Here is a 288,358-nt window from a genome sequence, read left to right as displayed (position 1 = left end):
ATTTGTTTGGGGAATAGCATAATTATAGTTTATGAAAGCAAATGTATTTTTCCCTTTTATTAATTAGTATGGTATCTGCAAAGTGAATTTGGTAATTCCTGATGTTTGTCAAAGAGAGTAATTCTTACCATAAAGTTGTGTTTACCTTTAAAAGAGCTTTTAGTTTTAAATGATGTTCTGTTTGTATGCTTTCCTCATACAGGAGTGTGAGAGAATTTAGGTTGCATAAAATAATTAGTAAACTAGTAGTGTTTATATCAGATGAGATTGTTGAATATTAGGATCATGGTTGGAGAATTATAAACATTATAGATAGCAGCCATCCAGAATAAAGCAACACGAGGTTCTTTTATTTTTAGAAGTTCAAAGTGACATTGTGAAGAAATTCATTTATTTTTATTGACTGTTTTCTTTTTTTCCATTTTTGCTACAGGGCAGGACTTAGCATAAGTTTTGGCATAACCCTTCAGGCCCTTGATGAAGTCTGGCAGGTTTTCACTTGCTTAGTGTTCATGAAGTATCATTTAAAAGTGTATAGAGAAGTTGTAAATTATTCTCTGAGAAATATCAATGTATTTAGTTTGTATTATAAATCAACAATGTTTTGTTTGATTTTAAATGACATAGGATGAAAGTGACGTTTTATTTGGACATAATTGTGATTGTATTGCGGTGTGTACTCATCCTGTACTGTTTCTGTTTGCTTCCTAGACTCCCTGTGACTCGAGTGTTTGCTTGCCATGGGTATCCACTGGTTGCCTTGTCTACCCCATGAACAAACCATCAGATTTCCAGTATCTCCCTGCGGAAGAACCATGGATAAGCACCCCGACTGCAAATGAACTGTTGGAGAACTGTATTATAACAAAGTGTCAAGGTGCAGCGCTCCCAAATGGACAAAGACTGTTCCTAAAGTGTTCAGAAGCCACCTAGAGACAGTTGTGCTGTTGCTATGTCATGCTTTACTGTGGAAAAGGAACTGTTGGACATATTGGGGGGTGCTAGCAATGCAGGTGGAGAAATAAACAATGCAGCGTTGTTTGGGGGTAGATGGGGGGCAGGTTGGGTCTCTGTGCCGGTAGACCGGTAGTTTTGGGAAGGCTGGAAGATAGATGGAGGGTATTGGAGGGGTTGTACCTATATGCAGTGACAATTAGCCTATAAAAGTATATCACGACATAGGAATATTTTTCTCTTTAGTATTCTTATAGAGTTCTGTTACCATAATATAAGGCTTTACTAATTTTCTATGCCTGTCTATTTTTATGTTATTCTGTTAGAATAAAAGGATGGTATGTTAGGGGTAATATGAACCTGATGGCAGCCATCTTGTTCCTCGCAGCCATCTTGTTCCTAGCAGCCATTTTGTAATGATTAAACTTTATTATAATGGGTTATTATGTAGGGCGAACTATGTGCATGTTATGATAGTTTCCTTAGCTGTTCGGCCTTGTCAATGTACTCTGGCTGTACGCCAAGAATAAGATAATGTCAATAAGGTGGTTCAGAAACCTTGTTGTCTCCGCAGATGTTAGCCTATTATGACTATGTAATTCTTGTTATGAGAAACTCATTTTCCAGCTTCACATTGTACTTTGCTCTGTATAACTGTGTAAGATGACGCGGTCTTAACGTGTCATCCCCTTAACCCTGTATGCTGTTATAAGAAATGCTTGCACTGTGCAATAAACAGAATTGGCTTTAGATCATTGTGACAGTTTTGTCAATGTTTAGAAAGAGTTTGTTTTTTGAGATCCACGTTTCTACCTCTGTGAACTGGTCTTGGAGCACTGCTTCAAGCTGCGGCAGATTGGAATTGTTTGCATAGATTACTGTGTCATCTGCATACATGTGTACAGTTGAGGATTTGCAGACATTAGGCAGATCATTTATAAATAATGTGAATAGTAGGGGATCGAGAATGGAACCTTGGGGTACACCACACGTGACTGGGAAAGGGAGGTAGTCGCTGTCAAAAACTGAGACATATTGTGATCAATCCGATACATATGATCGAAACCAGGTTAATGGATGATCAGCATAGATTACCGTGTCATCTGCGTACATGTGTACAGTTGAGGATTTGCAGACATTAGGCAGATCATTTATAAAAAATGTGAATAGTAGGGGGTCGAGAATAGAACCTTGGGGTACACCAAACGTGACTGGGAGAGGGAGGGAGTTGCTGTCAGAAATGGAGACATATTGTGATCAATCCGATACATATGATCGAAACCAGGTTAACGGATGATCAGCAATACCAGAGTTTTTTAGTTTGAGCAATAGTATGTTGTGGTCTACTGTGTCAAAGGCCTTTTCAGAATCAAGGAAAATTGCTCCAGTTAGGTCTCCTTGTTCCATGCCAGTTTGGATGTCGTTGCAAACTTTTAGGAGGGCAGTTGTAGTGGAGTGATTCGGGCGAAAACCTAATTGATCAGGGGTCAGATAGTTAGATTGTTGGTAATACTCACATAATTGCGTATAGACGCACTTTTCTAAGATTTTTAACAATACTGGGAGCAAAAGATATAGGGCGATAATTAGAAACCAAGGTTAACTCCCCAGTTTTATGGATAGGCACTACTCTTGCAGTTTTCCAAAGTTTGGCTATGTATCCAGACACCAAGGATTCGTTAATTAGGGTTGTGACCGGTTTAGCAATTGCTGGCGCACTGAGCTTCAACAGCATTGCTGGGATTTGATTAGGTCCAGACTCGCTTTTCATTTTTAGATTATTAAGGTGTTTCTTAATTACATTGATGGGTACAGGTCTAAAATTGAACTTCTCTATAATGGGTCTTTGCTGATTTAGTGGGGCCTGATCCACATTTGTAGTTTCAGGATGCGTGTCATTTATTAGTTTGTCAATCAGGGTGGTGGAGCATCTGACAAAATAACTATTAAAGGCATTTGCTACTTCTAAGGGGAGTTGCTGGGTATGATTGTCTACATTGATAGTGGGGGGTTGGGAGTGGATTCTAGGGTCTGCAAAGATTTAAACAGCGAGCGACAACTATTATTTTTTGGATTCAGCCAATCAATATTAAATCTAGTGATGTTGCGAATTTTTCGCCGGCGAATAGTTCCCGGCGAACATAGCATGTTCGTGTTCGCCTCGGCGGGCGAACATATGCGATGTTCGTTCCGCCCCCTATTCGTCATCATTGAGTAAACTTTGACGCTGTACCTCACAGTCAGAATACACATTACAGCCAATCAGCAGCAGACCCTCCCTCCCATACCCTCCCACCTCCTGGACAGCATCCATTTTAGATTCATTTGGAAGCTGCATTCTTAGTGAGAGGAGGACAGTGTAGCTGCTGCTGATTTAATAGGGAAATTGATAGCTAGGCTAGTGTATTCATTGTCCACTACAGTCCTGAAGGACTCATCTGATCTCTGCTGTAAGGATAGCACCCCAAAAAGCCCTTTTTAGGGCTAGAACATCAGTCTGCTTTTTTTTCCCCTGTGTAATCTAATTGCAGTTGCCTGCCTGCCAGCGTGTGTGTCAGGCTCAAGGTGTATACTGTGCCCACTTGCCCAGTGCCACCACTCATATCTGGTGTAACAGTAGTGTACATTTAAAAAAAAAAAACTTTTTTGACTGTGAAATAATAGCAGACAGCTGCCAGTACCCAAGATGGCCACCAATAAGGCAGATGGGGAGGGTTAGAGAGCTGTTTTGGGGGGGATCAGGGAGGTTGGGGGTTAAGGGGGGATGCTACACCACAGCATATGTAAATATGCTAAAAAAAATATTTTTTTTAAAAAAACCTTTTATTTTAGTACTGGCAGACTTTCTGCCAGTACTTAAGATGGCGGGGACAATTGTTGGGTGGGGGAGGGAAGGGAGCTGTTTGGGAGGGATCAGGGGGTCTGATGTGTCAGGTGGGAGGCTGATCTCTACACTAAAGCTAAAATTAACCCTGCAAGCTCCCTACAAACTACCTAATTAACCCCTTCACTGCTAGCCATAATACACGTGTGATGTGCAGCAGCATTTAGTGGCCTTCTAATTACCAGAAAGCAACGCCAAAGTCATATATGTCTGCTATTTCTGAACAAAGGGGATCCCAGAGAAGCATTTACAACCATTTGTGCCATAATTGCACAAGCTGTTTGTAAATAATTTCAGTGAGAAACCTAAAATTGCGAAAAATTAAATTTTTTTTTAAATTTGATCGCATTTGGCGGTGAAATGGTGGCATGAAATATACCAAAATGGGCCTAGATCAATACTTTGGGTTGTCTACTACACTACACTTAAGCTAAAATTAACTCTACAAGCTCCCTACATGCTCCCTAATTAACCCCTTCACTGCTGGGCATAAAACACGTGTGGTGCGCAGTGGCATATAAGTCTGCTATTTCTGAACAAAGGGGATCCCAGAGAAGCATTTACAACCATTTATGCCATAATTGCATAAGTTGTTTGTAAATAATTTCTGTGAGAAACCTAAAGTTTGTGAAAAAGTGAACAATTTTTTTTTATTTGATCGCATTTGGCGGTGAAATGGTGGCATGAAATATACCAAAATGGGCCTAGATCAATACTTTGGGTTGTCTACTACACTACACTTAAACTAAAATTAACTCTACAAGCTGCCTACATGCTCCCTAATTAACCCCTTCACTGCTGGGCATAAAACACGTGTGGTGCGCAGTGGCATTTAGCAGCCTTCTAATTACCAAAAAGCAACGCCAAAGCCATATAAGTCTGCTATAATGGCATGTCTGGCACACAGTGTTGGGGCAAGGGTGCATCTGACCACTGATACCTGGTCTGCAAAGCATGGTCAGGGCAGGTATATCACCTACACTGCGCACTGTGAAGCGGGCGTAACCCTTACACGTAACCCTTACACTACCTGATCGATACAACATCATACCTGATGTTTTAAAGCACGTTATTCCAAACAATTTAGGAATGTTAGGTGATTTATGCCCTTTATGGATTAAAACCAGACTCTGCATCAACTATGTAATTTTCCATGGGAGTTTTGCCATGGATCCCCCTCCGGCATGCCACAGTCCAGGTGTTAGTGCCCTTGAAACAACTTTTCCATCACTATTGTGGCCAGAAAGAGTCCCTGTGGGTTTTAAAATTCGCCTGCCTATTGAAGTCTATGGCGGTTCGCCCGGTTCGCCGGGTTCGCAAACTTTTGAGGAAGTTCGAGTTCTCCGTTCGCAAACCCAAATTTTTAGGTTCGCGACATCACTAATTAAAACCAAAATTTCACTTTTTGGGTTTTGAGCTATGGTTTCACTAAGGAGAGGGTGAGGTGGGGGTAGGAGGGATATCAGCAGATAAGTTACAGCAACAGAGCAGGCCATCGTGTATGATAATGTGTTTTCCAGTTTGAGGTGTGTGTTTATGGCGGTAATGATAGGAACTAAATTAGAGTGAGAAAAGAGTTATCATGAATAACAGTATGGTCATATTTGGATTCATGTTAGTGGTATGAGGTGTGTAGATGAAAAAAAAAAAGTATATACTATTGATGTGTGATATGTAGCTGTTTGTAGGAAGAGAGGGTATGTATTCTATAGGGTTAAGTAAAAGGAAGGATGTGTTGATCAGTGTTTGCAGCTGTCATTTAAGGAAAATTAAAATCTTTGATTCAGATAGAGTATGCAATTTTAAGCAACTTTCTAATTTACTCCTGTTATCAAATTTTATCAAATTCATTCTCTTGGTATCTTTATGGCCCGTTTTTGGTGAACAACCTGGGTTGTTCTTGCTGATTGGTGGATGAATTCACCCACCAATAAACAAGTGCTGTCCAATGTTCTGAACAAAAAATAGCCTAGATGCCTTCTTTTTCAAATAAAGATAGCAAGAGAACAAAGAAAAATTGATAATAGGAGTAAATTAGAAAGTTGCTTAAAATTGCATGCTCTATCTGAAGAAAAAAATGTGGGTTCAGTGTCCCTTTAAGTATATATCTTCTTCTCAATTATATATTTTTTTCTTTTAAATAGTTTTTATTAGATTTTCACATACAATAAAAAAAAAAGAAAAGAACATTTACAGAAATCTTTACACAGATCATGAGTCGAAGGAAAAGAATAAAGAAAAATGTCTTACAGGATTGTTTGCACTCATAATAAATAGCCTAAAATACAGGTTGTCATAGGTGATGTCCACATAAATAAGTTCCTCCTACCTGTGTTTGTATCATATGTCTATTACTAATAATTTATATTCATGAGCACAAGTCTCAAGTGTGACTGAAATAAAGGACACTATGTATGAACTAATTAGTTTGTCTGAGTTGCTTGTTGTGTGGGAGTCCGGTCTACTAATTGTCATACCCTCTTGGGGTTTCTGGAAGTGGCCTCGGAGTACATAATCCATGGTTCCCAGAGTGATAAAAGTGTTCTTTCTGGGTCAATAGGTCTGCTGAAATTCTAGACATTTGGTAAATATGTTCAATTTTGCGTACAACTATGGCAAAATATGGCAACTATGGGAAAATATGGGATTTCTCTCTTCCAGTATCGGACAATACATAATCTGCTGTACAAAGGGTCATAACAAGCTTGCAGTTATTTGAAGTTAAGCCTGGGATTGGGTCATGTAATAAAGCTTGTGTGGGAGTCAGGTTTATCTGTTTATTGAACATGGTGCTTAGCAATTCCGAGGTTCGAGACCATACTTATGTTACAACCCTACACTGCCACCACATATGAATATATGCGCCACTCTCCAAACAACCTCTGAAACACAGCTCACTAGTGGCGCCTATGCGTGTAAACAATTGAGTCGGGGGCAGGTACCACCTATAGGCATTTTATTTTTATTTTTTTATTATTATTATTATTTTATTTATCAGATGACAGGGTACAAAAAAGCAAGAAGGGAAGGGCAGGACAAGGCAATACAAAAAATTGTGATTATACATGCAAAAATTACACACATTTCATAATATTTCAATATTTGTATTATCGAAAAACTAACAATTGTACTCTCTGTCAGGCTTTTCTATTTTAAGACCCCTACAAACAAAGACAAAAAAAAGGAGGGGAAGGGGATTAAAAGAAATAATAAAAATTATAGTATTAATTCCCCTCCTCTCTATCCTTGTCATCCCATCTAAGGATCCTACCATATTCCAACTAAGACTAAGATATAATGATATCTTGTTCTTCCTTAGGAAGTGATTTAATAAAAATTGACCATTTTGCGAAAAAAGACTACATTTGTGGTTCTAGATTAGTATCTGTGTCTCTCTGTTCAATAATACACTGCTTTTTAATGAAGCTCATTATTTCTGAAAATGTAGTTGTTGTCTTATCTTTCCATTTGTGGAAAATGAGACTTCTTATACACAGAATAAAATAATTAATTAGTTTATTATTGGGCAGGTCTATAAACTATAGGGAAAGAGAAGATAACTTTAAAACCAAGTTAATTCTACCTTAAGCCACAATTTTTTTTATTTTAGGGCAATTCCATAACATGTGCATTAAATCAGCACCTAATAATTGACATTTAGGACACTTATTAAAATCTAGATTGTACCACTTGTGTCCCCTGTACGGAGTATAGTAAGACATGTGCAAAAGTTTAAGATGTGATTCTCTCCAGGAAGCCGATAATGTGGATTCACACACCCTATTGATAGAATGTTTTATATCATGAATGTGAAGATTTACCACTTATTAAAAATATAAGCCAAATTTTCATCTCTACATTCAGGTAAAATTCTATAACAGGGAGAGATAGAAAAAAGAAAATTTTGAGCTAATTTAACCCATGAGTCTAACTTTGTCCATGTCCAGTTCCACCCATGCAGGGTAACAATATTAAAAATATGTCTTATCTGAAGATAAGCAAAGAAGTCCTTATTGTCTAAAAGATACTCTTCTTTCAAATCTGAAAGAGTTTTGAGTGTTTTTAGATTAAAATCTACAAAGTGTGTTAGCTTAACAAGCCCCAAGCGGACCCATTTGTGAAACACTTCCGTGTAGATTCCAGGGGTAAATTCAGGGGTTCCCATAGTGATCTGGTGATTAGAGATTGCATAGGTAAGACCCATTTTAGTACATATCTTCTGCGAGGCTAAGAGTAAATTGTATATCGACCTTAAAATTTTAACTGATTTAGGAATGATTTTAAGATTACAATGAAGAATGGCTATAGGAGAGTATGGATATAAAACATTCTCTTCAAGTTCTAATTGTGAAAAATAGTTTGACTTCCCAAAAGAACCTATAACAAATCTTGCCAGAGAGTCGGGGAGTACCAGACCACCATGTTCCTTTCCAAAAAAATCTTTTGAGAGCAATTCTAGGTCTTTTCCCTTGACATATGAAATATAAAAGGGAGGAGTAAAAGTTATGGAAATCTTTTTTTTAAAAGATTATAGGGACATTCCTATTGGCTGTTCCAATCAGCCAATAGAATGTGAGCTCAATCCTATTGGCTGATTGCATCAACCAATAGGATTTTTCCAACCTTAATAAGGTGATCTTCAAGGGGTTAGTGTTAGGTTTTTTTAAGGGGGTATTGGGTGGTTTTAGAGTAGGGTTGGTTGTGTGGGTGGTGGGTTTTAATGTTGGGGGTGCGATTTGTAATTTTTTTTACAGGTAAAAGAGCTGATTACTTTGGGGCAATGCCCCGCAAAAGGCCCTTTTAAGGGCTATTTGTAATTTAGTGTAGGGTAGGGCTTTTTTTGATTTTGGGGGGGCTTTTTATTTTGTTAGGGGGATTAGATTAGGTGTAATTAGTTTAAAAATGTTGTAATAATTTTATTATTTTCTGTAATTTAGTGGGGGGGGGGTTGTACTTTAGATAATTTTATTTAATTGTTGTTAAATTAGATAATTTATTTAATTATAGTGTAGTGTTAGGTGTAATTGTAATTTAGGTTAGGTTTTATTTTACAGGTACTTTTGTATTTATTTTATCTAGGTAGTTATTGAATAGTTAATAACTATTTAATAAATATTCTACCTAGATAAAATAAATACAAACTTGCCTGTAAAATAAAAATAAACCCTAAGCTAGCTACAATGTAACTATTAGTTATATTGTAGCTATCTTAGGGTTTATTTTATAGGTAAGTATTTCGTTTTAAATAGGAATAATTTAGTTAATGATAGGAATATTTATTTATATTTATTTAAATTATATTTAAGTTAGGGGGTGTTAGGGTTAGGGTTAGACTTAGGTTTAGGGGTTAATAAATTTAATATAGTGGCAGCGATGTTGAGGGCGGCAGATTAGGGGTTAATAAATGTAGGTAGGTGGCGGCGATGTAGTGGGGGCAGATTAGGGGTTAATAAGTATAATGTAGGTGCCGGCGGTGTAGGGGTGGCAGATTAGGGGTGTTTAGACTCGGGGTACATGTTAGGGTGTTAGGTGTAAACGTTACCATAGGAATTAATGGGATATCAGGCAGCAGCGAACATGAGCTTTCGCTGCTTTCAGACTCCCATTGATTCCTATGGCATCCGCCACCTCCAGGGCGGCGGATTGAAAACCAGGTACGCTGGGCCAGAATAGTGGCGAGCGTACCTGCTAGTTATTTGATAACTAGCAAAAGTATTCAGATAGTGCCGAACTTGCATTCGCAACATCTGTAGTGACGTAAGCATCGATCTGTGTCGGACTGAGACCAGCGGATCGTATGTTACGTTACAGATTTCTACTTTTGCCGGTTTGTAGGGTTTGATAACTAAGGGGAATCAGGCTTGCCACAAATACGCTGCGGAATTGCAGCGTATTTGTGGTTGACGTCTTGATAAATAGATGCCATAGAATCTATACTGTCCAAGATTTCTTTGTCAGTAATCAGAGCATTAATTAAGGGTAATAAGTGTTCTGGACAACTCGGGACCAAGATATTATCCCAGAATTTTGCTTTATAATCTAAATTAGGTTCATTATATGAGTATAAGTCAGAATAATAAGAAGATAAGAAGAAAAAGATGCTAATTTTTTTTTTAATCTTTGTGAATATTACCATTTAATTGAATCACTTCAATACCTTGAGAACTAGAAGAGTTTTTAATTATTCTAGCCAACAGTTTACCTGTCATATTTCCATATCTATAGTATTTAGCCTGAGCTTTTAATTCAGCAATTGTTGTAGAGTGAAGGAGTGAAGTATCTCGTTCTTTCTTAGCATTAAGGTATTTAACCCAGTTTTCTTTGGAGGAGTTTAAGAGATAAGCGTTGTATGTATTAACTAAATAATTTATAGTTTCCTTTTCTCTCTTCCTAAGTCTTTTCTTCATGTTAATCATAAAGGAAGTAATATCACCAGTCAACACTGTTTTAGCAGTCTTAAACAAGTAAGATGGAAAATGAAAACAACGAAAAAAAGAATTAAAAGAAAAAAGAGAAATTTCCAATATAATAGGTGCATGATCCGAAAGACAAAAGGAGGAGATCGATGAGTTAACTCCCATATTTGTTAGACTATTACTGGTAAGGAACATGTGGATCCTAGAGAGAGAACCATATTTTTTTGACCTACATGTTTAATTTTTAATATCAGGATTCTGTTCTCTCCAAACATTTCTGATCCCGAGATTACAAAATAGTTTTCTAAATTGTTTGTTCTCTATTTTATCTCTATAAGTCTTGGCACAATTCTTACACTGTCTAACCCTATCTAAGGGGTACTGTGGAATCATATTGAAATCACCACCCAAAATAAGATGACCTTCTACTATCTTTAATATCCTAGTTTGGAGAAAATCCCAAAATAATGGGTTAAAATCATTAGGTGCATAAATGTTGCATAAGGTAAATAGACCATTTGTATTTTTTATTTTTAATATAATAATTCTCCCATCAGGATCAATGAAAGAATCAATAATCTCATATTTAAGAGATTTTCCAAGCAGAATAGCTACCCCTCTTTTCCTACCAGATGAGGGGGAGACTATCGCCTCCCCTACCCATTGGGTAGGGTAAGTTTCAAACCTTTTTCTAATGAGAGATGAGTTTCCTGGAGGAAGGCTATATCAGTATGTAATTTCTTTAAGTGAGAAAGAATGGCCTTCCTTTTAATGGGAGAAGTGATACCTCCTATATTCCAAGACAATAATACAAGTTTCTTAACTTGGTCCATATCTTAGGTTATTAAATCCAAAGAAAGAGAGAGGAGGGAAAAAAAGCGGTAGGAGAGAAACATACATAATCAAGTTGAACCCCAAGGGAACAAGTCTGAGAACAGCTAAGAGAGTTCTTTTTTAAACTTAATTTTTTTTCAACATCTGCTGCATAATCAAAAAAATGTTCGGCTAGATTACGAGTTTTTGTCGGTAATGGTGTGCTGTGCTAACAAGCCTTTTTTTCTCACCGCTCACTTAAGACAACGCTGGTATTATGAGTTCTCTGAAACCCGGCGTTAGCCGCAGAAAAGTGAGTGTTGAACATAATTTAGCTCCACATCTCACCTCAATACCAGCGCTTCTTACGGTAGTGGTAAGCTGGCTAAACGTGCTCGTGCACGATTTCCCCATTGGAAACAATGGGGCTGAGCCAGCTGAAAAAAAACCTAACACCTGCAAAAAAGCAGCGTTCAGCTCCTAACGCAGCCCCATTGTTTCCTATGGGGAAATACTTTTTATGTCTACACCTAACACCCTAACATGAACCCGAGTCTAAACACCCCTAATCTTACACTTATTAACCCCTAATCTGCCGACCCCGACATCGTCACCACCTGCATAATCTTATTAGCCCCTAATCTGCCGCTCCGGACACCGCTGCCACCTACATTATACTTATGAACCCATAATCTGCTGACCCCAACATCGCTGAACCCTACATTATATTTATTAACCCCTACTCTGTCGCCCCCAATGTTGCCGCAACCTACCTACATTTATTAACCCCTAATCTGCCGCCCCCAATGTCGCCGCCACTATAATAAAGTTATTAACCCCTAAACCTAAGTCTAACCCTAACCCAAACACCCCCCCTAATTTAAATATAATTTTAAATAATCTAAATAAAATTCCTACAATTAAATTAATTATATTTAAAACTAAATACTTACTTATAAAATAAACCCTAAGCTAGCTACAATATAACTAATAGTTACAGTGTAGCTAGCTTAGGGTTTAATTTTATTTTACAGGCAACTTTGTATTTATTTTAACTAGGTACAATAGTTATTAAATAGTTATTAACTATTTAATAACTAGACACACACAAACCAAGCCGCTGCAGACGCGGTAATCCCGGCGTGGACAGTGAACTGGGGCGGACTGATCTAAGCAGGCAGGCAACAAGAGACAGGGGTGCTTGCTGTTTTATGCGTCCGGTGTGCTGAAAAATAGTCCAAAATAGTAGAATACAGCAGCACAAAGCATGAAGAGTCTTCAGGGCAAAAAAAGTAAAAATAAAAATACCTTTATTGTAACATGGTTAAAATTGTACAACACCAAACTCCCTGACTAGTTTCGTGCTCAGTTGAGCACTTAATCATAGGGTGAGTTTGGTAGGTGTTAACACCCCCTATTTAAAGGGACAGACACACCTATTAGTGAAAAAATAAAACATAATACAAATATATATAAAAAATACAAATGTATATGTATACATCACAAGAATTATTCAAAATTAGATGCACTATGTTAATGAAGAAGAAAAGATGAGAAATCAAACATTAAATTGCTTATGCATCCAATTTAGTTATAATGACATCATTAAAGGGACACTATACCCAAACATTTTCTTTCATGATTCAGGTAGAGAATACAATTTTAAACAACATTCCAATTTAATTCTATTACCTAATTTGCTTCATTCTTTAGATATACATCAATGAAGAAATAGCAATGCACACAGTGAACCAATCACAGGAGGCATCTATGTGCAGCAACCAATCAGCAGCTACTAAGCATATCTAGATATGCTTTTCAGCAAAGAATATCAAGAGAATGAAGCAAATTAGATAATAGAAGTAAATTAGAAAGTTGTTTATAATTGTATGCTCTTTCTAAATCATGAAAGAAAAAAATTGGTTTTCATGTCCCTTTAAGCATATAAATAACTTAATGATTTTAAAATGTCAGTAACTAAAATCCATCTACTAGGCAAACTGAGGCCTAGATTTAGAGTTCGGCGGTAGCCGTCAAAACCAGCGTTAGAGGCTCCTAACGCTGGTTTTGGGCGCCCGCTGGTATTTGGAGTCAGTGATTAAAGGGTCTAACGCTCACTTTTCAGCCGCGACTTTTCCATACCGCAGATCCCCCTACGCCATTTGCGTAGCCTATCTTTTCAATGGGATCTTTCTAACGCTGGTATTTAGAGTCGTTTCTGCAGTGAGCGTTAGAGCTCTAACGACAAGATTCCAGCCGCCTGAAAATAGCAGGAGTTAAGAGCTTTCTGGCTAACGCCGGTTTATAAAGCTCTTAACTACTGTACCCTAAAGTACACTAACACCCATAAACTACCTATGTACCCCTAAACCGAGGTCCCCCCACATCGCCGCCACTCGATTAAAATTTTTAACCCCTAATCTGCCGACCGCCACCTACGTTATATTTATGTACCCCTAATCTGCTGCCCCTAACCCCGCCGACCCCTGTATTATATTTATTAACCCCTAACCTGCCCCCCACAACGTCGCCGCCAGCTACTTACAATAATTAACCCCTAATCCACCGACCGCAAATCGCCGCCACCTACGTTATCCCTATGTACCCCTAATCTGCTACCCCTAACACCGCCGACCCCTATATTATATTTATTAACCCCTAATCTGCCCCCCTCAACGTCGCCGACACCTGCCTACACTTATTAACCCCTAATCTGCCGAGCGGACCTGAGCGCTACTATAATAAAGTTATTAACCCCTAACCCGCCTCACTAACCCTATCATAAATAGTATTAACCCCTAATCTGCCCTCCCTAACATCGCCGACACCTACCTTCAATTATTAACCCCTAAACTTCCGATCGGAGCTCACCGCTATTCTAATAAATGGATTAACCCCTAAAGCTAAGTCTAACCCTAACACTAACACCCCCCTAAGTTAAATATAATTTTTATCTAACGAAATAAATTAACTCTTATTAAATAACTTATTCCTATTTAAAGCTAAATACTTACCTGTAAAATAAATCCTAATATAGCTACAATATAAATTATAATTATATTATAGCTATTTTAGGATTAATATTTATTTTACAGGCAACTTTGTAATTATTTTAACCAGGTACAATAGCTATTAAATAGTTAAGAACTATTTAATAGTTACCTAGTTAAAATAATAACAAATTTACCTGTAAAATAAATCCTACCCTAAGATATAATTAAACCTAACACTACCCTATCAATAAAATAATTAAATAAACTACCTACAATTACCTACAATTAACCTAACACTACACTATCAATAAATTAATTAAACACAATTGCTACAAATAAATACAATTAAATAAACTAGCTAAAGTACAAAAAATAAAAAAGATCTAAGTTACAGAAAATAAAAAAATATTTACAAACATAATAAAAATATTACAACAATTTTAAACTAATTACACCTACTCTAAGCCCCCTAATAAAATAACAAAGCCCCCCAAAATAAAAAATTCCCTACCCTATTCTAAATTAAAAAAGTTACAAGCTCTTTTACCTTACCAGCCCTGAACAGGCCCCTTTGCGGGGCATGCCCCAAGAATTTCAGCTCTTTTGCCTGTAAAAAAAAAACATACAATACCCCCCCCCAACATTACAACCCACCACCCACATACCCCTAATCTAACCCAAACCCCCCTTAAATAAACCTAACACTAATCCCCTGAAGATCTTCCTACCTTGTCTTCACCATCCAGGTATCACCGATCCGTCCTGGCTCCAAGATCTTCATCCAACCCAAGCGGGGGTTGGCGATCCATAATCCGGTGCTCCAAAGTCTTCCTCCTATCCGGCAAGAAGAGGACATCCGGACCGGCAAACATCTTCTCCAAGCGGCATCTTCGATCTTCTTCCATCCGGTGCGGAGCGGGTCCATCTTGAAGCAGGCGACGCGGATCCATCCTCTTCTTCCGATGTCTCCCGACTAATGACTGTTCCTTTAAGGGACGTCATCCAAGATGGCGTCCCTCGAATTCCGATTGGCTGATAGGATTCTATCAGCCAATCGTAATTAAGGTAGGAATTTTCTGATTGGCTGATGGAATCAGCCAATCAGAATCAAGTTGAATCCGATTGGCTGATCCAATCAGCCAATCAGATTGAGCTCGCATTCTATTGGCTGTTCCGATCAGCCAATAGAATGCGAGCTCAATCTGATTGGCTGATTGGATCGGCCAATCGGATTGAACTAGATTCTGATTGGCTGATTCCATCAGCCAATCAGAAAATTCCTACCTTAATTCCGATTGGCTGATAGAATCCTATCAGCCAATCGGAATTCGAGGGACGCCATCTTGGATGACGTCCCTTAAAGGAACAGTCATTAGTCGGGAGACATCGGAAGAAGAGGATGGATCCGCGTCGCCTGCTTCAAGATGGACCCGCTCCGCACCGGATGGAAGAAGATCGAAGATGCCGCTTGGAGAAGATGTTTGCCGGTCCGGATGTCCTCTTCTTGCCGGATAGGAGGAAGACTTTGGAGCACCGGATTATGGATCGCCAACCCCCGCTTGGGTTGGATGAAGATCTTGGAGCCAGGACGGATCGGTGATACCTGGATGGTGAAGACAAGGTAGGAAGATCTTCAGGGGATTAGTGTTAGGTTTATTTAAGGGGGGTTTGGGTTAGATTAGGGGTATGTGGGTGGTGGGTTGTAATGTTGGGGGGGGTATTGTATGTTTTTTTTTACAGGCAAAAGAGCTGAAATTCTTGGGGCATGCCCCGCAAAGGGCCCTGTTCAGGGCTGGTAAGGTAAAAGAGCTTGTAACTTTTTTAATTTAGAATAGGGTAGGGAATTTTTTATTTTGGGGGGCTTTGTTATTTTATTAGGGGGCTTAGAGTAGGTGTAATTAGTTTAAAATTGTTGTAATATTTTTATTATGTTTGTAAATATTTTTTTATTTTCTGTAACTTAGATCTTTTTTATTTTTTGTACTTTAGCTAGTTTATTTAATTGTATTTATTTGTAGCAATTGTGTTTAATTAATTTATTGATAGTGTAGTGTTAGGTTAATTGTAGGTAATTGTAGGTAGTTTATTTAATTATTTTATTGATAGGGTAGTGTTAGGTTTAATTATATCTTAGGGTAGGATTTATTTTACAGGTAAATTTGTTATTATTTTAACTAGGTAACTATTAAATAGTTCTTAACTATTTAATAGCTATTGTACCTGGTTAAAATAATTACAAAGTTGCCTGTAAAATAAATATTAATCCTAAAATAGCTATAATATAATTATAATTTATATTGTAGCTATATTAGGATTTATTTTACAGGTAAGTATTTAGCTTTAAATAGGAATAAGTTATTTAATAAGAGTTAATTTATTTCGTTAGATAAAAATTATATTTAACTTAGGGGGGTGTTAGTGTTAGGGTTAGACTTAGCTTTAGGGGTTAATCCATTTATTAGAATAGCGGTGAGCTCCGATCGGAAGTTTAGGGGTTAATAATTGAAGGTAGGTGTCGGCGATGTTAGGGAGGGCAGATTAGGGGTTAATACTATTTATGATAGGGTTAGTGAGGCGGATTAGGGGTTAATAACTTTATTATTGTAGCGCTCAGGTCCGCTCGGCAGATTAGGGGTTAATAAGTGTAGGTAGGTGTCGGCGACGTTGTGGGGGGCAGATTAGGGGTTAATAAATATAACATAGGGGTCGGCGATGTTAGGGCAGCAGATTAGGGGTACATAGGGATAACGTAGGTTGCGGCGGTTTACGGAGCGGCAGATTAGGGGTTAAAAAAAATATGCAGGGGTCAGCGATAGTGGGGGCGGCAGATTAGGGGTTAATAAGTGTAAGGTTAGGGGTGTTTAGACTCGGGGTACATGTTAGGGTGTTAGGTGCAGACGTAGGAAGTGTTTCCCCATAGGAATCAATGGGGCTGCGTTAGGAGCTGAACGCTGCTTTTTTGCAGGTGTTAGGTTTTTTTTCAGCTCAAACAGCCCCATTGTTTCCTATGGGAGAATCGTGCACGAGCACGTTTTTGAGGCCGGCCGCGTCCGTAAGCAACTCTGGTATCGAGAGTTGCATTTGCGGTAAAAATGCTCTACGCTCCATTTTTGGAGCCTAACGCAGCATTTGTTTTAACTCTCGATACCAGAGTTAAATTTATGGTGCGGCCAGAAAAAAGCCCGCGGAGCGTTAACAGCCCTTTTACCGCCAAACTCCAAATCTAGGCCTGAATATGCCCAATACAAATAAACATTTCTAAATTAAGCATATGTTTAAGCAGATGTTAAACAACCTCAAAAGTTGATATGGATATTTTAACCTAACATAAGTACAAAGTTACAATATCACTGAACTTCATAATAAATATAATTGTTTAAATGATACTGTAAATTATTTTCATGATGATAAAATAATAATAATAATTAATTTGTACTTAGTATATTTAGGGCATAGTATTCCAAAAAGCTAAGATATTTTATTATGTACAAATCTGTATATATGGTAATGACCAAAAAAGAATAGAACAGAAGTCACTCCACAAAGTAACTCATGTCCCATTCACGGTTCAAACCTAGGGGAGTGATGGTCCTAAGTTTATAAATCTAATATAACTCTTGTTTCAACAATAGTTTTTTTTTTTTTTTTTTTTTTTTTTTTTGAAAATATTTTTATTGAGGACAAAGTATTAAACATACAGTTCAAAGCATTCCAAAAAAACAAATAGTTGTTACAGTAGTTAAATGCAGCAAAATAGAGATTGTACATTCAGTCCTCTTTTTCTTTTTATGCTCCTATATAATTTTTAAAACATATCTAAAACTCAGTAGTAATATCAACAGGATATTTGTAAAAATAAAGATAATAACTAACTGATGTCTTCAACATTAATCAATCTCATTAAGAACAAATGCAAAAGCCATATTAATCTTGTACGGTTGGCATATAACAATGTTAGTCTAGGTGGCTTGTGAGTATACCTGTGTCTAACACTTGTGTCCTTCAAAGTCAAAGTTATATAAAGACTTACTAAAAGCTCAGGTGGTGTTGTGTTTTGGCAGACGATTTCTCATCTTGGTAAGGTTTCTGCACTATCTGATTTGATCCCTATATTGTGTCCATTCCAGCAACATGAGTTCATGGATATCTATGGTCCCCCTCTGCATGTGGTGATACCTCTCTAGTTGTATCAGAGTATCTACTTGTTTTTTCCACTCTGTTATATTTGGAGCAGCCCTTGTTTTCCATTTTTGCGGTATGAGTAGTTTTGCGCTGTTGAGCATGACCAACAGTAAGGCTCTTAGAGCCTTGTTCTCAATTCTAGGGAGGGAGAGATAAAGGAGTATTTTGTGGTCATTTGGGATTGTCTTCCCTACTGCTCTGGAGGTGTGTGTGAGAATCTCCACCCAATAGGCGTCCAGACCAGGGCAATTCCACCAAATGTGTGTCGGTGTACCCTCCTCCCCACAGCCTCTCCAGCACTTCCCATTCGCCATTTTGTATATGTGTTGTAGCCTGCTAGGTGTAAGATACCATCTTGAGAGAAACTTATAACTAGACTCCTGTATCCTGGCTGAAATTGAGGCCTTTTTTGTGTCTTCAAATGCCCTCCACCACTCTTGGGGTGAAATGTCAATGTTTAGCTCCTCCTCCCACAACTTGGTGTATGAGGGAAGTGTGTGTTTGTCTGGAGTGAGGAGTGCCTTGTAGAGAAGGGATATGGCATGTCTAGTGGGGGTGTCCCGTGAGCACAATGTTTCAAACGTTGTCATTTGTCTGGTGAATTGTTCCCTGTGTTGGTGTGTGCTAAGAAAATGAGACATTTGAGCATGTGAAAACCAGTTCATACTTCTGTCCTCAAGTGTTTCCCATATTTCTGTCAGTGGTTTCAGCTTTTTGCCCGAGAGGAAGGTCAGGAGTGACCTCCCTCTTATTGGCGTCCGTCTCTCCCTGCATGGATGCTTGAGATTCCATGGTAATTCCGGGTTGCTGCATATAGGAGTCAGGGGGGAATGGATAGAAGATATGTTCGTTGAGGTGTTAAGTAGTTTATCCCACGTGCTGTAAAATTCAGACAATAGTGGATATTCTGTCACTGCTCTGTGTCTATTGCTCGCACTCAACCAAGCTGACATGCCTGCATTATCAGTTTCCATAATGTCACAGTCCAATTGCACCCAACATTTCTGTGTGTCATTTTGGCACCACTCAAGGAGCCGTTGCAAGTTGATAGCCTGCTTGTACACAGTCAGGTTGGGTACTCCAAGTCCCCCTCTATCTCTTGGGTAGTACATTGTGTGCTTTGCTATTATGGGTCTGATCTCTCCCCAGATGTATCTTTCAATATGCGCCTGAAGTTTGTCTAGGAAGCCTAGGGGGAGTGGTACAGGGGCGGTCTGCAGTACATACAGGATTCTGGGCAGGATGTTCATTTTTATGACATTAATCCGGCCTAGCCAGGATATTTTTTTATTTTTCCAGCTAGAGAGATCTGCCACAATGGCACTCTCAAGAGATTTATAATTACTTTGAAATATTATCTGTGGGTCTGGGGATATGTAGATTCCCAGATACTTCATTTTTACCTGTTGTCTTCTAAGGGGGCATTTACATAGCAGCTTATTTAGTACTTCTGGGTCGTAAGTGATGTTGAGTATTTCAGATTTGTTAAGGTTCAAGTGGAAGTTACATATCCTCCCATACTCCTCAAATATGTTTAAGGCTCCAGTCAATGCAGTGTCTATGTTGGTGAGGATGAGCATAATGTCATCAGCGTATAGGGCTACCTTATGGTCTGTGTCACCCACTGTAAGACCTGTGACTTGTGTGCTCTCCCGCAGTTTTTGGGCAAGCACTTCTACTGTGAGGCCAAATAAGACTGGGGATAAGGGGCAACCCTGACGGGTTCCATTGCGGATAATGAATTTATCTGACATGAGATTATTTACCTTGACCTGAGCCGTGGGTGCTTCATATAGCGCAAAAATTTGGTGTATAAAGGCATCACTGAACCCCATGTGTCTAAGTGTTGCTCTGAGGAACTGCCAGTGGACCCTGTCAAAGGCTTTTTCAGCATCTGTGGACACAAGGGCCACTGGCAGCTCCTGTTGCTGGGCATGTGTGGTCAATTGCAAGATTTTTAGAGTGTTGTCCTTAGCCTCTCTTCCCGGCACGAATCCCACCTGGTCAGGGTGCACTAATTTGGGTAGAAATTTGTTAATTCTCGTGGCCAGAATCTTTGCATAGATCTTTATGTCCGAATTGAGAAGTGAAATAGGGTGGAAATTTTCGGGTCTGTCTGGTGTTTTGCCTGGCTTAGGGAGTACCGTGATGTGTGCCGTGAGCATCTGGCCTGAAAAACCTCCCTCTGTTAGTAATGAGTTAAAAAGTGAGGTGAGTGGGGAAAGAACATGATGTAAGTATGTTTTATAGTATTTTATCCCCAGGCCGTCTGGGCCTGGGCTTTTTCCATTTGGCATGCTTTTAATCGCTTGTTTTACCTCCTCCGTAGTAATTGGTAAGTCTAATGATTCAGATTCCTCTAATTCGAGGATGGAGAGATGTATTCCGGACAAAAACTTTTCTATGTCTGACTGTGTGCTCAGGTTTTCAATGTTATATAGTTTCTCATAATATCTCCTCAATGTCTCTGCAATGTTCTTGCTATCTTTGTGAATGTGCCCATTGTCGTCCCTGATGTGATATATGTGTGACCCTAGCTGTCTACACCTGAGAGCTCTTGCCAGAGAGGTTCCCACCTTATCATTTATGTCAAAATATTTTTGTTTTAGAAATATAGATTGCTGTTGATACTTTTGGAGGAGATGATTGTGTAGGTCATTTCTCGCCTGGGTAAGTGACTCATGTATTTTACTTGAGGACGGCTCTCTTTTATGCTCTTTTTCCCAATACCTAATTTGGGCCAAGGTGGAGTTCAGAAATTGCCTGTTTGACCTTTTTTCCCTAGCTTTGTATTTTATGAATTCCCCCCGGATAACGCACTTGTGTGCCTCCCATGATATAGTGTTGGAGGTGTCTGCTGCAATGTTCTCTCTGAAGTAGTGTCCTAGTGCAGTGTCTATTTCCATCCTGATTAATGGGTGATCAAGTACCTGTTCATCTAGTTTCCATGTGTACTGGAGATCCGGTTTGTCAGGCCAGTCAAGGGTGCATTGCACCGGTGCATGGTCTGACCATGTTAGTGAGAGTACTTTAGAGTCAATAATCCTTGCCAATCCAATTTGGTCGGTCATGAGGTAATCAATCCTAGTGTATACCTGGTGTGGGTGCGAATAAAAGGTGTAGTCCCTTGTGTCTGGGTTCGCTGTCCTCCAAATGTCATGTAGTCTTAGCAGTCTGAGCTGTGTGTTAGCTGCCTTAATAACTCTGGCTGGGGTGCTGGATCTACCGCTGGAAGTGTCTCTAGTAGGATCCAGGGGTAGATTTAGGTCGCCCCCCCAGGAACAGTGTGCCCCTGGAGAGTTCTAACAGTTTGTATCCTAACTGTTTGAGCAGTAGGTGTTGCTCCTGGTTCGGGAGTTACACGCAAACCAGGGTGACTGGCTGACCGTACAGGAGTCCTATCACTAGGATGTATCTCCCCCCGTGTCTTTTTCTACGTGGGAAGGCTGAAATGTGACTGAATTTCTGATAAATATACCCACTCCACCTTTCTTTGAGTCCCCTGAGGCTAAAAAGGATGTTCTATATCTGTTGTTAATTAGCTTAGGTTCTCGGCCTTTTTTAAAGTGTGTTTCTTGGATGAAAATAATGTCTCCTGAGTCTCTGTGTAGTTGACTAAAAGCTATTGATCTTTTCGTGGGGCTATTTAAGCCTTTGGCGTTGATGGTGATCAATGTAAGAGGTCTGGTCTGCATTGTTATGTCTCTGCCGCCCAAGGTGATATAAGAAAGTATCAGGGCTTTCCCAAGGCTACAAGGAGTGACCAAGAGGGTGTGTAGACTTTTTATGTGATTGGTGATTTCAATTTATAGGGTCTGGGAATAGGTGATCTGTCGTATTACAGATAAACAGTTGAACCTATTCAGAATTTTCCACCTATTAATACAATATATTTGTAACAGTGAAGTATAACAAGTGTTCTCCTAAACAGTGAGGTAAGCATCCCAACCATCAAGCCCAATACAAAAACAGTAAGAAATATATACATTATACGACCTGTGTCTTTGTCAGATTATTGAAAGTCCCATCTGCCAGGAGAAAATAGTTATTTAAGTATTGTCCCTTGAGTTTCTTCTGAGATCCGCAGCCCCCCCCTTGTGGGTTTATGTCATCTTCTGGGGGGCTAGCTGATGTGGAGGCTTCCTCATCCGAAGTTGCTGTGGCGGTTGCTTGGGGTGTTGTTCTTAAGCCAGGTGGTGCAATGAATATCCGTAGAGCCTTGCAGAATCGCTGTAGATCTTCTGGTGTCTTATAGACTACTGTGGTGTCCCCTCTTGATGCTATGATGCTCACCGGGAATCCCCAGCGGTATATAATATTTTGATCTCGAAGCACAGAGGTTATGAAATGGAGTTCCCTCCTTTTTTGCAAAGTCGCTGGGCTGAGATCTGCAAAAATTTGTATTTTAAAGCCCGCATGAGTCATGTTTTGTTTTTGTCTGGAGCATTTTAAGATTTCTTCTCTATCCTTATGATGCTGCAGCTTAAGCACTATGTCTCTGGGTGGGGCTTTGGGGGGTGGTTTGGCCCTTAGTTCCCTTAGTTCCCTGTGGGCTCTCTCGATTGGTACCTCTGGTGCGTTACTGTCCCCCTTTACTGTTCTAAAAAGGTCCTGCAAACATCCCTCTAGTGCCACTGGTAGTATGGTTTCAGGAATTCCCCGGATGTGGAGGTTATTCCTTCTCCCCCTGTTATCCAGGTCCTCCACTTTTTCCAATAAATGATGAATTGTTTCCTCCTGGTCATATACCAGGCGGGAGAGGTGCTGGACATCATTATAAGTTGTGTTGTGGCTCTCTTCTAGTGTTGACACTCTTTTAGTCACTTTTAGTATGTCTTTTTTCATGTCTCCATACCATCCTTTTACCTCTGTCATCATTTCTTTTATATCTTCTTTAGTGCAAAGTAATTTTAAGTCCCCTTTGTGTTTGAGAGGTCCCTCCTGCATTGGGGCTATCATTTAAATCCAATGTAGGGGTTACTGGTGTTGCTTCTGCGTGCTTCAGGTATTGTTGCATTGTTTTTATATTTGTATGGCCCTCTGGCTTGCTAGGCCTGCGTCCTGGCATGATATGTTAGGCTTTGTAGTTTTGCTTCGTTTTATTTTTTATTTATTTGCTTATTTTCTTTTCTTTCCACTGCAGTGTGGCTTATCTATAGTTCAGCAGTCCGTTTTGGGTAGCGTGCTCTAATTTTATAATGTTAATGTGTCCTGCGTGTCTCTTATCCCCTTTTCTTACCTGCTGGAGATGTGTGGTTTGATCCGATGCTAAGTGCGGCTTGCCTTTCCGTGCCGTGGCGCCTGCATCGAGTTATAGGCCTAGCTGAGGTCTGTTTAGGTTGCGCCCTCCAGTATGTGCGTGGGCGGTATTCCTTCTTCCCAATATCAAGTATGTGTGTCGAGTTGTGTATTGTCCCCCAGCAGCGGGTCCTTGAGCTGTGTTAATCGGCCGTAATGGTAAGGGCTGATGCGTTGGGCCTAGGAGCTTGTTCAATGTGTGGCCATCTCTCAAAGCGGCCAAGCTCCGCCCCCGTTTCAACAATAGTTTACACCTATCACCTCCCCTAGGTGGGAACATGATGCGATCAATCACTTGTACCTTCATATTAAAGACATTAGTCATATGTGTTTGATTAAAATGTCTTGCTACTGCAGACTCCTTCACATATTCCTTAGTGTCTCTAATATGCTCCCTAATCCTAGACCGTAGTTCTCTGGTTGTTTGACCTGTGTATTGTAGGTTACAATAATTGCACTCAAGAAGAAATACTGCAAAAGATGTTCTGCAGTTAGCATAAAATTTATGCATAAATTCTTCTCCCGTTTGTGTGCTTTTAAAACCATTGCCTACACTTATAAAACCACAGGTGATACATGGACCATAGCCACACTTATAGGTCCCTTTCCTTTTGATCCAATCACTCCAATCTGTACGTTCTGAGCAAACCAAGCTAGGAGACAATTTTGAAGGTAGTGTTGGTGGTCTTTTTGACACAAATTTACACTTGCCAGTATATGACCTCAAGGTCTCATCTTCATTCAATAGATGAAGATTTTTCCTCAGAATAGAACAAACTTGATTATACTGGCTTGAGTATTCGGTCGAAAAAAACCACAGTATCTTGAGTTACAGTACTCTGTTTACCAGACCCCTGGACCAACTCCAGTTGTGATTTAGACCTCACCTCATTATAACAATGATAAAGTTGAGATTCATCATATCCCCTCAATTTTAAATGCTCAATCAATGCTCTAGCCTGATCATCAAATAAAGCATCAGAGTTGGTATTCCTACGCAATCTCATTAGTTGACCTCTTGGAATTGAGCGCACTAAGTGGGGAGGGTGACACAATTTCGCATGCAGGATTGTGTTGCCTGCTGTGCTTTTTCTAAATGTATCACTAATGACCATTCCCAAATCCACGTCTCCCTCTAAATTCAAATCAAGAAAGTTCGCTACGGTTCCATATGTATCACCTACAAAACTGAGATTAAATCCATTATGACCTAGGTAGGTGAGAAAACTTTTATGATCAAATGGTTCCTTAACCACAAAGATCAGATCATCTATAAAGCGCATATAAAAGATGACCTGACTCTTAAATGGGTTATCAGAAGAATACAAATATCTCCCAACATCCCACATACAGATTTGTGAACGAGGGAGCAAATTTAGCCCCCATGGCCGTTCCGCAAATCTGTATGTGGAATTCTTTGTTAAACATAAAAAAGTTGTGCTTGAGCAAGAAATCAATAATCTCGCACAAGACCAACTTAGTCTCTTCAGTAAACCTGGTGTGACCATCAAAGAAATACCTGATGGCTTGCACGCCCATATGATGTAGGATGCTGGAATACAGCGCAGTGGCGTCCACCACTACCCATTTGTAATCCTTTTCCCATTTGAATAATTTCAACGACTGCAATAAATGTGTGGAATCTCTAAGATAGCTTTTAGATTCCTCACCAGGGGCTGCAAAATCGAATCTATCCATTCTGAAATGGGTTCAAAGAGAGACCCAATCCCCGAGATGATGGGACGTCCCGGAGGTTGGGTCATACTCTTGTGAGTTTTTGGGAGATAGTGGAAAATAGGAATCTGTGGATTCTCTGGAACCAACATCTCTACCTGTTTTCTGGTGAGGAGTCCAATAGCAACAGTTTGTTCCAACAATCTCATCAATTTTGTCCTAAATAAAAATGTAGGATTAGAGCTGATCTTCCTATACGTATTTGAGTCACACAGCTGTCTATTACTCTCTAGAATGTAGTCGCTCTTGTTAAGAATGACCACATTCCCACCCTTATCCGAGTTACAGATAACAATTTGATCATTACTTTCAAGAGAGATTAATGCAGCTCTTTCTTTTTGTGTCAAATTATATTCCCTCTTTTTTTTCTGTTTCACACCATCTTCCAATGCCAATATCTCTTTCTCAACTTTTTTCTGAAATAAATTCAATGCAGATCCCCTAAACTGGGTAGGATAAAACCGGGAGGAATGCTTAATTGGGGCTGGAATATCTCTATCCTGTAAACCATGTTCACCCTCCATTTCACTAAGATTTTGCAGCAAAATATTGTCTTCAAAATTCAACAACTGGTTAATATATTCCCCTGTTGCAACATACTCATTAGTGTTATTAGCCTCTGCAAGATCTATATCAGAGCTACGGTTTTGTGCCGAAAAATACCTTTTCAAGGTCAACTTTCTGACAAATCTATTGACATCCAATATTGTTTTGAATGCCGAAAAGGTGTTTGTAGGTGCAAAACCCAATCCTCTAGATAATAAAGCTGTTTGTTCAGAAGTTAAAGTAATATCAGACAAGTTAAGAACAGTTAGTCCCTCTTGTTTGACTTGACCCTCCTTCCTGATTTTCTTGCTTCTCCTCCCAGCTCGTCTGATTTTTTTCCTAAAGGGATTTCCGAATTCTCTTTGACTTTATATTGAACATCCCTTTCGCCTTCTTCGGGACCACTCTGGCCCCCTCAATCAGAAACCTGTAAAGGAATGGAAGAACAGGAGGAAAAAGAAGAAGAGGAAAGTAGAGAAGAAGAGGATGAAGAGGAATAGGAAATAGAAAGAGGAGCAGATGCTCTACTGTCATCCGACAAGTTTGAAGCTTGCTCAGAGTTCTCTGTAGAAGAAAACACCACTCTTCGTTCACCCTTTTTCTTCAATATGGACTTGGGGACCACATTGGAGGCTCCATCTTGATCATCGTTAGCTATATTCTGTTTTTGAGGAGTTTTTTTCTTCTTGTTTTTTCCAAAACCTCTTTTAAAATGTTGTCCTCTGGGTTTGTGTTGGAATTGTGACCAGTTGTATACTTTATTGTTGGCATAATCTTCCAGGTCACAACTAAATTTTGTGCCTTTTCTCTTAGCCAATTCTTCATCTAATTTCTTTATTTTATTTTTCAAAGTGGTTTTATATTCTTTATACTTATCATCAGATTTCAATACTTTAAGATCACTCTTCACAATTAATATTTCCTCCTTTAATTTACCCCTTTTGAAAATCTTACTTCTGTTAACAATGTCCATCAGTGTTAATGAACATGTTGTTAATGCCTCATTCCATTCATCCATCAAATCAGGATTTTCAAGATCAAAAGATGGATACTTCTTAATCCATAGACCACTGGGAATTTTCTTGGCATCAATATAATGTTCAAATGACACCACATTGAATAATTCTTGTGATGTATACATATACATTTGTATTTTTTATATATATTTGTATTATGTTTTATTTTTTCACTAATAGGTGTGTCTGTCCCTTTAAATAGGGGGAGTTAACACCTACCAAACTCACCCTATGATTAAGTGCTCAACTGAGCATGAAACTAGTCAGGGAGTTTGGTGTTGTACTATTTTAACCATGTTACAATAAAGGTATTTTTATTTTTACGTTTTTTGCCCTGAAGACTCTTCATGCTTTGTGCTGCTGTATTCTACTATTTTGAACTATTTAATAACTACCTAGCTAAAATAAAGACAAATTTACCTATAAAATAAACCCTAACCTAAGTTACGATTACACCTAACACTACACTATAATTAAATTAATTCCCTAAATTAACTACAATTAATTACAATTAAATTAAATAAACTAAAGTATGAAAAACAACAAACACTAAATTTCAGAAAATAAAAAAATAATTACAATTTTTTTAAACTAATTACACCTATTCTAATCCCCCTAATAAAATAAAAAAGCCCCCCAAAATAATAAATTTCCCTACCCTATATTAAATTACAAATAGCCCTTAAAAGGGCCTTTTGCGGGGCATTGCCCCAAAGTAATCAGCTCTTTTACCTGTAAAAAAAGATACAATACCCCCCAACACTAAAACCCACCACCCACACACCCAACCCTACTCTAAAACCCACTCAATCCCCCCTTAATAAAACTAACACTAAACCCTTGAACATCACCCTACCTTGAGATGTCTTCACCCAACTGGGCAGAAGTGGTCCTCCAGACAGCCAGAAGTCTTCATCCGATCCGGGCAGAAGAGGACCTCCAGACAGGCAAAAGTCTTCATCCAGGCGGCATCTTCTATCTTCATCCATCCGGAGCGGGTCCATCTTTAATCCAGCCGACACGGAGCATCCTCTTCAAACGAAGTCCAACTGAAGAATGAAGGTTCCTTTAATTGACATCATCCAAGATGGCGCCCCTTCAATTCCGATTGGATGATAGAATTCTATCAGCCAATCGGAATTAAGGTAGGAAAAATCCTATTGGCTGATGTAATCAACCAATAGAATTGAAGTTCAATCCTATTGACTGATCCAATCAGCCAATAGGATTGAGCTCGCATTCTATAGGCTGTTCCAATCAGGCAATAGAATGCAAACTCAATTCTATTGGCTGATTGCATCAGCCAATAGGATTTTTCCTACCTTAATTCCGATTGGCTCATAGAATTCTAATTGAAGGGACGCAATCTTGGATGACATCACTTAAAGGAACCTTCTTTCTTCAGTTGGACTTCGTTTGAAGAGGATGCTCCACGTCGGCTGGATTGAAGATGGACCCGCTCCGCTCCGGATGGATGAAGATAGAAGATGCCACCTGGATGAAGACTTCTGCCCATCTGGAGGTCCTCTTCTGCCTGGATTGGATGAGCTTGCATTTTATAGGCTGTTCCAATCAGGAAATAGAATGCAAACTCAATTCTATTGGCTGATTGCATCAGCCAATAGGATTTTTCCTACCTTAATTCCGATTGGCTCATAGAATTCTAATTGAAGGGATGCAATCTTGGATGACGTCACTTAAAGGAACCTTCTTTCTTCAGTTGGACTTCGTTTGAAGAGGATGCTCCGCGTCGGCTGGATTGAAGATGGACCCGCTCCGCTCCGGATGGATGAAGATAGAAGATGCCGCCTGGATGAAGACTTCTGCCCATCTGGAGGTCCTCTTCTGCCTGGATTGGATGAGCTTGCATTCTATAGGCTGTTCCAATCAGGAAATAGAATGCAAACTCAATTCTTTTTTTTTTTTTAAATTCTTTTTTATTATTGGGGGTGAAGCTACAGAAAGAAAAACAATACAATACGGTTCATCTCAGAAAAATACAAATAATACATCTATTTCATATACAGACAAAGAAGAAATAAAAATGAAATGACACCATTCTGTGTTACCTGTCCTTTACTTATTTTTCCAGTTATTGCTAATCAAATTTACTGGAATATCTTAGCTTCTCCCACCAATGCCTTTTATCTAATTTCTTACATTCGCTTTAGGAACACTCAATCCCAATCTTTTCCATCTAAAATATTTTAATCTGTTCCTGAACCAGTGTCTTGAGTTTTCCTACTTAGTCTTTATATTGAACTAATCTATATCCTGTGTAGATGCTACGTATAATCTGTCTTATCATATAATAGAGTAGACTCTAAATTGTCTCACGAAAACTCAAAGAAAATTAGTATTGCTGCCCCAGAGGGGGGGGGGGGGGGATAGAGGGGGAAGAGGGAGAAAAAAAAAACAAAAACAAAAAAAAAAACACATAACAGTCCTGTCTTATTATCTGTGTAACCAGTTTGGAGGTACTGAGCCGTCTAAAGTTAATTCTAAAAAGGGTATCGAGTTTTGAAAGGGAGAAAGAATGTAATGTTGTATTGTTATAGGTTCTCCGTGGATATAGGCTTTCCACTTCTTAAAAAATATATTAATCTGTTTATCTACCTCTTTATCCAGTCCGATTATCTCTAGGAAAATCTGGCTTCTCATATGATTTGCAAATTCCGCTATAGAAGGGGGAGTCTTTTGCTTCCATATTTTACATATTTGATTTCTAGCTATCAAAATTGCAGTGTTTATGAATAATCTGTCTCCCTTGTTTTGGGATGGGTATAGAAAAAATATATGTTTTGCTCCCAATTCTATCGTAGCTCCTATTTTTTTATTTATCCAGTATTGGATCTTATTCCAAAATTGTACAATCTTGGGACATCCCCAAAGATAGTGCAGTAGGTCCGCATTAACCTTATGGCATTTAGGACAGGCTACCTGAAGTTGAGACCATTTAGCAATTCTGGCTGGGGTTAGATAAAAGTTATTGACAACCTTGTACTGGGATTCTCTCAAATTAATTCTATATGTTGCCTCTGCTGTTCTTTTTAGACTATCTATTATATCATTATCTTGGATGTGTGGAAAGTAAATTGCATATCTCTGTTTGATCTGATTAATATGCAGTTCGCCTTCCTGGGTCATGATATACTGATACCAAATTGATATTGATCTAATGCCTGCTTTGTATAACGTAATACCTGCCTCAATATTTGTTTGCGCCCAGTTCTCACCGAGCCTTTTTTCATAGTCATTTATAAGATGGCGAGCCTGTAGATATGCATAAAAATGTTGAGATGGCAGATTATATTCGCTCGCCAAATTTGCAAAGGATCTGATTATCCCAGTTTGAGGTTCTTTCAGTTGAGATACATAAATCAGGCCTATGTTCTTCCACATATGAAATATTTTGTTACTGTAGCCTGGTGAAAATGCTGGGCTGCCACAAATCGGAAGCAATCTGGAGATCTGGTATTCTGTCCCAAGTAATTTCCAAAATTTCTGCCACGCAAGCACTATGTTTGCGATTGTATTTAATTCGCTTACATTGCTTGGTAATTGTTTATATGGATAATGGAGCACAGCCTGCAGATTGAATGGTTTAATTAATTCCGTTTCCAGTTCGTAATATGTAACATAATCTGCTCTGCTGAGCCAGTCCACCCCGAATTTGACCAGAGAAACTATATTGTAATATTTAATGTTAGGACACGAGAAACCCCCAAACTGCTTCTCCTGGGTGAGCTTGCTAAATGCAATACGTGAAGTCTTTTTCCCCCAAATGAATAAAGCACATGCCTTATTGAAACTATTAATATCTTTCTTATGCAATAATAATGGTAAATTCTGTAGCAAAAATAAAAATTTGGGGAATATAATGGTTTTTATCACATTTATACGGGCCAAGATAGATAGATAATATAGATTCCACTTTGCTAGATCATGATGTAACTTCTGAAAAATTTCTTTATAATTGAGCTGATACCAGTGTGCCGGATTCTTGCTGATCTTTATCCCTAAGTACTTAATACTTTTTACTTCTTTAAACATATCTGCATAGCTATTTCTTTTTTTTATAATCCACAAAATTTCTGATTTGCTGATGTTAATTTTGTACCCAGAAAATGAGCTAAATATATCTAATATCTGCATAAAACGTGGTATATTCTGTTTCGTATCTTGTAAAAATATTAGTAAATCATCTGCGTATAATGATATAGATACCTGCTGTTTCCCTAGCAGGACCGGAGGAAGGGTCCTTCTTAGATATATAGCTAATGGTTACAATGCAATATCGAAAAGTAATGGTGATAAGGGGCACCCCTGTCGTGTTCCTTTGCCCAAAATAATATTCTGAGATAACTCACCATTAATAAGAAGTTGGGATCTAGGTTTATTGTATACTAACCCGATCAGGTCCACCAGGGCGCCGGAAAAGCCAAACTTTCTTAATGAATTTATAAGATGATCCCATATAATTGAGTCAAAAGCTTTTTCCGCATCCACGGTAAGTAATGCTATATCTTCAGGGTAAAGTTTATTTCCGGCGTCCTGGTCGACCCGATGGAGGTAGTCGATGGTAGTGAGGACTCTGCGCATATTCCGAACTGAGTTTCTCCCTGGAATAAAACCTGCCTGGTCAGGGTGTATAATTTCCGTAATAGATTTTTTAATTCTATCCGCTATCAGAGACATTAAAATTTTGTAGTCCTGATTTAGGAGCGAAATTGGGCGGTACGACGCTACATTAGTTAGGTCCTTATCTTTTTTATGAATTAAAGTCACTACTGAGTCAGAAAAATAGATTGACTTCATATCTTTCTGCAGATAATATTTGTTGAATAGTTTAGTTAAGGTGGCAGATATCTCCGTTGCCATAATTTTGTAAAACTCTGCCGATAAACCATCTGGCCCTGGGGCCTTACCGGATTTCGCCTTTTTTATAGTATCTAATATCTCTGCTTCAGTGATAGGAGCATTAATGGTCTGTAACGCTTCCTGAGAGATTTGAGGGATGTCTAACCCCAGCCAGAACAGCTCTTTTTGCGTCTCGTTCACTTCCTCCCTAGCATATAAATTACTATAGTAATTAAAGAATGTGCTGCTAATTTCCTCTTTATTCGTAGAAAGTTTCCCTCCTGTTCTAATAGCAAGAATTTGGTTTGATTTCTTCCTGAATTTGATCAGTCTAGCCAGGTGTTTGGCCGATATACCCTGACAGCCCTGAAATGTGGCCCTGTTTCTTAGCTCTTCCTGCGCTCCGATCTTCTTTAAAAAACATTCCCTTTCTACTCTTGCTATTTTGTATTTATCCCAGTTCTCCTTATTGGGTATTCTGAGATATTTTGCATAGTTGTTTCTAAGTTGGTTTGAAAGCTGTGTTTCTCTCGCCCTATTTTTCCTGCTTCTTTTAATCATGTATGCTTTCACCTCCCCACGAATAACCGCTTTACCTGCCTCCCAAAATATCTCAGTTTTATTATCGTACTCTTTATTTTGAATGGAGTATTCTCTCCATTTTTGCTTTAGCCAATTTACAAAATGTGCATTTTTGTTCATATAATGCGGAAAGCGAAAAGTATTTACTGCTTTCTTAGGGGGAACACGCAACATAATCCTTAGGCCAACAATCGCATGGTCAGATAAGATTATTTCCGAAATCTGAGAATCAACTTGATTTCTCATAACCTGCTCATCTAATAGGAACATGTCAATTCGAGAAAAATTTTTGTGGGCACCCGATTCGCATGTGAATTCACGAGCATCTGGATGCTGAATGCGCCATGCGTCATGTAATTTTAGTATACGTGTGAAGCTCTGCAATTGCTTAGCTTCCCTAAGATTGGCCGCTCTCCTCCGGATTTTATATCTATCTAGGTCCGGGCACATTGTACTATTGAAGTCCCCTGCTACGATCAAATTCTGCCCGATGTGGGGGGTTAGGACCTGCTTCATCTTTTCCCAAAACTTTGTATCCCAGTTATTTGGGGCATATAAATTGCATAACGTCCAGGTCTTATCATCTATATTTAATTGTAACACTATGTACCTCCCTTCTGAGTCTAGTTCTTGCTTAATAAGTGAGTACGATAGATCTCTTCCCATCATGATCGCGACCCCTCTCTTACGTTTCTCACATGGTGTTGCGACAATCTCAGCTATCCAGTTTGTTTTTAACTTTCCTATCTCTGCTTTTTTCAGGTGCAATTCTTGTAAGAATATAATGTCTGGCTTATGCTTCTTGGCTTCTTTGAGAATATTTTTTCGCTTAATGGGTGATGTTATTCCGCCCACATTCCATGAAATTAACTTTAATGAACTATTCATTTTTCCTAAATTTAATCATTACTTCGAAAAAAAAAAAAAAAAAAAGAAAGAAAAAAGAAAAGTCCCTCTCCCCCATATCCCCCCTTCCCTTCCTGTCCTTTTGGTGATACCTCCATTGCATTCTCTCTTTCCTAAAATAGCTAATGAATTCTAGGAGTTACATTATACTTCAATGTTATTTTCTCTACAAAACTCTTTTGCATCCTCAATTGTGTTCAGTGCTATGACCCCATCCATGCCCAATACTGTAATTTTCGCTGGGTATTTCATGGTTGCTTTCAACCCTGCCCTGATTAGACCTGAGCAGAATGGTGCCATAGCACGCCTCTTTGTTGACGTTTCCAAGGAAAAGTCTTGAAATAAGAGAATCTGCTTAGTGTTTATAGTGAGTGTTTGGGCTTGTCTATACTTTTGCATAATTTTTACTTTGTCTTGGAAATTTAGGTATTTTATCATGACCATTCTTGGTCGTGCACTGCCGTCTTTTGTTTGCCTTACTATACCAACCCTGTGTGCTCTTTCCACCTGAAAGCTCCCATCTACTACTTGTAGGCCTAATAGTTTGGGTAGTGTTTGAGCACTGAATAATAAGAGGTCCTCAAATTCTCCTGACTCTGGGAGCCCTATTACACGTACATTACTCCGCCTGGACCTATCCTCGAGGTCCTCAATTTTAGCTTTTAATATCTTGATCTCATCTGAATGTGTATCTATAACTGCTTCTTGTGTAAAATGTCTATCTTCTACGTTTGAGATTCTGGATTCTATTTCAGTAAGTCTGTTTGAAAATTGTTTTATTTCATTTGATAATTCTGAAATTTCACTCTTCACCATTTCGAATTGGGGCAGAATCAGTTCCGCCAGCTGATTCGTTGTTAGTTGTTTCTCTACATTAAGATCAGGGCTCCTTATAGTTACTTCTTGCATGTTTTCTTGTGAGGACTTTGGTTTTCTATCCCTCCTTGGAGGCATAGCTGGAGATTTATTTTTAGAATTTGTAATAAATTTCTCCATTGGGTCGGCTAATTAAAGCTATTCTTTATTCAGTCCTCAACTTAGCACCTAAGTGTGTGTGTTTGACTGCTCTTGTGACCTTATTTAATCTGGCTCAGTTTATGAAGGCTTAATGGTTCAGCTACCCCCTTTCTGCACGACACAGTAGTATAAAGACTACTCAAAACAGATAGCTTCTGTGTCTTTAACCCTGGCTGATGGTACTTGACTGTCTGGGGCTATTACTTAATTATTCTGTTTAGCCTGATATGCGGAGGCCCAACTTAAACCTTCTGGCCTTCTTCTACCTCTTTATCCGAAGAGATAGTTTAATACTTTATAATTTACAGTTTTTGCACAGAGCTGCAGAGTCTATTAGCCTCTTATCTAGTCCTAGACAGTTTTTTCCACTTGTTACTGGATGTACCAATTTAGTGAAATGTATCCCTATTCACACCTATGAGCAAGATATAAAACAACACGTTTCAGGTACCTTTTACCAGCATTACACAAATATATACAGATTTTAGCATATCAGGCAGCCCTTAGCAATTCACTGCTGTGTGTAAAAACTCAACACTTCGGCACCCTAGTATAGAAACAACACACGATGTGAAAGCTTAGCTTATCAGGTGGATTCTATCAGCTTAGCAGTTGTTAACACAATATATGAAGACCCAAAATAATGCTTAATGTGCAGACCTGGCAAGTCATACAAAACATGAACCCTCTTTCAAAGACAATTTTTCGATACAGCACAGGCTTAACAGATTAGATTACTTATACAGTCTTTTAGTACTTAACATTCTTTGTGGGCTTTATGCGGACTTATGGGTTTTAATTTGCTACAGCTCTGAGATACCCTGTAATGATTTAATATTCCAGGTAGATTATGTAGCAATGCCAACCTCTGTAATAACTCAGTCAGTCTGCTATACACTTTGTAGCTTGCCTTGCCTTGGGGTGTCGCAGCTTGACTGTGTTTGCAAGCTTATGTTATTTTTGTTCTGACCCTTGATTATATCTCACAAATAAATTTTCTGCAGCGTGATGCCTACTGCATTGTCCCCTTTACTTGACAAAATTTTTGCTATGGCAAAAGATCTTCCTTTCAGGCGGCATATAAGGTTAATCCCTTTATCCAAGTTCATTTGGGCTATATGACAAAAGCAAGAAAAAAAGTCTGGTCGTTGGTTCTGTCTACTAAAGGACAAGGGAAATAAAAGAAACAAAATCCTAGCCTTTGCACCTCTCCAGACACTGTTATACCAGTAATCCCCTGCTCCTGCTTGGCTCAAGCTACATTGATCTGTACCGCTCAGTTTTTAGCAAGAAAATTAAGCTGCTGCAGTTTTTACTTACCCCCCCTTCGTCTTCACGGCTCAGCTGTTGAGAGACTGTTGAGAGACTCCTGTAATTTCCTCTCTATCAGCGGCTTCTGATGCCTTTTGCCTCTCTCAGCCCTTCCGCAACGCCGTTAGATCCATCTGGTTCCTCTGCCTCCAGGCGCACTGTTGTGACGTCAGAGCTACTTGCCGGCTTGTCGAGGGGGGGCAATACGGTCTCCTGATGGCTGCACCGGGGTTCACCGACCACTTCTCTCCTTTCAAGTAGGTACAAATTCCCTTCGACCTTTGCTGCTTTAGGCTTGTGGAGCCTGCTACTCCTTCTGAACTGGGGCTGACACGGCTGAGATACCTCTCCTCCTAGGCAGCGTCCTTATCCGTTCAGCTGTATGTAGGTAGCTTTGTCTTTCTCCACAGTAAGTAGTTGCGGACTCCCGGTATTCAGACAGGCCGTCGTTCTAGAGCACCTTCTCCCAGCTTCGAGGCTTGCAAATAGAGGCTTATGATTCCAGGCAATGGCTGTTCCAATCAGCCCTTAGGGATCAAGTGAGTTTCCAGTCACCATCTTACTTCCTTGAGCAAGGCATAGAAAGTTAATCCCTCGCAAAAAGGCTTTGTGACTTGGGAGCTGAGAGCTGTTTCTGCTTCACACAGGTGAGCTTGAGCGTGCACCACCTCCTTCACGCTCCTCCCATAGGAAACTCCATCTATTTCAGGATTTTTCATTAGAGACAGTAACTAAGAGGAAGAGCACGTCTCAGATCTGTCATGCAAACTCAATTCTATTGGCTGATTGCATCAGCCAATGGGATTTTTCCTACCTTAATTCCGATTGACTGATAGAATTCTAATTGAAGGGACACCATCTTGGATGACGTCACTTAAAGGAACCTTCATTCTTCAGTTGGACTTCGTTTGAAGAGGATGCTTCGCGTTGGCTGGATTGAAGATGGACCCGCTCCGCTCTGGATGGATGAAGATAGAAGATGCCACCTGGATGAAGACTACTGGCCTTCTGGAGGACCACTTCTGCCCGGTTGGGTGAAGACGTCTCAAGGTAGGGTGATCTTCAAGGGGTTAGTGTTAGATTTTATTAAGGGGGATTGGGTGGGTTTTAGAGTAGGGTTGGGTGTGTGGGTGGTGGGTTTTAATATTAGGGGGGTATTGTATTTTTTTTTACAGGTAAAAGAGCTGATTACTTTGGGGCAATGCCCCGCAAAAGGCCCTTTTAAGGGCTATTTGTAATTTAGTATAGGGTAGGGAATTTTATTATTTTGGGGGGCTTTTTTATTTTATTAGGGGGATTAGATTAGGTGTAATTAGTTTAAAAAACTTGTAATTATTTTATTATTTTCTGTAATTTAGTGTTTGTTGTTTTTCGTACTTTAGTTTATTTTATTTAATTGTAATTAATTGTAGTTAATTTAGGGAATTAATTTAATTATAGTGTAGTGTTAGGTGTAATTGTAACTTAGGTTAGGGTTTATTTTACAGGTAAATTTGTATTTATTTTAGCTAGGTATTTATTAAATCGTTAATAACTATTTAATAACTATTGTACCTAGGTAAAATAAATAAAAAGTTGCCTGTAAAATAAAAATAAACCCTAAGATGGCTTAGGGTTTATTTAACAGGTAAGTATTTAGTTTTAAACAGGAATAATTTAATTAATTGTAGTAATTTTATGTATATTTATTTAAATTATATTTAAGTTAGGGGAGTGTTAGGGTTAGACTTAGGTTTAGGGGTTAATACATTTAATATAGTAGCGGCGACATTGTGGGCGGCAGATTAGGGGTTAATAAATGTAGGTAGGTGTCAGCGATGTTAGGGATGGCAGATTAGGGGTTAATAAAATTTAACTAGTGTTTGCGAGGCGGGAGTGCGGCAGTTTAGGGGTTAATATATTTATTACAGTGGCAGCGATGTCCGGTCGGCAGATTAGGGGTTACAAATTTTATTATGGTGTTTGCAATGGGGGGGGCTCGGTTTAGGGGTTAATAGGTAGTTTATGGGTGTTAGTGTACTTTTTAGCACTTTAGTTAAGAGTTTTATGTTACAGCGTTAGCCCATAAAACTCTTAACTACTGACTTTTAAATGCGGTATCAGTCTTGACAGGATAGGGTTTACCGCTCACTTTTTCCAAGACTCGTAATACCGGCGTTAGGAAAATCCCATTGAAAATATAGGATATGCAATTGGCGTAAGTGGATTTGCGGTATGCTCGAGTAGCGGAAAAAAAGGGAGCGGTACACCTGTACCTGCCAGACTTGTAATACCAGTGGGTGTTAAAAAGCAGTGTTGGGACCCCTCAACGCTGCTTTTTAAGGCTAACGCAAGACTCATAATCTAGGCGATAGTGTATTACCATCTGAAACCTTCAACTTAGCAGGATAAATTACTGTGGCTCTAATACCTTTTTTTAACATTTTACTACAAATAGGAGAGAGCTCTTTTCTTTTGTTGAGAGTTTCATAAGAAAAATACTGAAATATTTTAATCTGTGCATTTTCTATTTGAACAATTTTTTTTTAAGAGAATATTTTCTCCTGAGAATTTTTTAAAATTTGGCAACAACTGGTCTGGGTATATTACTCCCATTACTATTAGAAAATACTTTGCCCACTCTGGCCTAGATTTGGAGTTTGGCGGTAGCCGTGAAAACCAGCGTTAGAGGCTCCTAACGCTGGTTTTAGGCTACCTCCGGTATTTGGAGTCACTCAAAAAAGGGTCTAACGCTCACTTTTCAGCCGCGACTTTTCCATACCGCAGATCCCCTTACGTCAACTGCGTATCCTATTTTTTCAATGGGATTTTTCTAACTCCGGTATTTAGAGTTGTGTCTGAAGTGAGCGTTAGAATTCTAACGACAAAACTCCAGCCGCAGAAAAAAGTCAGTAGTTAAGAGCTTTCTGGGCTAACACCGGTTCATAAAGCTCTTAACTATTGTACTCTAAAGTACACTAACACCCATAAACTACCTATGTACCCCTAAACCGAGGCCCCTCCACATTGCCGCCACTCGATTTATTTTTTTTTAACCCCTAATCTGCCGACCGCCACCTACGTTATCCTTATGTACCCCTAATCTGCTGCCCCTAACACCGCCAACCCCTATATTATATTTATTAACCCCTAACCTGCCCCCCACAACGTCGCAGCCAGCTACCTACAATAATTAACCCCTAATCTGCCAACCGCAAAGAGCCGCCACCTACATTATAGCTATGTACCCCTAATCTGCTGCCCCTAACACCGCCGACCCCTATATTATATTTATTAACCCCTAATCTGCCCCCCACAACGTCGCCTCCACCTGCCTACACTTATTAACCCCTAATCTGCCGAGCGGACTGCACTGCTATCATAATAAAGTTATTAACCCCTAATCCGCCTCACTAACCCTATAATAAATAGTATTAACCCCTAATCTGCCCTCCCTAACATCGCCGACACCTAACTTCAAACATTAACCCCTAATCTGCCGACTGGAGCTCACCGCTATTCTAATAAATGTATTAACCCCTAAAGCTAAGTCTAACCCTAACACTAACACCCCCCTAACTTAAATATAATTTAAATCTAACGAAATAAATTAACTCTTATTAAATAAATTATTCCTATTTAAAGCTAAATACTTACCTGTAAAATAAATCCTAATATAGCTACAATATAAATTATAATTATATTATAGCTATTTTAGGATTAATATTTATTTTACAGGTAACTTTGTATTTATTTTAACCAGGTACCACAGAAAGGCTGCGTTAGGCTCCAAAAAAGGAGCGTAGAGCATATTTAACGCAACTGCAACTCTCGATACCAGAGTAATTTAAATCTAACGAAATTAATTAACTCTTATTAAATAAATTATTCCTATTTAAAGCTAAATACTTACCTGTAAAATAAATCCTAATATAGCTACAATATAAATTATAATTATATTATAGCTATTTTAGGATTAATATTTATTTTACAGGCAACTTTGTAATTATTTTAACCAGGTACAATAGCTATTAAATAGTTAAGAACTATTTAATAGTTACCTAGTTAAAATAATAACAAATTTACCTGTAAAATAAATCCTAAACTAAGTTATAATTAAACCTAACACTACCCTATCAATAAATTAATTAAATAAACTACCTACAATTACCTACAATTAACCTAACACTACACTATCAATAAATAAATTAAATACAATTGCTACAAATAACTACAATTACATAAACTAACTAAAGTACAAAAAATAAAAAAGAACTAAGTTACAAAAAATAAAAAAATATTTACAAACATAAGAAAATTATTACAACAATTTTAAACTAATTACACCTACTCTAAGCCCCCTAATAAAATAACAAAGTCCCCCAAAATAAAAAATGCCCTACCCTATTCTAAATTAAAAAAGTTAAAAGCTCTTTTACCTTACCAGCCCTGAACAGGGCCCTTTGCGGGGCATGCCCCAAGAATTTCAGCTCTTTTGCCTGTAAAAAAAACACATACAATACCCCCCCCCCAACATTACAACCCACCACCCACATACCCCTAAACTAACCCAAACCCCCCTTAAATAAACCTAACACTAAGCCCCTGAAGATCTTCCTACCTTGTCTTCACCATCCAGGTTCACCGATCCGTCCTGAAGAGCTCCTTCGATGTCCTGATCCAAGCCCAAGTGGGGGGCTGAAGAGGTCCATGATCCGGTCAAAGTCTTCATCCAAGCGGGGCAGAAGAGGATCTTCCATCCGATTGAAGTCTTCATCCATGCGGCATCTTCTATGGTCTTCCATCCGGAGCGAAGCGGCAGGATCCTGAAGACCTCCAGCGCGGAACATCCATCTGGCCCGACGACTGAACGACGAATGACGGTTCCTTTAAGGGACGTCATCCAAGATGGCGTCCCTCGAATTCCGATTGGCTGATAGGATTCTATCAGCCAATCGGAATTAAGGTAGGAATATTCTGATTGGCTGATGGAATCAGCCAATCAGAATCAAGTTCAATCCGATTGGCTGATCCGATCAGCCAATCAGATTGAGCTCGCATTCTATTGGCTGATCGGAACAGCCAATAGAATGCGAGCTCAATCTGATTGGCTGATTGGATCAGCCAATCGGATTGAACTTGATTCTGATTGGCTGATTCCATCAGCCAATCAGAATATTTCTACCTTAATTCCGATTGGCTGATAGAATCCTATCAGCCAATCGGAATTCGAGGGACGCCATCTTGGATGACGTCCCTTAAAGGAACCGTCATTCGTCGTTCAGTCGTCGGGCCGGATGGATGTTCCGCGCTGGAGGTCTTCAGGATCCTGCCGATTCGCTCCGGATGGAAGACCATAGAAGATGCCGCATGGATGAAGACTTCAATCGGATGGAAGATCCTCTTCTGCCCCGCTTGGATGAAGACTTTGACCGGATCATGGACCTCTTCAGCCCCCCGCTTGGGCTTGGATCAGGACATCGGAGGAGCTCTTCAGGACGGATCGGTGAACCTGGATGGTGAAGACAAGGTAGGAAGATCTTCAGGGGCTTAGTGTTAGGTTTATTTAAGGGGGGTTTGGGTTAGATTAGGGGTATGTGGGTGGTGGGTTGTAATGTTGGGGGGGGGGGGTATTGTATGTGTTTTTTTTACAGGCAAAAGAGCTGAAATTCTTGGGGCATGCCCCGCAAAGGGCCCTGTTCAGGGCTGGTAAGGTAAAAGAGCTTTTAACTTTTTTAATTTAGAATAGGGTAGGGCATTTTTTATTTTGGGGGACTTTGCTATTTTATTAGGGGGCTTAGAGTAGGTGTAATTCGTTTAAAATTGTTGTAATAATTTTCTTATGTTTGTAAATATTTTTTTATTTTTTGTAACATAGTTCTTTTTTATTTTTTGTACTTTAGTTAGTTTATGTAATTGTAGTTATTTGTAGCAATTGTATTTAATTTATTTATTGATAGTGTAGTGTTAGGTTAATTGTAGGTAATTGTAGGTAGTTTATTTAATTAATTTATTGATAGGGTAGTGTTAGGTTTAATTATAACTTAGTTTAGGATTTATTTTACAGGTAAATTTGTTATTATTTTAACTAGGTAACTATTAAATAGTTCTTAACTATTTAATAGCTATTGTACCTGGTTAAAATAATTACAAAGTTGCCTGTAAAATAAATATTAATCCTAAAATAGCTATAATATAATTATAATTTATATTGTAGCTATATTAGGATTTATTTTACAGGTAAGTATTTAGCTTTAAATAGGAATAATTTATTTAATAAGAGTTAATTAATTAGATTTAAATTATATTTAAGTTAGGGGGGTGTTAGTGTTAGGGTTAGACTTAGCTTTAGGGGTTAATCCATTTATTATAGTAGCGATGAGCTCCGGTCGTCAGATTAGGGGTTAATAATTGAAGGTAGGTGTCGGCGATGTTAGGGAGGGCAGATTAGGGGTTAATACTATTTATGATAGGGTTAGTGAGGCGGATTAGGGGTTAATAACTTTATTATAGTAGCGCTCAGGTCCGCTCGGCAGATTAGGGGTTAATAAGTGTAGGCAGGTGTCGGCGACGTTGAGGGGGGCAGATTAGGGGTTAATAAATATAATCTAGGGGTCAGCGGTGTTAGGGGCAGCAGATTAGGGGTACATAGGTATAACGTAGGTTGCGGCGGTTTACGGAGCGGCAGATTAGGGGTTAAAAAAAATATGCAGGTGTCAGCGATAGCGGGGACAGCAGATTAGGGGTTAATAAGTGTAAGGATAGGGGTGTTTAGACTCGGGGTACATGTTAGAGTGTTAGGTACAGACGTAGGAAGTGTTTCCCCATAGGAAACAATGGGGCTGCGTTAGGAGCTGAACGCTGCTTTTTTGCAGGTGTTAGGTTTTTTTCAGCTCAAACAGCCCCATTGTTTCCTATGGGGGAATCGTGCACGAGCACGTTTTTGAGGCTGGCCGCGTCCGTAAGCAACTCTGGTATCGAGAGTTGCATTTGCGGTAAAAATGCTCTACGCTCCTTTTTTGGAGCCTAACGCAGCATTTGTTTGAACTCTCGATACCAGAGTTAAATTTATGGTGCGGCCAGAAAAAAGCCAGCGGAGCGTTAACAGCCCATCTACCGCCAAACTCCAAATCTAGGCCTAAGTCTTTTCTTCATGTTAATCATAAAGGAAGTAATATCACCAGTCAACACTGTTTTAGCAGTCTGCCAAAACAGCTCAGGATTATCTACTGTATATGTGCTTGGTTGAAAAACAAAAATCCTCCCACTTTTTGACAAGGTAGTTTCTAAATTTAAGATCATTAAACAAGTAAGATGGAAAAGGAAGTAATATCACCAGTCAACACTGTTTTAGCAGTCTTAAACAAGTAAGATGGAAAATGAAAACAACGAAAAAAAGAATTAAAAGAAAAAAGAGAAATTTCCAATATAATAGGTGCATGATCCGAAAGACAAAAGGAGGAGATCGATGAGTTAACTCCCATATTTGTTAGACTATTACTGGTAAGGAAAATGTGGATCCTAGAGAGAGAACCATATTTTTTTGACCTACATGTTTAATTTTTAATATCAGGATTCTGTTCTCTCCAAACATCTCTGATCCCGAGATTACAAAAGATGTGTCTAAATTGTTTGTTCTCTAATTTATCTCTATAAGTCTTGACACAATTCTTACCCTGTCTAACCCTTTCTAAGGGGTACTGTGGAATCATATTGAAATCACCACCCAAAATAAGATGACTTTCTACTATCTTTAATATCCTAGTTTGGAGAAAATCCCAAAATAATGGGTTAAAATCATTAGGTGCATAAATGTTGCATAAGGTAACTAGACCATTTGTATTTTTAATTTTTAATATAGTAATTCTCCCATCAGGATCAATGAAAGAATCAATAATCTCATATTTAAGAGATTTTCCAAGCAGAATAGCTACCCCTCTTTTCCTACCAGATGAGGGGGAGACTATCGCCTCCCCTACCCATTGGGTAGGGTAAGTTTCAAACCTTTTTCTAATGAGAGATGAGTTTCCTGGAGGAAGGCTATATCAGTATGTAATTTCTTTAAGTGAGAAAGAATGGCCTTCCTTTTAATGGGAGAAGTGATACCCCCTATATTCCAAGACAATAATACAAGTTTCTTAACTTGGTCCATATCTTAGGATATTAAATCCAAAGAAAGAGAGAGGAGGGAAAAAAAAGGGGTAGGAGAGAAACATGCATAATCAAGTTGAACCCCAAGGGAACAAGTCTGAGAACAGCTAAGAGAGTTCTTTTTTAGACTTTTTTTTTTTTTCAACATCTGCTGCATAATCAAAAAAATGTTTAGCTAGATTACGAGTTTTTGTCGGTAATGGTGTGCTGTGCTAATTACACTTAATCGAAATCCCCCTAATAAAATAAAAAAGCCCCCCAAAATAATAAAATTCCCTACCCTATACTAAATTACAAATAGCCCTTAAAAGGGCCTTTTGCGGGGCATTGCCCCAAAGTAATCAGCTCTTTTACCTGTAAAAAAAATACAATACCCCCCAACATTAAAACCCACCACCCACACACCCAACCCTACTCTAAAACCCACTCAATCCCCCCTTAATAAAACCTAACACTAAACCCTTGAACATCACCCTACCTTGAGATGTCTTCACCCAACCGGGCAGAAGTGGTCCTCCAGACAGCCAGATGTCTTCATCTGATCCGGGCAGAAGAGGACCTCCAAAGGTGCAAAAGTCTTCATCCAGGCGGCATCTTCTATCTTCATCCATCCGGAGCGGAGCGGGTCCATCTTTAATCCAGCCGATCATCCTCTTCAAACGAAGTCCAACTGAAGAATGAATGTTCCTTTCCATCCAAGATGGCGCCCCTTCAATTCCGATTGGATGATAGAATTCTATCAGCCAATCGGAATTAAGGTAGGAAAAATCCTATTGGCTGATGTAATCAGCCAATAGAATTGAAGTTCAATCCTATTGACTGATCCAATCAGCCAATAGGATTGAGCTCGCATTCTATAGGCTGTTCTAATCAGGCAATAGAATGCAAACTCAATTCTATTGGCTGATTGCATCAGCCAATAGGATTTTTCCTACATTAATTCCGATTGGCTGATAGAATTCTAATTGAAGGGACGCCATCTTGGATGACGTCACTTAAAGGAACCTTCATTCTTCAGTTGGACTTCGTTTGAAGAGGATGTTCCGCATCGGCTGGATTGAAGATGGACCCGCTCCGCTCCTGATGGATGAAGATAGAAGATGCCGCCTGGATGAAGACTTCTGCCCATCTGGAGGTCCTCTTCTGCCTGGATCGGATGAGCTCGCATTCTATAGGCTGTTCCAAACAGGCAATAGAATGCAAACTCAATTCTATTGGCTGATTGCATCAGCCAATAGGATTTTTCCTACCTTAATTCCGATTGACTGATAGAATTCTAATTGAAGGGATGCCATCTTGGATGACGTCACTTAAAGGAACCTTCATTCTTCAGTTGGACTTCGTTTGAAGAGGATGCTCCGCGGATTTAAAATGGACCCGCTCTGCTCCGGATAAATGAAGATAGAAGATGCCGCCTGGATGAAGACTTCAGGCCGTCTGGAGGACCACTTCTGCCCAGTGTGATGACGTCTCAAGGTAGGGTGATCTTCAAGGGGTTAGTGTTAGGTTTTATTAAGGAGGGATTGGGTGGGTTTTAGAGTAGGGTTGGGTGTGTGGGTGGTGGGTTTTAATGTTGGGGGGTATTGTATTTTTTTTACAGGTAAAAGAGCTGATTACTTTGTGGCAATGCCCCGCAAAAGGCCCTTTTAAGGGCTATTTGTAATTTAGTATAGGGTAGGGAATTTTATTATTTTGGGGGGCTTTTTTATTTTATTAGGGGGATTTACTTAGCAGGATAAATTACTGTGGCTCTAATACCTTTTTTTAACATTATACTACAATTAGGAGAGAGCTCTTTTCTTTTGTTGAGAGTTTCATAGGAAAAATACTGAAATATTTTAATCTGTGCATTTTCTATTTCAACAATTTGTTTTTTATGAAAATATTTTCTCCTGAAATTTTTAAAATTTGGCAACAACTGGTCTGGGTCTATTACTCCCATTACTATTAGAAAATACTTTGCCCACTCTGTGAGCTCTTTCCACAATAATCAGGATAGAAGATGAAGGAATTTCCAAGAGTGTTACAGAGACAAATTTAATTAAGTCTTCATATTCCTTTAATTCAGGAATCCCAATTAATCTAATATTATTCCTTCTATTACGGTTTTCAAGGTCTTCTAACTTTGTTTGAAGCTTCACGGTCATACTCTGATTCTCTGCCAATAGAGTTTTCTGTAAAACATTAGTGTCTTCAAGATCCAACACTCGTTCTAATTCAGATACTCGGGTAGAATATTCTCTGACCTCCTGTCTCAAAGAAGATATTTCTGATTTAAGTTCTATTTTTAAAGATTCAAAATAAGGTGATAAAGATTCAATAATATCTCTTACTAAAAGTTTTCTAGCTACGGGATCATTTGATACAGTTAAAGTGTTATCAGAGTGTAGTTGTCACGCCACACCACTCTAGCCGTTGCTAGGGGCACAGCGTCTCCTTCCCTGCTCGTTGCCAGGGGCAGTGTCGGCTCAGATGCGTGTGGCGCTGACGTCATCTCTGCACGTTTCTGATGCCGGTCAGACCGCAGTGGCGCAAGTCCTGCACCTATTTATACTTGCCACAAATGATCTGTCACTGCCCAAGTATAGGTGTTACTTTGTGTACTCCTGGGTGTGACAGATCGTTCTCTCTAAGTGCCTAAATACCGTTACTGAACCTGCCTGCCTGACTACTTTCCTGCCTTAACCCTTAAACTGCTGGATTGATTACTGTTGCTGAACCTGCCTGTCTGAAAACTATACCTGCCTTAACCCTTACACTGCTGGATTGATTACTGTTGCTAAACATGCCTGTCTGACTACTCTACCTGCCTTAACCCTTAACTGCTGGATTGATTACTTTTGCTGAACCTGCCTATCTGATACTCTACCTGCCTTAACTCTACCTACTCTACCTGCCTCAAATTGAGATTACAGTCTAAGAATCTTACTTGGGGATAGTCCAAACTTATGCCATTGCTGGTCAGATATCCATTCCTATCTAGAAAAAAAGCAGGCACTTTGTGGCGATTCACAGCGCCCCTCCTCAGGTGTACCCAGCCTTTAGATGTGCACTACTCTCTCCTCTGGTTACCAAGGGGTTGTGCCTCGCTGAACACCCAGTCCATAGGACCAATCGCTTCCTGTGTCCTTGCTCCACTTCGCTCAAGCTGCGGTAAAGGATATCCTTCCTTGTGCCGATGCAAGGCTGTGTTTTACTAATCTCCCCAGGCTGGTGTAAGGAGAAGTACCGACACTGAACCAAGAGCTGTCCTATTTTCGGCATTCGCTCCTTACGACAATAAACTTCAATCAGTTATATCACAAATGACTCTGTAGCGATGCTGAGATGATTATAAAAGCAGTTACTTTATTTGATTCAATTAAAATAAAAATTTAAAACATACATCGATGTGCAAACTGCACCAGAGCATTGGTGGATCAGCTGACATGTTTCGGCTTAATACGTTACTTCACAAGTGTTACTTAAAAAGCCTTAAAACAAATTTCATTGGTTCATTCTGGCACTTCTAAATTTAAAAAATTACGCCTATTATCTTACAACTTCACAGAGTGTTTCAAGAAAAGCCATAAAATTTGCATTTAAACATATTTGAACATACATTAAAAACATACATTTACATATATTCCTACCTACCGCTATTACATCTTTTTAAACCACTTTTTTGCTCCAAGCCCACATTTTTTAGTAACACCATTTGTTTGTTTACTTAAAGGGATACTGAACCCACATTGTTTCTTTCATGATTCAGATAGAGCATGCAATTTTAAGCAACTTTCTAATTTACTCCTATTATCAAATTTTCTTTGTTCTCTTGCTATCTTTATTTGAAAAAGAAGGCATCTAAGCTGAGGAGCCAGCCAATTTTTAAATAATGTCGTAGAAGCAAAAGAATTTATTGCCTCTAAATAATGGATTTTAGTTTGAATAACTTCATTATGGAGTTTTTTGTCAATATAAAATATCACTGGCATTTGAAAAAATTGAGTCTCTCTGCCGCTTGTTCAGTTTTGATTTTTTTTTTCTTTTTTTCCCTCTCTCCCTTCTCCCCTCCTTTCCCAGATATATAGCGTATGATGATCTGTCTTTTGATCTAGAATTATGCTACCCCTGACAGAGAACCTTAATATTCTTTCTTGGAATATTGGATTTGGGGGCATTACGTCTCCAATAAAGCATAAATACACTTAGCGAAATTTCATCCGGATATTGTTCTACTTCAAGAAACCTATCTCAAAGAAGTAGAGATTCATAAATTAAAATCAAAATAGGTAGGAGAGGTCCTTGCTACTCCATGTTTAGGCAATAAATGTGTTGTTGCTATTCTGTTACATAAAAGACTAGATTACAATATCCTTAATGTTGATATAGACCACGAATCATCATTGTACAAATATTAATTCAAAATATTAAATTCATAATTTGTAACATATATGGCCCTAATAGATTCTCCCCTTTATTTTGGGAGAAAATTAAATTGAAATAGTTTCCTTTTATCAGAGAAAATCTCATCTTAACTCGTTTTAATATGTCTTTATTTCCAGAACTGGATAGATTTTCTAATAAAAAATTCAAAGAGAACAATAAGGCTGCAAAATGTTTTAATAAATCCTGATAATCGGGTATATACATGTGAATCTAACGGCTAGATTTAGAGTTCTGCTGCCAAAGGGGTGCGTTATCTACGCATGCTTTTTTCCCCCCGCACCTTTTAAATACCGCTGGTATTTAGAGTTCACAGAATGGCTGCGTTAGGCTCCAAAAAGGGAGCATAGAGGCATATTTACCGCCACTGCAACTCTCAATACCAGCGGTGCTTACGGACGCGGCCAGCGTCCTAATCCGCCTCACTCCCGCCTCAAAAACCCTATAATAAATAGTATTAACCCCTAATCTGCCCTCCCTAACATCGCCGACACCTAACTTCAAGTATTAACCCCTAATCTGCCGACAGGACCTCGCCGCTACTCTAATAAATGTATTAACCCCTAAGTCTAACCCTAACCCTAACACCCCCCTAAGTTAAATATAATTTTTATCTAACAAAATAAATTAACTCTTATTAAATAAATTATTCCTATTTAAAGCTAAATACTTACCTGTAAAATAAACCCTAATAAATAATAATTATATTGTAGCTATTTTAGGATTTATATTTATTTTACAGGCAACTTTGTATTTATTTTAACCAGGTACAATAGCTATTAAATAGTTAATAACTATTTAATAGCTACCTAGTTAAATTAATTACAAAATTACCTGTAAAATAAATCCTAACCTAAGTTACAATTAAACCTAACACTACACTAGCAATAAATTAATTACATACAAATACCTACAAATAAATACAATTAAATAAACTAACTAAAGTACAAAAAATAAAAAAAGAACTAAGTTACAAAAAATAAAAAAATAATTTACAAACATTATAAAAATATTACAACAATATTGTAATATACTCTAAGCCCCCTAATAAAATAACAAAGCCCCCCAAAATAAAAAAATGCCCTACCCTATTCTAAAATACAAATAGAAAAGCTCGTTTACCTTACCAGCCCTTAAAAGGGCCCTTTGCGGGGCATGCCCCAAAGAAATCTGCTCTTTTGCCTGTAAAAAAAACATACAATACCCCCCCCAACATTACAACCCACCACCCACATACCCCTAATCTAACCCAAACCCCCCTTAAATAAACCTAACACTAACCTAACAAGCGGGGGCTGAAGAGATCCATCATCCGGCTGAAGTCTTCTATCAAGCGGCATCTTCAATCTTCTTTCTTCCGGATCCATCTTCATCCCGCCGACGCGGAACATCCATCCTGGCCGACAACTTCCCGACGAATGACGTTCCTTTAAGGGACGTCATCCAAGATGGCGTCCCTCGAATTCTGATTGGCTGATAGGATTCTATCAGCCAATCAGAATTAAGGTAGGAAAATTCTGATTGGCTGATGGAATCAGCCAACCAGATTCAAGTTCAATCCGATTGGCTGATCCAATTAGCCAATCGGATTGAACTTGAATCTGAATGGCTGATTCCATCAGCCAATCAGAATTTTCCTACCTTAATTACGATTGGCTGATAGAATCCTATCAGCCAATCTGAATTCGAGGGACACCATCTTGGATGACGTCCCTTAAAGGAACCGTCATTTGTCGGCCAGGATGGAAGTTCTGCGTCGGTGGGATGAAGATGGATCCGGAAGAAAGAAGATTGAAGATGCCGCTTGATAGAAGACTTCAGCCCGGATGATGGATCTCTTCAGCCCACGCTTGGATCAAGACTTCAGCCGGATGATGGATCTCTTCAGGAGGACAAAAGGCTTATTGAGAAACGGGCATGGAAGGCACGGAGGAGGGCGGGAGCATGAACATAAGAGGAGGGAACACAAGAATACTCCTCCGGACCGCAGCCCCTCCAGTGAAACAAATACTGTACACAGCCCCTGGACATAGGAGAGTCAATAATGCTGCTGACCTCATACGCCTCATGGTTGTCAACAAAGATAGGACGGGGACGAGGCAATACAGTGGTAAACCATAACAAACCAATGGTTTCAAGAGGGAGACATGAAAAACATTGGAGATGCATATAGCAGGAGGAAGGTCAAGAGCGTAGGCCACAGGATTAACCCATTGGAGTATTCCAAAAGGACCAACATAACGGGGAGCCAACTTATTGGAAGGCACACAAAGGTTCAAGTTGCGGGAGGACAGCCAAACTCTCTCACCAACCTGGTAGGAAGGTGCTGGCAGACGCCTACGATCAGCCTGGAACATTTGGCGCTACATAGAACGATGAAGGCAATCCTGTATCTGCACCAACGTGGAACGGAGTTGCCGTAGATGCTCCTCCAAAGCTGGAATACCCTGAGACATGAATGAATCGGGCAACAAGGATGGTTGAAACCCATAATTTGCCATGAACGGGGATAACTTGGAGGAAGCAATAGCACTATTACGAGCAAACTCTGCCCAAGGTAACAGTTCAGACCAATTATTGTAGTGATCAGAGACATAGCAACGGAGGAACTGTTCCAGAGCTTGATTAGACCGTTCCGCAGCCCCATTGGATTGAGGGTGATATGCCGAGGAGAAGGAAAGCTGGATCCCCATTTGAGCACAAAAGGAACGCCAACATCTGGAGACAAACTGGCTACCCCAGTCCGACACTATCTCCTTGGGTAACCCATGTAAACGGAAGACCTCCCGGTCAAAAATTGAAGCAAGCTCCTGAGCGGTAGGCAGCTTCATCAAGGGAATGCAATGTGACATTTTAGAAAAACGGTCAACCACCATAAGGATAACAGTATTGCCATTGGAAACAGGGAGCTCGACAATGAAGTCCATGAAAAGATGTGTCCAAGGACGCTCACCCTTAGCAATAGGTTGAAGAAGGTCCACAGGAAGACGTCGAGGAGTCTTATTCTGTGCACAAAGTGAGCAGGAGGCAACATACGCAGCAACATCAGAATGAAGACCTGGCCACCAGAATTGTTGAGTGACAGACCAAATCATTTGGTTCTTGCCTGGGTGACCTGCGGCTTTAGGATAGTGGTAAGTGTGCAAAAGTTTAGTTTGAAGATTCTCAGGAACAAAACACTTACCACTAGGTTTCTCAGGAGGTGAATTGGTTTTTGCAGTCAGGATCTCCTCCCCCAAGGGAGAAGTCAAATTAGTACGTATGGTAGCCAAAATATGGTCAGGAGGTATAACAGGAGTAGGTACAGACTCCTCCTTGGACAGAGGCGAAAATTGTCAAGAGAGGGCATCAGCCCTAATATTCTTACTACCAGGCAGGTAGGAGACCACATAATTTAACCGAAACAAAAATAATGCCCATCTGGCTTCAGATAGATAAGTTAAATTCTTGTGGTCAGTAAGAATGAGCACTGGCACACTAGTACCCTCAAGAATATACCTCCATTCCTTGAGTGCCAAAATTATGGCCAGTAATTCCCTGTCGCCAATTTCATAATTGCACTCCGCTGGAGACAATTTCTTAGAGAAAAAACCACATGGATGCATGGAACCATCAGGCGTAGGACATTGAGACAAGAGGGCACCTACTCCAGTCTCAGATGCATCAACCTCAAGAACGAAAGGCAGGACAGGGTTAGGATGAGCCAGAACTGGAGCGACAGCAAAGGCAATCTTAAAACTATCAAAGGCCTTAATGGCAGTAGGTGACCAATGGAGTGGATCATTCTCCTTACGGGTCATGTCTGTGATAGGTTTGACCAAGGAAGAAAAGTTTTTAATAAACTTTCTATAGTAATTGGCGAACCCCAAAAAACGTTGAATAGACCGAAGACCAACTGGGCGAGGCCATTGCAGAACTGCAGATAACTTGTCAGGATCCATGGAGAACCCTGCAACGGAGATAACATAACCTAGGAAGGTTACTTGAGTCTGATGGAACTCACATTTCTCGAGTTTACAAAACATGCCGTTCTCACGTAGTCTCTGAAGAACCTGTGTAACATCAGAACGATGAGCCTCAAGTGTAGGTGAGTGTATGAGGATGTCGTCTAAGTATACCACAACACACTGTTGCAACATATCTCGTAGGACATCATTAATAAATTCCTGAAAAACAACAGGAGCATTACATAGGCCAAAGGGTATTACAAGATACTCATAATGCCCTCTCCTGGTGTTAAATGCTGTTTTCCATTCGTGACCCTCCGTAATCCTAACGAGATTGTACGCGCCTCTCAAATCAAGTTTAGTAAAGACCCTAGCTCCCTTGAGGTGGTCAAAGAGTTCCGTAATGAGTGGAATAGGGTAAGCATTCTTAATGGTAAGACGATTAAGACCCCTATAATCGATGCATGGTCTTAACTCTCCACCCTTTTTCTTCACAAAGAAGAAGCCAGCCCCTGCAGGAGAGCAGGATTTGCAGATGATCCCCCGTGACAGAGCATTGGCAACACAATCTTCCATAGCACAATTCCCTGCAACAGACAGAGGGTACACCCGGCCCCGAGGAGGAATGGCCCTGGGTTGCAGGTCTATGGCACAATTGTAAGACCAGTGAGGAGGCAACGTACCGGCACGCACCGTGTCAAAAACGTCTAGGAACTCTCGGTACTCCTCTGGCAATTGAGATACCGAAGAAGTGCACAAGACTTTAACTGGTTTCTAAAGACAAGTGGAAATACATTGCAGGGACCACGACAAAATTTAGGACCTGCGCCAGTCGAGACTGGGATTGTGCTTTTGGAGCCAGGGACAACCCAGAACAACCAGAAAATGTGGAGAGTTTATCACCTGGAACTGGAGGGTTTCAAAATGGAGAGCCCCAACAGCCATGGACAATGGAGCAGTTTTGTGAGTAACGAGTGCGGGCTGAAGGGGCCTGCCATCAATGTCCTCAATAGCAAGCGGAATGGACCGAGGCATAACAGGAATGGAGTGCTTTGATACAAAAGCACTGTCAATGAAATAGCCTGCAGCACCGGAGTCAACAAGAGCCTGAGTGACTATGGAGGAGTCCACCCAGGAATGGACAACCGTGACCAAAGGTTTCTCCTTAAGCGGTTCCGGGGACGAGGATAAAGCAACCAAGGTCTGCCCCTGACAGGACCTTAGGTGTGAGCGTTTCCTGGCTGTGTAGGACAAGACTTCAAAAGGTGGCCCTGTAATCCACAATAGAGGCAGAGCCCCTCCCTCCTCCTAAAGGCCCTCTCTGCCACAGAGAGACGCGTGAATCCCAACTGCATTGGCACAGCAGTACCTGGTGACTCGGGAACAGGGGGCATGGGAGGAGAGGGAGGCATGGGTGGGAATGAACACGTAGGAGACAACGGAACAGGAGGCTTCCGCAAGTGCTCCTTGAAAGCTGGCCTCTCTCTGAGTCTGATGTCAATTAGGATAAAAAAAGACACCAATGCCTCGAGACCCTCTGGTAAATCTATGGCAGCAACTTAATCTTTAATCGCATCAGAGAGCCCATGAAAGAAGGCGGCAACAAGGGCTTCATTGTTCCAACCTACCTCTGCGGCAAGCATACGGAACTCAATAGCATACTGAGCAACAGATCTTGTACCTTGCTGAATGGACATGAGTCGTTAAGCAGCAGAGGAGGAGCGAGCCGGAACATCAAATACCCTTCGAAAGGAGGCCACAAATTCAGGGTAATTTGAAATCACAGGTTTATTTGTCTCCCACAAGGGATTAGCCCAGGCAAGAGCTGTGTCAGAGAGTAACAAGATGAGAAATCCCACCTTAGCTCTGTCAGAGGGAAACGCCTGAGGTAACATCTCGAAGTAAATGCCCACCTGGTTCAAAAACCCTCTGCACTGAATAGGATTGCCTCCATATTGCTGAGGTAGAGGTGCAAAACCGGACATACTCCTGGTAGGCATAGGTGCAGCAGCCGAAACAGGAGAATAAGGAACAAGCCAGGGATCAGGAACCAGGAAGGACGTCAGGCAGCCAGGTAATACACAGCAACTCTCACAAACAGGTCTGAGACAACGCAAAGGCAAAGCATACTGAACAGAGGCCCTTTAAATAATAAGTGATGACATCACAATTCTGAGACTGCATCCTGTCTCACATGGATGATGCACACCAGTCTGGCCATAAAAGGAAGTGCAGGAAATGAGCAGCATCCCCCACAATGCACCATAGTTAGGAAGAGAGGTGAGTAAAATGGCTCCCAGCAGCACATGGCAAACAAAACAGGGAAAAAACCCTGACATTGGATCATCCAATAGGATTGAACTTCAATCCTATTGGCTGATTCCATCAGTCAATAGGATTTTTTCTACCTTAATTCCAGTTGGCTGATAGAATTCTATCTTGTATGACGTCACTTAAATGAACCGTCATTTAGTAAGAAGACTTCGTTAGAAGAGGATGCTCTGCGCCGGATGTCTTAAAGATGGGCCTGCACGCCAGATGGATGAAGATAGAAGATGCCGACTGGATGAAGACTTCTGCCCGTCTGGAGGACAGCTTCGCCCGGCTTGGATGAAGACTTCTCCCGGCTTCGTTGAGGACTTCGGCCCAGTTGGATGAAGACTTCTCCCGGTAAGTTGATCTTCAAGGGGTTAGTGTTATTTTTTTTTTAAGGGGGTATTGGGTGGGTTTTAGAGTAGGGTTGGTTTTGTGGGTGGTGGGTTTTAATGTTGGGGGGGATTTGTATTTTTTTTTAGAGGTAAAAGAGCTGATTACTTTGGGGCAATGCCCCGCAAAAGGCACTTTTAAGGGCTATTTGTAATTTAGTGTTGGGTAGGGCTTTTTTTATTTTGGGGGGATTTTTTATTTTGTTAGGGGGATTAGATTAGGTGTAATTAGTTTAAAAATCTTGTAATTTGTTTATTATGTTTTGTAATTTAGTGGGGTTTTTTTTGTACTTTTATTTAATTGTATTTAATTTAGAGAATTAATTTAATTATAGTGTAGTGTTAGGTGTTAGTGTAACTTAGGTTAGGTTTTATTTTACAGGTAAATTTGCCTTTATTTTAGCTAGGTAATTTATTAAATAGTTAATAACTATTTAATAACTATTCTACCTAGTTAAAATAAATACAAACTTGCCTGTAAAATAAAAATAAACCCTAAGATAGATAAAATGTAACTATTAGTTATATTGTAGCTACCTGAGGCCTAGATTTGGAATTTGGCGGTAGCCGTGAAAACCAGCGTTAGAGGCTCCTAACGCTGGTTTTAGGCTACCACCGGTATTTGGAGTCATTCAAAAAAGGGTCTAACGCTCACTTTTCAGCCACGACTTTTCCATACCGCAGATCCCCTTACGTCAATTGCGTATCCTATCTTTTCAATGGGATCTTTCTAACTCCGGTATTTAGAGTAATGGCTGAAGTGAGCGTTAGAATTCTAACGACAAAACTCCAGCCGCAGAAAAAAGTCAGTAGTTAAGAGCTTTCTGAGCTCTTAACTACTGTGCCCTAAAGTACACTAACACCCCTAAACTGAGGCCCCCCCACATCGCCGACACTCGATTAAATTTTTTTAACCCCAAATCTGCCGACCGCCACCTACGTTATACTTATGTACCCCTAATCTGCTGCCCCTAACACCGCCGACCACTGTATTATATTTATTAACCCCTAACCTGCCCCCCACAACGTCGCCGCCAGCTACCTACAATAATTAACCCCTAATCTGCCGACCGCAAAGAGCCGCCACCTAGATTATAGCTATGTACCCCTAATCTGCTGCCCCTAACACCGCCGACCCCTATATTATATTTATTAATCCCTAATCTGCCCCCCTCAACGTCCCCTCCACCTGCCTACACTTATTAACCCCTAATCTGCCGAGCGGACCGCACCGCTACTATAATAAAGTTATTAACCCCTAATCCGCCTCACTAACCCTATAATAAATAGTATTAACCCCTAATCTGCCCTCCCCAACATCGCCGACACCTAACTTCAATTATTAACCCCTAATCTGCTGACTGGAGCTCACCGCTATTCTAATAAATGTATTAACCCCTAAAGCTAAATCTAACCCTAACACTAACACCCCCCTAAATTAAATATAATTTTAATCTAACGAAATTAATTAACTCTTATTAAATAAATTATTCCTATTTAAAGCTAAATACTTACCTGTAAAATAAATCCTAATATAGCTACAATATAAATTATAATGATATTATAGCTATTTTAGGATTAATATTTATTTTACACGTAACTTTGTATTTTTTTAAACCAGGTACAATAGCTATTAAATAGTTAAGAACTATTTAATAGCTAAAATAGTTAAAATAATTACAAATTTACCTGTAAAATAAATCCTAACCTAAGTTACAATTAAACCTAACACTACACTATCAATAAATAAATTAAATAAAATACATATAATTATCTACAATTAAACCTAACACTACACTATCAATAAATAAATTAAATACAATTCCTACAAATAAATACAATGAAATAAACTAACTAAAGTACAAAAAATAAAAAAGAACTAAGTTACAAAAAATAAAAAAATATTTACAAACATTAGAAATATATTTCAACAATTTTAAACTAATTACACCTACTCTAAGCCCCCTAATAAAATAAAAAGCCCCCCAAAATAAAAAAAAATGCCCTACCCTATTCTAAATTACTAAAGTTCAAAGCTCTTTTACCTTACCAGCCCTGAACAGGGCCCTTGCGGGGCATGTTCCGATCAGCCAATAGAATGCGAGCTCAATCTGATTGCCTGATTGGATCAGCCAATCGGATTGAACTTGATTCTGATTGGCTGACTCCATCCACTCCGATGTTAGGGAGGGCAGATTAGGGGTTAATACTATTTATTATAGGGTTAGTGAGGCAGATTAGGGGTTAATAACTTTATAATAATAGCGGTGCGGTCCGCTCGGCAGATTAGGGGTTAATAAGTGTAGGCAGGTGGAGGCGACCAGAGTTATTTTAAAGGTGCGGCCAGAAAAAAGCCAGCGTTAGATACGCGGGTTGTTACCGACAAAACTCTAAATCTAGCCGTTAGGGTTTATTTTATAGGTATTTAGTTTTAAATAGGAATAATTTACGACTAGATTTAGAGTTTTGTCGGTAAAGACCCGCGTATCTAACGCTGGCTTTTTTCTGGCCGCACCTTTAAAATAACTCTGGTATTGAGAGTCCACAGAATGGCTGCGTTAGGCTCCAAAAAAGGAGCGTAGAGCATATTTAATGCAACTTCAACTCTCGATACCAGAGTTGCTTACGGACGCGGCCAGCCTCAAAAACGTGCTTGTGCACGATTCCCCCATAGGAAACAATGGGGCTGTTTGAGCTGAAAAAAAACCTAACACCTGCAAAAAAGCTGCGTTCAGCTCCTAACGCAGCCCCATTGTTTACTTTGGGGAAACACTTCCTACGTCTGCACCTAACACTCTAACATGTACCCCGAGTCTAAACACCCCTAACCTTACACTTATTAACCCCTATTCTGCCGCCCCCGCTATCACTGACCCCTGCATATTATTTTTAACCCCTAATCTGCCGCTCCGTAAACCGCCGCTACTTACATTATCCCTATGTACCCCTAATCTGCTGCCCCTAACACCGCCGACCCCTATATTATATTTATTAACCCCTAATCTGCCCCCCACAACGTCGCCTCCACCTGCCTACACTTATTAACCCCTAATCTTCCGACCGGACCGCACCGCTATTATTATAAAGTTATTAACCCCTAATCCGCCTCACTAACCCTATAATAAATAGTATTAACCCCTAATCTGCCCTCCCTAACATCGCCGACACCTAACTTCAATTATTAACCCCTAATCTGCCGAATGGAGCTCACCGCTATTCTAATAAATGTATTAACCCCTAAAGCTAAGTCTAACCCTAACACTAACACCCCCCTAAGTTAAATATAATTTTAATCTAACGAAATTAATTAACTCTTATTAAATAAATTATTCCTATTTAAAGCTAAATACTTACCTGTAAAATAAATCCTAATATAGCTACAATATAAATTATAATGATATTATAGCTATTTTAGGATTAATATTTATTTTACAGGTAACTTTGTATTTATTTAAACCAGGTACAATAGCTATTAAATAGTTAAGAACTATTTAATAGCTAAAATAGTTAAAATAATTACAAATTTACCTGTAAAATAAATCCTAACCTAAGTTACAATTAAACCTAACACTACACTATCAATAAATAAATTAAATAAAATACCTATAATTATCTACAATTAAACCTAACACTACACTATCAATAAATAAATTAAATACAATTCCAACAAATAAATACAATGAAATAAACTAACTAAAGTACAAAAAATAAAAAAGAACTAAGTTACAAAAAATAAAAAAATATTTACAAACATTAGAAATATATTACAACAATTTTAAACTAATTACACCTACTCTAAGCCCCCTAATAAAATAACAAAGCCCCCCAAAATAAAAAAAATGCCCTACCCTATTCTAAATTACTAAAGTTCAAAGCTCTTTTACCTTACCAGCCCTGAACAGTAATGCGAGCTCAATCTGATTGCCTGATTGGATCAGCCAATCGGATTGAACTTGATTCTGATTGGCTGACTCCATCAGCCAATCAGAATATTCCTACCTTAATTCCGATTGGCTGATAGAATCCTATCAGCCAATCGGAATTCGAGGGACGCCATCTTGGATGACGTCATTTAAAGGAACCGTCATTCGTCGTTCAGTCGTCGGCCAGGATGGATGTCTGCGTCGGAGGTCTTCAGGATGCTGCCGCTCCGCTCCGGATGGGTGACGATAGAAGATTCCGCTTGGATGAAGACTTCAATCGGATGGAAGACCTCTTCTGCCCCGCTTGGATGAAGACTTCTACCGGATGGAGGACCTCTTCTTGCTCCGCTTGGATGAAGAATTTGGCTCGGCTGGGTGAAGACGACTCAAGGTAGGGAGATCTTCAGGGGCTTAGTGTTAGGTTTATTTAAGGGGGGTGTGGGTTAGATTAGGGGTATGTGGGTGGTGGGTTGTAATGTTGGGGGGGGTATTGTATGTTTTTTTTTACAGGCAAAAGAGCTGAAACTTTATATTGTAGCTATATTAGGATTTATTTTACAGGTAAGTATTTAGCTTTAAATAGAAATAATTTATTTAATAAGAGTTAATTAATTTCGTTAGATTAAAATTATATTTAATTTAGGGGGGTGTTAGTGTTAAAGTTAGACTTAGCTTTAGGGGTTAATACATTTATTAGAATAGCGGTGTGCTCCAGTCGGCAGATTAGGGGTTAATAATTGAAGTTAGGTGTCGGCGATGTTAGGGAGGGCAGATTAGGGGTTAATACTATTTATTATAGGGTTAGTGAGGCAGATTAGGGGTTAATAACTTTATAATAATAGCGGTGCGGTCCGCTCGGCAGATTAGGGGTTAATAAGTGTAGGCAGGTGGAGGTGACCAGAGTTATTTTAAAGGTGCGGCCAGAAAAAAGCCAGCGTTAGATACGCGGGTTGTTACCGACAAAACTCTAAATCTAGCCGTTAGGGTTTATTTTATAGGTATTTAGTTTTAAATAGGAATAATTTACGACTAGATTTAGAGTTTTGTCGGTAAAGACCCGCGTATCTAACGCTGGCTTTTTTCTGGCCGCACCTTTAAAATAACTCTGGTATTGAGAGTCCACAGAATGGCTGCGTTAGGCTCCAAAAAAGGAGCGTAGAGCATATTTAACGCAACTTCAACTCTCGATACCAGAGTTGCTTACGGACGCGGCCAGCCTCAAAAACGTGCTCGTGCACGATTCCCCCATAGGAAACAATGGGGCTGTTTGAGCTGAAAAAAAACCTAACACCTTTGGGGAAACACTTCCTACGTCTGCACCTAACACTCTAACATGTACCCCGAGTCTAAACACCCCTAACCTTACACTTATTAACCCCTATTCTGCCGTCCCCGCTATCACTGACCCCTGCATATTATTTTTAACCCCTAATCTGCCGCTCCGTAAACCGCCGCTACTTACATTATCCCTATGTACCCCTAATCTGCTGCCCCTAACACCACCGACCCCTATATTATATTTATTAACCCCTAATCTGCCCCCCACAACGTCGCCTCCACCTGCCTACACTTATTAACCCCTAATCTTCCGACCGGACCGCACCGCTATTATTATAAAGTTATTAACCCCTAATCCGCCTCACTAACCCTATAATAAATAGTATTAACCCCTAATCTGCCCTCCCTAACATCGCCGACACCTAACTTCAATTATTAACCCCTAATCTGCCGACTGGAGCTCACCGCTATTCTAATAAATGCATTAACCCCTAAAGCTAAGTCTAACCCTAACACTAACACCCCCCTAAATTAAATATAATTTTAATCTAACGAAATTAATTAACTCTTATTAAATAAATTATTCCTATTTAAAGCTAAATACTTACCTGTAAAATAAATCCTAATATAGCTACAATATAAATTATAATGATATTATAGCTATTTTAGGATTAATATTTATTTTACAGGTAACTTTGTATTTATTTAATCCAGGTACAATAGCTATTAAATAGTTAAGAACTATTTAATAGCTAAAATAGTTAAAATAATTACAAATTTACCTGTAAAATAAATCCTAACCTAAGTTACAATTAAACCTAACACTACACTATCAATAAATAAATTAAATAAAATACCTATAATTATCTACAATTAAACCTAACACTACACTATCAATAAATAAATTAAATACAATTCCAACAAATAAATACAATGAAATAAACTAACTAAAGTACAAAAAATAAAAAAGAACTAAGTTACAAAAAATAAAAAAATATTTACAAACATTAGAAATATATTACAACAATTTTAAACTAATTACACCTACTCTAAGCCCCCTATTAAAATAACAAAGCCCCCCAAAATAAAAAAATGCCCTACCCTATTCTAAATTACTAAAGTTCAAAGCTCTTTTACCTTACCAGCCCTGAACAGGGCCCTTTGCGGGGCATGCCCCAAGAAGTTCAGCTCTTTTGCCTGTAAAAAAAAACATACAATACCCCCCCCCCAACATTACAACCCACCACCCACATACCCCTAATCTAACCCAAAACCCCCCTTAAATAAACCTAACACTAAGCCCCTGAAGATCTCCCTACCTTGAGTCGTCTTCACCCAGCCAAGCCAAATTCTTCATCCAAGTGGAGCAAGAAGAGGTCCTCCATCCGGTAGAAGTCTTCATCCAAGCGGGGCAGAAGAGGTCTTCCATCCGATTGAAGTCTTTATCCAAGCGGAATCTTCTATCGTCATCCATCCAGAGCGGAGCGGCAGCATCCTGAAGACCTCCGACGCGGAACATCCATCCTGGCCGACGACTGAACGATGAATGACGGTTCCTTTAAATGACGTCATCCAAGATGGCGTCCTTCGAATTCCAATTGGCTTATAGGATTCTATCAGCCAATCGGAATTAAGGTAGGAATATTCTGATTGGCTGATGGAATCAGCCAATCAGAATCAAGTTCAATCCCATTGGCTGATCCAATCAGCCAATCAGATTGAGCTCGCATTCTATTGGCTGTTCCGATCAGGGAGATCTTCAGGGGCTTAGTGTTAGCTAGTTATTTAAGGGGGGTTTGGGTTAGATTAGGGGTATGTGGGTGGTGGGTTGTAATGTTGGGGGGGTTATTATATGTTATTTTACAGGCAAAAGAGCTGAACTTCTTGGGGCATGCCCCGAAAAGGGCCCTGTTCAGGGCTGGTAAGGTAAAAGAGCTTTGAACTTTAGTAATTTAGAATAGGGTAGGGCATTTTTTTATTTTGGGGGGCTTTGTTATTTTATTAGGGGGCTTAGAGTAGGTGTAATTAGTTTAAAATTGTTGTAATATATTTCTAATGTTTGTAAATATTTTTTTATTTTTTGTAACTTAGATCTTTTTTATTTTTTGTACTTTAGTTAGTTTATTTCATTGTATTTATTTGTAGGAATTGTATTTAATTTATTTTTTGATAGTGTAGTGTTAGGTTTAATTGTTGATAATTATAGGTATTTTATTTAATTTAGTTATTGATAGTGTAGTGTTAGGTTTAATTGTAACTTAGGTTAGGATTTATTTTACAGGTAAATTTGTAATTATTTTAACTATTTTAGCTATTAAATAGTTCTTAACTATTTAATAGCTATTGTACCTGGTTAAAATAAATACAAAGTTACGTGTAAAATAAATATTAATCCTAAAATAGCTATAATATCATTATAATTTATATTGTAGCTATATTAGGATTTATTTTACAGGTAAGTATTTAGCTTTAAATAGGAATAATTTATTTAATAAGAGTTAATTAATTTCGTTAGATTAAAATTATATTTAATTTAGGGGGGTGTTAGTGTTAGGGTTAGACTTAGCTTTAGGGGTTAATACATTTATTAGAATAGCGGTGAGCTCCAGTCGGCAGATTAGGGGTTAATAATTGAAGTTAGGTGTCGGCGATGTTAGGGAGGGCAGATTAGGGGTTAATACTATTTATTATAGGGTTAGTGAGGCGGATTAGGGGTTAATAACTTTATTATAGTAGCGGTGCGGTCCGCTCGGCAGATTAGGGGTTAATAAGTGTAGGCAGGTGGAGGCAACGTTGAGGGGGGCAGATTAGGGGTTAATAAATATAATATAAGGGTCGGCGGTGTTAGGGGCAGCAGATTAGGGGTACATAGCTATAATGTAGGTGGCGGCTTTTTGCGGTCAGCAGATTAGGGGTTAATTATTGTAGGTAGCTGGCTGCGACGTTGTGGGGGGCAGGTTAGGGGTTAATAAATATAATATAGGGATCAGCGGTGTTAGGGGCAGCAGATTAGGGGTACATAGCTATAATGTAGGTGGCGGCTCTTTGCGGTCGGCAGATTAGGGGTTAATTATTGTAGGTAGCTGGCTGCGACGTTGTGGGGGGCAGGTTAGGGGTTAATAAATATAATATAGGGGTCAGCGGTGTTAGGGGCAGCAGATTAGGGGTACATAAGTATAACGTAGGTGGCGGTCGGCAGATTAGGGGTTAAAAAAATTTAATCGAGTGTCAGCGATATGGGGGGGGCCTCGGTTTAGGGGTACATAGGTAGTTTATGGGTGTTAGTGTACTTTAGAGCACAGTAGTTAAGAGCTTTATGAACCGGCGTTAGCCCAGAAAACTCTTAACTACTGACTTTTTTCTGCGGCTGGAGTTTTGTCGTTAGATTTCTAACGCTCACTTCAGACACGACTCTAAATACCAGAGTTAGAAAGATCCCATTGAAAAGATAGGATACGCAATTGACGTAAGGGGATCTGCGGTATGGAAAAGTCGCGGCCAAACTCCAAATCTAGGCCTTAGTTAATTATAGTAATTTTATTTAGATTTATTTAAATTATATTTAAGTTAGTGGGGGTTAGGGTTAGACTTAGGTTTAGGGTTTAATACATTTAGAATAGTGGCGGCGATGTTGGGGGCGGCAGATTAGGGGCTACTAAGTGTAGGTAGGTGGCGGCGACATTGGGGGCGGCAGAGTAGGGGTTAATAAATATAATGTAGGTGTCGGCAATGTTGGGGGCAGCAGATTAGGGGTTCATAAGTATAATGTAGGTGGTCCGGAGCGGCAGATTAGGGGTTAATAATATAATGTAGGTGTCGGCGATGTTGGGGGCGGCAGATTAGTGGTTAATAAGTGTAAGATTAGGGGTGTTTAGACTCGGGGTTCATGTTAGGGTGTTAGGTGTAAACATAAATTTGATTTCCCCATTAGATTCAATGGGGCTGCGTTAGGAGCTAAACGCTGCTTTTTTGTAGGTGTTAGACTTTTTTTCAGCCAGCTCTCCCCGTTGATTCCTATGGGGAAATCGTGCACGAGCACGTTACACCAGCTCACCGCTGACTTAAGCAGCGCTGGTATTGGAGTGAGATGTGGAGCAAAATTTTGCTCTATGCTCACTTCTTGTCTTTTAACGCCGGATTTGTAAAAACTCATAATACCAGCTCTGTAGGAAAGTGAGCGGTGAGAGAAAACTGCTCGTTAGCACCGCATAGCCTCTAACGCAAAACTCGTAATCTAGCCATTAGTGGGGTTTTTTTTTGTACTTTAGGTCTTCGCAATAATGTTTAATTGTAAATTCATTTATTTGAAGATAGCGATGTAATTTTAATTTTAAGTTAAGGGATTGTTAGGTTTAGGGGTTTAAAGCTTAATTTTTTGTGATGTGGGGGGCTGACGGTTTAGGGGTTAATAGGTTTAGTTAGTGGTGGTGATGTGGGAGGCCAGAGGTTTAGGTTGCGGTGGGGTCGGGGAGCGGCAGGATAGGGGTTTATAACTTTATTTATGTTGCGGTGGGGTCGGGGAGTGGCGGGATAGGGGTTAATAACTTTATTTAGGTTGCAGCGATGTCGTGGAGCGGCGGGATAGGGGTTAAACATTTTAGTATAGTGGCAGCATTTAGTGACATGTTATAAATAAAGTTGGGAAAAACACGAATAGCAGCGTCAGCGATGACTGTTAGTTAACAACAGTCCGATGCTCATCGCCCCGTACTTGGTGCGTGTGTTTTTACGGCTTTTTTTTATAAATATGGAGATCATATTGAGATCCACAGCCGCGATGTTTGGCGATGTTAGGCGAGCGTATTGATGCCGGCGATTGCAACATAGTTGACAGCTTGATACATATCTCTTGAGAAAAAACTGGAGAAGCAAAAGTTCTTCACTTAAAGAATACACATATAGCACTTAGAGGTTTGCAAGTTATTATATATTGTCTTGTATGTGATCTTTCAGTTTGATCACTATTGGTGATTGTCAAATCTCAGAATAGAGAAAAAAGTGGAAATGGAAATAGATTCTAAAAATTAACTTTTAATGAGTTCAATAAGTTTAAAATTAAGGGAAACAATTACTTTAAAAACACACACACTCATCTGCTTCAGCTATTGGCACTTGTGTCTGAAGTGTGCTTTTAACAGTAATGGTGCTGGGATACCGTTATCAGGGGAGTCCAATAAACAAATATTCAAGTAAACAAAGTTGAGTGATAATATTTGAATACTGCTATATGTAATATTGTAGTTCAGGGTAATAGGGACTGTCTCTTGTGTGAAAGAAGGGTTAGGTAAAGTGGTTCCCTAATGGAAAGGATACCTTGACATTATCAATATAATCTAATAGATGATACCTTTTTTGTATTTTAAAACGGTTGTATGGATTGTACGCAATATATAGCAAATAGTGAAAGATTTATTTTTGTAAAATATAGATATTGGTCTAAACACAAATGTTACTATGTAATTATCCACATTGCAGAAACTTTATCTTTGAATAAGTGTTGAGACTTGGATGGATTGTGCCAAAACAGTCACACATCTCCGTCAGCCAGTACCTCAACCTTGTCCATATGAAACTTCAGTGCGCAAGATTGGGTGACCAAAACAGTCAATCTTGTAAAAGGAATGAGGAATGAACTTCAAGTCATATGTGGATTGCGGAGATGGGACATACACTTGTTCCGTGTCCAAAGGGCCCATCTCAGTCATATGCGGCCTATCATATAGTTATGTGCAATTTAGGGCTGCAAGCACACACGTGGCATGAGGCTCTTCCATAGGTTGTTGATTCAGCTACATTTGAGAGAGTGATGCTGCTGGAGCATAGAGTCAAAGGACGGCATCAGAATGCTCACTAAATCAGATAGAATAGCAGCCATTTTGGTTTTTAGAGGGTAACGCAGTTATGCTGGTAGATATGTCTGTTCCTTTTTAGGGGAGAAGGGCCAGAATACACTATGTAGATCAGCAATAGTAAAAGTATGCTGCATAAAATAGAAGTGAGATTCTAGATTTATAAGCCAGAAGGGGTGGCAACACAAGGCTTTTCCAGGGTAAACTCAATAAAGTTCCTAGACAGTCAATACGCCTTTCAGGGTAGAAGTGATAGTGTTTCTTCTGTCTGCTACAGTTCCCGGTCACAGGAAATCTCAAGGGAAATGCAGATGGCTGGAGATATACGCTTACCAAGTGAAGGTAGCCATTTGAAAATTCTATAGTCTACTCACATAAGTTTCATTGAGGCTCTCCAGGCTACAAGAATATCTTTTGATAGCAGATGTGAATAAATTATGTGCCCCAACTCTTTATTTGAGGCATGAAGAATACAATTTAAAGAGAGAGGATCGCAGATTGTTTCATCTATGCCTTGATTTGTATATTTAGAAGCTTAGAATAACCATTCTAAGGGAAATCTCAGAAGAGTTGTATAATTATACAGTTTTAAATTGGGTAAGGCCAATCCTCCCCTATTGTAGGGGAGAAATAGCTTCCCCAGCTTGCCAGAAAAGTATCTCAAAGCTTTTAGACATTTGTCATGTCCTGAGTTTTAATTAATAATGGTGACATCCAGAGGGTATCTATCTATCTATCTATCTATCTATCTATCTATCTATCTATCTATCATCTATCGATCCATCTATCTATCTATATGTGTGTGTGTGCATGTGTATATATATTGTATATTTGTCCTTTAAGTCAAGGAAAATATGTATTTATGGAGATACCATATAATTTTTAAAGAAAAATATGTGCCACTACTCACATTCACCAAGATTACAAGGTATGCGCTAAACCGTGTGCATAAATAACGCAAAAAAATTAGCGGTAATCGCAGTCCCCATAGCCTGCCATTACAAGTTATTGAGAAACCTTATTTTGTTGTGCAATATGGTGCGATAAGCTCCATATCGCACAAAACCCAAGGCCTGACTTGACGTGCTCAATAGGATGAGAGCTGCTTAAATTCTATTGGTTGTTCAAATCAGCCAATAGAATTTAAGCAGCTCTCGTCCTATTGGCTGATTTGAATTTTACAGCCAATAGGAATGCAATGGTACCCCAATATAAAATGCTCCGCACTGGATGTCGCCACCGGTCCTGGTCAGCTCCATGCCGCCACAGCTCTGCGCCATCGGGATGAAGATAGAAGATGCCCCCACGATGGAGGAAGATGTTGCCGCCTGGATGAAGACTTCTCGCCGCCTGGATGAAGATGGATGTCCTTTTAAGGGCAATGCCCATACAAATGCACCTTTAGGGGCAATAGGTAGCTTAGGATTTTGGGGGGTTGGTTGGGTGGGCTATGGGGGCGGCGGTTTAGGGATTAATAGGTTTATTATAGTATTTGCTATGCGGGGGATGGTGGTTTAGGGGTTAATAGTGTAGTTTATGGGTGTTAGTGTACTTTGTAACATTTTTGCATTTTTGTTATGAGTTTTGTGAAACATTTTTGTTTTGCAAAATCCATAACTACTGGTCTCAGATAGCAGAATAGATTGCGGCGGTATAAGCTATAACGCTATCGTAATAGCCGAACCGCACAACCTGAAATACAGCGCTATGAAAATCCCTCACTCAAAAGCCATTTTTTGAGTGCGGAATGGAGAGTTGTGTTAAGACAATGAGGCTAAATAAACAAAGGTCTTGCGGACCTGATCCGACAGTGCGGATCCGGTCCGCAAGACCTTGCTGAATGCAGAGAGCAATACGCTCTCAGTATTCAGCATTGCACCAGCAGCTCTCAAGAGCTGCTGGTGCAATGCCGCCCCCTGCATACTCGCGGCCAATGGGCCACCAGCAGGGAGGTGTCAATCAACCCGATCGTACTCGATCGGGTTGAATTGTGGCGATTCCTGTCCGCCTGCTCAGAGCAGGCGGACAGGGTTATGGAGCAGCGTTCTTTAGACTGCTGCTTCATAACTGCTGTTTCTGGCGAGTCTTCAGACTCACCAGAAACACGGTCCTCAAGCTCCATTCGGAGCTTGATAGATTGGCCTCTAAAACGCTAGCGGTAAAGCCATACTGCAGCGACTTGTAATATGGGAGATCTGCATGTTCCGTGCCCAATGTAGTGATGCCGCGAATAGTTCGACGGCGAATAATTCCCGCCGAACATAGCTTGTTCGCATTCGCCGCGGTGGGCGAACATATGCAATGTTTGATCCGCCCCCTATTTGTCATCATTGAGTAATACTTTGACCCTGTACCTCACAGTCAGAAGACACATTCCAGCCAATCAGCAGCAGACCCTCCCTCCCAGACCCTCCTACCTCCTGGACAGCATCCATTTTAGATTCATTTGGAAGCTGCATTCTTAGTGAGAGGAGTGACAGTGTAGCTGCTGCTGATTTAATAGGGAAATCGATAGTTAGGCTAGTGTATTCAGTGTCCACTACAGTTCTGAAGGACTCATCTGATCTCTGCTGTAAGGACAGCACCCCAAAAAGCCCTTTTTAGGGCTAGAACATCAGTCTGCTTTTTTTTTTTCCCCTGTGTAATCTAATTGCAGTTGCCTGCCTGCCAGCGTGTGTGTCAGGCTCACAGTGTATACTGTGCCCACTTGCCCAGTGCCCCCACTCATATCTGGTGTAACAGTAGTGTAGATTTAAAAAAAACAACACCTTTTTGACTGTGTTAAATAATAGCAGTCAGTTTCCTTCACATGTGTGCGTTTCAGTGCCTGCCTGCCAGGGCACAGTGTCACCCCAGTGCAACTCATATCTGGTGTAACAGTAGTGTATATTTAAAAAAAACAACACTTTTTTGACTGTGTTAAATAATAGCAGTCAGTTTCTTTCACACATGTGCGTTTCAGTGCCTGCCTGCCAGGGCACAGTGTTACCCCAGTGCAACTCATATCTGGTGTAACAGTAGTGTAGATTTAAAAAAACGACACTTTTTTGACTGTGTTAAATAAAAGCAGTCAGTTTCCTTCACACGTGTGCGTTTCAGTGCCTGCCTGCCAGGGCACAGTGTCACCCCAGTGCAACTCATATCTGGTGTAACAGTAGTGTAGATTTAAAAAAAACAACACTTTTTTGACTGTGTTAAATAATAGCAGTCAGTTTCCTTCACACGTGTGCGTTTCAGTGCCTGCCTGCCAGGGCACAGTGTCACCCCAGTGCAACTCATATCTGGTGTAACAGTAGTGTAGAGTTAAAAAAAAAAAACTTTTTTGACTGTGTTAAATAATAGCAGTCAGTTTCCTTCACACGTGTGCGTTTCAGTGCTTGCCTGCCAGGGCACAGTGTCACCCCAGTGCAACTCATATCTGGTGTTAGTACCCTTGAAACAACTTTTCCATCACTATTGTGGCCAGAAAGAGTCCCTGTGGGTTTTAAAATTCGCCTGCCTATTGAAGTCTATGGCAGTTCGCCCGGTTTGCCCGTGCGCAAACAGTTGCGGAAGTTCGTGTTCGCCATTCGCGAACACAAAATTTTAGGTTCGCGACATCACTAGCCCAATGGCCAATTTTTCAGCGGTATAGCCGTACGCATTTTATTTTAAATGTGTGTTTCTAAATATAAGTAATTACTTTACTGAGTAATTTGATGATTTTCATGGTGTTCCTAGCATTGAAGATACAGACCCTTAAGATAAACCTGTGGGTTCTTGTGACAAATGAAGCACTATTCCTAAGATGTAGGATGATTCAGTTACATACTCATGTGCACCAGTAGACACCAGGGGCGCGATCCGATAAAGATCGTAGTTTGTGGCGCAAGCGAGGGAACCCCCGCTGCCCGCAGTTTCAGCTCGCAACTCAAGCTATCCCATATACGGCGCCGTCAGAGGCTAAAGTGCCGTAAGTACCTAGTTAAAATAAATACCAAGTTACCTGTAAAATAAATATAAACCCTAAAATAGCTACAATGTAATTATTAATTACATTGTAGCTATCTTAGGGTTTATTTTATAGGTAAGTATTTAGATTTAAATAGGAATATTTTAATTAATAATATTAATATTAATTAGATTTATTTTAATAAGAATTTAGTTAGGGATGTTAGAGTTAGATAGGGTTATTATACTTAATATATATATTATATAATAACGATATTAACTATATTAACCCTAATATAATTAGGGTTAATATAGTTAATATATATAATATAATAACTATATTAACTATATTAACCCTAATATAATTAGGGTTAATATAGTTAACATAGCTGGCGGCGGTGTAGGGGGATTAAATTAGGGGTTAATATTTTTAAAATAGATGGCGGCGGTGTAAGGGGCTCACTTTAGGGGGTAGGTAAGGTAGATGGCGGCGGGGTAGGTGCTCACTTTAGGGGGTAAGCAAGGTAGATGGCGGCAGTGTAAGGGACTCACATTAGGGGGTATGTAATGTAGCTTGCGACGGTGTAGGGGGATCACATTAGGGGGTTATACTTTTAATGTAGGTGGCGGTGGGGTCCGTGTGCGGCGGTTTAGGGGTTAAATACTTTATTAGAGATTGCGGCGGGAGATCGCGGTTGACAGGTAGATAGACATTGCGCATGCGTTAGGTGTTAGGTTTATTTATCAGGTAGTTTAGGGAGTTACGGGGCTCCAACAGACAGCTTAAGGCTTACTACGGCTGCATTTTGTGGCGAGGTGAAAATGGAGTAAGATTTCTCCATTTTCGCCACGTAAGTCCTTACGCTGTATATTGGATACCAAACTGTGCTGGTTTGGTATACCTGCCGATGGCCCAAAAAACTACGGGCGACGACAGACATATACGAGCATAACTTCTAAGTTACGCCGTATATAGGATACCAAACCAGCACAAATTTCGGCGTCACCGGCTTTTGCAGGCGACACTGCATATTGGATCGGGCCCCAGGATGCCGATCCAGCACTGCAAACGAATCACTGCTGGATGTACACAGATGCGCGTTTATTGAGTGCTGGTACATGTTCACACTAGCAGTGATGTCATCAGGGGGGGTGTCCATGCATTATGCACTGAAGGCAAAATCAAGTACGTGGTATAGGTAAGACTTTATAAACACAGACTTTTCAAAAAAATATTTTAAAACATTAAAAGTGAAGTTTATTGATTGTCCAGCAATAATATATGTAAATGTTTCATTTAATTAGTTTAAACTGTATTTTAGGTATTAGGTACACTGTTCCTTTAATGGCAAATATATACAGTAAATCATATTTGATTTGTCTCACTTACTGACACTTCCTAAATAGATCCCTGACAGAGTAGAATCAAATGACACCAAAGTTAGGACCGTAACTTGGGGATAAGACACCTCTGGAATCCCCTGAATGTATTGCCCCTATCCACTCTCATAGGTAATAATGAAAAATATATTCATTGTATAAACATATGCCATATAAAAACTAGGCTTTGTGTCACATAGTGACTACTACTCATGTATACTAACTTCAGGATAAGGTGCTTATGGAGTTCCCTAAATGAACTGCCCCTATTCACTCTCATAGGTGTTAATGGCAAATATATACATTATATATTCCCTATAAAACTAGGCTTTGTGTCATTTACTGACCACTACTAAAGAATACCCTTGACAGAGCAGAATTCAATAACACCAGTTAGGACCCTAACTTGGGGATAAGACCCCTCTGGAGACCCCTGAATGGACTGCATACGCTGTCGGCATTTATCATTGCACAAGCAGTTCTGGTGAACTGCTTGTGCAATGCAGCCCCCTGCAGATTTGTGGGCAATCGGTATATTGTTCATCTGACCCTCTGAATTGAAGAAGAGTAAAAATTCTGAACTAGTGTCCCAGTTTTCTGCTACCTTTGAAAGTTTGGTCGAACAGCCCAGAAAGATCAGCAGCCTGGTTTCAGTGAGCTGAAGCACTGGGAATCTCCAGTACGCCTCTGTCAGCACATCAGGGTGCTTCTACTAAATGTGAGTACCCTGTACCCTTATACTGGCAAACAAGTTGAAGGAATTATTAATACTCATATGAGGCACCCTCATTGTTTGTCTATATTTCTAGAGTTTTGAAATATGGAGTTGAGGATTGAAGAGGAGCAGTCTGCTTTTGTGTCACACAGATTCATATGACAATTGATTTTGAACTCTATTTACACTTTTTGTGGATTGAATCTGGACTTTTTATATCTTAGTCTAAAATATTTTCACAGTCTGTGTATTTACTGCATTTATATTTTGAATATTTGTGCAATATTTTTGTGTCAGTCATATGCATATAATTTGAGAAACTATTGCCCCCTAGTGATCTTAGGATCGTAGCAAAATACATACATAATATAAACTTCTGTCCAATAAAAACAAGGCAATATGTGTCACTTATTGACTACTACCCATGTAAACCCCAGACTGAGCAGAATTTATGACACAAAAGTTAGTACCGTAATGTGGGGATAGGACCCCTCAGGAGCCCCCTGAATGCACTTTCCTTATTAACTCTCATAAATGATAATGGCAAATACATACATTGTATAAACATCTGCCCTATAAAATCTAGGTTTTGTGTCACTTAGTATACCACAGACAGACAGAATCCAATGACAATAATGTTAGGACCCTAACTTGAAGATAAGACCCCTCAGGAGCTCCCTGAACAAACTGCCCTATTCACTCATATATGTTAATAGTAAATATATACATCATATCTGCCCTATAAAACTAGGCTTTGTGTCACTTATTGACCACTATCTAAATATACCCCGACAGAGCAGAATCCAATGACACCAAACTTACTGCTAGATTACGAGAAAAATGACGTAATGGCTGTTCGCAAATAGCTTTTGCGTTATTTTTATTGCGCACTCTTTATAACGTAGGTATTACAAGTCTGAAAAGAACCTCATTACGCATCACGGTAACACAAGTACTGCATTTATATCCCTAACGTAATCACGGACGTGTAATGGATTCTCCCATAGAGATCAATGATCGCGAGAACTACACACTGCTCTGTCATATTACACATACAAAATCATGGACAATAAAAAGAATCAGATCAAATGAACAAACAACAATCGCTCACACAACATAGCACATATGCATTCAACATTCACAATCCTTTACAACAAATACTACACAACATTTACACTAAACGAGGATTAGGAAAATACGTTGCGATCTGCATCATGGAATAAAACAAAACAACATGAAAAAAGAATTGCACACTGATACACAAAGAAAACACTTGCATTGGCGATTAGGAAACATTATTCAAAATAAACATTTACAACACTTAACAAATACGATACCATCAAAAATCAGCATTTAGATTTTGAGATAATAAATTAGGAGAATGTTATGCAAAACGATCACTATGACATCATTGCATTATACACATTCCAGAAAAACATATGTGCATTTAGAAACTTGATATGAGCATGCACAAATTAAAACAACTCCTCCACGTTGCACACATGCAAATCAAAAATAAAGCACACCTGGACCTTGTTTACTTTGCAAACCAGTACATCATTAACCATTTACATAGGGTATATAAGCACGATAGAAATATGGCTTCTTTGACTGTATTGCTTTTTGGAGATAGGTGCAGGTCTAGGTGTTTGAGGTTTCAGAGAGTTAGCAAGTTAGTTAGTGAGAGACAGACAGGCCCATTTATCAATCTCCATATGGAGCTTGAAGGGCCGTGTTTATGGCGAGTCTTCAGACTCGCCAGAAACACAACTTATGAAGCAGCGGTCTAAAGATTTGGCCGCGAGTCAGCAGGGGGCGGCGTTGCACCAGCACCTCTTGTGAGCTGCTGGTGCAATGTTAAATGCGGAGAGCGTATTGCTCTCAGCATTTAGCAAGCTCTTGCGGATGCAGTGTCGGATCAAGTCCGAAAGACCTTTGATAAATTGGGGCCATAGAGTTAGTTTAGTGAGAGTGAGTTAGTGAGAGAGAGTGAGTTAGAGAGAGAGAGTTTGTCTGGGTGAATGTGCAAGTGCTGTTCTTTTGTACATTACTTACATAAACACATTTACACTCAAACACATTCAATACATACATACACACATACCCCATTCCCTTTAATCCTACACTCCATACCCCATTCCCTTTAATCCCATACCCACACCATAGTTAGATTTGGTTTGATTTACACCAACTTATTGTTTACATACCCTGATTTACTCATTTTTTTTATACGTTTGTCTATTTATTAATACCCCTTACCCGATTTTTTTAATCCCATTCACAGTTTGAGCACTTTTTACTTTTATTTAATTATTTTGACCCCCTTTCATTTGGGCACTTTCATATTTTGAAAGAGTATGGAAGGAGGCCTAGGGGAGAGCCGAGGAAGGAGATCAGCGACAAGCTCTTAGAGCTTATTAGGCAGCAGGTTAGGGAGCAGGTTATGGAGGAGGTTAGGGAGGAGGTTAGGCAGGAGAGAGGGACAGAGAGGGGGAGAGGAAGGGGGAGAGGAACTAGACAAGAAGGGGGAGAGGAAGGGGGGAGAGGAATTGGGAAAGGAAAAGGAAGGTGGAGAGGAAAAAGGAAGGGGGAGAGGTCAGGGTGGGTGCCATTGTTTAAGACGAACAAGTGGCTGGGCTCAGTGGTGTAGGGCAGGGCGCATTATAGTCTGGAGAGCAGAGGATCACATCACAGGGGAAGCACAGACAGAGGGAGGAGAGGTATACCCGGGAGGAGGCCCTTATAGCAGCCTATATGGAGAGATCTAGGAGGCTGCAGGCCCCGAAGGCCACCCCTTCAGATAAGAAAAAGTTGTGGCTGGAGATCAGGGATGCTGTCAACGCAGTGGGGGAGTTTAGAAGGATGTCAAATCAATACAGCATTGCTACCGGTACTGCAGAAGTGAGCTCAAGAAGAAAATGTTGAGGGAGAGGGACTACCATGCAGTGACCGGTGGCAGGCTGGAACAGACATTTGTATACAGCCGCTAGAAGGACATGCTGCGTCCCAATATCTCCGAGGTGGCCCTAGTCGGGATCACTTGATACAGGGAACCTGTGCTTCTCATCTGCTGGTAAGCTCATTTAATAATCTTTTTACAACCACCTCATAACCCATTCACACTCAAAAGAAATTAGGGATATGACTAACGAATTACGCTTTTTTCAACATTATTACAGAAATGCATTCAGAATTACCTTGAGAAAGTTGGATTTGAAGAAAAGCCATTACATTAGTATATAGTCTACAGATTAGGTTTGCATTTAAACAGATTTAAACAGATTTAAGACGAACGCAAAAATATATTCATATTGACCATCTAGATATTCGAAAGACAGGTTTGCAAATACGTAAATCGTATTGATTGCTTTTGGTTATAATTTAATTATGAAGGCATTAATACACTATCAAATATAACCTTTACATCTTTATTTGGAACTGTGCTAATATGTCTATTTCCTTCATTTTCAAATATACAGAGTCTGAGGCCGGGGAGGAGGAAACACAGTACGAACAGGCTCCTCCTTCACCCAGGCATGTGAGTGGTGCAGAAGATGACAGGCCACGTCGGGGAGACTTGGAAGATTTCCCTGCACCATCCCCCCTCTGCAGAAGCCCCCCTTGCAGAAGATATCCCTGCAGCAGCAGCCCCCTTTGCAGCAGCAGCCCCCTGTGCAGCTCGCCATGCAGCAGCAGCAGCCCGCCGTGCAGCAGCTCCTCCTGAGGAGAACATCCCCCCAGAAATCCCAGAGGTGGACCTGTTCAGGGGCTTCCTGGAGTAAATGCAGTCCTCCCGGAGAGCACAACAGGCACACACAGAGTTCATGGCCAACGCAGTGAACTGCCTAATCGAAGGACAAACGAATATGTTAAATGTACAAAATAATATATTGCAGGTCCTCTGGGAGGTGTTAAGCAGACTAGTTACAGGAATGTGAAGACCATCAAGCTCCTGGACTATCAGCTCCTGGACCATCAGTTCCTGGGCCTCCATCTCCAACTCTGCCTGGTGAATCCCCAACCACTCAAAGTACTCCTCCTCCCCTTCCTCCCCAACCATCTCCAATGAGGACACATCGGAGGGGGCATTTTCCCTCCCCAGAGCCTCCGTCTTGTGGGAAGAAGGGAAGGAGGAAGAAGTAATTATGTATATATATATATTTTAAAATGTAATGTGTAAAGGTATGTGATGATGTTGTCTTCTTACACTTGTTGAGCACACTCTGTATTTAATAGGCTTCTATGGGACTGGCTTAATGGAGGCATATTGTTTGCAGAGTGTGTTTTACAAGTGTGTTGAGACAACATCATCACATGCTGTCCTTGTTGATTAGATTGATTGGTTTTTGTGATGTGATGTCCAAACCTGTTCTCCTAATACAAACCAACGAACATTACAATTATACATGATGGCATATCACTGTGTTGATGCAAACAACATAGCATAAAAAAAAACATATGCTAACATATACTAATTCTTATGGCGTATTGGTATATATACATATGATTGTTAAATCAAGCAAATATTGGTAGTTTATAATAAGCCTGTATGCCATATTTCTCTCGATGTGTTGACAACATTGAATACATTAAATAAAGTGTATATTTTTAAAGCTAGATTAAAGTGTTTTACTTATTTGGGAAATATATTTCATTTAAAAGGTGCATGAAAGCAGAAAATTCGATGACATGATTTTGACAGAGCATAACATTTTAAACAACATTTACGTTTACTCATATTCTTGATTCGTTATCTTGTTATCCTTTGCTGAAAGGTTTATCTAGTAAAGCTCAGGAGCAGTAAAGAACATAGCTTCGATCTGCTGATTGGTGACTGCATATACAGTATCTACCGATTGTCATTGCCTCACCCATGTGTTCACTTAAAAACTAGTAGTGTATTGATGCTCCTTCAACACATTATACCAAGAGACTAAAGCACATTTGCGAATAGAAGAGAATTGGAAACCGGGTTAAAATTTTATGTTCAACATAACAAATGAAAGATACATTTAGGGTTTCATGTCCCTTTAAGAGTTACATTTCAAATTCATGCTCACAGTACTATATTTGGAGAACAACAATGTGGAATTGATACATGACACAATATTGAACATTTCAGGACATAACATCTATAAAAAGTATACATCTCATATATATATCATAATATAGGTGAATGCATATTGAGACATGACTTCAAATACAAATGCGCATGTTTAGAAATTTTAAATGTAGACAATTAAACACAACACATTCATTATTTCTTAATGTGCAAATATTGTTGATATAGTAAACAAGATGGAGCATATTCATCGATGAACATTCATGGATTAGCACTTGCCTCAAAATATATTCGGGATCAACAACACGTTGCCTTCATTCGTTTCTTTCACGAGACAGCCATCAATAGATATTTCTTTACTCTTTATCATCTATGTTTCAAGAATGTACATGATTGACACAATCCACAAACCGAGAAAAGTCTGGTTTTAAACTTGTGTTCTCATTCGCAAACATGGTGCATCCAATATCGCGGAACAACGTAATCCTATCAAATGACGGATTTAACACCTTTGCATTTGACGTCTTACGCCACATGGCACATTCCAATATTGCGGAACAACGTAATCCAATCAAATGACGGATTTAACACCTTTGCATTGATGTCTTAGGCAACATGGCGCATTCAATATAGCGGAACAACGTAATCCAATCAAATGGCGGATTTAACACCTTTGCATGTGACATCTTACGCAACATGGCACATCCAATATCGTGGAACAACGTAATCCAGTCAGATGACGGATTTAACATCTTTGCATGTCAATAGCAAATGTCTTTCTATTTCAAAAATTAGCATGTGCTATATTGTTAACTAGCAAGCGTGTTTGTTTTATGTAATGCACAGCTTAACATTATGTAACGCTAGATAACATAATATAATCCTTTGTTGGTAAAAAAATATATATATTTTGTTAGAAAAGGAAGATTAGGAAATATTTAGGAAGCAGCAGGGTTTAACATAGAAATAATGCTACTATATACATCACAAAAATGTGTACTGTTTATACATTATATGTTACCTATAGCAATATATCATTTGATAATTAAATATAATCAAAAATAATAGAAAGAGATTAATCATCTAAAATTTGTGCATTACACACAGTGATTTATTATGTTATACTACTACAATAAGATGTAAAGAAAATTGGAATATATGTGCTGCCAACATAAAGATAATAGTCTGTTTTACATATATTATATGTGTATGCTGATTTCCTAAGAAAAATAGTAACATTTACATTATGAATGCATATCCATAAATTAAGAATTGTGGTCAGCATCACGTAAGGATTATAAAGATTAAAGAACTTTGATTACAAATGACATTAATAAATAAAGAAGAAATATAACATTTTAATGACATTTTTCTTTTTATTATGATAAATATGATTTATGATGGTCATACAACATAAATAAATAGGATAATAGGACAAATAAGTCAGAATTATAACACAGCCTATTTGGAGCCATCTGATATGGTGACATAGAGCATCACAGTCCTTTCAGGGAGTTGACAAGGGTAAACAAAAGCCAGCATACCCCTTTGGAGCCATCTGACAAGGTGACATAGTTCATCGCAGTCCTTTCAGGGAGTTGACAAGGGTAAACAAAGGCCAGCATATCCTCTTTGGAGCCAACTGACAAGGTGACATAGTGCATCACAGTCCTTTCAGGAAGTTGACAAGGGTAAACAAAGCCCAGCATAGCCCCTTTGGAGCCATCTGACAAGTTGACATAGTGCATTACAGTCCTTTCAGGGAGTTGACAAGGGTAAACAAAGGCCAGCATAGCCCCTTTGTAGCCATCTTACAAGGTGACATAGTGCATCACAGTCCTTTTAGGGAGTTGACAAGGGTAAACAAAGGCCAGTATAGCCCCTTTGGAGTCATCTTACAAGGTGACATAGTGCATCACCGTCCTTTCAGGGAGTTGACAAGGGTAAACAAAGGTCAACAGAGCCCCATAGTTGAAATCTGACAAGGTGAATTAGTGCAACAGGCACAACAAGAACAATCACAAATAAACCAAAATTGGCCAATGGGCAACACATTTAACATAACATGTGGATGGAGGAGTTATTTGTGCTCCCTTGGGTCATCTCCAGATTCTCCACTTACTGTGGCATCATCCTCACCATCCTTGGCCTCAGGTTCTGCAGCTGCAGCTTGATGACTTACCTCCAGATGGTTGATGCTCATTAGCATCAGGCAATTAAGCTGCAGCTGCATAAGCATGGTGTCATGCATCCTTCCCAGCAACCGATGGAAACAAAAATAAAGATTAAAAATTATTATTAATTACAGAACATAATAAAATATAGCAAAGAGACATTGCACTAATTAAAATACAAATCAGGATTATAATAAAATATTCTATAGAGAATAAAAATTGTACATTAAATATGTTCTTCATAGATAAACCATTAAGATATTAAGAAAATTCAAAACCCTATCAATCTGAAAAAAAATCTTTCTTTGGTTTATGACACACTGTGAAAAGGGCTATGATAACAAATACAAAATATTGTCATATATACATAATTTCTATCCAACATCTAGGCAATATCATTTAGATACTAAAAATGAGGATGATAATTTAATAAAATGTAAATATGAAACATTTACATTCATAAAATAAAGAAAAGTTTCATAATTCAACTTTCTGAATTAAAATCAATTTATGTATAATTAAATCAGTATAATGTCCCTTTAAGAATGTATGTTCTAATGTTGATTTGTAATGATACTTACATTGGTGGCTGGGAAGGATAGCACGACACCCTGGACAAGGAAGGTGGGGATCAGGGTAAATGTTTTGGTGGGGAGGGATGTGATGGGGTAGGGCATGTTGGTCCTGCTCCAGTGGAGCCTGCACAGGTGGGGAGGGTGGGGCCTGGGCAGTTGGTGCCTGCGCAGATGGGGCAGGAGCAGGATGGGCAAGATGGGGAGAGCGGCAAGGGGGGGCAGGGGGTTGGTTTTGGGAAGGGGCAGGACAGGAAGAGTGGCGAGGTGGGGGAGGGTGATGCCCAGAAGTGGAAGGTGCATCTGAAATATATAATACAATTTTAGAAATACATATATTATATGAAAATATATTATTATATTGATATAAAGTCATATTCACCATCATTTTAATTCTGTATTCATTTTCAAAAAAAATATTTATACAAAGTCACAATAATGACTATGTTTAAAGGTGTTGATTGATTTGAAGCAAGTCTAATTTATAATTATATTTAATTGATCCTTGAAACTCTGATTGCTCACTGGTATTTTTCATGGAAAGTTTGATCAATACATTAAAAATCATATTTTTCAAAGTCAGCATTATGTGCTAATCTTTATGATTTTACAATTTGATATTTCTCTTTTTGATAATATATCAGTACGCATGTATGCACTTGATATTGAAACACCAGAGGTCTTTTAGACACATGCCAGTGGATTGACTTTGGAGGCTCCACCAATTGGATAATATGGGAGTGTGTAATATGATCAAATTTAAATGGTCACTCCACATAGTCTTTGAAACAAGGTAATCACTGATTACCATATAGATTAAGATGATTGCCTTTGTAATCCTAAATATACTTATTTTAAGCTTGATGATCAATCAATTACTTTTCAGAATGTATACATGGTAGATACTAACGTTCATATTAAATATTAAGAAATATTAAGAATAGAATGGTATCTATATGACATTACTTTTACAGAGTATGTTTTGTGAATATATATTTTACATTAGGATTAAATATATGTCATCCCAATATTAATAGACAGAATTAATAGACAGAATTGAACTTTTTAGGTTAGAGGAATATTAATGTTTTTTTGAGTGAAATGGACAGTCTACACATAAATCATTTTCAAATCCCTTTACATATCATGATGTATATATTTTCATTATCACCAGTAAAAGGAGATAAGGGCAGTACATTCAGGCAGATCCTGATGGGTCCTATCCCCAAGTTAGGAACCTAACTTTAGTGTAACTGGATTCTGTTTTTTTCAGAAGTATACTTAGGTAGTGGTCAGTAATTGACACAAAGCTTATTTTATAGTGCAGATATGATGTATATATTTGCTATTAATCTATGAGACTTGATAGGAGCAGTGCAGTCAGGGGGCTCCTGAGGAATCTTACACCCAAGTTAGTGTCCTAAATGTATTGTTTATTGTCATTGAATTCTGCCCTGTCTGGGGTGTACCTGGATAGTAGTCCTTAAGTGATGCAAAAGCCTAGTTTTTATAGGGCAGATGTTTATACAATGTATTTGTATTTGCCATTATCACTTATGAGGGCAGAAAGGGTCAGTGTATTCAGGGGGCCCCTGAGGGGTCTTATCCCCACATTAGGGTTCTAACTTTGGTGTAATTGGATTCTACTCAGTCGGGGGTATAATTGTAAGTGACACAAAACCTAGCTTTTTTTATAGGGCAGATGTTTATACAATGTATATGTATTTTCCATTATAACCTATGTGAGAGAGTGGATAGGTAAGAGTATTTTTGGGACTCCTGAGGGGTATTATCCCCAAGTTAGAGTTTGGTGACATTGGATTCTGATCAGTCAGGGGTATACTTAAGTAGTATACACAAAGCCTAGATTTAAAGGCTCTATATATATATATATATATATATATATATATATATATATATATATATATATATATATATATGCCATTAACACATATTTGAATGGATAGGGTTAGTGTATTTAGGGGGCTCCTGGGGGGTCTTATCACCAAGTTACAGTCTTCACTTTGGTGTCATTGGATTCTGCCTATTCTGGGTTATACTATTGAATTATGCTCATTCAGTGGTATACTTGTGTAGTGACACAAAGCTTACTTTTTATATTTTTTCTTTGTTTTCTTCTAACATGGATATCCCCCTTGGATTTGAATAATGACTAACAAATAACAAAAAAAGTGTCTAACTTCAGGTGTTTTTTTTCTGACTGGTGTAGGAATGTGTGATTTGAAGATTTTCTTATATATTAATGTTCAGTATGCTTTTTATTCCTTTTTGTTTTAGTGTCAATACACCTGATTATTTTAACCCTTTTTTTTTACTGCTGAGAAGTAATTGTGTTATTTATTTACACTTTCTCACTTCACTGCAGCAGACCTGTCTCGTAGCCAAGTAGTTTAAAACTAAAGTGTTTAGAGAGAGGCTTACAATAGCATAATCAGAGTAACTTGATAACTTCTTTACTTGGAAGAATGATTTACAGCCTGTCCTTGCCATTCACACAGCATATTTTCAACAAAGATTAAAAAAAAATAAAAAAATGCTGAAATGTATATAGCTTTTATAGCTTAAAGATATGTTTTTGTATAACAAATTTGAAGATGAGGAAATTGCTACCTGTGGTGGAGTGCATGCGCAGTCGGTGAATTTGTGATCAGAATTGGCTGATCTAACAGACGTGTAGCGTCTGTAATGCGGTGACGAGCTCAGGAATGTGTTGACGTGATGGAGCACATGCGCAGTGATTAAATTTGTAGTCAGACAGCTGAGTCCACGTCACCGGAAGTGACGTGATTGGCTAATCTGATAAACTGGCTGATGTGTCAGAACACCAGCAACTAAAGCAACATGACTTCTGTGTTGGAAGCACAGCCCCGCTTGGCAGGGGAGTTAGACACAGATTACATTAACACTCTGTGTGCTGAATGTTCATAAAACAAATTGGGCTAGATTACAAGTGGAGTGCTAATGATAGCATGGGTGCAATAAGCAGAATTGCTTGACCGTGCTATTACAAGTCCATGGTTGAATTTAAATAAAGTATTATATTCATATACACATTATCTAATAAAAAATCATATAAATATTAAAATAAAAAATGGAGCCTCGTCAGTGAAGTGTAGCCATATTCTTCTAAGCACACTGAGCAAGGAGTCCACATCTGGTTTCCTCTTTTTCCCTTAGGGAGACTAAATACATACAGAGATAAGTGCACTCACAGGAAGGAACAACTAGCTCAATACCATTGTTCTATGGTGATTTACCACCTGGATGCAGCTTCTTTTAGCCCAGTAATGCTTTTCACAGAGTAGAACTTCCCTGTAGTATATCAGTTTGATCCTGTCTATTACGGTCAGTCCAGCGCTGAAATACCGGGCAATTCCTCTATGAACAAGGAATACAGCAACCCCAGATGATCGTTTCGGCCTACATTGGGCCTTGTCAGTGAGGTGTAGCCCTATTCCTCTAAATCGTCATAGAACAAGCTAAAAATGGTATTGAGCTGGTTGTTCATTCCTGTGAGTGTGCTTCTCTCTGTATGTATATATATAATATATATATATATATATATATATATATATATATATATATATATATATATATATATATATATATATATATATATGTGTGTATTTGTATGTGTGTGTATATATATATTTCAAGAAAGGAGACTCAGTGTTTCTTCAAATACACTGTTACTTTATATTGTGGTGGGTTACATCCAACGTTTCAGCCCACACTTGTGCCTTTCTCAAGGTGATTGACCCACTTCCAAACTCCCATTATATACACACCAATTATTAACTAATATTTGCCAGGTGATTTTCACCATACCTGTCTTCACGCTTAACAACACCATATTCTCTGGAGTATATCGCCATCTACTGGACAGCTGAATATCAGCACACTTTGCCAACTCCAGTATTTTAATTTTAAGGTTGTTCAGTTGAAGGCTATACATGGAATGCGGAATTATTAGGCAAGTTGTATTTTTGAGGATTAATTTTATTATTCAACAACAACCATGTTTTCAATGAACCCAAAAAACTCATTAATATCAAAGCTGAATAGTTTTGGAAGTAGTTTTTAGTTTGTTTTTAGTTATAGCTATTTTAGGGGGATATCTGTGTGTGCAGGTGACTATTACTGTGCATAATTATTAGGCAACTTAACAAAAAACAAATATATATCCATTTCAATTATTTATTTTTACCAGTGAAACCAATATAACATCTCAACATTCACAAATATACATTTCTGACATTCAAAAACAAAACAAAAACAAATCAGTGACCAATATAGCCACCTTTCTTTGCAAGGACACTCAAAAGCCTGCCATCCATGGATTCTGTCAGTGTTTTGATCTGTTCACCATCAACATTGCGTGCAGCAGCAACCACAGCCTCCCAGACACTGTTCAGAGAGGTGTACTGTTTTCCCTCCTTGTAAATCTCACATTTGATGATGGACCACAGGTTCTCAATGGGGTTCAGATCAGGTGAACAAGGAGGCCATGTCATTAGATTTTCTTCTTTTATACCCTTTCTTGCCAGCCACGCTGTGGAGTACTTGGACGCGTGTGATGGAGCATTGTCCTGCATGAAAATCATGTTTTTCTTGAAGGATGCAGACTTCTTCCTGTACCACTGCTTGAAGAAGGTGTCTTCCAGAAACTGGCAGTAGGACTGGGAGTTAAGCTTGACTCCATCCTCAACCCGAAAAGGCCCCACAAGCTCATCTTTGATGATACCAGCCCAAACCAGTACTCCACCTCCACCTTGCTGGCGTCTGAGTCGGACTGGAGCTCTCTGCCCTTTACCAATCCAGCCACGGGCCCATCCATCTGGCCCATCAAGACTCACTCTCATTTCATCAGTCCATAAAACCTTAGAAAAATCAGTCTTGAGATATTTCTTGGCCCAGTCTTGACGTTTCAGCTTGTGTGTCTTGTTCAGTGGTGGTCGTCTTTCAGCCTTTCTTACCTTGGCCATGTCTCTGAGTATTGCACACCTTGTGCTTTTGGGCACTCCAGTGATGTTGCAGCTCTGAAATATGGCCAAACTGGTGTCAAGTGGCATCTTGGCAGCTGCACGCTTGACTTTTCTTAGTTCATGGGCAGTTATTTTGTGCCTTGGTTTTTCCACACGCTTCTTGTGACCCTGTTGACTATTTTGAATGAAACGCTTGATTGTTCGATGATCACGCTTCAGAAGCTTTGCAATTTTAAGAGTGCTGCATCCCTCTGCAAGATATCTCACTATTTTTGACTTTTCTGAGCCTGTCAAGTCCTTCTTTTGACCCATTTTGCCAAAGGAAAGGAAGTTGCCTAATAATTATGCACACCTGATATAGGGTGTTGATGTCATTAGACCACATCCCTTCTCATTACAGAGATGCACATCACCTAATATGCTTAATTGATGTATTTGCACATATGGCATCTGCTATTGTTAACATAGTAACATAGTAGATAAGGTTGAAAAAAGACTGAAGTCCATCGAGTTCAACCTATACAAATCTAAAATACTTACAAAAAGCTCCAGTTAAGCTTAAATAACCCCATTAAAATGTGACCCATTTAATACTAGCAATCATATCCATGAATTTTGTTTATATACAGAAAATTATCCAGACTATTTTTAAATGTATCTATGGTATTGGCATTCACTACCTCCTTTGGTAATGAGTTCCACAATTTTATTGCTCTTACAGTGAAAAAACGTTTCCGTTGCAGGAGATTAAATCTCCTTTCCTCCAACCTTAAATTATGACCTCTTGTCAGAACCAATTTTCTTGGAATAAAAAGAGCTTCTGCCATCTCTGTATATGAGCCTTGAATATATTTATATAAAGTAATCATGTCACCTCTCAAGCGCCTTTTTTCTAAAGAGAACAGACCCAGTTTGGCTAGCCTCTCCTCATAGGTTAATTTCTCCAATCCCCTTATTAGCTTTGTGGCCCTTCTCTGAACTTTTTCTAGTTCTGCAATATCTTTTTTAGCAATCGGTCCCCAGAACTGCACTCCAAACTCAAGGTGAGGTCTTACCAGGGCTTTATATAATGACAGAATTATGCTTTCCTCCCTTGAATCAATGCCTCTTTTAGTACATGCTAGTATCTTATTAGCCTTTGAAGCCGCTGCTCTGCATTGTGCACTCATCTTTAGCTTGTTATCTATTACTACTCCCAAATCCCTTTCCTCCTGTGTTTGGCTAAGTCTTGTCCCATTTAAAAAATACATAGCCTGCTTATTTTTACTTCCAAAATGTAGAACCTTACATTTTTCCGTATTAAATCTCATTTTCCATTTACTTGCCCATAGTTCTAATTTTAGCAAATCCCTTTGCAAAGAGAGTTCATCCTGCTCTGACCTAATGACCTTACTTAACTTAGTATCATCTGCAAAAATAGAGATGTCGCTATTTAATCCTTGCTCCAAGTCATTTATAAAAATATTAAAAAGAACAGGGCCCAGTACTGATCCCTGGGGGACGCCACTGATTACCTTTGTCCAATCTGAGTATGATCCATTTACTGCTACTCGTTGCTCCCTATCTTTTATCCAGTTATTTATCCATGAGCTAACATTTTCAGCTATTCCCAGTCCCTTAATTTTGTGCATTAATCTCTCATGTGGCACTGTATCAAATGCCTTTGCAAAATCTAAGTATATCACATCAACTGATTCCCCTTTATCTATATTTTTACTTACTTCCTCGTAGAATCTAATTAGATTAGTTTGACATGATCTATTTTTCCTAAAGCCATGCTGATTAGAACTCATAATCTTGTTTACACGAATATGCTCATCAATATAATCCCTTATAATCCCTTCAAATATCTTCCCCACTATTGATGTCAGACTAACTGGTCTATAGCTTCCTGGATCATTCCTGCTTCCCTTTTTGAAGAGTGGCACCACATCAGCTTTACGCCAATCCTGGGGTACCATGCCTGAGGATAATGAGTCTTGAAAAATTAAGAGTAAAGGTTTGTCTATAACAGTGCTAAGTTCACTTAACACCCTTGGGTGTATTCCATCTGGGCCTGGAGTTTTATTTACCTTAATATTTTTTAGTTTTTTCCTGATATCCTCTAAACAAAACCCAGTTAGTGGTATGGACTGGCATGTTCTATTCTGTTCCAAAGTATCATTCAATGGTTCCTCTCTTGTGTATACTGAAGAAAAAAACTGGTTTAGTACCTCAGCCTTTTCCCTGTCATTATTTATCATGCTACCCTCCACACATTTTAATGTACCTATATTATCCTTCTTCGATTTTTTGCTATTTATGTACTTAAAGAACCTTTTAGGGTTAGACTTAGAATCCTTGGCAATTAATTTTTCATTTTCAATTTTGGCTAATTTGATTGCTTTTTTGCATGCTTTGTTACATTCCTTATAAATATTGTATGCTGAGTCTGTACTATTTTCTTTTAATAATTTAAATGCCCTACGTTTTCTCCTAATTTCTTTTAACACATTTTTATTTAGCCATAACGGCTTTTTTTCTTTATTTATTTTTTTATAACCATATGGTATGTATTGATATGTATATTTATTTAACAAATTTTTAAATATTATCCATTTATCCTCTGTATTTTTATTAGAAAATACATTGTCCCAATTTATATTATTTAATGATTTCCTTAAATCGTTGAATTTTGCTTTCTTGAAATTAAAAGTCTTAGTTAAGCCTTTAAAACACTGCATATGAAAAGAGATTTCAAATGTGACCATGTTATGATCACTGTTACCCAAATGTTCTTTAACTTCTATGTTTGATATTATATCTGTATTGTTTGATAGCACTAAATACAATATAGCTTTACTCCTAGTTGGCTCCTCTATTAATTGTGACAAGAAGTTATCCCTGAGAACATTTAAAAATCTATCCCCCTTAGCTGAATTACTAGTTTCATTGGCCCAGTTTATATCAGGGTAGTTAAAATCTCCCATAATTACAGCACTGTTATTAGCAGCCTTACCTATTTGGATAAGTAGTTGAGTTTCCTCCGGGTCACTAATGTTGGGAGGCTTGTAGCATGTTCCTACTAATATTTTTTTAGGATTTTTCCCCCCACTCTTTATTTCAACCCACAGGGTCTCTACATTGTCACTTGTATCATAAATATCTTCCATTATTGTAGGTTTAAGGTCAGGTTTAATATACATGCAGATTCCTCCACCCCTTTTATTATTCCTGTCCCTCCTAAATAATGTATACCCCTCTAAGTTAACTGCCCAGTCATGTGAATCATCCCACCAAGTTTCAGTTATACTGATAACATCATAGTCCTCTTCTGCAACTAAGAGCGTCAGCTCCCCCATTTTACCTGTCATGCTTCTTGCATTTGTTGTCATACATTTAATTTTCATGTGCTTTCTGCTGCTACTTGGTGTACTTTCCTCTATACTTTCTAATGTGAAATTTCTTAAGTCATCCCTTCCTTGAGATATTAATGGAGTGACATATTCAATTGGTAGTAGGCTTTCGAGCCTATACAGCTTGGAGTAAGACAACATGCATAAAGAGGATGATGTGGTCAAAATACTCATTTGCCTAATAATTCTGCACTCCCTGTATATGGCTATAATCAACTCTGCAATTCAGAATATCAAATTTGCACATATGTACATTAATATCATATTCACCAGAAATAATAAATGTGCTTAAGACAGCAAATACTCCTATAGAAAACAGGTCAAGGACAGATAGGTGTTTAGGACCCTGGGGGCCACTGTGTTCAATTCCACTATCCATTGGGCCTCCCTCTGTAGCAGCAATTTCTTCCTGTTTCCTCCCCTTTTCAATTTTGGTACCTGATCTATAGGGCAGCATCTCAGACTTGACACAGGATGTCTCTTTTCCAAAAAATGCTTTGCCACTGGTTGGTCAGTTTTGCCTGAGTCTATAGCCTGCCTTACGCTGGATCTATGTACAGCCATATGTTCTTTTAATGCACATTTCATTTCTCCAACATACATTTCCCCACATCAACATTTGATATTGTATACTATGTACTTAGACTCACAATTTAATGCCTGTTTTATTTTGTATCTCTTGTCTGTATGGCTATGGGTGAAGGTGTCTCCTAATATTAGGTTGTCACAGGTAACACACCCATGTGGCGAAGCATTTTTTGGAAATGAGACATCCTGTGTCAAGTCTGAGATGCTGGCCAATAGATCAGGTACCAAAATTGAAAAGGGGAGCTGTCTTAAGCAAATTTATTATTTCTGGTGAATATGATATAAATGTATATAAGTGTAAATTTGATATTATGAATTGCAGAGGTGATTATAGCCATATGAGGCCTTCAACTGAACAACCTTAAAAACACTGGAGTTGGCAAAGTGTGCTGATATTCAGCCATCCAGTAGATGGTGATATACTCCAGAGAGTATGGTGTTGTTAAGTGTGAAGACAGGTGTGGTGAAAATCACCTGGCAATTATTAGTTAATCATAACGTAACAGTGTATTTGAAGAAACACTGAGTCTTTTTTCTTGAAATATGAAATGTTCTTGAAATATGAATACATTCTGACAAAATATAAAATGTGAGAAAGTACAATATGCATATACAGTTTTTCTTAAGATAAAGCAGAGGGGGGATATAAGTATGGGATATACCCATACCATTGTGGGAAAACAAAAACACTATAAGTTAAAGAGGCAATTTTAGCATGAAAGCAAATTAAATTACTAGTTTATCCCATATTGAAAAATCACTTGAACTCCTTAATTTTCCATTAGAACAAACAAACAAAAAGACAAAAACAGAAAAAAACAAAAAACAAACATAGAATAACCAATCCTAAGCCATGTTAAATAGCCCTTTAATGTATAAGAGAAAATGTGACAAAGAAAATTCAATTAGTCTGATTTAAGGTTTTATCTTGTGTATGAATAGTGTATAAATCAAAGATTATACTGAGAGTGAGACTTAACATGTATAACAGTCTTCAATAATTAGTGCATATTATACAAATCTATGTTTATAAAAGTGTTAAGATAGTCTATTAGCAATGTATGTGATAGAGGAATGAGGTACTGGGTAATTTTCCTGAAACAACTTATGTATAGAATATAATAACATCTATGTTATCAGTGTGAGTCAACAGGATACTACCATTTAATACCAACAGTGAACAGGGCCGCAGGCATATAACTACAGCTATTAAATGCAGTATTCGATTTTTCAGGTACTCCAAGACAAACCTAGAAGCAAACAAGCATCAGGGCTAAAGATGTACAACAAAATTATTGCTTCAAAATTAATATAGCTAAGGACCACTGTGGCAAGTAGATTTATTTTTCTCCTCCCCAGTCCTTTCTTTTTTTTCTTTTGGCAGAAACTTAAATTTAAGCAGGTAGGGCTACTTTAAAAAGGTAATATGAATGATCAGCCAGATCAAACCCACATATTAAGATATCATATGTTTTTAAGTGTGAGTAGATAAAAACGGTTTGATTCATAGGGAGCCCAGTAAGAGTTAACAAGATACTATGGGGCATATTTATTAAGCTCCGTATGGAGCTTGAAGGACTTGTGTGCGATCGAAAAATTCAATTTGCTTCGTTTCGATTCGGGCTATAAAAAAATTTGGTTTCAAACATTCATAATAATTCGGTATGTGTCGGTAATTCGGTTTTGGAATTTATTCGTGTCGTTCTGAATTTTGAAATTTGGATGCATTCTAAACCATTACCGAATTATTATTAATGTCGGACCGAATCTTTATTACGGACCGAATCGTTATTTCTAGCTAATGTTCCAGCGATTGCTAAAACAAAATTATGTTAAACCGCCACTGCCACCCACGCTGCCATTAAATAAAGCTATTAACCCCTAAATCGCCATCCCCCCACATCACTAACACTACCTAAACCTATTAACCCCATAAACCGCACACACCCCCATCACCAAGACAAACTAAACCTATTAACCCCTAAACTGCCGTTCCGAAACATCGCCAACACAAACTAAACCTATTAACCCCTAAACCGTACCCCCCACATCGCCGACACAAACTAAACCTATTAACCCCTAAACCGCACCCCCCCCCCACATCGCTGACACAAACTAAACCTATTATCCCCTAAACCACACCCCCCACATCGCCGACACAAACTAAACCTATTAACCCCTAAACCGCATCCCCCCCACATCGCCAACACTAACTAAAGCTATTAACCCCTAAACCGTCGTTCACAAACATTGCCAATACTAAGAAAAAGTATTAATTCCAAAAACGGCCGTCCCCTCAGATCGCAACAACCTAAATTAAACTATATTAACCCCTAAACCTAACACCCCATAAACCTAACCCTAAACCAAACACCCCCTTACATTAACATAATTAAAATATAACTAAATTAAAGTTACAATTATTAACTAATAATAACTATTTAAATCTAAATACAAAGTAACTTACCTGTGCAATAAAACCTAAGCTAGCTAAAGTATAACTATTAGTTATATTGTAGCTAGCTTAGGTTTTATTTTTATTTCACAGGTAAGATTGTATTTAATTTAACTAGGTAGACTAGTTTGTAAATAGTTATTAACTATTTACTAACTACCTAGTTAAAATAAATACAAACTTACCTGTGAAATAAAAAATAAAACCTAAAGCTGCCTTACACTAAAACCTAACATTACAAAAAATAAAAAACACTAAAATTACAAACAAAAAAACTAGCATTACAAAAAAATAACAAACGAAATTATCCAAAACAATAAAAATTATTTCTATTCTAATACCCTTTAAAAAAAAAAAAAAACACTGCAAAATAAAAAAAAACCTAATCTATAATAAACTACCAAGGGCCCTTAAAAGGGCCTTTTGTAGGGCATTGCCCTAAAGATATTAGCTCTTTTGCTACAAAACAAAACAAACACCCCTAACAGTATAAAAACCCCCGGGGACTTCCGGTGGGTGGAGCTGAGGGTCGGCAGTGCAGAGAAGGAGCTCCGTATATCGAGCTCAGAGAAAGCCTTTACTCTGCTGCCGGACACCTTTGCCCACACCTTAGCCTTGTTGGGGGAACATCTGGACACCATCCTCAACCGGCCAAGTGGTGTGAAGGGCCGAAAACTGCCCTTGCCCCCTGAAGCACTGAAAGTGCGCAACGGAACACCAGCCGTGGGCGCTATATTGGATCGCGGCCCTCCCGCATTAAGACACGCAGCAGCTAGTGAAGAGCTGAGAAAGTCCTGTCTCTTACCACTAAAGCAAGTGGAAAGGAGGGTGAGTGTAACGGAGCTTTATTGAATCGCAAAGTATAACAGTTAAGGGCTCACACTCCCTATCATACCCATCAAGGACCTGTCACACAGAAGGGGTTAAATTTGAAAATTTTAAAAGAGAATAAGTGACAACCAATGAAGGGGATATCCATGTATAAATAAGTGGACAACAGTTGTGGGAAATACACAGACAGAAACTCATTGTGCAGCTATTAACCTGCTGACCTAGCAGGAAGCCTCTGCTCTGCAGTTACTTGAGGCACTGCTCTCTGTGGAATAAGCATAACTGGCCAATGTAAGAGAAAGGCATACAGGGGACGTTTGTAACACCTACCTAAATCTATTGTGATACAACTTCAACGGGTGCACCATTACTATACAGGCTTTCTGCAACTTTTTGGGACTCTATCTCTCATATCTACTGACACCCTAACACAGTGACAAATCGCATAGGGTTTTGGAAGTTGCACCATAACAGTGTGCCCTTTTGCCTTTGGGAAAGACCCAGATTAGGAGGTGCCGCCAAGACACAAGCAAGGCCTGCATGACTCAACCACGTGACTTAGCTGCTTATTTACCAACCAGCCATCTCACACATCACATAAGCTGTCCCCTGACTGCAGTTCAGCAGCGCCACTTAGTGGCGTAAAACCATAACGCTAAAATATCCATCTGAACTTTGTTATTATATTCTTTCTATCTCCTGCCCTTCATATGAAGGTTGATAAATACTTCAAACCCCTTTCTAGTACCTTGGAGAGCAAGATGACTTCAAAGACCAAACAAGCGGACAGGAGGCAACGCCACGTCACAGAGGCGCAGATTGACAACCCTCCCTCACCAAGCTCCTCTCACTTACCAGTTAGTGATTCCACAAACCTCATGCAAGAATTAAAATCTTTTTTCCTGCCTAAGATGGAATCTCTCCAGGCAGGCATGGACACTTTAACCAGTGAGGTGCGCCATTTTTCAACAAGGATGAATCAGACGGAGCAGAGGATTTCAGACTTGGAAGACCGCCAAGATACCACTTCTACCTCCCTCCGACAACTATTAAGTCAAAACCAAGCACTCCAAGATAAAGTCGACAATCTGGAGAATCGTAGTAGACTAAATAACCTCCGCATCATCGGAATCCCAGAGAACATCAAGAACAGAGACTTATTGGAGTTCACAGCACTAACGTTTCCCAGACTTCTGGGCATAGACCCAGATCGCCTCCCACTGGACGTGGAAAGAGCACACCGCATCGGCCCAGACAATGGCCTCTCCACTACCAAAGCCACAAGACCCCGACAGGTCATATTTAAGTGTCTAAACTACCAGGAAAAACTGACTTTGCTACGGGCCTACAGGTCACACAAAGCTGATATCATCTATGAGGGGAAAAACTTCTGCTATTTCAAGACTTTTCAGCGGATGTATCCAAAATGCGCAAAGAATTCGCCCCTTATTGCTCCCAACTATATGAAGAAGGTAGACAAGTTGAGCTTCTCTATCCCGCCAAACTCAGGCTGCAGACCCCCAGGGGTACCAAGTTCTTCCGCTCCCCTTAAGAATTGAAAGCCTATCTAGAAGAAGAAAAGCAGCAACAACCTGATCCATAGAGCATGTCATATTTCACATTCACATGCATATAAGTTTCTTTTTAGGATGGAGGGTTCTGGACATGGGTGTCTTAGGACACAAGAGGCACTAGCGGCCGAAGACCTTCACATCACTATAGTGGCTACTCTTTGGAGCGCCACTCTTCAAGACACTGTTCTACCTCAGGAGGGGGTCCCACTGAGAACTCACCCTCTCAATCCTGGGACTACTACTACACTAGGAAATAAGTTTGTAGAAACTGTTGGTTATTATGTGTTTTATTGTTTTTGTTTTTGTTTTTTTATTCCCAAATTTTGTAAAATTTACAGTACTGTATATATGCTCTACCTAATTAATATCAAGGTTTCCTTTCTGGCCTTAGGCTACTGTGCAATGTCTGACCCCTATGAAGTGCCACACCAGAAGCACCCATTACCTATATGTCTCGTTAATATCATGTGTACTAATCATTTTCTTCTATTAGCAGAGGGCATGGTTGTTATGCTCGGCGGACGGGTTGACTGGAGACTAACACTTAGAACTTGGATGAATAACCCAGATCGACTACTGTTCAGCAATGCCTGTGAGTCCTTCCCCCCATCACACTACATATCACGTCACATGCAAACCCACACCCTGCCTTTCCACCCCCTCTCTCTTGACATATTGCACACACACATGACTGGGGGCACTAACCTACCTTCCCACCAACAAATATATCTGCTGTCTCCATCTCCCCACCAACTACCCCTATGACCACGAAACTTAATGTGATATCCTGGAATGTAGGGGGCATAACATCTCCAACTAAAAGAAGTAGAATCCTCCAGTACCTTAATTCCATTCATGCAGATATTGCGCTGCTGCAGGAAACACACCTCACTGCAGAGGAACATGAAAAATTAAAGATTAGATGGGTGGGACAAATTATGTACTCTCCGTCAGAGGGGAGAAAACGTGGGGTGGCAATTCTAATACGGAAAAATCTACCACTGACCTTTTCCAACACAAAAATTGATAGACAGGGACGCTACATCTTTACCTCGCTCCATATCCACACCCGCACATTCCAACTATGTAATGTATAGGTCCAAACCACTCTGATCAGGCCTTCTGGTCATCCCTCCAGTCACTCATTGCCCTACACTCGGATTCACCAGTAATAGTGGGTGGGGACTTCAACATGGCGCAAGCCCTCCCATTAGATAGATTTTTTGATCCATCACATCCCAGTACAAAGAAGGGTATCCACTCCAAACATAAAAAAGAAACGCAAATTGTAACTAATTTTAGAGATGGATTGGGGTTACATGACCTACGGAGATCCCAACATCCTGATCAAAGGGATTATACGTGTGTCTCTAAGACGCATCATACTTTCTCACGAATCGACTATTTTCTCACATCCCCCTTAATCACCCCTAATATATTGAACACATCTATCCTTCCAATTACGATCTCAGACCATGCTCCTATACGACTAACACTTCAACCTCTTAGAACAGAATCCCAAGAGCAAAAATGGAGGTTTCCCTCACATTTATACTCCAACGCAGATTTTAGACAACACCTAAAGGCATACTGGTTAGAATACACTCTAGATAATGAGCAGCATAGAATTAAGCCTGACCTGTTCTGGCATGCCTCTAAGGCGGTCATCAGGGGCAAAATCACAGCATATACAGCTCATCATTTTAAATCCCAAAAGAAGGTCACCACACAACTCCTATCAGATCTAACTACTGCCTACAACGCTTACCTAGCAAGCCCTACAGAGACCAATCGCCAGAGATACTATACGGTTAAAAAAGACAGAGACACGCACTTACAGATTCTAGATCATACATTTAACTTGCACAGGCAAGGTAGGTTCTATCTCCATGGTAACAAATCTGGCAAACTCCTAGCAAACTTAGTAAGACTCCACACGCCCAAATCCATTATAACCGCAATTAAGTCGGGGGACCATCTCAAAACAGACACTAAAGATATAATGCAAGTATTCACAGCTTATTATAAATCTCTGTACACCAGGCAAAACATCAGAGAGGTGGATAAAAGAATGATTTGGCAAAAGGTTACAGTACCTCAGCTGTCGGATACTCAGAGAGACAGCTTGAATTCTCCCATACATACACGAGAGGTGTTACGAGCTATTGGAAATTCCAAAATAGGGAAAGCGGCAGGCCCAGATTCTCTACCAATTGAATATTATAAGATTCTTAGCACAGATATAGCCCCGACCTTGGCCACCACATATTCTGCCTACCTACTAGGGAAATCCACGCCAGATGCGAGATTTACAGATGCTAACATTTGCATACTCCCAAAACCACACAGAGACCTTACGCAACCCTCCTCGTACAGACCGATCTCGTTGCTCAACAGCGACTACAAGCTGTTTACTAAAATCCTGGCAGACAGATTAGCAGATATACTACCGAACATAATACAGGGAGTGCAGAATTATTAGGCAAGTTGTATTTTTGTGGATTAATTTTATTATTGAACAACAACCATGTTCTTTAATGAACCCAAAAAACTCATTAATATCAAAGCTGAATATTTTTGGAAGTAGTTTTTAGTTTGTTTTTAGTTTTAGCTATTTTAGGGGGATATCTGTGTGTGCAGGTGACTATTACTGTGCATAATTATTAGGCAACTTAACAAAAAACAAATATATACCCATTTCAATTATTTATTTTTACCAGTGAAACCAATGTAACATCTCAACATTCACAAATATACATTTCTGACATTCAAAAACAAAGCAAAAACAAATCAGTGACCAATATAGCCACCTTTCTTTGCAAGGACACTCAAAAGCCTGCCATCCATAGATTCTGTCAGTGTTTTGATCTGTTCACCATCAACATTGCGTGCAGCAGCAACCACAGCCTCCCAGACACTGTTCAGAGAGGTGTACTGTTTTCCCTCCTTGTAAATCTCACATTTGATGATGGACCACAGGTTCTCAATGGGGTTCAGATCAGGTGAACAAGGAGGCCATGTCATTAGATTTTCTTCTTTTATACCCTTTCTTGCCAGCCACGCTGTGGAGTACTTGGACGCGTGTGATGGAGCATTGTCCTGCATGAAAATCATGTTTTTCTTGAAGGATGCAGACTTCTTCCTGTACCACTGTGTCATGTTCTGTCTCAGGATATCATGTGAGAGCCTCATTGTCTGGAACAGTTGCTTTAAAGGAAGATTAGTAGAAGCCATACTGATTGAAAATGAAAACAAATTTATTTAAACAACAGAATACTTTGTTTAAGCAAATACTTGCAGGATATTTAAATATGCTACTCAGGTATGTTAAGACCACATACAGCAGGAGTGAAAATAAACAAACAAAGTAAGCAGAGATGCAGATTCAAAAAGGAAAGTCTTTCTCCTACTAATTGCTGAGTGCAGGATTTGCACAAGGCAGGATACAAACTTGCAAACTGGTAACAGGTTTAAAGGTAAAGTCTCTCTCCTTGTAATTGCTGAGTGCAGGAATTGCACAATGCAGGAAACAACTTGCAAACTGGTAACAGGTTTAAAGGTAAAGTCTCTCTCCTTGTAATTGCTGAGTGCAGGAATTGCACAATGCAGGAAACAACTTGCAAACTGGTAACAGGTTTAAAGGTAAAGTCTCTCCTTGTAATTGCTGAGTGCAGGAATTGCACAATGCAGGAAACAACTTGCAAACTGGTAACAGGTTTTAAAGGTAAAGTCTCTCCTTGTAATTGCTGAGTGCAGGAATTGCACAATGCAGGAAACAACTTGCAAAACTGGTAACAGGTTTAAAGGTAAAGTCTCTCTCCTTGTAATTGCTGAAGGCAGGAAACAAACTTGCAAACTGGTAACAGGTTTAAAGGTAAAGGCTTTGCCCTGGTAATACCTTGTAAACAGGTGCAAAGGAAATCTTTCTCCTGGCAATGGCCAAGTGCAGGAATTGCATAAAGCAGGAAACAAACTTGTAGATTGGTAACAGGTTTAAAGGTAAAGGCTTTCTCCTGGTAATACCTTGTAAACAGGTGCAAAGGTGAAGTCTTTCTCCTGGCAATAGCTGAGTGCAGGAATTTGCATAAAGCAGGAAACAAACTTGAAGATTGGTAACAGGTTTAAAGGTAAAGGCTTTCTCCTGGTAATACCTTGTAAACAGGTGCAAAGGAAATCTTTCTCCAAAGAAGTACAGGAAACAGGTTCTGACTTGACAAAACAGATCCAATGTGAAGACAAAAATGCAGACTAAAAGCCATCCTTAAATAGGGAGGTTTTGCACAGGGTTGGTTCTGATTAATTCCAGAATTGAGAACACCTGTGTGTTGCACAGGTGTAATAACAAGTAAGGCAAATAGTTATTTATCAGATCTTTTAAGATCCATGCTATTGCTAGAACTGGCTGTGGCTCAACATGTAAGCAAACAGAAATAGCAACCACAGAGTCACAGGTTCAAATCCCCACACAGCCCTTCTTAGCAGAATGCCTCCCAGACCTTTTCTTTTTCTTTTTCGTCTGGAGGCTTGGTTCATGACAGATGCCCCCTCCAAAGAGCGCACTCTGGGCGCTCAAAGCCTGTTCAAACATCTGAAGGTGGGATTTACGAACAAGTGTTCCATTTGAAGCCCTAATACAATCAGATGGAATGGATTCTTTGCTTGGAACAGCTGCCTGAGATTGGGGGCCCTTAGAAGATATCCCTGTAGGCATAACAAGAGCTGAAAAACCAAGACAGTTTTGATTTAGAGGTTCCTGATTATACCCAGCAGCTTGCAATGGACTGGCTGATGGGCAGGGTACCTCCGGGTAGGAAAAGACCTCTCCTTCAGAGTCAAGGAATTTGTTATCTGGGTCATATCTGCCTGATGGGTAGAGTACCTCCGGGTAAGGTATGACCTCTCCTTCAGAGTCCAGGAATTCATTTTCTGTGTCATTTATATCCAATTCAACCATCTCATTCAATTCTTTCTCAGTCAATGAGTAGCTGGGTGAAGGTGGTGCAGGGAGGTGTGGAACTTTAGATTTGTCAGGGTCTGATTCAGCTGGAAGATTTGTCACTTTTATGTCTGATGAGTGACTTTTGTTAGATGGATCTCCAACCAAGGCAGAAAACAAGGTAATGTGCAGGATTTCCAGGAGGTGTTTTTTGCAGAGTTCCCCAATGTGGTAGATGCAGAAACAGAGGCAGTGGCATGGGTAGTGGATGTTGTTGAAGTTGTACTGCCAACAACCATCTGTTTCAAATCAGGTACCATTTCTTGAAGCGTGTTAGAAACGGTTGCTTGTAGAATAGATGTATTCTCAGTAGCTGGATCCTCTCCAGGGGTATCTATAAGTTTGCTAGTGGAAGAATAATTTGTTCCCTTAACATCAGAGTCCATTTAAACTTGGCTGTATCTCGACTTGATCCTCTAGGGGGTCTTACTGGACACCCTGTGATGCGGTGACCAGTTCCCCCACAATAGAAACAGAGGTTAAGCTGTCTTCGTCGAGTCTTTTCCTCTTCTGTTAAGGGTTCTTTAAAACCTTTCCTTGTTTGGGAGGTAACTTCAGACAAGGTTTTGGTTGGGAGAGATAACATTTCCACCAGCTCCATGAAGTTAATCAGTATGTCCTTAATAAACTTTAACACTGATTCCAATACAGCAATAATCCCAGAGGGCTCTTTTTTAGGGTCTTCACATTCTGTCATGTTCTGTCTCAGGATATCATGTGAGAGCCTCATTGTCTGGAACAGTTGCTTTAAAGGAAGATTAGTAGAAGCCATACTGATTGAAAATGAAAACAAATTTATTTAAACAACAGAATACTTTGTTTAAGCAAATACTTGCAGGATATTTAAATATGCTACTCAGGTATGTTAAGACCACATACAGCAGGAGTGAAAATAAACAAACAAAGTAAGCAGAGATGCAGATTCAAAAAGGAAAGTCTTTCTCCTACTAATTGCTGAGTGCAGGATTTGCACAAGGCAGGATACAAACTTGCAAACTGGTAACAGGTTTAAAGGTAAAGTCTCTCTCCTTGTAATTGCTGAGTGCAGGAATTGCACAATGCAGGAAACAACTTGCAAACTGGTAACAGGTTTAAAGGTAAAGTCTCTCTCCTTGTAATTGCTGAGTGCAGGAATTGCACAATGCAGGAAACAACTTGCAAACTGGTAACAGGTTTAAAGGTAAAGTCTCTCCTTGTAATTGCTGAGTGCAGGAATTGCACAATGCAGGAAACAACTTGCAAACTGGTAACAGGTTTAAAGGTAAAGTCTCTCCTTGTAATTGCTGAGTGCAGGAATTGCACAATGCAGGAAACAACTTGCAAACTGGTAACAGGTTTAAAGGTAAAGTCTCTCTCCTTGTAATTGCTGAAGGCAGGAAACAAACTTGCAAACTGGTAACAGGTTTAAAGGTAAAGGCTTTGCCCTGGTAATACCTTGTAAACAGGTGCAAAGGAAATCTTTCTCCTGGCAATGGCCAAGTGCAGGAATTGCATAAAGCAGGAAACAAACTTGTAGATTGGTAACAGGTTTAAAGGTAAAGGCTTTCTCCTGGTAATACCTTGTAAACAGGTGCAAAGGTGAAGTCTTTCTCCTGGCAATAGCTGAGTGCAGGAATTTGCATAAAGCAGGAAACAAACTTGAAGATTGGTAACAGGTTTAAAGGTAAAGGCTTTCTCCTGGTAATACCTTGTAAACAGGTGCAAAGGAAATCTTTCTCCAAAGAAGTACAGGAAACAGGTTCTGACTTGACAAAACAGATCCAATGTGAAGACAAAAATGCAGACTAAAAGCCATCCTTAAATAGGGAGGTTTTGCACAGGGTTGGTTCTGATTAATTCCAGAATTGAGAACACCTGTGTGTTGCACAGGTGTAATAACAAGTAAGGCAAATAGTTATTTATCAGATCTTTTAAGATCCATGCTATTGCTAGAACTGGCTGTGGCTCAACATGTAAGCAAACAGAAATAGCAACCACAGAGTCACAGGTTCAAATCCCCACACAGCCCTTCTTAGCAGAATGCCTCCCAGACCTTTTCTTTTTCTTTTTCGTCTGGAGGCTTGGTTCATGACACACTGCTTGAAGAAGGTGTCTTCCAGAAACTGGCAGTAGGACTGGGAGTTGAGCTTGACTCCATCCTCAACCCGAAAAGGCCCCACAAGCTCATCTTTGATGATACCAGCCCAAACCAGTACTCCACCTCCACCTTGCTGGCGTCTGAGTCGGACTGGAGCTCTCTGCCCTTTACCAATCCAGCCATGGGCCCATACATCTGGCCCATCAAGACTCACTCTCATTTCATCAGTCCATAAAACCTTAGAAAAATCAGTCTTGAGATATTTCTTGGCCCAGTCTTGACGTTTCAGCTTGTGTGTCTTGTTCAGTGGTGGTCGTCTTTCAGCCTTTCTTACCTTGGCCATGTCTCTGAGTATTGCACACCTTGTGCTTTTGGGCACTCCAGTGATGTTGCAGCTCTGAAATATGGCCAAACTGGTGGCAAGTGGCATCTTGGCAGCTGCACGCTTGACTTTTCTCAGTTCATGGGCAGTTATTTTGAGCCTTGGTTTTTCCACATGCTTCTTGCGACCCTGTTGACTATTTTGAATGAAACGCTTGATTGTTCGATGATCACGCTTCAGAAGCTTTGCAATTTTAAGAGTGCTGCATCCTCTGCAAGATATCTCACTATTTTTGACTTTTCTGAGCTGTCAAGTCCTTCTTTTGACCCATTTTGCCAAAGGAAAGGAAGTTGCCTAATAATTATGCACACCTGATATAGGGTGTTGATGTCATTAGACCACACCCCTTCTCATTACAGAGATGCACATCACCTAATATGCTTAATTGGTAGTAGGCTTTCGAGCCTATACAGCTTAGAGTAAGACAACATGCATAAAGAGGATGATGTGGTCAAAATACTCATTTGCCTAATAATTCTGCACTCCCTGTACATCCTGACCAGACCGGTTTTATCAAACACCGCACTTCAGTGATTAATATTAGAAAGACACTAGCTGTTATATCCCATTATAATAACCCACACTACACAGATACACAGAAACCCAGTATTGATGCGTGCCTTCTCGCCATTGATGCCGAGAAGGCATTTGATAGAATAGAGTGGGATCACCTGTACACCTCTTTGGAAAAGTTTGGCATATCTGGAAATTTCCTTACTGCACTCCAAACACTATACATGTCACCCTCGGCTTCTATAATCATTAATGGCCAGCTATCCTCACCATTCCTTCTGGAGAGAGGAACCAGACAGGGTTGTCCCCTGTCTCCGCTGCTTTTCAATTTAGCAATTGAACCATTGGCATGTTATATTCGTCAATGCAGCGAAGGCTTAAGAATCCTTAGGCAGATATTGCACTTATCCCTTTATGCCGACGACCTTTTGTTATATGTCCCCAACCCACACACTAATGTACCCAAATTGCTACACATGCTAAATGAATTTGGAGAATTCACAGGCTACAAAATCAACACGAATAAATCTGAATTAACATGGCTGCTTAACACTCAAAAAAATCCACCATGGAGCACAGACTTGAAAGTGACTACAGGAACTTTCACCTATTTAGGGATCCACTTACATATAAACACTAAAGAATTATACCATCTAAATATAGGCAATACAATAACCCTCATTCATAATCAAATGAAGGGGTGGAGAAACCTACCCCTGTCCATTACGGGTAAGATCCATCTCTTAAAAATGATCATCCTACCAAAGTTGCTTTATCCCCTCCAGATGCTCCCTCTTATAATGACAAAGCGAGATCTCAATGACCTGACAACTTCGTTTGGCAGGTTTGTCTGGAATCAAAGGAAACCACAGATAAGTAGGCTTCAGCTGGCAATGCCAATCTGCTCAGGTGGGCTTAGCCTCCCCAATCTTAGATGGTACAATTGGGCATCCCTGATCAAAGTTATAGTGGGATGGTTGACCCAATCAGACTATTTTTGTCCCCCCGTAGAATGTGACTTACTAGCAGCAATACACCCAGCTTTCTTGCCACATACACAGCTCTCATCCCTCCCCCCGCATATAAAACATAACATACTATTTAGGGATCCGCTGAGGGCCTGGGCTAAACTTTGCAAAACATGGGGAATGGAATTCAAATTCAGCAAATACCTGCCTCTACAGGGCAACCCCAATTTCATACCAGGATACACTACGGCAGTTTTTAAAATGTGGGAACGCCAGGGGCTGAAGATGGTAGCGCAGTTGCTCAATCCTACCACACATCAGGTACTCAATTTCTCTGACCTACAAGCCCAATACACTCTCCCCAACACGCACAGATTCGCCTATTTTCAAAGGAGACACTATGTACGGAATCTCCTCTCTGCAGGACTAACTTCGCCAGAGATAACCAAGATTGCCACACTTTGCAATCTGGCCATTCAGGGAACACACTCCATTACACCTATCTATAAGCAAATAGTGGCACACAGTGCAGGAAATAGTAACTAAATGGCAAGGACAAAGAATCCCTGAGGTCACGCAAGAACACGTCACCCACAGCATACAAGCAGTCAGAGCAGCCACCTTGTCTTCAAACCTGCGTGAAACGCAAGCGAAATTTCTACACCAGGCATATATAACACCTAAAATTAGAGCAAAATGGGTTCCAGATGCACCTAATACATGTCCTTAATGTATGGCTCCCACACCGGACTTAATACACCTGGTCTGGGATTGTCCTAAATTGCAAAGGTACTGGGGCAAAGTTAAATTCTGGTTGTCAACAATGCTTAAAACTAACATACCTTTGGCCGCAGTAAACATACTCTTCTTTTCAGACACTGACTTGCCCTCTAGACGCCAAAAGTTCTTTAACCTAGTTGTTTTAATGGCCAGGAAATGAATGTTACAGTATTGGGCTAGAAACAGGGAACCCCCTTTCAAAAAACTGACTCACGCAGTGTACCAACAGCTTTTGATAGAACAGGTAGATGCACAAGGGGACCATGATGCCAGAATAAAAATATTTATAAACAAGTGGGAACCATACCTACTACATTTACTGAGAGACCTAAGGGAAAGACTCTTACGCCCCTTTCAAAACACTGTATTCATGCTTAACAAAAACCTGCATGGAAGGTGGTGCTCGCTTAGCTCCGAAGCAGATACATGACAGAACATGACTGACGTAACAAATGGCCAACTGCTTGAATGACTGGGCCTGGGGCCCTTGACTAAACCCATCCGCCGATGCATATAAGTACTCATATATACAATAGTATCAACAGTGTTTACCTTTACTATTGATAGCATCACATCCAACTACTCCCTAGATTATGGAGAGCATACCCTAGTATTCTGCATAGGGGATCTGAACAGGTACAATAATAAATGATCATATGAAGAGTCTTACACCAGTGTTAATAAGTAACTTCATTGTTGTACAAACAGCGCCTCCCTGATCATCTCTCCCTCTCCCCTAATACGCTCAGCTATGCCCTAAGATATGTAAACCAATTGATACCAATGATCAATACTTTTTTGTTTATGTTTTTGTTTTGCTTTATTTGTTGTTTTGTTTATTTAAATGTTGCATTAACACACAGAGCTTGGACACTCCCCATGGTTCAAGAATAGACTTTCTGGACTCTAAGCAGTTTCCGATATGGTGACGAGACTGCATTTTGTTGCCTACAACATGCCTTACGATGTTAAATATTGTGTACAACTGTGTGGTGTTATCCAAGTTTCTCTGTGGAAAGAATTTCAAAAATAAAGTTTAAAAAAAAAACAGTATACAAACCCCCACCCCCCAAACCTACAAAATAAAAATAAAGTAAAACCTAATCTATCCATTGCCCTGAAAAGGACATTTGTATGGGCATTGCCCTTAAAAAGGGCATTTAGCTCTTTTACTGCCAAAATCCTAATTTAAAAATAAAACCCACCCAAAAAACCTTAAGAAAACCTAACACTAACCTCAAGACAATCCACTTACAGTTTTTGAAGTCCCACTTGAACGATTTTCATTCCGGCAGAGAAGTCCTCATCCAGGCGGCAAGAAGTCTTCATCCAGGCGGCCTCTTCAATCTTCATCCTGGTGGCGAAGTCCTCATCCAAGATTTGATTTGAACAGCCAATATGATTTAAGCAGCTCTCATTCTATTGGATGATTCATCATCCAATAGAATGAGAGTTGCTTTAAATTCTAGTGGGCTGATTTGAACAGCCAATATGATTTTAGCAGCTCTAATTCCTATTGGCTGATTCAAATTTTTCAGCCAATAGGAATGCAAGGGACGCCATCTTGAATCGCGCACCTTGCATTGAAGATTCAGTGTACAGCGGCGACCATATGAAGAGGATGCTCCGCGACGGATGTCTTCAGGATGGACCTGCTCCACGCTGCTGGGATCAAGATAAAATATGCCGCCTGGATGAAGATTGAAGAGGCCACCTGGATGAAGACTTCTCGCCGCCTGGATGAAGATCATTCAAGCGGGACTTCAAAAACTGTAAGTGGATCATTGGGGGTGTCAGTATATAGCCGGGTTATAACACAATATAGTTAATAATTATTCTTTACAATAAACCCACAATCAAATATGCATATACTAAGACAATAAAATTAATATCAATTCCTGAATTCTTTTTTTATTAGTTGATATCTATAAACACATTGAAATATATTTGTAGGAACCAAAGTATGAGTCAATACTATACACGTTTAAAACTATTAAAATATGCTATTCAAAGTTCATAAAAAATTGCCTTATTCACAATAGCCTCCCAAAGCAGAGTTGCATTTAAAATATCACAATGAGACTAAGATATAGGCTACTAACATTCAACAGTACAATCAGCTATATAGCTACAATTGATTCTAATATAATTCTAACTGGGACACTAAAAGTACATATATTCTTAATGTAAACAGTTACTTTAAATGTCCATTTATTTAAACTGAAATAATTTCTTAGTTACTTATAATTAAAACCAATTCTAAGATATATATATATATCTATATTGCAAAACAACTTAAATTTATGATTAGTTAAAAATACACAGGCTATGAATATAAGCTAAAATACAAACTGCTCTCTTTAATCTATTACTTATAGCAACAATGAATGTTTGTTTTAAATGTTTACCTATGTTTAAAATATTAAAAATTAGAACAACCATACATCACCAAAAATGACCAAATCGATAATTCAGCTTCAAAACGTGTTTGTCCAACCTCATATAAAGATAAGTGTAATTGCAATTGATAAGAAAAAGTATGGCCCACTTTGCTTATAGTTTGACTGTGTCCCACGCAACAGTTTTCAGTCAGTTTAGCAAAATCATCAGCAGCCTCAGTCCCTTCTCATCTTGGATGTCCAGCTTATATTGTTTAATAATAGGTGAGAAAAATGGAGGCCCTTTTAAAAACCTTGTCCCTTCTTATTGGTTCATTTCGGAAATGTATGTTGCCAGGGAGATGCATCTTTGTTAGCAACCAATTGTCTTTTGGCTGTAATTCTTGCATCGCAACACTGTATTTTGGCCATCGGGAGGCAGCATGACAAACAAACAGCAATACATTAATCATTTCTAACATTCAAAAGCATTTCTTTAAAATGTGTAATTTAAAATGTTATACTTTTTTTATTTTACTAAATTACATGTTCAAATGTACTGTATTATGTCACATTATTTTATTCTGATTATTTTAATATGAAACATCAGTATTATTTCTAATATCATATTACATCAAAGTAATTTATACTGCTAACTATTCAATAATTAATAGCATTCAAAATCCTGATATATATATTCATACAAATACAGCATGTTTCACATTCAGTGTACTTCTTCTTGAATATATAAATTGATGCCCATGTCCAATTGTTGTCTGCAACCAAAGAAATAATTGTTAGAATGCTCATTTTAAATCCCAAAACATTCTATGCTTCCAATATATATATATATATATATATATATATATATATATATATATATATATATATATATTATATATATATATATATATATATAATACATACAGGGGAGTGCAGAATTATTAGGCAAATGAGTATTTTGACCACATCATCCTCTTTATGCATGTTGTCTTACTCCAAGCTGTATAGGCTTGAAAGCCTACTACCAATTAAGCATATTAGGTGATGTGCATCTCCTATAATGAGAAGGGGTGTGGTCTAATGACATCAACACCCTATATCATGGTGTGCATAATTATTAGGCAACTTCCTTTCCTTTGGCAAAATGGGTCAAAAGAAGGACTTGACAGGCTCAGAAAAGTCAAATATAGTGAGATATCTTGCAGAGTGGATGCAGCACTCTTAAAATGCAAAGCTTCTGAAGCGTGATCATCGAACAATCAAGCGTTTCATTCAAAATAGTCAACCGGGTCGCAAGAAGCGTGTGGAAAAAACCAAGGCGCAAAATAACTGCCCATGAACTCAGAAAAGTCAAGCGTGCAGCTGCCAAGATGCCACTTGCCACCAGTTTGGCCATATTTTCAGAGCTGCAACATCACTGGAGTGCCCAAAAGCACATGGTGTGCAATACTCAGAGACATGGCCAAGGTAAGAAAGGCTGAAAGACGACCACCACTGAACAAGACACACAAGCTGAAACGTCAAGGACTGGGCCAAGAAATATCTCAAGGACTGATGTTTTCTAAGGTTTTATGGACGATGAAATGAGAGTGAGTCTTGATGGGCCAGGGATGTATGGGCCCTATGGCTGGATTGGTAAAGGGCAAGAGAGCTCCAGTCCGACTCAGACGCCAGCAAGGGTGGAGGTGGAGTACTGGTTTGGGCTGGTATCATCAAAGATGAGCTTGTGGGGCCTTTTCGGGTTGAGGATGAGTCAAGCTCAACTCCCAGTCCTACTGCCAGTTTCTGGAAGACACCTTCTTCAAGCAGTGGTACAGGAAGAAGTCTGCATCCTTCAAGAAAAACATGATTTTCATGCAGGACAATGCTCCATCACACGCGTCCAAGTACTCCACAGCGTGGCTGGCAAGAAAGGGTATAAAAGAAGAAAATCTAATGACATGGCCTCCTTGTTCACCTGATCTGAACCCCATTGAGAACCTGTGGTCCATCATCAAATGTGAGATTTACAAGGAGGGAGGGACAGTACACCTCTCTGAACAGTTGTCTGGGAGGCTGTGGTTGCTGCTAAACACAATGTTGATGGTGAACAGATCAAAACACTGACAGAATCCATGGATGGCAGGGCTTTGAGTGTCCTTGCAAAGAAAGGTGGCTATATTGGTCACTGATTTGTTTTTGTTTTGTTTTTGAATGTCAGAAATGTATATTTGTGAATGTTGAGATGTTATTATTGGTTTCACTGGTAAAAATAAATAATTGAAATGGGTATATATTTGTTTTTAGTTATAGCTATTTTATGGGGGATATCTGTGTGTGCAGGTGACTATTACTGTGCATAATTATTAGGCAACTTAACAAAAAACAAATATATACCCATTTCAATTATTTATTTTTACCAGTGTCATTAGATTATCTTCTTTTAATAACCCTTTCTTGCCAGCCACGCTGTGGAGTACTTGGACGCGTGTGATGGAGCATTGTCCTGCATGAAAATCATGTTTTTCTTGAAGGATCAGACTTCTTCCTGTACCACTGCTTGAAGAAGGTGTCTTCCAGAAACTGGCAGTAGGACTGGAGTTGAGCTTGACTCCATCCTCAACCCGAAAAGGCCCCACAAGCTCATCTTTGATGATACCAGCCCAAACCAGTACTCCACCTCCACCTTGCTGGCGTCTGAGTCGGACTGGAGCTCTCTGCCCTTTACCAATCCAGCCACGGGCCCATCCATCTGCCCATCAAGACTCACTCTCATTTCATCAGTCCATAAAACCTTAGGAAAAATCAGTCTTGAGATATTTCTTGGCCCAGTCTTGACGTTTCAGCTTGTGTGTCTTGTCAGTGGTGGTCGTCTTTCAGCCTTTCTTACCTTGGCCATGTCTCTGAGTATTGCACACCTTGTGCTTTTGGGGCACTCCAGTGATGTTGCAGCTCTGAAATATGGCCAAACTGGTGTCAAGTGGCATCTTGGCAGCTGCACGCTTGACTTTTCTCAGTTCATGGGCAGTTATTTTGCGCCTTGGTTTTTTCCACACGCTTCTTGCGACCCTGTTGACTATTTTGAATGAAACACTTGATTGTTCGATGATCACGCTTCAGAAGCTTTGCAATTTTAAGAGTGCTGCATCCCTCTGCAAGATATCTCACTATTTTTGACTTTTCTGAGCCTGTCAAGTCCTTCTTTTGACCCATTTTTGCCAATGGAAAGGAAGTTGCCTAATAATTATGCACACCTGATATAGGGTGTTGATGTCATTAGACCACACCCCTTCTCATTACAGAGATGCACATCACCTAATATGCTTAATTGGTAGTAGGCTATTTGAGCCTATACAGCTTGGAGTAAGACCAACATGCATAAAGAGGATGATGTGGTCAAAATACTCATTTGCCTAATAATTCTGCACTCCCTATAATATATATATTATATATATATATATATATATATATATATATATATATATATATATATATATATATATATATTTATATATATATATATATAATATATATATAGTATATATATTATATATATATAATATATATAGGAAAACATCTTGTAATTTTAGCTCTCAGATCTCCATGTGTCTGAATATACTGTACATATGGTGTACCCCCCCCCCACACACACAACACACATATATATAATATAATATAGCATATATATAACATACATATATATTCATACAAAATACAGCAGATAAAACATTGTTACATATTTTTTTATTTTATAATCATGTAGGCTTGTATTAAAATTGAATTTAAAAATAGCTTAACTGTAACATGTGTATATAGCTCACAGGGGGTTATTTATCCAGTAGTTGTTAAAAGCCACAATTCCTTGAATATGTTTATATCCTCAAACAATATCACAGACGGATCGGCTCCTCACCTTGGCAGGAAACCCATATATGGGCATGCCCCTCTGAGGCTCCATCATGCTAATTTCCATTTCCTTGAAATTGTGAGCATCTCATTAGACTTTAAATTAACAGTTTTAGACATTTACATCTCTATTCACTGTATGGGGTAAAGGATGTTTTGAAGTGACTTTTATGATTCATCCTGTGTAATTAAAAACAGTGGGGCTAAATTTCACACAGTGCCATTTGAAGTTTTTAGAAATTAAATGAATTATTTGCTGTACACAGCCACATCCCCATTAAATAATAATAAGTATACCTGTGTATATCATCTAATAATATTTCAAATACCTTGACATAAATCCCCCTTCCAATTCAAATATATGTAAGACACATGTATTTGAATTGGCTTACAGTCAGTGGTATTTGGTGGGTGTCAACAGTATGCATCATAGACAGTCTTTTAGTGAGAGAGTCCGTCATTTTTGAGCCTTCATGCTTATCAGCTAGGCATCTTTAAACTACAGTATGTTTTTAGTGCATTTGGGGATATGACACTTCCTTCTCCTCTATGACTTGTAGTTGGGACCTAGGATGACACACTCGCAATTGATTGATATGGACCCATTTATCTATGAAACTTTCAATTTTGGGGATCTGTATTTTATAGGCCACTGGAGATATTTTGTCAGTAATGACAAAAGGACCTTTCCACAATGGAAAAAATTTCTCTTCCTAACCTGATCTCTTACAAAAGTTATAAAGATAAACTTTATCATTTATCTCATATTCCCTTTTGGACGTTTTGAGATTATAATAGGTTTTAGTGGCAGTTGCGGATTTCTCTAAGGTTCATTTGAGCAAATGCAAAGGTAATTGCAGGTGCTTCTTAGGTTCTCTCCACATATTGCTGTGTATTGGCAGCGTTATTCAAGTTTTGGTCTTATGTATGGTACAGTAGATATAAATAGCCGATTGCTAGGTCCCAAAAACCGATCCTTATGGCAGTGTTTCCAAGGATGTATACACAGGTCAGTTCACGTTGCCGGCTTTGCAAACGAACACACCCGCTCTGCAGTCGCGGGGCTGATGACGTTTCCTGTAGCCGTCCAAGGAGTGCTGGATCACTGACAACTTCCTGGACTACTGATCCCGCCAGGGGTCAAAAGAGCTAAGCAAATTCTAGCCGTTTCGTCTCGTATCGTCGAGACTTTGGTCAAGAATGCTTAGCTACACATATTTGCGCATTATATTACCCTTGATGGGTGTAAGCGTAATTGATCCCAATTAATTAATAAGTGTTACATATAAGGGGTATATAAAGGGCAATGAATGTAAAATAGTTTGATACAATTGTAAATGCATAAAATTGATAAAAACATTTTTTAAAAAACAATGGCATTAATATAGCAGCAAAAATATCAGGTTCTATATTGATAATACAATAATTGCAATTAATACCTCCATACCAAAATTTAAAATATATGCAAATATCCCCCTGGAAGGCCTATTGTCTCTGGGATAGCTCTTTATGTGATAATTTATCCAAATATGTTGATTCATTTTTACAACCTGTTGTTGTATCCAGTAGAGCCTATCTCAGAGACACAATAGATGTTATAGATAAGATGGAAGGAATAGAATGGAAATGAAAACTACACATGGATAACCTGCGATGGCAGCTGCTCTTTATACCTGCATTCCTCATTCCAAAGGGGTAGCAGCCAGTTGTATCAACTATTTTACATTCATTTGCCCTTTATATACCCTTATATGTAACACTTATTAATTAATTGGGATCAATTACGCTTACACCATCAAGGGTATATAATGCGCAAATATGTGTAGCTAAGCATTCTTGACAAAGTCTCGACGATACGAGACGAAACGCGTAGGAATTTGCTTAGCTCTTTTGACCCCTGGCGGGATCCGTAGTCCAGGAGTTGTCAGTGATCCAGCACTCTTGAGACGGCTACAGGAAACGGTCATCAGCCCCGCGACTGCAGAGCGGGTGTGGTTCGTTTGCAAAGCCGGCAACGTGAACTGACCTGTGATACATTCCTATGGAAACACTGCCATAAGGAAGCGTTTTTGGGGACCTAGCAATCGGCTATTATATGCATAAATTTATGCACTATCTTGTGAGTGTTCAATTTTGTTATTCGTCTGTTGCATTGAATAAAAACTTTAAATATTGCACTTGAGTCTGGCGCTCTTTCCCTTCTATCATTCACAGTTTATCTTGTTGGGGGGACCCTGGAGTTTACCCCTATCTCTTGGAGGAGCAGCGACCATTCACTTTATTCTTACAATACATTATTTAATACTCCTGATATGCAAAGACTGTAAGTAATTTATCAAAACGGACTATAAATACTATATATGATCTTTTCCTGGACTGAAGTTTTTTTAATTATTTTATACTATTGTTATTTTTTATGTACTAGGGTATGTATATTATGTCATTTAGTACTTTTGATATTCAGGCTTGAATTTTTATCCTTATTTTATTCTAAGTTAGCGCCCGGTTGTGTGTCACTCTGTTGCACACATATCCTGTTTTTGGTTTGTATTCCTATATCTCCTAACGGGGCAGCTTTCTGATTCTAACTAACATGGAGAATAATACATTTGAGCCTAATAATGAGATGAACTCTCTAGGCACCACACTTGTAATTAGTAGTACACAGTTTGGTAACAATTCTCTGCGCAGTAGCAGACAGAGGTCCTCTAATCTTTTAGAGGGTAATGCTATTAATTATTGTTCTTCTGATCCCCTCACACTTTTTAGAGATCTAGAAAAATTATTATTGAAGGATGCCAAGGAATGGCAAGAACTGGTTCTTTTAGATAATTATATTCTGCATGACATTGTACCTCGGGGTCTCAGAATTTTTAAATTTCCATCATTTAATTTAGATGAAGTTGAATTTCAGTTAGAGTGGGAACAAATTACGTCCATTCTTGTTCAATATCTCATTAAATTATTAATAAAGTATAGGGAACACAAATTGAACCTATTGAAAACAGAGATAGATGAATTAGAGAAAATAAACGACAGCCTTTTGAACACATTCAGAAGTGGAAAGAATTAAACATTAATATTCAATCTAGAATTGATTCTTTCTCCAGTTGAGTTGAAATGTAATAAAACCAAAAAAATTACAGAGGGATTTGGAAGACTTTAAAAAATGATCAAGTATACTCATATAAAAAGAATGTCCCCACAAACGAAAACCACTCAATGCTTATCAATCCTGTGATTAATGAGGAGGTAATCGTTTAAATCTTGATTATGAAGATAGTACATGTTTCAAAATATATCCCCGGCCATTCATAATACTATAATCACAATAGTAATAGGTTTTTTGAACATAAAAACAGGATTATCCATGACAACAAAACTCTAGGGGCAATTGGGAGTAAGGACAATCACTATATGATAAATAAGCCCATAGCTCACGGGCAATAATACGAATAAAGGACACATATCATGAACAAGGGGACATATTACAAAAATAGGGGACCATAGTTCTTGGTACAAGGTACCCACTCATAACAGATTCACGGAATTGAACAAACAACCACAATCCCCTAGATGGCAACAGGAAGGAGCGAGACCCAAAAATAATCGCATCCATACCCCTAGAACTCATAATCAATTCAATTATAAACCAAATTATCAAAAAAACATGGTAACAAACATTTTTTAGGGGTACCCCCTTGGAGACAACAAGGGGGAGGACAGAATCAGGGATTTCACTATCACAAACAACATATACCCCCACAACACCATTTAGAAGGGACCAAATATAGGGAGGGGAACTTTTCCTCGTCAAAACCCTTGAGTCAAAGGAACCCAAAAAGAACCATAGAGGGAGAACAGATCAAGAGGGATCAGGGGAGGACTCAAATCAAGGAAGAAGAATACAAAGAGAGGTTGATCTAGAAAGAAAATACAAAATTAATATTTAATTTATCAGACAGGGGAATTTGCAACTAGCGAACTAAGATTAACTTAGTAAGGGCCTTAATTATGCGCCTAATTGTGCCCCTAACTTTTTTTCATTTATATATTGATGTCCAGAAAATTCATCTCGTAAGGTTACTCTCAAGAGGGTATTTTTCTAAAATATTTGCAAACCGGTTCAAATGGGAAGGTATTGACATTATTAGTGAGGAAGACATCCAGATATTAGAGAATTTAGGGGGAAACTTAGAAAATGACACTATGGCATTAGACCTAAATTTATCTAATATGTCCACATATGACGTATGGTGACGTTTTGGTCTGTTTCAGCATTGTTCATTGAAACGTAAATCTACATTCTATCCTATTCATAAGTCAGACAGGAATATATTAAGATCTTTAAACAGGTTAGTATGTCAGGGATTTGGAAATACTATCGAAAAACATACCACACAAAATAAAATGGGATAGAGATAACTTATCTAGGGATGAAAGGAATGCATTACAACATCTTAGTGAAGATAATGACATTGTATTTAGAGCCGCCGTAAAGGCGGAGGAATAGTGGTACAGAACAAAAAGGGATTATCTTATAGAAGGCATTACGTTTACAAGGTGACAAAACAACATATTTGCCCGCTCACTTTAATCCTACTAACAAATTAAAAATGAATTATGTAGTCTTAAAAGAGGCTCATCAATAAGTGTTCTTAATATGGAGGAGTTCAAATTTTTATAGGAAGTAGCCCCCAGATAGCATGTTTTTATCATTTACCAAAGGTCCACAAGGACCCCTCTCAATCCCCTGGAAGGCCCTATTGTCCTCTGGGATAGGGCTCTTTATGTGATAATTTATCCAAATATGTTGAGTTCATTTTTACAACCTGTTGTTGTATCCAGTAGAGCCTATCTCAGAGACACACAATAGATGTTATAGATAAGATGGAAGGAATAGAATGGAATAAAACTACACAAGGATAACCTGCGATGCAGCTGCTCTTTATACCTGCATTCCTCAGTACCAAAGGGGGGTAGCAGCATTAGAGAAGTCTATTAATGAACACTCATTTACCCACATTACAAAGGAAATTTATTGAAGATGCTATCTCATTTGTTCTTACACACAACTACTTTTGATTTGAAGGCACTTTTTATCAACAAGTACAGGGTACTGCGATGGGGACTACATTTGGCCCCATCATATGCAAATATATACATGTCTATATTGAAAATAATTTTATTTGGAATAACTATTCCCGTTTTATAACAACATTTTAAAGTATTTTAGATACATAGACGATATTTTAATATTTTGGCAGGGGGTCCAAAAGATCAAATCAAAGATTTTATAGCCCATATTAATTCTAATATTTATAATTTGAAATTTACATATGAGAGTTCCCCTAAATCATTCCTTATCCTAGGATCTGGTATTATATCATGATGCACTAACAATAAAGTGTGTGTAAAGAACTTTCACAAACCCACTGATAGAAATAGTTTATTGAACGCAAAAAGTGGGGCATTATAAACAGTGGAAGAATAATGTACCACTGGGTCAATACCAAAGAATTCGAGCACCAACTGCACTTATTTAGAAGATTTCAATAATGAAGCTGAACATCTGACAAAAAAGTTTTTAGAAAAAGGATAAGATAAACAACTACTAGACAATGCGAAAGCAAAGGTCCTACAAATGGACCGGACTCAACTTATAAAAGGACAAAATAAGAATAAGAGCAAAGCTAGGAATAACTATGAGGAAGGGAATGTTAAATTCATTACTAGATATAAAATACAACATCAACAAATCAAAAGAATCTGGGCAATACACTGGGAAGTATTAAAATTAGATCCTGTGCTCCACAATGTTTTAGGGGACAAACCAGAGGTTATTTGTTAAAAAAAGCAAGGATATCAAAAATTACCTAGCCCCTACTAAACTATGACATAAAGCACAACAATGGAACACTGACTAATTGGTGTGGGGGACAGGTAGGGGCTGTATCCTTGTAAAGCTATAGAGTGTGTCATGTGCCCTCTCATAGATACCCAACATACAAGATATTCTCAAATTCAGATGGTAATCTCACTTACAAATGGCAAATATAGATGTACTTGCCACTTCTACGTATGTAGTATAACCTACTCACTTGCAAATGTGGCAAAATCTATGTAGGAAGAACTAAAGAAAAATAAAGTATAGATTGAGAGAAACATATTAGAAACATAGAGTCAGGTTTTGATAATCATAGTGTTATCTTATCATTTTAAAGTATGTCACAATCAGAACCTAATGAGGCTTAGCATTAAAATTATTGAATGGGTTGCACCAGACAAATGGGATACAACAGACTGCTGAAGTTAAGGCAAAGGGAAACCTTTTGGATAAAAACACTAGACTGTCTGGAACCCAAAGGGGTTAAATATAGAATTAGATATCCAGGCTTTTTATGAAATTAACCATTCTTTTATCATATTTAATTGTTGTGGTAGTTCTATGTATTTTAACAATTTTATATATATATATATAGATATATCATCTTGGAGTATTATTAATTTGTGTTCATGTTTCATAGTTTTTTGGCATATATTTTAAAATTTGGTATGGAGGGTATAATTGCAATTATTGTATTATCAATATAGAACCTGATTATTTTTGACTGCTATATTTAATGCCATTGTGTTTTTTAAAAAATGTTTTTATCAATTATTATGCATTTACAATATGTATCAACTATTTTACATTCATTGCCCTTTATATACCCTTATATGTACACTTATTAATTAATTGGGATCAATTACGCTTACACCATCAAGGGTATATAATGCGCAAATATTGTGTAGCTAAGCATTCTGACAAAGTCTCGACGATACGAGACGAAACGCGTAGAATTTGTCTTAGCTCTTTATGACCCCTGGCGGGGATCCGTAGTCCAGGAGTTGTCAGTGATCCAGCACTCCTTGAGACGGCTACAGAAACGTCATCAGCGCCCGCGACTGCAGAGCGGGTGTGTCGTTTTGCAAAGCCTGGCAACGTGACTGACCTGTGATAACATCCTTGGAAACACTGCCAGTAAGGATCGGTTTTTGGGACCTAGCAATCGGCTATTATATGCATAAATTTATGCACTATCTTGTGAGTGTTCAATTTGTTATTCGTCTGTTGCTTGAATAAAAACTTTAAATATTGCACTTGAGTCTGCGCTCTTTCCCTTCTATCATTCACAGTTTATCTTGTGGGGACCCTGGAGTTTACCCCTACTTTGGAGGAGCAGCGACATCTCACTTTATTTTACAATACATTATTTAATACTCCTGATATGCAAAGACTGTAAGTAATTTATCAAAACGGACTATATATATAATGATCTTTTCCTGGACTGAAGGTGTTTTTAATTATTTATACTATTGTTATTTTTTTTATGTACTAGGGTATGTATATTATGTCATTTAGTACTTTTGATATTCAGGCTTGAATTTTTATCCTTTATTTTATTCTAAGTAAGCGCCCGGTTGTGTTCACTCTGTTGCACACATATTCCTGTTTTACGGTAACAGTAGATGCTGAGGTAGAACCATTCTTCTACCAGGTCACCAGTTCAAAAAGGTGACATCTTGGGTAGCACTACTTGAGTTGTTCTTAATGCCATTAGTGACTAGAGTAGTTTTACATCCAGTCTTTACCCGTTCACTCACAAACGTTTTGAGGGATTTTCACAATGGACTGGTTGTAATGCTCCTACACCACCACTTGAGGCAGCTCTATAAGCAATATGGAGCTTTCTTTTTACCCCTAGTATATTCCCACATTTTGGTCATCACTTCGGCTAGTGAAGTGGGTTCCCCGATCTGATTCAATTCTTTGGGAAAAACCAATCTGGAAAAACACGTGGTTGAGTGAGCAGTGCTGCACATGTTTCAGCACTATTGTTAGGGTGCACTGATGCACTCTACCATTTAGTGAACAGGCATGTCACTGTTAACATGTATTTGTTACCGCTTGACTGACCTAGGTTTACTGGACCAATAAAATCAATTTGTATATCTGACCATGGCATTACCATCCCCCTTTTCTGCAATGGCGCTCTATGCGTTGGCACAGTGGTTTGGAACTATGGACAGATTAAACACCCGTGACAGTAGGTTTGAACATCTTTCAACATGTGGGGGTAAAAGGCATAATCACGCAATATTTCATACGTGAGTTTGGCACCAGGATGACCAGATGTGGGAGCATCATGGGCATGTTGAAGCATTAGACCTCTGAACTTGGTGGGTACTACCCATTGCTGGATGCCAGTTTTGGAGGTTCTAATTAACAAACCATCCTGTAACTTGAATTGTGATCTGGACTTCATTAAGATTCTAAGATCTTCCTTGCCAATACAATCATCTTTTGAGATGAGGTTACTTTCAGGATCTTCTATGTGTTTATAGAAGATGCCTACGATGGGGTCTTCTTTTTGACTAGGGATCAGGTTCTAACTAGGAGAATCCTGACTCCATTGTACAAGGTTAGGCTCAATCTGTTGTTTAGCCTGGTTTCTGGTAATGGCTTCTACCTGAATTGCACCCATTAAGTGGTCGATATTAAGGAGTTCTCCAGTTATGACTCCTTGTTTGGCTAATGAATCCGCAAGATCATTGCCTTCCTTATCAGGACCTAGAACCCTGGAGTGACCCTTGGTCTTTTTCCAGTGTATGGTTAAATCATTGAATACAACCAGATTATCAATTTTGCAGAACAACTTGCCATGCTTGACTGGTTTGTTGTTACTTTTCTGCATGCTTTTCCAAGTTGGCAGGTATTAAACAAAGCTGTCACACACATAATTTGAGTCAGTTATGATCACAAATTCATGAATACCATGTTCAATAGCCATTTCAATGTTGAAACCTATAGAAATATCTGGTAATCCATTTGCCCAAGTTATACCAATGCCAGTGACTAGTCTGCGCTCATTATCAATAGTGGCATGGTAAGAACAACCATCAACATATACCCAAGGTAATGTTTGACAATGTTCCTCATTGTACATTTTATATGGGGAAAGAAATTGTTCCTCCAAGAAATCATCTTCTGATGATTCATCCCCAGGATCCTTAGCAGTACAGTTGTGGAGCTCAGCAAGCCCCTGTGTGACTGGATTCTTTTTATTCTGCTTGTAGCGAATTTCTAAAGGCCAGCCTTGTAAGGAAAGAGTCCACGCTGTTATGCGGCTATTAGACAAATTCCCATCTCTTATTCTCTCACTTTGCAAATATAGCAAAGGCTGGTGGGCCGTTTCTACAATAATTTTCTCGTCCTATATATAGCTGCAGAAATTTTGTAGAGCCCATACAGTGGATAAGAGGGCTTTTTCGCAATTGCTAAATTTTATTTCTACTGGGGATAGAGTTTTTCTCGCATAAGCAATGACTTTGTTTAAATTATCATGCTTTTGGTATAAAACAGCACTCATGCTTATATCTGTGTAACCTGTCTCTAAAAAGAAAGGTTTACCACCTTCAGGGTATGCTAAGCAAGGTGCTTGAGTGAGTTTTCTCTTCAGCTCCTTGATGGCTGTCTCTTGAGACTCACTCAAGTGCCATTTAACATCCTTCTTTAGAAGAAGTAGTAGTGGTTTAGCTAATTCTGCATAATTATCAATGAATTTGCAAGAATAATTAGTCATACCCAGGAATGATCTCAATTCCTTTAAGTTAGTTGGGTTTTTAGAATTTACTATAGCTTCCACCTTTCTCTGCTGAGGATTTAGCCCTTCAGAAGTAACTTCATGTCCCAAGAAGTTTACACGAGTGCGGCACCATTGAGCTTTTTGTAGGGATAATTTAACACCTGCCCTTTTAAGTTGGCTGAAGACATGTTTAAGCTCTGCAGTGTGTTTTTCAAAGTCTGTGCTTTTGATTAAAACATCATCAACATAAGATAAGGTCCCCCTTTCCAGTGCATCAGGCATAGCCTAATGCATGAATACAGCAAATTCATGTGCAGAATTTAGGTATCCAAAAGGAAGTCTCTGAAATGCATACTGGACCTTTTGGAAGCAGAATGCCAGCTTATACTGGTCCTCCTCATGTACCTTTATGGTCCAATATCCCGGTGCACAATCAATGGCAGTGAACATTCTAGATCCCTGCATCTGCGCTAGGCACTGGTCAATATTTGGCACAGGCCAGCCAGACATGTACACTCATTTGTTTAGCTGTCTTAAGTCAGCACACAAACGCCATTGTCCATTAGGTTTAAGAACACCTAGAATAGGATTGTTATAAGAGCTGTGCACCTGTCGTATAATACCCCTTTCCTCCAGGTTCCTTATGATTTCTGCAAGAGAATCATATGAGGCTAAAGGAAGTCTGTATTGTTTAACAAAAACAGGTGGTGCATTGGGATCTGTTTGTATTCTTGCAACGTGCAAGTCTGTAGTCCCACAGTCATAAGAATCCCTAGCAAAAATATCCTTGTATTCCATCAGGAGTTCTTGCAGCTGTTGGCGTTCATCATTGTTGGAACAGCCATTAGCTAAAGATATTTGCTCTTTGACTATTTGCTGAAATCCTGGAAAGATTTCAGGCTGTCCTATTTCATAGGCTTCTTCCAATCTAGAGGTGAGATCCCCTTGATTATAATTTACATTGCCCCCATGACTCTGGGTATTGGGGTACTCTTGCTGTTTGATCGGCTGATCAAATACTAGAGAGGCTTCTTCAATTTTACAGATGCCTTCCTCTGAGACTGAATAGTAAATAGACCCTCTGGCATAGAGGCAAAGGATTGTTCTATTAATTGTTCTTCAGTTAAGTATCCTTCAGGTATTAGCCCAATTACATTATTCTGGAATCCAAAAGTGTAATAACTTGATTCCAGCGAATATCCTATGGTAGTCCCCTTGGATAATTTTATATCCTGTGGGGTCATGTTATGCACAATAATATGCATTGGAATAGTTCTAATATTTACCAAAGGAGTGTGGGCCATTGTTATACCCAGATTTTGCATTCTATGGGAAAGGCAAATTAGTGTTTCAGAAGTTTTTAATTTCTGACCTCTTTTTACCTGTAGGGGTAAAAGAAATTTATCAGCCCCAGCAGGAATTATAATATCGTTAGGCACCTGCATATTTACAGCATATGGCAATTGCTGGTTTGATTTCAGGGCTGCACTTTCATCCTGAAATACTTCAGGGTCCCCCTTTAACCTGCTCCAGAGGCAAGAGTTAATCAAATCTATTTGTATGGCATATCTATGTAAGAAATCATTGCCAATGTATATTTGATTATGGGGAGTATTTAAAACTAAAAACAGGTGCTTCACTGAATTATTACCTATAGAGACAGATAATAAGCACTTAGCTGTAATGTTATAGTTTTCAAACCTGTCATCCAGGCTGTGGACACAGTGGTCTTGGGGAGAAAGATATTTAATCACTCTAGGTTCAGCTATCTGCGCTAATAAGCCTTTGCTTATATAGCTAGCTTCCTGTTTTAAGTTCAATTTAGCATACTTGGTTTTACCACGGTCATGCACTTGTATAGGGATAAATAGATCCTCTTTAACTATCTCAATTCCTGTGAGGTATTGAGCGTGGCCTCCCCCCTTAGGGATTCTATGATCCCCCTTGTGGAGAGATATGGTTAATACATCACTGTCAAAGGAAATATTCGCTATCTTTCCAGGCGAAGTTTTAAAAGTATTACCATCAGAGCCACTTAAAGGAGTCGGATCATCTATTTGTAAAATAGTGATTTCAGGTACAGAGTTATTCCTGAAATGAATCTCCACAGCAACCACAGCATCTGGTTTCTCTTCCACCACGTGACAGTTATGTCGGGTGCGAGATATACCGGATTGCTCATAATTTATTGGCTGTTTTACTTGTGACCAAATTACATTATTTATGCAATCAATTATGGTGCTTAATCGCTTCAGGAGATCACTACCAATAATTAAACGATCAGTTGGCAGATCCACTATAGTGACAGGGTGTCTTATAACCCTGTTCCCCAGTTTAAATTTTAACCATGCAGTACCGTAGACTTTTAGAGAGTGGCCCTAAACACCTATTAGTGAACCATGAAATTCTTTTATTTTAGGTTTGTGGGGTGTTAGCTCATTTAGCTGTTTGTAGTACTTGTGGGATAAAATAGTTGCCTGAGACCCAGTATTAATTAATCCCATGATAGGGTTGGAGACTGAATCTTGCAGCTCAGCTAATACATTATATCTCCCTGCAGTTTCTACCATTTCACATATAAAATTGGCATGATTGCACACTTGTGGGCTTCGCTACGTGTTACCCGAATCTGCCGCGTTACCTGATGCAGAGGAAACTTCCTACCTACCGGTCTCCTCTATGACAGGGTCGACTGGGTTTTTGTGTACTGCATCTGTGGAAACAAGGTTAAGAGAATGCTGCAACGGAAGGTATTTGTTAATGCTTTCTGGCCGAGGTTGCTCGTCATCACAGCTAAATCGTCCGTTTCCGGTCTGTGGGGAGAGAATATGATTAGTACCATTATTGACATTTATAATTTTTATTTTGTATATCTCTCCCCTCCTTTCAGGGGATACTGCAATATTTATGACTGTGCCTGTGGCCCACTGCTGGCCACTGGCTGTACCCCTAAAAAAGGATTGTTAGGTTGCTGAGCCATAAATGCTTGACTCACATTAGCGTCTTGTTCGCTCAACCAAATTAGCTGGGTACTAAGCTGATCTACTTGATCATACAAGTTACCTCTACCCCTGGGCCTATCCCTTGATGCCCCATAGTCGTGAATCCTGGGCCCATGGGTCCCCTCAGAATCAGGGCCACTGTTTCTATCCTGGCGTGGTTGCCCTGGGGTTCAACTTGTTCAGCGTTAGTATTTTGGGGAGTACTATTTACTTGGGGTGTCTGGTTACCCTGATAATATCTTCACCACTTATTTGTATCTTCCCTTGCGAGGATACCAATTATTTTTTGGGTGTTCATCTCTTGGGAGTAATTATTTACTGGGGGTATGTCCCCCCACTTTGGGTATAGTCTCTCTGCGCCTCAGTCCATGTTGGGGGAAGGGTAGAGTTAAACCTCTGTGGAGATGGCCTGTTTCCTTTGGCCACCTCCACATAGGTTTTCTTTTTAGACTCCAAATTAAGGGGGGCCAGGTGACACCCTAGTTTTCTGCCACAATTTTGGGTTTTGATTCCTTTTTAACCCCCTGTTCACCGGACTTGCTGAATAGAGTATAACTTTGTACTCTCTTTAATCAGCCATTCAATGAGCAGTTCTCATTCAAAATCTCTAGCTAAATTAATTTTGATGGGTGTGGGCAATGCTTCAGAAAATAAATTCACAAATTCTGAGCATTCAAATATGGGATTATCTTCAGCCATACTTCAGCCAATACTACGCATTTTCAGTTCGGAAAGGAACTCTATGGGGCTTTGATTTGCACTACATTTTAAACCATATACAGCTATTTTCGCTGCAGTTTTAGTACAATATTGCCTGAATTCCTTTCTGTACTGTCGTTTTTTTTCACTCCAGGAATGAATATTCATATCCTTTAGTGAAGCAAAGAATTTGTGATGTTTACCTTCAAATACCCAGGGCAGAAATTTATTTTTTGACTGCTCACTAGTAACATTCATTATAGATAAAGCATTTTCAAAGGCCTCTAAGTGGTCAATTATGGAAGTGGCCCCCCCTTTGGAAAATGGGCGTACTGCATTCTTTCGGAATTTAATTATTTTAGGGGTGTCATACACTTTATTTAGTACATTACTGGATTTCATTGGGAATATATTGTTTGGGTTAGGGTGCCTTTCATCTGTCCTATCTTTACTATGCTGAAATCGTATCCGTGTATTTTTATATGGGCTGTCTGAGAAGCTAGCCCCCCTTTCTGACCCACTATAGTAACTGCCCCTCTTCCTCTGAGGCGTAATAATCATCTTGTCCTCCAGAGTTAGGTAATTGCCTAGGGGAAAAAGTTATCTCTGGGCCTGAATTAGGGCTATAATTTGGGTACTTTTGTCTATCCTTCCGCCCGGTATCTGAAAACTCATTTCTGACCCAGTCCTTAATTGAGTTAAACATTTCAGCATTAGTGTTATTAATTAAAGGTTCCTTATTACTGCTGATTTGTCTCTTTAATTTATTTATTTCTTGTTCATATCCTTATTAAGCCTCACGATATCTAGCTTTTAAAGTTTTATTTTCATTTTGACATTTTTCATATTCTTCTTCTAAAGCTTTAAATTCAGCCACTAATTTCTGATTATATTTATTTAAGTCAGAAACCTTTTTATTAGCTTCTAGAACCTCTACCTTTCCGTAAATAAAGGCTTCATCAAATTCTCGTAATGAATCATTTTCATCCCTTAGCCATCCTAATTGTCTGTCTTGTCCTGCCATTTGGCTAGACATCTCACAGCTCAAATACATTAGGATCGGCCAAGTTTTGAAAATTAATTAATCATGCCCCCTAAATTCTGTGCATTTATTAAGTTGCAGTAAAATTTGGTATAATTCACCATCTTCAAACCACATATCTCTAACTAAATCTTTGGCCTTAGCTTTACACCCTTTAATATACATGGAGACATCGTCCCCCAATATCAAGTCTAGTCATGAGGTGGTTCATGGCTTCTATTTGAGATTTTTTGCCTGAACCATTTCATGGATAGAGGATCTTGGGGAGGGCACAATTTCATCATGTACAGAAACGCTAGCATTACTTTTTTGCTGAAGACATCATTATTTTAGTGGTGTACTTAATAAGATAAAAACGCTAATACAATTTTGAACAATAAGAGAGAGAATTTTTTTTTTTTATATTTTCAAAAAATATTAATATTAATTTTGAAATATGAAAAATTAATATTTTTTATCAATTTTGAAATATGAAAAATTATTTTTATTAATTTTGAAATATGAAAAATTTATATTTTATCATTTTTTTCAAAAATTAATTTTTTAATAATATTTCAAGATATTAATATTAATCTTGAAATATGAAAATCAATATTTAAATTTTTCAAAACATTATATTTTCAAAATATTAATATCAACCTTGAAATCTGAAAATCAAAATTTCAAATTTTCATATTTTTTTTTTATACCTTCAAAAATATTAATTTCGAAATATGAATTATTATTTTTTTTTAATAATAATAATTTCTATTTATTACAAATATATTATATCAATGTGATAAAAATGAATAATATCTCACGCAATGCCTCCAAATAATATGTCAGTATATAGCCGGGTTATAACACAATATTTTTAATAATTATTCTTTAAAATAAACCCCACAATCAAATATGCATATACTAAGACAATAAAATTGATATCAATTCCTGAATTCTTTTTTTATTAGTTGATATCTATAAACACAGGAACCAAAGAATGAGTCAATACTATACACATTTAAAACTATTAAAATATGCTATTCAAAGTTCATAAAAATTACCTTATTCACAATAGCCTTCCAAATCAGAGTTGCATTTAAAATATCACAATGAGACTAAGATATAGGCCCAAGTTATGAAAGTCTGGCGGACCTGATCCAACAGTGCAGATCAGGTCCACCAGACTTCGCTGAATACAGCGAGCAATATGCTCGCCGTATTCAGCATTGCACCAGCAGCTCACAAGAGCTGCTGGTGCAATGCCGCCCCCTGCAGACTTGCGGCCAATCGGCCGCCAGCAGGAAGGTGTCAATCAACCCGATCATACTCGATCGGGTTGATTTCCGGTGATGTGTGTCTGCCTGCTCAGAGCAGGTGGACAGGTTATGGAGCAGCAGTCTTTGTGACCGCTGCTTCATAACAGGTGTTTCTGGCAAACCTACAGGCTCGCCAGAAACACGGGGCATCAAGCTCCATACAGAGCTTGATACATATGCCCCATAGGCTACTAACATTCAACAGTACAATCAGCTATATAGCTACAATTGATTATAATACAATTCTAATTAGGACACTAAAAATACATATATTCTTAATGTAAACAGTTACTTTAAATGTCCATTTATTTAAACTGAAATAAATTCTTACGCCTAGATTCCGAGTTTGGCGTTAGCCTTAAAAAGCAGCGTTGAGAGGTCCCAACGCTGCTTTTTAACACCCGCTGGTATTACGAGTCTGACAGGTACAGGTGTACCGCTCACTTTTCTTCTGCGATTCGAGGCTAACGCAAATCCCCTTACGTCAATTGCGTATCCTATCTTTTTAATGGGACTTGCCTAAAGCCAGTATTACGAGTAGACCCTCTCCTGTCCAGACTCCTACCACATTTAAAAGTCAGTAGTTAAGAGTTTTATGGGCTAACGTCGGAACATAAAGCTCTTAACTAAAGTGCTAAAAAGTACACTAACACCCATTAACTACCTATTAACCCCTAAACCGAGGCCCCCCCACATCGCAAACACTATAATTTTTTAACCCCTAATCTGCCAACCAGACATCGCCGCCACCTACATTATATCTATGAACCCCTATTCTGCTGCCCCTAACATCGCTAACACCTACATTATATTTATTAACCCCAAATCTGCCGTCCCCAACATCGCCGCCACCTGCCTACAATTATTAACCACTAATCTGCCGACCGGACATCGCTGCCACTTTAATAAATGTATTAACCCCTAAACCTCCATACTCCAGCCTCGCAAACACTAGTTAAATTGTTATTAACCCCTAATCTGCCTGTACTAACATCGCAGACACCTACTTACATTTATTAACCCCTAATCTGCCACCCCCAACGTCGCCACTACTATATTAAAGGCATTGACCCCTAAACCTAAGTCTAAACCTAATCCTAACCCCCCTAACTTAAATATAATTTAAATGCATCTAAATAAATTTTCTAAAATTAAATAAATTATACCTATTTAAAACTAAATACTTCCCAATAAAATAAACCCTAAGATAGCTACAATATAATTAATAGTTACATTTGTAGCTATCTTAGGATTTAAGTTACAATTACACCTAACACTACACTATCATTAAACTAATTACCTAAACGACCTACAATTAATTACAATTAAATTCAATTAACTAAATTACGGAAAAAAAACAATAAATTACAGAAAAAAATAATAATTTACAAGAAGTTTAAACTAATTACACCTAATCTAAGCCCCCTAATAAAAAACCCTAAGATAGCTACAATATAATTAATAGTTACATTTGTAGCTATCTTAGGATTTAAGTTACAATTACACCTAACACTACACTATCATTAAACTAATTACCTAAACGACCTACAATTAATTACAATTAAATTCAATTAACTAAATTACGGAAAAAAAAACAATAAATTACAGAAAAAAAAAATAATTTACAAGAAGTTTAAACTAATTACACCTAATCTAAGCCCCCTAATAAAATAAAAAAGCCCCCCAAAATAATAAAATGCCCTACCCTATACTAAATTACAAATAGCCCTTAAAAGGGCCTTTTGCGGGGCATTGCCCCAAAGTAATCAGCTTTTTTACCTGTAAAAAAAGAATACAATACCCCCCCAACATTAAAACCCACCACCCACACACCCCTACGTTAAAACCCACCCAATACCCCCTAAACCTAACACTACCCCATTGAAGATCACCCTACCTTGAGCCGTCCTCACCCAGCTGGGCACAAGTGGTCATTCGATCCATCCAGAACTCTTCATCCGATGGGGCAGAAGAGGACATCCAGACCGGCAGAAGTCTTCATCCTATCCGGGCAGAAGAGGACATCCGGACCGGGAGAAGGCTTCATCCAAGCGGTCTTCTATCTTCATTCATCCGACGAGGAGCGACTCCATCTTGAAGACATCCGGTGCAGAGCATCCATCCAGCACGACGACTAACGATGAATGACAGTTCCTTTAAATGACATCATCCAAGATGGCGTCCCTTGAATTCCGATTGGCTGATAGGATTCTACCAGCCAATCGGAATTAAGGTAGGAAAAATCTGATTGGTTGATTTGATTGACCTCGCATTCTTATTGGCTGATCCAATCAGCCAATTGGATTGAACTTCAAACTGATTGGCTGATTAAATCAACCAATCGGATTTTTCCTACCTTAATTCCGATTGGCTGATAGAATCCTATCAGCCAATCGGAATTCGAGGGACGCCCTCTTGGATGACGTCATTTAAAGGAACCGTCATTCATCATTAGTGATGTCCCAAACTGTTCGCCCGCGAACGGTTCACAGCGAACATAGCTTGTTCGCGTTCGCGTTTGTGGGCGAACACATGGCGATGTTCGATCCGCCCCTATGTGTCATCATTGTGGAAACTTTGACCCTTTATGTCACAGCCGCCTGACACATTAGAGCCAATCAACATCAGACACTCCCTCATAGACCCTCCCAGCTACTCGGAATCCGCCATTTTAGACTCATAACGACCTTGCTTTCTTAATGAGAGGACGTGTTGTGTTTTTGCTCCTGACATTAATAGTAAAAACATAGCTAGGCTAGTGTATTTACAATCCAGAAGGACTCCACTCATCTCTGCTGAAAGTACAGCACCCCAAAAAGCCTTTTAGGGCTATATTTCGTGCCTTTTTTTTTTTTTTTCGTTTTTTTTTATTAGCATTTGCTTCGCTTTCAGGCTGTGTGTTTAAGGCTCACAGCATATGCTGTGACTACTGCCACCACTGATATCTCCCTAACAACATTAGTTTAAATTTAACTAACCAAAAAATGTAATTATTTTTCTAGTGTAATTTTTTTTCATTTTCTATCAGGCCAGTGTCACACAGCATATACTCTGGTTCATTGCTCTGTGCCAGCCAGCAGCCACCAGTGTTAATATCCATTTATAACATCATTTTAAATTTAAAAAAAAAAATATTTTGCTAGTGTAATCTAATTACATTTACTATCAGGCCTGTGTATGTCAGGCTCACCCAGCATTAATGTAACTCATTTTTTTCAGTCTTTTGGTTAATTGGTCTGTGCCAGGCAGCCACCCAGCACTTATATCTTTTCTTCTTCACCTTAATTTTAATATTAAAAAAAAAGTTTAAATTTGTTTGCTAGTGTAATCTAATATAATTTTCTATCCGGCCTGTGTGTTTTGCTGACATACAGAGCCTACTGCCAGCCTTTTGTGCCAGGCCATCTAGCCAACTATTTACACCAATCATAATTGTTGTCACAGACAGTATAGTTACTAATTCAAATTAAAAAAAAATTTATTGTTGATCTTAATCCTCAGTTTGCTCGTGCCCTAGAATTGCACTTTTCTACTGCCTTCCAAGCCTGTGTGCCAGGCCTACTTGAAAAATATTTACACCAATCATATTTGTTGTGACAGTATTCTTAATAATTAAAAATTAAAATTTGTTGGTAATAGTTGTTGAGAATCCTCAGTTTGCTGGTGCCAGTGAATAGCACTTTCCTCCTGCCTTGCAGCCTGCTGTGTGCCCGGCCCACCTAGCCAATTATTGCCAGCAATCATATTTCTTTTAACAGTATTGCAAAAATTGTCAATCATCACTGTTTTGACTGTCAGTAATCAGTCTCCTAGTGTCCTTGAATTGCATTTACCTCCTGCCTGCCAGCCTTTTGTGCCAGGCCGTCTTGCCAACTATTTACACCAATCATAATTGTTGTCACAGTATAGTTACTAATTAAAATTAAAAAATTCTTGATTGTTGATGATCTTAATCCTCAGTTTGCTCGTGCCCTAGATTTGCACTTTTTTACTTCCTTGCAAGACTGTGTGCCAGGCCTACTTGAAAAATATTTACACCAATCATATTTGTTGTGACAGTATTCTTAATAATTAAAAATTAAAATTTTTGTTAATAGTTGTTGTGAATCCTCAGTTTGCTGGTGCCATTGAATAGCACTTTCCTCCTGCCTTGCAGCCTGCTGTGAGCCAGGCCCAACTAGCCATTTGTTGCCAGCAATCATATTTCTTTTAACAGTATTGCAAAAATTGTCAATCATCACTGTTTTGACTGTCAGTAATGAGTTTCCTAGTGTCCTTGAATTGCATCTACCTCCTGCCTGCCAGCATTTTGTGCCAGGCCTTCTTGCCAACTATTTACACCAATCATAATTTTTGGCCACAGTATAGTTACTAATTAAAATTAAAAAATTCTTGATTGTTGATGATCTTAATCTTCAGTTTGCTCGTGTCCTAGAATTGCACTTTTCTACAGCCTTCCAAGCCGGTGTGCCAGGCCTACTTGAAAAATATTTACACCAATCATATTTGTTGTGACAGTTTTCTTAATAATTAAAATTTAAAATTTTTGGTAATAGTTGTGAAACCTCAGTTTGCTGGTGCCATTGAATAGCACTTTCCTCCTGCCTTGCAGCCTGCTTTGAGCCAGGCCCACCTAGCCAATTGTTGCCAGCAATCATATTTCTTTTAACAGTATTGCAAAAATTGTCAATCATCACTGTTTTGACTGTCAGTAATGAGTTTCCTAGTGTCCTTGAATTGAATCTACCTCCTGCCTCCCAGCCTTTTGTGCCAGGCCATCTTGCCAACTATTTATACCAATCATAATTTTTGGTCACAGTATAGTTACTAATTAAAATTAAAAAATTCTTGATTGTTGATGATCTTAATCCTCAGTTTGCTCATGCCCTAGAATTGCACTTTTCTACTGCCTTCCAAGCCTGTGTGCCAGGCCGTCTTGCCAACTATTTACACCAATCATAATTTTTGGTCACAGTATAGTTACTAATTAAAATTAAAAAAAATCTTGATTGTTGATGATCTTAATCCTCAGTTTGCTCGTGCCCTAGAATTGCACTTTTCTACTGCCTTCCAAGCCTGTGTGCCAGGCCTACTTGAAAAATATTTACACCAATCATATTTGTTGTCACACTATTCTTAGTAATTAAAAATTAAAATTTTTGTTAATAGTTTTTGTGAATCCTCAGTTTGATGGTACCAGTGAATTGCACTTTCCTCCTGCCTTGCAGCCTGCTGTGTGCCCGGCCCACCTAGCCATTTGTTGCCAGCAATCATATTTCTTTTAACAGTATTGCAAAAATTGTCAATCACCACTGTTTTGACTGTCAGTAATCAGTCTCCTAGTGTCCTTGAATTGCATCTACCTCCTGCCTGCCAGCCTTTTGTGCCAGGCCGTCTTGCCAACTATTTACACCAATCATAATTTTTGGTCACAGTATAGTTACTAATTAAAATTAAAAAATTCTTGATTGTTGATGATCTTAATCCTCAGTTTGCTCGTGCCCTAGAATTGCACTTTTCTACTGCCTTCCAAGCCTGTGTGCCAGGCCTACTTGAAAAATATTTACACCAATCATATTTGTTGTCACACTATTCTTAGTAATTAAAAATTAAAATTTTTGTTAATACAGGGAGTGAAGAATTATTAGGCAAGTTGTATTTTTGAGGATTAATTTTATTATTGAACAACAACCATGTTCTCAATGAACCCAAAAAACTAATTAATATCAAAGCTGAATAGTTTTGGAAGTAGTTTTTAGTTTGTTTTTTAGTTATAGCTATTTTAGGGGGATATCTGTGTGTGCAGGTGACTATTACTGTGCATAATTATTAGGCAACTTAACAAAAAACAAATATATACCCATTTCAATGATTTATTTTTACCAGTGAAACCAATATAACATCTCAACATTCACAAATATACATTTCTGACATTCAAAAACAAAACAAAAACAAATCAGTGACCAATATAGCCACCTTTCTTTGCAAGGACACTCAAAAGCCTGCCATCCATGGATTCTGTCAGTGTTTTGATCTGTTCACCATCAACATTGCGTGCAGCAGCAACCACAGCCTCCCAGACACTGTTCAGAGAGGTGTACTGTTTCCCTCCTTGTAAATCTCACATTTGATGATGGACCACAGGTTCTCAATGGGGTTCAGATCAGGTGAACAAGGAGGCCATGTCATTAGATTTTCTTCTTTTATACCCTTTCTTGCCAGCCACGCTGTGGAGTACTTGGACGCGTGTGATGGAGCATTGTCCCTGCATGAAAATCATGTTTTTCTTGAAGGATGCAGACTTCTTCCTGTACCACTGCTTGAAGAAGGTGTCTTCCAGAAACTGGCAGTAGGACTGGGAGTTGAGCTTGACTCCATCCTCAACCCGAAAAGGCCCCACAAGCTCATCTTTGATGATACCAGCCCAAACCAGTACTCCACCTCCACCTTGCTGGCGTCTGAGTCGGACTGGAGCTCTGCATCCCTCTGCAAGATATCTCACTATTTTTGACTTTTCTGAGCCGGTCAAGTCCTTCTTTTGACCCATTTTGCCAAAGGAAAGGAAGTTGCCTAATAATTATGCACACCTGATATAGGGTGTTGATGTCATTTGACCACACCCCTTCTCATTACAGAGATGCACATCACCTAATATGCTTAATTGGTAGTAGGCTTTCGAGCCTATACAGCTTGGAGTAAGACAACATGCATAAAGAGGATGATGTGGTCAAAATACTCATTTGCCTAATAATTCTGCACTCCCTGTAGTTTTTGTGAATCCTCAGTTTGATGGTGGCAGTGAATTGCACTTTCCTCCTGCCTTGCAGCCTTCTGTGTGCCCGGCCCACCTAGCCATTTATTGCCAGCAATCATATTTCTTTTAACAGTATTGCAAAAATTGTCAATCATCACTGTTTTGACTGTCAGTAATCAGTCTCCTAGTGTCCTTGAATTGCATTTACCTCCTGCCTGCCAGCCTTTTGTGCCAGGCCATCTTGCCAACTATTTACACCAATCATAATTGTTGTCTACAGTATAGTTACTAATTAATATTAAACATTTTTTGATTGTTGATCTTAATCCTCAGTTTGCTCGTGCCATTGAATTGCACTTTTCTACTGCCTGCCAGCCTGTGTGCCAGGCCCAACTATCCAATTAGTGCCAGCAATCATATTTCTTTTAACAGTATTGCAAAATTTGTCAATCATCACTGTTTTGACTGTCAATCTGCAGTCTACTAGTGCCCTTGAATTGCATTTTTCCCCTGCCTGCCTGCCTGTGTGCCAGTCCCAACTAGCCAATTAGTGCCACCACTCATATTTATTGTAACAGGATTGGAATTTTTGTTAATCATAACTGTTTTGACTGTGATTCTTCAGTCTCCTAGTGCCATTGAATTGCAGTTTCCTTTCTCCCAGCGTGTGTGCCAGACAGGCCCATTTGTAAAACACTATAATTTTTTTAACCCCTAATCTGCCAACCAGACATCGCCGTCACCTACATTATATCTATGAACCCCTATTCTGCTGCCCCTAACATCGCCAACACCTACATTATATTTATTAACTCCAAATCTGCCGTCCCCAACATCGCCGCCACCTGCCTACAATTATTAACCACTAATCTGCCCGACCGGAACATCGCTGCCACTTTAATAAATGTATTAACCCCTAAACCACCATACTCCCGCCTCGCAAACACTAGTTAAATTGTTATTAACCCCCTAATCTGCCTGCACTACTACATCGCAGACACCTACTTACATTTATTAACCCCTAATCTGCCACCCCCAACGTCGCCACTACTATATTAAAGGCATTGACCCCTAAACCTAAGTCTAAACCTAATCCTAACCCCCCTAACTTAAATATAATTTAAATGCATCTAAATAAATTTTCTAAAATTAAATAAATTATACCTATTTAAAACTAAATACTTACCGATAAAATAAACCCTAAGATAGCTACAATATAATTAATAGTTACATTTGTAGCTAGCTTAGGATTTATTTTTATTTTACAGGCAACTTTTTATTTATTTTAACTAGGTACAATAGTTATTAAATAGTTATTAACTATTTAATAACTACCTAGCTAAAATAAGTACAAAATTACCTGTAAAATAAATCCTAACCTAAGTTACAATTACACCTAACACTACACTATCATTAAACTAATTACCTAAACGACCTACAATTAATTACAATTAAATTCAATTAACTAAATTACGGAAAAAAAAAACAATAAATTACAGAAAAAAAAATAATTTACAAGAAGTTTAAACTAATTACACCTAATCTAAGCCCCCTAATAAAATAAAAAAGCCCCCCAAAATAATAAAATGCCCTACCCTATACTAAATTACAAATAGCCCTTAAAAGGGCCTTTTGCGGGGCATCGCCCCAAAGTAATCAGCTCTTTTACCTGTAAAAAAAGAATACAATACCCCCCCAACATTAAAACCCACCACCCACACACCCCTACGCTAAAACCCACCCAATACCCCCTAAACCTAACACTACCCCATTGAAGATCACCCTACCTTGAGCCGTCTTCACCCAGCTGGGCACAAGTGGTCATTCGATCCATCCAGAACTCTTCATCCGATGGGGCAGAAGAGGACATCCAGACCGGCAGAAGTCTTCATCCTATCCGGGCAGAAGAGGACATCTGGACCGGGAGAAGGCTTCATCCAAGCGGTCTTCTATCTTCATTCATCCGACGAGGAGCGACTCCATCTTGAAGACATCCGGTGCGGAGCATCCATCCAGCACGACAACTAACGATAAATGACAGTTCCTTTAAATGACATCATCCAAGATGGCGTCCCTTGAATTCCGATTGGCTGATAGGATTCTATCAGTCAATCGGAATTAAGGTAGGAAAAATCTGATTGGTTGATTTGATTGACCTCGCATTCTACTGGCTGATCCAATCAGCCAATCGGATTGAACTTCAAACTGATTGGCTGATTAAATCAACCAATCTGATTTTTCCTACCTTAATTCCGATTGGCTGATAGAATCCTATCAGCCACTCTGAATTTGAGGGACGCCCTCTTGGATGACGTCATTTAAAGGAACCGTCATTCATCATTAGTGATGTCCCGAACTGTTCGCCCGCGAACGGTTCACAGCGAACATAGCTTGTTCGCGTTCGCGTTTGTGGGCGAACACATGGCCCCTATGTGTCATCATTGTGGAAACTTTGACCCTTTATGTCACAGCCGCCTGACACATTAGAGCCAATCAATATCAGACACTCCCTCATAGACCCTCCCAGCTACTCGGAATCCGCCATTTTAGACTCATAACGACCTTGCTTTCTTAATGAGAGGACGTGTTGTGTTTTTGCTCCTGACATTAATAGTAAAAACATAGCTAGGCTAGTGTATATACAGTCCAGAAGGACTCCACTCATCTCTGTTGCAAGCACAGCACCCCAAAAAGCCCTTTTTAGGGCTATATTTCATGCCGTTTTTTTTTTTTTCGTTTTTTTTTTTTATTAGCATTTGCTTGGCTTTCAGGCTGTGTGTTTAAGGCTCACAGCATATGCTGTGACTACTGCCACCACTGATATCTCCCTAACAACATTAGTTTAAATTTAACTAACCAAAAAATGTAATTATTTTTCTAGTGTAATTTTTTTTCATTTTCTTTCAGGCCAGTGTCACACAGCATATACTCTGGTTCATTGCTCTGTGCCAGCAAGCAGCCACCAGTGTTAATATCCGTTTATAACATCATTTTAGATAAAAAAAAAAATCTATATATATATTTTGCTAGTGTAATCTAATTACATTTACTATCAGGCCTGTGTCTGTCAGGCTCACTCAGCATTAATATAACTCATTTTTTTTTTCAGTCTTTTGGTTAATTGGTCTGTGCCAGGCAGCCACCCAGCACTTATATCTATTCTTCTTCACCTTAATTTTAATATTAAAAAAAAAAGTTTAAATTTGTTTGCTAGTGTAATCTAATATAATTTTCTATCCGGCCTGTGTGTTTTGCTGACATACAGAGCCTACTGTGTTTACTTGCTGCCCTCCCTAGTCTATGAGCCACGACTCATATGTGTTTAACCTTTTTTAATTTCCCCCCCCCAAAAAATAATTTCAATCATTTTTCTAGTGTAATCTAATAGTATTTTCTATCAGGCGGGTGTGTATCTGACTTACAGAGCCTACTGTTTTTAATAGCTGCCCTTCCATGGCTATCAGCCACGACTCATATGTATGTGCTTAACCTTTTTCTTTAAATTGCCAAAAAAAAGTATTTAAATCATTATGCTAGTGTAATCTAATTGTATTTTCTATCAGGCCTGTGTCTAACTGTCTATTTGACTTACACAGCAAGCATACTGTTGTTAATTGCTGCCCTACGTAGCAGCCAGCCAGTGCGACCACTCATAGAATCATATGTGCATTGCATTTCTTAACATAATTTTAATATTAAAATCTAAAATTTTAAAATATTTTGCTAGTGTAATCTAACTTAATTTTCTATCAGGGCTGTGTTTTTGTCACTTACACAGCATACTGTGTTAAATTGCTGCCCTACCTACCATCCACGACTCATATCTGCCAGCCTGTGTGCCAGGCCCAACTAGCCAATTAGTGGCACCAATCACAATTCTTGTAACAGTATATAAAAAAATAAAAATCATAATTTTTTGGACTGCAAATATTCAGTCTCCTAGTGCCATTGAATTGCATTTACCTCCTGTCTGCCACTGCCAGCCTTTTGTGCCAGGCCGTCTAGCCAACTATTTACACCAATCATAATTGTTGTCACAGACAGTATAGTTACTAATTAAAATTAAAAAAAATTTGATTGTTGATCTTAATCCTCAGTTTGCTCGTGCCCTAGAATTGCACTTTTCTATTGCCTTCCAAGCCTGTGTGCCAGGCCTACTTGAAAAATATTTACACCAATCATATTTGTTGTGACAGTATTCTTAATAATTAAAAATTAAAATTGTTGGTAATAGTTGTTGAGAATCCTCAGTTTGCTGGTGCCAGTGAATAGCACTTTCCTCCTGCCTTGCAGCCTGCTGTGTGCCCGGCCCACCTAGCCAATTATTGCCAGCAATCATATTTCTTTTAACAGTATTGCAAACATTGTCAATCATCACTGTTTTGACTGTCAGTAATCAGTCTCCTAGTGTCCTTGAATTGAATTTACCTCCTGCCTGCCAGCCTTTTGTGCCAGGCCGTCTTGCCAACTATTTACACCAATCATAATTGTTGTCACAGTATAGTTACTAATTAAAATTCAAAAATTCTTGATTGTTGATGATCTTAATCCTCAGTTTGCTCGTGCCCTAGAATTGCACTTTTTTACTTCCTTGCAAGACTGTGTGCCAGGCCTACTTGAAAAATATTTACACCAATCATATTTGTTGTGACAGTATTCTTAATAATTAAAAATTAAAATTTTTGTTAATAGTTGTTGTGAATCCTCAGTTTCCTGGTGCCATTGAATAGCACTTTCCTCCTGCCTTGCAGCCTGCTGTGAGCCAGGCCCACCTAGCCATTTGTTGCCAGCAATCATATTTCTTTTAACAGTATTGCAAAAATTGTCAATCACCACTGTTTTGACTGTCAGTAATCAGTCTCCTAGTGTCCTTGAATTGCATCTACCTCCTGCCTGCCAGCATTTTGTGCCAGGCCGTCTTGCCAACTATTTACACCAATCATAATTTTTGGTCACAGTATAGTTACTAATTAAAATTAAAAAATTCTTGATTGTTGATGATCTTAATCCTCAGTTTGCTCGTGTCCTAGAATTGCACTTTTATACAGCCTTCCAAGCCTGTGTGCTAGGCCTACTTGAAAAATATTTACATCAATCATATTTGTTGTGACAGTATTCTTAATAATTAAAATTTAAAATTTTTGGTAATAGTTGTTGTGAAACCTCAGTTTGCTGGTGCCATTGAATAGCACTTTCCTCCTGCCTTGCAGCCTGCTTTGAGCCAGGCCCACCTAGCCAATTGTTTCCAGCAATCATATTTCTTGTAACAGTATTGCAAAAATTGTCAATCATCACTGTTTTGACTGTCAGTAATCAGTCTCCTAGTGTCCTTGAATTGAATCTACCTCCTGCCTGCCAGCCTTTTGTGCCAGGCCGTCTTGCCAACTATTTACACCAATCATAATTTTTGGTCACAGTATAGTTACTAATTAAAATTAAAAAATTCTTGATTGTTGATGATCTTATTCCTCAGTTTGCTCGTGCCCTAGAATTGCACTTTTCTACTGCCTTCCAAGCCTGTATGCCAGGCCGTCTTGCCAACTATTTACACCAATCATAATTTTTGGTCACAGTATAGTTACTAATTAAAATTAAAAAATTCTTGATTGTTGATAATCTTAATCCTCAGTTTGCTCGTGCCCTAGAATTGCACTTTTCTACTGCCTTCCAAGCCTGTGTGCCAGGCCTACTTGAAAAATATTTACACCAATCATATTTGTTGTCACACTATTCTTAGTAATTTAAAATTAAATTTTTTTTTAATAGTTTTTGTGAATCCTGAGTTTAATGGTGCCAGTGAATTGCACTTTCCTCCTGCCTTGCAGCCTGCTGTGTGCCCGGCCCACCTAGCCATTTATTGCCAGCAATCATATTTCTTTTAACAGTATTGCAAAAATTGTCAATCATCACTGTTTTGACTGTCAGTAATCAGTCTCCTAGTGTCCTTGAATTGCATTTACCTCCTGCCTGCCAGCCTTTTGTGCCAGGCCATCTTGCCAACTCTTTACACCAATCATAATTGTTGTCTACAGTATAGTTACTAATTAATATTAAACATTTTTTGATTGTTGATCTTAATCCTCAGTTTGCTTGTGCCATTGAATTGCACTTTTCTACTGCCTGCCAGCCTGTGTGCCAGGCCCAACTATCCAATTAGTGCCAGCAATCATATTTCTTTTAACAGTATTGCAAAATTTGTCAATCATCACTGTTTTAACTGTGATTCTTCAGTCTCCTAGTGCCATTGAATTGCAGTTTCCTTTCTCCCAGCGTGTGTGCCAGACAGGCCCATTTGTAAAACACTATAATTTTTTTAACCCCTAATCTGCCAACCAGACATCGCCATCACCTACATTATATCTATGAACCCCTATTCTGCTGCCCCTAACATCGCCAACACCTACATTATATTTATTAACCCCAAATCTGCCGTCCCCAACATCGCTGCCACCTGCCTACAATTATTAACCACTAATCTGCCGACCGGACATCGCTGCCACTTTAATAAATGTATTAACCCCTAAACCACCATACTCCCACCTCGCAAACACTAGTTAAATTGTTATTAGCCCCTAATCTGCCTGCACTAACATCGCAGACACCTACTTACATGTATTAACCCCTAATCTGCCACCCCCAACGTCGCCACTACTATATTAAAGGCATTGACCCCTAAACCTAAGTCTAAACCTAATCCTAACCCCCCTAACTTAAATATAATTTAAATGCATCTAAATAAATGTTCTAAAATTAAATAAATTATAGCTATTTAAAACTAAATACTTACCGATAAAATAAACCCTAAGATAGCTACAATATAATTAATAGTTACATTTGTAGCTAGCTTAGGATTTATTTTTATTTTACAGGCAACATTTAATTTATTTTAACTAGGTACAATAGTTATTAAATAGTTATTAACTATTTAATAACTACCTAGCTAAAATAAGTACAAAATTACCTGTAAAATAAATCCTAACCTAAGTTACAATTACACCTAACACTACACTATCATTAAACTAATTACCTAAACGACCTACAATTAATTACAATTAAATTCAATTAACTAAATTACGGAAAAAAAAACAATAAATTACAGAAAAAAAAATAATTTACAAGATGTTTTAACTAATTACACCTAATCTAAGCCCCCTAATAAAATAAAAAAGCCCCCAAAAATAATAAAATGCCCTACCCTATACTAAATTACAAATAGCCCTTAAAAGGGCCTTTTGCGGGGCATCGCCCCAAAGTAATCAGCTCTTTTACCTGTAAAAAAAGAATACAATACCCCCCCAACATTAAAACCCACCACCCACACACCCCTACGCGAAAACCCACCCAATACCCCCTAAACCTAACACTACCCCATTGAAGATCACCCTACCTTGAGCCGTCTTCACCCAGCTGGGCACAAGTGGTCATTCGATCCATCCAGAACTCTTCATCCGATGGGGCAGAAGAGGACATCCAGACCGGCAGAAGTCTTCATCCTATCCGGGCAGAAGAGGACATCCGGACCGGGAGAAGGCTTCATCCAAGCGGTCTTCTATCTTCATTCATCCGACGAGGAGCGACTCCATCTTGAAGACATCCGGTGCGGAGCATCCATCCAGCACGACGACTAACGATAAATGACAGTTCCTTTAAATGACATCATCCAAGATGGCGTCCCTTGAATTCCGATTGGCTGATAGGATTCTATCAGTCAATCGGAATTAAGGTAGGAAAAATCTGATTGGTTGATTTGATTGACCTCGCATTCTACTGGCTGATCCAATCAGCCAATCGGATTGAACTTCAAACTGATTGGCTGATTAAATCAACCAATCGGATTTTTCCTACCTTAATTCCGATTGGCTGATAGAATCCTATCAGCCAATCGGAATTTGAGGGACGCCCTCTTGGATGACGTCATTTAAAGGAACCGTCATTCATCATTAGTGATGTCCCGAACTGTTCGCCCGCGAACGGTTCACAGCGAACATAGCTTGTTCGCGTTCGCATTTGTGGGCGAACACATGGCCCCTATGTGTCATCATTGTGGAAACTTTGACCCTTTATGTCACAGCCGCCTGACACATTAGAGCCAATCAACATCAGACACTCCCTCATAGACCCTCCCAGCTACTCGGAATCCGCCATTTTAGACTCATAACGACCTTGCTTTCTTAATGAGAGGACGTGTTGTGTTTTTGCTCCTGACATTAATAGTAAAAACATAGCTAGGCTAGTGTATATACAGTCCAGAAGGACTCCACTCATCTCTGTTGCAAGCACAGCACCCCAAAAAGCCCTTTTTAGGGCTATATTTCATGCCGTTTTTTTTTTTTTTTTTAGTTTTTTCTTTTATTAGCATTTGCTTGGCTTTCAGGCTGTGTGTTTAAGGCTCACAGCATATGCTGTGACTACTGCCACCACTGATATCTCCCTAACAACATTAGTTTAAATTTAACTAACCAAAAAATGTAATTATTTTTCTAGTGTAATTTTTTTTCATTTTCTATCAGGCCAGTGTCACACAGCATATACTCTGGTTCATTGCTCTGTGCCAGCCAGCAGCCACCAGTGTTAATATCCGTTTATAACATCATTTTAAATAATAAAAAAAAATATATATATATATTTTGCTAGTGTAATCTAATTACATTTACTATCAGGCCTGTGTCTGTCAGGCTCACTCAGCATTAATATAACTCATTTTTTTTCAGTCTTTTGGTTAATTGGTCTGTGCCAGGCAGCCACCCAGCACTTATATCTATTCTTCTTCACCTTAATTTTAATATTAAAAAAAAAAGTTTAAATTTGTTTGCTAGTGTAATCTAATATAATTTTCTATCCGGCCTGTGTGTTTTGCTGACATACATAGCCTACTGTGTTTACTTGCTGCCCTCCCTAGTCTATGAGCCACGACTCATATGTGTTTAACCTTTTTTTAATTTCCCCCCCAAAAAAATAATTTCAATCATTTTTCTAGTGTAATCTAATAGTATTTTCTATCAGGCGTGTGTGTATCTGACTTACAGAGCCTACTGTTTTTAATAGCTGCCCTTCCATGGCTATCAGCCACGACTCATATGTATGTGCTTAACCTTTTTCTTTAAATTGCCAAAAAAAGTATTTAAATCATTATGCTAGTGTAATCTAATTGTATTTTCTATCAGGCCTGTGTCTAACTGTCTATTTGACTTACACAGCAAGCATACTGTTGTTAATTGCTGCCCTACGTAGCAGCCAGCCAGTGCGACCACTCATAGAATCATATGTGCATTGCATTTCTTAACATAATTTTAATATTAAAATCTAAAATTTTAAAATATTTTGCTAGTGTAATCTAACTTAATTTTCTATCAGGGCTGTGTTTTTGTCACTTACACAGCATACTGTGTTAAATTGCTGCCCTACCTACCATCCACGACTCATATCTGCCAGCCTGTGTGCCAGGCCCAACTAGCCAATTAGTGGCACCAATCACAATTCTTGTAACAGTATATAAAAAAATAAAACTCATAATTTTTTGGACTGCAAATATTCAGTCTCCTAGTGCCATTGAATTGCATTTACCTCCTGCCTGCCACTGCCAGCCTTTTGTGCCAGGCCGTCTAGCCAACTATTTACACCAATCATAATTGTTGTCACAGACAGTATAGTTACTAATTAAAATTAAAAAAATTTTGATTGTTGATCTTAATCCTCAGTTTGCTTGTGCCCTAGAATTGCACTTTTCTATTGCCTTCCAAGCCTGTGTGCCAGGCCTACTTGAAAAATATTTACACCAATCATATTTGTTGTGACAGTATTCTTAATAATTAAAAATTAAAATTGTTGGTAATAGTTGTTGAGAATCCTCAGTTTGCTGGTGCCAGTGAATAGCACTTTCCTCCTGCCTTGCAGCCTGCTGTGTGCCCGGCCCACCTAGCCAATTATTGCCAGCAATCATATTTCTTTTAACAGTATTGCAAACATTGTCAATCATCACTGTTTTAACTGTCAGTAATCAGTCTCCTAGTGTCCTTGAATTGAATTTACCTCCTGCCTGCCAGCCTTTTATGCCAGGCCGTCTTGCCAACTATTTACACCAATCATAATTGTTGTCACAGTATAGTTACTAATTAAAATTAAAAAATTCTTGATTGTTGATGATCTTAATCCTCAGTTTGCTCGTGCCCTAGAATTGCACTTTTTTACTTCCTTGCAAGACTGTGTGCCAGGCCTACTTGAAAAATATTTACACCAATCATATTTGTTGTGACAGTATTCTTAATAATTAAAAATTAAAATTTTTGTTAATAGTTGTTGTGAATCCTCAGTTTGCTGGTGCCATTGAATAGCACTTTCCTCTTGCCTTGCAGCCTGCTGTGAGCCAGGCCCACCTAGCCATTTATTGCCAGCAATCATATTTCTTTTAACAGTATTGCAAAAATTGTCAATCATCACTGTTTTGACTGTCAGTAATCAGTCTCCTAGTGTCCTTGAATTGCATTTACCTCCTGCCTGCCATCATTTTGTGCCAGGCCATCTTGCCAACTATTTACACCAATCATAATTGTTGTCTACAGTATAGTTACTAATTAATATTAAACATTTTTTGATTGTTGATCTTAATCCTCAGTTTGCTCGTGCCATTGAATTGCACTTTTCTACTGCCTGCCAGCCTGTGTGCCAGGCCCAACTATCCAATTAGTGCCAGCAATCATATTTCTTTTAACAGTATTGCTAAATTTGTCAATCATCACTGTTTTGACTGTCAATCTGCAGTCTACTAGTGCCCTTGAATTGCATTTTTCCCCTGCCTGCCTGCCTGCCTGTGTGCCAGTCCCAACTAGCCAATTAGTGCCACCACTCATATTTCTTGTAACAGGATTGGAATTTTTGTTAATCATAACTGTTTTGACTGTGATTCTTCAGTCTCCTAGTGCCATTGAATTGCAGTTTCCTTTCTCCCAGCGTGTGTGCCAGACAGGCCCATTTGTAAAACACTATAATTTTTTTAACCCCTAATCTGCCAACCAGACATCGCCGTCAACTACATTATATCTATGAACCCCTATTCTGCTGCCCCTAACATCACCAACACCTACATTATATTTATTAACCCCAAATCTGCCGTCCCCAACATCGCCGCCACCTGCCTACAATTATTAACCACTAATCTGCCGACCGGACATCGCTGCCACTTTAATAAATGTATTAACCCCTAAACCACCATACTCTTGCCTCGCAAACACTAGTTAAATTGTTATTAACCCCTAATCTGCCTGCACTAACATCGCAGACACCTACTTACATTTATTAACCCCTAATCTGCCACCCCCAACGTCGCCACTACTATATTAAAGGCATTGACCCCTAAACCTAAGTCTAAACCTAATCCTAACCCCCCTAACTTAAATATAATTTAAATGCATCTAAATAAATTTTCTAAAATTAAATAAATTATACCTATTTAAAACTAAATACTTACCGATAAAATAAACCCTAAGATAGCTACAATATAATTAATAGTTACATTTGTAGCTAGCTTAGGATTTATTTTTATTTTACAGGCAACTTTTTATTTATTTTAACTAGGTACAATAGTTATTAAATAGTTATTAACTATTTAATAACTATCTAGCTAAAATAAGTACAAAATTACCTGTAAAATAAATCCTAACCTAAGTTACAATTACACCTAACACTACACTATCATTAAACTAATTACCTAAACGACCTACAATTAATTACAATTAAATTCAATTAACTAAATTACAGAAAAAAAAACAATAAATTACAGAAAAAAAAATAATTTACAAGAAGTTTAAACTAATTACACCTAATCTAAGCCCCCTAATAAAATAAAAAAGCCCCCCAAAATAATAAAATGCCCTACCCTATACTAAATTACAAATAGCCCTTAAAAGGGCCTTTTGCGGGGCATCGCCCCAAAGTAATCAGCTCTTTTACCTGTAAAAAAAGAATACAATACCCCCCCAACATTAAAACCCACCACCCACACACCCCTACGCTAAAACCCACCCAATACCCCCTAAACCTAACACTACCCCATTGAAGATCACCCTACCTTGAGCCGTCTTCACCCAGCCGGGCACAAGTGGTCATTCGATCCATCCAGAACTCTTCATCCGATGGGGCAGAAGAGGACATCCAGACCGGCAGAAGTCTTCATCCTATCCGGGTAGAAGAGGACATCCAGACCGGGAGAAGGCTTCATCCAAGCGGTCTTCTATCTTCATTCATCCGACGAGGAGCGACTCCATCTTGAAGACATCCGGTGCGGAGCATCCATCCAGCACGACGACTAACGATGAATGACATTTCCTTTAAATGACATTATCCAAGATGGCGTCCCTTGAATTCCGATTGGCTGATAGGATTCTATCAGTCAATCGGAATTAAGGTAGGAAAAATCTGATTGGTTAATTTGATTGACCTCGCATTCTTTTGGCTGATCCAATCAGCCAATCGGATTGAACTTCAAACTGATTGGCTGATTAAATCAACCAATTGGATTTTTCCTACCTTAATTCCAATTGGCTGATAGAATCCTATCAGCCAATCGGAATTTGAGGGACGCCCTCTTGGATGACGTCATTTAAAGGAACCGTCATTCATCATTAGTGATGTCCCGAACTGTTCGCCCGCGAACGGTTCACAGCGAACATAGCTTGTTCGCGTTCGCGTTTGTGGGCGAACACATGGCCCCTATGTGTCATCATTGGGGAAACTTTGACCCTTTATGTCACAGCCGCCTGACAATTAGAGCCAATCAACATCAGACACTCCCTCATAGACCCTCCCAGCTACTCGGAATCCGCCATTTTAGACTCATAACGACCTTGCTTTCTTAATGAGAGGACGTGTTGTGTTTTTGCTCCTGACATTAATAGTAAAAACATAGCTAGGCTAGTGTATTTACAGTCCAGAAGGACTCCACTCATCTCTGCTGCAAGCAGAGCACCCCAAAAAGCCCTTTTTAGGGCTATATTTCGTGCCGTTTTTTTTTTTTTTTTTTTATTAGCATTTGCTTGGCTTTCAGGCTGTGTGTTTAAGGCTCACAGCATATGCTGTGACTACTGCAACCACTGATATCCCCTAACAACATTAGTTTAAATTTAACTAACCAAAAAATGTAATTATTTTTCTAGTGTAATTTTTTTTCATTTTCTATCAGGCCAGTGTCACACAGCATATACTCTGGTTCATTGCTCTGTGCCAGCCAGCAGCCACCAGTGTTAATATCCATTTATAACATCATTTTAAATTTAAAAAAAAATATATATATATATATTTTGCTAATGTAATCTAATTACATTTACTATCAGGCCTGTGTCTGTCAGGCTCACTCAGCATTAATATAACTCATTTTTTTTTCAGTCTTTTGGTTAATTGGTCTGTGCCAGGCAGCCACCCAGCACTTATATCTATTCTTCTTCACCTTAATTTTAATATTAAAAAAAAAAGTTTAAATTTGTTTGCTAGTGTAATCTAATATAATTTTCTATCCGGCCTGTGTGTTTTGCTGACATACAGAGCCTACTGTGTTTACTTGCTGCCCTCCCTAGTCTATGAGCCACGACTCATATGTGTTTAACCTTTTTTTTTTTTTTTTTTTTTAAACAAGCTTTATTGACATAAAATGAAAAAAAATGTTTACAGACATGTAAGCCACTACGACAATAGTGAAAATCACAAAATAAAAGAAATCTTACAGACAATCTGGAAGCTTAGGGCATTGCTGCCTACATTGGAAATATAAGGTAGTCCGTAGTGTCCTATTAGATAAAGGCTTTCCGGAAAACAAAGCTTGCAAAATTTTTGTTTTTTTTTCAAGATCAAACGACAGTTATTATAATCACAGAAGAAAAGAGGAAAGAAAGAGAAGAGAAAAAGAAAACAAAGGAGGAAAGGGAAAAATGTGTTACGTGACTTGGGTAGTGAGATATCAGTAAGTGGAATAAGGTTCGCAATGTAGTAGTCTTGGAGTGTCAAAGTACATCTATTATTATAACGCCATAAAATCTAATAAAACATTTAAGCCGGAATAAGAACTTGGCTGGGACGTCTGTGAAGCTTTTGATTGCCAGTCCTGTCAAGATAGAGTTTCATTAGGGACTATTGCATGGGGAGAGGTCACGTCAGTAGAATGGATATATGTTTCCCAATAAAGAGACATTGCGCAGTAAAAGTCAAGCCTGTTAGTCTTAAGATAATGATATTTTTCTAGGGATAGGAGGAGCGTGACATTCTGTGTCCAGTCCCTTGTGGTGGGTATCGTCTTCTGTTTCCATAGCCTTGGGACCAGTTGTTTTGCGCTACTAATCATAATGTATAATAACGTAGACTTATATTTACATTTGACCTTAGAGGGCTTGTTAAATAACAGTACCAAAGGGTCATAGGGAATCTCGTGGGAGAGGGCTTTCTGGATCTCTCTATGTATATTTCGCCAAAAGGGTTGAAGTGTAGGGCATTCCCACCAGATGTGATATAGTGTGCCTGTCTGTTTGCAGTCCCTCCAGCATAGGGGGTCGGTGGACCCGTAGATCTTAGCTAGCCTACTTGGGTGGAGATACCATCTGCCCAAGAGTTTCATATTTGTCTCAGTGATACTCATTGAGGATGGTGCTTTACCCATTTGTTGGAAAATGGTGTCCCAGGTCTCTGGGGGGACAATGAAGCCCAACTCTGCTTCCCAGACTCTGGTATAAGATGGGGGTTTTTTGGAATGTGTGATTAATAAAAGTTTATAAATCGATGAAAGTGTGCCTCTAGTTGGCTGTGTAGACCAACAAAGCATCTCAAAGGAGTTGAGGCTCCTAGTAATGTTAGCTTTGTCTTTGTGAAATTTAATAAAGTGGGACAGTTGAAAATATTCAAACCATCTGTTGAAATATGGGATGTTTTTATCTACTAGAGTGGATTTTGGCAGAATATTGCCTCCCTCCATCACAGAATAACAAGGTAGCCCTGCTGCGGTGCTGTAGGAATCCTCTGCCCATAAATGGTGATAGGGAGGAAAGTCTTTGTTGTGGAAGAGGGGAGTTAATGGAGAGGGAATAGTAGAAATCCCCTTACTAGATCTAGTGAGGAGGTCCCATGTAAGCATTGTATCTCTGACAAGTGCGGGGAGGGGTGATAGTGTATATCTTTGATGCTTATGTAACCAGCACTGTGTCCCTAGGCTTTTTGATCCGACTAGATCATGCTCCAGGCGTACCCATTCCTTGTCTTGGGTGTTTTTGCACCAGTCTATCACCCTAGTTAAGCATGCTGCTTGCTGATAGAGTAGGAGACTGGGTACACCCAGTCCTCCTCTGTTGCGGGGTCTATAGAGTGTAGCCTTTGCTATTCTAGGGTGTTTATGTGCCCAGATAAAAGAGTTTACTAATGTTTGTGCTGTGTTAAAGAATTGTGTGGGGAGGTGCATCGGCACCGTTTGGAACAAATATAGAAAGCGGGGTAAAATACTCATTTTAAACGCTTGAATCCTCCCGAGCCAAGAAAGGCTTTTGTTCTGCCAGCTCTTTAATTCTACTCTAACAGAATCCAATAAGTTCTGATAATTCAGCTGATATAGGGAATCCCATACGTTAGTAATTTGGATTCCCAAATACTTAATCGAGGAGTGTTGTTGTGTGAATTGATATTGTTCAGTAATTTGAGTGGCCATATGAGTCGTAGTCCCCACTCCCAGGAACTCTGATTTTAACATGTTGATTTTAAAGTTAGATAGGTTGCTATAGGTCTCTATTACCAGCATTAACTTACTGAGCGATTGCATAGGGGAGGTTAATGAAAAAAGAATATCATCGGCATACATCGTTGTTTTATATTGTGTATCCCCTTCCTGTATTCCGTGTATCTCCGTATTGTTCCTAACATTAGAGGCCAAGGCCTCCATTGCCAAGACAAACAATAGAGGGGAAAGAGGGCAGCCCTGCCTTGTGCCGTTAAGAATGGGAAAGGGGTCTGACATGGAATCGTTTAGTTTAATGCGGGCTCTTGGGGCGTGATATAGGGCAAAAATTTTTCCTATGAGTTTTTCACCTATGCCGAAGCGTGCTAGTATAGATTTTAAAAAAAGCCAATCTAATCTATCAAAGGCCTTTTCGGCGTCGATGGCCAGGAAGATGGCAGGGATATTGTGGGTTTGGGAGTGTTCAAGTAAATTTAAGATCTTGATGGTGTTGTCTCGCGCCTCTCTATGAGGCACGAAACCCACCTGGTTTACGTGGATTAGTTGTGGCAAGATTTTGTTAATTCTGGAAGCAATGAGTTTTGCGTACAATTTAATGTCGACGTTTAATAATGAGATGGGGCGAAAATTAGTGGGGGTATCTGTGGATTTCCCAGGCTTAGGGATTACTGTGATATGGGCCTCTAACATAGCGGGCAGAAAAGGGTGATCTTGGCCTGCCTCATTAAAGAGTGTGCATAAGTGAGGGAGTAAGATAGGCGCGAATTTCTTATAATAAAGAGTCGTGAACCCGTCGGGCCCCGGGCTCTTTCCCGTGGGTAGTTGTTTAAGAGCTGCTAAGACCTCTGGCACTGTGAAGGGTGTTTCTAATTCTGCTGCCTGGGCTTCTGTCAGTTGAGGTAAAGGCGTGTCTACCAAATATGCTTTAATGGCATTTTCTTTGCTATCTGAGGTGTTGTTATTCGGTAGATTATATAGTTTAGAATAATATGTTGAGAACTGCGCGAGGATCTCTGGGGTGGTGTTAACCTTTGTGTTAGCTGAGGTTTTAATTTCATGTACGAAGGTTTTAAGTTTTTTAAGTTTTAGAGCGCGGGCCAAGAGCTTTCCCGCTCTATTGCTTTCAAAATAGAACTTTTGCTTAGTTTTTAAGGCCAGTGTGTTCGCTTCTTTTATTAATTGCTCCTGCACCACTTTCCTAGCAGTTTCCAGCTCTAACTGAATTTGAGGGTCTGCTGGGTGTCGTTTATGTTCGTATTCTAATTTGGCTAGTTGATCAATTGAGGATTTGTAAAGCGAGCGTGCTTTCTGTTTAACATGGGCCTGGTATTTAATGAATTCCCCTCTGATATAGCACTTGTGGGCCTCCCACACAACAAAAGGGTCAGTCTCGGGTAAGGAATTAAATTGAAAATACTCCGGGAGAAGTTTCTCAATCTTATTTTTAAAGTCGGGGAAGTCAAGTAAATTGTCCTCCAATTTCCATTGGAAGGTGCTCTTAGGTGCTGATGGCCAGTCAAGTTGTGTGAGGACAGCAGAGTGGTCTGACCACACTGTGTGGGACAAATTAGAGGCCAGGACATGAGTAAGGCCTTTCTGGTTTGTGAGTTGATAATCGATTCTGCTATAAGAGCGATGGGGGGAGGAAAAGAAGGTGTAATCTCTTTTTAACGGGTGTTTAAATCTCCAGATATCGAACAGTGTATGCTCGTACATAAGTTTCCACATTTGTTTAAGGGTATGTTTAGATATTGAAGGGTTGGGGTTTGTAGTGTCTAAGTTTGGTTGGATAGGAATATTGAAGTCACCCCCTATGTAGATTGCCCCTATAGCATAGTCTAGAATTTGTGCAAAATGTCTTTTAAAGAAGGGGAGTTGTTTCGAGTTCGGGGCATAGAGGTTAACCAATGTAACAGGAGTGCCATACAGCAAACCAGTCACACACAAGAACCGTCCGTCAGTGTCAGTATGAGTACTTATATGAGAGAAGGAAATTTGTTTGCTTATAAGAATGCTCACTCCGTTACGTTTGTGGTCAAATGAACTATGAAATTGCTGTGCGTAATATTTACCAAAATATTTGGGCTCTTTTGATTTTAGAAAATGTGTCTCCTGTAAGAAGAGGATGTCACCCCCCTTCCTCTTAAGGTCAAGCATAGCTATGGAGCGCTTCTGAGCGGAGTTTAGGCCTCTGGCGTTCTGACTAATTAGTGTAATAACCTTATTAGTAGCGGCCATATTTTGTCAGTGTGGTAATGTCTAATATCCTGTAAGGAGGCTTACGTCCTGTCCCTATGTGTTCGGTTTGTATTTGTTTACTAAGGCTTATACGACACTCTGAATCTGTATCCCAAGCACGTAACATTAAATACTTGAACAAGTCATAACAGTGAAACAAACAGTAAAGTTGAAAACATAACAGAAAATGTCTTATTACATTCTGAAACATACAACAGAAGTTATATGAGGGGAGGTGATAACCAGCTCCATCTCAAGCTGTTTACATTGAAATCTAACTTATGCCTAGTAGTGGTACGGGTATAAACTTCAATAAATAATAACTTTAAAGACCCTGATTTTTAGACAGTACATTTTTAGCTCCAGCTGTATAAGGTTGCTAAGGGACATGTCTGTATTATCAGAAGCATAACAGAGGGTTCTTTCTAATAACATATAAGAGAAAAATTAACAAAAAAGAAGGGCCAGGTGATGCTTAGAACACATTAATGTAAACATACTTTACCAGGTTACAGCTCTGCAGCACATGGCCCCTACAGTTACTTCAGTCCTACAAAGCTGAAAACTAAAAAGTCCCAGAAGGAGAGGTAGTTCAGTACGGTGTATTTCCAGGTGAAGAACTAGGGGATCTAGTCTGAGCTTGGGTTCTTGGTTTGGAGGCTACTTGTTGCCAGCTTCTAGTATCTGCCCTTGCTGGTTTCTTCTTTGGGGGCTCATGAGGTTCCTCTGAGGGCTGTTCTGCAGGTGGGTCAATTTCTAAAGCGGAGCATAAGCCACCAATGTCCTCCTGAGATTTGCATATTAGTTTCCTGTTGCCATGCAGGACATAAAGGTGAAAGGGGAATCCCCATCTATAGAGAATTCTCTTTTGGCGAAGGAGTGAGGTTAAAGGTGCTAGGTCCCTTCTTCTTTGCAATGTTCGTTGCGAGAGGTCCTGAAAGACCTGTAGAACAACTCCTCTAAACTTCACCGGCTGGTTCTTTCGTGAGAGATTTATTAGTTCCTCTTTTTCCCTAAAGTCCTTAAATTTCATGATGATGTCCCTAGGGGGCGCCGTATCAGGGGTTTTTGGCCTGAGGGCTCTGTGGGCTCATACCCAAGGGATGTCAGTAGTTGGTGATGTGCCCTTGAGGTGAGCAAAGAGGGATGGGAAATAGGTTGGGAAATCTTTTGGGAGCACCGACTCAGGAATTCCACGGAATCTTAGATTTTTTCTACGACTGCGATTTTCAAGGTCCTCTATTTTGTCGTATAGATCAGATAACATAGTTGCATGATGAGTGGTAGTTTCCTGAGTCTTGTTGCTTTCCTCCTGTAGATGGTCAGTGAACTCCTCAAGGGCCTCCACCCTATTACCCAAAGAGTGTAGGTCTTGTTTTATTTCAGCTATCTCCTCGCGTATGCAGGAGCGGATGATGTCCGCGATGTCCTGCTTTGAGGCAAGTGTGGAGAGGAGGGCATTTGGTACTGAGGTGCTCTCTTCGGGGTCCCCTGTATTTTTGTGTAGTGCTGAGACCTTTTTCATAGGTGGCCTACTGGCTTCTTCTTGCATTGAGGCTTTTGGGCTTGTAGGGGAGAAAAAATGTTCCACTAAACTATCTCTTTGGCTGGCCATTTTTGGCGGTTTATTGGGCTTTGCAGAACGTTTGGGGTTCATATTTAGGCTGTATGGTAGGCTTAGTAAGTGATCTCTTAAAGCCTCTCTGCTCCAGTTATGGGGGAAAAACTGGGATATGGTGTGACAGCCAGAGGTCAGTCTTTTGCACTTAGATGATGCCGGGTAGCCCAAGAGAGGGCTCAGGAGGTCTGGTGCTGCCCGAAGGGAAATTTAAAAAACTCTGTGGCACCAGGGAGAAAGGAAGGTTGTAGCTTATGACTTTCCTGCGTGGGTGACAAAATAGTGTGGAGCGCTGCAGTGTGCTCCCTGTGATATGCAGGCTTCCAGTGCCTCCCGTGGGAAAACAAAAGCAGGGTGCTCAGTGAGTGATTGTTTGCTGCTACGTGCTAATGAGATGATGTTTCACTGCTTAAAGTTAAAAGTCTAATGGCGCTGGGGTGGCCTGTGATCCCCTTCACAATTCCCCACAGTAGGTCTGAGCCACAGGTCTTAGGCTGTGTGACAGGATTGTACTTAATAGTCCCAGCGGCAATCGCTCAGCCCTCTGTGTGTTTTCAGTATTGGCGCCAGAGAAGATGACAATATGGCGGCCGGTACTTATAAGTTTTATAGCTCCGGTAGCATGTGGGCTAAGTGTCACTCCTGTGTTTGGGGTAAAGTGTTCTTCGCTTGTCACTTTTTATTACCTGGGGTTAATGTGATGAGCGGGATAGCAGTGTCCTCTCTCCCTTCGATTCTAATCTTTTGCTGCCTGTTACACCGCGGCCCGGGAAAGTTACAGGGCGCGGCACAAGTTGTAAAAGCAGCCGCTGTCCTATGAAACTTGCCGTCTCCGACTTAATCCGGAGGTTCTTTAGGATAATGGGAAACCCTCTGTCATGTTTTCAGCTGTTTGGCCGTAATGTTGTGGCTGTACTAGGCGATTTTTTGGAGCTGGTATACAGAGCTCTGGTGTTACGCAGCCATCTTAGCTGCGGCCAGCTCCGCCCTTGTTTAACCTTTTTTTAATTTCCCCCCCCCAAAAAATAATTTCAATCATTTTTCTAGTGTAATCTAATAGTATTTTCTATCAGGCGTGTGTGTATCTGACTTACAGAGCCTACTGTTTTTAATAGCTGCCCTTCCATGGCTATCAGCCACGACTCATATGTATGTGCTTAACCTTTTTCTTTAAATTGCCAAAAAAAGTCTTTAAATCATTATGCTAGTGTAATCTAATTGTATTTTCTATCAGGCCTGTGTCTAACTGTCTATCTGACTTACACAGCAAGCATACTGTTGTTAATTGCTGCCCTACGTAGCAGCCAGCCAGTGCGACCACTCATAGAATCATATGTGCATTGCATTTCTTAACATCATTTTAATATTAAAATCTAAAATTTTAAAATATTTTGCTAGTGTAATCTAACTTAATTTTCTATCAGGGCTGTGTTTTTGTCACTTACACAGCATACTGTGTTAAATTGCTGCCCTACCTACCATCCACGACTCATATCTGCCAGCCTGTGTGCCAGGCCCAACTAGCCAATTAGTGGCACCAATCACAATTCTTGTAACAGTATATAAAAAAATAAAAATCATAATTTTTTGGACTGCAAATATTCAGTCTCCTAGTGCCATTGAATTGCATTTACCTCCTGCCTGCCACTGCCAGCCTTTTGTGCCAGGCCGTCTAGCCAACTATTTACACCAATCATAATTGTTGTCACAGACAGTAAAGTTACTAATTAAAATTACAAAATTTTTGATTGTTGATCTTAATCCTCAGTTTGCTTGTGCCCTAGAATTGCACTTTTCTAGTGCCTTCCAAGCCTGTGTGCCAGGCCTACTTGAAAAATATTTTCACCAATCATATTTGTTGTGACAGTATTCTTAATAATTAAAAATTAAAATTGTTGGTAATAGTTGTTGAGAATCCTCAGTTTGCTGGTGCCAGTGAATAGCACTTTCCTCCTGCCTTGCATCCTGCTGTGTGCCCGGCCCACCTAGCCAATTATTGCCAGCAATCATATTTCTTTTAACAGTATTGCAAACATTGTCAATCATCACTGTTTTGACTGTCAGTAATCAGTCTCCTAGTGTCCTTGAATTGAATTTACCTCCTGCCTGCCAGCCTTTTGTGCCAGGCCGTCTTGCCAACTATTTACACCAATCATAATTGTTGTCACAGTATAGTTACTAATTAAAATTAAAAAATTCTTGATTGTTGATGATCTTAATCCTCAGTTTGCTCGTGCCCTAGAATTGCACTTTTTTACTTCCTTGCAAGACTGTGTGCCAGGCCTACTTGAAAAATATTTACACCAATCATATTTGTTGTGACAGTATTCTTAATAATTAAAAATTAAAATTTTTGTTAATAGTTGTTGTGAATCCTCAGTTTGCTGGTGCCATTGAATAGCACTTTCCTCCTGCCTTGCAGCCTGCTGTGAGCCAGGCCCACCTAGCCATTTGTTGCCAGCAATCATATTTCTTTTAACAGTATTGCAAAAATTGTCAATCACCACTGTTTTGACTGTCAGTAATCAGTCTCCTAGTGTCCTTGAATTGCATCTACCTCCTGCCTGCCAGCCTTTTGTGCCAGGCCGTCTTGCCAACTATTTACACCAATCATAATTTTTGGTCACAGTATAGTTACTAATTAAAATTAAAAAATTCTTGATTGTTGATGATCTTAATCCTCAGTTTGCTCGTGTCCTAGAATTGCACTTTTCTACAGCCTTCCAAGCCTGTGTGCCAGGCCTACTTGAAAAATATTTACACCAATCATATTTGTTGTGACAGTATTCTTAATAATTAAAATTTAAAATTTTTGGTAATAGTTGTTGTGAAACCTTAGTTTGCTGGTGCCATTGAATAGCACTTTCCTCCTGCCTTGCAGCCTGCTTTGAGCCAGGCCCACCTAGCCAATTGTTGCCAGCAATCATATTTCTTGTAACAGTATTGCAAAAATTGTCAATCATCACTGTTTTGACTGTCAGTAATCAGTCTCCTAGTGTCCTTGAATTGAATCTACCTCCTGCCTGCCAGCCTTTTGTGCCAGGCCGTCTTGCCAACTATTTACACCAATCATAATTTTTGGTCACAGTATAGTTACTAATTAAAATTAAAAAATTATTGATTGTTGATGATCTTATTCCTCAGTTTGCTTGTGCCCTAGAATTGCACTTTTCTACTGCCTTCCAAGCCTGTATGCCAGGCCGTCTTGCCAACTATTTACACCAATCATAATTTTTGGTCACAGTATAGTTACTTATTAAAATTAAAAAATTCTTGATTGTTGATGATCTTAATCCTCAGTTTGCTTGTGCCCTAGAATTGCACTTTTCTACTGCCTTCCAAGCCTGTGTGCCAGGCCTACTTGAAAAATATTTACACCAATCATATTTGTTGTCACACTATTCTTAGTAATTAAAAATTAAAATTTTTGTTAATAGTTTTTGTGAATCCTCAGTTTGATGGTGCCAGTGAATTGCACTTTCCTCCTGCCTTGCAGCCTGCTGTGTGCCCGGCCCACCTAGCCATTTATTGCCAGCAATCATATTTCTTTTAACAGTATTGCAAAAATTGTCAATCATCACTGTTTTGACTGTCAGTAATCAGTCTCCTAGTGTCCTTGAATTGCATTTACCTCCTGCCTGCCAGCCTTTTGTGCCAGGCCATCTTGCCAACTATTTAAACCAATCATAATTGTTGTCTATAGTATAGTTACTAATTAATATTAAACATTTTTTGATTGTTGATCTTAATCCTCAGTTTGCTTGTGCCATTGAATTGCACTTTTCTACTGCCTGCCAGCCTGTGTGCCAGGCCCAACTATCCAATTAGTGCCAGCAATCATATTTCTTTTAACAGTATTGCAAAATTTGTCAATCATCACTGTTTTGACTGTCAATCTGCAGTCTACTAGTGCCCTTGAATTGCATTTTTCCCCTGCCTGCCTGCCTGCCTGTGTGCCAGTCCCAACTAGCCAGTTAGTGCCACCACTCATATTTCTTGTAACAGGATTGGAATTTTTGTTAATCATAACTGTTTTGACTGTGATTCTTCAGTCTCCTAGTGCCATTGAATTGCAGTTTCCTTTCTCCCAGCGTGTGTGCCAGACAGGCCCATTTGTAAAACACTATAATTTTTTTAACCCCTAATCTGCCAACCAGACATCGCCGTCACCTACATTATATCTATGAACCCCTATTCTGCTGCCCCTAACATCGCCAAAACCTACATTATATTTATTAACCCCAAATCTGCCGTCCCCAACATCGCCGCAACCTGCCTACAATAATTAACCACTAATCTGCCGACCGGACATCGCTGCCACTTTAATAAATGTATTAACCCCTAAACCACCATACTCCCGCCTCGCAAACACTAGTTAAATTGTTATTAACCCCTAATCTGCCTGCACTAACATCGCAGACACCTACTTATATTTATTAACCCCTAATCTGCCACCCCCAACGTCGCCACTACTATATTAAAGGCATTGACCCCTAAACCTAAGTCTAAACCTAATCCTAACCCCCCTAACTTAAATATAATTTAAATGCATCTAAATAAATGTTCTAAAATTAAATAAATTATAGCTATTTAAAACTAAATACTTACCGATAAAATAAACCCTAAGATAGCTACAATATAATTAATAGTTACATTTGTAGCTATCTTAGGATTTATTTTTATTTTACAGGCAACTTTTTATTTATTTTAACTAGGTACAATAGTTATTAAATAGTTATTAACTATTTAATAACTACCTAGCTAAAATAAGTACAAAATTACCTGTAAAATAAATCCTAACCTAAGTTACAATTACACCTAACACTACACTATCATTAAACTAATTACCTAAACGACCTACAATTAATTACAATTAAATTCAATTAACTAAATTACGGAAAAAAAAACAATAAATTACAGAAAAAAAAAATAATTTACAAGAAGTTTAAACTAATTACACCTAATCTAAGCCCCCTAATAAAATAAAAAAGCCCCCCAAAATAATAAAATGCCCTACCCTATACTAAATTACAAATAGCCCTTAAAAGGGCTTTTTGCGGGGCATCGCCCCAAAGTAATCAGCTCTTTTACCTGTAAAAAAAGAATACAATACCCCCCCAACATTAAAACCCACCACCCACACACCCCTACGCTAAAACCCACCCAATACCCCCTAAACCTAACACTACCCCATTGAAGATCACCCTACCTTGAGCCGTCTTCACCCAGCTGGGCACAAGTGGTCATTCAATCCATCCAGAACTCTTCATCCGATGGGGCAGAAGAGGACATCCAGACCGGCAGAAGTCTTCATCCTATACGGGCAGAAGAGGACATCCGGACCGGGAGAAGGCTTCATCCAAGCGGTCTTCTATCTTCATTCATCCGACAAGGAGCGACTCCATCTTGAAGACATCCGGTGCGGAGCATCCATCCAGCACGACGACTAACGATGAATGACAGTTCCTTTAAATGACATCATCCAAGATGGCGTCCATTGAATTCCGATGGCTGATAGGATTCTATCAGTCAATCGGAATTAAGGTAGGAAAAATCTGATTGGTTGATTTGATTGACCTCGCATTCTACTGGCTGATAAAATCAGCCAATCGGATTGAACTTCAAACTGATTGGCTGATTAAATCAACCAATCGGATTTTTCCTACCTTAATTCCGATTGGCTGATAGAATCCTATCAGCCAATCGGAATTTGAGGGATGCCCTCTTGGATGACGTCATTTAAAGGAACCGTCATTCATCATTAGTGATGTCCCGAACTGTTTGCCCGCGAACGGTTCACAGCGAACATAGCTTGTTCGCGTTCGCGTTTGTGGGCGAACACATGGCCCCTATGTGTCATCATTGTGGAAACTTTGACCTTTTATGTCACAGCCGCCTGACACATTAGAGCCAATCAACATCAGACACTCCCTCATAGACCCTCCCAGCTACTCGGAATCCGCCATTTTAGACTCATAACGACCTTGCTTTCTTAATGAGAGGACGTGTTGTGTTTTTGCTCCTGACATTAATAGTGAAAACATAGCTAGGCTAGTGTATTTACAGTCCAGAAGGACTCCACTCATCTCTGCTGCAAGCACAGCACCCCAAAAAGCCCTTTTTAGGGCTATATTTCATGCCGTTTTTTTTTTTCCGTTTTTTTTTTTATTAGCATTTGCTTGGCTTTCAGGCTGTGTGTTTAAGGCTCACAGCATATGCTGTGACTACTGCCACCACTGATATCTCCCTAACAACATTAGTTTAAATTTAACTAACTAAAAAATGTAATTATTTTTCTAGTGTAATTTTTTTTCATTTTCTATCAGGCCAGTGTCACACAGCATATACTCTGGTTCATTGCTCTGTGCCAGCCAGCAGCCACCAGTGTTAATATCTGTTTATAACATCATTTTAAATTTAAAAAAATATATATATATATATATTGCTAGTGTAATCTAATTACATTTACTATCAGGCCTGTGTCTGTCAGGCTCACTCAGCATTAATATAACTCATTTTTTTTCAGTCTTTTGGTTAATTGGTCTGTGCCAGGCAGCCACCCAGCACTTATATCTATTCTTCTTCACCTTAATTTTAATATTAAAAAAAAAAGTTTAAATTTGTTTGCTAGTGTAATCTAATATAATTTTCTATCCGGCCTGTGTGTTTTGCTGACATACAGAGCCTACTGTGTTTACTTGCTGCCCTCCCTAGTCTATGAGCCATGACTCTTATGTGTTTAACCTTTTTTTAATTTCCCCCCCATAAAAATAATTTCAATCATTTTTCTAGTGTAATCTAATAGTATTTTCTATCAGGCGTGTGTGTTTATCTGACTTACAGATCCTACTGTTTTTAATAGCTGCCCTTCCAAGGCTATCAGCCACGACTCATATGTATGTGCTTAACCTTTTTCTTTAAATTGCCAAAAAAAGTCTTTAAATCATTATGCTAGTGTAATCTATTTTTATTTTCTATCAGGCCTGTGTCTAACTGTCTATCTGACTTACACAGCATACTGTTGTTAATTGCTGCCCTACGTAGCAGCCAGCCAGTGCGACCACTCATATGTGTATTGCACTTCTTAACATTATTTTAATAAAAAAATCTAAAATTTTAAAATATTTTGCTAGTGTAATCTAACTTAATTTTCTATCAGGCCTGTGTTTTTGTCACTTACACAGCATACTGTGTTAAATTGCTGCCCTACCTACCATCCACGACTCATATCTGCCAGCCTGTGTGCCAGGCCCAACTAGCCAATTAGTGGCACCAATCATAATTCTTGTAACAGTATCAAAAAAATTAAAATTCATAATTGTTTGGAGTGCAAATATTCAGTCTACTAGTGCCATTGAATTGCAGTTTCCTCCTGCCTGCCAGCCTGTGTGCCAGTCACAAACTAGCTAATTTGTGCCACCAATTCTAGTTGTTGTAAAAGTATTGTTAATCTTTAAAATTCCAAATTGATTGCTTGTGATTCATCAGTTTGCTCGTGCCATTGAATTGCACTTTCCTCCTGCCTGCCAGCGTGTTTTCCATGCCCAACTAGACAATTAGTGGCACCAATCATAATTCTTGTAACAGTATCTAAAAATTTAAAAATCTCCTAGTGCCATTAAATTGCATTTTCCTCCTGCCTGTCAGCCTGTGTGCCAGGCCCACTTTCAAAATATTTACACCAATCATATTTGTTGTCACAGTATTTTTAATAATTAAAAATTAAAATTTTTTGGAAATTGTTGTTCTGAATCCTCAGTTTGCTCGTGCCATTGAATTGCACTTTCCTCCTGCCTTGCAGCCTGTGTGCCAGGCTCACCTAGCCAATTATTGCCAGCAATCATATTTCTTTTAACAGTATTGCAAAAATTCTCAATCATCACTGTTTTGACTGTCAGTATTCATTCTCCTAGTGTCGTTGAATTGCATTTACCTCCTGCCTGCCAGCCCGTGTGCCTGGCCGTCTTGCCAACTATTTACACCAATCATAATTGTTGTCACAGTATTGTTACTAATAAAAATTAAAAAATTTGGATAGTTGTTCTTAATCCTCCTATTGCTCGTGCCACTGAATTGCACTTTTCTCCTGCCTGCCAGCCTGTGTGCCAGGCCGACTTTCAAAACATTTACACCAATCATATTTGTTGCCACAGTATTCTTATAAATTAAAAATTAAATTATTTGGTAATTGTTTTTCTGAATACTCTGTTTGCTCGTGCCATTGAATTGCACTTTTCTCCTGCCTGCCAGCCTGTGTGCCAGGCCGACTTTCAAAACATTTACACCAATCATATATGTTGTCACAGTATTCTTAATAATTAAAAATTAAAAATTTTGTTAATTGTTGTTCTGAATCCTCAGTTTGCTCGTGCCATTGAATTGCACTTTCCTCCTGCCTTGCAGCCTGTGTGCCAGGCCCACCTAGCCAATTATTGCCAGCAATCATATTTCTTTTAACAGTATTGCACAAATTGTCAATCATCACTGTTTTGAGTGTCAATCTGCATTCTACTAGTGCCCTTTAATTGCATTTACCTCCTGCCTGCCAGCCTGTGTGCCAGGCCGTCTTGCCAACTATTTACACCAATCATAATTGTTGTCACAGTATTGTTACTAATTAAAATTAAAAGTTTTTGGATTGTTGTTTCTAATCCTCAGTTTGCTCGTGCCATTGAATTGCACTTTTCTCCTGCCTGCCAGCCTGTATGCCAGCCAGGCCGACTTTCAAAATATTTACACCAATCATATATGTAGTCACAGTATTCTTAATAATTAAAAATTTAATTTTTTGCTAATTGTTGTTCTGAATCCTCAGTTTGCTCGTGCCATTGAATTGCACTTTCCTCCTGCCTGCCAGCCTGTTTTCCAGGCCCAACTAGCCAATTAGTGGCACCAATCATAATTCTTGTAACAGTATATAAAAAAGTAAAAATCATAATTTTTGGGACTGCAAATATTCAGTCTCCTAGTGCCATTGAATTGCATTTTCCTCCTGCCTGCCAGCCTGTGTGACAGGCCGACTTTCAAAATATTTACACCAATCATATTTATTGTCACAGTATTCTTAAAAATTAAAAATTAAAATTTTTGGTAATTGTTTTTCTGAATCCTCAGTTTGCTCGTGCCATTCAATTGCACTTTTCTCCTGCCTGCCAAGCCTGTGTGCCAGGCCGACTTTCAAAATATTTACACCAATCATATTTGTTGTCACAGTATTCTTAAAAATTAAAAATTAAAATTTTTGGTAATTGTTTTTCTGAATCCTCAGTTTGCTCGTGCCACTGAATTGCACTTTTCTCCTGCCTGCCAGCCTGTGTGCCAGGCTGACTTTCAAAAAATTTACAGCAATCATATTTGTTGTCACAGTATTCTTAAAAATTAAAAATTAAAATTTTTGGTAATTGTTTTTCTGAATCCTCAGTTTGCTCGTGCCATTGAATTGCACTTTTCTCCTGCCTGCCAGCCTGTGTGCCAGGCCGACTTTCAAAATATTTACACCAATCATATATGTTGTCACAGTATTCTTAATAATTAAAAATTAAAAATTTTGTTAATTGTTGTTCTGAATCCTCAGTTTGCTTGTGCCATTGAATTGCACTTTCCTCCTGCCTTGCAGCCTGTGTGCCAGGCCCACCTAGCCAATTATTGCCAGCAATCATATTTCTTTTAACAGTATTGCAAAAATTGTCAATCATCACTGTTTTGAGTGTCAATCTGCAGTCTCCTAGTGTCCTTGAATTGCATGTACCTCCTGCCTGCCAGCCTGTGTGCCAGGCCGTCTTGCCAACTATTTACACCAATCATAATTGTTGTCACAGTATTGTTACTAATTAAAATTAAAAGTTTTTGGATTGTTGTTTCTAATCCTCAGTTTGCTCGTGCCATTGAATTGCACTTTTCTCCTGCCTGCCAGCCTGTGTGCCAGCCAGGCCGACTTTCAAAATATTTACACCAATCATATATGTTGTCACAGTATTCTTAATAATTAAAAATTTAAATTTTTGCTAATTGTTTTTCTGAATCCTCAGTTTGCTCGTGCCATTGCATTGCACTTTCCTCCTGCCTTGCAGCCTGTGTGCCAGGCCCACCTAGCCAATTATTGCCAGCAATCATATTTCTTTGAAAAGTATTGCAAAAAGTGTCAATCATTACTTTTTTGACTGTCAGTATTCAGTCTCCTTACCTTGAATTGCACTTTTCTCCTGCCTGCCAGCCTGTGTGCCAGGCCGTCTTGCCAACTATTTACAGCAATCATAATTGTTGTCACAGTATTGTTACTAATTAAACATAACATTTTTTGGATTGTTGTGCTTAATCCTCAGTTTGCTTGTGCCATTCAATTGCACTTTTCTCCTGCCTGCCAGCCTGTGTGCCAGGCCGACTTTCAAAATATTTACACCAATCATATTTGTTGTCACAGTATTCTTAAAAATTAAAAATTAAAATTTTTGGTAATTGTTTTTCTGAATCCTCAGTTTGCTCGTGCCATTCAATTGCACTTTTCTCCTGCCTGCCAAGCCTGTGTGCCAGGCCGACTTTCAAAATATTTACACCAATCATATTTGTTGTCACAGTATTCTTAAAAATTAAAAATTTAAATTTTTGGTAATTGTTTTTCTGAATCCTCAGTTTGCTTGTGCCATTGAATTGCACTTTTCTCCTGCCTGCCAGCCTGTGTGCCAGGCCGACTTTCAAAATATTTACACCAATCATATTTGTTGTCACAGTATTCTTAAAAATTAAAAATTAAAATTTTTGGTAATTGTTTTTCTGAATCCTCAGTTTGCTCGTGCCATTGAATTGCACTTTTCTCCTGCCTGCCAGCCTGTGTGACAGGCCGACTTTCAAAATATTTACACCAATCATATATGTTGTCACAGTATTCTTAATAATTAAAAATTAAAAATTTTGTTAATTGTTGTTCTGAATCCTCAGTTTGTTTGTGCCATTGAATTGCACTTTCCTCCTGCCTTGCAGCCTGTGTGCCAGGCTCACCTAGCCAATTATTGCCAGCAATCATATTTCTTTTAACAGTATTGCAAAAATTCTTAATCATCACTGTTTTGACTGTCAGTATTCAGTCTCCTAGTGTCTTTGAATTGCATTTACCTCCTGCCTGCCAGCCCGTGTGCCTGGCCGTCTTGCCAACTATTTATACCAATCATAATTGTTGTCACAGTATTGTTACTAATAAAAATTAAAAATGTTTGGATAGTTGTTCTTAATCCTCCTATTGCTCGTGCCACTGAATTGCACTTTTCTCCTGCCTGCCAGCCTGTGTGCCAGGCCGACTTTCAAAATATTTACACCAATCATATTTGTTGTCACAGTATTCTTAAAAATTAAAAATTAAAATTTTTGGTAATTGTTTTTCTGAATCCTCAGTTTGCTCGTGCCATTGAATTGCACTTTTCTCCTGCCTGCCAGCCTGTGTGCCAGGCCGACTTTCAAATTATTTACACCAATCATATATGTTGTCACAGTATTCTTAATAATTAAAAATTAAAATTTTTGTTAATTGTTGTTCTGAATCCTCAGTTTGCTTGTGCCATTGAATTGCACTTTCCTCCTGCCTTGCAGCCGGTGTGCCAGGCCCACCTAGCCAATTATTGCCAGCAATCATATTTCTTTTAACAGTATTGCAAAAATTGTCAATCATCACTGTTTTGAGTGTCAATCTGCAGTCTCCTAGTGTCCTTGAATTGCATGTACCTCCTGCCTGCCAGCCTGTGTGCCAGGCCGTCTTGCCAACTATTTACACCAATCATAATTGTTGTCACAGTATTGTTACTAATTAAAATTAAAAGTTTTTGGATTGTTGTTTCTAATCCTCAGTTTGCTCGTGCCATTGAATTGCACTTTTCTCCTGCCTGCCAGCCTGTGTGCCAGCCAGGCCGACTTTCAAAATATTTACACCAATCATATATGTTGTCACAGTATTCTTAATAATTAAAAATTTAAATTTTTGCTAATTGTTTTTCTGAATCCTCAGTTTGCTCGTGCCATTGCATTGCACTTTCCTCCTGCCTTGCAGCCTGTGTGCCAGGCCCACCTAGCCAATTATTGCCAGCAATCATATTTCTTTGAACAGTATTGCAAAAATTGTCAAACATTACTTTTTTGACTGTCAGTATTCAGTCTCCTTACCTTGAATTGCACTTTTCTCCTGCCTGCCAGCCTGTGTGCCAGGCCGTCTTGCCAACTATTTGCAGCAATCATAATTGTTGTCACAGTATTGTTACTAATTAAACATAACATTTTTTGGATTGTTGTGCTTAATCCTCAGTTTGCTTGTGCCATTCAATTGCACTTTTCTCCTGCCTGCCAGCCTGTGTGCCAGGCCGACTTTCAAAATATTTACACCAATCATAATTGTTGTCACAGTATTCTTAAAAATTAAAAATTAAAATTTTTGGTAATTGTTTTTCTGAATCCTCAGTTTGCTCGTGCCATTCAATTGCACTTTTCTCCTGCCTGCCAAGCCTGTGTGCCAGGCCGACTTTCAAAATATTTACACCAATCATATTTGTTGTCACAGTATTCTTAAAAATTAAAAATTAAAATTTTTGGTAATTGTTTTTCTGAATCCTCAGTTTGCTCGTGCCATTGAATTGCACTTTTCTCCTGCCTGCCAGCCTGTGTGACAGGCCGACTTTCAAAATATTTACACCAATCATATATGTTGTCACAGTATTCTTAATAATTAAAAATTAAAAATTTTGTTAATTGTTGTTCTGAATCCTCAGTTTGTTTGTGCCATTGAATTGCACTTTCCTCCTGCCTTGCAGCCTGTGTGCCAGGCTCACCTAGCCAATTATTGCCAGCAATCATATTTCTTTTAACAGTATTGCAAAAATTCTCAATCATCACTGTTTTGACTGTCAGTATTCAGTCTCCTAGTGTCTTTGAATTGCATTTACCTCCTGCCTGCCAGCCCGTGTGCCTGGCCGTCTTGCCAACTATTTACACCAATCATAATTGTTGTCACAGTATTGTTACTAATAAAAATTAAAAATGTTTGGATAGTTGTTCTTAATCCTCCTATTGCTCGTGCCACTGAATTGCACTTTTCTCCTGCCTGCCAGCCTGTGTGCCAGGCCGACTTTCAAAATATTTACACCAATCATATTTGTTGTCACAGTATTCTTAAAAATTAAAAATTAAAATTTTTGGTAATTGTTTTTCTGATTCCTCAGTTTGCTCGTGCCATTGAATTGCACTTTTCTCCTGCCTGCCAGCCTGTGTGCCAGGCCGACTTTCAAAATATTTACACCAATCATATATGTTGTCACAGTATTCTTAATAATTAAAAATTAAAAATTTTGTTAATTTTTGTTCTGAATCCTCAGTTTGCTTGTGCCATTGAATTGCACTTTCCTCCTGCCTTGCAGCCGGTGTGCCAGGCCCACCTAGCCAATTATTGCCAGCAATCATATTTCTTTTAACAGTATTGCAAAAATTGTCAATCATCACTGTTTTGAGTGTCAATCTGCAGTCTCCTAGTGTCCTTGAATTGCATGTACCTCCTGCCTGCCAGCCTGTGTGCCAGGCCGTCTTGCCAACTATTTACACCAATCATAATTGTTGTCACAGTATTGTTACTAATTAAAATTAAAAGTTTTTGGATTGTTGTTTCTAATCCTCAGTTTGCTCGTGCCATTGAATTGCACTTTTCTCCTGCCTGCCAGCCTGTGTGCCAGCCAGGCCGACTTTCAAAATATTTACACCAATCATATATGTTGTCACAGTATTCTTAATAATTAAAAATTTAAATTTTTGCTAATTGTTTTTCTGAATCCTCAGTTTGCTTGTGCCATTGCATTGCACTTTCCTCCTGCCTTGCAGCCTGTGTGCCAGGCCCACCTAGCCAATTATTGCCAGCAATCATATTTCTTTGAACAGTATTGCAAAAATTGTCAATCATTACTTTTTTGACTGTCAGTATTCAGTCTCCTTACCTTGAATTGCACTTTTCTCCTGCCTGCCAGCCTTTGTGCCAAGCCGTCTTGCCAACTATTTACAGCAATCATAATTGTTGTCACAGTATTGTTACTAATTAAACATAACATTTTTTGGATTGTTGTGCTTAATCCTCAGTTTGCTTGTGCCATTCAATTGCACTTTTCTCCTGCCTGCCAGCCTGTGTGCCAGGCCGACTTTCAAAATATTTACACCAATCATATATGTAGTCACAGTATTCTTAATAATTAAAAATCTAAATTTTTGCTAATTGTTTTTCTGAATCCTCAGTTTGCTCGTGCCATTGAATTGCACTTTCCTCCTGCCTGCCAGCCTGTTTTCCAGGCCCAACTAGCCAATTAGTGGCACCAATCATAATTCTTGTAACAGTATATAAAAAAGTAAAAATCATAATTTTTGGGACTGCAAATATTCAGTCTCCTAGTGCCATTGAATTGCATTTTCCTCCTGCCTGCCAGCCTGTGTGACAGGCTGACTTTCAAAATATTTACACCAATCATATTTGTTGTCACAGTATTCTTAAAAATTAAAAATTAAAATTTTTGGTAATTGTTTTTCTGAATCCTCAGTTTGCTCGTGCCATTGAATTGCACTTTTCTCCTGCCTGCCAGCCTGTGTGCCAGGCTGACTTTCAAAATATTTACACCAATCATATATGTTGTCACAGTATTCTTAATAATTAAAAATTATGTCCTGATATCCTAAAAAAAAAAAAGAAAAAAAAAAATATTTACACCAATCATATTTGTTGTCACAGTATTCTTAAAAATTAACAATTAAAATTTTTGGTAATTGTTTTTCTGAATCCTCAGTTTGCTCGTGCCATTGAATTGCACTTTTCTCCTGCCTGCCAGCCTGTGTGCCAGGCCGACTTTCAAAATATTTACACCAATCATATATGTTGTCACAGTATTCTTAATAATTAAAAATTAAAAATTTTGTTAATTGTTGTTCTGAATCCTCAGTTTGCTTGTGCCATTGAATTGCACTTTCCTCCTGCCTTGCAGCCTGTGTGCCAGGCCCACCTAGCCAATTATTGCCAGCAATCATATTTCTTTTAACAGTATTGCAAAAATTGTCAATCATCACTGTTTTGAGTGTCAATCTGCAGTCTCCTAGTGTCCTTGAATTGCATGTACCTCCTGCCTGCCAGCCTGTGTGCCAGGCCGTCTTGCCAACTATTTACACCAATCATAATTGTTGTCACAGTATTGTTACTAATTAAAATTAAAAGTTTTTGGATTGTTGTTTCTAATGCTCAGTTTGCTCGTGCCATTGAATTGCACTTTTCTCCCGCCTGCCAGCCTGTGTGCCAGCCAGGCCGACTTTCAAAATATTTACACCAATCATATATGTTGTCACAGTATTCTTAATAATTAAAAATTTAAATTTTTGCTAATCGTTTTTCTGAATTCTCAGTTTGCTCGTGCCATTGCATTGCACTTTCCTCCTGCCTTGCAGCCTCTGTGCCAGGCCCACCTAGCCAATTATTGCCAGCAATCATATTTCTTTGAACAGTATTGCAAAAATTGTCAATCATTACTTTTTTGACTGTCAGTATTCAGTCTCCTTACCTTCAATTGCACTTTTCTCCTGCCTGCCAGCCTGTGTGCCAGGCCGTCTTGCCAACTATTTACAGCAATCATAATTGTTGTCACAGTATTGTTACTAATTAAAATTAAAAGTTTTTGGATTGTTGTTTCTAATCCTCAGTTTGCTCGTGCCATTAAATTGCACTTTTCTCCTGCCTGCCAGCCTGTGTGCCAGCCAGGCCGACTTTCAAAATATTTACACCAATGATATTTGTTGTCACAGTATTCTAAATAATTAAAAATTAAAAATTTTTGTAATTGTTGTTCTGAATCCTCAGTTTGCTTGTGCCATTGAATTGCACTTTCCTCCTGCCTGCCAGCCTGTGTGCCAGGCCCAAATAGCCAATTAGTGCCAGCAATCATATTTATTTTAACAGTATTGCAAAAATTGTCAATCATCACTCTTTTGAGTGTCAATCTGCATTCTACTAGTGCCCTTGAATTGCATTTTCCTACTGCCTGCCTGCCTGTGTGCCAGTCCCAACTAGCCAATTAGTGCCACCAATCATATTTCTTTTAACAGGATTGGAATTATTGTTAATCATAACTGTTTTGACTGTGATTCTTCAGTCTCCTAGTGCCACTGAATTGCAGTTTCCTTTCTCCCAGCGTGTGTGCCAGACAAGCCCATTTTCCAACTAGTGCCAACAATCATATTTGTTGTCACAGTACTTTTAATATTTTAAAAAATTAACCATTTGTGAATTTTAAAACATCTGTCTTTTTGGTTGTTGTCAGTCTCACAGCGTATACTGTGCCCACTTGCACAGTGCCACCACTCCTATAATTGGTGTTATAGTATTGTCAGTGTCCATTTAAAAAAAAATGACAGGCAGAGGCAGGCCATCCCGCAGGTTCCGTGGTCGTGGTGCTGTGATTCCTTTAGACCCTACAAATATGCACATTGTTCAGACGCCGGGTGCCAGGGGGGATGCGTAAAGTTCTGAGGAGGACCTAGTGGAATGGCTAACACAGGACACCCAATCTTCTTCAGCTTCCGCTGCTAGTCCTCCTAACCTTGACGCACCATCTACGTCCAGCTGTGCTTTGGGCAGGTCTCAAGTGACCAGTGCCACTCGCCCGCCTGTCGCCACCACCAACACTAGCACCACAGCCGCTTCACTTGATCTGTCACAGGAGTTATTGACACTGATGCGCAACCATCATTGACAGAGGATGTAGATAATAGTGATCAGTCTCAGTCAAGTAGCATTACCGACATGGAGGTACGGTGTGATGCTGATGATGTTGTACCCGCTGCTGCTTCCTTTCTTGATGTGTCAGATACAAGTGAAGCAGTTAATGATGATGTGTCGGTGGATGTTTTTTGGATAGTTGTTCTTAATCCTCCTATTGCTCGTGCCACTGAATTGCACTTTTCTCCTGCCTGCCAGCCTGTGTGCCAGCCAGGCCGACTTTCAAAATATTTACACCAATCATATATGTTGTCACAGTATTCTTAATAATTAAAAATTTAAATTTTTGCTAATTGTTTTTCTGAATCCTCAGTTTGCTCGTGCCATTGCATTGCACTTTCCTCCTGCCTTGCAGCCTGTGTGCCAGGCCCACCTAGCCAATTATTGCCAGCAATCATATTTCTTTGAACAGTATTGCAAAAATTGTCAATCATTACTTTTTTGACTGTCAGTATTCAGTCTCCTTACCTTGAATTGCACTTTTCTCCTGCCTGCCAGCCTGTGTGCCAGGCCGTCTTGCCAACTATTTACAGCAATCATAATTGTTGTCACAGTATTGTTACTAATTAAAATTAAAAGTTTTTGGATTGTTGTTTCTAATCCTCAGTTTGCTCGTGCCATTGAATTGCACTTTTCTCCTGCCTGCCAGCCTGTGTGCCAGCCAGGCCGACTTTCAAAATATTTACACCAATCATATATGTAGTCACAGTATTCTTAATAATTAAAAATGTAAATTTTTGCTAATTGTTTTTCTGAATCCACAGTTTGCTCGTGCCATTGAATTGCACTTTCCTCCTGTCTGCCAGCCTGTTTTCCAGGCCCAACTAGCCAATTAGTGGCACCAATCATAATTCTTGTAACAGTATATAAAAAAGTAAAAATCATAATTTTTGGGACTCCAAATATTCAGTCTCCTAGTGCCATTGAATTGCATTTTCCTCCTGCCTGCCAGCCTGTGTGACAGGCTGACTTTCAAAATATTTACACCAATCATATTTGTTGTCACAGTATTCTTAAAAATTAAAAATTAAAATTTTTGGTAATTGTTTTTCTGAATCCTCAGTTTGCTCGTGCCATTGAATTGCACTTTTCTCCTGCCTGCCAGCCTGTGTGCCAGGCCGACTTTCAAAATATTTACACCAATCATATTTGTTGTCACAGTATTCTTAAAAATTAAAATTTTTGGTAATTGTTTTTCTGAATCCTCAGTTTGCTCGTGCCATTGAATTGCACTTTTCTCCTGCCTGCCAGCCTGTGTGCCAGGCCGACTTTCAAAATATTTGCACCAATCATATATGTTGTCACAGTATTCTTAATAATTAAAAATTAAAAATTTTGTTAATTGTTGTTCTGAATCCTCAGTTTGTTTGTGCCATTGAATTGCACTTTCCTCCTGCCTTGCAGCCTGTGTGCCAGGCCCACCTAGCCAATTATTGCCAGCAATCATATTTCTTTTAACAGTATTGCAAAAATTGTCAATCATCACTGTTTTGAGTGTCAATCTGCAGTCTCCTAGTGTCCTTGAATTGCATGTACCTCCTGCCTGCCAGCCTGTGTGCCAGGCCGTCTTGCCAACTATTTACACCAATCATAATTGTTGTCACAGTATTGTTACTAATTAAAATTAAAAGTTTTTGGATTGTTGTTTCTAATGCTCAGTTTGCTCGTGCCATTGAATTGCACTTTTCTCCCGCCTGCCAGCCTGTGTGCCAGCCAGGCCGACTTTCAAAATATTTACACCAATCATATATGTTGTCACAGTATTCTTAATAATTAAAAATTTAAATTTTTGCTAATTGTTTTTCTGAATCCTCAGTTTGCTCGTGCCATTGCATTGCACTTTCCTCCTGCCTTGCAGCCTGTGTGCCAGGCCCACCTAGCCAATTATTGCCAGCAATCATATTTCTTTGAACAGTATTGCAAAAATTGTCAATCATTACTTTTTTGACTGTCAGTATTCAGTCTCCTTACCTTGAATTGCACTTTTCTCCTGCCTGCCAGCCTGTGTGCCAGGCCGTCTTGCCAACTATTTACAGCAATCATAATTGTTGTCACAGTATTGTTATTAATTAAACATAACATTTTTTGGATTGTTGTGCTTAATCCTCAGTTTGCTCGTGCCATTCAATTGCACTTTTCTCCTGCCTGCCAGCCTGTGTGCCAGGCCGACTTTCAAAATATTTACACCAATGATATTTGTTGTCACAGTATTCTAAATAATTAAAAATTAAAATTTTTTGTAATTGTTGTTCTGAATCCTCAGTTTGCTCGTGCCATTGAATTGCACTTTCCTCCTGCCTGTCAGCCTGTGTGCCAGGCCCAAATAGCCAATTAGTGCCAGCAATCATATTTCTTTTAACAGGATTGGAATTATTGTTAATCATAACTGTTTTGACTGTGATTCTTCAGTCTCCTAGTGCCACTGAATTGCAGTTTCCTTTCTCCCAGCGTGTGTACCAGACAAGCCCATTTTCCAACTAGTGCCAACAATCATATTTGTTGTCACAGTACTTTTAATATTTTAAAAAATTAACCATTTGTGAATTTTAAAACATCTGTCTTTTTGGTTGTTGTCAGTCTCACAGCGTATACTGTGCCCACTTGCACAGTGCCACCACTCCTATAATTGGTGTTATAGTATTGTCAGTGTCCATTTAAAAAAAAATGACAGGCAGAGGCAGGCCACCCCGCAGGTTCCGTGGTCGTGGTGCTGTGATTCCTTTAGACCCTACAAATATGCACATTGTTCAGACGCCGGGTGCCAGGGGGGATGCGTAAAGTTCTGAGGAGGACCTAGTGGAATGGCTAACACAGGACACCCAATCTTCTTCAGCTTCCGCTGCTAGTCCTCCTAACCTTGACGCACCATCTACGTCCAGCTGTGCTTTGGGCAGGTCTCAAGTGACCAGTGCCACTCGCCCGCCTGTCGCCACCACCAACACTAGCACCACAGCCACTTCACTTGATCTGTCACAGGAGTTATTGACACTGATGCGCAACCATCATTGACAGAGGATGTAGATAATAGTGATCAGTCTCAGTCAAGTAGCATTACCGACATGGAGGTACGGTGTGATGCTGATGATGTTGTACCCGCTGCTGCTTCCTTTCTTGATGTGTCAGATACAAGTGAAGCAGTTAATGATGATGTGTCGGTGGATGTCACGTGGGTGCCTGCTAGAAGAGAAGAAGAAGAGGGGTAAAGTTCAGATGGGGAGACAGAGAGGAGGAGGAGACGATTTGGAAGCATGGGGAGGTCGTCTCAAGGAGCTAGTGGCACAGTCAGACAGCATGCATCGGCACCCGGGGTCAGCCAGACAGCACGCCGATGCCCATCAACGCATGCTGTTGCCACCACCAGAATGCCGTCATCGCATAGCTCAGCAGTGTGGCATTTTTTTTGTGTGTCTGCCTCTGACAACAGCGATGACATTTGCAACCTGTGCCAAAAGAAACTGAGTCGTGTGAAGTCCAACACCCACCTAGGTACAACTGCTTTGCGAAGGCACATGGTCTCCCATCACAAAGGCCGATGGGAAGAACACATGAGTAGAAGCAGCACACAAAGTGAAAGCCGCCCTCCTCCTTCTGCTCCACCATCTTCAGCCATGTCAACCAGTGCTGTCCTCCTTGCCCCCTCTCAACCATCCTCCACTCAGTCTCTCTTACGTAGCAGTTCCTGGTCATCTGCCCACAGTCATCTGTCTGTCAAGGACATGTTTGAGCGTAAGAAGCCAATTTATCAAATTCACCCCCTTGCCCGGCGTCTGACAGCTGGCTTGTCTGAACTCTTAGCCCACCAGCTTTTACCATACAAGCTGGTGGAGTCTGATGCATTTAAAAAATTTGTATCTATTGGGACACCGCAGTGGAAGGTACCTGGCAGAAATTTCTTTTCACAAAAGGCAATCCCAAACCTGTACTCTGTTGTGAGAAAGGAAGTTATGGCATGTCTGGCACACAGCGTTGGGGCAAGGGTCCATATGACCATGGATAGCTGGTCTGCAAAGCATGGTCAGGGCAGGTATATCACCTACACTGCGCATTGGGTAAACCTGCTGACTTCTGACAAGCATGGAATGCGTGGCTCTGCAGAAGAGTTGGTGACACCGCCGCGACTTGCAGGCAGGCCTGCTGCTACCTCCTCTACTCCTCCTACTCCATCCTCTTCCCTAACCTCTTCCTCGGCTGAGTCCTCTTCAACTTCTGCTTCTTGCTCCACATCTATGGCACCCCCCAGCTCCCCAGGTACTATGCTACATCCCGTGTACGGCAGTGTCACGCCGTCTTGGGGTTGACTTGCCTGAAAGTGGAGAGTCACACCGCACCAGCACTCCTGACTGCCCTGAACGCACAGGTGGATCAGTGGCTGATTCCGCACCAACTGGAGATTGGCAAGGTTGTTTCTGACAATGGAAGTAATTTGGTGGCGGCATTGAAATTGGGCAAGTTGACACATGTGGTGTGAAGGCTTGACTTGTGGCCTGAGCTATCCCAATTTGCAATGGAACTTCTGGCCTGCCCCGCTTCAAGTGTCCTGTCCGAAAGGACTTTTAGTGCAACAGGAGGTTTTGTCACTGAGAAGAGAAGTCGCCTAGGTCAAAAAGCCTTGACTATCTCACTTTTATAAAAATGAATGAGGGCTGGATCCCGAAGGGACTGACATTGGGTGATACATTTGATTAAAAAAGGCCTGATGATGAGATAAGCTGGCTTGGGCTACAACTGGTACACAGGCTGGCCTTTTTTTTTCTTATAAAGCCGGATGACTTGCTTGACTTATCCGCCAACAACTAGTGTTCAAGCCACAAGCTTAGAGGGCACTTTATAAATGTTTTACAAACATCAATTTTTCTGGCCGCTGCTACAGCATTTGCTACAACATTACCCAAATTTTTCAGTCATTTGTACATTCCTAATTTTTCTGGCCTCTGCTGCTGCTCTGTGGGTACAAAACTCAAATAAAAAAATAAGGCACATAACAGTGATTCAAATGTTACAAATAGTACAACTTAATAGTGCACACCACTTACATCTGGTGGACCATTAAATTGCACGCGCAGTGCCCCAAATGTGAAGTAGGAGGACCGACCAATCATTTTTATCCGTCTTTTGGTTGCTCTAAATTATCTCTGTGTTCCATCTATGCCATACCTATTGTGCAAAAGGGTGGCATATGTGGTATTTCATGCTGTTGTGCCTGTTGCGGGTCGTGGCCCATTGTATAAATAGGCTGAAGGAGAACAACCTGTAATGGGTGCCCCAACAAACTTTTAGAAAAATTTTCCCGGTTCCTCTCAATTATCTCCGGGTTTCTAAAATGGATGAGATACCTGTACTCGCTTGTGCAAAAGGATGGCATATGTGGTGTTTCCTGCAGTTGTTTCTGTTGAGGGTGCTGGACCCTGTTATAAAAATGCTGAAGGAGAACGACCTGGAGTGGGTGTCCAAGCATGGTTTTTTGGGCAATTTCACGTTTCCAAACAATTATCTCTGGGTTTCTAAAACAGTAACAGTACTCTATTGTTCAAAAGGATGCCATATGTCCTCTTTACTGCTGTTGTTTCATATGCGGGTCCTGGACTCTCTTATAAAAAGGCTGAAGTAGAAAGAAGTGTCCTGGGTGTACAATCATTTTTTTGGTTCAATTTTCCGGTTGCAACAAATTATCTCCGGGTTTCTAAAATCAATGCTTTACCTGTACTCCATTGTTCAAAAGGATGCCATATGTCCTCTTTCCTGCTGGTGTTTCTGTTGAGGGTCCTGGACCCTGTTATAAAATGGCTGAAGCAGAAAGAAGTGTACTGTGTGTCCATCCAAACCTTTTAGTGATTCAAATTCCAGGTTGCAAAAAATTATCTCCCGGTTTCTAAAATCAATGCTTTACCTGTACTCTATTGTTCAAAAGGATGCCATATCATGTCCTCTTTCCTGCTGGTGTTTTGTTTGAGGGTCCTGGACCCTCTTATAAAAAGGCCTAAGGAGAAAGAAGTGTACTGGGTGTCCACTCAATGTATTTTTCTATTTCACATTTGCCCAAAATTATCTCTGGGTTTGTAAAATCAATGCTGTACCTGTACTCTATTGTTCAAAAGGATGCCATATGTCCTCTTTCCTGCTGGTGTTTTGTTTGAGGGTCCTGGACCCTCTTATAAAAAGGCCTAAGGAGAAAGAAGTGTACTGGGTGTCTACTCAATGTATTTTTCTATTTCACATTTGCCCAAAATTATCTCTGGGTTTGTAAAATCAATGCTGTACCTGTACTCTATTGTTCAAAAGGATGCCATATGTCCTCTTTCCTGCTGGTGTTTTGTTTGAGGGTCCTGGACCCTCTTATAAAAAGGCCTAAGGAGAAAGAAGTGTACTGGGTGTCCACTCAATGTATTTTTCTATTTCACATTTGCCCAAAATTATCTCTGGGTTTGTAAAATCAATGCTGTACCTGTACTCTATTGTTTAAAAGAATACCATATGTTCTCTTTTCTGCTGGTGTTTTTTTGAGGGTCCTGGACCCTCTTATAAAAAGGCCTAAGGAGAAAGAAGTGTACTGGGTGTCCACTCAATGTATTTTTCTATTTCCCATTTGCCCAAAATTATCTCTGGGTTTGTAAAATCAATGCTGAACCTGTACTCTATTGTTCAAAAGGATGCCATATGTCCTCTTTCCTGCTGGTCTTTTGTTTGAGGGTCCTGGACCCTCTTATAAAAAGGCCTAAGGAGAAAGAAGTGTACTGGGTGTCCACTCAATTAATTTTTCTATTTCCCATTTGCCAAAAATTATCTCTGGGTTTGTTAAATCAATGCTGTACCTGTACTCTATTGTTCAAAAGGATGCCATATGTCCTCTTTCCTGCTGGTGTTTTGTTTGAGGGTCCTGGACCCTCTTATAAAAAGGCCTAAGGAGAAAGAAGTGTACTGGGTGTCCATCGCATAATTTGTTTATTCAAATTTCCATTAACAACAAATTATCTCTGGGTTTCTAAAATCAATGCCTTTCCTATAATCTTTTTTTCAAAATTATGCCATATGTCCTCTTTCCTGCTGCTGGTTTTGTTGAGTGTCCTGGAGCCTCTGCTAAAAAGGCCTAAGGATAAATAAGTGTACTGGGTGTCTATTCAATGTTTTTTTAGATTTCCCGGTTGTAACAAATTATCTCTGTGTTTCTAAAATTAATGCCTTTCCTGTAATCTATTTTTCAAAAGGATGACATATGTCCTCTTTCATGCTGTTGTTTCTGTTGAGGCTCCGGGACCCTCTTATAAAAAGGCCTAAGGATAAATAAGTGTACTGGGTGTCTAATCAATTTTTTTTTAGATTTCCCGGTTTCAACAAATTTTCTCTGGGTTTCTAAAATCAATGCTTTTCCTGTAATCTATGTTTCAAAAGGATGCAATATGTCCTCTTTCCTGATGGTGTTTTGTTTGAGGGTCCTGGAGCCTCTGCTAAAAAGGCCTAAGGAGAAAGAAGTGTACTGGGTATATAATAATTTTTTTTTTTTATTTCCCGGTTGCAACAAATCATCTCTGGGTTTCTAAAATCAATGCCCTTCCTGTAATCTATTTTTCAAATGGATGCAATATGTCCTCTTTCATGCTGTTGTTTCTGTTGAGGGTCCTGGAGCCTCTGCTAAAAAGGCCTAAGGATAAATAAGTGTACTGGGTGTATAATAAATGTTTTTTTAGATTTCCCGGTTGCAACCAAATATCTCTGGGTTTCTAAAATCAATGCCTTTCCTGTAATCTTTTTTTCAAAAGGATGCCATATGTCCTCTTTCCTGCTGCTGGTTTTGTTGAGTGTCCTGGAGCCTCTGCTAAAAAGGCCTAAGGATAAATAAGTGTACTGGGTGTCTATTCAATGTTTTTTTAGATTTCCAGGTTGTAACAAATTATCTCTGTGTTTCTAAAATTAATGCATTTCCTGTAATCTATTTTTCAAAAGGATGACATATGTCCTCTTTCATGCTGTTGTTTCTGTTGAGGCTCCGGGACCCTCTTATAAAAAGTCCTAAGGATAAATAAGTGTACTGGTTGTCTAATCAATTTTTTTTTAGATTTCCCGGTTTCAACAAATTTTCTCTGGGTTTCTAAAATCAATGCTTTTCCTGTAATCTATTTTTCAAAAGGATGCAATATGTCCTCTTTCCTGATGGTGTTTTGTTTGAGGGTCCTGGAGCCTCTGCTAAAAAGGCCTAAGGAGAAAGAAGTGTACTGGGTATATAATCAATTTTTATTTAGATTTCCCGGTTGCAACAAATCATCTCTGGGTTTCTAAAATCAATGCCCTTCCTGTAATCTATTTTTCAAAAGGATGCCATATGTCCTCTTTCATGCTGTTGTTTCTGTTGAGGGTCCTGGAGCCTCTGATAAAAAGGCCTAAGGATAAATACGTGTACTGGGTGTATAATCAATGTTTTTTTAGATTTCCCGGTTGCAACCAAATATCTCTGGGTTTCTAAAATCAATGCCTTTCCTGTAATCTATTTTTCAAAAGGATGCAATATGTCCTCTTTCCTGATGGTGTTTTGTTTGAGGGTCCTGGAGCCTCTGCTAAAAAGGCCTAAGGAGAAAGAAGTGTACTGGGTGTATAATCAAATTTTTTTTTTTATTTCCCGGTTGCATCAAATTATCTCTGGGTTTCTAAAATCAATGCCTTTCCTGTAATCAATTGTTCAAAAGGATGCTATATGTCCTCTTTCGTGCTGTTGTTTCTGTTGAGGCTCCGGGACCCTCTTATAAAAAGGCCTAAGGAAAAAGAATTGTACTGGGTATATAATCATTTTTTTTTTTATTTCCCGGTTGCAACAAATCATCTCTGGGTTTCTAAAATCAATGCCCTTCCTGTAATCTATTTTTCAAATGGATGCAATATGTCCTCTTTCATGCTGTTGTTTCTGTTGAGGGTCCTGGAGCCTCTGCTAAAAAGGCCTAAGGATAAATAAGTGTACTGGGTGTATAATAAATGTTTTTTTAGATTTCCCGGTTGCAACCAAATATCTCTGGGTTTCTAAAATCAATGCCTTTCCTGTAATCTTTTTTTCAAAAGGATGCCATATGTCCTCTTTCCTGCTGCTGGTTTTGTTGAGTGTCCTGGAGCCTCTGCTAAAAAGGCCTAAGGATAAATAAGTGTACTGGGTGTCTATTCAATGTTTTTTTAGATTTCCCGGTTGTAACAAATTATCTCTGTGTTTCTAAAATTAATGCCTTTCCTGTAATCTATTTTTCAAAAGGATGACATATGTCCTCTTTCATGCTGTTGTTTCTGTTGAGGCTCCGGGACCCTCTTATAAAAAGGCCTAAGGATAAATAAGTGTACTGGGTGTCTAATCAATTTTTTTTTAGATTTCCCGGTTTCAACAAATTTTCTCTGGGTTTCTAAAATCAATGCTTTTCCTGTAATCTATGTTTCAAAAGGATGCAATATGTCCTCTTTCCTGATGGTGTTTTGTTTGAGGGTCCTGGAGCCTCTGCTAAAAAGGCCTAAGGAGAAAGAAGTGTACTGGGTATATAATAATTTATTTTTTTTATTTCCCGGTTGCAACAAATCATCTCTGGGTTTCTAAAATCAATGCCCTTCCTGTAATCTATTTTTCAAATGGATGCAATATGTCCTTTTTCATGCTGTTGCTTCTGTTGAGGGTCCTGGAGCCTCTGCTAAAAAGGCCTAAGGATAAATAAGTGTACTGGGTGTATAATAAATGCTTTTTTAGATTTCCCGGTTGCAACCAAATATCTCTGGGTTTCTAAAATCAATGCCTTTCCTGTAATCTTTTTTTCAAAAGGATGCCATATGTCCTCTTTCCTGCTGCTGGTTTTGTTGAGTGTCCTGGAGCCTCTGCTAAAAAGGCCTAAGGATAAATAAGTGTACTGGGTGTCTATTCAATGTTTTTTTAGATTTCCAGGTTGTAACAAATTATCTCTGTGTTTCTAAAATTAATGCATTTCCTGTAATCTATTTTTCAAAAGGATGACATATGTCCTCTTTCATGCTGTTGTTTCTGTTGAGGCTCCGGGACCCTCTTATAAAAAGGCCTAAGGATAAATAAGTGTACTGGTTGTCTAATCAATTTTTTTTTAGATTTCCCGGTTTCAACAAATTTTCTCTGGGTTTCTAAAATCAATGCTTTTCCTGTAATCTATTTTTCAAAAGGATGCAATATGTCCTCTTTCCTGATGGTGTTTTGTTTGAGGGTCCTGGAGCCTCTGCTAAAAAGGCCTAAGGAGAAAGAAGTGTACTGGGTATATAATCAATTTTTATTTAGATTTCCCGGTTGCAACAAATCATCTCTGGGTTTCTAAAATCAATGCCCTTCCTGTAATCTATTTTTCAAAAGGATGCCATATGTCCTCTTTCATGCTGTTGTTTCTGTTGAGGGTCCTGGAGCCTCTGATAAAAAGGCCTAAGGATAAATAAGTGTACTGGGTGTATAATCAATGTTTTTTTAGATTTCCCGGTTGCAACCAAATATCTCTGGGTTTCTAAAATCAATGCCTTTCCTGTAATCTATTTTTCAAAAGGATGCAATATGTCCTCTTTCCTGATGGTGTTTTGTTTGAGGGTCCTAGAGCCTCTGCTAAAAAGGCCTAAGGAGAAAGAAGTGTACTGGGTGTATAATCAAATTTTTTTTTTTATTTCCCGGTTGCAACAAATTATCTCTGGGTTTCTAAAATCAATGCCTTTCCTGTAATCAATTGTTCAAAAGGATGCTATATGTCCTCTTTCGTGCTGTTGTTTCTGTTGAGGCTCCGGGACCCTCTTATAAAAAGGCCTAAGGAAAAAGAATTGTACTGGGTATATAATCATTTTTTTTTTTATTTCCCGGTTGCAACAAATCATCTCTGGGTTTCTAAAATCAATGCCCTTCCTGTAATCTATTTTTCAAATGGATGCAATATGTCCTCTTTCATGCTGTTGTTTCTGTTGAGGGTCCTGGAGCCTCTGCTAAAAAGGCCTAAGGATAAATAAGTGTACTGGGTGTATAATAAATGTTTTTTTAGATTTCCCGGTTGCAACCAAATATCTCTGGGTTTCTAAAATCAATGCCTTTCCTGTAATCTTTTTTTCAAAAGGATGCCATATGTCCTCTTTCCTGCTGCTGGTTTTGTTGAGTGTCCTGGAGCCTCTGCTAAAAAGGCCTAAGGATAAAGAAGTGTACTGGGTGTCTATTCAATGTTTTTTTAGATTTCCCGGTTGCAACAAATTATCTCTGTGTTTCTAAAATCAATGCCTTTCCTGTAATCTATTTTTCAAAAGGATGCCATATGTCCTCTTTCATGCTGTTGTTTCTGTTGAGGCTCCGGGACCCTCTTATAAAAAGGCCTAAGGATAAAGAAGTGTACTGGGTGTCCAGTCAATGTTTTTTTCTATTTCCCGGTTCAGATAAATTATCTCTGGGATTCATAAATCAATGCCTTACCTGTATTCTATTATTCAAAAGGATGCCATATATCCTCTTTCATCATGTTATTTCTGTTGAGGCTCCGGGAGCCTCTTATAAAAAGGCCTAAGGATAAAGAAGTGTACTGGGTGTAAAATCAATGTTTTTTTCTATTTCCAGGTTCATATAAATGATCTCTGGGATTCTAAAATCAATGCCTTAAAGGGACAGTATACACTCATTTTCATATAACTGCATGTAATAGACACTACTATAAAGAATAATATGCACAGATACTGATATAAAAATTCAGTATAAAACTGTTTAAAAACTTACTTAGAAGCTGTCAGTTTACCTCTGCTGAAAAGGTAGCTGGAAAGCCCACTGCAAGTGGCAAATAAGACACTCCCCCCCCTCCCCCTTCTTTTGCATATGAAAAGACCCTTTACACAAACAGGAGCAAGCTGGAGTAGGTAGTGGGCTATATAAATAGATTATCTACAAAACATTTATGCAAAGAAAAAATGAGTGTATAATGTCCCTTTAACTGTAATCAATTGTTCACAAGGATGCCATATGTCCTCTTTCCTGCTGCTGGTTTTGTTGAGTGTCCTGGAGCCTCTGCTAAAAAGGCCTAAGGATAAATAAGTGTACTGGGTGTCTATTCAATGTTTTTTTAGATTTCCCGGTTGTAACAAATTATCTCTGTGTTTCTAAAATTAATGCCTTTCCTGTAATCTATTTTTCAAAAGGATGACATATGTCCTCTTTCATGCTGTTGTTTCTGTTGAGGCTCCGGGACCCTCTTATAAAAAGGCCTAAGGATAAAGAAGTGTACTGGGTGTATATTCAATGTTTTTTTAGATTGCCCGGTTGCAAAAAATTATCTCTGGGTTTCTAAAATCATTATAATGTGGGGAGTGGTATACACAAATGCACACCACACCCTTTAGGGTGCGCCTCCCAATTGCCAAAAAATAATATAAGGTAAATAATATAGAACCTAGACAGATAACAATATACTCGAATAATAAAGCACTGAATACAAACAGTTGCACAGGATAGAACACCAAAACAGTGAACTATACAGTAGGTATAGGTATGTTAATGTCCATTCATCAAACAAGTCCCACTATCTGGCGGCAGCACTCTGTCAAAGGATGGTCGTCCTGATGGTTAGAAACTGCAAATAGAAGAACACAGAGGCGCCACAATGGCCCAGTACCACCAAAACAGAGAGATAAGTATATAGAAGGCACTATATATACTCACAAACATCAAGCACCCAGATGGTGCTAGTGGGGCAGGCTGAAACTTCACAGTAGTCCAGCTCACTGATAGACCTCCAAACAGATCCAGTCGGTGTTCCTTGAGGGCCTAAGATCCTATGCCTAGAAAAGAGAGAGGCAAACCAACATGGCCTAGTATTGTTTGAGCCCAGGGAGAATATAACCCTAATGGGTATACTCACAGGAAACAAAGCACCTCCAGGTGCAATAACAGCAAGCTGGAACCACAAGTCGCCCAGTAGACAAACCACAGCAAGTGATCCTCGACTTCCAGTAGTATAACGGTTTATGGGGGAGGGGTATATAAAACCCCACAACAGGTTATTGGGTCAAAATACCACACAAGCAAGTGTATATAAAAGTAAAAATCTTTAATAACACAGCGACGCGTTTCTCAGCCGCCTATGGGCTGTTTCATCAGGCTATAATAAAACATTAAAATATACACTTGCTATATACCAAATTAAAAAACCTAAAAATTATCTGATTGGACAGTCAATTGAAAATCCAGCCAATGTGTGATCATTCTCAATCAATTACTATGGCAACAATTTAGTTAGTATTCGGGTGGATAGGTGTAGCCAGGTGTGCACCTAATTAGCAAACTGGCACGCCACCTAGCTTCCAGCCCCTGTTGCTAATTGTTACCATAGTGACCACATAACAGTACATACACATTATAAGTTTATCTAATACACATGACAGTACATACACATTAAAAGTTTATCTAATACACATGACACATCTACATTTGATTAGCACAAAGGAATATTAACAAGTACCCAATAGTTCATTTGATACCCATCTCCAGAATTGTACTTGTGAGAGGGTAATGTGTAACCAGAAACCCTAAAAGATAGTCTGGAGCACATGTGTAATCTATAAGTGCCTTACCAGCCTAGTATTGATAGTATCACTAGCCCCATATGAGAACCTTTGTTGGATTCGAAATGTGAGAGCGTATTAAATCTATGTATAGGAATGGTGATCATCGTATAGTGAGCCGTATGTAAACAAAGAGCTTTCATTATGAAATTCTATGTGTCTTAGCGTAAATGCCTTCTTAACATGAATACCTTCTTGTCAATGTAATTATTTCCATAACGATCTTTTGTGCCGCAAGGCATCTGTTTGCCCGATTGCTAGATCCTACTCGATGTTTGTGGATGACCCGAGACACCTTCAGATGCGTCTCACTCTCTAACTGTGTCATGTTACAATGTTTGGAAATATCGGAGCTATTCTCCAATCGTTCTAGTAGCTCTAAGGGGAGTGTACACCCGCTCCAATGAAAATGCTTGTTATGGGAGGGATAAGCACCTGATCAGATCCTATTCCTTTTAAACTAACATGCGTGTTAGCCCCGGAGATGGGAGCGCAAATGAGAAAACTCTTCATCACACTCTTACGGCTTCATCACACTCTTACGGCACACCTCCCATTTACTCGGCTCCTATTGGTCTGTGGGCATGTGAGGCGTGCTTACCTGCCCTACAGAGCCTTTGCAGTAAGCAAAGACAGTATTGGTCCTGACCTCGATAAAGTGCCCATATCGTGTTGGACGCACAAGGAAATGTGTCTTGTAACTAAATAAAAAATATAAAATATAGATAATAAAAAGTGAAAAATGATAAAATTTGTTGCTAATGGGATCCTAACATTTAGGACGATATGTCATTGTGTATTGTATCGTGCAGGCGATCGAGGCGGGGGGGGGGGGGAAAAACAAGGGAACTATTTGTCAATAGGCCCAGAAATATAGGATACTACTGTATCTCGTTATAGTGTACCATACTGGGCGAACCCACTGTACTCATATAATAGTGATAGTGATTGCATAGAGGGAAGTGATAGTGAAACTTTTTTGTTTTGTGTATTTCTTAGTGAGAAAGTGTTAAAAGTGGTGTATGGGATACTAATGTGTCAACAATGTGCTAGTGACCCAGTGGTATGTGACCAGTGTGGTCCAGTTGTCCTTACAATCATAAATCTCGGACATTCTGTGGCCTCTAAACTAATATTTTTATCTATATATATATATATATATACCTCGACCTAAATAAATTGTAATTAGTAAACTGTGATAATCTAATACTGTAGGTAGTGCAGTGCCGGTAAGTCTAATCTAATGCAGTAAGTGGTGCAGTGCCAGTAAGTGACTTATTTGTTAATATAGATTAGATAATGCCTCCGATGATACCTATAGAAAAATCACTACAAACTATTAATGGAAACATTATTATATAATACTTATAATAAGTGAGTATAGGTGGTGTGTCATTGTAACTAACAATGTGCCTAAAAAATAAACAAAAAAAGAAATAAATTGAATGACTGGTGATGAGACCTCGTATGGTGCTTGTGGTGGTCTGACCATATAAATGAATGAAAGGATGTGTAAGTGTATAATATAATAAAATATGTTAAGGGTGTGAGAATTAACTGACATATATGTACAGGGAATTGACAATTTGTGAGTCAATATTTATCTAGCCTTGAGTGATGGCAGTTATTACATTACCGAGCATACAACATACTGGTAGCTAAAGAAACAGATCTCACAATCCATCATTAGAGGAGAACACTTGTGGAAAAGAAGGAGGGGGAGGGGGAGAGTGGGGTATGATATACCCATCCCTAGCACCATAGATTGTTCGGTCATCAAAATGCCGCCATGTCAAGGTTCTCATTGAGACCATCTGGCTGTAAAGTTTGTAGTTTTTTGATCCAGAAGGTCTCTCTTTTTCTGAGAGTAAGGAAGGAGTTAGGGAATGATCTAGAAATCGCCTCAATAGGTAAAATGCTCATAGGGTTCTTTTGTTTTTTATGATAAATTAAACAATGTCTAGATACACTGTGAGACTTGGAATGCTTTTTGATGTTATAGGCATGTTCCCCCCATCTTTTTTTGATTTTGCGACAGGTACGTCCAACATATTGGACCCCACATTTACAATTCAGGAGGTATATGACGAAAGATGTTTCACATGTCAAAAATCCTTTAATATTGAATGACTCCCCAGTGGTATGTGATGTAAAAGTGGTAGCCTTGTGGGATATGAAGCTGCACATCCCACAGCGTTTCCTACAACATTTGGATATTCTGTTTTTGGGAGTAACAGAACTTCCGGGGATTACTTCCCCCCATGGGTTGGTAAGCCCACCGTTAGTGGAGGTGTGCTTGTCCCTGACAACCTTGCTGGGAGCTAGCACATTTTTTAGAGTAGGTGCTCTCCTAAACACCACTTTTGGCTTGGTTCCTATAATTTTCTTGAGCGTGGGGTCGTTTCTTAGAACTGACCAATGTTTGTTCAGAATTTTAGTAATCTGGTGATGGTTAGAGTTATATTTAGTGATGAATAAAGGCGGATTGCATTCTTTGAATGCTTCTTGATGTCTGTGTTTCTTAATGAAATAACCTGACCTATCCTCGTTCCTCACCCTGAGAGTTTCGCGATTTATCAGGTCCTGTGGATAACCTTTCTCAAGAAACCTTTCGCCAATTATTGTGGCTTGTGAATCATAATCCTCCAAAGTGGAACAATTTCTTCTGATTCTCCTAAATTGTCCATATGGGACATTGTTCTTCCAGCACTTATAGTGATTGCTCTCATAATGGAGAAAGCTGTTGCAATCAACAGTTTTGAAGAAAGTTCTTGAGGAGACCTTACCATCTGGTGTCTTCCCCAGAACAAGATCTAAAAATTCAATTTCCTCTTTTTTTATATTATGGGTAAAAGAAATCCCAAAAGTGTTATTGTTCAAATGATCTATAAATCCCCTGATGTCCTCTTCTGACCCTTTGAAAATGAATAGCAGATCATCAATATAACGGCCATAGAACACCAGGTTCGCTCCATAATGGGTATCATAAATGTAAGCTTGTTCGAAGCAACCCATAAATAGGTTTGCGAAGCTAGGAGCGAACCTGGTGCCCATGGCCGTCCCCTTGATTTGAAGATAATATCTACTTTGATATAAAAAGTAGTTGTGCTTGAGAATGAAGTTGATCAGTTGAATAATGAAGTCTATTTGTTGTACAGGCATGTACATATCTTGTTCCAAAAAGGACCTCACTGCTCTAGTACCTATTTCATGTTCAATGTTTGAGTAGAGGGCTCCTACGTCACAGGTCACCCACCAACAATGTTCATTAAGGCTGACTTCTTCTAATTTGATCAATAGATCAGTAGAATCCCTAATATAGGAAGGAAGAGTAATCACAAATTTTTGCAAAAATTGATCTATATATGCTGATAGTGAGTCAGTGAGGCTCCCTATCCCTGCAATAATAGGCCTGCCTTGAGGTTTTACAGGGTCCTTATGGACTTTGGGCAGGTGATAGTAAAAAGCAGTGCAGGGATATTTAGGGAGACAATAGTCTCTTTCATTTTTGGACATAATACCCATATTGACACCCTTCTGTAGAATGTTGTTTAATTGTTCAAAGAAACTGGGGGTAGGGTCCCCACAGAGGATATTATAATATTCTTTGTTGTTTAATATTCGATTCGCCTCCAGTAGGTAGTCTTGCATATCTTGTAAGACTATGCCGCCCCCCTTGTCCCTTAGAGCTACTAGAACGATTGGAGAATAGCTCCGATATTTCCAAACATTGTAACATGACACAGTTAGAGAGTGAGACGCATCTGAAGGCGTCTCGGGTCATCCACAAACATCGAGTAGGATCTAGCAATCGGGCAAACAGATGCCTTGCGGCACAAAAGATCGTTATGGAAATAATTACATTGACAAGAAGGTATTCATGTTAAGAAGGCATTTACGCTAAGACACGTAGAATTTCATAATGAAAGCTCTTTGTTTACATACGGCTCACTATACGATGATCACCATTCCTATACATAGATTTAATACGCTCTCACATTTCGAATCCAACAAAGGTTCTCATATGGGGCTAGTGATACTATCAATACTAGGCTGGTAAGGCACTTATAGATTACACATGTGCTCCAGACTATCTTTTAGGGTTTCTGGTTACACATTACCCTCTCACAAGTACAATTCTGGAGATGGGTATCAAATGAACTATTGGGTACTTGTTAATATTCCTTTGTGCTAATCAAATGTAGATGTGTCATGTGTATTAGATAAACTTTTAATGTGTATGTACTGTCATGTGTATTAGATAAACTTATAATGTGTATGTACTGTTATGTGGTCACTATGGTAACAATTAGCAACAGGGGCTGGAAGCTAGGTGGCGTGCCAGTTTGCTAATTAGGTGCACACCTGGCTACACCTATCCACCCGAATACTAACTAAATTGTTGCCATAGTAATTGATTGAGAATGATCACACATTGGCTGGATTTTCAATTGACTGTCCAATCAGATAATTTTTAGGTTTTTTAATTTGGTATATAGCAAGTGTATATTTTAATGTTTTATTATAGCCTGATGAAACAGCCCATAGGCGGCTGAGAAACGCGTCGCTGTGTTATTAAAGATTTTTACTTTTATATACACTTGCTTGTGTGGTATTTTGACCCAATAACCTGTTGTGGGGTTTTATATACCCCTCCCCCATAAACCGTTATACTACTGGAAGTCGAGGATCACTTGCTGTGGTTTGTCTACTGGGCGACTTGTGGTTCCAGCTTGCTGTTATTGCACCTGGAGGTGCTTTGTTTCCTGTGAGTATACCCATTAGGGTTATATTCTCCCTGGGCTCAAACAATACTAGGCCATGTTGGTTTGCCTCTCTCTTTTCTAGGCATAGGATCTTAGGCCCTCAAGGAACACCGACTGGATCTGTTTGGAGGTCTATCAGTGAGCTGGACTACTGTGAAGTTTCAGCCTGCCCCACTAGCACCATCTGGGTGCTTGATGTTTGTGAGTATATATAGTGCCTTCTATATACTTATCTCTCTGTTTTGGTGGTACTGGGCCATTGTGGCGCCTCTGTGTTCTTCTATTTGCAGTTTCTAAAATCATTGCCTTTCCTGTAATCTATTTTTCAAAAGGATGCCATATGTCCTCTTTCATGCTGTCCCGTCTGTTGTTTCTGTTGAGGACCCTCTTATAAAAAGGCCTAAGGATAAAAAAAGTGTACTGGGTGTCCAATCAATGTTTTTTTCTATTTCCCTGTTCATATAAATTATCTCAGGGATTCTAAAATCAATGCCTTAAATGTAATCTATTGTTCAAAAGGATGCCATATGTCCTCTTTCCTTTTTTTTTTTAATTTTTTTTCGGTATTTTTGTTTATTTTAGAAAATTTAATGCACTTATAGGTTCACTAAGATTATGACTTTGCACACTGCCATTTTCCATGCAGCATTTTGACATGTCGTGTGATATGACTAGAAGAATGGTATGTTTTGAATCTGCTGAGCATAATAATAATAATAAAAAAAAAAAATTAATTTAACTTGAGTTACTAACTGAAGCATGACTTCAGGAGTCAGGCGTGGTCCTCCTAGGTAGTGGTTGTTAGCAGATTATTTTCACTGCAAATTGCAATTGCCACAGCGTGCATAAAATGTGCGTCACCAGTCTCCAAATCTTACCTTTTTAATGCCAATTGATATTGCCACAGCTGGAACAACAGTAAATAACATGTGCGTTACCACAGTCTCCAAAGCTGTTATCAGATGTATACAAAAACACTGATAAAGTATTCATTTCAGGGCGCAAAGAGATGGCTACCGGAACACTCCAGGAACTTCCCAAGAGTCGCTGTCTTGTGTTTCTGGTGATGTTGGAGACATCTGTGTAGTCTGTGTAGTGTACAGGGAGGCCCAAAATCCTCTCCATCTCTGTGTACCACAGGACAGGACGTCCTTGTCATCCATAAGCACAGGAAATTGCTGGCATTTTCCTTGCTTCAAGAAGTTCAGCTTTTGTGGTGATAGTACAGAATAAACTTTGGTTTCCTACCATACTCAAGACAATCTTGTAGTTCAAGCTTCGGACTTGTTGTGGGAAACAGTGGCCTGTCCATACCAGGAAGATGATTTAGACAGAAGTAACGAGCTCTGCTTGCAGGTGACACATGTTTAGCGTCAATCATCAAAGGGGTTGCATGCAGACTATGGCAGATGTCCCCTTATTCACATGTTTGTCCAGAGCTACAACATTTGCAAACAGCCAGAAGAAATGTCGGTTCTCACCAGCCTTAAGTTGCGCTTCATTTACCAAATGCTGATATTCAAAAAATAGACAAACAGTGCCTTAAAAAAGACATTTGCGATATGGATTCACCAGAGCAAGGTCATTGCAAGTACGTCCCATGATAACAAAATTAAAATGCCACAATTCCGCAATCTTCCCCTTCACATTATTATTGTCACACTCCCTTGTACTCCTATGCCCAGCTCCCTGCTCTTGTTTTTGTTGAGGGTCCTGGAGCCTCTGCTAAAAAGGCCTATGGATAAAGAAGTGTACTGGGTGTCTATTCAATGTTTTTTTAGATTTCCCGGTTGCAACAAATTATCTCTGTGTTTCTAAAATCAATGCCTTTCCTGTAATCTATTTTTCAAAAGGATGCCATATGTCCTCTTTCATGCTGTTGTTTCTGTTGAGGCTCCGGGACCCTCTTATAAAAAGGCCTAAGGATAAAGAAGTGTACTGGGTGTCCAGTCAATGTTTTTTTCTATTTCCCGGTTCAGATAAATTATCTCTGGGATTCATAAATCAATGCCTTACCTGTATTCTATTATTCAAAAGGATGCCATATATCCTCTTTCATCATGTTATTTCTGTTGAGGCTCCGGGAGCCTCTTATAAAAAGGCCTAAGGATAAAGAAGTGTACTGGGTGTAAAATCAATGTTTTTTTCTATTTCCAGGTTCATATAAATGATCTCTGGGATTCTAAAATCAATGCCTTAAAGGGACAGTATACACTCATTTTCATATAACTGCATGTAATAGACACTACTATAAAGAATAATATGCACAGATACTGATATAAAAATTCAGTATAAAACTGTTTAAAAACTTACTTAGAAGCTGTCAGTTTACCTCTGCTGAAAAGGTAGCTGGAAAGCCCACTGCAAGTGGCAAATAAGACACTCCCCCCCTCCCCCTTCTTTTGCATATGAAAAGACCCTTTACACAAACAGGAGCAAGCTGGAGTAGGTAGTCGAGCGTATTCACATAAAACTTTGGGGCTTGGTTAGGAGTCTGAAAATCAGAGCAATGTTATTTAAAAATAAGCAAAACTATACATTAATTAAAAAAAAAACTTTATGGGCTATATAAATAGATTATCTACAAAACATTTATGCAAAGAAAAAATGAGTGTATAATGTCCCTTTAACTGTAATCAATTGTTCACAAGGATGCCATATGTCCTCTTTCCTGCTGCTGGTTTTGTTGAGTGTCCTGGAGCCTCTGCTAAAAAGGCCTAAGGATAAATAAGTGTACTCGGTGTCTATTCAATGTTTTTTTAGATTTCCCGGTTGTAACAAATTATCTCTGTGTTTCTAAAATTAATGCCTTTCCTGTAATCTATTTTTCAAAAGGATGACATATGTTCTCTTTCATGCTGTTGTTTCTGTTGAGGCTCCGGGACCCTCTTATAAAAAGGCCTAAGGATAAAGAAGTGTACTGGGTGTCCAGTCAATGTTTTTTTCTATTTCCCGGGTCATATAAATGATCTCTGGGATTCTAAAATCAATGCCTTAACTGTAATCAATTGTTCACAAGGATGCCATATGTCCTCTTTCATGCTGTTTTTTCTGTTGAGGCTCCGGGACCCTCTTATAAAAAGGCCTAAGGATAAAGAAGTGTACTGGGTGTCCAATCAATGTTTTTTTTTATTTCACAGTTGCAAAAAAATTAACTATGGCTTTCTAAAATCTATGCCTTACCTGTCATCTATTGTTCAAAAGGATGCCATATGTTCTCTTTCCTGCTGTTGTTTTTGTTGAGGGTCCGGAACACTATTCAAAAAAGGCCGAAGGAGAACGACCTGTACTGTACTGGGTGTCCAATCATGTTTATGTTTTCAATTTCACGGTTCATAATAAATATCGCTGTGTAACTAAAATCAATGCCATACCTGTACTCTGTTGTTCAAAAGGATGGCATATGTGGTGTTTCATTCTGTTGTGGTTGTTGAGGGTCGTGGCCGTGGAACAGCATATAAAACGGCTGAAGGAGAACAACCTGTACAGCCTTGCTCCTCTTTTTAGGCAGGCCAGCTCTTTGCATACATGCCCACAGATTCTGTAACGCATGCCTCTTTTAGGGAGAGGTGCAGCCATAATGCAGGGTCAGAACCTCTGCCTGCAACTGTTATACTCGATTTTGCGAAAGGAAGTAACCTTACCATGGTTCCCTGCACGCACGTATTGTTGTTATATTTTGGTGAGGCTAATCATGATGGCCATGTAGACCACCACCGAGAGTCCTGGAAGTAACAGGGATGAGATGAAAGTGCTAAGAATAGTACTACTTGAAACAACCAAGTTAGCCATGGGTGTTAATCCAAGACCGCTTGGATTTATTTTTGTTTTGGGTGCGGCTAATCATGCAGGCCATATAGAGCTGCCACCATTCGGTGTTGTATCAGCTATTAAAGTAATAAGAACTGTACTATCAAAATACAGCCAATGAAGGGCCTATGAAGACTGAGCAAAGGTTGGATTGTAGTATTTTGTTCCGCTAATCATGATGGCCATGTAGACCACCCGTAACAGGGATGAAAGTGCTAAGAATAGTACTAATTGAAACAACCGAGTTAGCCATGGGTGTTAGTCTAAGACCACTCAGCTTTTTTTTGGGTTTGGGTGCAGCTAATCATGAAGGCCAGATAGACCTGCCACCATTTGGTGTTGTAACAGCAGAGGGGGCTGTTACTAGTGGTGTTCCTCAGTGGTCAGTTCTGGGGCCTGTTTTGTTTAACATATTTATCTGCGATATCAGCAAAGGGCTACAGGGGAAAGTATGTCTCTTTGCAGATGATACAAAAATTTGCAACAGAGTGGATGTTCCAGGGGGGGTAGACAAAATGAGAAGTGATATACAAAAATTGGAGGATTGGACAAACGACTGGGATCTAAAGTTTAACACAGCAAAGTGTAAAATAATACATTTAGGGAAGAAAAATCCAAATATTAATTACAGACTCACTGACACTTTACTGACTGCTACAGACGAGGAACAGGACTTGGGAATTATTATTTCAGATGATTTAAAACTTAGTAAACAATGTAGTAAGGCAGCGAGTAAGGCTAGCAGAATGCTTGGATGTATTGGTAGAGGTATTTGCAGCAGAAATAGTAAGGTTCTTATGCCACTTTATAGATCATTAGTTAGGCCTCATCTTGAGTATTGTGTGCAGTTCTGGAGGCCATATCTTCAGAAGGATATTAACAAACTTGAATCTGTGCAAAGGAGGGCTACCAAAATGGTACATGGTCTAAAAAATAAAACTTACCAGGATAGGCTCAATGACCTAAATATGTATAGCTTAGAGGAGAGAAGGGAAAGAGGTGATATGATAGCAACTTTCAAGTACATTAAAGGGTTTAGTAAAACTGAGGCTGTGGGTATTTTACATAAAATGGAAAATTCAAGAACAAGGGGTCATGAGCTCAAGCTAAAGGGTAGTAGATTCAGGAGTAATTTGAGGAAGCACTTCTTTACAGAAAGAGTGATTGATTTATGGAATAAACTTCCTCAAGAAGTAGTAGCAACAAACACTGTGGGGGACTTTAAAAATGCATGGGACAAGCATAGAGCTATCCTACGAACTAGATAAGTTTATACTGTTAGGTAAGGTGGGGCAGACTTGCTGGGCCTATGGCTCTTATCTGCCGTCAATATCTATGTTTCTATGTTTCTATGTTTCTATTAAACTGCAAAGAACAGTACTACTTAACACAACCTACTTACCATGGGTCCCAGAGCATATGTTTGGTTATTATATTTTGTAAGGGTAATCATGCAGGCCATATAGACCTCCACCGATAGGGTGAGTATGAGTAACAGCTATTAAAATGCTAAGGACATTACTAATTAACACAACATAGTTACCATGGGTCGCAGACCAAGAGCAGATGTCTTATTATTATTATATTTTGTATGGGTAATCATCCAGGCCGTATAGACCTCACCAAATAGGGGGAGTTACAGAGATTAAAGTGCTAAGAATGGAAGTACTTAAAACACAACCTAGTTAAAATGGGTACCAGACCGCATGTCTTATTATTATATTTTTTTCAGGGTAATCAGGCAGGCCATATAGACCACCCCCGATAGGGGGGTAACAGGGATTAAAGTGCTAAGAAAAGTACTAATTAACACAAGCTAGTTATCATGGGTCCAACACCGTGTGTCTTGATGTTATACTTTTTTAGGGTAATCATGCAGGCCATATAGACCTCCCTTGATAGGGGGAGTAACAGGGATTACAGTTATAAGAATAGTACTACTTAAACACAACCTAATTACCATGGGTCCAAGACCAGATGTTTTCTTATTATACTTTGTCAGGCTAATCATTCAGGCCATATAGAGCTCCAACAAAAGGGGGGGTAAGAGGGATTCAAGTGATAAGAAAAGTTTTACTTAACACAACAAAATTACCATGGGTCCCAGACCGCGTGTCTTGTTGTTATACTTTGTCAGGGTAATCATACACGCCATATAGACCTCCACCAATAGGGGGAGTTACAGGGCTGAAAGTGTGAAGAATATTACTACTTAACACAACCTAGTTGGTTCCAAGACCGCATGTTAAATTATTAGACTTTATCAGGGTAATTATATAAACAAATCTATCTATTTCTCTTCTATCGATTCTATCTAACTATCAATCTATGTATATCTATCCTATCTATCGATCTATCTTCTGTCCGGGATGTTTTGAGACAGCCACTTGTGTTTCTGACAAATTTGAAGTAGGAGGACAGAACAATCATCTTCTTCCATCTCCCGGTTCCAAAAATGAAGGCCATATAGACCTCATCTGATAGGGGGAGTAACAGGTTGTAGTAAAATGTTAAGAATATTACTACTTAACACACCACGGGTCACAGACCACATGTCTTATTGTTATACTCTGTCAGGGAAATTATATATATTTCAAATCGATTTATTTATATATCAAATCGATCGAACTATCAAACGTATCGATCAAATGTAGATTGCATCTATTGATCGATGTAATTCGTATCTATAAAATGTATATTACATATTTTGGGTGATGTAATTCGTATCTATAAAATGTATATTGCATCTTTGATTCGATAACATTCGTATCTATCAAATGTATATTGCATCTATTGATCAATGTAATTCGTATCTATCAAATGTATATTGCATCTATTGAGCTATGTACAGTGTATCGATCATATGTATATTGCATCGATTGAGCTATGTAATCTCTATGTATCTATCTATCAAATCTATCTCGTGGTTGTGCAAGTGGACTGTTTGCAGTTGATTGCGGTGCGTAACACTTGGAGTTTGCTCTGTCACTGTGATGCGGCCGTAACCCTTACACTACATGATAGATACGACATCATAACTGATGTTTTAAAGCACGTTATTGCAAACAATTTGGGAATGTTAGTTGATTTAGGCCCTTTATGGGTTAAAAGCAGACTCTGCATAAACTATGTAATTTTCCATGGGAGTTTTGCCATGGATCCCCATCCAGCATGCCACAGTCCAGGTGTTAGTACCCTTGAAACAACTTTTCCATCACTATTGTGGCCAGAAAGAGTCCTTGTAGGTTTTAAAGTTCGCCTGCCTATTGAAGTCAATGGCGGTTTAGGTTCGCGACATCACTATTAGTCATTCACCAGCTTTGCATGAACAACACACTTCTATGCATTGTTTTATATTTTTGTTCTACCTAAATCCTGAAAGAAAATCTTTGTGTTTCATGTCCTGTTAATATACTTTTTACCTCTTATTACATTGTATCCAAGCATCTCCTGACAGCCCTCTGATCACATGAGATTTAATTTATTATCTATTAACTTGCATATTAGCAAATTATTGCAGTGTCTGCCACAAGCAACGTGCGTGATCACAATGTTATCTATAAGGCTCACATGAACTATCACTCCCCTGTTTTAAATAGTAGATAAAACAGCATGTGTTATGAGTCACCCTTCAAGTACTTAAATATTATCATATGAGCCTACCTAGGTTTATATTTGAAATAAGAATACAAAGATAACATAGCACATTTGAAGAAAAAGCTAAAAAGGAATGTTGCTAAAAATAACATGCCCTATCTGATTCATGAAGGATTAATTTTAACTATGCTGTCACTTTAACATTCACAAACATGGGAGATTAAAACCATGATACAACTATATTTAGCATTTCAAACTATTTTTCGGATTTATGTCTGCACAAATATATTGACAATACAAGAAACACTTTAGAATGAAAAACAGAGTCAAGTGTACAATAAATAAGCTTTATTTGAAGATAGTTTTTTCAAGATATGTTTTGACATACTTTGAAAGTCAATAATTGCAACAAATCCAAAATGAACGTCTTCTGTAAAAAAGCAATACAGTAAAATAATATTACAAAAATAAACATACGTGTATGTTACACAGTCAATCATGACACCATTGTTGCTCGAGCTTGGACTCCCCTTGCATCATTTTGCTGAAATGGTGCAAAATGATTATCATACTTGGGGACATTAATATTATTATCAGGTATATATAAAGCGCCAGCAGGCTACACAAGTAATAATAGAACATTACAGGGATGCATTACATACACAAACAAGTACAGTTGGGGTACATTATAGTTGTAGGTGCAATAATTGAGTTATACAAAAGGAGAGGAATGCCCTGCCCTTGAGCACAATCAGTAGTAGTTCACTTTAAATACAAAGTGGCCTACAGGTAGGGCTACAGGACATCCAAGTTCTCGAGATCTATATTTGGAATGGTTATGGTAATGTTTTGTAACATACAGTAGATTAGGAATATGAGTCAGACTTTGGTGGGGGGCATACTGAAGAACTCCGCCGAAACTGCCCAAACATCTGAAACGGCTCTTCAATACACCAAAGGTGCACTCAATCACAGATCTTGTTGCAATGTGAGCCTCATTGTAGTGCACTTGTTCCTCTGTATTTGGGTTATTGACAGGTGTGAATAGCCACGGAAGACATGAATATCCAGAATCACCTGCTTAAAAGAAATAGAGAATTGATATTAGCAATCTGAATTAATTAATCCTATAATATACATATATGAACATTTATAAGAGATATTTACCTATTAGAATCCTCTCTGACAATGTCCCTCCTGGAACTGATCATATATGACATAATTCCGGAGGATGAAGGAATTGTGGCTAGCACCAGGGAATCCAGAGCAGACGCTCATGATTCTCAACCTGGCTTCAGAGTTGACCTGGATATTCAGCGAGTGGTTCTGCTTTCTGTCCTGGTATGGCTCCTCTCTTCCCCTGGGAGGCTGCACCGATATATGTGTGCAATCTATCACCCCAAATAGTTTTGGCAACCCAGCAAGCTTATAGAACTGGGGCTTGACATCATACCACTCCTCCTGTGTTTTTAGGAAATGTACATGATGGACTAGCCTTTGGTGCAAGGCATTAAAGGACCACCTTCAGATGACGGGAGAAGGTTGCCTGGCTCATACCAATGGCTAGATATGTCACAGCTTGGAATGATCCAGTTGTCAAGAAATATAGGACCTATAGTAACTTCACCATCCCAGGGATTGCCCTAGTCCATGCAGTCAGTGGTTCGAGAGAATTCTTGATTTCCATATAGAGGCTGTCAATAGAAGCCCTATTGAGCCAGAATCGATGGATCACCTCTCTATCACTGAGGGCATGGAGGCCAATCCTAGGCAGGAAAACCCTCGGCACTCTTAGGCATCTTCGTTGACGCTCCGCAGCTTGTATCATCACCAGTCTTGTTCTGGGGCGATGGAGTATTGTTAACTCAATCATATTCATGATCTTCATTGTTCAGAACTGACTATGGAACTGAACTATTCTGTGTTGTTTGCAACACCCTTTTATAATTCCAAGTTCTCCAGCTGTAAATGCAGGTGGATTCCTCATTCTGATTGCAGTAATTAACTTATGGCTATATTACGAGTTTTGCACTAAACCAGGTGCGCAAATAACACAATAAAATGAGCACTTTTCATAGCGCTGCCATTACAAGTTACTGAAAAACCTCCTTGTGCTGTGCGTTATGGTGCATTAAGCTCCATACCCCACAAAAGCCAAGGACATCAATGGGGAAAAAGTGTTAGAAAAAAACTAATACCTGTGATCACGGAATGGCAACCCCTTTTATGTCTATGGGGAAAAGAAAGTTACGTTTAAACTTAACACCCTAACATAAACCCCTAGTCTAAATACCCCTAATCCGCCGCTCACCGACATCGACAACACTAAATAAAGTGATAAACCCCTAATCCGCCGCTGCCCGACATTGTCAACGCTAAATAAAGTGATTAATCCCTAATCCGCCGCTCCCCGACATCGCAGACACTAAATTAACCTATTAACCCCTAAATCACTGGCCCCCCACATTGCAACTAATAAATAAACCTATTAACCCCTAAACCACCAGCCCCCACGTTGTAACTAACAAACAAAACCTATTAACCCCTAAACCGCCAGACCCCCACACCGTAATTAATAAACTAAACCTATTTTCCCCTAAACCGCCTGACCCCCACATCGCAAAACACTAAATTAAACTATTAACACCTAAACCTAACACTCCTAACTTTAAATTAAAAGTTACAATATAACTATCTTTAAATAAAGGAAAACTTACCTGTGAAATAAAAAAAAACTAACATTAAACTATAAATTAATCTAACATTACTATCCTTTTTTTTTTTTTTTATAAATTTTTATTGAGACAATCAGGAATATACATAGAAATGAAGCAGGTATAAACCATTACAGTAGAATAATCTTACATCATCTTGGATACAGAGTTAATAATGATATGTATATCTTGTGGAATTGAGCATGCAATAAATAATCGCAAAACCCGCCTAAAACTTTTATATATCCAGCTGGCGTAACGAGGTAAGGTTGCCTGCATTTAAACCATTTGTCATCATTTTTTAATTTTTAGGAATAACAATAGGGATAACAATAGAATATAATTATTCAGCGATGTAGAACATAACATACAACTCAGAATTGTTTGGGACATAGTTGTCCAATCTCTTATCTACAGTGCAGTTATTAGATATCTGTTTCATAAAAATAGATCCAGTATGTATACAAGAAGGATACAGAGAGAATTCACACTCAGAGGAGCCTTATGTAAACCTAACCTGATATGTGACAATATGCATATGTGCCTTTATGGCTAAAGAGTTAGATATACATCTAGTAGGTCAGGGAGAGGAGGGGGGGAGGGGACGGGATTTTATTAGGATGAGGGCTTTACAAGATTCCGGGCTAGTCTGGGAAGAGCATAAGCCATTGGTACCAAATTTTAATGTGCAAGTCTGTCTTGTCTAGCACTTGGAAGGAGTATTGCTCCATCAGTCTGATGTGTCTGGCAGTGGGCAGTACTTGTGCGTAGGGTGGTGGGGTTTTGTTTCTCCATGCCCTGGCTATGGTTAGTTTAGTTGCCATGAAAAGGTAGATCATGAGGGCCTCTGCGGGTCTATCTAATGTAGGGACTGGCATATGTAGGAGGGCCACTTCAGGAAGGTAGGGAGGAAAAATACCTAGGCGGCTGAGAGTATTGTATGTTTTTTTCCAAAGGCGTTGGATTTTTGGACATAACCACCAGACATGTATATGTGTGCCTGGTTGTCCACACAACCGCCAACACAGTGGGGATTGGGAGTTGTACGTTTTATGCAAGGTGACTGGTACTAGGTGCCATCTAACTAAGATTTTGTAATACAGTTCCCATAAAGTGGCACCGTGGAGTAGTTTTCTAGTTATCTGTATTCTGCTTTGCCATACGTCAGTGTCTACAAGAAATCCAATTTCCTTCTCCAGGCATTATGTTGTGGGATTTTGAAGGAGGGTTTAGCGTCGGTCAGGAGGGTGTAATATTGGGATAGTGAATGTTTGATGGTCTGTGCTTTAATCCATGTCTGTTCCCAAATGGAGGGTGGTCGGAGAGCTTTCATCGGATAGCCCCAGGAGCGGAGTAGGGAGCTAATTCGGTAAGCTTCGAACTGTAGCTTCGGGGGTATGTTGAATTTAGTGCAAAGCTGTGGGTGGGAGAGCCATGTCTCTGAGTCGTAGAAGTCTATAACTGTTTTAATGCGTAGGTTCTGCCATATGTTGGCGTGTGTTTCAGGCAGTGTTGATAGGGCTGCCGACAGGGTAAGAACAGGTGAGGGGTGGGGTGATATATTCGGGTCATGGCAGAGAGAGTCCCAAAGTTTTAGGGCATCTCGTAGTGTGGGGTGCAGGGGTCCTAACTTATGCCTGTGTTGTGAGGGAATCCATAGAAGATCAGGAAGGGTAAGATTGGGATGAAGTGTGGAGGATTCCACTAAGGACCAGCCAAATGTGTTTGCGTTGACATTATTCCATTCTAAAATGTGTGAGAGTCTGGAGGCGTTAAAGTTAACATTACTATTCTAATAAAATTAAAAAAAAACTATCAATTAAAAAACCTAAATTACAAATTTAAATAAACCTAATACCTCGAAAAAAATTAAAAAATCTAACATTACAGAAAATAATAAACACTAAAAATATGAAAAATAAAAAAACTCTAAGATTACAAAAAATATGGGGTACCTTGCATTCCTATTGGCTGATATTTTCAAATCAGCCAATAGGATTTCAGTAGCTCTCATCCTATTGGCTGATTTAAAAATGTCGGTCAATAGGATTGCAAGGTACCCCATATTTAAACGGGTACCTTGCATTCAAGCTTCAATGTATGGTGGTGACGGTATGAAGAGGATCCTCCACGCTGGATGTCCGCGCCTCAGGCACATAAGCTCCACTCCTCCACAGCTCTGCGACACTAGGATGAAGACAAGAGATGGCCCTGTGATCAATGAAGATGTCGCCGCCTGGATGAAGACCTATCACCGCCTGGATGAAAATGGATGTCCAGACTTCAGGAACCGTGAGTATATTTTATGGGTTAGTGTTAGGGTTTTTAAAAAAAAATATGGGTATTTTTTTTCAGATTAGGGATGGGCACTGTAAAAGAGCTGAATGCCCTTTTAAGGGCAGTAAAATAGCTGAATGTCCATACAAATGACCCTTTAGGGGCAATGGGTAGCTTAAGTTTTATTTAGACTTATTTTTTTTTATTTTGAGGGTTGGTTGGTTGGGGGGTTTTACTGTTGGGGGGACCTTGTAATTTTTTTTGTCGTAAAAGAGCTGTTTAACTTAGAGCAATGCCCTATAAAGACCCTTTTAAGGGCTATTGGTAGTTTTTTGAAGGTTAAGGGGGGGTTTATTTTGGGGTGGCTTTTTATTTTTATAGGGCTATTAGATTAGGTTTTTTATTTTTCGTAATTTTAGTGTTATTTTTTGTAGTGTTATATTTTTTTTATTTTTTTGGTAGTAGGTTTTTTTAAATTTGTAATTTAGGTTTTTTATTTTGTCATAGTGTTAGGTTTTTTTAATCATGTAATTTAAGTTTTTAAATTTGTAGTTTTTTTTATTTTATTAGAATAGTTATGTTAGGTTAATTTATAGTTTAATCTTAGTTTATTTTTATTTTACAGGTAAGTTTTTATTTATTTTAAGATAGTTATATTGTAACTTTTAATTTAAAGTTAGGGGGTGTTAGGTTTAGTGGTTAATAGTTTAATTTGGTGTTTTGCGATGTGTGGGGAGGTGGCAGTTTAGGGGTTGATAGGTTTAGTGGTATTAGTTGCAATGTGGGGGGCCGGCGGTTTAGGGGTTAATAGGTTTATTTTAGCATCAGCGATGTGGGTGGCCGGCATATTAGTGGTTAAAAGGTAGTTTATAGGTGTTAGTGTACTTTGTAACATTTTAGTTATGAGTTTTGTAAAACATTTTTGTTTTGCAAAATCCATAACTACTGGTCTCAGATAGCGGAATGGAATGTGTCGGTATAGGCAGGGCCGCACAACCTGTAATACGGCTCTATGGAAAATCCCGCACTCAAACGCCATTTTTTGAGTGCGGAATGGAGGGTTGCATTAAGGCTAAAATGCTTGCTAGAGCCTATACCGCCGCGACTCTTAATATGCATTTACCGGCCATTCCACACCCAATGGCCAATTTTTCAGTGGTATAGCCGTACTGCAAAACTCGTAATCAAGGTGTTTTTTTTCATGGCTGTGTCGTGGTGATTGATTATGGTCATTGGTATGTCTATTAATGTAATCTGTACTTTTATTTGGAAGATATCATACATATGACTTAGATTATCAGTTTTATATATATGATTAATTTTGTTTTACTACAGTTAAGGTAACTCATCGTATGGAACCACCTCCCACATCACCTATAAACTCTCAAGGTAACTAAATCCAGAAAACACTTTTTACAGTCAATGCCATATTGCTAGAATTTTCTTACTCATGAACATCACTGTATTAAAGAACAATGTTGTGTATTAACATTCCCAAAAGAATTACAAAGAGTATACTATATTGTATTTTCTTTATTTTTTTTTTTTTTTTATGTAATACGCTTCATTCTCTCCTTGTAATACCCCTTTTTATGTAAAATCTTTTGATGAAAAATGTCTAGGAATAGGGGTGTACCCTAAACATTATATTTTCTGACTGTATTAAAGAACAATGTTGTGTATTAACATTCCCAAGCATGATTTAGAATGAGAATACTTTTTTCAACATATTTGTAGTTGTTTTATTTTTATCCGCGTCTAAAACGTATCGCAAACATTTCTGTGTTTTCAGACTCCCATTGATTTCGATGGCATTCGCAGCCTCAGAGGTGGCAGTTTGAACGATAGGTTCGCTGCGTCGGAATAAACGTGAGCGTACCTTTTGAATATTTGTTCACTTGGTAAGAAGGTCAATTAGAGTCGAATGTGAAGGTGGATCATCAGTAATACACTTGAATAGAGTCGAATGTGAAGGCGGATGATCAGTATTTTGCTCAAATAACACAATCATCGATCTGCATAGGATTAATCCCATGGGAACAAATATTACATCATACATTTCAACGTTTGACAATGTTGATGCTTTGTTAACTATGGCGGATCAACTTTGCGTCTAATTTGATGCGGAATTCCAGTGTATTATCAGTTGAAGATTTGATAAATCAGCCCCTATGTTAAATTCTCTCTGCCTTTATTTATCCCTCTCTACTCTCTTATCTCCATTTTCTGTCTCTCCACTCTTTTTTATTTTCATATTTATTTTCTCTCTACCGTCTCATTCTCGCTTTCCTTTATCCTTCCTCACTCCTCCTCTAACCACTTTCTCGTCCTTCTTTTCTCTCTAAATCTTTCAATATTCTTTTTCCTTTCACTTCATTCTTTTTTCTTTCTCCAGTCTTCCTCACCTCTTGCTTCCTCTTTATTTTACCCTCTCTATGCACTCTTCATTTTTTCTATTTCTACCTTTTCGCTCATCTCTTTTAGCGAAATCCAGAGCAATTCATACTCAGATTTATTTGGTTAATTTTTGCATTTTATTTTTGTGTCAAGGGGCCTCATATTTGAGCCTTGTCAAAGGCCTCACTAACTCAAGAGCCACCTCTGATGAGCCAAAGTACCACTAATCAGAGCTGCAGTCCTTCTAAAATGTCACCACGGACGGTGCACTGTGCGCACAATCTAGTTCTGAAAAACAGATGGGCAAGTGACTTGGCTCAGATGTTATCAATAGAAATTGGAGTTTCTGTGACAGCTCAGTGTGAAGGACATTGCATAACCTCAACCTGCTTTGTTTTCGGCACAATACTGAAAGATTACACTTTGCTAAAGAACATGAAAAGAAGTCTGATAAATATTGGGAGCACATTCTTTGGTCAGGTTTGAACAAAATACATTTGTTTGGCTCAGATGGGGTCTAGCATGTTTGAACCTGGCCAGGACTACCACAGTGAATGCATAGCCCCAACAGTGAAGCACAGAGGTGGGAGTGTGATGATATTGGGCTGTATGAGTGCAAATGGTGTTGAATAGATGACATTTATAGATGCCACTGCCACCATGAATGTCTGTGGATATACCAAAATACTCGTTGACAAGATGACTCCCAGTCTCCAGGAGGTTGGCAGAAGATGAATATTCCAGCATTATAACAATCCAAAGCACATTGCCAAAATCACAAAAGAGTGTCTAAAGAAGAAAAAAATGTGAAAACTTTGACCTGGCCAAGTATGTTGCCTGACTTGAATCCAACTTTGGGGAATTTTAAAGAGAAAGATGGAGCAACACAACCCCTCAAAGAAAGAGCAGCTGAATAAAAAGTCTCTGAAGTAGTAAACTAAGTTTAGAAGCCGGCCCATTTTTGGTTAAGCACCTGGGTAGAACTTGCTGATTTGTGACTGAATATAGCCACCAAATTAGCATGCGCTACCCAGGGTTTTGAACCAAAAATGGGCTGGTTCCTGAACTTAGATTTCTGCTTTTTCAAATAAAGATATCAAGAGAACGAAGAAACATTGATCTTAGGAGTAATTAGAAAGTTGCTTAAAATTGCATGCTCTATCTGAATTATAAAAGAATAAATATGGGTTTAGTATCCCTTTAATATTTTATGAACCAGAATCATTGTCAGATCACCTGTGTGATGAATGTATACATTGAAAAATAATATCTATGTATGCCTTTAAACAACTAATGTTAGAGGAGTTTGAAAAAACAATTGGGTAAATATTAGAATTTACATCACCATGAGAGAGGGCCTTTCCATACATTAATGGAAGATACAAATTTAATGATCCTCCAGCAGATAATGGAGGAGCTATTGTATAACAAAATAGATCTGATTATATATTGGAGGCTGAAAGAATGACTGATCCTCCTCGGCATGGAAATTTTTTTTTGGGGTTTAGTATCTCTAACTTCTTTTTAAATGCGTCCTCCATATTATTTGTCAAAATTGGACATACCCTTTTTTTTTTGCAACACATATTTGTAAGGGAAGTTTCCAATTAATTGGTTCAAATAACTCTAATATGTTATGGGGGTTAGAGTGGCTAAAAGATAGACGCTTTCCTAAAACTCTGACTTCATCATCAGTCAGTAAGTGAGAAGAAAGATTCTGTAAATCATAATTTTCTGTAAATCGTTTCACTTTTTATAAAGAAATTAATTTTGTCAATGGCCCTTTGAAAAACATGGGGTTTTAATTAGTCATTTGACATAAACATGGTGTTTTATTTAGTCATTTGACAAAATGAATTTAAAATCCCTGCTGAAGAAAAACATATATTTTGCGATGGGCTTGCTTTTTGGACCATTAGCCACTAGATGTCACTGTTAATTAAAAGAAAAATCATTGAGAGAAGGCTGAAGGAAACATGATTGTGCATATACTTTTATTTACGTAACATTTTTTTAATATTTATTTGGTATTGATAATTAATTACTTAACTACAGAATACATTTTATTTACATTACATGATTTGTAGCGATTGACAGAGGAAAATCAATTCAAACTACTGCATGGCAACAATCCTTTATTGCTATTGGCTAGAAGTTATCATTGGATGCTCCTTTGCTGCTTCTTCAAATATTTTACTGTCCCTATGGGATCTACCCAGAGAATGCTCTCATGATCCAGGGCAGTGGTGAAATGTCAGCTGGTTCACAACAGTTTTTTGAGATCCAGTTACTAATATTTCTGAGGAGTGCACAAACTCGCAATAGAGAGTGCTACGCAGGAAGTTAGGGAGTGCATATGCTGGGCATGTAGCTAGGGGAGGTAGGGGGTGGTCTGTTGACGGTGGCACACTGTGCCACTTGCAAGTCCTCCCTCCTGCCTAATTTTAGATAGACTCCGAGTCACTCAGCTTGTCAGACAGTTGAGAGACTAATGGAAGGGCAAGTACAGATATGCCTGTTCTTAATAATATAATAATGTTATTTGGCCATCAATTGTCTTGATAACACATGTTTATATTATATTTCTAAGCCACTATAGTAGGTTATACAGAAATCCTTAAAACAATATTTTCTTCTTAAATGGAAAGAGTCCACAGCTGCATTCATTACTTTTGGGAAATAAGAACCTGGCCACCAGGAGGAAGCAAAGACACCCCAGCCAAAGGCTTAAATACTCCTCCCACTCCCCTCATCCCCCAGTCATTCTTTGCCTTTCGTCCCAGGCGGTTGGCAGAGACATGACAGAATTTTTAAATTTTTGGTTTTTGTCTCTTATGGAGGGTAGTACTCTTCGGCATGGGTAGTTTAAAGTAGCCCTGTCAGTCTCTCAGGGCTTGGATGAAAGTTAGAGTCCGGAGATGCAGGGAGAGTCTTTCTGAAAAACTATCCCATGGCGGAGGCGATACCACTATTCGTCACACTTGAAAGGCCGTGTGTCTGTTCCACAGCGTAGATTCCGGTAAGATCGTTTCATTTTACTTTATCGTCAATGTACTGTATAATGTGAATGTTTTCCCGAGAGGTTACACACCTTTGCAGGTCTAACTATATGACATAAGGGTCTCAGTGATTCTCTGTTAGTATCTTGGAATTGAGGACTAATATCTCCTAAGGGGGGTTATTGAACAGGGGGGGGGTTATAATCATGTTTGTTATGTGATTCAACCTGCTTATGTGTGATGTTTATGGGCTTGTGGTTGGAACTTTGAGGCCTTTGGTTGGGCATGCTTTTTTGGACTATTGAGTTCACCTTGTGTTCGGGCGTGGTTACATTTCGTTCCCTATTTCCGCATTATTGACCATGTGGGGAAGGAGATATTCTAGTTCCCATGGGGTCTGGTCATAGGAGGTGGTGAGTGCCACAGCCATTGTGGGTGTCAGGTGCCGTTTTTGTTTTCATACTTTAGTCTATATTGATATTTCCTCTATCCAGTTATAGGGGATTCTGATGCTGAGACTGTGCTCGTTTCAGATTCAGTTACGGAGGATTCTGATACCGAGACTATTTTAATTTCAGATTCAGATTCTGTGCCCGGTGATGAATCCGGATTGGCCTCGTTGACACCAGTTTTGTTCTGTATGCCATTTCAGAGTGCCTGGTTCCTCGGGCTCGGGGAATCAAGGGACTGCTGAGCCATCTGCCTCTGGGGGACCTGTCCTCTGAGAGATGAGTTCCCTATCAATTCATACTTCTACACATGTGGATAACCCAGTTTCTGATTCTTCCATGCAGGGTGGCATGTTCCCCCTGGAGGTTGCAGCACGTTTTCGCTTCCACATATTGTTGGTGATTGCTCGTCTGCAGAGTCCAGACCTTTCTTTGAGAATGTGCTCGTGCCCTATTGTCCTGGGCCTTCCACCTTGGGGAGGGCCTCTACAGTTCCTAGCAGGTGTAACTGTCCCTGAGTGTTGTGCCTTTCATTACAGGATTGCGCGCCTTCGCGTATTGCTCAGACATGTTTTTCAGTTATTGAATGATCCTATCGTTACCAGATACGGGGATTTTCAGTCTGCTAATTCGAATGGTGCACCTCATTAGACATGTGGGGATGAAGTAATCTCCTAATTGTCATTTGTTTAAGATCTTTCCCAGTTTTTGAAAGATAGGGCTCAGTTTGGCTGGTCCTGCAGGTAGGCCTGTGTCTTTTTGGGCGTTAACCTCTGGGTTGCCTTATATTTTATTTATATCCAATGGGATGTCTTATTTGTTTTTGTTTCCTTCGGGAACCTTCTGGGATTGATATTCTTTATTACTTCTTTGGCAGTTGTTTTGGACATGTTAGTCCTATGTTAAAAATGTCTGTTTTCTGTTTTTCCCCTATGAGGGAGAATTTATGCAGCTTGTTGGTTAGGACCCTAGGTGCAGGCTGGTCCTGTCGAGTTCATTCAGTCTTGCGGCTGTTCAGACACGTGGCACTGTTCTGCTCAGCTGGTTCGGTAGAAGCGCAGAGTGCTCAGGTTATCATTGTTTTTCATGTTCAACTAAGCATTCGAGAGGACCTGTGGGCCTTCAGTCATAGATGGCCGGGCAGGGGAGTTTTTCTGCTGTGTCACTCTGACATCAGATTTCATCAGAACTTAGAGGTTTCCTCTCCCATGTGTTGGAGGGTTGGAGGGCTTAGCGCCCCAAACTGCATTTGAGCAGTTTGACCTTCATTTTTAGGCCTCTGGATTTGTCCTTTTGGGCTTGGTCCAACAGCTTGTACAGGATAGCTGTCTAGCATGCGGAAGGTTTTCAGTTTGAAACCAGTTGCAGCTCTTGACACCTTGCAGGTGTACGCGTAAGCCATTTATAATGTATCTAGATACAGCTCTTACTCTTTGATGTGTACTGTCTGTCTGAGTTATAAAATACCTTTGGGTTTTCTTCCATTGTCTCCGGGTGCGTTGGATCTCCTTTTAGGGATCTGTGTTTTCGGGTGATGGTTGTTTCCTGTGGGGACTTTGTTTAGCTTGGGTTTTTCGAGAGCTGGGTAGGCTTCGTGCCTTTCTCTTCCTTGTGTCCTCTGCTTATGCGGAGGTGATAGGGAGACTAGTCCTGCTAGTAGGTTTTTTTGGACCTCGAGGTATCCCTTGGTTGTCCTGAGGCTCTGAGAAGTATCTTCATACGACTTCTAGCCTTGCTCCTTGGAGCGTGGACTTTAGCTAGGGGTGGTTCCTTCCTTTGGTCGGGGCTTTCAAGTTCTTCTCACTATCCGGATTCTCTGGATATGCATCCATATCCCTTGAGGCTTTTTAGCCAGCTGGGTTGTTTAGTTCTAGGATAAGGTTTGCCTGAACTATTAGGTGCCCGGATCTGTTTTTCTCCCTGAGACTTCCGGTTGCTTAAGCTTTGCTTGGCCTTTCTCCTGACCCAGCCTTGGGAGGTTTTGGAGTCTTGGATCTCAGGGCAGGTCAGGGTGTTCCACAGTAGTGGGAACTTGGGCTATGTCCTTGGTCCATCTACCTAACCTGGTCATGGTTGGCCAGGTTTTCAGAGTATTTTTTGCCACAGAATAGCCCATATCATCTGGTGGTTAGCTGTGTGGCTTGCGCCTCAAAGGTTGTTGGTTCATACCCAGCTGCTGGCCCTGGGTGTCCAATTTCTGGTGTGCCTTAGGGTTGCATTCCCCTGGTCAGCTTACCAGTGTTCCCATGGATTCCCTGCTCTGCAGGCGAATGGGTTGACTTTGCCTCTGCTTGGCAAGCTACTTGTAGGGGAGTCCTTTTCTAGGATATCTGTGTTGGGAATTTTTCTTCCCATTAGCCGGTGATTTCGGGCCTTGAGGACAGTTGTTGTCCTTCCGGCATCATCCCTTTCCTTTAGGGGATATTCTCCCCCCTACGGAGATAGAGTCCTTGCTTGGGGCTTCTCCTGTCTTGCTGGCTCCAAGTCAGACTTGTTGGGCCTTTATTTAGATAGATCCTTAGGTCTATGGCCTTGTCTGTTTTCAGAGTCGGGTTGTACTTGTACTTTGTGGGGATAGCTGTGCTATCCTTACGCTCATTCCTGTACCTGTTTCGGGATTCTTTTGTTTCCCTGTCTGGATCCCTGAGGCTGGGTTGGTCCAGCTGGGTGTGGGTCTGCAGGTCAGGATGGCCAAGCGGTCACAGTCTCCTCTGGATCTGTGACCCTTGTTGAGTCTATTATGTTAGCTCAGTCTGCTAGTGTATAGATTTTCCTTTCAACTTGCTCCATTGATTTCAGAAGAGGGTTTACTCTTCCTTTGAGTTCTGAGGGTATATTCTCCTTCTTGGGGGCCTTGATTGAGGTTTTGTGTTCCCCTTTTTAGGGACCTGTGTGTAGGTCTGGCGACTTAGGTTGCCTGGAGCATACCCTCTGTCTGGGGGTTGCTTTTGCGGTCTGTTTCTTGCTTGACTGCTTCTTCCTCCTCGCAAGTACCCACTGTGTCATCCTGTTATGGACTCTGTGTTTTAAAACTTGGGGTTTTTCTCCTCGCTGTATTACACACTTTTCATGGTGAATGCTTTGGTATTCTATGGTCAGACACTGGGAGGACTTTGCCTCTTCAGTTGCATTCCGTGCTTACAGGATGTTGGAGAGACGTCTTTTCTGTCTCTGGTCTGGTCTTATCCCAGGTTTCGCTTGGTAAAGACATGGGCTCCTTTCCCTGTTTGAGCCCCTTTGGGTCTCTGTGAGCTGGGCTCACTCTTGGAGGTGTTCTTTTTTGTATTAGTGGACCTTTTGGTTTCCTTGTTTCACCTTTGCCTTGTCCCCTTGGGGGTTTTGGCTGGTGTCTCCTTCATTTGTGGGGGATGAGTGGTGGGGGACCGTCTGTTGGGCGACGGTGTCTCCTGGAGGACCATTGGCTCAGTCAAGTCCATTTTGCGGTCTCTAGTTTGACTTCTGGACTGACTGTGAGTCAGTGTCTTTGGGGCTTTTCCTCTCAAAAGGTTCTCAGCTTCGGACGAAGCAAGTTTTTTTATTGGGTAGCGCTTCAGGCCTGGTGCCCTCCGTATGAGCCGCATATTGTACCCTCGCGTCTTGGCATTCAGTGTCCTCTATAGCTTGGGTATTGTTTTCCCAAAAGTAATGAATGCAGCTGTGGACTCTTTCCATTTAAGAAGGAAAACATAAATTATGCTTACCTGATAATTTCTTCTGATGGAAAGAGTCCACAGCTCCCCACCCGTAATTTTATGTGGGGCGTCCTTATTATTCTTCTGGCACCTTTCACCATGATATTTCTTCTACTGTTCCTTGGCAGAATGACTGGGGGATGAGGGGAGTGGGAGGAGTATTTAAGCCTTTGTCTGAGGTGTCTTTGCCTCCTCCTGGTGGCCAGGTTCTTATTTCCCAAAAGTAATGAATGCAGCTGTGGACTCTTTCCATCAGAAGAAAAGGAAATTATCAGGTAAGCATAATTTATGTTTTTAAAGGTCTAGCCAAAATTAAACTTTCATGATTCAGATACGGCATGTTATTTTAAACAACTTTCCAATTTACTTTTCTCATTACATTTGCTTTGTTCTCTTGATATTCTTAGTTGAAAGCTAAACCTAGGTAGGCTCATATGCTTATTTCAAAGCCCTGGAAGGCCGCCTCTTATCTGAATGCATTTGAAAGTTTTTCACAGCTAGAGGGCATTAGTTAATGTGTGTAATATAGATAAGATTGTGCTCACACCCGTGGAGTTACTTTGAGGGCACTGATTGGCTAAAATGCAATTCTGTCAAAAGAACTAAAATAAGGGGGCAGTCTGCAAAGGTTTAGATACAATGTAATCACAGAGGTAAAAAGTATATTAATATAACCATGATGGTTATGCAAAACTGGGGAAAGGGTAATAAAGGGATTATCTATCTTTTTAAACAATAAAAATTCTGGAGTAGACTGTCCCTTTAAGTTACTACTATACACCTAGATTACGAGTTATGCGCGCTATAGGGAAATTAACAAACGCAACAAAAGTTACGTTATTTAACCCCCTATAGGACAGCCATTACAAGTTTTCAAACAGCCGGCTTGTGCGTGCGATATGGGGTTTTTAAAGGGACATGCCACCCACATTTTTTCTTTTTTGATTTAGAAAGAGAATGCAATTTTAAACATCTTTCTAATTAACTTATATTATCTAATTTCTTTTATTCTCTTGATATTCTTTGATGAAAAGCATATCTAGATATGCTCACTAGCTGTTGATTGGTTGCTGCACATAGAAGCCTCGTGTGATTGGCTCACCATGTGCATTGCTTTTTCTTCAACTAAATATTTAAAAAATGAAGCAAAATAAATAATGGAAGTAAATTGTAATGTTGTTTTATTTTCTATTCTCTATCTGAATCATGAAAGAAAGATTTTGGGTTTAGTGGCCCTTTAAGCTCCATACCGCACACAATTTAAGCACTGTTTTGATGTGCTCGTGCACACTTTCCCCATAGACATCAATGGGGAGAGCGGGTCAGAATAAAGTCTAACACCTGCGATTGCGGAAAGAAAAGCTCCGTAACGCAGCCCCATTGATGTGGGGAAAAAACTCATTGTGCAGGCTACTCCAGAGAGGGAGGATTTGAGACCCTGCAGCATGTCTGAATTTATAGCTGGTAGAAACAAGAGACTGGTGAGCAAACTTTGTTCTATTCTGCTTATTTTGATTTGTTTTGTTAACTGGGATCAGCTTAGTTGCCCAGTACTGGCTAGTAAGGAAATATTGCATGTATAGTTAGTCTCCTAAAAAGGAGTAGGCTTTTGTTTGTTTTATGTTTGTTTTATAGGGGAAGTACACCCCATGTTTAAAACTGCTGCTAAAAATAAAACAGCCTAAACCACTATATTTTGTGCTGAAGTGACTATTCCTGCAAGGGCTTTGTCACAGTGGTGTCAGAAGTGGGCTTGTTAGTGCCTACTTTACTATTCTGGAAGCCTTAAAGGTACAGACCCACATAAATATGGAGGATGTATTACAGGCCCTGTTGCAGGCTGCATCTATACAACAAGAGACTAATCGTCAGGCTGCAGCATCAGTTGCAGCTCAGCAAGAGTGTAACAGACTTTTAGCTTTACAAATTGGGACCCTGGCTGAGGCCCAAAAACAGGATCATGCCATGCTTTATGATGTTGTGCAGCGTATTACTGCTCAGGGAGCACCTACGCAAGCAGAAGGTGTGAATAGGATACAGGCAAGCGGCTGCTTACAGAAAATGATGTCAGAGGATGATGTGGAGGCATATTTGGTGGCATTTGAATGCACAGCTATACGGGAAGCCGGGCCACGAGACCAATGGGCAGGAATCATTGCTCCTTTTCTCCTCGGTGAAGCCCAAAAGGCTTATTATGACTTGGAAGAAGAAGCTGCTAGAGACTATACACGGGAAGGATTGGGATCAACTGCTTCCTTACTTATTGTTTGCAGTCCGTGAAATTCCCCAGAGCTCAACTGGTTTTTCTCCTTTTGAACTACCAGGTACTAATGTGGTGCAGCATATTGAGAAAATGCAGGAGCGAATGGCTCATGTTTTCCCCCTGGTTTGCCAATATATGGAAAAAGCTAAGGATACTCAAAGATTTTATTATAATAAGAGTGCTACTGTAAGGGAATTTAAACAGGGTGACAGGGTAATGGTTTTGGTTCCTACAGCTGAGAGTAAGCTTTTGGCTCATTGGCAGGGACCTTATGAAATTATAGAAAAGGTAAACCCTTTGAATTATAAAGTTAGTCAGCCTGACCGACGTAGGAAAGAGCAAATATTCCACATAAATCTTCTTAAGCCATGGAGGGATAGAGAAACATTACAAGCCCAGTTAGATAATACCGGGGCTGAGCCTCAGGTCTCAGAACAAGTAGTGACTATTTCACCAGAGCTAACGCCTGAACAAGTAAAGGAAGTTAAGGAAATGGTGGAGAGGAATAAGGATGTTTTCTCGCCTATGCCAGGCAGAACACAATAAATTGCCCATGATATTGTTACTGAGCCTGGAGTAACACTTAAATTAAAACCATACAGGATTCCTGAGGCAAAAAGGATGGCTGTACGAGCAGAGGTTAGGAAAATGCTTGAATTAGATGTGATAGAAGAATCACATAGTAATTGGTCTAGTCCAATTGTTTTGGTACCTAAACCGGATGGTTCTATCCGATTTTGTAATGATTTTAGGAAATTAAATGGTGTCAAAGTTTGATGCCTACCCAATGCCACGGGTTGATAAACTGGTAGAGAGGCTAGCTAAGGCCAGATTTCTTTCTACATTAAATTTAACAAAAGGGTATTGGCAGATACCCCTCACTAAGCATGCCCGAGAGAAAACTGCCTTTGTAACCCCAGATGGTTTATTTCAATATAAGGTGATGCCCTTTGGTCTCCATGGAGCTCCAGCCACTTTTCAGAGGCTCATGAATAAATTATTAAGACCCCATGTGCACTATGCCGCTGCGTACTTGGATGATGTCATAATCCATAGCACAGACTGGGACTCTCATTTGCAGAATGTAGAGGCAGTGGTAGACACTCTTAGGAAAGCTAGATTAACTGCCAACCCCTCCAAATGTTTTCTTGGATTGGCAGAGGCTAAGTATTTAGGTTATGTAGTGGGAAGGGGGTTAGTGAAACCCCAATTGAACAAGATGGGAGCTATACAGAATTGGTCCAGGCCTCTTAGGAAGAAGCAGGTTAGAGCCTTCTTGGGAATTGTTGGCTACTACCGCAGGTTCATACCCCATTTTGCGACCAGAGCTGCTCCTCTCACAAACCTAATTAAAGCCAGAAGTCCAGACACAGTAAGGTGGGGCAGAGAGGCAGAGGAGGCCTTTATGGACCTTTGTTCAACATTGTGTGAGCAACCCGTCCTCGTGGCACCTGACTTTGATAAAGAGTTTTTCTTACAGACAGATGCCTCTGAAGTCGGTTTGGGTGCTGTACTGTCACAGTATATAGGCGAGGAAGAACATCCAGTGCTATATCTAAGTAGGAAATTGTTGCCTCGAGAACAGCGCTATGCTGTTATAGAAAAAGAGTGCTTAGCTATTAAGTGGGCTATAGAGACTCTAAAGTATTATTTACTGGAAAGGAGCTTCACCCTTGTCACTGACCATGCTCCGTTAAAATGGATGCACACCAACAGAGATAGAAACTCACGAGTCACTAGATGGTTTTTGTCTTTGCAATCACTTACTTTTGTAGTGAAGCACAGAGCTGGTTTGCTCCATGGTAATGCTGATTCACTGTCTCGTGTGCATGGGCTTCTTGCAGCAGTCGCTTCACACACTGGTGTTGTGCTGGGGAGGGGGATGTGTGACAGGGTGAGAGAAGAAGTGTATGTTAGCAGGAGATTGGAAAGGTCACTTTTTCCCCTCTAACAAAGTGTTAATTTGTTAGTAGCTCACCACAGCTGATTCTGGTTAAATCATTTGGATACTTTATAAGCAGTTCTGTAGAGGGAATCAGTGTCTCATTGTGCAGGCTACTCCAGAGAGGGAGGATTTGAGACCTTGCTACATGTCTGAATATATATATATATATCCATGATGTGCGGTGAGCTCAGAGGCTAGTGAGGCAGTGGCTATGATACGCCTGAGAAGCACCTTTCTGAACCTAATAGAGGTAACTTAAATTTACGATTAAATTAGCAGGTTACACAATGACGATGAGAATTGTATCTAATATCTTGTATTCAAGCCTCTGCAGACAGTCCCCTTATCTCAGGGCTATTCATTTATTATCTATTGACTTGCATTTTAGCCAGTTAGTGCTGTGTCTTGCACAACTCCACGGGAGGGAGCACAATGTTACCTATATGACACACATAAATTAGCAGTCTCTTGTTGTGAAAAAGCTAGATATTAAACGGTTATAAAGTATATTAATATAACAATATTAATTGTGCAAAGCTGGGGAATGGGTTGTAAAGGCATTATCTATCTTTTTAAATAATAGCGATTTTGGTGTAGACTGAATTCTGACCCAGGCAGGATGAAATACTTGCAAGCACACAAACAAGGCTTCCAAACAATCTGACCACATGTTAAAACCAGAAACTCGCTAATGCAACTAATGCATAAAAAAAAATCAGGGGATGACTGGCAATTTTGGAACCAAGGGGCAAGTACAATTCCGTGGCCCAAGTACTAAAACCCTGCCCACTATGAAATTCTATATCTAATAGTTAAAATACAAGGGAAGCAAAGCACATAAGAAATTATAAAAATAAGGCTATAAAAACAGAATTTTAATGAATAATATATATATATTTATTTATTTTTACTAACATCCATTTACAGCCCTAGCATACTGCTGACATCATATACATTTCCAGAAAACTGCTGACATCCATGTACAGTCCTAGCATACTACTGACATCCTTGTACAGCCCCTTACAAAACCATTTATCAGGGCCCCCCACACATACAGTACATAGAAACACACACTCACAAACATAGATTCACATACACACAGAAACACACTCAGACATACAGCGACACTAACACATACAGACATACACACACAGTGACACACACATAAACATACACATAAAGAATCAAACACATAAATATACAATCAAATATACAAGAAGACTCACACAGACACACACAAACAGATACACACTGACACGAACAGCTCGCAAGCACCATCCGATACCATATACACATAGGAACCAACAAACATACACAAAACCAGGCACCACATGCACACAAACAGGCACCTAAAAAGCACAGACAAGAAGCCACATACATCCTCACTCACACATACATAAGCACCCACAGGAATACACACTAAGAGGCTGGCTAATCCACAAATATATACAGACAAGCACACACATACACACTTCCAAGTGACTTTTACATGAGTTAAATTGCCATGATACCCAAATGTTGAAACACTTGAAAGTGATGCAGCATAGCTGTAAAAAGCTGACTAGAAAATATCACCTGAACATCTCTATGTAAAAAAGAAAGATATTTTACCCCAAAAGTTCATCAGTAGTCACATCCCATTGTAAAGGACTTCTAAGCAGCAAATCAGTATGTCTGTCCTGGGACAGCTAAGGGATTCAGTTTACGCGCGTTTACTATGAAATCTCATGAGAGTTAAGCGAAATATCATGAGATCACAGTAAAAGAGGTCATGACCTCAGCACCGCTGATGCTGATTTCCTGCAGTTCATGTCTTCATTTTTTATTTTTTTTTACCTGCAGCTGGGCAGCACTGAGTATAACTATTTACACAGAACTTACTCTGCAGAGCTGAGGAGATTGTGCGGTAAAATATCTTCCTTTTTTACATAGAGATGCTCAGGTGATATTTTCCTGTCAGCTTTTTACAGTCATGCTGCATCAGTATCAAGTGATTTAGCATATGAGCATTATGTCCCTTTAAATATATAATATTTGAATAAAATGTTTTAATAATATTATATGCCAGTTGTACTTAACAAGATGGAGTGGCCCCCTACTCCTACTTACTGAGTGCCAGTAATACACTAAATTTGATTAAGATTAAGGGCCTTTTACAACCACTTATTACAGTTTTCTGCCACATGACTCCCTTCCCTCATTTATGCCACACATCATATACCATATTAAAACTGTCCCATCAGTTCCCCATCTCCCATAAATGCCAGCTAAATGCCACAAAATACCAGGCAAGATTCAAGACTCCCTGCCCCCATACATTTCCTGAGAGATATCACAGCTCACTTTAACTTGTGGATTTAAAGGGACAATCTAGTATAAATTAAACTTTCATTATTCAGATAGGACTTTTAATTTTAATCAACTTTCCAATTTACTTTTATTATCAAATTTGCATTTTTCTCTTGATATTCTTAGTTTAAACTAAACATAGGTAGGCTCATATGCTAATTTCTAAGCCTTTGAGGGCTGCCTCTTATCACATGCTTTTTCAACACAAAGAGACAGAAAGTACACATGGGCTAAATTTAAGACAATAGATAATAAACAGTCACAGTTATGTGATCAGGGGGCTGGAAGAAGGTTCCTAGATACAAGGTAATCACAGAGGTAAAAAGTATATTAATCTAACTGTGTTGGTTATGCAAAACTGAGGAATGGGTAATAAAGGGATTATCTATCTTTTAAAACAATAATAATTCTAAGGTAGACTGTCCCTTTAATATGAAAAACACAAATAATATTTATATCATATAAAATAGTTTTTTAATACTAAAATTTTAAAAACTATCGGCTAGATTACGAGTTTTAGGGTATGAGTGAAAAAGCAGCGTTAAGGCTCTTTTTCACTACTGCTGATATTACGAGTCTTGCAGGTTTAGGGGCACCGCACACTTTTTTGGCCGTAACGCAACGTAAATACCGCAGCTTTTAAAAAGTCCCGGTTGGTCGGCCAGGTTAGATGAAGACTTCTCCCGGTAAGGTGATCTTCAAGGGGTTAGTGTTAGGTTTTTTTAAGGGGGTATTGGGTGGGTTTTAGAGTAGGGTTGGTTGTGTGGGTGGTGGGTTTTAATGTTGGGGGGATTTTACTTTGGGGCAATGCCCCACAAAAGGCCCTTTTAAGGGCTATTTGTAATTTAGTGTAGGGTAGGGCTTTTTTTCTATTTTGGAGGGGCTTTTTTTATTTTGTTAGGGGGATTAGATTAGGTGTAATTAGTTTAAAAATCTTGTAATTTGTTTATTATTTTCTGTAATTTAGTGTTTTGGTTTTTTTGTACTTTAGCTAATTGTATTTAATTGTATTTAATTTAGGGAATTAATTTAGTGTAGTGTTAGGTGTTAGTGTAACTTAGGTTAGGTTTTATTTTACAGGTACATTTGTCTTTATTTTAGCTAGGTAGTTTATTAAATAGTTAATAACTATTTAATAACTATTCTACCTAGTTAAAATAAATACAAACTTGCCTGTAAAATTAAAATAAACCCTAAGCTAGATACAATGTAACTATTAGTTATATTGCAGCTATCTTAGGGTTTATTTTATAGGTAAGTATTTAGTTTTAAATAGGAATAATTTAGTTAATGATAGGAATTTTATTTAGATTTATTTAAATTATATTTAAGATAGGGGGGGTTAGGGTTATACTTAGTTTTAGGGGTTAATAAATTTAGAATAGAGGCGGCGATGTTGGGGCAGCAGATTAGGGGTTAATAAATATAATGTAGGTATTGGCGATGTTGGGGGCAGAAGATTAGTGGTTAATAAGTATAATGTAGGTGGCGGCGGTGTCCGGAGTGGCAGATTAGGGGTTAATAATATAATGTAGGTGGCGGCGATGTCGAGGGAGGCAGATTATGGGTTAATAAGTGTAAGATTAGGGGTGTTTAGACTCGGGGTTCATGTTAGGGTGTTAGGTGTTAACATAACTTTTTTTACCCATAGGAATCAATGGGGCTGCATTAGGAGCTAAACGCTGCTTTTTTGCAGGTGTTAGACTTTTTTTCAGCCGGCTCTCCCCGTTGATTCCTATGGGGAAATCGTGCACAAGCACGTTACACCAGCTCACCTCTAACGTAAGCAGCGCTGGAATTGAAGTGAGATGTGGAGCAAAATTTTGCTCAACGCTCACTTTTGTCTTTTAACAACGGGTTGATAAAAACCAGTAATACCAGCGCTGTCTGTAAGTAAGCGGTGAGCATAAACTGCTCATTAGCACCGCATAGCCTCTAACTCAAAACTCGTAATCTAGGTGTAAGATAGCTACAATATATCTAAGAGTTACATTGTATCTATCTTAGGTTTTATTTTTATTTCACAGCTAAGTTTGTATTTATTTTAACTAGGTAGAATAGTTAGTAAATAGTTATTACCTATTTACTAACTTCCTAGCTAAAATAAATACAAATTTACCTGTAAAATAAAACCTAACCTGAGTTACACTAACACCTAACCTTACACTACAATTAAATAAATTACATTTATTAAATACAATTAACACTAAATTACACAAAATAAAAAAGAAATGATCAAATATTTAAACTAATTACACCTAATCTAATAGCCCTATTAAAATAAAAAAGCCCCCCCAAAATAAAGAAAAAAACCCTAGCCTAAACTGAACTGCCAATAGCCCTTAAAAGGGCCTTTTAATCAGCTCTTTTACCTGTAAAAAATATACAAACACCCCCCCAACAGTAAAACATACCACCCACACAACAAAACCCCCCAAATAAAATCCTAACTAAAAAAACCTAAGTTCCCCATTGCATTTGTATGGGCATTGCCCTTAAAAGGGCATTTAGCTCTTTTTCCACCCAAACCCTAAGCTAAAAATAAAACCCACCTAATAAACCCTTAAAAAAACCTAACACTAACCCCCGAAGATTCACTTACAGTTTTTGAAGACCCTACATCCATCCTCAAAGAAGCCGGGAGAAGTCTTCATCCAAGCAGCAAGAAGTCCTTAACGAAGCCGGGAGAAGTCTTCATCCAAGCGGCAAGGAGTGGTCCTCCAGACACCCGAAACCAAAACCGAAAATTCAGGTTGCCCTTGGCCAAAAACCGAAATGGAAAATGACTTCTGCCCAGAAGTCTTCATCCAGACGACATCTTCTATCTTCATCTTTCCGATGCGGAGCGGTTCCATCTTCAAGACATCGGGCACGGAGCATCTTCTTCTTACGACGGCTACTGTAGAATGAAGGTTCCTTTAAGGGACGTCATCCAAGATGGCGTCCCTTGAATTCCGATTGGCTGATAGAATTCTATCAGCCAATCGGAATTAAAGGTGAAAAAATCCTATTGGCTGATCCAATCAGCCAATAGGATTGAGCTTGCATTATATTGGAACAGCCAATAGAATGCAAGCTCAATTTCTAATTTACTTCTTTTATCAAATTTTCTTCCTCCTCTTGCTATCTTTATTTTTAAAGCAGGAATGTAAATCTTAGCAGCCAGCCCATTTTTAGTTCAACACCATGGATAGCATTTGTTTATTGGAGGCTTACATTTACCCACCAATAAGCAAGCATAACCCAGGTTCTCAACCAAAAATGGTCCAGCTCCTATGCAAACAAAGTAAAATTGATAATAGGAGTAAATTAGAAAGTTTTTTTTATAATTGCATGCTCTATCTGAATCATGAAATAAAAAATGTGGGTTTAGTGTCCCTTTAAATCAATCAGTCTATCTAATCCACATACATATAAACAAAATCAGCACGGTTTTGTTCTCTTTAATTTTCAGTGCACATAACTAAGATACTCAGAAGTTAGTGTCTGGACCCAGTAGATCTCACCTTATATTTTGGGTGACAGGACATAGGAGTGTACTCAGCACTGACTGTTTTACAGGAGGGAAAGTACATTGTTTAATATACAGACCAGAAGAGCAATAGCATTTCCTTTTTTGCACAACAAGGGCACCAGCTAGTGACAACACAATACTTACTGAGAGCTGTAGTAATAAAGCATGATCTGCAGTCAATATTGGTTAAGCATTATTGATTCCATTGGATTATTATAATAGACATCCATTATGTCTAGCTATGACTATCAAGTGGTATAAAAATGTGAGCCATCATGGGGCCTATTTATCAAAGGTCTTGCGGACCTGATCCGACAGTGCGGATTAGGTCCGCAAGACCTCACTGAATGGGCCGCCAGCAGGGAGGTGTCAATCAACCCGATTGGGTTGATTTCCAGCGATTCCTGTCCACCTCATCAGAGCAGGCGGACAGGGTTATGGAGCAGCGGTCTTTAGACCGCTGCTTCATAACTGCTGTTTCTGGCGAGTCTGAAGACTCGCCAGAAGCACGGGCCCACAAGCTCAGTTCGGAGCTTGATAAATTGGCCCCCATGTGTGAATATATTTTTGACTTATTAAACAGAATCTTATTCCAGTTTTGGATTTCTCTTTCCACTGATTATATATATCTATACCTATATAAATTCATGTATATATATTAGGGATGCACTGAAATGAAAATTCTGGTCCGAAACCAAAAATTCAGGATGCCCTTAGCCAAAAACCGAAACTGAAAATGACTTTTTTCCCCAAATGATTTTAAAATAGTTTTTTCTATATATATATATATATATATATATATATATATATATATATATATATATATATATATATATATATATATATATATATATATATATATATATATATATATATATATATATATATATATATATATATATATATATATATATATATATATATATATATATATATATATATATATATATATATATATATATATATATATATATGGAAGGGAACTGCACTCTCATACCGGACCGGGTACACATCCTATGACCCTGCAACATGCTCAGCCCTGGGTGCCACTGGCACTCACAGGAAGCTGTGCTGTCCCCAGAGCCACAAGCAGTTAACCCCAGACAGGTCTGGGTGCAAGAACCATAGGGAAAATTACAAAACAAATTAATACAACACACAGAGAAAACCCAGCACTCACTTGCAAGCTCTCAGCTAAGATTTAAAAGCAAAACTGGAAAGGTTAGTCACCGCATCTGGCCAAATGGGACAAGCTCAGGTACCACGTCAAGGTCCTCTCCAATACCTGAGACCCTAAAACAGCCACACAATGCAAGCTTTCAAATCCAAACAAACTGAAAACAAAAAAAGGGTGCACAGGAATATGTAATCACCCTAGACATATACAAAACACGGAAGGGAACTGCACTCTCATACCGGACCGGGTACACATCCTATGACCCTGCAACATGCTCAGCCCTGGGTGCCACTGGCACTCACAGGAAGCTGTGCTGTCCCCACTGCTTGTGGCTCTGGGGACAGCACAGCTTCCTGTGAGTGCCAGTGGCACCCAGGGCTGAGCATGTTGCAGGGTCATAGGATGTGTACCCGGTCCGGTATGAGAGTGCAGTTCCCTTCCGTGTTTTGTATATGTCTAGGGTGATTACATATTCCTGTGCACCCTTTTTTTGTTTTCAGTTTGTTTGGATTTGAAAGCTTGCATTGTGTGGCTGTTTTAGGGTCTCAGGTATTGGAGAGGACCTTGACGTGGTACCTGAGCTTGTCCCATTTGGCCAGATGCGGTAACTAACCTTTCCATTTTTGCTTTTAAATCTTAGCTGAGAGCTTGCAAGTGAGTGCTGGGTTTTCTCTGTGTGTTATATATATATATATGAACTATAAGAACTGTGGTTTACATCATAATTATAGTTTAATAGCTGTAGCAAATTAATAGAGGCATTTTAACAATATACTAGGGCACAATATCGATGACTTGTAATCAGTTGCTATGGACTGTGTTTATAATATTCTAATGATGGTAGTAAAGGTTATTCTCTGATGAGATTAAAGGGCGTTCCAAGTTTAGGACAGCTCGGCTGTGGGCTGACATAATATAGGCATTCTGTATATTAACTATCGGCTAGATTACGAGTTTTGACGGTAAAGCCATGCGGTGCTAACGAGCAGTTTTCAGTCACTGCTCACCTGCAAACAATGTTGGTATTACAGGTTTTTTTAAACCCAGCGTTATCTGCAGAAAAGTGAGCGGAGAGCAAAATTTAGCTCCACATCTCACTGTAATACCAGCGCTGCTTACGGTAGCGGTGAGTTGGCAAAACGTGCTTGTGCACGATTTCCCCATAGGAATCAATGGGGCAGAGCTGGCTGAAAAAAAGTCTGACACCTGCAAAAAAGTAGCGTTCAGCTCCTAACGCAGCCCCATTGATTCCTATGGGGAAACACATTATATGTCTACACCTAACACCCTAACATGATCCCCTAGTCTAAACACCCCTAATCTTACACTTATTAACCCTTAATCTGCCGACCCCATCATCGCAGACACCTGCATTATAGTATTAACCCCTAATCTTCCGCCTGGACACCGCCGCCACCTACATTATACTTATAAACCCCTAATCTGCTGCCCCCAACATCGCTGACACCTACATTATATTTATTAACCCCTAATCTGCCGCCCCAAATGTCGCTGCAACCTAACTACAATTATTAACCCCTAATCTGCCGCCCCCAACGTCGCCGTCACTATATTAATGTTATTAACCCCTAAAAATAAGTCTAACCCTAACCCCCCTAACGTAAAAGACCAGTCAACACATTAGATTTGCATAATCAACAAATGCAAGATAACAAGACAATGCAATAGCACTTAGTCTGAACTTCAAATGAGTAGTAGATTTTTTTTATAACAAATTTCAAAGTTATGTATATTTCCACTCCCCTTGTACCATGTGATAGCAATCAGCCAATCACAAATGCATATACGTATAGTCTGAATTCTTGCACATGCTCAGTAGGATCTGGTGACTCAAAAATTGTAAATATAAAAGACTGTGCACATTTTTTTTAATGGAAGTAAATTGGAAAGTTGTTTAAAATTACATGCTGTATCTGAATCATGAAATTTTTATTTAACCTGAGTGTCCCTTTAAATATAATTTAAATACATCTAAAGAAAATAACTACAATTAACTAAATTATTCCTATTTAAAACTAAATACTTACCTATAAAATAATCCCTAAGATAGCTACAATATAACTAATAGTTACATTGTAGCTATCTCAGGGTTTATTTTTATTTTACAGGCAACTTTGTATTTATTTTAACTAGGTACAATAGTTATTAAATAGATATTAACTATTTAATAGCTACCTAGATAAAATAAATACAAATTTACCTGTAAAATAAAACCTAACCTACGTTACAATTACACCTAACACTACACTATAATTAAATAAATTCCCTAAACTAAATACAATTAAATACAATTACAAATAATTATCTAAATTACAAAAAAAACCACTAAATTACAGAAAATAATAAAATAATTACAAGTTTTTTAAACTAATTACACCTAATCTAATCCCCCCTAATAAAATAAAAAGCCCCCCAAAATAATAAAAAGCCCTACCCTATACTAAATTACAAATAGCCCATAAAAGGGCTTTTTGCGGGGCATTGCTCCAAAGTAATCAGCTCTTTTTGATTGCATCAGCCAATAGGATTTATTCTACCTTAATTCCAATTGGCTGATAGAATTCTATCAGCCAATTGGAATTGAAGGGACGCCATCTTGGATGACGTCATTTAAAGGAACCTTCCTTCTTCAGTTGGACGTCGTTTGAAGAGGATGCTCCGCGTCAGATGGCTTGAAGTAAGACTCCTCCTAGTTGGCTGTTTAAGCCTATAAATGCCCTTGGCGTATGATCAGCATTGTGGCAAAACACGCATCAACTGATACTTTGTAGCAAGCTGATTGTTTGAAGCTGGAAGTTTGTATACTTCACGTATCAGTTATATGCCGATAGCTTTTGAGCAGAACTGGAAGGCCATTGAATATGGTGGCACCTTCCTCTCAGCTTGATTGAGGATCATTCATCAGAGTTGGAAATCAGACGATAGCTATGCTCAATATACTCATCTACTACAGAGTATACCTGCACCTTGGTTTGTGCTTGAAAAATGCTGGCTATCTATCTGACTCCTAATCGATCCATGTAAAGGTTGGAACCATGAAGATCATGAGGTATTACTTTTGAGCACTGGCTCCAAATAGAGGACATTTTAACCTCGGTAACCTGCATGACCGAAGCGCAGCAAGAAGCTGCGGTCGTCTTCATTGTGTGTTTTAAAGAGCCGAAGCAGATAAGGATCCATAAGTGCTTTCACCTCAGTCACATATTGATTTGTATGTTAACAACTGTAACGTATGCTGTTTGACAGAACATTGTGATCAGTCTGTTCCTTTAACTGGGCTTTACCTTTGTGAGCCAGGATATTTAAACTAGACACGCCCCCTTTTCCCCCGCTTTAGTATTTTGTGTTTGTAGGTTCATGAAGGCGCATCTCCTTGAAGCTACCTAACATAACCGAAGCCTTAAATCCCTCTAATAATAATTACTTTACACATATTTCTATTTTTTATCACATTTATTTCGCTTAAATCTCTGTAACTTTCCCCTCCAGGGATTCAACGGTTGTTTATTCAAACCATACCCCAGCAAGTTCCTGAAGACGCTGTGTGAAGCGTTCCGTGTCTCAACATCGGCACTCAGAGCAAACAGCTGTGCTGCAAGCTCTGGCTAGCGTGTAACGCTTAAACAAACAGCCGGTGTCAGTCTTCGCTCTCCTTGTATGTGCTGAACAGTTTCTGGATACCGGATAACCATAAGTTCCTCAACAGCAAGTCTTGCACTAACAGTAAGAAGTAGCGTGCTTAAGTATCCACAGCGAGTTACCGCTGCTCAGCACTGCATTCTCTGTCACTTCTGCTCAAGCCTGTTTGTCCTATCCTATGCTGTATTGAACTGGCTGGTAATCAATTGATCCTTACAGTACCCTGTCTCTAATCTCTCGCAAGTATCCTAGAGTGAAGCTAGCCTGACCAACCTTTTCTAAGACTAAGTTTGTCTTTATCCTTCACTGGGAGCTAGCAGGTCATAAACCCCAAAGTGACCAATATAGCAGAAGTGCCATATTCTATCATTCTATATTACCTTATTATCCTTGTTAAGGTGAATACCTCAATATATGATAAATATAGTCTAAGTAACAGTTGCTCTGAGTTACGTCTCCTAACAGCTCATTGCTACTATGGGCTAACAAGCCATCTTAATACCATATCTGCAGTTGAGTTCCATACCTCCTATAGGATCATAACATTATACTAAAGCCACTGTCATGGAGCCAGCAGATCTCCCCCAGGTGGTCTACAACCTGTCACAAAAGGTTGAACAGATGGGCCAAGCAATTAGAGAGTTACAATTCCAAAATGATAGCTTTCGGGCTGTCATAAAAGACAATTCACCTGAACCTCAAGTATGTCTACCTGATAAATTCTCAGGGGATAGGTCACAATTTCTACAGTTTAAAAATGCCTGCCTCCTTTTTTTCCCTCAAACCCAAAACATACTGTAATGACTGTGTCAAGGTACTAACAGTTCTATCCTACTTGAGAGGGGAACCCAGGAAATGGGCTGATTCACCCCATACTCTCTTCTTTGGAGGGGGTTTTCAGCCAAATGGGTATCCTTTATGAGGACACTAATAAACAGCTTACAGCTGAAAAAGGATGAGATCCTTACGTCAAGGAAAGAGAGCCATCGAAGAGTATCTTACTGAGTTCCAGCAATACTCCAAGGATAAAGAATGGAGTAACATAGCCCTTAGGAACCAATATCGCCTAGGGCTATCTGATACAGTAAAAGATGAAATTGCCCACACAGAACTCCCTAAAACCTTAGAAGGATTGATCTCATTAAATATACAGATAGATAGATGTGTCAGAGAAAGGAAAACAGAGAGACATGCCTCAGAATCATCCTATAAAGCTCCATCGTATGCATCAAAGGCAAGTCACCCTCAACCCGCAAAGCCTATGGAGATAGGTTTTACCAAAGGTCCTCTACAACCAGAGGAAAGGAATCGATGCAGACTATTGAATCTATGCATGTATTGTGCATCTAACTCACATATCGTCAAAGACTGTCCCATTTTGCAGAGACAGAAGAAACGTAAGTGCACTGTTAAAAGTTCTTGTTTAACTGCAAAGTCTGCTAAAATAGCATACTGTTCATTAACTCTCTCTTTGCAGTGGGATCGACAACATCTCCACAGTGAAGGAATTATCGACTCCGGGGCTCATAATTGTTACATTGATTCAACTCTTGTTAAGAATAATAAAATTCCTGTTATGTTAAAAGCAAAACCTGTCTCTATCAGATTTATTGATGGCTCCTTAATAAACACAGGACCCATCATTTATCACACTATGCCTCTAAAAGTTATTTCACTTTCTACACATGTAGAGTACATTACTTTCAACGTAATACCCTCACCATTGTTCCCTATTGTACTGGGGTTACAATGGCTACAGCTCCACCAACCCACCATATCCTGGGGTAGTTTAGAAATTAACTTTCAATCTGAATATTGTAAAAATACTTGTTTTCCTCAGACCACTATCTGTCAATTGACAGAGATCATTCTACCAACAGAATATCAGGATTTCCAAGACGTGTTCAGCAAAACAGAAGCTGAGAGTTTACCACCTCATCGACAATATGATTGCTCAATTGAGTTGATACCTGTGTCTACCATCCCATATGGACATATCTATCCATTATCTAACCCTGAATTGGAACATCTCAAAACATATATAACAGAAAATCTTTGCAAAGGTTTCATTCGTGCTTCCACCTCACCCACCGCAGCTGGAATGTTCTTTGTAAGGAACAAAGATCAGTCACTCCGACCTATAATCGATTACAGACAACTTAACAAAATCACTGTTAAAAAACGGTACCCGTTACCATTGATACCAGAACTCATTGAACGATTAAGTCACGCTCAGATCTACACGAAGTTAGACCTAAGAGGTGCCTACAATTTGATAAGGATTAGAGAAGGGGACGAGTGGCTCACGGCGTTCAGAACCCGCTATGGGTTTTATGAATACACCGTGATGCCATTCGGGTTGTGTAATGCCCCAGCAACTTTCCAACACTTTATCAATGATATATTCAGGGACCTACTGGATATATGCATTGTGATCTACTTGGATGACATCTTGATCTATTCTGACAACTTGGATAACCATAAAAAACATGTTAGATGGGTCCTCACACGCCTACGACCACACCATATTTATGCAAAACCAGAAAAATGTCAATTCCATACAACAGAAATTACTTTCCTAGGATACTGCATCAGTCCCAACGGAATAGAGAAGGATCAAGCCAAGGTGGAGGCTATAAGTAATTGGCCAACCCCCACTACCAAAAAGGATTTCAGCACCTCCTTGGGTTTGCAAACTGTTATAGGAAGTTCATAAAAAACTACTCAAAAATCACCAAGCCTTTAAAAACACTTACAAGTAACACAATCTAATTCAACTGGGATTCAGAAAAACAGGGAATCTTCAATTCTTTGAAAGACAGATTCTGTAAATATATACTCAAAGTCGACGCATCTGATTATACCATAGGCTCCATACTATCACAACGCAAAAATCCAGAAAGTCCTATTCACCCAGTAGCCTACTACTCCAGGGTAATGACTTCAGCAGAACTAAACTATCCCATTGGGGAAAAGAAGTTATTAATGATAAAAAACTCTTTAGAGAATTGGCGTCACTTACTTGAAGGTACCAAATACCCAATCTTGGTATACACAGACCACAAAAACTTGGAATATCTGCAAACTAATAAAACTTTATCTTCACGCCAACTCTGGTGGAGTCTTTTCCTATCAAGATTCCAATTTCATATAACCTATAGACCTGGACATAAAAATGGAAAGGCAGAAGCCCTCTCAAGAATGGAGAAGAGACCCCCTACATCAAGTCAATCCACTATAGTTATACCTTCTGAACAAATAATAGGACTCACCCCGAGTTTCACTGACCAAATATAGACTATACAACATAATGATGGGGTTCCCCCAGAAATTAAACTCGAAAAACATTCAGATGGACTTTACTACCATCAAGGGAAAATATACGTTCCCACTTCCCTACGAATCTCTGTCATACAAGATCATCATGACCCCCCTATGGCAGAGCATCCAGGAATAAATAAAACTACCGAATTAAGAAACTACTGGTGGCCATTTATGAAAGTTTCAATCAGAGATTATGTCCTGTCTTGCCCAATATGTACTACTACTAAAACTGACAGAAGACCTTCTTTTGGACTGCTTACATCCCTACATATTCCTGACAGACCCTGGAACATGATCGGTATGGATTTCATTGTAGAACTTCCTAACTCAAACAACCATAACACAATCTTAGTAGTTGTTGACCTTCTAACAAAAATGGCACACTTCATTCCATTTCACAAACTACCTACATCTACTGAAACAGCAAACATGTTCCTCACCCATATAGTGAAACTACATGGGTTGCCTAAAAAAAATCATAACCGACAGGGGGACACAGTTTACATCTCGTTTTTGGAAGGAACTCTGTAAGAATATGTAGGTAGAACATCAATGCAGTACATCCTTCCATCCACAGACTAACGGACAAACCGAAAGAGTCAACCAGTGGCTGGAGCAGTTCCTTCGATGCTACTGATCTTCACAATAACACCATTGAAGTCAAAATTTACCTATGGCAGAATATGACTATAATAAGACTGTAAATTCCACAACTAAAAGATCACCTTTCCATGCTAATTATGGATTCCATCCCAAGTTTGTTACACCCTCAAATCGACACCTCCTGTCCACTAGTGGATGATACCACCAATACTTTAATTGATTTGTTTCAGGACCTCAAGAATACTATTGCAGATGCACAAGTAACCCAAAAGCACTACTATGACCTACGAAGACATAAAGCACCATCATATAAAATCGGAGACAAAGTATGGTTGTCCACGAAACACATTAAGCTTTGCACTCCAAGTAAAAAAACTCAGCGCTACTTTCATTGGACCTTTCTCCAATCATTAATGAAAATGCAGTATCCTTAGAACTACCAACTTCTTATTGCATACATCCTACGTTTCATGTTTCCTTACTGAAACCATACCACTGCACTCGTCAACCGAAAACTGATCCTGGAATGGAGACTCTAATGGATCCTGATCAGGAGTACGAAGTAGACTCAATTATAGACTCCAGGATCCATAATGGTGTACTCCAATACCTAATCCATTGGAAAGGGTACGAATCAGAAGAAGATTCTTGGGAGCCAGCAACTCATGTTCAAGCCCCATGTTTGGTGATGCTTTTCCACAGACGACATCCAGATCGGCCCCGTTTTACAGCCTCTGGGATGCTGTCCTGAGGGGGGGGGATGTGTAACGTAACGCCAGGTTATTTCAACTAGACACACCACCTTTTTCCCCGCTTTAGTATTTTGTGTTTGCAGGTTCATGAACGCGCATCTCCTTGAAGCTACCTAACGTAACCGAAGCCTTAAATCCCTCTAAGTTTCCCCTCTAGGGATTCAACAGTTGTTTATTCCAACCATACCCCAGCAAGTTCCTGAAGACGCTGTGTGAAGCGTTCCGTGTCTCAGCATCGGCACTCAGAGCAAACAGCTGTGCTGCAAGATCCGGCTAGCGTGTAACTGTAATGATCAGCAATTCGATTGCTGTTTCTTTAGTCTGATTATGAGTATTCTCTGGTAAATAGTTTGTATGTATCATGTGATTAAGTCTGTCTGCTAGTGAGGAGACAGAGTCTTAATCACCTGGATTAATGTAGCCCGGATTATTCACCTCAAAATTATAAGTAGTAAGATCAGGTGAATTATATCTGGGTCCAGAGATAAGTTTGTACTATGTAAACTTTTAGATAATAAGTAGCAGTTTATATAGGTTTGTGACAGATAAGTGAGGTGCCCTTTAAGGTAATACTGTGCCTTTAAATAATACACCTTGCGGTAAAGATAAGTTCACAGTGTGGAGTATAATGTTTCAGCTTGCTGGCCCTTTAAATAATACTCCTTGTGGTAAAGATAAGTTCACAATGTTAAGTTTACTGTTTCAGCTTGCTGGCCCTTTAAATAATACACCTTGTGGTAAAGATAAGTTCACAGTGTTAAGTTTCCTGTTTCAGCTTGCTGGGCCTTTATAAAGCAGATGCGAAACGCGCGTCAGGCGTACGCACTGCTTGTCCTCCGTGTTCTATAATGTTGTTGAAATAGATAGTATTGTAGTTCTAATACCTAATAGTATTTAGCGGTTTAACTGTTGGCCTATCTGGCAATAAGTTCTTATAACGCTACTCAGCCCACTGCCTTATAATTTAGTAACTATTGTGGGGCTTATTTTCTCCCTTATGGGAGATCGCTTTAAATAGATTGTTTTACAATACAGTGGGATATATAAGTGTTTACCGCTATACGCTTATGCCATTTATTACTCTCCTAGTAATTTATATTTAACAATTCCTTAACTATAACGCAAGCGGTTACGGTATTAATAGGTAATAAATGGGTATTTACTTTTGAGCGCACTGTTTTGCTACTAAGCTCAGTTATTGTGGACATACGATATTACGTTAATTAAGACTTCAGTGTGCCAATATATATATACCCTTATTTGTTTTAGCCCATCACCATGGCGTTACAGTTCTTATCCTAGATATATAGTGTTGATCCTGACTGATTGTCAGGGCTAGGATATATCTTACTTAGGAGAATATATACTGAATATATATAACTACTTTTAATTGATTATTTGACAAAACAACTAGTTTTGTCTTGGAGGACTAGCAGTGCTCATCATTGATAACGTTTTTAATTTACACCAACACGTTAATTACATACATTGGTTTTATTGGTGGCATGGTCCACACATCTATTTTAATGCATATTGAATAAAAGGTATATTTTAATATTTTTTTGGTCTATTTTTGGCTATAACATATCTACCTTCCATCTACACTCTCCAGGTATTATAAACCTTTAAGTGTGCCATTATAATGCTTCTTTTCTCTACCTACAATACAAACTAGGTTTTTAAATGAGCCAATTCAGGTCTAGAAAGAGGATAGATGTGGCCATAGGGAATGGTTGCCCTGGGAAGTAAGTCTATGGGGCAATCGTAAGGCCTATGTGGGGGCAACGACTCGGCTTCTGTTTTATTGAAGACAGCAGAGAAGTCAAGATATTGTGTAGGAATAGGTGATGAGGAAGTAGTGAACAAGTGAGTGTTTGGAAAACAAGTTGAGACACAGTAGGGAGAGGAGAATGAAATGGTGAGGGTATCCCAATGTACCACAGGTTGGTGTAGTTGAAGCCAAGTGATTCCCAGAACAATAGGGTAAATGGGAGAAGAAATAATGTCAAAGGAGATAGTTTCAGTGTGACCAGGTGGAGAGGAAACGAGTAAAGGAATAGTCTGTTGAGACACTGGACCAGATGATAAATGCGAACCATCAATGACTTTTATAGGCAAAGGTGTGCTTTTAAAACTGAAAGGGTATTTTATTTAATTCAACCAAACGTAAATCAATAAAGTTGGCGCAAGCGCCTGTATCGATGATGGCGTTACACTCTATCCTGTGTCGGTCCCACTGCAAAAGCAAGGGAATGGTAAGGTAAGCTGTAGCAGTGGTTTTTGTGTGGAAACAATGTTTTATGTTATGGATCTTACCTATCTTCTGCTTTAGTAATAGAGGGCACTCCTTAACTGCATGACCAGTACCTGCGCAGTACATACATAAATTCGCAGTTCGGCGTCTAGCCTTTTCCTGCGGGGTAAGTGGACCCCTAATAAAACTGATGTCCATGGGTTGGTCGGATGGTGGACCAACGGTTGGAGGAGTTGGCAGTACCCTGCGAACAGGTGCTGTAGATGGGCTTCTTTCCTGCTTCCTCTCTCTAAGGCGTCTGTCAATTGTAATCGTGAGGGCATAAAGGTCGTCAAGACGATCCGGTATACCAATCCTGGCGAGCTCATCCTTGATCTCCTCTGTAAGTCCAAGACGGTATTGGTTTTTTAGAGATACCTCATTCCAGAGGGAATCTCTAGCCCAGATTCTAAATCTGGTAATGTACTCTTCTACCGGTGCTTTAGACTGCTTTAAGTTCCTGAGTTTACTTTCTGCAGTTATTTGACGGTAGGGGTCATCGTAGAGGCCTGATAATGCCTTTAGGAAAGCATCCAGGGAATTTAGAATGGGGTCCTGGGTCTCATAAAAGGAGTCGGCCCAGGCCCTGGGTTCTCCCCTGAGATAGGAGAGTATGGTTAGAACCTTGGACCTATCAGTTGCATATGTCCTAGGACGAAGGTCAAAAAGCAAGAGGCATGCATTCCTAAACGTGGAACGATCTCCAGAAAATTTCTCCGGGTAGGAGACTTGGGTTTCTGCTTGATGATCAGTTCCAGAGTTCCTATTTGACAACGCTTCCCTTAAACAGGCTTTGAGACTCTGGTTATCTAGCTGCAGCTCTCTAAAAGCCTGTGTCAGACTATCCAAACGCTGATTTAGGGTATGGATTTGTGATGTCAGGTCACTGGGCTCCATTATCAAATATAGATTTTAAGGCTGGTTTATTATGTAATGATCAGCAATTCGATTGCTGTTTCTTTAGTCTGATTATGAGTATTCTCTGGTAAATAGTTTGTATGTATCATGTGATTAAGTCTGTCTGCTAGTGAGGAGACAGAGTCTTAATCACCTGGATTAATGTAGCCCGGAATATTCACCTCAAAATTATAAGTAGTAAGATCAGGTGAATTATATCTGGGTCCAGAGATAAGTTTGTACTATGTAAACTTTTAGATAATAAGTAGCAGTTTATATAGGTTTGTGACAGATAAGTGAGGTGCCCTTTAAGGTAATACTGTGCCTTTAAATAATACACCTTGCGGTAAAGATAAGTTCACAGTGTGGAGTATAATGTTTCAGCTTGCTGGCCCTTTAAATAATACACCTTGTGGTAAAGATAAGTTCACAGTGTTAAGTTTACTGTTTCAGCTTGCTGGCCCTTTAAATAATGCACCTTGTGGTAAAGATAAATTCACAGTGTTAAGTTTACTGTTTCAGCTTGCTGGGCCTTTAAATAATACACCTTGCAGTAAAGATTTGTAAACAGTGTTAAGAATACTGTATCAGCTTGCTGCGCTGTTAAACATTACACCATACGGTAAAGATAAGTTCACAGTCTTAACGGCAATGCTAACACTTGTATACGGAACCTGGCTCTAGCAGCTGTGTGCGTGCAGCCTCTCTGATCCTCTCTGCAGATTGCGGCCTGTGTCCGTTAAGCTGGAAGTTGTTAGAATGGCGTGCGTGTTGCAGTTGCAACAGGTGACTTCTGCTTTAGATGAGAAGTAGCTTCAGTTGAAGGAGACAGAGTTAATCACGGAACAAGTGATACTCTGTTTTAGACAAGTAACAAGAAAGGCTGGAGAGGGAGTGGGTATCAACCTTCAATAAACCAGCAAAGGTGTATGGGAAATGGAGAGCTTTTAAAGGAAAAGAGAGCCAGATAATTGATTCTTAAGGTGGTATGTGAGATGTAGTAACATAAGTTAAGGTGGAACTGAGGAGTTCATGACAGTAACGCTTGAACAAACAGCCGGTGTCAGTCTTCTCTCTCCTCGTGTGTGCTGAACTGTTTCTGGATACCGGATAACCATAAGTTCCTCAACAGCAAGTCTTGCACTAACAGTAAGAAGTAGCGTGCTTAAGTATCCACAGCGAGTTACCGCTGCTCAGCACTGCATTCTCTGTCACTTCTGCTCAAGCCTGTTTGTCCTATCCTACGCTGTATTGAACTGGCTGGTAATCAATTGATCCTTACAGTACGCTGTCTCTAATCTCTCCCAAGTATCCTAGAGTGAAGCTAGCCTGACCAACCTTTTCTAAGAGTAAGTTTGTCTTTAACCTTCACTGGGAGCTAGCTGGTCATAAACCCCAAAGTGACCAATATAGCAGAAGTGTCATATTCTATCATTCTATAGTACCTTATCATCCTTGTTAAGGTGAATACCTCGATATATGATAAATATAGCCTAGTAACAGTTGCTCTGATTTACGTCTCCTAGCAGCTCATTGCTACTACTACAACCCATCTTAATACGATATCTGCAGTTGAGTTCCATACCACCTATAGGATCATAACAACAACCTTTCAGCTGCGACTGACTTAATTCGTCACTGTGCAAGCTCTCTTTCTGGATTACAAGTTTGATACCTGGGTATTATACAGGTATTGATGGCAGGACTGCTATACGCTGATCTTGAGAATTTATGCACATGATCTAAACCAGCTGGTTCAATTAACATTTTAGCTTTGTTAGAGCTACACTGTTTGTCCGCTATTAATATCATATAACCTGTAAGCTTGCATAGGCATTTTTTTACTGGCAGCTGCCTATTTATTGTGTTTTAGAAGCACCTTTCTATGGGAAGGGAAGGTATCTTTCTGTACACTATTTTTGGTGTTGTTATTAAATTATACTTTGTGTTAATTTACAGCCGTTGTGGTTCATCTGTGTGATGTGGGCTCCATTCCTATATATCTTACTTTTGATATGATTGGACAATAAAGAGTGCTGAATTCCCTCTCATTCAAAATTAGGCTTTATAATTCTGGTTCCTTCTACTCTTGCTTTTTATATAACATTTAAATTTAGAGGGTCTCCACCATAACCCCTTGCGGACTTATATCTGCGGGATTAATAAATAATAAAAATTTTTTAGTATCTGATTCATTGAGTATAGATACATTATGTATTTCTCTCCCTATTTTGTTTGTACTGTATTAATCATATTTACATATATATATATATATATATATATATATATATATATATATATATACAGTATACAGGGGCTAAAACTTTTCACTAGCCCACTAGCTATTGGCGAGCGGAAATTTAATGGAGGCCTAGGGGGCATATTGGGGTCTGAAGCCTGGGGGCATGTTGTAAGTAGCAAAGTATTTGCAGAATGTACACTTCTATTGCAGCTTTGTCAAACACACATTTTGGGCTATGTGCTAAAACTATTATCTAAAGGGATATTATATAGCCATGAAAGTGCAAGGATATGTTATTCCACTATGGCAGTAGGGACACCATTATTGCTTAGACTGTTACTTCTGAGAGGATAAATGGGGCAGAGAGATTGTATAGGAAATGTGAAAGTGGAGAATATAGAGTGAGTTAAGAGACAATAGAGAAAAAAAAGAGTGAAAACATATGAGAGAGGGGAGAGTGCAAATAGAATATTTGGGGGCCTATTTATCAAGCTGTCAACTGTTGTGGCGATCCTGATTTGCCTTATTTATCAAAGGCTAAAGACTGGCAAAAGTAGAATTTTGTTACGTAACATATGATCCGCCGGTCTCAGTCCGACACAGATCGATGCTTATGTCACTATAGATGTTCTGAATGCAAATTCGGCACTATCTGACTACTTTTGCTATCAAATAACTATCAGGTACGCTTGCCACTATTCCGGCCCAGCGTACCTGGTTTTCAATCCGCTGCCCTGGAGGCGGCGGATGCCATAGGAATCAATGGGAGTCTGAAAGCAGCGAAAGCTCATGTTCGCTGCTGCCCGATATCACATTGATTCCTATGGTAGAATAAAAATTATGTTTACACCTAACACCCTAACATAAACCTGAGTCTAAACACCCCTAATCCGCCGCCCCGACACCTACATTATACTTATTAACCCCAAATCTGCCGCCCTGACACCGCTGACACCTACATTATGTTATTAACCCCTAATCTGCCACCCCCTATACCGCCGCCACCTACATTATGTTATTAACCCCTAATCTGCCACCCCCTATACCGCCGCCACCTACATTATGTTATTAACCCCTAATCTGCCACCCCCTATACTGCCACCACCTACATAAAGTTATTAACCCCTATCCTGCCACCCCCGGAGCCCACCGCAACTAAATAAAACTATTAACCCATAAACCGCCAGTCCCCCACATCGCCATAAACTAAATTAACCTATTAATCCCTAAACCTAACAACCCGCTAATTTTATATTAAATATTAACTCATTCCTATCTTATAATAAATTTAAACTTATCTTTAGATTTAAATTAAACTATATTAAACTAATAATTAACCTATTCTAACTATTATAATAAAATGACATTAAACTATATTAAATTAATAATTAACCTACCCTAACTATTATAATAAAATTACATTAAACTATATTAAATTAATAATTAATCTAACCTAACTTTTATACTATAATTACATAAAACTACAAATTAAATTAACTATATTATATATTTAAACACCTAACCCTACTCAAATAATTTAATTCTACACTAAAATATTACAAAGTTACAAAAAACTAACAACTAAGTTACCAAAAATAACAAACACTAAGTTACACAAAAAATAAACACTAAGTTACAAAAAATAAAAAATAAATTATCAAAGCTTTAAACTAATTACACCTAATCTAAGGGCCCTATGAAAATAAAAAAGCCCCCCAAAATAAGCCCCCCCTAACCTACAATAAACTACAAATAGCCCTTAAAAGGGCCTTTTGCTGGGCATTGCCCCAAAGTAATCAGCTCTTTTACCTGTAAAAAAAAAATACAAATACCCCCCCAACAGTAAAACCCACCACTCACACAACCATCCCCCTAAATAAAATACTATCTAAAAAAACCTAAGCTCCCCATTGCCCTGAAAAGGGCATTTGCGTGGGCATTGCCCTTAAAAGGGCATTTAGCTCTTTTGCAGGCCCAAGTCCTAATCTAAAACTAAAACCCACCCAATAAACCCTTAAAAAAAATCCTAAGACTAACCCCAGAAGATTTACTTTCGGTTTTGAAGATCCGACATCCATCCTCCAAAAAGCCGGGAGAAGTCCTCAACGAAGCAGCCGAAGTCTTCATCCAAGCCCGCAGAAGTCTTCACCCAGACGGCATCTTCTATCTTCATCCATCCAGCGCGGAGCAGCTCCATCTTCAAGACATCCGACGCGGAGCATCCTCTTCTGACGATGGCTTCTTCGGAATGAAGGTTCCTTTAAATGACGTCATCCAAGATGGCGTCCCTTAGATTCTGATTGGCTGATAGAATTCTATCAGCCAATCGGAATTAAGGTTGAAAAAATCCTATTGGCTGTTGCAATCAGCCAATAGGATTGAGCTTGTATTCTATTGGCTGATTGGAATAGCCAATAGAATGTGAGCTCAATCCTATTGGCTAATTGGATCAGCCAATAGGATGAAAGCTCAATCCTATTGGCTGATTGCAACAGCCAATAGGATTTTTTCAACCTTAATTCCGATTGGCTGATAGAATTCTATCAGCCAATCGGAATCTAATGGACACCATCTTGGATGACGTCATTTAAAGGAACCTTCATTCGTCGGTAGTCGTCGGAAGGAAGAGGATGCTCCGCTTCGGATGTCTTGAAGATGGAGCCGCTCCGCGCCAGATTGATGAAGATAGAAGATACTGTTTGGGTGAAGACTTCTGCGGGCTTGGATGAAGACTTCAGTCGCTTCGTTGAGGACTTCTCCCGGCTTCTTGGAGGATGGATGTCATCTTCAAAACTGTAAGTAAATCTTCTGGGGTTAGTGTTAGGATTTTTTTTAAGGGTTTATTGGGTGGGTTTTAGTTTTAGATTAGGACTTGGGCCTGCAAAAGAGCTAAATGCCCTTTTAAGGGCAATGCCCATCCAAATGCCCTGTTCAGGGCAATGGGGAGCTTAGGTTTTTTTAGGGGGGGTTGGTTGTGTGGGTGGTGGGTTTTACTGTTGGGGGGGTATTTGTATTTTTTTTACAGGTAAAAGAGCTGATTACTTTGGGGCAATGCCCCGCAAAAGGCCCTTTTAAGGGCTATTTGTAGTTTATTGTAGGCTAGGTATTTTTTTTATTTTGGGGGGCTTTTTTATTTTCATAGGGCCCTTAGATTAGGTGTAATTAGTTTAAAGCTTTGATAATTTCTTTTTTATTTTTTGTTGCTTAGTGTTTATTTTTTGTGTAACTTAGTGTTTGTTATTTTTGGTAACTTAGTTGTTAGTTTTTTGTAACTTTGTAATTTTTTAGTGTAGAATTAAATTATTTGAGTAGGGTTAGGTGTTTAAATATATAATATAGTTATTTTAATTTGTAGTTTTATGTAATTTATAGTATAAAAGTTAGGTTAGATTAATTATTAATTTATTATAGTTTAATGTAATTTTAGTATAATAGTTAGGGTAGATTAATTATTAGTTTAATATAGTTTAATGTAATTTTATTATAATAGTTAGGGTAGATTAATTATTAGTTTAATATAGTTTAATGTAATTTTAGTATAATAGTTAGAATAGGTTAATTAATAATTTAATATCGCTTAATGTAATTTTTTTTATAATAGGGTAGGTTAATTAATAGTTTAATATAGTTTAATTTAAATCTAAAGATAAGTTTAAATGTATTATTAGAAAGGGATGAGTTAATATTTAATATAAAGTTTGCGGGTTGTTAGGTTTAGGGATTAATAGGTTAATTTAGTTTATGGCGATGTGGGGGGCTGGTGGTTTAGGGGTTAATACATTTATTTAGTTGCGGTGGGCTCCGGGAGCGGCAGGATAGGGGTAATAACTTTATTTAGTTGCGGCGGGGTCCAGGAGCGGCGGTATAGGGGTTAAACAGTTTAGTATAGTGTGGGTGTTTAGTGACAGTATACAAATAAAGCTGTGAAAAAGCCGAAGAGCAGCGAGATTGATGACTGTTAGTTATCAAGAGTCCGCTGCTCATCGCCCCGTACTTGGTGCACAGCTTTTTGACAGCTTTTTTGTTAAATATGGTGAACGTATTCAGGTTCTGCGGCAGCGATATTAGGTGATATTAGGCTAGCGTATTGGTGCCGGTGAATGCAGCACAGTTGACGGCTTGATAAATAGGCCCCATAACGTAAGAGAGAAGGGAGAGGATAAAGAGCGAGATTGGAGAGAGGAGGGAGTCGAGATAGATAGTTAAGAGCAAGAAGGGAGAGATGATAATTATAAAAAAAACAAAAAAAAAACAGGTCTTCTATGACCTTTACATAACTGTCAGCACTCTCGGCATTCTCTCAGTTCAACAACTTCCTTTTTCTATCCAGCGGTTGTCTTCCCCAGAACATCTAGCTGATGTTTCTAACTGCTATGAACTTATTTTTGTTTGTTTATTACTGTATGTAGCATTATTTAATTTATCTTATAAAATAAAAACAATATTACAAAATGTTTCACAATGGCTAAACATATGCAGAGGGGGTGAAGTAGTGGGTGTGTTGTGGGTGGGATTAGAAGTGGCGAGTAACATTTTTTTCCTGGCTAGTAGCTTAGGACTTGAAATTTTGAGCCCTGTATAATATATATATTTATCACTCAGGCTATAATGAGCTCAAACAACCAGACATGGGGGTCAAACAGAAACTCTCCTGTATATCATGCTGTGGTACGGCTTGCAGGAATTGCTGGGCTGGCAACCTATTGTACAAAGCGTGTAGTATATTTCAAGCACACCTCCATTGTTGCAATTACCACCCACACCTTCTAGCCACTAGTAATGTCGCGAACAGTTCGCCGGAGAACAGTTCCCGGTGATCTTAGCTTGTTCGCGTTCGCCAACGCCCCCTATTTGTCATCATTGAGGAAACTTTGACCCTGTATCTCACAGTCTGCAGACACAGTTCAGCCAATCAGCAGCAGACACTCCCTCACAGACCCTCCGAGCTCCTGGGCATCAGCCATTTTAGATTCATTACGATCCTGCTTTCTTAGTGAGAGGAGGTTTAGCTGCTGCTGCTGATTTTATAGGGAAATAGATAGCTAGGCTAGTGTATTTAGTGTCCACTACAGTCCTGAAGGACTCATCTAATCTCTGCTGTAAGGACAGCACCCGAAAAAGCCCTTTTTAGGGCTAGAACTTCAGCCCAAAAAGCCCTTTTTAGGGCTAGAACTTCAGTCGTTTTTGTTTTTTTTATTTGTAATTTTATTTGCATTTGCCTGGCTGTCAGCCTGTGTCTGAGGCTCACAGCATATACTGTTTTTAGTGTCACCACTGATATCTGCTTAACATTAGTGTAAATTTTAAAAAAAAACTTTTACCTCATTTTGCTAGTGTAATCTAATTTCATTTTCTATCAGGCCTGTGTGTCAGGCCCACATCATATACTGTGATTAATTCTTCTGTGCCACCACTGATATCTGGTTAACATTAGTGTAAATTTAAAAAAAAAAAAACTTTTACATCATTTTGCTAGTGTAATCTAATTTCATTTTCCATCAGGCCTGTGTGTCAGGCCCACATCATATACTGTGATTAATAGCTCTGTTTTCCACCACTTATATCTGGGGTAACATTAGTGTAATTTAAAAAAAAAAAAAAAACTTGTACATCAGTCCTCTTCTAGTGTTATTTAATTTTAGTTGCCAGGCCAGGCTGCGCCTGCCACTAGTGCCAGCCTGTGTGTCAGGCTGCCAGCATATACTGTGCCTACTTCCATCCTCAGTGCCACCACTCCTATCTGGTGTAACATTAGTTTAAATTTTTTTTAAAAAAAACTTTTACATCAGTTTTCTAGTGTTATTTAATTTTAGTTGCCAGGCCAGCCTGCCACTACTAGTGCCAGCCTGTGTGTCAGGCTGCCAGCATATACTATGCCTACTTCCATCCTCAGTTCCACCACTTCTATCTGTTGTAACATTAGTGTAACTTTTAAAAAAAAAACTGTTACATCAGTCTGCTAGTGGTATTTAATTGCAGTTGCCTGTCTGCCAGCGTGTGTGCCAGGCCCACTTTCCAACTAGTTCCACAAATCATATTTGTTATAACAGTAGTGTAAATATTTTAAATAAAAACTTTTTTGACTGTGAATCATCAGTCTGCTAGTGCAATTGAATTGCAGTTGCCTGCCTCCCAGCGTGTGTGCCAGGCCCACTTGCCAACTAGTGCCACCAATCATATTTGTTATAACAGTAGTGTAAATATTTTAAAAAAATACTTTTTTTGACTGTGAAACATCAGTCAGCTAGTGTAATCTAATTGCAGTTGCCTGCCTCCCAGCGTGTGTGCCAGGCCCACTTGCCAACTAGTGCCACCAATCATATTTGTTATAACAGTAGTGTAAATATTTAAAAAAAAAACTTTTTGGACTGTGAAACATCAGTCTGCTAGTGTCATCTAATTGAAGTTGCCTGCCTGCCAGCATGTGTGCCAGGCCCACTTGCCAACTAGTGCCACCAATCATATTTGCTATAACAGTAGTCTAAATATTTAAAATAAAAAAAATTTTGACTGTGAAACGTCAGTCTGCTAGTATCATCTAATTGAAGTTGCCTGCCTCCCAGAGTGTGTGCCAGGCCCACTTGCCAACTAGTGCCACCAATCATATTTGTTATAACAGTAGTGTAAATAATAAAAAAAAAATACTTTTTGGACTGTGAAACATCAGTCTGCTAGTGTCATCTAATTGAAGTTGCCTGCCTGCCAGCATGTGTGCCAGGCCCACTTGCCAACTAGTGCCACCAATCATATTTGCTATAACAGTAGTCTAAATATTTAAAATAAAAAAATTTTTGACTGTGAAACGTCAGTCTGCTAGTATCATCTAATTGAAGTTGCCTGCCTCCCAGAGTGTGTGCCAGGCCCACTTGCCAACTAGTGCCACCAATCATATTTGTTATAACAGTAGTGTAAATATTAAAAAAAAAAACTTTTTGGACTGTGAAACATCTGTCTGCTAGTGTCATCTAATTGAAGTTGCCTGCCTGCCAGCATGTGTGCCAGGCCCACTTGCCAACTAGTGCCACCAATCATATTTGTTATAACAGTAGTGTAAATATTTAAAAAAAATACTTTTTTTACTGTGAAACATCAGTCAGCTAGTGTAATCTAATTGCAGTTGCCTGCCTCCCAGTGTGTGTGCCAGGCCCACTTGCCAACTAGTGCCACCAATCATATTTGTTATAACAGTAGTGTAAATATTTAAAAAAAAAAAACTTATTGGACTGTAAAACATCAGTCTGCTAGTGTCATCTAATTGAAGTTGCCTGCCTGCCAGCGTGTGTGCCAGGCCCACTTGCCAACTAGTGCCACCAATCATATTTGTTATAACAGTAGTCTAAATATTTAAAATAAAAACTTTTTTGACTGTGAATCATCAGTCTGCTAGTGTCATCTAATTGAAGTTGCCTGCCTCCCAGTGTGTGCGCCAGGCCCACTTGCCAACTAGTGCCACCAATCATATTTGTTATAACAGTAGTCTAAATATTTAAAATATAAACTTTTTTGACTGTGAATCATCAGTCTGCTAGTGTCATCTAATTGAAGTTGCCTGCCTGCCAGCGTGTGTGCCAGGCCCACTTGCCAACTAGTGCCACCAATCATATTTGTTATAACAGTAGTCTAAATATTTTAAAAAAAACTTTTTTGACCGTGAAACATCAGTTAGCTAGTGTCATCTAATTGCAGTTGCCATCCTCCCAGCGTGTGTGCCAGGCCCACTTGCCAACTAGTGCCACCAATCATATTTATTATAACAGTAGTTTAAATATTTTTTTTAAAAAACTTATTGGACTGTGAAACATCAGTCTGCTAGTGTCATCTAATTGAAGTTGCCTGCCTGCCAGCATGTGTGCCAGGCCCACTTGCCAACTAGTGCCACCAATCATATTTGTTATAACAGTAGTCTAAATATTTAAAATGAAAACTTTTTTGACTGTGAATCATCTGTCTGCTAGTGTCATCTAATTGAAGTTGCCTGCCTGCCAGCGTGTGTGCCAGGCCCACTTGCCAACTAGTGCCACCAATCATATTTGCTATAACAGTAGTCTAAATATTTAAAATAAAAACTTTTTTGACTGTGAAACATCAGTCTGCTAGTAACATCTAATTGAAATTGCCTGCCTCCCAGAGTGTGTGCCAGGCCCACTTGCCAACTAGTGCCACCAATCATATTTGTTATAACAGTAGTGTAAATATTTTTTTAAAAAAACTTTTTGGACTGTGAAACATCAGTCTGCTAGTGTCATCTAATTGAAGTTGCCTGCCTGCCAGCATGTGTGCCAGGCCCACTTGCCAACTAGTGCCACCAATCATATTTGTTATAACAGTAGTGTAAATATTTAAAAAAAATACTTTTTTGACTGTGAAACATCAGTCAGCTAGTGTAATCTAATTGCAGTTGCCTGCCTCCCAGTGTGTGTGTGCCAGGCCCACTTGCCAACTAGTGCCACCAATCATATTTGTTATAACAGTAGTGTAAATATTTTTTAAAAAAACTTATTGGACTGTAAAACATCAGTCTGCTAGTGTCATCTAATTGAAGTTGCCTGCCTCCCAGTGTGTGCGCCAGGCCCACTTGCCAACTAGTGCCACCAATCATATTTGTTATAACAGTAGTCTAAATATTTAAAATAAAAACTTTTTTGACTGTGAATCATCAGTCTGCTAGTGTCATCTAATTGAAGTTGCCTGCCTCCCAGTGTGTGCGCCAGGCCCACTTGCCAACTAGTGCCACCAATCATATTTGTTATAACAGTAGTCTAAATATTTAAAATATAAACTTTTTTGACTGTGAATCATCAGTCTGCTAGTGTCATCTAATTGAAGTTGCCTGCCTGCCAGCGTGTGTGCCAGGCCCACTTGCCAACTAGTGCCACCAATCATATTTGTTATAACAGTAGTCTAAATATTTTAAAAAAAACTTTTTTGACCGTGAAACATCAGTTAGCTAGTGTCATCTAATTGCAGTTGCCATCCTCCCAGCGTGTGTGCCAGGCCCACTTGCCAACTAGTGCCACCAATCATATTTATTATAACAGTAGTTTAAATATTTTTTTTAAAAAACTTATTGGACTGTGAAACATCAGTCTGCTAGTGTCATCTAATTGAAGTTGCCTGCCTGCCAGCATGTGTGCCAGGCCCACTTGCCAACTAGTGCCACCAATCATATTTGTTATAACAGTAGTCTAAATATTTAAAATGAAAACTTTTTTGACTGTGAATCATCTGTCTGCTAGTGTCATCTAATTGAAGTTGCCTGCCTGCCAGCGTGTGTGCCAGGCCCACTTGCCAACTAGTGCCACCAATCATATTTGCTATAACAGTAGTCTAAATATTTAAAATAAAAACTTTTTTGACTGTGAAACATCAGTCTGCTAGTAACATCTAATTGAAATTGCCTGCCTCCCAGAGTGTGTGCCAGGCCCACTTGCCAACTAGTGCCACCAATCATATTTGTTATAACAGTAGTGTAAATATTTTTTTAAAAAAACTTTTTGGACTGTGAAACATCAGTCTGCTAGTGTCATCTAATTGAAGTTGCCTGCCTGCCAGCATGTGTGCCAGGCCCACTTGCCAACTAGTGCCACCAATCATATTTGTTATAACAGTAGTGTAAATATTTAAAAAAAATACTTTTTTGACTGTGAAACATCAGTCAGCTAGTGTAATCTAATTGCAGTTGCCTGCCTCCCAGTGTGTGTGTGCCAGGCCCACTTGCCAACTAGTGCCACCAATCATATTTGTTATAACAGTAGTGTAAATATTTTTTAAAAAAACTTATTGGACTGTAAAACATCAGTCTGCTAGTGTCATCTAATTGAAGTTGCCTGCCTGCCAGCGTGTGTGCCAGGCCCACTTGCCAACTAGTGCCACCAATCATATTTGTTATAACAGTAGTCTAAATATTTAAAATAAAAACTTTTTTGACTGTGAATCATCAGTCTGCTAGTGTCATCTAATTGAAGTTGCCTTCCTGCCAGCGTGTGTGCCAGGCCCACTTGCCAACTAGTGCCACCAATCATATTTGTTATAACAGTAGTCTAAATATTTAAAAAAAAACTTTTTTGACAGTGAAACATCAGTCAGCTAGTGTCATCTAATTGCAGTTGCCTGCCTCCCAGCGTGTGTGCCAGGCCCACTTGCCAACTAGTGCCACCAATCATATTTGTTATAACAGTAGTCTAAATATTTAAAAAAAAACTTTTTTGACCGTGAAACATCAGTCTGCTAGTGTCATCTAATTGCAGTTGCCTGCCTCCCAGCGTGTGTGCCAGGCCCACTTGCCAACTAGTGCCACCAATCATATTTATTATAACAGTAGTTTAAATATTTTTTTAAAAAACTTATTGGACTGTGAAACATCAGTCTGCTAGTGTCATCTAATTGAAGTTGCCTGCCTGCCAGCATGTGTGCCAGGCCCACTTGCAAACTAGTGCCACCAATCATATTTGTTATAACAGTAGTCTAAATATTTAAAATGAAAACTTTTTTGACTGTGAATCATCTGTCTGCTAGTGTCATCTAATTGAAGATGCCTGCCTGCCAGCGTGTGTGCCAGGCCCACTTGCCAACTAGTGCCACCAATAATATTTGTTATAACAGTAGTCTAAATATTTAAAATATAAACTTTTTTGACTGTGAATCATCAGTCTGCTAGTGTCATCTAATTGAAGTTGCCTGCCTGCCTGCCAGCGTGTGTGCCAGGCCCACTTGCCACCTAGTGCCACCAATCATATTTGTTATAACAGTAGTCTAAATATTTAAAATGAAAACTTTTTTGACTGTGAAACATCAGTCAGCTAGTGTAATCTAATTGCAGTTGCCTGCCTCCCAGCGTGTGTGCCAGGCCCACTTGCCAACTAGTGCCAACAAAAATATTTTTTTTTTATAACAGTAGTGTAAATATTTTAAAATAAAAACTTTTTTGACTGTGAATCATCAGTCTGCTAGTGTCATCTAATTGAAGTTGCCTGCCTGCCAGCGTGTGTGCCAGGCCCACTTGCCAACTAGTGCCACCAATCATATTTGTTATAACAGTATTGTAAATATTTAAAAAAAAAAAATTGGACTATGAATCATCAGTCTGCTAGTGCAATTGAATTGCAGTTGTCTGCCAGCCTGCCAGCGTGTATTCCAGGCCCACTTGCCAACTAGTGCCACAAATCATATTTGTTATAACAGTATTGTAAATATTTTAAAAAATACTTTTTTGACTGTGAAACATCAGTCAGCTAGTGTCATCTAATTGCAGTTGCCTGCCTGCCAGCGTGTGTGCCAGGCCCACTTGCCAAGTGCCAACTAGTGCCACCAATCATATTTGTTATAACAGTATTGTAAATATTTAAAAAAAATAATTTTTGACTGTGAAACATCAGTCTGCTTTTTTGTGCCAGGCTCACAGCGTATACTGTGCCCACTTGCCCAGTGCCACCACTCATAATTTGTTTAATAGTAGTGTAAGTGTACATTTAAAAAAAAATGACAGGCAGAGGCAGGCCACCCCACAGGTGCCGTCGTGGTCGTGGTCCCTTAGACCCTACAACTATGCACATTGTTCAGAGGCCACGTGCCATGGACGCGAAAAGTTCTGAGGAGGACCTAGTTGAATGGCTAACACAGGACACCCAATCTTCTTCCGCTTCCGCTCCTAGTCCTAACCTTGATGCACCATCCACCTCCAGCTTAGCTTCAGGCACCTCTCAAGTGACCAGTGCCACTCGCCCGCCTGCCGCCACCCCCAACACTAGCACCACAGCCGCTTCACTTGATCTGTCAGAGGAGTTATTGACACATCATTTGGAAGAAATGAGTGATGCGCAACCATCATTGACAGAGGATGTAGATAACAGTGATATGTCTCAGTCAGGCAGCATTACAGACATGGACGTACGGTGTGATGATGATGATGATGTACCTGCTGCTGCTTCCTTTGTTGATTTGTCAGATACAAGTGAAGCGGTTGAAGATGTGTCCATAGATGTCACGTGGGTGCCCGCTAGTAGTGAAGAAGAAGAGGGGGAAAGTTCAGATGGGGAGACAGAGAGGAGGAGACGAGTTGGAAGCATTGGGAGGTCGTCGCAAGGAGCTAGTGGCACAGTCGGACAGCATGCTTCGGCACCCGGGGTCAGCCAGACAGCACGCCAATCAACGCATGCTGTTGCCACCACCAGAATGCCGTCATCGCAGAGCTCAGCAGTGTGGCATTTTTTGTGTGTGTCTGCCTCTGACAACAGTGATGCCTACTTCCATCCTCAGTGCCACCACTCCTATCTGGTGTAACATTAGTTTAAATTTAAAAAAAAAAAAACTTTTACATCAGTCTTCTAGTGTTATTTAATTTTAGTTGCCAGGCCAGCCTGCCACTACTAGTGCCAGCCTGTGTGTCAGGCTGCCAGCATATACTGTGCCTACTTCCATCCTCAGTTCCACCACTTCTATCTGTTGTAACATTAGTGTAACTTTTAAAAAAAAAAACCTTTTACATCAGTCTGCTAGTGGTATTTAATTGCAGTTGCCTGTCTGCCAGCGTGTGTGCCAGGCCCACTTTCCAACTAGTGCCACGAATCATATTTGTTATAACAGTAGTGTAAATATTTTAAATAAAAACTTTTTTGACTGTGAATCATCAGTCTGCTAGTGCAATTGAATTGCAGTTGCCTGCCTGCCAGCGTGTGTGCCAGGCCCACTTGCCAACTAGTGCCACCAATCATATTTGTTATAACAGTAGTGTAAATATTTAAAAAAAATACTTTTTTGACTGTGAAACATCAGTCAGCTAGTGTAATCTAATTGCAGTTACCTGCCTCCCAGTGTGTGTGCCAGGCCCACTTGCCAACTAGTGCCACCAATCATATTTGTTGTAACAGTAGTCTAAATATTTAAAATAAAAACTTTTTTGATTGTGAAACATCCGTCTGCTAGTGTCATCTAATTGAAGTTGCCTGCCTCCCAGCGTGTGTGCCAGGCCCACTTGCCAGCTAGTGCCACCAATCAAATTTGTTATAACAGTAGTGTAAATATTTTAAAAAAAATCTTATTGGACTGTGAATCATCAGTCTGCTAGTGTCATCTAATTGAAGTTGCCTGCCTGCCAGCGTGTGTGCCAGGCCCACTTGCCAACTAGTGCCACCAATCATATTTGTTATAACAGTAGTCTAAAAAATTTAAAATAAAAACTTTTTTGACCGTGAATCATCAGTCTGCTAGTGTCATCTAATTGAAGTTGCCTGCCTACCAGCGTGTGTGCCAGGCCCACTTGCCAACTAGTGCCACCAATCATATTTGTTATAACAGTAGTCTAAATATTTAAAATATAAACTTTTTTGACTGTGAATCATCAGTCTGCTAGTGTCATCTAATTGAAATTGCCTGCCTGCCAGCATGTGTGCCAGGCCCACTTTCCAACTAGTGCCACCAATCATATTTGTTATAACAGTAGTCTAAACATTTAAAAAAAAATCTTTTTTGACTGTGAAACATCAGTTAGCTAGTGTCATCTAGTTGCAGTTGCCTGCCTCCCAGCGTGTGTGCCAGGCCCACTTGCCAACTAGTGCCACCAATCATATTTGTTATAACAGTAGTGTAAATATTTTTTAAAAAAACTTATTGGACTGTGAAACATCAGTCTGCTAGTGTCATCTAATTGAAGTTGCCTGCCTGCCAGCGTGTGTGCCAGGCAAACTTGCCAACTAGTGCAACCAATCATATTTGTTATAACAGTAGTCTAAACATTTAAAATAAAAACTTTTTTGACTGTGAATCATCAGTCTGCTAGTGTCATCTAATTGAAGTTGCCTGCCTGCCAGCATGTGTGCCAGGCCCATTTGCCAACTAGTGCCACCAATCATATTTGTTATAACAGTAGTCTAAATATTTTAAAAAAAAACTTTTTTGACTGTGAAACATCAGTCAGCTAGTGAAATCTAATTGCAGTTGCCTGCCTCCCAGCGTGTGTGCCAGGCCCACTTGCCAACTAGTGCCAACAAAAATATTTATTTTTATAACAGTAGTGTAAATATTTAAAATAAAAACTTTTTTGACTGTGAATCATCAGTCTGCTAGTGTCATCTAATTGAAGTTGCCTGCCTGCCAGCGTGTGTGCCAGGCCCACTTGCCAACTAGTGCCACCAATCATATTTGTTATAACAGTAGTGTAAATATTTAAAAAAAAAATTGTGGACTGTGAATCATCAGTCAGCTAGTGCAATTGAATTGCAGTTGCCTACCTGACTGCCAGCGTGTGTGCCAGGCCCACTTGCCAACTAGTGCCACAAATCATATTTGTTATAACAGTATTGTAAATATTTAAAAAAAAAAACTTTTTTTTACTGTGAAACATCAGTCAGCTAGTGTCATCTAATTGCAATTGCCTGCCTGCCAGCGTGTGTGCCAGGCCCACTTGCCAAGTGCCAACTAGTGCCACCAATCATATTTGTTATAACAGTATTGTAAATATTTTTTTAAAAAAATTTTTGACTGTGAAACATTAGTCTGCTTTTTTGTGCCAGGCTCACAGCGTATACTGTGCCCACTTGCCCAGTGCCACCACTCATAATTTGTTTAATAGTAGTGTAAGTGTACATTTTAAAAAAAAATGACAGGCAGAGGCAGGCCACCCCGCAGGTGCCGTCGTGGTCGTGGTGCTGTGATTCCCTTAGACCCTACAACTATGCACATTGTTCAGAGGCCACATGCCATGGACGCAAAAAGTTCTGAGGAGGACCTAGTTGAATGGCTAACACAGGACACCCAATCTTCCACAGCTTCCGCCCTAGTCCTAACCTTGACGCACCATCCACATCCAGCTTAGCTTCGGGCACCTCACAAGTGACCAGTGCCACTCGCCGCCTTCCGCCACCACCAACACTAGCACCACAGCCGCTTCACTTGATCTGTCAGAGGAGTTATTGACACATCATTTGGAAGAAATGAGTGATGTGCAACCATCATTGACAGAGGATGTAGATAACAGTGATATGTCTCAGTCAGGCAGCATTACAGACATGGACATACGGTGTGAGGATGATGATGATGTTGTACCCGCTGCTGCTTCCTTTGTTGATTTGTCAGATACAAGTGAAATGGTTGATGATGATGTGTCCGTGGATGTCACGTGGGTGCCCGCTAGAAGAGAAGAAGAAGAGGGGGAAAGTTCAGATGGGGAGACAGAGAGGAGGAGGAGGAGGAGACGAGTTTGAAGCAGGGGGAGGTCATCGCAAGGAGCTAGTGGCACAGTCGGACAGCATGCATCGGCACCCGGGGTCAGCCAGACAGCACATCAATCAACGCATGCTGTTGCCACCACCAGAATGCCGTCATCGCAGAGCTCAGCAGTGTGGCATTTTTTTTGTGTGTCTGCCTCTGACAACAGCGATGCCATTAGCAACCTGTGCCAAAAGAAACTGAGTCGTGGGAAGTCCAACACCCACCTAGGTACAACTGCTTTGTGAAGGCACATGGTCTCACATCACAAATGCCGTTGGGAAGAACACATGAGTAGAAGCAGCACACAAACTCAAAGCCGCCATCCTCCTCCTGGTCCAGCATATTCAGCCACGTCAACCACTGCTGTCCTCCCTCAACCATCCTCCACTCAGTCTCTCTTACGTAGCAGTTCCTGGTCATCTGCCCACAGTCAGGTGTCTGTCAAGGACATGTTTGAGTGTAAGAAGCCAATTTCCCAAAGTCACCCCCTTGCCCGGCGCCTGACAGCTGGCTTGTCTGAACTCTTAGCCCGCCAGCTTTTACCATACAAGCTGGTGGAGTCTGAGGCTTTCAAAAAAATTGTATCTATTGGGACACCGCAGTGGAAGGTACCCTGTCAAAATTTCTTTTCACAAAATGCAATCCCCAACCTGTACTCGATTGTGCGAAAGGAAGTAATGGCATGACTGGCACACAGCGTTGGGGCAAGGGTCGATCTGACCACTGATAGCTGGTCTGCAAAGCATGGTCAGGGCAGGTATATCACCTACACTGTGCATTGGGTAAACCTGCTGATGGCTGCCAAGCATGGAATGCATGGCTCTGCAGAGGGGTTGGTGACACCGCCACGACTTGCAGGCAGGCCTGCTGCTACCCCCTCTACTCCTCCTACTCCATCCTCTTCCATAACCTCTTGCTCGGCTGAGTCCTCTTCTGCTGCTGCGTCTTGCTCCACATCAATGGCACCCCCCCAGCTCCCCAGGTACTATTCAACATCCAGGATACAGCAGTGTCACGCCATCTTGGGGTTGACTTGCCTGAAAGCCGAGAGTCACACCGCACCAGCACTCCTGTCTGCCCTAAACGCACAGGTGGATCAGTGGCTGACTCCGCACCAACTGGAGATTGGCAAGGTTGTTTCTGACAATGTAAGTAATTTGGTGGCGGCATTGAAATTGGGCAAGTTGACACATGTGCCGTGCATGGCACATGTGTGTAATCTGATTGTACAACACTTTGTGCATAAGTACCCAGGTTTACAGGATGTCCTGAAGCAGGCCAGGAAGGTGTGTGGCCATTTCAGGCATTCCTACACGGCCATGGCGCACTTTTTCGAAATCCGGCGTCTGAAACAACCTGCCAGTGAGGCGCTTGATTTGCGACAGCCCGATACGTTGGAATTCAACACTCCTAATGTTTGACCGCCTGCTCCAACAAGAAAAAGCTGTTAACGAGTATTTGTATGACCGGGGTGCTAGGACAGCCTCTGGGGAGCTGGGGATTTTTTTTATACAAATTACTGGACGCTCATGCGTCCTTTTGAGGAGGTGACAAACCTTGTTAGTCGCACCGAAGGCACCATTAGCAACATCATACCATTTGTTTTCTTCCTGGAGCGTGCCCTGCAAAGAATGCTGGATCAGGCCGTAGATGAGCGTGAAGAGGAAGAGGAAGAGTTGTGGTCTCCATCACCACCAGAAACAGCCTTATCAGCATTGCTTGCTGGACCAGCGGCAATGCAGGAAGAGGATTGTGAGGAAGAGGAGTCAGAGGAGGAATGTGGCTTTGAGGAGGAGGAGGAAGACCAAGCACAACAGGCATCCTAGGGTGGTCGTTGTTGTCACCTATCTGGTACCCGTGGTGTTGTACGTGGCTGGGGGGAAGAAGATACCTTCAGTGAGATTAGTGAGGATGAGGAACGGGACATGATTAGCTCGGCATCCAACCTTGTGCAAATGGGGTCTTTCATGCTGTCGTGCCTGTTGAGGGACCCTCGTATAAAAAAGCTGAAGGAGAATGACCTGTACTGGGTGTCCACGCTACTAGACCCCCGGTATAAGCATAAAGTGACTGAAATGTTACCAAATTCCCGCAAGTCGGAAAGGATGGAGCAGTTCAAAAATAAATGAAAAAGTATGCTTTACACAGTGTATAAGGGTGATGTCACAGCACAACGGGAATCTAACAGGGGAAGAGATGAAAGTAATCCTCCTCCTCCTCCCACGACCACGCCGGCAAGGACAGGACGCTTTCCAGACGTGTTGTTGATGGAGGACATGCGGACCTTTTTAACTCCTATGCATCGCCACAGCCCTTCGGGATCCAGCCTCAGAGACTGGGGCCTAGTTATCAAGCCGTCAACCTCAAATACGCTGGAATTCCGCAGCGTATTTGTGGCGAGGCTGATACGCCTTAGTTATCAAAGGCTTGAGACCGGCAAAAGTAGAATTTTGTGACGTAAACTTCGATCAGCCGGACTCAGTCCGACACAGATCGATTCTTACGTCACTCCAGATGTTCCGCACACAAGTGCGGCACATTCTCACTACTTTTGCTAGTTATCAAAAAACTAGCAGGTACGCTCGGCACTGGTTTTCAATCCGCCACCCTGGAGGCGGCGGATCCCATAGGAATCAATGGGAGTCTGACCATAGCGAAAGTACAAGTTCGCTGCTGACAGAACTCCCATTGATTTCTATGGGAGCTGTCTACACCTAACACCCTAACACGTACCCCGAGTCTAAACACCACTAATCTGTCCCCCCCTACACCGCCGCAACTAAATAAAATTATTACCCCCTAAACCGCCGCTCCCGGAGCCCACCGCAAGCTACTCTATACATATTAACCCCTAAACCGCCGCTCCTGGAGCCCACCGCAACTATAATAAATGTATTAACCCCTAAACCGCCGCTCCCTGAACCCGCCGCAACCTATATTAAATGTATTAACCCCTATCCTGCCCCCCCTACACCGTCGCCACCTATAATAAATTTAATAACCCCTAATCTGCCCCCCCCTACCCCGTCGCCACCTATAATAAATGTATTAACCCCTATCCTGCCCCCCACTACCCCGCCGCCACTGTAATAAAATTATTAACCCCTAAACCTAAGTCTAACCCTAACGCCCCCCTAACTTAAATATTAATTAAATAAATCTAAATAAATTAACTCTTATTAACTAAATGAATCCTATTTAAAACTAAATACTTACCTTTAAAATAAACCCTAATATAGCTACAATATAAATAATAATTATATTCTAGCTATCTTAGGATTTATTTTTATTTTACAGGTACCTTTCAATTTATTTTAGCTAGGTACAATAGCTATTAAATAGTTATTAACTATTTAATAGCTTACCTAGCTAAAATAAACTGAAATTTACCTGTAAAATAAAAACTAACCTAAGTTACAATTACACCTAACACTACACTATACTTTAATAAATTATTCCTATTTAAAAAATAAATACTTACCTGTAAAATAAACCCTAAGATAGCTACAATATAATTAATAATTATATTGTAGCTATCTTAGGATTTATATTTATTTTACAGGTAACTTTGTATTTATTTTAGCTAGTTAGAATAGTTATTAAATAGTTATTAACTATTTAATAACTACCTAGCTAAAAGAAATACAAAATTACCTGTAAAATAAATCCTAACCTAAGTTACAATTAAACCTAATACTACACTATCATTAAATTAATTAAATAAACTACCTACAAATAACTACAATTAAATACAATTACATAAACTAACTAAAGTACAAAAAATAAAAAAAGCTAAGTTACAAAAAATAAAAAAATAAGTTACAAACATGTTAACAATATTACAACAATTTTAAGCTACTTACACCTAATCTAAGCCCCCTAATAAAATAACAAACCCCCCAAAATAAAAAAATGCCCTACCCTATTCTAAATTAAATACATTTCAAAGCTCTTTTACCTTACCAGCCCTTAAAAGGGCCATTTGTGGGGGCATGCCCCAAAGAAAACAGCTCTTTTGCCTGTAAAAGAAAAATACAACCCCCCCCCAACATTAAAACCCACCACCCACATACCCCTAATCTAACCCAAACCCCCCTTACAAAAACCTAACACTAAGCCCCTGAAGATCATCCTACCTTGTCTTCACTCAGCCGAGCAGCGATGGAACCGAAGTGGACATCCGGAGTGGAAGAAGTTAATCCTCCAAGCGGCGCTGAAGAAATCTTCCATCCGATGAAGTCATCATCCAGGCGGCGCTGAAGAAAAGTCTTTGATCCGGCCGATGTCATCTTCAAAGAGGCGCTGAAGAGGTCTTCTATCCGGGCGATGTCATCTTCCAAGCCGTGTCTTGAATCTTCCTCCTGCCGACGCGGAACCTCCTTCTTCACCGACGGACTACGACGAATGAAGGCTCCTTTAAGGGACGTCATCCAAGATGGCGTCCCCTCAATTCCGATTGGCTGATAGGATTCTATAAGCCAATCGGAATTAAGGTAGAAAAATCTGATTGGCTTTAGTTAGTTTATGTAATTGTATTTAATTGTAGTTATTTGTAGGTAGTTTATTTAATTAATTTAATGATAGTGTAGTATTAGGTTTAATTGTAACTTAGGTTAGGATTTATTTTACAGGTAATTTTGTATTTCTTTTAGCTAGGTAGTTATTAAATAGTTAATAACTATTTAATAACTATTCTAACTAGCTAAAATAAATACAAAGTTACCTGTAAAATAAATATAAATCCTAAGATAGCTACAATATAATTATTAATTATATTGTAGCTATCTTAGGGTTTATTTTACAGGTAAGTATTTATTTTTAAATAGGAATAATTTATTAAAGTATAGTGTAGTGTTAGGTGTAATTGTAACTTAGGTTAGTTTTTATTTTACAGGTAAATTTCAGTTTATTTTAGCTAGGTAAGCTATTAAATAGTTAATAACTATTTAATAGCTATTGTACCTAGTTAAAATAAATTGAAAGGTACCTGTAAAATAAAAATAAATCCTAAGATAGCTAGAATATAATTATTATTTATATTGTAGCTATATTAGGGTTTATTTTAAAGGTAAGTATTTAGTTTTAAATAGGATTCATTTAGTTAATAAGAGTTAATTTATTTAGATTTATTTAATTAATATTTAAGTTAGGGGGGCGTTAGGGTTAGACTTAGGTTTAGGGGTTAATAATTTTATTACAGTGGCGGAGGCGTAGTGGGGGGCAGGATAGGGGTTAATACATTTATTATAGGGGGCAACGGTGTAGGGGAGGCAGATTAGGGGTTAATAGGTTTAATATAGGTTGTGGCGGGTTCAGGGAGCGGCGGTTTAGGGGTTAAACTATTTATTTAGTTGCGGAGAGGTGCGGGATCAGCAGGATAGGGGTTAATAACTTTATAATAGAGGGCGACGGTGAAGGGGGGGCAGGATAGTGGTTACTAGGTATACTGTAGGTGGCAGCAGTGTCCGGGAGCGGCGGTTTAGGGGTTAATACATTTATAAGAGTTGCGGCAGGGTCTAGGAGCGGCGGTTTAGGGGTTAATACATTTATGAGACTTGCGGCGGGGTCTAAGAGCGGCGGTTTAGGGTTTAGTAACTTTATTTAGTTGCGGGGGGCTCCGGGGGCGCCGGTATAGGGGTTAGAACAGTGTAGTTTAGTGTGAGTGCTTAGTGACAGGCTAGCAATAAAGCTGTAAAAAAGCCGAAGATGTGAGGCGAGCTTAGGCGGGCGTATTGGGCCAGGGAAGCCAGAAAAGTAGACGGCTTGATAACTACCCCCCATAGACTCAACCGACAGGTAGCAGACTACCTAGCATTAACTGCGGATCTCGACACTCTGAGGAGCGATGGACCCCTTGACTACTGGGTGTGCAGGCTTGACCTGTGGCCTGAGCTATCCCAATTTGCAATCAAACTTCTGGCCTGCCCCGCTTCAAGTGTCCTGTCAGAAAGGACGTTCAGTGCAGCAGGAGGTATTGCCACTGAGAAGAGAAGTCGCCTAGGTCAAAAAAGTCTTGATTATCTCACCTTTATTAAAATGAATGAGGAATGGATCCCGAAGGGAGTGACATTGTGCGATACATTTGAGTAAAAAAGGCCTAATGAGATGTACTGGGTGTCCAAGCATCTTTTTCCGTCTCCCGGTTCCTAACAATTATCTCCGGGTTCCTAAAATCGATGCCATACCTGAACTGGATTGTGCAAAAGGATGGCATATGTGGTGTTTCATGCTGTTGTTTCTGTTGAGGGTCCTGGACCCTCGTATAAAAAGGCTGAAGGAGAACGACCTGTACTGGGTGTCCAAGCATCTTTTTCCATCTCCCGGTTCCTAAAAATTATCTCTGGGTTCCTAAAATCGATGCCATACCTGTACTGTATTGTTCAAAAAGATGGCATATGTGGTGTTTCATGCTGTTGTTTCTGTTGAGGGTCCTGGACCCTCATATAAAAAGGCTGAAGGAGAATGACCTGTACTGGGTGTCCAAGCATCTTTTTCGATCTCCCGGTTCCTAAAAATTATCTCCGGGTTTGTAAAATTAATGCCATACCTGTACTGTATTGTTCAAAATGATGGCATATGTGGTGTTTCATGCTGTTGTTTCTGTTGAGGGTCCTGGACCCTCGTATAAAAAGGCTGAAGGAGAACGACCTGTACTGGGTGTCCAAGCATCTTTTTCCATCTCCCGGTTCCTAAAAATTATCTCCGGGTTCCTAAAATCGATGCCATACCTGTACTCTATTGTGCAAAAGGAAATAACGTTACCATGGGTCCCAGACCGCATGTCTTGTTGTTATATTTTGTCAGGGTAATCGGGCAAGGCCATATAGACCTCCCCCGATAGGTGGAGTAACACGTATTAAAGTGCTAAGAATAGTACTACTTAACACAACCTAGTTACCATGGCTCCCAGACCGCATGTCTTATTGTTATATTTTGTCAGGATAATCATACAGGCCATACAGACCTCCCCCGATAGGGGGAGTAACAGGGATTAAAGTGCTCAGAATAGTACTACTTAACACAACCTTACCATGGGTCCCAGACTGCATGTCTTATTGTTATATTTTGTCAGGGTAATCATGCAGGCCATATAGACCTCCCCCGATAGGGGGAGTAACAGGGATTAAAGTGCTCAGAATAGTACTACTTAACACAACCTTACCATGGGTCCCAGACTGCATGTCTTATTGTTATATTTTGTCTGGGTAATCAGGCAGGCCATATAGACCTCCCCCGATAGGGGGAGTAACACGTATTAAAGTGCTAAGAATAGTACTACTTAACACAACCTACTTACCATGGCTCCCAGACCGCATGTCTTATTGTTATATTTTGTCAGGGTAATCAGGCAGGCCATATAGACCTCCCCCGATAGGGGTCGTAAAAGGGATTAAAGTGCTAAAAATAGTACTACTTAACACAACCTTACCATGGCTCTCAGACCGCATGTCTTATTGTTATATTTTGTCAGGGTAATCAGGCAGGCCATATAGACCTCCCCCAATAGGGGGAGTAAAAGGGATTAAAGTGCTAAGAATAGTACTAGTGAACACAACCTTACCCTGGCTCCCAGACTGCATGTCTTATTGTTATATTTTGTCAGGGTAATCAGGCAGGCCATATAGGCCTCCCCCGATAGCGGCAGTAAAAGGGATTAAAGTTCTCAGTATAGTACTACTTAACACAACCTTACCATGGGTCACAGACCGCATGTCTTATTGTTATACTTTGTCAGGGTAATCATGCAGGCCATATAGACCTCCCCCGATAGGGGGAGTAACAGGTATTAAAGTGCTAAGAATAGTACTACTTAACACAACCTAGTTACCATGGGTCCCAGACCGCATGTTTTATTATTATACTTTGTCAGGGTAATTATATATCTATCAAATCGATCTATTTATCTTCTATCGATTCTATCTAACTATCAATCTATGTATATCTATCTATCAAATCTATCTCGTGGCCGGACTGATTTGAGACAGCCACTTGTGTTTAGGCCAAATTTGAAGTAGGAGGACAGACCAATCATCTTCTTCCATCTCCCTGTTCCAAAAATGCAGGCCATATAGACCTCCCCCGATAGGGGGAGGAACAGGTAGTAAACTGCTAAGAATAGTACTACTTAACACACCACGGGTCCCAGACCGCATGTCTTATTGTTATACTCTGTCAGGGAAATTATATATATATCAAATCTGTGTATTTATCTATCGAATCTATGTAACTATCAATCGTATCTATCAAATTTAAATTGCATCTATTGATCTATGTAATTCGTATCTATCAAATGTATATTGCATCTATTGATCTATGTAATTTGTATCTATCATATGTATATTGCATCTATTGATCTATGTAATCTATGTATCTATCTGTCAAATCTATCTATCTCGTGGTTGTGCAAATGGACTGTTTGCAGTTGTTTGCGGTGTGTTACACGGGGAGTATGCGGTGTCACCGTGAAGCGGGCGTAACCCTTACACTACCTGATCGATCCAACATCATACCTGATGTTTTAAATCACGTTATTCAAAAAAAATTTGGAATGTTAGGTGATTAAGGCCCTTTATGGGTTAAAACCAGACTCTGCATCAACTATTAAATTTTCCGTGGAAGTTTTGCCATGGATCCCCCTCCGGCATGCCACAGTCCAGGTGTTAGTCCCCTTGAAACAACTTTTCCATCACTATTGTGGCCAGAAAGAGTCCTTGTTGGTTTTAAAGTTCGCCTGCCTATTGAAGTCAATAGCGGTTCGCCCGGTTCGCCGGTTCGCGAACAGTAGCGGAAGTTCGAGTCCGCTGTTCGCGAACCGAAATGTTAAGGTTCGCGACATCACTACTAGCCACTTCGGCGTGCAAAACAGCCTCGTTCTGGTGCCGTCTACCATTGTAGTCACGTGACCCCTTGGGCCACCAATCACACTGTGATGAATACAATCCTCAAAATACAATGAATGTGCCTTGCTTGGGGAAACACTAAGTAGATCAAAATGATGAATGATAATCAGGTTTTTCCCATAGAAGTATTTGGACTGCAATTTACACATACGTATTGAGACAATAATCAAATATTTCCCATGTGTATATTTGAGATATTATTATACATATATACTCAGGCATAAAACCTTTGTTAACAGTGAAAGTAATAACAAAGGCAAAAAGCCATAAGGTTAACATACACCAAGTTTGCAAGTTTTGTGGTATGGTGCAGTATGGCTATACTGCTGAAAATTGGCCATTGCGTGTGGAATGGCAGTTCTTCCGTATTACAAGTCGCTGCGGTATAGCTATAATGCAAGCGTTTTAGCCTGTAACGCAACGATCCATTCTGCACTCAAAATATTACAGGTTGTGAGTTCTGGCTAAAATGCTTGCATTATACCCTATACCGCCGCGATCCATAGCGCAATCTGAGATCAGTATTTATGGATTTTGTGAAACAAAAGTGTTTCACAAAACTCATAACTAAAATGTTACAAAGTACACTAACACCCATAAACTACCTATTAACCCCTAAACAGCCACCCTCCTGCATTGCAAATACTATAATAAACCTATTAACCCCATAACTGCCGCCCACCCACATAGCCAACTCTAAAATAAAGCATTAACCCCTAAACCACCGACCAACCACATTGTCAACACTAAATAAATCTAGTAACCCCTAAACTGCCGCCCCCACATTGCTAATACTATAATAAAACTATTAACCCCTAAACCACTGCCCCCCACATAGCAACTACTAAACTAAACATATTAACCCCTAAACCGCCGCCCCCCACATCGCAACACACTAAATTAAACTAATAACCCCTAAACATAACACTCCCCTAATTTTATTTGATTTTAACAGCCAATAGGATTTCAGTAGCTCTCATCCTATTGGCTGATTTGAAAATGTCAGCCAATAGGAATGCAAGGTACCCCATTTTTAAACTGGTATCTTGCATTCAATCTTCAGTGTATGGCGGTGATCATATGAAGAGGATCCTCCATGCTGTCCGCGCCCCCGGAGACAATGCTCCATGCCTCCACTGCTCCGTGCCACCGGGATGAAGATAGAAGATGCCCCATAATGGATGAAGACTTCTCGCCGCCTGGATGAAGATGGATATCCGGACTTCAGGAACTGTGAGTAGATTTCCGGGGTTAGTGTTAGGTTTTATTTTTTTTTAGGTGTTTTTTTTTTAGATTAGGGCTTTGGGCACAAAAGAGCTGAATGCCCTTTAGGGGCAATGGGTAGCTTAATTTTTTTTTAGACTTAGGTTTATTATTTTGGGGGGTTCGTTGTGTAGGGGGGGTTTACTTTTAGGGGGGACTTTGTCATTTTTTAAGGTAAAAGAGCTGATTGCTTAAGGTCAATGCCCTACAAAAGGCCCTTTTAGGGCTATTGGTAGTTTATTGTTTGGTTAGGCAGTGTTTTTATTTTGGGGGGCTTTTTTGTTTTTATAGGGGTATTAGATTAGGTTTAATTGTTTTATTTTGGATAATTTTGTTTATTATTTTTTGTAATTTTAGAGTTTTTTATTTTTCGTAATTTTAGAGAAGGTTTTTTAGTAACTTGTAATGGCAGCGCTATGGAAAGTGTGATAATTTTTGTTGTTATTTACGCACCCGGTTTAGCGGATAACTTGTAATTTTGGTGATAGCGAGTATTATTTGGCCCTCAATATAAAGTATTCTGAAAACAGCATACATAGTTGCTACAATCGTACAATTAGGTGTTATTATCAATACTCTAATTGCTGACATAATTCTTAATTTTATTATTAGTGATTTATAGTTTTTTTTACCCCTATTAATCAAGGGCTATACCTTAGAATGATATGGAAATAAAATAAAAAAAATAAAAATAAGAGATTGATACTTTTATAATTGCAATCATCTTTTTTCCTTTTTTTTTTCTTGGAAAAATAGAACACATTTGGATACCATTGCTTATGGGTCATTCCCAGAAATGAATAACATCATAGACAGAGTTGAAACCCTTAGAGGAGGTGAAAGGGAGGCCAATAGTGGTGGGTATCTGACTGGTTAGACAGTATTCTACAACCATTAGTTCTGACACTATATATATATATATATATATATATATATATATATATATATATATATATATATATATATATATATATATATATCCTTTTGTATCCTTAGGGATACAAAACATTTGTTACAGATATTTGACAACTTTGAATGGGAACAGAATTATCAGTGGTTGACTATAGACGTAGTATTTCTTTACTCTTCCATCCCACATAATATGGGCATTGAGGCATTTAAGTTTTTCATGAACGCAAAAACAGATTACAGTAGTGAGTTTACTCATTATGTACTTGAGGTGGTCCAGTTTTTATTAACTCACAATTATTTTAAATTTGAGGACAGGTTCTACCTCAAAACACAAGGCACCGCTATGGGGGCTAAATTTTCCCCCTCATATGCCATCTAGTAATGGGCTGGTGGGAGATTACCCACATGTATGGAGATAGCAATCCTTGTTCCCAAAATATTAAACTCTATCACCGTTTGATAGATGATTTAATAGTTGTGTAGATGGGGTATACAGCCTCTATGGAGGTTTTTCTACAACACCTTAATGATAATGAGTTGGGTCTTAGAATCACTTCTAAATCTCATAGGTCTCAGATTAATTTTCTGGACCTAAGATTAAAATCTAATACTGAAACCAATAGAGTCGATTCTACTATATACAGTAAACCCATATCAGGAAAATATGGTACTACATGGTAAAAGCAATCACCCTAAGAGGTTCCCATATTCCATAGCAAAGGGACAATTTATCTGAATGAAACGTAACTGTTCGAGTAGCCAGGACTATGAGAAACAAAGTGAGGATCTTGTAAGAAGATTGCTTCAGAGAAGGTACAAACGGGATGTAATCTCTAGAGCGAAAACTGAGGTTGATAAACTTGACAGGAGTCTATTACTATTGGATAAACCCAAGGAACATCATAAATAGATCAGAATCAGTGACTTTTGTCACACAATATTTGTCTGATTACCCAGTGTGGTGCCTCTCCTATAGGAAAATCTACAACCTTGTTTAATTACATGCAGTAATCGCCATACGCATGGGTAAGTTCTTGTAAACTATTTAGTTTACAAGAACTTACCCATGTGTATGGCGATTACTGCATGTAATTAAACAAGGTTGTAGATTTTCCTATAGGAGAGGCACCACACTGGGTAACTTTGTTTCACCCAGTGAGCTGCCCTCACAGAAAAGAACCAGCTCATGGCTAGAGTCAAAGGGTATATTCAGATGTGGTTATAGCTCTTGCATACCATGCAGTTTTATAAGGAGATGTAATTCTTTGAATTTCATGCAACACGTAAAAGTTACACTGTTGCGTCATGTGTGAACTGCAGAGCCAAAAATGTGGTTTATCTGATCTGGTGTACTTGCACTAGTAAGCAATATGTAGGGTGTACCACTAGAGAAGTCAGGGAGCGTATACAACAACATTTTTCTGATATTAAACGGTTTGACCCCTGCCCAGAAATGGCTAAACACTTTATAATGTAACATAGGAGATCAAGCTCTACTCTTAGATGGATGGTGATAGAGAAGGTAAAGACACCTAAATGTGGAGGGGAATTACCAAGCTGTTTCTCAAAAGGGAGGCATTTTGGATTTTCACCCTAGAAACTCTGTCTATGATGTTATTAATATTTGGGAATGACCTATTAGCAATGGTATCCAAATGTGTTCTAAGAAAAAAAATTAAAAAAAGGAAAAAAAAGACGATTGCAATTATAAAAGTATCAATCTCTTATTTTTAAATTTTATTTTTATATCATTCTAAGGTATAGCCATTGTACGATTGTAGCAACTATGGCCTAGATTTAGAGTTCGGCGTTAGCCGTGAAAACCAGCGTTAGAGGCTCCTAACGCTGGTTTTAGGCTACCGCCGGTATTTGGAGTCACTCAAAATAGGGTCTAACGCTCACTTTTCAGCCGCGACTTTTCCATACCGCAGATCCCCTTACGTCAATTGCGTATCCTATCTTTTCAATGGGATCTTCCTAACTCCGGTATTTAGAGTCGTTTCTGAAGTGAGCGTTAGAAATCTAACGACAAAACTCCAGCCGCAGGAAAAAAGCAGGAGTTAAGAGCTTTCTGGGCTAACGCCGGTTCATAAAGCTCTTAACTACTGTACTCTAAAGTACACTAACACCCATAAACTACCTATGTACCCCTAAACTGAGGTCCCCCCACATCGCCGCCACTCGATTACATTTTTTTAACCCCTAATCTGCCGACCGCCACCTACGTTATACTTATGTACCCCTAATCTGCTGCCCCTTACCCCGCCGACCCCTGTATTATATTTATTAACCCCTAACCTGCCCCCCACAATGTCGCCGCAAGCTACTTACAATAATTAACCCCTAATCTGCCGACCGCAAAGCGCCGCCACCTACGTTATCCTTATGTACCCCTAATCTGCTGCCCCTAACACCGCCGAACCCTATATTATATTTATTAACCCCTAATCTGCCCCCCTCAACGTTGCCGACACCTGCCTACACTTATTAACCCCTAATCTGCCGAGCGGACCTGAGCGCTACTATAATAAAGTTATTAACCCCTAATCCGCCTCACTAACCCTATAATAAATAGTATTAACCCCTAATCTGCCCTCCCTAACATCGCCGACACCTAACTTCAATTATTAACCCCTAATCTGACGACTGGAGCTCATCGCTACTATAATAAATGGATTAACCCCTAAAGCTAAGTCTAACCCTAACACTAACACCCCCCTAACTTAAATATAATTTAAATCTAACAAAATTAATTAACTCTTATTAAATAAATTATTCCTATTTAAAGCTAAATACTTACCTGTAAAATTAATCCTAATATAGCTACACTATAAATTATAATTATATTGTAGCTATTTTAGGATTAATATTTATTTTACAGGCAACTTTGAAATTATTTTAACCAGGTACAATAGCTATTAAATAGTTAAGAACTATTTAATAGTTACCTAGTTAAAATAATAACAAAATTACCTGTAAAATAAGTCCTAACCTAAGTTATAATTAAACCTAACACTACCCTATCAATAAATTAATTAAATAAAATACCTACAATTACCTACAATAAAACCTAACACTACACTATCAATAAATAAATTAAATACAATTTCTACAAATAACTACAATTACATAAACTAACTAAAGTACAAAAAATAAAAAAGAACTAAGTTACAAAAAATAAAAAAATATTTACAAACATAAGAAAAATATTACAACAATTTTAAACTAATTACACCTACTCTAAGCCCCCTAATAAAATAACAAAGACCCCCAAAATAAAAAAATGCCCTACCCTATTCTAAATTAATAAATTTAAAAGCTCTTTTACCTTACCAGCCCTGAACAGGGCCCTTTGCGGGGCATGCCCCAAGAAATTCAGCTCTTTTGCCTGTAAAAAAAAACATACAATACCCCCCCCAACATTACAACCCACCACCCACATACCCCTAATCTAACCCAAACCCCCCTTAAATAAACCTAACACTAAGCCCCTGAAGATCATCCTACCTTGTCTTCACCATACCAGGTTCACCGATCGGTCCAGAAGAGCTCCTCCGATGTCCTGATCCAAGCCCAAGCGGGGGGCTGAAGAGGTCCATGATCCGGCTGAAGTCTTCATCCAAGCGGGCCAGAAGAGGTCTTCCATCCGATTGAAGTCTTCATCCAAGCGGCATCCATCCGGAGCGAAGCGGCAGCATCCTGAAGACCTCCACCGCGGAACATCCATCCTGGCCGACGACTGAACGACGAATGACGGTTCCTTTAAATGACGTCACCCAAGATGGCGTCCCTCGAATTCCGATTGGCTGATAGGATTCTATCAGCCAATCGGAATTAAGGTAGGAATATTCTGATTGGCTGATGGAATCAGCCAATCAGAATCAAGTTCAATCCGATTGGCTGATCCGATCAGCCAATCAGATTGAGCTCGCATTCTATTGGCTGTTCCGATCAGCCAATAGAATGCGAGCTCAATATAATTGGCTGATTGGATCAGCCAATCGGATTGAACTTGATTCTGATTGGCTGATTCCATCAGCCAATCAGAATATTCCTACCTTAATTCCGATTGGCTGATAGAATCCTATCAGCCAATCGGAATTCGAGGGACGCCATCTTGGGTGACGTCATTTAAAGGAACCGTCATTCGTCGTTCAGTCGTCGGCCAGGATGGATGTTCCGCGGTAGAGGTCTTCAGGATGCTGCCGCTTCGCTCCGGATGGATGCCGCTTGGATGAAGACTTCAATCGGTTGGAAGACCTCTTCTGGCCCGCTTGGATGAAGACTTCAGCCGGATCATGGACCTCTTCAGCCCCCCGCTTGGGCTTGGATCAGGACATCGGAGGAGCTCTTCTGGACCGATCGGTGAACCTGGTATGGTGAAGACAAGGTAGGATGATCTTCAGGGGCTTAGTGTTAGGTTTATTTAAGGGGGGTTTGGGTTAGATTAGGGGTATGTGGGTGGTGGGTTGTAATGTTGGGGGGGGTATTGTATGTTTTTTTTTACAGGCAAAAGAGCTGAATTTCTTGGGGCATGCCCCGCAAAGGGCCCTGTTCAGGGCTGGTAAGGTAAAAGAGCTTTTAAATTTATTAATTTAGAATAGGGTAGGGCATTTTTTTATTTTGGGGGTCTTTGTTATTTTATTAGGGGGCTTAGAGTAGGTGTAATTAGTTTAAAATTGTTGTAATATTTTTCTTATGTTTGTAAATATTTTTTTATTTTTTGTAACTTAGTTCTTTTTTATTTTTTGTACTTTAGTTAGTTTATGTAATTGTAGTTATTTGTAGAAATTGTATTTAATTTATTTATTGATAGTGTAGTGTTAGGTTAATTGTAGGTAATTGTAGGTATTTTATTTAATTAATTTATTGATAGGGTAGTGTTAGGTTTAATTATAACTTAGGTTAGGACTTATTTTACAGGTAATTTTGTTATTATTTTAACTAGGTAACTATTAAATAGTTCTTAACTATTTAATAGCTATTGTACCTGGTTAAAATAATTACAAAGTTGCCTGTAAAATAAATATTAATCCTAAAATAGCTACAATATAATTATAATTTATAGTGTAGCTATATTAGGATTTATTTTACAGGTAAGTATTTAGCTTTAAATAGGAATAATTTATTTAATAAGAGATAATTAATTTCGTTAGATTTAAATTATATTTAATTTAGGGGGGTGTTAGTATTAGGGTTAGACTTAGCTTTAGGGGTTAATACATTTATTAGAATAGCGGTGAGCTCCGGTCGTCAGATTAGGGGTTAATAATTGAAGTTAGGTGTCGGCGATGTTAGGGAGGGCAGATTAGGGGTTAATACTATTTATGATAGGGTTAGTGAGGCGGATTAGGGGTTAATAACTTTATTATAGTAGCGCTCAGGTCCGCTCAGCAGATTAGGGGTTAATAAGTGTAGGCAGGTGTCGGCGACGTTGAGGGGGGCAGATTAGGGGTTAATAAATATAATATAGGGGTCGGCGGTGTTAGGGGCAGCAGATTAGGGGTACATAAGGATAACGTAGGTGGCGGCGCTTTGCGGTCGGCAGATTAGGGGTTAATTATTGTAAGTAGCTGGCGGCGAAGTTGTGGGGGGCAGGTTAGGGGTTAATAAATATAATATAGGGGTCGGCGGTGTTAGGGGCAGCAGATTAGGGGTACATAGGGATAATGTAAGTTGCGGCGGTTTACGGAGCGGAAGATTAGGGGTTAATAATATAATGCAGGGGTCAGCGATAGCGGGGGCGGCAGATTAGGGGTTAATAAGTGTAAGGTTAGGGGTGTTTAGACTCGGGGTACATGTTAGGGTGTTAGGTGCAGACGTAGGAAGTGTTTCCCCATAGGAAGCAATGGGGCTGCGTTAGGAGCTGAACGCTGCTTTTTTGCAGGTGTTAGGTTTTTTTTCAGCTCAAACAGCCCCATTGTTTCCTATGGGAGAATCGTGCACGAGCACATTTTTTAGGCTGGCCGCGTCCGTAAGCAACTCTGGTATCGAGAGTTGCATTTGCGGTAAAAATGCTCTACGCTCCTTTTTTGGAGCCTAACGCAGCATTTTTTTGAACTCTCGATAACAGCCCATCTACCGCCAAACTCCAAATCTAGGCCTAAGTATGCTGTATTCATGCTACTTTATATTGAGGGCTAAATAATACTCACTATGTAAACCTTATGGCTTTTTGCTATTGTTATTGTTACTTTCGATGTTAACAGAGGTTTTATGCCTGGGTATATATGTATAATAATACTGTCTCAATTATACACACGGGAAATATTTGATTATTTTCTGAGTACGTATGTATAAATTGCAGTCCAAATATTTCTATGGGAAATATCTGATTATATCAAGGCTTTCTGTATAACCTCAGCATAAATGTGCCCAGGGGCAAAACTACAGGGGGTGCAGAGGTCGCAATTTTTTTTTTAATAAAAAACGTTGCCTTCCACTGCCTGCACTGATATCATCACTGTGACATGATGCTTCACTAGTGTCTCTGACTACAGGGGTTAGTCTTTCTGTTTTACCCATTGGTGTTTATGTGTTTATGTATGTATGTGACTGTGTGTGTATTTATGCATGTATGTGTGTGTGTGTAAGTTTGTGGAACCAGCAAATTACAGACCTTGTTACTTCAGCATGGGGGGCGGGGGTAAACAGTGTCACTATACAGTACTGCTATATACAATACAGGGGGGCCGGACTATGTCACAGACTACTGTGGTCACTTTATAAAATACTGGGGCGGTTAGGGTCAGGCCAGCCATCTCACCGGCAGATTACAGACTGTGTCACTGACTCACTGGGGCCAATTTATTAAGCTCCAGATGGAGCTTGAGGGCCCGTGTTTCTAAAGACTGCTGCTCCATAACCTGTCCGCCTGCTCTAAGCAAATCTGCAGGGGGTGGCATTGCACCAGCAGTTCATAAGAGCTGCTGGTGCAACGCTGAATACGGAGAACGTATTGCTCTCCGAATTCAGTGAGGTCTGTCAGACCTGTTCCGCACTGTCGAATCAGGTCTGACAGACCTTTGTTAAATAGGGACCACTATATACAGTACTGGTGGGTTAAACAGTGTCACTATATAAATTAATAGGGGGGTCATACCATCTCACAGACTGTGGGCACAGGGTACCTCCTTTTGCAGACATATAATCTGACTCACATTTTTTTTCTGTGTTAAATGTTAAAAAAAAGAAAAAGATATGTATCAAATTCACTTTTTTTTTGTGGGAAGGATGGGGGGCCCTTCTTAGATTCTTGCACCTGGGCCCTGTGGTTTCTAGTTATGCCTCTGAATGTGCCTGATACAATAGTGCATGTAAATAAGGTTTTTTGTTATGAAGTGTTTCTAGTTTATAAGTAAGTGATAAGGCCATAGTTGTCTCACATTAATAAACACTATATACTGTAACTTTTTACAAAGCCCTTGACCAGTGATAAGTGGGAGTGAAGGGGTTAATATTTAAAATGGATTGTTTAATTATGTCACCTGTGGGGGCATTAGCCAATGAGATAACAGCAGTTGGTTTAAATTTTAGAGTATTTTTTATTATGGATCATGTCTATGATTAAGGTCAAGTGCTGAAACATGTCAGACATGTCTGTACAGATGCTGTTTTAACTGTGTTTTATAAAGACTTTCTTTTAGTGAGCAGTGCCGGTATCTTCATCAATTTGATCTAATATATACTATATATATATATATATATATATATATATATATATATATATATATACACACACATATTTATATATATATATATACACACACACACACATATATATATATATATATATATACATATATATACATATATATATATATATACAAATATTATTATTATATTTTATTTGTATAGCCCCTCAAAATTCCATAGCGCTGGGTACAAAGATAGGGGTATACAATGACAAACTAAATCTGGTACAGGAGGAAGAGGGCCCTGCTCCAGAGTGCTCACAGTCTACAGGTTTAGGGTGCAGAGACATAAGGGGCAAGATTACATATGCGGTGTCGACCGCAAAAGCCGGCAATATCGGTTTTTAGGCAGTTTTGCTATCACTTATACGCCGCCGCATATAAATGCGGCACGTATATTTCACCCGTCGCCTGCAATTTTTCTCCCATAAGCTAACAAAGAACGGCGTCGGAAATCGGTATCACATATTCAGCGCAAGGACTTACCTGGTGAAAATGGAGAAATTTTACTCCATTTTCACCTCGCCACACATAAGCAGGTGCAGCAAGCCTTGCGCTGAAAATATGAGCACCGTAACACCCGTAACTGCCTGAAAATATTAACTAACACCTAACGCATGCGCAATATCTACCTGTCAACCGCCAACCCTCACCGCAATAACTAATAAAAGTATTAACCCCTAATTCGCCATTCACCTACATCACAATTAACTTAATTAAACTATTAACTATTATTAATTTAATTACTAAGCCCCCTAACCTAACACCCCCTAAATTAACCCCAAATTACATAAAATAATAAAATACTATATTACAATTAAAATAAAAAATCCTAACAGTACTTAAAAAAACAAACAACCTAAGATTAAATTAAAATAATATAAAATTAAAAAAAATAACATTACAGAAAATAATAAACCAAATTATCAAAAATAAAAAAATGAAACCTAAGCCCTATGAAAATAAAAAAGCCCCCCAAATTAAAAACACCACTAATCTAATACTAAACTACCAATAGCCCTTAAAAGGGCCTTTTGTAGGGCATTGTCCTAAGTTAAACAGCTCTTTTACCTTAAAGAATACTAAGCCCCCCTCTAACAGTAAAACCCCCCACCCACCAAACCCCCAAAATAAAAAAACCTAACACTAAAAAATCCTTAACTACCCATTACCCCTAAAGGGCATTCAGCTCTTTTACTGCCCTTTAAAGGGCATTCAGCTCTTTTTCAGTGCCCAAAATCCCTAATCTAAAAAAGAAAATCCTAACTCTAAGCCCCAAATAGGTACTCACCGTTCCTGAAGTCCGGTGGAGAAGGTACTCTTCCAGGCGGCGGTGAAGTACTCTTGGAACCAGCGACAAATATTCCATCTTCATCCAGGACCAAGCTGGCGCAGAGCGGAGATGACCGCGGAACTGAAGACCGGCGACCGTGGAGCCATGGAGCATGGAGGATCCTCTTCGTACGATCACCGCTGTACACTGAATATTGAATGCAAGTTACGTGTTTAAATATGGCGTCACTTGCATTCCTATTGGCTGATTTGAATCTTCCAATTCAAATTAGCCAATAGGATGAGAGCTACTGAAATCCTATTGGCTGATTTGAACAGGTTAATACTTTTATTATTAGTTGCGATGTTGGGAAATTGTGGATATAGGGGTTTTTACGTGTTGGGTTATTTTTTGGGAGGCGTGTTAGAATTTTACGGGAGATTTAACATTTTATTCTATTTTCTTAGGTGCCGGCAGTTTCTAACATGCCGTAAGTCACTGGCGACTCCAGAAAATTGTATTTACGCACATTTCTGGACATCTCTAGTTTATCCAACTTACAGCACTTTATGAACTTCAGGAAGGGTTTATGTTTATGTTTGGTGTAGCTTGTCACATGGATTGTCATTGCATCAGTGAGTCAGGCAGTTCAATAATTATTTTAGTTAGGATGAGAGATAGAGAAGAGATGGTAAGCCTCTCTGAATTGTTATGTTTTCATATATGTATATATATATATATATATATAAAAAATACCACAAAATTTAGGAAAAGGAGGAGGGATGATGTGAGGAAGACTGGCTCCTAAAACGAAGCATGGGTCTAGAGGCAAAAGTGACAGGAGGTGCAAGAGGGCAAAAGGCCACAGCACAGGCTTAGGAAGGGGGTGCTTCAAGGAATGCACCACCAGTGTGCTGTGTGTTGCTGGAGACCTTCTGTTTTTGAGGCACACGACCAGTCTTTCCAAAAGGCTGTTTTGTCTGATGACTTCTTGTTGTATATAGTTTGCAGCTCTCTTACCATCTGCCTCTTCACCTGGAGACTTCTGTGGGTGTATTCAGTGGCGGCTGGTGAATTTTGAAGATGGTGGTGCACTAGACCCCACCCCTTTAAATAAAGCCCCGCCCCTTAAATGTAAAACTATGTGTATATGATAGATACGCACTTCACACACACACAGACACTCCGCAAACTACACAAACATATTTGCATGCACACTATACACTCACAGACTACATACTATTTTGTGATGCATTTCCCATGAAATATAACATAATTCAAAACTAGTATAGATATAACACAACTGCCATAAAAATGTAGGTCTATCCAGGGCATCAGGATCCCACATTGCTATTTTATTTTGATTTAAAAAGCAGGTACATTAACCAAACCACGCACACACACACACACACACACACATATATATATATATATATATATATATATATGCAATTAGAATATAATAGAGTCCTTAGCTTAGTAACAGGTAAATTGCCTCCCTTATGCCCACTAGCTGCTTGTCTATAAATGCAAGTCTTGAATATAACTTGGCAGCTAAAACTGCCTGAGTTAATGAATGCAGAGCTTATCAGCACAGATGAACAGTAGTGATGTCCCGAACTGTTCGCCCGCGAACGGTTCACAGCGAACATAGGTTGTTCGCGTTCGCGTTTGTGGGTGAACACATGGCGATGTTCGATCCGCCCCTATGTGTCATCATTGTGGAAACTTTGACCCTTTATGTCACAGCCGCCTGACACATTAGAGCCAATCAACATCAGACACTCCCTCACAGACACTCCCAGCTACTCGGAATCCGCCATTTTAGACTCATAACGACCTTGCTTTTTTAATGAGAGGACGTGTTGTGTTTTTGCTCCTGACATTAATAGGAAAAACATAGCCAGGCTAGTGTATTTACAGTCCAGAAGGACTCCACTCATCTCTGCTGCAAGCACAGCACCCCAAAAAGCCCTTATTAGGGCTATATTTCGTGCCTTTTTTTTTTTCTTTTTTATTAGCATTTGCCTGGCTTTCAGCTGTGTGTTTAAGGCTCACAGCATATGCTGTGACTACTGCCACCACTGATATCTCCCTAACAACATTAGTTTAAATTTAACTAACCCAAAAATATAATTATTTTTCTAGTGTAATTTTTTTTTTCATTTTCTATCAGGCCAGTGTCATACAGCATATACTCTGGTTCATTGCTCTGTGCCAGCCAGCAGCCAGCAGTGTTAATATCCGTTTATAACATTATTTTTAATTTTAAAAAAAAACACAAAAAAATATTTTTCTAGTGTAATCTAATTACATTTAATATCATGCCTGTGTCTGTCAGGCTCACTCAGCATTAATATACCTCTTTTTTTTCAGTCTTTTGGTTAATTGGTCTGTGCCAGGCAGCCACCCAGCACTCATATCTATTTTTCTTTCACCTTAATTTTAATATAAAAAAAAAAAAAGTTTAAATTTGTTTGCTAGTGTAATCTAATATAATTTTCTATCCGGCCTGTGTGTTTTGCTGACATAGAGAGCCTACTGTGTTTACTTGCTGCCCTCCCTAGTCTATGAGCCACGACTCATATGTGTTTAACCTTTTTTTAATTTCCCCCCCCAAAAAAAATAATTTCAATCATTTTTCTAGTGTATTCTAATAGTATTTTCTATCAGGCGTGTGTGTATCCGACATACAGAGCCTACTGTTTTTAAAAGCTGCCCTTCCAAGGCTATCAGCCACGACTCATATGTATGTGCTTAACCTTTTTCTTAACATTTCCAAAAAAAAGTCTTTAAATCATTATGCTAGTGTAATGTAATTGTATTTTCTATCAGGCCTGTGTCTAACTGTCTATCTGACTTACACAGCATACTGTTGTTATAATTGCTGCCCTACGTAGCAGCCAGCCAGTGCGACCACTCATAGAGTCATATGTGCATTGCACTTCTTAACATAATTTTAATATTAAAATCTAAAATTTTCAAATATTTTGCTAGTGTAATGTAACTTAATTTTCTATCAGTCCTGTGTTTTTGTCACTTACACAGCATACTGTGTTAAATTGCTGCCCTACCTACCATCCACGACTCATATCTGCCAGCCTGTCTGCCAGGCCCAAGTAGCCAATTAGTGGCACCAATCACAATTCTTGTAACAGTAATAAAAAAAAAAAAAAACATAATTTTTTGGACTGCAAATATTCAGTCTCCTAGGGCCATTGAATTTCATTTACCCCCTGCCTGCCACTGCCAGCCTTTTGTGCCAGGCCGTCTAGCCAACTATTTACACCAATCATAATTGTTGTCACAGTCAGACAGTATAGTTATTAATTTAAATGAAAAACATTTTTAGTGTTGATCTTAACCCTCAGTTTGCTCGTGCCTTTGAATTGCACTTTTCTACAGCCTTCCAAGCCTGTGTGCCAGGCCTACTTAAAAAATATTTACACCAATCATATTTGTTGTGACAGTATTCTAATAATTAAAAATTAAAATTTTTGGTAATAGTTGCTGTGATTTGAATCGTCAGTTTGCTGGTGCCATTGAATAGCACTTTCCTCCTGCCTTGCAGCCTGCTGTGAGCCAGGCCCACCTAGCCAATTGTTGTCAGCAATCATATTTCTGTTAACAGTATTGCAAAAATTGTCAATCATCACTGTTTAGACTGTCAGTAATCAGTCTCCTAGTGTCCTTGAATTGGATCTCCCTCCTGCCTGCCATCCTTTTGTGCCAGGCCGTCTTGCCAACTATTTACACCAATCCAAATTTTTTGTCACAGTATAGTTACTAATTAAAATTAAAAAAATCTTTATTGTTGATGATCTTAACCCTCAGTTTGCTCGTGCCTTTGAATTGCACTTTTCTACAGCCTTCCAAGCCTGTGTGCCAGGCCTACTTAAAAAAATATTTACACCAATCATATTTGTTGTGACAGTATTCTAATAATTAAAAATTTAAATTTTTGGTAATAGTTGCTGTGATTTGAATCGTCAGTTTGCTGGTGCCATTGAATAGCACTTTCCTCCTGCCTTGCAGCCTGCTGTGAGCCAGGCCCCCACCTAGCCAATTGTTGTCAGCAATCATATTTCTGTTAACAGTATTGCAAAAATTGTCAATCATCACTGTTTAGACTGTCAGTAATCAGTCTCCTAGTTTCCTTGAATTGCATCTCCCTCCTGCCTGCCATCCTTTTGTGCCAGGCCGTCTTGCCAACTATTTACACCAATCCTAATTTTTTGTCACAGTATAGTTACTAATTAAAATTAAAAAAATCTTTATTGTTGATGATCTTAACCCTCAGTTTGCTCGTGCCTTTGAATTGCACTTTTCTACAGCCTTCCAAGCCTGTGTGCCAGGCCTACTTAAAAAATATTTACACCAATCATATTTGTTGTGACAGTATTCTAATAATTAAAAATTTAAATTTTTGGTAATAGTTGCTGTGATTTGAATCATCAGTTTGCTGGTGCCATTGAATAACACTTTCCTCCTGCCTTGCAGCCTGCTGTGAGCCAGGCCCACCTAGACAATTGTTGTCAGCAATCATATTTCTGTTAACAGTATTGCAAAAATTGTCAATCATCACTGTTTAGACTGTCAGTAATCAGTCTCCTAGTGTCCTTGAATTGCATCTCCCTCCTGCCTGCATTCCTTTTGTGCCAGGCCGTCTTGCCAACTATTTACACCAATCCTAATATTTTGTCACATTATAGTTACTAATTACAATTAAAAAAATCTTTATTGTTGATGATCTTAATCATCAGTTTGCTCATGCCCTAGAATAGCACTTTTCTACAGCCTTCCAAGCCTGTGTGCCAGGCCCACTTAAAAACTATTTACACCAATCATATTTGTTGTGACAGTATTCTAATAATTAAAAATTAAAATTTTTGGTAATAGTTGCTGTGATTTGAATCCTCAGTTTGCTGGTGCCATTGAATAGCAATTTCCTCCTGCCTTTCAGTCTGCTGTGAGCCAGGCCCCCACCTAGCCAATTGTTGTCAGCAATCATATTTCTTTTAACAGTATTTCAAAAATTGTCAATCATCACTGTTTTGACCGTCATTAATCAGTCTCCTAGTGTCCTTGAATTGCATCTACCTCCTGCCTGCCATCCTTTTGTGCCAGGCCGTATTGCCAACTATTTACACCAATCCTAATTGTTGTCACAGTATAGTTACTAATTAAAATTTAAAAAATCTTGATTGTTGATCTTAATCCTCTTTTTGCTTGTGTCATTGAATTGCACTTTTCTACTGCCTGCCAGCCTGTGTGCCAGGCCCAACTATCCAATTAGTTCTAGCAATCATATTTCTTTTAACAGTATTGCAAAATTTGTCAATCAACACTGTTTTGACTGTCAATCTGCAGTCTACTAGTGCCCTTGAATTGCATTTTCCTCCTGCCTGCCTGTGTGCCAGTCCCAACTATCCAATTAGTGCCACCACTCATATTTATTGTAACAGGATTGGAATTTTTGTTAATCATAACTGTTTTGACTGTGATTCTTCAGTCTCCTAGTGCCATTGAATTGCAGTTTCCTTTCTCCCAGCGTGTGTGCCAGACAGGCCCATTTGCCAAATAGTGCCAAACAATCATATTTGTTGCCACAGTACTAGTAATATTTCAAAAAATTAACAATTTCTGATTTTTAAAACATCTGTCTTTTTTGTTGTTGTCAGTCTCACAGCGTATACTGTGCCCACTTTCACAGTGCCACCACTCAATTGGTGTAATAGTATTGTTAGTGTCCATTTAAAAAAAAATGACAGGCAGAGGCAGGCCACCCCGCAGGTTCCGTGGTCGTGGTCGTGGTGCTGTGATTGTTCAGACGCCGGGTGCCAGGGGGGATGCAAAAACTTCTGAGGAGGACCTAGTTGAATGGCTAACACAGGAAACCCAATCTTCTTCAGCTTCCGCTGCTAGTCCTCCTAACCTTGACGCACCATCTACATCCAGCTGTGCTTTGGGCAGGTCTCAATTGACCAGTGCCACTCCGCCGCCTGTCGCCACCACCAACACTAGCACCACAGCCGCTTCACTTGATCTGTCACAGGAGTTATTGACACATCATTTGGAAGAAATGAGTGATGCGCAACCATCATTGACAGAGGATGTAGATAATAGTGATCAGTCTCAGTCAGGCAGCATTACCGACATGGAGATACGGTGTGATGATGATGATGATGATGTTGTACCCGCTGTTGCTTCCTTTCTTGATGTTTCAGATACAAGTGAAGCGGTTGATGATGATGTGTCGGTGGATGTCACGTGGGTGCCTGCTAGAAGAGAAGAAGAAGAGGGGGAAAGTTCAGATGGGGAGACAGAGAGGAGGAGGAGGAGGAGGAGACGATTTGGAAGCACGGGGAGGTCGTCTCAAGGAGCTAGTGGCACAGTCAGACAGCATGCATCATCACCAGGGGTCAGCCAGACAGCCCGCCGACGCCCATCAACGCATGCTGTTGCCACCACCAGAATGCCGTCATCGCAGAGCTCAGCAGTGTGGCATTTTTTTTGTGTGTCTGCCTCTGACAACAGCGATGCCATTTGCAACCTGTGCCAAAAGAAACTGAGTCATGGGAAGTCCAACAGCCACCTAGGTACAACTGCTTTGCGAAGGCACATGGTCTCCCATCACAAAGGCCGATGGGAAGAACACATGAGTAGAAGCAGCACACAAAGTGAAAGCCGCCCTCCTCCTCCTGCTCCAGCATCTTCAGCCACGTCAACCAGTGCTGTCCTCCTTGCCCCCTCTCAACCATCCTCCACTCAGTCTCTCTTACGTAGCAGTTCCTGGTCATCTGCCCACAGTCAGGTGTCTGTCAAGGACATGTTTGAGTGTAAGAAGCCAATTTCTCAAAGTCACCCCCTTGCCCGGCGTCTGACAGCTGGCTTGTCTGAACTCTTAGCCCGCCAGCTTTTACCATACAAGCTGGTGGAGTCTGATGCTTTCAAAAAATTTGTATCTATTGGGACACCGCAGTGGAAGGTACCTGGCAGAAATTTCTTTTCACAAAAGGCAATCCCAAGCCTGTACTCTGTTGTGAGAAAGGAAGTTATGACATGTCTGGCACACAGCGTTGGGGCAAGGGTCCATATGACCACGGATAGCTGGTCTGCAAAGCATGGTCAGGGCAGGTATATCACCTACACTGCGCATTGGGTAAACCTGCTGACTTCTGACAAGCATGGAATGCATGGCTCTGCAGAAGAGTTGGTGACACCGCCACGACTTGCAGGCAGGCCTGCTGCTACCTCCTCTACTCCTCCTACTCCATCCTCTTCCATAACCTCTTCCTCGGCTGAGTCCTCTTCAACTTCTCCGTCTTGCTCCACATCTATGGTACCCCCCAGCTCCCCAGGTACTATGCTACATAGTGTCACGCCGTCTTGGGGTTGACTTGCCTGAAACAGGAGAGTCACACCGCACCAGCACTCCTGACTGCCCTGAACGCACAGGTGGATCAGTGGCTGACTCCGCACCAACTGGAGATTGGCAAGGTTGTTTCTGACAATGGAAGTAATTTGGTGGCGGCATTGAAATTGGGCAAGTTGACACATGTGCCGTGCATGGCACATGTGTGTATTCTAATTGTACAACGATTTGTCCATAAGTACCCAGGCTTACAGGACGTCCTGAAGCAGGCCAGGAAGGTGTGTGGCCATTTCAGGCGTTCCTACACGGCCATGGCGCACTTGTCCGATATCCAGCGTCGAAACAACCTGCCAGTGAGGCGCTTGATTTGCGACAGCCCGACACGGTGGAATTCAACACTCCTAATGTTTGTCCACCTGCTCCAACAAGAAAAAGCTGTTAATGAGTATTTGTATGACCGGGGTGCTAGGACAGCCTCTGGGGAGCTGGGGATATTTTTGCCAAATTACTGGACGCTCATGCGTCCTTTTGAGGAGGCGACAAACCTTGTCAGTCGCACCGAAGGCACCATCAGCGACATCATACCATTTGTTTTCTTCCTGGAGCGTGCCCTGCGAAGAGTGCTGGATCAGGCAGTAGATGAGCGTGAAGAGGAAGCGGGAGAGTTGTGGTGTCCATCACCCCCGCAAACAGCCGAATCAGCATTGCTTGCTGGACCTGCGGCAACGCAGGAAGAGGATTGTGAGGAAGAGGAGTCAGAGGAGGAATGTGGCTTTGGGGAGGATGAGGAGGAGGAAGACCGAGCACAACAGTCATCCCAGGGTGCTCGTTGTTGTCACCTCTCTGGTACCCGTGGTGTTGTAGGTGGCTGGGGGGAAGAAGATACCATCAGTGAGATCAGTGAGGAGGAGGAACGCGACATGATTAGCTCAGCATCCAACCTTGTTCAAATGGGTTCTTTCATGCTGTCGTGCCTGTTGAGGGACCCTCGTATAAAAAAGCTGAAGGAGAACGACCTGTACTGGGTGTCCACGCTCCTCGACCCCCGGTATAAGCATAAAGTGCCTGAAATGTTACCAAATTCCCGCAAGTCGGAAAGGATGGAGCATTTTCATAATAAATTAAAAACTATGCTTTACACAGCGTATAAGGGTGATGTCACAGCACCACGGGAATGTAATAGGGGAAGAGATGAAATTAATCCTCCTCCTCCCACGACCACGGCGGCAAGGACCGGGCGCGTTCCTGATGTCTTGTTGATGGAGGACATGCGTACCTTTTTATCTCCCATGCACCATCAGAGCCTTTCGGGATCCAGCCTTAGAGAAAGACTCAACCGACAGGTAGCAGACTACCTAGCTTTAACTGCGGATCTCAACACTCTCAGGAGTGATGGACCCCTTGACTACTGGGTGTGCAGGCTGGACTTGTGGCCTGAGCTATCCCAATTTGCAATGGAACTTCTGGCCTGCCCCGCTTCAAGTGTCCTGTCCGAAAGGACTTTTAGTGCAGCAGGAGGTTTTGTCACTGAGAAGAGAAGTCGCCTAGGTCAAAAAAGCCTTGACTATCTCACTTTTATAAAAATGAATGAGGGCTGGATCCCGAAGGGACTGACATTGGGCGATACATTTGAATAAAAAACTACTGATGATGATATGAGCTGCCTTGGGCTACAACTGGTACACAGGCTGGCCTTTTTTTTTTTGGTTATAAAGACGGAGGACTTGCTTGACTTATCCGCCAACAACTAGTGTTCAAGCCACAAGCTTTTAGGGCACTTTATAAATGTTTTACAAACATCGATTTTTCTTGCCGCTGCTACAGCAGTTGCTCCAACAATACCCCAAATGTTTCAGTCATTTGTACATTCCTAATTTTTCTGGCCTCTGCTGCATCTCTGTGGGCACAAAACTCAAATAAAAAAAATAAGGCACATAACACTAGTGATTAAACTGTTACGAATTGTACAACTTTACACACCACTCATATCCGGTGGACCATTCAATTGGACGCAAAATGCAACAAATTTGAAAGAGTAGGACCGACCAAGCATCTTTATCCGTCTCTTGGTTGCTCTAAATTATCTCCGTGTTCCATCTATGACATACCTGTACTCTATTGTGCAAAAGGGTGGCATATGTTGTGTTTCATGCTGTTGTGCCTGTTGCGGGTCGTGGCCCATGATATTAAAAGGCTGAAGGAGAACGACCTGTAGTAATGGTTGCCCCATCCAGTTTTTATAAAAATGTTCCTGGTTCCTCTCAATTATCTTTGGGTTTCTAAAATGGATGCCATACCTGTACTCGCTTGTGCAAAAGGATGGCATATGTGGTGGTGTTTCCTGCAGTTGTTTCTGTTGAGGGTGCTGGACCCTCTTATAAAAAAGCTGAAGGAGAACGACCTGGAGTGGGAGTCCAAGCATGGTTTTTGGTGCTATTTCACTTTTACAAACAATTATCTGTGGGTTTCACAAATCAATGCCGTACCAGTACTCTATTGTTCCAAAGTATGCCATATGTTCTCTTTCCTGCTGGTATTTTGTTTGAGGGTCCTGGACACTCTTATAAAAAGGCCTAAGGTGAAAGAGGTGTACTGGGTGTCCACTCATTTTTATTTTCTATTTCTCATTTGACCAAAATTATCTCTGGTTTTGTAAAATCAATGCCGTACCTGTACTCTATTGTTCAAAAGGATGCCATACGTCCTCTTTCCTGCTGGTGTTTTTTTTGAGTGTCCAGGACCATCTTATAAAAAGGCCTAAGGAGAAAGAGCTGTACTGGTTGGCCACTCATTTTTATTTTTCTATTTAACAATTGACCAAAATGATCTCTGGGTTTGTAAAATCAATGCTGTACCTGTACTCTATTGTTCAAAAGGATGCCATACGTCCTCTTTCCTGCTGGTGTTTTTTTTTAGGGTCCAGGACCCTCTTATAAAAAGGCCTAAGGAGAAAGAGTTGTACTGGCTGTCCATTGAATCATTTTTTTTATTCAAATTTACATTTTAAAAAAAATTTCTATGGGTTTATAAAATCTATGCCTTTCCTGTACTCTATTGTTCAAAAGTATGCCATATGTCCTCTTTCCTGCTGGTTTTTTGTTTGAGGGTCCTGGACCCTCTTATAAAAAGGCCTTATGGATAAAGAATTGTACCTGGTGTCCATCCAATCATTTTTTTTAATTAAAATTCACGGTTGCAACAAATAATCCCCGGGTTTCTAAAATCAATGCCTTTCCTATAATCTTTTTTTCACAAAGGATGCCATATGTCCTCTTTCCTACTGCTGGTTTTGTTGAGTGTCCTGGAGCCTCTGCTAAAAAGGCCTAAGGATAAAGAAGTGTACTGGGTGTCTATTCAATGTTTTTTTAGATTTCCCAGTTGTAACTTATTTTTTCTGTCTTTCAAAAATCAATGCCTTTCCTGTAATCTATTTTTCAAAAGGATGCCATATGTCCTATTTCATGCTGTTCTTTCTGTTGAGGCTCCGGGACACTCTTTTAAAAAGGCCTAAGGATAAAGAAGTGTACTGGGTGTCCAATCAATGTTTTTTTTCTATTTCCCGGGTCATATAACTGATCTCTGTGTTTCTAAAATCAATGCCTTTCCTGTAATCTAATTTTCAAAAGTATGCCATATGTCCTCTTTCCTGCTAGTGTTTTTTTTGAGGGTCCAGGACCCTCTTATAAAAAGGCCTAAGGAGAAAGTGGTGTACTGGGTGTCCATCGAATCATTTTTTTGATTCAAATTTATATTTGCAAAAAATTATCTATGGGTTTCTAAAATCAATGCCTTTCCTGTACTCTTACTCTATTGTTAAAAAGTATGCCATATGTCCCCTTTCCTGCTGGTGTTTTGTTTGAGGGTCCTGGACCCTCTTATAAAAAGGCCTAGGGAGAAAGAATTGTACTGGGTGTCCATCCAACCATTTTTTTGATTCAAATTCACGGTTGCAACAAATTATCCCGGGTTTCTAAAATCAATGCCTTTCCTATAATCTTTTTTTCACAAAGGATGCCATATGTCCTCTTTCCTACTGCTGGTTTTGTTGAGTGTCCTGGAGCCTCTGCTAAAAAGGCCGAAGGATAAAGAAGTGTACTGGGTGTCTATTCAATGTTTTTTTAGATTTCCCGTTTGTAACAATTTTTTTCTGTCTTTCTAATATCAATGCCTTTCCTGTAATCTATTTTTCAAAAGGATGCCATATGTCCTCTTTCATGCTGTTCTTTCTGTTGAGGCTCCGGGACACTCTTCTAAAAAGGCCTAAGGATAAATAAGTGTACTGGGTGTATAATCTATGTTTTTTTAGATTTCACGGTTGCAACTAATGATCTCTGTGTTTCTAAAATCAATGCATTTCCTGTAATCTAATTTTCTAAAGTATGCCGTATGTCCTCTTTCATGCTGCTGGTTTTGTGGAGGGTCCTGGAGCCTCTGCTAAAAAGGCCTAAGGATAAATAAGTGTACTTGGTGTATAATCGAAGTTTTTTGTGATTTCACGGTTGCAACTAATGATCTCTGTGTTTCTAAAATCAATGCCTTTCCTGTAATCTAATTTTCTAAAGGATGCCATATGTCCTCTTTCAAGCTGCTGGTTTTGTGGAGGGTCCTGGAGCCTCTGCTAAAAAGGCCTAAGGATAAAGAAGTGTACTGGGTGTATAATCTATGTTTTTTTAGATTTGCAAAAAATTATCCACGGGTTTCTAAAATCAATGCCTTTCCAGTAATCTATTATTCACAAGGATGCCATATGTACTTTTTGATGCTGTTGTTTCGGTTGAGGCTCCGGGAGCCTCTTATTAAAAAGGCATAATGAAAAATAAGTGTACTGGGTGTCTAATCAATGTTTTTTTTTGATTTACCGTTTGCAACTAATGATCTCTGTGTTTCTGAAATCAATGCCTTTCCTATAATCATTTTTTCCAAAGGATGCCATATGTCCTCTTTCCTGCTGCTGGTTTTGTCGAGGGTCCTGGAGCCTCTGCTGCGCACAATAAAGAAAAAAAAAATTAATTTAACTTGACTTAATAACTGAAGCATGACTTCAGGAGTCAGGTGTGGTCGTAGGTAGTGGTTGTTGTTAGCAGATTATTTTTATTGCAAATTGCAATTGCCACAGCGTGCATAAAATGTGCGTCACTAGTCCAAATTTTAAGGTTTTTTTTTTTCATGATTAGTTTGGGGTACGGCGCAATATTGGAAAGGCAAAAAACAGGTCTCGGTACCCGTTGATATAAGGGGTGACTACTAGTGCTTTTACCAGGCTCCTCTTGGATAGCCCCAGAAAGTGTGAGTATGAATCCCAAAAAGAAAATTAAATTAAGGTTGAAAAATTACTCCTAAGTAAATTGTAAGACCTGGAGCTCCACAAACACGAGTCCTACCGCAACAGGTATAGGCTCCGCCCACCCAAATCTTACCTTTTTAATGCCAATTGATATTGCCACAGCTGGAATAACAGTAACTAACATGTGCGTCACCACAGTCTCCGAATCTATTGTCGGATGTATACAAAAACAACAATAAAGAATTCCTTTTGGGGCGCAAAGAGATGGCTACCGGAACACTCCAGGAACTTCACAAAAGTGGCTGTCTTGTGTTTCTGGTGATGTTGTAGACATCTGGGCAGTGTACAGGGAGGGCAAAAATCCTCTCCATCTCTGTGCACCACAGGACAGGACGTCCTTGTCATCCATAAGCACATGAAATTGCTGGCATTTTCGTTGCTTCAAGAAGTTCAGTTTTTGTGGTGATAGTACAGAATTAAATAAACTTTGGTTTCCTACCATACTCAAGACAATCTTGTAGTTCAAGCTTCGGACTTGCTGTGGGAAACAGTGGGCTGTCCATAGCAGGAAGATGATTTAGACAGAAGTAACGGGCTCTGCTTGCAGGTGACACATGTTTATCGTCAATCATCAAAGGGGTTGAGTGCAGAATATGGCTGATGGCCCCTTATTCACATGTTTGTCCAGAGCAACAACATTTGCAAACAGCCAGAAGAGAGGTCGGTTCTCACCAGCCTTAAGTTGAGCTTCAATTACCAAATGCTGATATTCAATAAATAGACAAACAGTGCCTTAAAAAAACACATTTGCAATATGGATTCACCAGAGCAAGGTCATTGCTAGTATTTCCCACAATAACAAAATTAAAATGACACAACTCCGCAATCTTCCCCTTCACATTATTATTGTCACACTCCATTGTACTCCTATGCCCACCTCCCTGCTCTTGTTTTTGTTGAGGGTCCTGGAGCCTCTGCTAAAAAGGCCTATGGATAAATAAGTGTACTGGGTGTCTAATCAATGTTTTTTTATATTTCACAGGTCATATAAATGATCTGTGGGATTCTAAAATCAATGCCTTTCCTGTAATCTATTATTCAAAAGGATGACATATGTCCTCTTTCATGCTGTTGTTTCTGTTGAGGCTCCGGGACCCTCGTATTAAAAAGGACTAAGGATAAAGAAGTGTATTGGGTGTCCAATCATTTTTTTTTCTATTTCACGGGTCATATAAATGATCTCTGTGTTTCTAAAATCAATGCCTTTCCTGTAATCTAATTTACAAAAGTATGCCATATGCCCTCTTTCCTGCTGCTGGTTTTGTTGAGGGTCCTGTAGCCTATGCTTAAAAGGCCTAAGGATAAAGAAGTGTACTGGGTGTCTAATCTATGTTTTTTTAGATTTCATGGTTGCAAAAAATTATCCACGGGTTTCTAAAATCAATGCCTTTCCTGTAATCTATTATTCACACGGATGCCATATGTACTTTTTAATGCTGTTGTTTCTGTTGAGGCTCCGGGAGCCTCTTAATCTTATTAAAAAGGCCTAATGAAAAATAAGTGTACTGGGTGTCTAATCAATTTTTTTTTCTATTTACCGTTTGCAACTAATGATCTCTGTGTTTCTGAAATCAATGCCTTTCCTATAATCATTTTTTCAAAAGGATGCCATATGTCCTCTTTCCTGCTGCTGGTTTTGTCGAGGGTCCTGGAGCCTCTGCTGAGCTTAAAAATAATTTTTTTTTTATTTAACTTGACTTAATAACTGAAGCATGACTTCAGGAGTCAGGTGTGGTCGTTGGTAGTGGTTGTTGTTAGCAGATTATTTTTATTGCAAATTGCAATTGCCACAGCGTGCATAAAATGTGCGTCACTAGTCCAAATTTTTTTTTTTTTTTTCATTCAGGATTATTTTTGGGTACGGCGCAATATTGGAAAGGCAAAAAACAGGTCTCGGTACCCGTTGATATAAGGGGTGACTACTACTGCTTTTACCAGGCTCCTCTTGGATAGCCCCAGAAAGTGTGACTATGAATCACAAAAAGAAAATTAAATTAAGGTTGAAAACTAACTCCAAAGTAACTTGTAAGACCTGGAGCTCCTCAAACACACATCCTACCGCAACAGCTATAGGCTCCCCAACCCACAAATCTTAACTTTTTCATGCCAATTGATATTGCCACAGCTGGAACAACAGTAAATAACATGTGCGTCACCACAGTCTCCGAAGCTGTTGTCGGATGTATACAAAAACACTGATAAAGTATTCCTTTAGGAGCGCAAAGAGATGGCTACCGGAACACTCCAGGAACTTCACAAGAGTGGCTGTATTGTGTTTCTGGTGATGTTTGAGACATCTGGGTAGTATACAGGTAGGGAAAAAATCCTCTCCATCTCTGTGCACCAAAGGACATGACGTCCTTGTCATCCATAAGCACAGGAAATTGCTGGCATTTTTGTTGCTTCAAGAAGTTCATTTTTTGTGATGATAGATAGTACAGAATTAAATAAACTTTGGTTTCCTACCATACTCAAGACAATCTTGTATTTCAAAATTCGTACTTGCTGTGGGAAACAGTGGCCTGTCCATACCAGGAAGATGATTTAGACAGAAGTAACGAGCTCTGCTTGCAGGTGACACATGTTTATCGTCAATCATCAAAGGGGTTGCGTGCAGAATATGGCTGATGGCCCCTTATTCACATGTTTGTCCAGAGCCACAACATTTGCAAACAGCCAGAAGAAAGGTCGTTTCTCACCAGCCTTAAGTTGAGCTTCATTTATCAAATGCTGATATTCAAAAAAATAGACAAACAGTGCCTTAAATAACACATTTGCGATATGGATTCACCAGAGCAAGGTCTGCAAGTACTAAGTTCCGACAATAACAAAATTAAAATGCCACAACTATGCAATCTTCACCTTCAGATTATTATTGTCACACTCCATTGTACTCCTATGCCCAGCTCCCTGCTCTTGTTTTTGTTGAGGGTCCTGGAGCCTCTGCTGAAAAGGCCTATGGATAATAAAGTGTACTGGGTGTCTGTTCAATGTTTTTTTTTTATTTCCCGGTTGCAAGTAATTATCTCAGTGTTTCTAAAATCAATGCCTTTCCTGTAATCTTTTATTCAAAAGGATGACATATGTCCTCTTTCATGCTGTTGTTTCGGTTCAGGCTCCGGGACCCTCGTATTAAAAAGGCCTGAGCATAAATAAGTGTCACGGGTGTGTAATCAATGTTTTTTCTAATTTCACGGTTGCAAATAATGATCTGTGGGTTTCTAAAATCAATGCCTTTACTGTAATCTTTTATTCAAAAGGATGACATATCTCCTCTTTCATGCTGTTGTTTCGGTTCAGGCTCCGGGACCCTCGTATTAAAAAGGCCTGAGCATAAATAAGTGTCACGGGTGTGTAATCAATGTTTTTTTCTAATTTCACGGTTGCAAATAATGATCTGTGGGTTTCTAAAATCAATGCCTTTACTGTAATCTTTTATTCAAAAGGATGACATATCTCCTCTTTCATGCTGTTGTTTCGGTTGAGGCTCCGGGACCCTCGTATTAAAAAGGCCTGAGCATAAATAAGTGTCACGGGTGTGTAATCAATATTTTTTTCTAATTTCACGTTTGCAAATAATGATCTGTGGGTTTCTAAAATCAATGCCTTTCCTGTAATCTTATATTCAAAAGGATGACATATCTCCTCTTTCATGCTGTTGTTTCGGTTGAGGCTCCGGGACCCTCGTATTAAAAAGGCCTGAGCATAAATAAGTGTCACGGGTGTGTAATCAATATTTTTTTCTAATTTCACGTTTGCAAATAATGATCTGTGGGTTTCTAAAATCAATGCCTTTCCTGTAATCTTATATTCAAAAGGATGACATATCTCCTCTTTCATGCTGTTGTTTCGGTTGAGGCTCCGGGACCCTCGTATTAAAAAGGCCTGAGCATAAATAAGTGTCACGGGTGTGTAATCAATGTTTTTTTCTAATTTCACGGTTAAGAAATCAAAAACAAGAAAAGTCCTTGATGGAGGTGCGCCCACGGTGACGAATGCGAAAATCAATAACAAACAATCCGATATCAGGCTGCTCTTCTGTAGCGTGCGTCGACGGTTAGGAAATCTGTAGTGGGGAAACAGGAAGGCGCCAATAGGGTGATAACGTAAAGAACCCTGACAGGTAAGTATGAGGAGAGAAAGGTACTCACAAGCAGGGCGGCACTTGAATGTGCCTAACCAAGCGGGCCGGGACCACAGCGTCGCCCGGAAGACTCACAACGGCAACAACAACCAATCCTCGAGCCGGACCAAGTTCCGTGTGGCCAATCAGGAACGCTGGATGATAACACACCTCCCTCTTCGTATGCCGATTCCGAACACTGGCAAAAAGGGTAGGAGATAGGGATATACTGTGTATGGCTCTCCCAAATACCGAGAGTTTGATTTACACAAGCCAACAAGCTGGATAGAGGAAGGAGCAAACTCCAGCAAAGTTACTTAAACCAATTTATTAAAAAGTTTAAAAACAATGCATAAAAACAACGCGTTTCTCGGCTACACAGAGCCGTTTCATCAGGCTGTTATACATATTCTAAAATGCCTACTGCTTTAAACACTTCCTCTAACCAATCAAAACACTAGGAATTTTCACACCCCCTCCCCACCTCAGCGTGCGTGTCAATCACAGCTGATATGGAGAGTGCAAGAAAACAATGCGTGCCATTTGAAATTAACAATTTGAGATCACCTTAAATTTAGTGTCTATTCTAATTTAACATAATATTGTTGGTCACATCACAACTAGGATCAAATACAGTTATTGCGATTTTTTCTGTGTGTTTCATGTGAATAGACATAACATATATTTACAGATGAGCATTCGTTTCAGAGTTAAATACACCATAAATCTAGCACATTAGCCGCTAATCGGAGCTGAACTTACATAATATTCTCGGTTGGTCAAATAACATATAAATAAATATTGTTCTTCATTAAAGACTCACAGATTAAACAGTATATACTGTTCATCCATATAACATACAATAATTAATCAATCACAGTGGAGAAATTAATCTAAGCCAAACCGATGACACATTATTTAATCTCTATACTGATGATAAATGCACCCTAGAAACCCTACAGATCTACAGTTGCACAAAACAAAAAAAGAGAATAATCAACTATGAAAAGCTGCAAGGTCAATATTGGCATTGAGACCTGAAGGATGTAAAGTCTGAAGCCTATAGATCCAAAAGGTCTCTCTCTGTCTAAGTCTATAAAAACGATTATAAAAGTCTGATCTAGGAATGTGTTCAATGGGAGTTATTTGTAAACAATGTAAGTTTCCACTATGTTTGATGTTACAATGTCGTGGTACACTATGTAATTTGTAGTTCTTTTTGATGTTTCTAAAGTGTTCTGACTACCTAATGCTCAGGCGTCTGCAAGTGCGCCCTATATATTGAAATCCACAAATGCAGGACAATAAATAAATCACATAATTCAACGCGCATGTCATCCGATAACTCATTTTATAAGTTTTGGAAGTTGTATTTGATTTAAACGTATCTACATTATGTGTTATATAGTCACACATTTTACATTTTTTATGGTTACATTTGAAACTACCCTTTCTTTGTGTTTTGCAGGTAACATCATTGGCCTTATTGGTATTACTACTAGTCATGTTGGTCCTATTTTTAACCACTTTACTAGGTGCCAAAATCCTTTTCAAATTGGGTGCTCTTTTGTAAATAATGGTGGGTTTATTATCCAATAGTGGGCCTAAAATAGGATCTTTTAATAGAATTTTCCAGTGTTTCATAATACTCCTTTTAATTATACTGTGATTACAATTGTATTCAGTGATGAACATGGTCTTGTTACCCATGCCCACCTGAGTTTGTGTGTCAACTACCCTTTTCTCAAAATATTTATTTCTGTCATCATTTTTTGCCCTGTTAAAGGCACTGGTGATAATATGTTCTGGATATTTTTTCTCTTCAAATCTATCCTTGAGGATTTTACTCTGTATCTCATAATCTGTTATACTGCTGCAGTTCCGGCGAACTCGCTTGAACTGCCCATATGGTACATTTCTTTACCAAGGGAGGTGATGATTGCTTCTAAAGTCCAAATAACTGTTGCAATCAACCTGCTTGAAGTGAGTACTGGTCGAAATCCTCCCCTCAGTGAAACTTAACTCTAAGTCCAGAAATACCACAGTATTAGAGTCTATTGTGCTGGTGAATTTCAAGCCCTTGTTATTGCTATTCAAATGTCTCACAAAGTCTTCGGCTAGCGGTCTATCACCCTTCCACACCACAACCAGATCGTCTATATATCTGCCATAGTACACCAGGTTCGCCCCAAACGCAGAATTGTAAACATATTGTTGTTCAAAAGATCCCATAAAAAGGTTGGCGTAACTTGGGGCGAACCTGGTGCCCATGGCCGTCCCTTTTATTTGAAGGTAATAATCATCCTGATAGACGAAAAAGTTATGATGTAGGATAAATGAAATTAATGACAAGATAAAATGTTTCTGGGTGTCTGGTAAATACATGTCTGTTTCTAAAAAACTGGAAATCGCTTGTAGTCCAAGGCTGTGTGATATATTAGAATATAAGGCTTGGACATCACACGTGATCCAAATTAGGTCTTGTGTGATATTAATCTGTTCTAGTTTATTTATGAGGTCTGAGGAGTCTCGTATATAAGATTCAAGACCAACGACATATTTTTGCAGGAAGAAATCGACATATGAGGATGCATTATCTGTTAAGCTGCCTATTCCCGATATTATTGGGCGGCCCGGGGGGCATTTGGGGTCTTTGTGCAGCTTCGGTAAATGGTAGTAAAATGCACGATTTGGTTCTATCGGGATAAGATAATCTTTTTCTTTTTTGGTGACAATACCCTCTTTAAACGCACCCTCTACTAAATCCCTCAAAGTCGCCAAAAATTTGGAGGTCGGATCGAAAGTCATTTTGGTATAGTAATTT

This window comes from Bombina bombina, chromosome 9, assembly GCF_027579735.1.
Source record: "Bombina bombina isolate aBomBom1 chromosome 9, aBomBom1.pri, whole genome shotgun sequence".
NCBI lineage: Eukaryota > Metazoa > Chordata > Amphibia > Anura > Bombinatoridae > Bombina > Bombina bombina.
This window is presented reverse-complemented; position numbering follows the sequence as displayed.